The sequence below is a fragment of the Macaca mulatta genome, chromosome 7, assembly GCF_049350105.2.
Source record: "Macaca mulatta isolate MMU2019108-1 chromosome 7, T2T-MMU8v2.0, whole genome shotgun sequence".
NCBI lineage: Eukaryota > Metazoa > Chordata > Mammalia > Primates > Cercopithecidae > Macaca > Macaca mulatta.
In genome coordinates, this window is record NC_133412.1 from 29870683 (window position 1) to 30159040 (window position 288358).

At 40.9% G+C, this 288358-nt stretch overlaps 2 protein-coding genes and 1 long non-coding RNA gene across 16 annotated transcripts; all 3 read right to left on the minus strand.

Annotated features, from left to right (window-relative positions):
• Positions 1–10828: 10828 nt before the first annotated feature.
• On the minus strand, positions 10829–143802 carry ATOSA (atos homolog A). Of its 13 annotated transcripts, none has more exons than XM_077939422.1 (14): positions 143585–143707; positions 124657–124754; positions 110693–110809; positions 45267–45451; positions 43259–43461; positions 42811–42936; positions 40240–42052; positions 36798–36911; positions 32460–32539; positions 31169–31277; positions 24362–24520; positions 17913–17981; positions 15485–15684; positions 10829–11480 (listed from the first exon to the last, which is right to left on the minus strand). In XM_077939422.1, the coding sequence occupies exons 3-14, from the start codon at positions 110706–110708 to the stop codon at positions 11327–11329; spliced, it is 3228 nt and encodes a 1075-aa protein (XP_077795548.1). In that variant the 5' UTR covers positions 110709–110809; positions 124657–124754; positions 143585–143707; the 3' UTR covers positions 10829–11326. The 13 variants fall into 13 exon arrangements, 9 of the variants coding, with proteins under 9 accessions (XP_077795548.1, XP_077795550.1, XP_014997759.3 ...); XM_077939424.1 differs by having other exon boundaries at positions 124657–124773; positions 143585–143675; XR_013395585.1 differs by lacking the exon at positions 124657–124754 and having other exon boundaries at positions 17818–17981; positions 143585–143802.
• Positions 143803–180798: 36996 nt separating this feature from the next.
• Positions 180799–216498, minus strand: ONECUT1 (one cut homeobox 1). 2 transcript variants are annotated; one of them, XM_077939431.1, is made up of 3 exons: positions 214916–216496; positions 214598–214731; positions 182126–182426 (listed from the first exon to the last, which is right to left on the minus strand). In XM_077939431.1, exons 1-2 carry the CDS (start codon positions 216018–216020, stop codon positions 214622–214624), a joined length of 1215 nt encoding a protein of 404 aa, XP_077795557.1. In that variant the 5' UTR covers positions 216021–216496; the 3' UTR covers positions 182126–182426; positions 214598–214621. The 2 variants fall into 2 exon arrangements, with proteins under 2 accessions (XP_014997763.1, XP_077795557.1); XM_015142277.3 differs by lacking the exon at positions 214598–214731 and having other exon boundaries at positions 180799–182426; positions 214916–216498.
• Positions 216499–224859: 8361 nt separating this feature from the next.
• Positions 224860–230881, minus strand: LOC114679406 (uncharacterized). The gene is made up of 3 exons (XR_003731249.2): positions 230403–230881; positions 230129–230217; positions 224860–226855 (listed from the first exon to the last, which is right to left on the minus strand). It is a non-coding gene; the product is annotated as an uncharacterized LOC114679406 (long non-coding RNA).
• Positions 230882–288358: the final 57477 nt, after the last annotated feature.

The following is a 288358-nucleotide window of genomic DNA, read 5'->3' on the forward strand; positions in this document are numbered from 1 at the left end:
CAGTTCTGTACTTGGATCCCATTCTCTTCTAGGTTTATACAGCCTCCAGGAAATAACTTCCACCTTCATAGCTTTTTTTCTTTTTTGAGACAAAGTGTCACTCTGCCACCCAGGCTGGGGTGCAGTGGCACGATCTCAGCTCACTGTAATCTGCCTCCTAGGTTCAAGTGATTCTCCTGCCTCAGCTTCCCAAGTAGCTGGGACCACAGGCACATGCCACCATGCCTGCCTAATTTTTATATTTTTAGTAATTGTAGGCCAGGTGTGGTGGCTCACACCTGTAATCCCAGCACTTTGGGAGGCTGAGGTGGGTGGATCACGTGAGGTCAGGGGTTTGAGACCAGCCTGGCCAACATGGTAAAACCCTGTCTCTACTAAAAATACAAAAATTAGCTGGTCGTGGTGGTGGGCACCTGTAATCCCAGCTACTCGGGAGGCTGAGGCAGGAGAATTGCTCAAACTTAGGAAGTGGAGGTTGCAGTGAGCTGAGATCATATCACTGCACTCCAGCCTGGGCGACAAGAGCGAAACTGTCTCAAATAATACTAACAATAATAATAATTTGTAGGCCGGGCGCGGTGGCTCAAGCCTGTAATCCCAGCACTTTGGGAGGCCGAGACGGGCGGATCACGAGGTCAGGAGATCGAGACCATCCTGGCTAACACGGTGAAACCCCGTCTCCACTAAAAAATACAAAAAACTAGCCGGGCGCGGTGGCGGGCACCTGTAGTCCCAACTACTCGGGAGGCTGAGGCAGGAGAATGGCGTGAACCCGGGAGGCGGAGCTTGCAGTGAGCTGAGATCTGGCCACTGCACTCCAGCCTGGGCGGCAGAGCGAGACTCCGTCTCAAAAAAAAAAAAAAAAAAAAAAAAAAAAAAAAAAATATATATATATATATATATATATAATTTGTAAAGATGGGGTGTTGCTTTCTTGGCCAGGCTGGTCTCAAACTCCTGGCCTCAAGTGCTCCACCTGCCTCAGCCTCCCGAAGTGCTGGGATTACAGACTTGAGCCACTGGGCCCACTGGACATTCATAGTTTCAACTGCCATCTAGGGATACCTTCTTTTTTGGGGCTTCATTTTATTGTACTTCTAGATACTGCGTTTTTCACAAATTGAAGGTTTCTGGCAACCCTGCCTCCAGCCTCTATAGGCGCCATTTCTCCAACACCATGTGCTCACCTTGTGTCTGTGTGTAACATTTGGGTAATTCTTGCAATATTTCAAACTTTTTCATTATTATTACATGTATTATAGTGATCTGTGATCAGTTATCTTTAATATTACTATTGTAATTTTGGGGGAGTACCACAAACCACTCCCAAATAAGACAGTGAACTTAACCGACAAATGTGTATGCTCTGACTGCTCCATCAACCAGCATTCCCCTGTCTGTCTCTCCTTGGGCCTCCCTATCCCCTCCTGAGACACAACGATATTGAAATTAGGCCAAATAGTAACCCTACAATGGCCTCTCAGTGTTCAAGTGAAAGGAAGAGTTGCATATATCTTCCTTTAAATCAAAGGCTAGAAATGGCCAGGTGCGGTGGCTCATGCCTGTAATCCCGGCATTTTGAGAGGCTGGGGCTGGTGGATTGCTTGGGTCCAGGAGTTTGAAACCAGCCTTGGCAATATGGTAAACTTCATCTCTACCAAAAATACAAAAATTAGCCAGTCTCATAACCTGATCTCAAAATAAACAAATAAATAGATTAAATTTTTTTTAAAAGCTGGAAATGATTAAGCTTAGTGAGGAAAGCATGTCAAAAGCTGAGACAGCCAAAAACTAGGCCTTTTGTGCCAAAGAGTTAGCCAAGTTACGAATGCAAAGGAAAAGTTATTGAAGGAAATTGAAAGTGCTACTCCTGTGAACACATGAATGATATGAAAACGAGACAGCCTTATTGCTGATATAGTCCAAGTTTTAGTGATCTGTATAGAGAGCAAACCAGCCACAACATTCCTTTAAGCCAAAGCCTAATCCAGAGCAAGGGCTTAACTGTCTTCAATTCTATGAAGTCTCAGAGAGGTGAGGAAGCTGCAGAAGAAAAGTATGAAGCTAGCAGAGGTGAGTTCGTGAAGTTTAAAGAAAGAAGCCATCTTCATAACATAAAAGTATGAGGTAAAGTAGAAAGTGCTGATGGAGAAGCTGCAGCAAGTTATCCAGAAGATCTAGCTAAGCTAATTGACGAAGGGGGCTACAGTGAGCAACAGATTTTCAGTGTGGACAAAATGACCTTCTGTTGGAAAATGTCATCCAGGACTTTCATACTAGAGAGAAGTCAATGCCTGACTTCGAAGCTTCAAAAGACAGGCTGACTGTCTCCTTAGGGGCTATCGCAGCTGGTGACTTTAAGCTGAAGCCAATGCTCATTTACTATTCTGAAAATCCTAAGGTTCTAAATCTGCTCTACCTGTGCTCTGTAAATGGAACCACAAAGCCTGGATGACAGCACACCTGTTTAGAACATGGTTTAGTTTGGTTTAGTTAATATTTTAAGCTCACTATTGAGACCTACTGCTCAGAAACAAAAAAAATCCTTTCAAAATATTATAGCTCATTAACAATGCACTTTTCTAAGAGCCCCAAAGGAGGTGTACAAGGAGATTAATGTGTTTTCATGCGTTCTAACACAACATCCATCTTGTGGCCCAAAGATCAAGGAATAATTTCAACTTTCAAGTCCATTTTTTTTTCTTTGAGATGCAGTCTTGCTCTGTTGCCCAGGCTGGAGTGCAGTGGGTGCAATCTCAGCTTACTGCAGCCTCTGCCTCTTGGATTCCAGCGATTCTCCTGCCTCAGCCTCCTGGGTAGCTGGGATTTGCAGGCACTTGCCACCACGCCTGGCTAATTTTTAAATTTTTAGTAGAGATGGGGTTTTGCCATCTTGACCAGGCTGGTTTGGAACTCTTGACCTTAGGTGATCCGCCTGCCTTGGCCTCCCAAAATGCTTCAAGTCTTAATGGGAAATCCATTTTGTAAAGCTATAGCTGTCATATACAGTGATTCGTCTTATAGATGTGGGAAAACTAAACTGAAAACCTTCTGGAAAGAATTCACCATTCTAGATGCTATTAAGAACATTTGTGATTCAAGTGAGCAGGTCATTGTATCAACATTAACAGAAAGTTGGAAGAAGTTAATTCCAACCCTCATGGATGACTTTGAGGTATTCAAGACTTCAGTGGAGGAGGTAACTGCAGATGTGACAAAAAGAGCAAGAGAACTACAAGTGGAACTTGACAATGTGACTGAATTACTGCAATATCATGATAAAATTTGAATGGTTGAAGAGTTGCTTCTTATGGATGAGCAAAGTAACTGGTTTCTTGAGATGGAATTTACTCCTGATGAAGATGCTGTGAATGTTGTTGAAATGACAACAAAAACTTCATTCGTACTCATTACCAACCTCTTTTCATCCTCCTCTCCCCACTTCCTTCGCAGCTTCTGGTAATCACCATTCCTCTCTCTACCTCCATGAGATCCACTTTTTTTTTTTTTTTAGCTGCCATATGAATGAGAACATGCTACATTTGACTTCCTCTGTCTGTTTTATTTCACTGAATATAATGACCCCAAATTCCATCCAGTTGCTGCAAATGACAGAATTTCATTCTTTTTTATGGCTGAATAATATTCCATTATGTATGTATACTACATTTTCTATACCTATTCGTCCATTGATGTACACCTAGGTTGACTCCATATCTTGGCTATTGTGAATAGTGCTGCAGTAAACATAGGAGTGCAGATATCTGTTTGACACACTGATTTCCTTTCTTTCCTTCTTCTTCTTCTTTTTTTTTTTTGAGACAGAGTCTCACTCTGCCAACCCAGGCTGGAATGCAGTGGCTTACTGCAACCTGTGCCTCCTGGGTTCAAGCGATTCTCATGCCTCAGCCTCCTGAGTAACTGGGATTACAGGATGCACCACCACACCTGATTAATTTTTAGACAGGGTTTCACCAGGCTGGTCTCGAACTCCTGATGACCTCAAGTGATCCACCTACCTTGTCCTCCCAAAGTGCTGAGATTACAGGTATGAGTCACTGTACTTGGCCAAGGATCTGAATTCTTTCCTTTTTTTTTTTTAACTAAAAAGTTTTTTTTTTTTTTTTTGAGACAGAGTTTTACTTGGTTGTCCAGGCTGGAGTGCAGTGGTGTGATCTTGGCTCACTACAACCTCCGCCTCCCAGGTTCAAACAATCCTCCCGCCTCACCCTCCCAAGTAGCTGGGATTACAAGTGTGTGCCACCACACATAGCTAATTTTGTAGTTTTTTGTAGACAGAGTCTCACTGTGGTGTCCAGGCTGGTTTTGAACTCTGAGCTCAAGTGATCTGCCCACCTTGGCCTCCCAAGGTGCCGGGATTATAGGCGTGAGCCACTGGACACAGCCATATGTCTTCTTTTGAGAAATGTCCGGTCAGGTCTTTTGTGCATTTTAAAATTGAATTATTTGGGTTTTTTTTTTTTTTTTTTTTTTGCTATTGTTTGAGTTCCTTATATATTCAATCTCTTGTTTGATGGAAGTTTGCAAGATTTGTAGCTTCTCTTGTCTTCATTTGTTTTCTCTGCTATGCAGACGATTTTTAGCTTGATGTAATCCCACTTGTCTATTTTTGCTTTTGTTGCCTGTGCTTTTTTTGTTTGTTTCTTTTAGAGATAGGGCCTCGCTCTGTCACCCAGGCTGGAGTGCCATGGTGCGATCTCAGCTCACTGCAACCTCTGCCTCTCGGGTTCAAGCAATTCTCCTGCCTCAGCCTTCCCAGTAGCTGGGATTACAGGCATGAGCCACCGTGCCTGGCTAATTTTTGTATTTTCAGTAGAGATGGGGTTTCACCGTGTTGGTCAGACAGGTCTCGAACTCCTGACCTCAGGTAATCCACCCACCTCGGCCTCCCAATGTGCTGGGATTACAGGCATGAGCCACCGCGCCTGGCCTGTTGCCTGTGCAACACCTGTTGAGGTGTTACCTAAAAAGTCTTTGCCCAGACCAATGTCCTGGAGCATTTACCCAATGTGTTTTTTTAGTAGTTTTAGGTCTTACATTTAAATCTCTAATCCATTTTGACTTGATTCTTGTATATGGTAAATGATAAGGATTTAATTTCATTCTTCTACATATGGATATCATTTTCCCAGCACCATTTACTAGAGAAACTGTCCTTTCCCCAGTGTATGTTCTGGGAATCTTTGTCAAAAATGGGTTGGCTGTGTATTTGTTTCTGGGTTCTCTCTTCTGTTCCTTTGGTCTACGTGTCTGTTTTTATGCCAATACTATTCTGTTTTGGTTACTATAGTTTTGTAGCACAATTTGGGTAGTATAGACATTTTAACAATATTAACTGTTCCAATCCATGAGCAAGGGATAGCTCATGGTGTGTTCTCTTCAATTTCTTTCATCAGTGTTTTATAAATTTCCTCATAGAGGTCTTTCACTTCTTTGCTTAAATTTATTCCTAGGTATTTTACTTTTTTTGTAGCTATTGTAAACATAATTGCTTTTGTTTTCAGATTGATTGCTACAACAAAAGGTTTTAAAATATTATATAAACTTAGCTCATAAAGCAGTGGCCAGGTTTGAGAGGACTGACTCCAATTTTGAAACAAGTTCTACTGTGGGTAGGTAAAATGCTATCAAACAGCATTGCATGCTACAGAGAAATCTTGTGTGAAAGGAAGAGTCAATTGATGAGAAACTTCATTGATGTCTATTTTAAGAAATTCCTACAGCCACTCCAACCTTCAGCAACCACTACCCTGACCAGTTGGCAGCCATCAACAAGGCAAGATCCTCCACCAGCAAAGATTATGACTTCTTGAGGGCTCAGATGATTGTTAGTATTTCTTAGCAATAGATTGATTTTTTTTTTTTTTGAGATAAGGTCTCACATTGTCACCCAGGCTGGAGTTCAGAGGTGCCATCATAGGCCACTGTAACCTTGAACTCCTGGGCTCAAGTGACAATAAACTATTTTTTATTTTTATTTCTTTTAGAGACAGGGTCTCACTTGTCACCAAGGCTGGAGTGATCTTGGCTCACTGTAACCTCAAACTCTTGGAGTCAAGTGATTTACCTGTCTCAGCTTCCCAAAGTGCTTGGATTACAGGTGTGAACCACCATGCCCAGCCCCATCATCTGTTTTTTGTTTAGGGTGTGTTTTTAGACATGATGCTATTGCACACTTTTTAGACATGATGCTATTGCACACTTCTAAGGTACAGTATAGTATAAACAGAACTTTTAAAAATTATTATTTTGAGGGGAGTTTCACTCTTGTTGCCCAGGCTGGAGTGCAATGGCATGATCTCAGCTCACTGCAACCTCCGCCTGTCGGGTTCAACTGATTCTCCTGCCTCAACCTCCCAAGTAGCTGGGATTACAGGCATGCGCCACCATGCCTAATTTTTTGTATTTAGTAGAGGTGGGGTTTCACCATGTCAGTCAGGCTGGTCTTGAACTCCTGACCTCAGGTGATCCACCTGTTTCAGCCTCCCAAAGTGCTGGGATTACAGAGTGCGCCACTGCACTCAGCCAAATGTAACTTTAATATGCACTGGAAATAAAAAAACGTGTATGACTTACTTTATTGTGGTCTGGAACCAAACCTGCAACATCTCCAAGGTATGTGTGTATTCTAGATTAGTGCTGTCTCATAGCACTTTGTGTGATGGAACTGTTCTATATGTGTGCTCTCAAATATAGTAGCCACTAGCTACATATGACTATTGAGCATTTGAAATGTAACTAGGGTAACCAAGGAATTGAATTTTTAATTAATTCTATTAGCCATAGGGAATAGAATCACAGAGTGACCCTTTAGACAGAGATTCTCATTAAGTTTGGGGCAAGGTCCAAGAATTGATGTTTAACCAAAGTTCCCCTGGTGATTCTGATGCATACACGCACAAAATATTTTTTTGATTTGGAACTTGATAGGTGTATAAAAGCTTTAAAAAGAACAGGGTTCCTTTTGAGGTTTAGTTGGCCTAGTTCAAGAGTTTATAGGAGTAAGGAGATGAAGTAATGTCTCCCTCCATTCAATCCTCAAACAATTGAGAGAGGAAGTCCACCTGCATCATCAGAGTGTAGCAAACACCAAAAACAGGACACATTTTGAATGAGAGGAAGAGACTGGAAAATCAACTCAGGGAAACCAAGTGAGATACTGAACACCAGAAATCCTGGGATGAATGGTGATTTCTGTGAGCAAAGCCCAGAGATTATTAACTGAATAAACAGGTCAGATAACTGTAAACAGCAGTTTCAACAACTTGCGTGTTGAAAGTGGAACTTAGAAAGTGGATGATCCCACTTCTCTAGACTTAGTGGTTGGAACAGGAAAATTTTGAATAAATTAAAAATAAAGGGCTGGGTGTGGTGGCTCACGCCTGTAATCCCAGCACTTTGGGAGGCAGAGGTGAGTGGATCACTTGAGGTTAGGAATTTGAGACCAGCCTGGCCAACATGGTGAAACCCTGTCTCTATTAAAAATACAAAAATTAGCTGGGCATGGTGGCAGTGCCCAGCTACTCAGGAGGTGGAGGCAGAAGAATCAACTGAACCGGCGAGGCAGAGGTTGTAGTGAGCCAAGATCATGCCACTGCACTCCAGCCTGGGTGACAGAGCGTGACTCCATCTCAAAAACCAAAACCAAAACAAAACAATACAGTGAACAATAGGGTAAAAGGGGATCTGGAAGAGACCTGAAAAACTGAGTCTTTACCTCATGCCTCCTGACAGTATATTACGTTGAATAGCCTCTGAGTTGCATTAGGATATTCATTCCCAAAGTTGCAGGTTTTAAAAAAATTGGACACTTGAGGTAGGCATTTCCTTACTATACCTCACTTACCACGTGGAAAGTTATTATCTTTACTTCCAAGACTATTGATGGAAAGTATATTTCTGGTGGAAAAATACAATGGAAATGAGGAAAAAAGGCAAAATATCAGTGTAGTAGAGTGAAAAAGACAATCTTTAACTCAGATTTGAATTCTGGTTCTTCTACTTATTGCCAGTATGACCTTGGGCAAGCTTCAAACCCCCTTTTAACTGGAGAATAACTGTAGAATTTTCACTCTTTTTCTGAAGCATGGTTTTTAAGGACTCAGTGACATATAAACTGCCTGTACAATGCCTAGCACATTGCAAGCATTCATATGTTCTCTTCCTTCTCCCCATGTCCACATTTTTGCCGTATCTCCCACAGATAGCCTATGATGGAGTAGAATGGGCTGATTCCAGTGCTATATAGGGATAGTCTAGGGATTTAGAGTTAATGCTCACCAATATGAAAAGCCTACTTCCATTTGATTGATCCTGTTTTCCTAGGTCTAGTAAACCATATGGTGTATCACATACCAAATTTTCAGCAGTCACCAGCCCTGTTAAAGCAGTAGCTGCAAAGATCAACTTGAGGGAGGGGACTTTTTCATTTACTTTATATACTTATATGGTGTGAACATTTTTTATAATAGACATGTATTTTATAAATTAAGTCAGAAAAGAATCACCACTTTATTCACAAAGTTAATTAGGAAAGAGTGAGGATTTCAAAGATGAAGCCTTTGAAGGAGAAATTTTCCCCTTCGTTAGCCCTCAGGGAATGACAGATCTGGTGAGGGAAAATGGCAAGAGGGGAGAACCTTCTGTTGGGTATTTTCCAGCCAGACCTCATTTCATCACTTCGATTTTAATTCTCATGACAGATTTTAGCATTGTAATAGAAGAAAATCTCCACAGGTTATTTGTGATCCATAGTTCCTTTTTTTTTTTTTTGAGACGAAGTCCTGCTCTGTCTCCCAGACTGGAGTTCAGTGGGGCGATCTCGGCTCACTGCAAGCTCCGCCTCCCAGGTTCACGCCATTCTCCTGCCTCAGCCTCCAGAGTAACTGGGACTACAGGCATGCGTCACCACGCCTGGCTCATTTTTTGTTTTTTTTTTTTTTTTAGTAGAAATGGGGTTTCACCATGTTGGCCAGGATGGTCTCGATCTCCTGACATCATGATCCGCCCGCCTCGGCCTCCCAACCGTAGTTCCTTTTTAAAGGGAGTTAGTTATCAGTTATGACTCATTTTATTGATCTGCAACACTGCCAACTGGGCCTGCAGTAAGATCTCTAGTATCTATCACAGGTAACAATGTTGGTTGTCTGCTGGTATCTTTCTGTGCATGCCAACACTCAACTGTTATATAATCTAGTGATATAATTGAATACAGATAATAGAGATGTGGTAATGCCTTGGCCTACCAAGGGTAGAAAAAGAACCAGTGTGATAGAGATAATGCCAGGGCAAGTGAGAACAGACGCTGGGTAATTTTTACCTCACAGAGGAAAAACATAAGTGAAAAAGGCCCTAAGTAGAGGAGCAAAAGGTCAGCACGTGCTTGCTCTGCACAAACTTACCAGGAAGAAAGCACAGGATGTACCCAGGTGTTCCATTCAACTTCAAAGTTTCTAAAAACTGCTCAGAAAGGTTGGAAGACCATGTACTAGAAAGAATTCCGGAAAGACTGCAGTGTGGTATCCATGCAAAAAGACACCTGCACACAAGTATGTGACTATTTTTTGGGTAAACTTTACTGGAGAGGTCAAAAAAGAAATTTAAAAATGTTTTTGATGTTTTCCAAGTTTTATATAAAATTATCAATATTGACTTTTACCACATGCATATCTAGATTTATATATTGAAATACTTAAAGAATTACATAACAGAATTTAAGAAGAGAAGGCACATTAATCATACTCTCGCCACATTTTCTCAATCACATAGACCTGGAAACATTAGGGGATTCCTGGAGTCAGTTCCATTAGATACCATTAGAGCTGGGACTACAATCCAAACCTTTGGGTCCTTGTCCCATCTGTTTTCCACACAGTCTCAAGATTGAAAACAATCTTCATAAATTTGCACCACTGAAATATATTTTTTTAGTTTTATGGAATATAAATAGCCTTTTTAAACTGATATTTTAAAAGAAATATATTAAGAGGTATCTGCTTGCCATTCCACAGTCTGCTGGCCTGCAGCCACATACTCATCACCTGGACAGATAGATTCTCTTAAGCAGTCTGTCTAATGCCTGGGTCCGAAAGTAGACTTTCCCCTTTCCCAATTCCAGACTGCTTACCAGGTTCTAGATTCCCAGGTCTCCTGGGTCTGGCCTACTTGAGTGGTATGTTTTTTTAACTTGCAGTCATAGATTTCTACCAGCATTCCTAGTATTTTTGCCTTGTTATTTAATCTGCTGTTGCCCACTGTCTGAGCACGAACATCTAAAAACCACCCTGTTTGTTCCAAGGGTGTTGGAAGACAGACTTCTGATGTGCTTAGTGATAAACTGGGAACAAGACTCAAGACATCTTCCCCTTCCTCTTTGCAGCTGTAGAGCTAGAATGAAAATGCCTAATGGCTAATTCACTCAATCACATAAATGTCTCATCTACAAATAAAAGCCAAGTACACGTGTCTTAGTTTTTTTTGCATATATTTACAATATAAATACTAATTTGTTTCCAAAGTACATATTCTTTTAACAGTTTGAGAAAATTATCTAGCATAGGACAGTAATTTAATGTAAAGACTCTATAGTAGTGATTAAGGAAAAATAGAACTGTTTGGGGGATAAGGAATCCTGGCTATGAATGGGCATGATGATCTGAACTTGCAAAGGGAATGTGAAGCAGCTTAGTCCACATTGCACTGCTAATACAATACGTTAAAGGGCTACTGTGTGAGATAGCAACCTGGATATGGTGTTATAAAAACTAAACATGAGAGATATAAGAAGTACACATGCTTGCATAGTGTGTTAATTTTAAAGAAGCTCAACATTTTATTCTCATTTTCAATAACTTAAATGAACAGCACTTAACACATCACACAAAATTAAAGACTTGTGCATATATTTCAGATTTCAACATTAATGTCAAAAATACATAGTATGATTTTACATAGGATTTGTGCTACATTAGAACACTAGAGACAAACATCACTTGAGTATTAAGGAAAACATTAAATATTAAATAACTGAGAAATAAAATGTGTAAACACTAATCTAACTGGGGGTTTTGCTATTGCAACACGTCCAATGAAGTGGTTTCAACAGTACAAAAAGTATTAGGACATGAGTTTTTCCAGTCTACATGGAATATATGGATTTCATTTCAGGAATCCTTTCATAAAAACTGGTCCAGGATAACGGGAGAGGATCCACTCTCCTGATTGTTAATTTGGTACACTCCATTCTATGCTAATTTTTACTTGCAAACTTGGGTACTGAGTAAATACTTTAAATCATCACTCCTTATCAACATCTTGGTGAAAACTGAGGGTTTGTTGGCGATTCAGTGTAAGATTTGAGTTCATATGCAGCACCGCTATCAACCTCCATTGACTTTCTAGAGAACAGGAGCCGTACATCTCTATGGAGGTAGATCTTTCCAGATTTAGAACTCTGGAACCTAAACAAATAAACAAAATATAAAACATTTCAGAGAATGAGTCTTTAAAATAAACTAGAATAATTAAAATTTGAAAGCAGGAAGAACTAATCTTGCTACAATATTAGGTCAACACTAACTCTTTAACATGATATTTAAGGTCTTTTCTAAAGACCAAAGCATATGCTTTTATTTAAACGTGCTCTCTTACCATTCCCTAAATACCTCATACTCCTTTTCCTTCCCTCAATGCCTGAGATGCTTCTTCCTGTAAATCTTGAGTGTCAAATAGAATCTTACTTTTCCTCCCTGACTCCACAGTACACGCACCTTTCCTCATCTGCAGGTTCACATGGCAGTTCACTCACATTACTCAATAACATTACATTTGGGCTCTGTAGCCCTGGCATCTTCTAGCTCCATAGACCCATTTCACACAACTTAGCCTCCCATAATTTGGGGCAGATGATAAAAAACTGTAATCAACAGTGGCTAGGCTAAGTAAAACCCAGCCACCATCAAAAGTCAAGAGAAAAGTTAGCAGTAAAATGAAAATGGCTATCAAAGGCCGGGCGTGGTGGCTCAAGCCTGTAATCCCAGCACTTTGGGAGGCCGAGGCGGGCGGATCACGAGGTCAGGAGATCGAGACCATCCTGGCTAACCCAGTGAAACCCCGTCTCTACTAAAAAAATACAAAAAAAAAACTAGCCGGGCGAGGTGGCGGGCGCCTGTAGTCCCAGCTGCTCGGGAGGCTGAGGCAGGAGAATGGCGTGAACCCGGGAGGCAGAGCTTGCAGTGAGCTGAGATCTGGCCACTGCACTCCAGCCTGGGCAACAGAGCAAGACTCCATCTCAAAAAAAAAAAAAAAAAAAAAAAAAAAAAAAAGAAAATGGCTATCAAAACTGTATATGAAACTGTTTCTATCCACTGCCAATATCTGTAATACAGTGCAGGGATTTGGAATCTTCACTCACATTAACTTACCTACCAAACAGACAAACATACCCTGTAGTGTTAACTTCTCTTTGTTTTTCCCTTGGCATAGCATAAATACTCTCTGGGTTTGTGGATTTTACTCCTGAACTAGCTGAAAGATGTAGTGGTTACAGCTCTGTATGTTAAAGCAGACTGGCTCTGACTGGGCTTACTCTTCCCTCCTCTCTGAAGTTTTTCACCTTCCCAAACTGAAGGAGAACATTCTTTGGGAAGTATACCGTTTTCCCTAAAAAGGTTTCTTTAAAATGTCCTGTCATTATGTGGAGATTATAAAAGCTAAGGTGGCTGATTTTTACTCTGGCCAGTATTGGTTACAATTAGCTATGGTTGTTAAACTTCAAGAGGAATGGTGTCAAATGCAAGTTTAACCAGAGAGGGTTGAATCTTTTTCTAGGTTGGGAGGTATTCTCATAGTCTGCAATTTCATACCATGTCATTCATTTATTCACTCATTCATTTATGAGACAGAGTCTTGCTCCTTTGCTCAGGCTGGAGTGCAGTGGCGCGATCTCAGCTCACTACAACTTCTGCCTCCCAGGTTCAAGTAATTCTCCTGCCTCAGCTTCCTGAGGAGCTAGGATTACAGGCGTCCACCACCACGCCTAATTTTTGTATTTTTAGTAGAGATGGGGTTTCACAATGTTGGCCAGGTTGGTCTTAAGCTCCTGACCTCAGGTGATCGCCCGCCTCGGCCTCCCAGAGTGCTGGGATTATAGGTGTGAGCCATCGTGCCTGGCCATACCATGTCTTTTAAAAAAAGTTTTCCAAGTCTGTTTTTCATAGATTTTTCATTCCCACAATCTGTGTAACATTTCTCATGTGGCTTATATCAGGTAGTATCAGGTTTGGTTTAAATATGCTGGCTGAACATGTCTTTTGCATACAGAACAACAGGCAGAAGACTGAGATGAAAGAACTAATTAAATAGTGCTTTGGGAAGAATAATTAACAGACTTTCATATATGGGACTTGAGTGTACAGCTCGCTGCTTTTTCACTCCAGATCACCACTGCAAGGCATATATAAAGAAAGATAGGGCCGGGCACAGTGGCTCAAGCCTGTAATCCTAGCACTTTGGGAGGCCGAGACGGGCGGATCACAAGGTCAGGAGATCGAGACCATCCTGGCTAACATTGTGAAACCCCGTCTCTACTAAAAAGTACAAAAAACTAGCCGGGCGAGGTGGCGGGCACCTGTAGTCCCAGCTACTCGAGAGGCTGAGGCAGGAGAATGGCATAAACCCGGGAGGCGGAGCTTGCAGTGAGCTGAGATCCGGCCGCTGCACTCCAGCCTGGGCGACAGAGCGAGACTCCGTCTCAAAAAAAAAAAAAAAAAAAAAGAAAGATAGCAGGTGGTCACCATCAGCAATAACAGATTGAAGAAGTCTTCTGCCTGGACCTGAGATGAAAGTTGACTCCTCCTGATGAGTAACGCTCCTTACTGTAAGGAGTTAGTCTAAGATAAACATCACTGATGTGACTGAGGACTTTCTATGGAAGGGATCAGACAATTATTAGAAACAGAGTTACAGGCAAAAGTCTACTGAGCCCTCTTTTAACCAATCAATTCGCTCATTGATCCTGAGAGCTAAACTAGGATTTCAGGGCTGGAAACCTTCCCCTGGTATACTGACAACTTTGACCTCAAGAGCAAACAAGTGGCTTCTCACAACCTTGAACCACGAGTTGGGTAGTAAAAGTTAGAGGGAAAGATATTTATAATGGAAGGACTAGAGTATAAGCTCTACGAGAGCAGATTTTTGTCACTGCTGTTTTGCTAGTGTCTAGAAGCACGCCTGGCCCATAAACATCAGTTGAAGAAATGAATGAAGTTTAAGAACTTCTCTTTCCAATACAGTAGCCATTAGCCATATGTGGTTATTGAGCATTTGAAATGTAGCTAGCTCAAATTTAAGTGTAAAATACATACTTGATTTCAAGGAGTTAGTGATATTAAATATCTCATTGATAATTTTTATATCAGTTATATATTCAAATGGTAAAATTTGGATAGGTTGAGCTAAATAAAACATATTAATTTACCTGTTTATTACTTTTTAAACATGGCTATTGAAAAATATAGAATGATTTGGCTGGGCGTGGTGACTCACACCTGTAATCCCAGCACTTTGGGAGGCGGAGGCGGGTGGATCATGATGTCAAGAGATTGAGACCATCCTGGCCAACATAGTGAAACCCCGTGTCTACTAAAAATACAAAAATTTAGCTGAGTGTGGTGGTGGGCACCTGTAGTCCCAGCTACTCGGGAGACTAAGGCAGGAGAATCACTTGAACCGAGGAGGCGGAGGTTGAAGTGAGCCAAGATTGCGCCACTGTACTCCACCCTGGCAATGGAGTAAGACTCCGTCTCGGAAAAAAAAAAAAAAGAAAAATATAGAATGATTTATACGGCTCGCATTACTTTTTTTTTTTTTTTTTTTTTTTGAGACGGAGTCTCACTCTTGTCACCCAGGCTGGAGTCCAATGGTGTGATCTTAGCTCACTGCAACCTCCACCTCCCGGGTTCAAGCAATTCTCTTGCCTCAGCCTCCTGAGTAGCTGGGATTACAGGAGCCCACCACCACGCCCAGGTAATTTCTGTATTTTTAGTACAGACAGGGTTTCACTATGTTGGCCAGGCTGGTCTCAAACTCCTGAAGATGATCCGCCCACCTCGGCCTCCCAAAGTGCTGGAATTACAGGTGTGAGCCACTGCACCCGGCCCTCGTATTATATTTTAAAATAGTATTCGTTTAGAAAATGTGTTTCATTGCCCCAGATGCATTTGTTTTGGCATAAAATATTTTATATTAAACAGCTATACATGAAAACTTCCTTAATTCAACAAGTAATAACAACCGCAGGAAGGTATGTCATGTACTTTCGGCATCTTGGCACATCATCAAGAGTCCCCAAACTAAGCAAAGTCCCAAGGGACACTGGTCTAGTTAGAGTCACAGTTTAAAAAAAAAAACTAAAAATTTCAGAGTTGTTCTAAAGTAACATTTTCATATTAATTTGAAGCATTACCTCAGATGTATGAGGTAGCGTAATAACCGTTCTTCTGTGTGTCGGATGTTCTCTTTATTAACACTTCTCTTCACTTCTTGTTTAACAGGTACAGAAAAAGTTCTTTGTCGTAGGAATGTCTGATGATTGGCTGGCATATCTCGTAAATCATATATCACAACAAACATCTTCACCACAGTCTTATTAGGATTAAATAAGGTCTGAAGAAACAATATAGAAATTATTCCTTAAAAATAGTGATTTGTTGTGACTCAGAATGATTGTGCCAATAATCAAACAAGATTTTAAACAACAAGGTAATACTACTGAATATAATTCAGTTTCAGGGACTAAAATTAACATAATTTCAAAAGTGTATGAAATAATATTCAGTATTTTTTAAAAGGTTCAATTTTTTGTTTTACAATAATATAAGGTCCAGTAAAAATCAAAATCTTTAGTCACAAATTTCATATGTATAAATTTTACTCCTTGTTCAGAGGAGTAACTTTAAGGAATAGTTCTACTAGCTTAAGCAAAATACATCCTTATTGGGTTAAAATATTCCAGTTCAATTATTTCAAACATAATAGCTTTGCTAAAGAGTATCAACTTCAAACTTCTCAAAATTGAGTTTTAATTTTTCTCACATTTTAATACCAAATAGAATATTTCAAATAAAAATACAAGCTCAGTAAAATTAGCATGTTTGATGTCTTAAGGACATATGATTATTATAAAATTTAAAATAGGTGCTCAAAGAAGAGACTTTTTCCTATCTGAACATTTCCCCAAGTTTAGAAAACAAAGCTCACTAGATCTATTAATATTAGATCTAAAGTAGGCTTAATACTTCATTTACTCATACATGGAATCATTTCAAAATCTGTAGCAAAACTAAGCTTTAAAAAAAATCCTCAATATCATTATAGACCAAAATATGTATCCATGGTGACGACTGAATTAAATTCAATTGTTGCTTGGTTATGAATAATTGAAGGAATATTATTTTTAAAGTACTCATTTTTAAACAAAACCCCAAGCTGCTGATCTGACTTTAACCAAATTACCAACACATCAATAGGTAACTTGGTACCCATGCTTTCAGAAGCTCATCCGTGGCACTGGACATCACTCACTGAATCAAAATGAGAAATATATCAATATCATAATCCAATTTTTGAAATCTAGTGAGTCTTAAGATTAAGGCTAATACATTCAACAACCACACCTCATAAGCCAGGAGTTCAAATCATGTTTATACACAGTTAAACTGTACACAGGATAGAAGACATACCCACATTTCATACTTATAATTAACCACTAAAGTTGGCAGTGTCCAAACAAGAGGTGAATGTGTTACCTCCGAGTTTATGCTTCACTATGATCACAACTGACAGCTAGCTTTCTGCTGACCCACACTTTCTCATGAGCTACATAGCCAAAGACAAGAGAACACTGTCACTCCTTTACTTCAAGAAATCGGTTTACTTGTGGTATTCTTGTGGTAATTCCTCCTCAGCAAAACTTATATAAATATGTATTACTATATATGTGTATATATATATACACACACGTACACATATTACATAGTTCTGTTTCATTCCTGTGTGATAGGAAATAAACAAAAGTACAGACTCCTTGCAGTATTGGAACAATGATGATGAGTAAAAGTGATCTGACAAAGTACTGAACACACTGAGGTCAAAGGTCATAAAAAGGCTTGCTGGATTAGATCAAATCCTGGGAATGAGGAGCAAGCCTTAGCTAGACTCTCGTTCAGTCTGCAAACTCTGTAATAGATTTGAGGGCTTGCAGGATTATGCTGGGTCAGATCTAGAGTGAACTCAATTTCAAGCTGGCCTTAATATCAGATTATTCTTCTCAGAACCCTAGACCAGGGATGATGAAAGACTGTTCTGAGATAGGAGGACTCTCCTGAGCCAAAACGAGATCAATGCCTACACCAAAAGGAATGATGCCTTCTCTGCCCTGACATCTGTCAGACTATATTTCTGCTTTGTGTGGTCATCTCATTAAATCAATTTTAGAAATTATTAGAAATAATTTTGTTTCCCAAGTTTTCCTGCCAAAGCAATTCTAATATTTGGGGTCTCCTTTTAAATAGGTTCATTTCAATCTGATTTATTAAAAAGAAGGCACCAGTAATATTAGGTTCTAAATATATTGAAAAGAGCCCTATTGAAGTTATGCAAACTGTCATATGCTATTTTTCTTAAGTATTCACCTTGATTAGCTTATTAATGCTTTCCTTTTATGGAGGTCCCCAAATGGTCATTCCTGGGGCAGAGCAGGGAAACTCCAAACAAAGCTGCAGCCCCACTATTACTTACCAAAGTTGTTGCAGCAGCAGTAGCAGGAGAAAGGGCTAAGTTCTATATGTATGTGAGAGAATGATTATTGCAATTGTAGGCTATAAAACACATACCACTTGTATTGTTCCTGAAGGAGGTACTCGATAACCCCTTTTACCAAGGGACTCTAAAGTAATCACACCCTTTAAATAAAAGAAGACAAATTGAGTACAAACTGATGCATATGTACATAAAAGACTAAAATAACTCATGTAATTTATTAAAATTTCAGAATTCTATTTCTATGGAAAAACATTCATATTGAATTAATAGAGATACATTCTATGTTTCTATCCCTAAGGAAACACTTTACTGTTCTTCCTGGTGATGTCACTATAAAGAATATATAACATCAATGGCCACAGCACTCAAAATTACTATTAAGATATAGGAATAAAAGTAAGGAGTTCCTAACTAAAAAGGAAATGAAGGAAGGTAACAGGACCCTTTCCATGTATCTTGAGGGAGAGGGGAAATGAAGAAGCAAGTAATTTATTGGTCTTTGGGCATGTAAAAAGTCACAAGTGTAGGAAAGTAAGTCTTGGCCCAAAATAAAGTCAATTCTTCCGTCTGGGAGTTAAGTTACATATCTGGATTTCCGAATAAAGACAGAAAAAAAATAAAAAAGGAATTTGGAAGTCTGTAGTTCCTGCCTGGTACTACTTTATGGGATAAGAGATGTTTAAGACAAAATGTGGAAAATGAAAGTTAAATCAATAACTTTCAGGCTGTGGAATGTTCTATAGTAAAGCTATAAAATCTCACTTTCCTAAAATTAAATATTTCTTCAGAAACAACCTTATATCATGTTGTGTTTTAATCTGGATATTATTAAGGTATTTTGCTTTTGTTTGGTCATTTACTTGTTAAGGAATCTAAGAATCCAAATTGATTCTAAATCAGAACACAATGGATTGAGAGCTGATTTGAGTCAAGGTTAAAGCTAAATGAGGGTCATTTCATTAGAGAAGTCTAAAAGAGGACATTAGGAGTCCTCCAGTTGTTCTGGTACTCAAAGAACAATCCTCAGATGAGCATCATCAGCATCACCTGTGAACTCGTTAGGACTGTGAAATGTCTGGCCTCTTCCCAGACCTTATGAAGTCAAATATACATTTTAACAAGATTCTCCAGATGATATCAATTTACATTAAGGTTTGGGAGCCCTGCTCCAGTATATGAAGTAGTTTTTCTCAGGATGTTCTCATTACTGCAAAATCCAGTAATGGGGTAAAAGCGTATTTGTTAAAACAAGGTAAGTTCAAACGGAATGTGTAAAAGTTTCTCAATAACCAGGATAATCAATAACTAGAATAACCAAATGACTATTGGTGGTAATTGTGATACTTTTTTTTTTTTTTGAGACGCTGTCTCACTCTGTCACCGAGGCTGGAGTGCAGTGGTGTGATCTCGGCTCACTGCAACCCTTGCCTCCCAGGTTCAAGCGATTCTTCTGTCTCAGCCGCCCAAGTAGCTGGGACTACAGGCGCTCACCATCACACCCAGCTAATTTTTGTATTTTTAGTAGAGATGGCAGCGGGGGGGTTCCACAATGTTGTCCAGGCTGGTCTTGAACTCCTGACCTCAGGTGATCCACCCGCCTCTGCCACCCAAAGTGCTAGGATTACAGGCGTGACCCACCGTGCCCAGCCTGTGATACTTAAGAGCTTTAAAAAATGAATGCTGATGCATTTATGTTAACTGGGATAATACTTTTCTTTCAAGCAGTTAAGGTAGTTAAGGAGAACTGTATGTTCTACATTTCATGATTCCATTATTATACATTGTACATGCCAAACTTATGTAAAAGCAAATATAAAACAGGACTGTCCTATTAGGTGACATCTCTCTGTTGGGTTCCAGGGTTAGGAAGTAAAAAGGAGTGGATAAAGGTAAAAGGGAAAGCCACATTCTGACATATGGATTCCTCAACGTCAAGTGAACAACACTTGACATCAGATTATTAAATTAACACATTAAGGTTAACACATACGTGGTTCTTGACAAATCATATTTGTCAAGTGGTTATTTAAAGCATGATAAAAGCACATCAACAAACTGCAACCCTAACCAAAACAGCAATGAAACTTAAACAATTTATCTCTTACAATCTGCCCTACATGCCTAATGAGGTACTCTGTATACCACATTTTTTTAATGAGCACAGTGTGGCTATTTACTCTACATGAAAAAGGTATGGAATATTATACGCATCTTCTTCCTAGTTTCAGAAAGAAAAAGTAAAATATACCTAAATAATAGCTATCTTTAAAATCACATAACTACATGTAATATACTACCGTTCTTCCTTGACAGCCATCGGCCTCCCCACCAAATACATACAGTAAAAGTGGTAAGGCAACTACTACCAAGTTTATGCTTGTTTCCTTTAATACATTCAATTCCAATAGTTTTTAGAACACAGTAACAGTAACTAAATCAATTTATTTAAAAAAATAGCTTTTTGAAAAAAACCATAAAGTTTAAGGCAACAATTTAAAACAATTTGTAAGCAATGTTAAGACTAGTAGCATTGGCAAGTTAGGAATTTTAGAAAGGGACTGGGAGATTATTTGGAATTTTATTATTATTCATCATTATTGTAATAATTTCATCATTTTAACTGATCAGCATATTAATACCTACGAAAAGTTACCATATTTAACACAAAAGAGAAAAACACATTTTCTTCTGGCATTTTTGTTTTTCTTTTTTTTGAGATGGAGCCTCATTCGGTCATAAAGACTGGAGTGCAGTGGCACAATCTTGGCTTAGTGCAACCTCTGCCTCCTGGGTTCAAGCGATTCTTGTGCCTCAGCCTCCCGAGTAGCTGGTATTGCAGGCACCCACCACCACACCCAGCTAATTTTTGTGCTTTTAGTAGAGATGGGGTTTTACTATGTTGGCCAGGCTGGTCTTGAACTCCTGACCTCAAGGCATCCGCCTGCCCCAGCCTCCCAAAGTGCTGGGATTACAGGTGTGAGCCACCATGCCTGGCCTTTCTTCTGGGATTTTAAAATGGAATAGTAGGGTTAAAATAAATATGGTCAAAATCTTATACAAAAATTCCTCAAATTATTATGGAATAGTAAATATGCACAAATAAGTGGAAAACTGAAAGAAATATATCTTGATCTGGTTAATTACAAATGAAAGGAAATCATACGTGGCCCTGATAATATTATAATGAAAGTCATATTATAAATTTGCCACTGGCACACCTGCCTTAGATATTTCTGCCTGGTTTCACAATACAACAGTTTCTAGACAGCTAAGTGTTGTCATATAACACTTGGAGAACATTTTTACCACTAACTCCCAACCGGAGAATAATATTATATGGCTTTGAGTTAATCTTTAAGGAATCATTTAATGAGAAATCCTATACCACCTCTATACCACAAAGATAGGATTTTCTGTGCTAAAATTTTACCCGTGTGAGTCATTTCTATAATCTGTGATAAGAGGTCCCAAAATTATTATCAGAGTAACAAGGTTATTATAAGAGTAACAAATAGGAGTTTTATGTCTTCCTTCGCCCTGCTGGTCTGTGATATGCATAGTCTTACCAAAACATAATCAGTTCTTTGAAAACAGACTCAACTACAAAAGTATAGAGAATATTCCCTGAGGAACAAAATTAATCCATAGCAGGAAACACTGGGACTGGGTCATTTGCAAAAAGAATGCATTCCTAATAAGTAAACTTTTAATAGAAAAATACAGCCTATTTTTTGAAAATATTCTAATTTTTTCATAGGAAAAATATAAACGGGATAGTTGACTGAAGAATGTTGTCAGAGAAAAGAAAATCAGAGATTCTCAAAAGGATAGATTAAATTCAGTAACCTGATTCATACCCTTGCCAATATCTATTCAACGATCTGCAATCATCTGTGTGTACATCTCTAGTACTTTCTGGAGTGATAAAATCTTTAATCTCTCAATCCTTCATTTTTTAGACATCAACTAAGGTGAAAGATTAATGCGTTTTGCTTTTTAAAAGCATAGTTCAAATTACCTTTTGCTCATTAATTTCCATCTAAGATATTTATTTGAGCTGATTTTCAGCCAGTTTACCCTTTTATCTTGTTTCCAAGCCATCCTAATGGCCAACAGGGACTCTGTTCACTAATGACAGATCACAGTATTTTATTTTATTTATTTTGAGACAGAGTTTTGCTCTTGTAGCCCAGGCTGGAGTGCAATGATGCGATCTCGGCTCACTGCAACCTCTGCCTCCTGGATTCAAGCTATTCTCCTGCCTTAGCCTCCCAAGTAGCTGGGATTATAGGCGTGTGCCACCATGCCCAGCTAATTTTTTGTATTGTTAGTAGAGACAGGGTTTCACCATGTTGACCAGACTGGTCTTGAACTCTTGGCCTTAGGTGATCTGCCAGCCTCAGGTGATCTGCCCGCCTCAGCCTCCCAAAATGCTGGGATTCAGGCATGAGCCACTGCACACAGCCAGATCACAGTATTTTAGACCTTATCTTTCCATCCTCTATTACTACATGCCAATAAAAGGTGTGAAACTGATGAGATTCTTGATGTCCTGGTAAGGCAAACAGGCTGTAGATACACTCTCATATTGTAAGTATTTGAGTATGATATGCATTTATTCTGGTATTAAACTTATCTCAGTGGTACTTTCCATTTCATTAATTGTCCAAAATTATTTTTTCCAAAATAATTCTGGGAAAGTGGGTACATCTTTCTATGGTAAATGAACAGGTAGCATATGTAATAACTGGGCAGGTTTGTGAAGGGGGGCCTCTTCATTCGATAATAACCTATGCTGGGCATCTTCACGCTTATGACCCACAGATGTGAATGTTGTTGGGAAAAGAAAATTTTGAATAAACAAGCAGACACCACTATGCTTTTTCTATCAAAGTGTGAAACACTAATCAAGCTCTTGACTAAAATCTTCACCCTTAGAATGGAGTAAGCTTTCCTTGAGGAAACTGGGCCAATAATGAGTAGGTCACATATAGGTTCCTAAGAGTAGCTTCCTTTCCTGTCTGTTGTTTCTCAATTATATAGATGTCCCTTTTTACAGCTTTTATTTAATAACAAAAGTCATTGTTACTAATGTCCTTGAAAACCTAGAAGGTTGGAGACAGTCATGTTAGGAGAGGAAGCAGTTGGGCCAGGTAGTAAGTTAGGAAATTCAAGCAGCAAGACTAGGCTATAATATTCAATGCCTACAGTAATCTGCATTTCTCAAAAGTAACACCTAACATGAAAACCCAGATTTGACTCCATATTTGATACCATCACTGTCAACTTTTTACAGACCTGCATGGCTAGCTACTTACCTCTCTTTGTCTTTTGGAAGAGGGCTGATACTAATCATATACTAGTACTCAGTATCGTTTTTGCAAATGAATGCTTATATTATCCACAAGCCATTGGAATAAAAAAAAATCAGAAAGGTGAAATCATAAATTGATCTTAAGGCTCAACACTATAACTCAGAGGTGTCCCATCTTTGGCTTCCCTGGGCCACACTGGCAGAAGAATAATTGTCTTGGGTCACACATAAAATATACTAACACTAACAATAGCTGATGAGCTAAAAAAAAGAAAAAAAATCACACAAAAAATATCATAATGTTTTAAGAATGTTTACAAATTTGTGTTGGGTTACATTCAAAGCCTTCCTGGGTTGCATGTGGGCTGTAGGCCGGACAAGCTTGCTCTAACTCCTCTTAGTTATTTCATTCTCCATTAAGACATTAGCATGAGTCTGAAGTAGCTAGTATCCTAAAGAACTCTAGGATTAGGCTAGTTGTGGTGGCTCATGCCTGTAATTCCAACACTTGGAAGGCCAAAGTGGGAGGTCTGCTTGAGGCCAAGAGTTCAAGACCAGCCTGGGCAACATAGGGAGGCCCTGCCTCTACAAAACATAAAAATGAGCTAGGCATGGTGGCGCATATCTGCAGACCCAGCTACTTAGGAGCTCCAAGGCAGGAGGATGGTTTGAGGCCAGAAGTTTGAGGCTGCAGTGGGCTATGACTGTACCACTGCACTCCAGCCTAGGCAACAGAGTGAGAGCTTATCCAAAAAAAAAAAAAAAAAAAAAAGAACCCTAGGATTAGAAAAGAATAGGCCCAAAGACAAACCAAACCAAACAGGAGAAAAAGGAGTAAAAGGGCCCTACAGAAGCCTTATGTCACCAAAGCCTTGTAGGACTAGAGGGCCGAGTGCACAGTAAGCATTTGAGAATGTGTGTGAACTCAGCACGATGGAATTACAGTGTCACTAATCAATTTTTACCATTTTTTCAAGACAAAGAGAAACAAGTACGTTTTTAGTACCATCCTTAAATGTAAAAGAGGTTATCTGTTGTTTGAACTAGCTTAGAAAGAAGTCGTGAGGTAATATTTTGGCATGTTAGTTTGTATTCAGCTCTTAGGAAGTGATTTATACTTTCAAGTATTGTACCAAAGCACTTAAAGAAATTTGTTATTAAGTCGGTTGATTTGGCAGGAAAACACACAATATAAAAAATACTTGCCATATAAGGAGAGGGAGCATTGTCATCTGAAACACTGTAGAATGACACTTCAACTGGAAGAGTCAAATGTGTGGGGCAGAAAGCACCACTTGCCCCTACCTCGGCAGTAAAACCATCAACAATGCCGAGAGGATCTAAACGATAGTTCAAGACAGATTCCTGGAAGACAAAATAATTTTTATAACTCAATTTAAAAAGCTAACACATTCATTTTTTTTCTATTTAAAGAAATATACACTTAGCCTAAAGGCAGAGAAGTGATAACACAGTGGTTGTTACCATTGCCATGTCCTTATTTCTGCTTTTCATCTGACTTGAAGTCAACTCCATCTCCCATCAGTCTTCTACCATCCTACAACAGTTTGGTCTTCTCTCACTATTCCAACTCACACTGAATTCTCCTGCAACTTCAGCATTAGTTAGGCCTAACTATTTACTACATTGTTTTTATATCTGTAAATTTAAAAATATGCTCTATCAGAGCAGGTATTTATCCCTCGCAGTGCCTATTCATGGTGCTAGGCACAGAGAAACACTTGAAAACCTAACAGGTTATATATGGAAGTTCCATTAAAAGATGAAGTCAAGCACTTATAATTCTAACCAAGAAATAATTGCTTCTCTTATAAATACTGTAGTATGTGACAAGTTTTATTTTGTTTAATTTAAAACATAAAAACATGCATTTATAAAAAGTTAAAAGTACAGAAATAGTACAGAAGCCCTTATCCATCCCTCCCCCGAGGTCACTTAGTGAGATAACTACTTTTAACAATTTAGTGGTTATCTTCCCAGTTATGAGAAACATATAAAACTTTTCACAAGCTTTATTTTATATACATATATCAACACATATATGCATACATCATGAAACGTGAGTAGCATTCCTTCAATTCTTTGAAAAGAAAGGTTACAAAGCCTCATGATTCTAAAAGTTTGTGTAGTCTAAATGCGAAACAGTGACATATCAGCAATTCTAATCTCCTGATCAAAAAGATAAAGCCAAATGACCTGGGTCACAATCAACCTTCTATATCTCCTTTTTGCCCTCTAATCAATCCAATCCATATCCTGTTGATTTTACCTCTCAGTCTCATGGCCTCATCTCCATCCCCACCACCACCACTATCCTAGTGACCTAGGTGATCCTCATAACCTCTCCTCTAAATTAACGCTACATCTTCTAATTAGTCTTTCTATCTGTAGTGTATCCTCTCTAGTACTGCCAGAGTTCTTTTTTTTTTTTAAAGGCTTATGGTATCATCTACCACTTAAAAACTTTGTTTCCTGCTGTCTATAGAATGAGGTCAACATTCATAGCACAGCACTTAAGCTCCACCATGCCTCTTGTTTCATCTCTCCCAACATGTACAGAGTCCCATGCTCCAGCTCCAGTTGATCCTTTCCAACATCGTCATGCTCTTTTACATTTGCACATGTGCCTTTGCACATGCAGTTCCCTTTGTCTAGAATCTCTGATTCCTGCACAAATTTACTCGGCAAATTCCTTCTCATCTTTTGTGACCAAGCTCAAATGACAGTTCCTCAGTAAAGCTTTCCTCAATCCCTTTTTAGCAGAGACAGTAGATATACAAGTACTAGGAAACTCCTATTACAATGCTAATTACTTGAGTTTATAAATTATTTACCCATCTGGGTAAATTATATGCCCACCTTCTCCAGTAGACAATAAACGTCTCTAAGGCAGGAACTTTATCATTTAAACTTTGTATTCCTAGCATATAGTAAGTACTCAACTAATGTGTCCTAAATAAGAAGTCCATTCTGAAGATGCAAAAAATTTTCATAGGAGAGGCACATACAAAAATGTTTATGGATTAAGGCAAATGACCAATATTAGTTGTTGACTCTATCTGAGATAATTTAGATTTTTGTAAATTTAATATACAAGCATATATGCTAGGCCCCACTCAGTGCAGTATGACAAGAAAAAAAAAAAAGGCATGAAAATAAAAAGCCAAAACTATCCCTATTTATAGAGCACAAGACTGTCTGTGTAGAAAAATCCCAAGGATTATTTTTAAAAATCTACTGAAATTAATGAGTTGAACAAGATCACTGATTTTTTATAGATAACACACACACATACATTTAAAAATACTAGCAATGAACAATTGACAATTTTTAAGTTACAATATCCCAGAAAACATGAAATACTTAGGTATACATCTACAAAAATATATCAAAAATCTGGGCTAGGTGTGGTGGCTCACACTTGTAATCCCAGCAGCTGGGGAGACTGAGGTGAGCAGACTGCTTGAGGCCAGGAGTTTATGAAAAGCCTGTGCAAACACAGCAAGGTCCTATTTCTACAAAAATTTTTAAAAAAATTAGCTGGGTGTGTTGGTGCAAGTGTGGAGTCCTAGCTATTCGGGAGGTTGATGTGGGATGAATGCTTCAACCCAGGAGATCGAGGTTGCAATGAGGTATGATCACGCAGCTACACTCCAGCCTGGGTAACAGAGAAAAAGTCCCTACCCCTATTTTTTAAAAAAAAGATGTCTGAGATATGCATGCTAAAATCTATAAAACACTGATGAAAGAAATAAAAGAATATCTAAATAAATAGATTTCATGGACTGAAAGACTTTATATTTTTAAGATGTCAATTTTCCTCCAATTGATCTATATTAAAGTAAGCCAAACAAAATCTCAGCAGGCTATTTTGTGGAAATAGACAAGCTGATTCTAAAATTTATATGAAAAAACAAAGGAGCTAAAATGGTTTAAGCAATTCTGAGAAAAAAACAATAAAGTTAGGACTCACATTACCTGATTTCAAGACTAGAAAACTGAACATCCATATGCATAAAAAAGGGAACCTTGACTGCACAGCTCCTATCATGTAAAAATCAACTCAAAATAGATTACAGATCTAAACATATGAGCTAACACAAACTTTCAGAAGAAAACAGAAAAAAAGCTTTGTGACCTTGGGTTGAGCCAGTGGTTCTCACCCAGGGGATATATGGTAATATATGAAGACATTTTTGGTTACTAGAACTGGAAACGGGGGTACTATTGGAATCAAGTGGGTAGAGGCCAGAGATTCTGCTAAACACCCCACAAAGCACAAACAGCCCTTCAGAAGAATTATCTAACTCAAATGTCAACAGTACTAGTGTAAAGAAGCCTTGGGCTAGGCAATGTTTTTTTAGATTCAACATCACAAAGTAAGATTCATTAAAGAAAATGTTACTAAATTAGACATCAAAAAACTTAAAATCTTTTACTCTTGTAAAGACACTGTCACAAAAATGTACAGCCAAACTTCAGACTTGGAAAACATATATGCTTATTTGGCAAATAAGTGCAGGAAAAGAGGCTCAACATCAAGTCATCAGGGAAATACAAATTAAAACCACAATAATTAAGGTGAAAACGACTGATCATTGCAAACACTGGTAAAGATGTGGAAGAACTAGAACTCTCATACAATGCTGATGCAAATTAAAATGGTATAATCACTTTTGAAAATAGCTTGGCAGTTTCTTAAGAGTTAAACATACATCTATCCTATTACCTACTCTGCTCTACTCTACTCTACTCTACTCTACTCTACTCTACTCTACTCTACTCTACTCTACTCTACTCTACTCTATTCTCTCCTCTCCTCTCCTCTCCTAGTCTGGGTAATTACCCAAGTGAAATGAAAATTTATGTTCACATAAAAATTCATACACAAATGTTTATAGCAGCTTTATTTTTAATAACCCCAAACTGGTGACAACCCAAATGTCTAAAATCAGGTGAATGAATAAACAAACTGTGGTCTATCCATACAACAGCATTAAAAATGAATGAACTCTTGATACACAGGACAACACGGATTATCTTAAAAAAATGACACTGAGTTAAATAAATCCACAAGCCACCCCCCTAAGAGTACATACTGTGTGACTGTATTTATATAAAATTCTAGAATATACAAGCTATTTTATACTGACAGAAAGCACTAAGATTCCCTCATATAGGAAAAATAACTCATTTCCAATGGTTGTATTATGCGTGACTGAACTGACTGAAGAAAATCACAGGACAGATGAATTGAATGGATGATGACAAGGTTTTGCAGTAGAAAACTCTAAATCAGGGGTGTCCAATCTTTTGGCTTCCCTGGGCCACAATGGAAGAAGAATTGACTTGGGGCATATGTAAAATATGAATTGTCTTGGGCCACATGTAAAGTATACTAACACTGGTTGGGCATGGTGGCTTATGCCTGTAATCCCAGCACTTTGGGAGGCTGAGGCAGGTGGATCACCTGAGGTCAAGAGTTCGAGACCAGCCTGACCAGCATGGTGAAACTCGTCTCTACTGAAAATACAAAAATTAGCTGGGCATGGTGGTGTGTTCCTGTAATCCCAGTTACTTGGGAGGCTGAGGCAGGAGAACTGCTTGAACCTGGGAGGCAGAGGTTGCAGTGGGCCAAGGTTGCGCCATTGCACCCAGACCTGGGGAACAGAGTGAGACTGCCTCAAAAAGAAAAAAAAAATCTCTCTCTCTATATATAGATAGGTAGATACATATACCCACACATTAACAATAGCTGATGAGCCTAATAAAAATCACAAAAAAAATCTAACAACATTTTAAGAAAGTTTATGAATTTGTGTCGGGCTGCATTCAAAGCTGTCCTAGCCCCCAAGCTGGACAAGCTTGCTCTAAATGGTGGCAAGAAAAGGTGACTATTAGCTATTAAACTATTTGGGTGTTATTCTGTGTCCATGTATTTCCAGACTCCACCTAATGCCCCACAAATAATGTCTAAGGATGATGATTTCCCCCAACAACATTACAGGGATAAGACTTTCCCTGTTTTCACTAAACAAGTCTAATGTGTCATTTTAGTGACTCAAGTCTAACCCCATCCTTTATTGCACAGAATGTCAAATTCGCTAAGCTGAGGAAATATCTTCTGTAATTTACTTAAGAAAACATCAAATTCGTTATAAATAAGACCTATGGGTTGGACACTCTCAGAGCATCTCTATTTCTTCCTTAAGTCACTTGAAAAATGTATGTATATCTGCACAAATAGAATCCTCTGAAAAAAACTGTGTACTGATTTTTAACTATCTTCCCTGATATGGTTTGCATATTGTCTCCTTCAAATCTCATGTTGAAATGTAATCCCCAATGTTGAAGGTGGAGGCCTGGTAGGAGCTATTTCGGTCACGGAGGTGGATCCTTCACGAACGGCTTGGTTCCGTCCTTGCAATAGTAGGTTCTTACAAGATCTGGTTGTTTAAAAGCATATGGCACCTCCCCCCTCGCTCTCTTGCTCCTGCTCTCACCATATGATTTGCCTGCTCCTGCTGTGCCTACTACCATAAGTAAAAGCTCCCCGAGGCCTCATCAGAAGCAGATGCCAGCACCATGCTTCATGTAAAGCCTGCAGAACTGTGAGCCAATAAACCTCTTTTCTTTTTTTTTTTTTTTTTGAGATGGAGTCTCGCTTTGTGGCCCAGGCTGGAGTGCAGTGGCCGGATCTCAGCTCACTGCAAGCTCCGCCTCCTGGGTTTATGCCATTCTCCTGCCTCAGCCTCTCGAGTAGCTGGGACTACAGTTGCCCGCCACCTCGACCGGCTAGTTTTTTGTATTTTTTAGTAGAGACGGGGTTTCACCGTGTTAGCCAGGATGGTCTCGATCTCCTGACCTCGTGATCCGCCCGTCTCGGCCTCCCAAAGTGCTGGGATTACAGGCTTGAGCCACCGCGCCCGGCCAATAAACCTCTTTTCTTAAAAATTATCCAGCCTCTGGCATTTCTTTATAGCAATGCAAAAACAGCCTAACACACTCCCTTTTCTAAACTTTTCACATATCAGACTGCTTTCTTCTTCCCTTATACATTTTTTGCAGTATATGCATGCCTCAAAAGGAGCAATAAAAAAAATTTCTTGTAGTACAAAGGCTGCAGAGCCACCTGACCCTCACAATGGCCTATGCACTTTTAATTTGATGACAAAGAGGAATAGAAAGCTTGACATCTTTGAACTGATACCTTGGAAGTGACATGGAAAAGACTTACTTACCATGAAATATCTTTTCATTCCCACTAAAACTTTGAAAGATAGCTTCACTAGTAAAATAGTTATAAAGCAAATGGTTAATATATCAAAACACAACCCCTGTAAAACTATCTTAAAAACACAAAATTTTAATTATTTTCCCCTAAAAAAACTCACCAGTTAAAATCACTTCAAAAATGTCATTTACACGTTCATGTTTAAGGTTAAGCTGATTTCTAATTACAAACAATTGAAACCCATGATTTCTACTTGACCCCAAGTAAAATATTGGGAGTAAACACATCAGAAATCTTTATTTGAATTTTTAAAAAATAACCTTGTTACTTTAGAATAGCTGTAGATTTACAAAGAAGTTGCAAATAAAGTACAGAGAACCGTTTGGTTTTGTAAATCAACTTTCCTGATTATGAAGAGGCTGCTAATAGTCCCCCATTATTTTCTCTGGGTCCTAGACCCAATTTTACCACGTAAGAAGATGTAGCCAAATCTATCCTCCTGGCTTAAGTACGAGATTCCTCAATCCAACCTAATTTCACCAGGTCTTCTCTTCTCCACTACCAGCTACCCAAATCTAAGATGTCAGTGCCAACAATTCTGACTTCCCTTCTTGTGAAAATAAAGTAAAAAGATTTCAAGGCTTGAAAAAAGACAACTATTTATTTCTTTTTCACAACCAAAGTTAAAGACATAAAATGACATCCTGGAACCTATGGTATAAAATTTTCATTTAAAAAACAGTTTCAAAGCACATTACCTCAAAATTTCCTAGGAGACTAAGACTTGTTATAGGTGGAGCACTAGAACTCAAAAATGGTTTTTCATGAATATCTGGATCATCTTCAATGTTTAAACATGGTCGAGGGCTATTAGAAAAACAAATCAGCAAAAGAACACATTAGCCACAATACTTTATTTTTTTAATCTTGACACAGGGTCTCACTCTGTTACCCAGGCTGGAGTACAGTGGCACCATCATAGCTCATTACAGCCTCAAACTCCTGGCTTCAGGCAATGCTCCTGCCTCAGCCTCCCAAAGTGCTGGGGATTACAGGTGTGAGCCACCAAGCCAAGGCACAATATTATTACTTTGTACATAATATTATGTACAAAATTAGGAAAATCTGAACAATCCTACTCAAACTACCATATTAATGTTACCAAATTTTACAATGTAAAATTTCAAGTTTAAAATTCCCAATAAGATTTTATCTTTGTTACAATATTTTATAAACACACATACACATATCCTAAAAGATTTCGAGGTGGAATTTAGAACATATCACATAGTGGCATCTACTGGAAATAAATAATAATTCAGACTTCTATATCAATCTTATTTTAAGTATGAGAATACAAGGGCAAAATTTTGTCACTAAAGAATATAATCAGAGTATTATTTGCCAACAGGGAAAAAAATGGCCAGGGTTGTTTTTTTTTCCCCCCTGAAAGAGTGAAAGGTAGTAGAGGTTAGTAACTAGAAATATATAAAACCATTTAAATGTTAAAACCAATGTAAGAGTTCATTATGATGACCACTATATAGTTGCTACTCACTGCCTTAATTTCTTCCACACTCATCCTTTTTTTTTTTTTTTTTTTTTTTTGAGACAGAGTCTGGCTCTGTCGCCCAGGCTGGAGTGCAGTGGCATGATCTCAGCTCACTGCAAGCTCCGCCTCCTGGGTTTGCGCCATTCTCCTGCCTCAGCCTCCCGAGTAGCTGGGACTACAGGCGCCCGCCACCTCGCCCGGCTATTTTTTTGTATTTTTTAGTAGAGACGGGGTTTCACCGTGTTAGCCAGGATGGTCTCGATCTCCTGACCTCGTGATCCGCCCGTCTCGGCCTCCCAAAGTGCTGGGATTACAGGCTTGAGCCACCGCGCCCGGCCTCACACTCATCCTTAATAACTGTGTGTGTACATGGTATCATGCTGTAAATAAGATTCCTGTTACAATTCTGATTTTTAGAATCAACATTATTTATTGTTAAAGACCAGAATTTTGTGAAATTCTGTTTGAAACACACAAATGAATTTTGAGATAAATACCTTTTAGATGAGAAGCTTTTCAGATGCAGTAATGAAGAATCCAGATCAAAGCAACCTGATTGTGTTTTTCTCTGAGGAACCTAAAGTCAAAATGATCATTTGTGATATTAAAAAAAAACCGTAATTTCTTTCTCGAATTGATAAAAGAGTTTTTAAATGAAATTTAAGCATATCTTTGAAATACTACAACTTCTCCTATAATAGCTTATTTAAAATCATGCTGTTCATTACATATTGTTCTTATTTTTACTTTATTAACTAGTGTTGAAAAAACAGATGATTAATAAAAGCACTTTTACTATGTTTTGATTTTTTAAGAAGCAGAAACAGTTTTTTCCAAAACCTGTTTGGAAAAACATGGAAAAAATTGCATGGAATTCCAATATATAGTATAAAGAATATTTTGCTTTTTTATATACTTCTCTATTTTTTGGGGAGGTGGAAAACACTTCCAACTTTAAAATAAAAAGGAAAAAAAACAAAAAAACAAAAATACAGATAGGAGCCTGAGGTCCCGCCAGCACTGCCCACTCTTTGCCCATTCCACCTACTGCAACATTTCCAAGAATCCTATGTTTTACAGAGAATAGATTTGAAAAGTACTACACTCCTAGGTTTTCAACCATCATTGTATACCAGATTACATTTAAAGCAAAACACCACCTAGCTCAAAATATCCTAAAATAAAATACCTAAATGTTAATTAAAGGTAAAATCATATACAACATACAAGTTAGACAGTTTCGTTTCTAGAATATTAAATATGTGTACCTGACTCTCTGGTCTAATTGGTGACTGAAGAGACAGATGACACTGAAAATTTAAACCACCTCAACATTTTGGAGAGCTGTACAAGTGCACCATGTTATTTACTGTAGTCAGAACTTAATTGTGAAATTTTCAATCTAAATCCTCATGTCTTCAATTCTGCAAAGTTCTCTACCTTCATTTCTAATATTGCATTTTCTTATTCTATTTAGTCTTTCCTTTTAAACTTCTACCAGACTTACATTGAACATCTCATTCTCTTTTCTTTATGGCTTTTTCGTGTTTTACTATTTCTCTTCCTCTTTGTGCTTCATTCTAGGTGCTTCCTAAATATTTGTCCGTCCACTCACAAAATCTCTATTGAGTTGATCCTAGTCTGCTGTTTAATTCATCTGTATGCGTATGAAAGTGTGTATACACTTCATGTATTTTTCATATCTAGAATTTCTATTTAGTTCAAATCCATGTTCTTTCATCTAAATTCCCTATCTTTGCCTTCATTTCTCTCCCAGAACACTTAAAAGAGTTTTTAACTCTCAAGTTGCTCTGGTAACAGAGTTCCTATACGTGCATCCTTCCATTTCTTGCTCCTGCTGATTCTTTTAAGGTGCTCTGTAATTTTTTTTCCTCTAAGATCATCTTCAGTAAGAGGTATCTTCCATAAAAATAAATCTTTGCTGCCCTGGGTTATAGATGTGGGATAGTTTCATGTTTCCCCTACTAATACTAAATGGATTTCATGGGTTCTTTAGTTTTTATGGCTATTTCTTAGCTAGACATCTCTGAATCTCACAGGTAGCATAAATTCAGAACCCCTACTATGTGTGGCTTAGATTTAGGTACAATTTCTTTCGGGTGCTTCCTTTCCTCCCATGTACTCCACCCCTGAGTAAATAGATGGATATTTTTTCCCCCTCTCTCATTTAGAGAAGGCCAGTCTTCCCTGTGCCTGGCTTTATGAAGAATCTGGTCTCAGCTAAGATTGTTACAGACTTGCAGCCTTGACTCCTGTCTCAGCAGGGGCATTGAACCCTAGTGCTATTTTAGGTTCAAATATCCTAGCGGAGCAAAATTTGACCCAGGTTACTCCTTGGGAATTTTTCTTTCTTGCTCTTACACAACGTTATGCATTTGGAAGTTATTATACCTCTTCTAGAATCTCTGTGGGGGGAAGGGCCAAGTGTCTTCCTATATTGACTCAGTCCACCATATTGACCAGAAGTCTGTGGTGCTTTTTACACTAGCAAGACGCTGAAAATTTTTTCCCTGATCTCTTGGGCATTTTAAATCACCGCACAGGTAGGTCAAACATTTGGAGTTTTTATTTTAAAATGGACAAAAAAAATCTGAACAGACGTTTCTCAAAAGACAACATGGAAATGCCCAACAGGTATATAAAAAAATGCTCAATGCCACTAACCAGAGAAATGCATATTAAAACCATAACGAGATGTTGTCTCACTCCACTTACAATGACTCTTATCCAAAAGACAGACAATAATGGATGCTGGCAAGAATGGAACAAAAGGGAAACCCTCATACACTATTAGTGGGAATGTAAATTAGTATAGCTGCTGCGGAGAAGACTATGGAAGTTCCTCAAAAAACGAAAAACAGAACTACCATATGACCCAGCAATCCCACTGCTGGGCATATATCTTAAGGAAAAAAAAGGGAAATTAGTATATTAAAGAGAGAGCTGCACTCCAATGTTTACTGCAGCACCATTTGCAACAGCCAAGATATGGAAGCAACCTAAGTGTCCATCAATAGATGAATGAATAAAGAAAATGTAGTATATACACAATGGAATATTATTCAGCCACACAAGGAATGAAATCCTGTCATTTGCAACAATATGAACGAAGCTGAAGGACATTATGCTAAATGAAATAGGCCAGGCAAGAAAGACAGATATTCCATGTTCTCACTCATATGGGGGAGCTTAACAAAAACAATTGAACTAATGAAGATAAAGGGTATAAGGATGGTTGCCAGAGGCTTGGAAGAGTTGTGAGGAAGCAGGGATACAGTGGGAATGGTTAATAGGTTCAAAAACACTGTTGGATACAATGAATAAGATCTAGTATTTGGTAGCATAACAGGGTGACTATAGTTAACAATAATTTATTGTATATTTAAAAATAAGAGTGAAATAGGAAGGTTCCTAACATAAAGAAATGATAAAGGCTTGAAGTGATGGATAATCCATTTACCCCGAATTGATCATTACACATTGTATGCCTGTATCAAAACATCACACGTACTTTATAAATATATACAACTATTTTTTTTTTTTTTTGAGACGGAGTCTCGCTCTGTCGCCCAGGCTGGAGTGCAGTGGCCGGATCTCAGCTCACTGCAAGCTCTGCCTCCTGGGTTCACGCCATTCTCCCGCCTCAGCCTCCCGAGTAGCTGGGACTACAGGTGCCCGCCACCTCGCCCGGCTAGTTTTTTGCATTTTTTAGTAGAGATGGGGTTTCACCGTGTTAGCCAGGATGGTCTTGATCTCCTGACCTCATGATCCACCCGTCTCGGCCTCCCAAAGTGCTGGGATTACAGGCTTGAGCCACCACGCCTGGCCAAATATATACAACTATTATGTACCCATAAGAATTTTTAAAAAAAAACAGCAAAAACCATTTGGAATTTTTTAAAAGTTGTTTGGACTTTAATTTTTCTAAAATAGAAGCCTGAGGTCCACGTTATACATTTAAATTCTGCGTCTATTGTCCAATAATTATTTTTTGAACATACACAAGATACTGTATTTTTCTAGTTACTGTATTTTTCTAGTTATTGTATTTTTCTAGTTACTACTGTATTTTTCTAGTTACTAAAATAGATACTGTATTTTTCTAGTTACACATACAACTAAAAATACATTTGTAGCAAATTAAAAGGATTTTTAGTTCTGCTACACAATTTACTGCTTACCTCAAGTTTAACTGAAATGGTAGCCATACCAACTAACTACTGACTGCTTACATGAAAGAGGGATGATACTAACCATCCTCACAACACTAAGGTAGACATTATCATCCTGATTTATATATGAGGAAACTGAGACTCCAAGAGACTGTGTCGCATAACTAGGGGGAAGTCAATGTGACTCCAAAGTGATGCTTTTAACCACTGCACTCAGATCTGTAAATCTATTTGTAATTGAGGAGTGGACAGATTTATATGTCTCAAGATGATTAAGTGAAGGGATTCCAAATCAAAAACAGCAATAGATTTAACTTGCAGATGACCCAGTTAGTGGTATCAGTAAGATACAAATCCACTTGATGGTTTTTGCTTTTTTCACGTCTAGTAACAGTTAAAATGTTAGGCAAAAGAATTTCAGAGAAATTTTATAACTCTAATACATTTCATTTTTATTCACATTTTTGTCTTTCCCTGTATTATCACATAGCTGTTAAATGTGTGATCAAAAAATAAAATGTTTCATAACTGGAAATTTAAAGATATTTAAATTTTTTCAATTAAAATTCGAATGAAATTATTTGTAAACCTTTCAGATGTGTGCAAGTTCTAAGCATGAGATAAGAAAAAAAAAATGCTTACAGGGCTTGAAAGAAGAGGCAAACCAGTTTGAGGATGAAAGGCTCTGGTTGAAGTTCCATCCAAGGAATGAAAATTATGTTTTCGCCAGACATTTGAATGTTTCAGTGTAGTCCTCTGTTAGGAAAATAATTAGATTTTAATTGTAATATTTAAATACCATTTAAAGAATGTGGACAGCTTTTTCATTTTTAGACTCGTTCCTAACACATTCTGAGGTATTGCTGGTGAAGTTGGTGATATACAAGTGGGATATCCCTTATCCAAAATACTTGGGGACTAGAAGTGTTTAGAAGTTTGGATTTTTTTTCTAATTTTGGAATACTTGCATCCTATATACTTTACCGGTTAAGCACCCCAAATGCAAAAATCCCAAATCTGAAACGTTCCAATGAAAATCTCCTTTGAGCACCTTGTCAGCAATTAAAAAGTTTGGGATTTTGGAACATTTCAAATTTGGGATGCTCAACCTGTATATCTACATCTTATGTTTACACACAATATATATATTTCAATTGGAAAATAATGTCTAAAATGGTTATTGTAATATGTTGAATTAAGTTCTAAAGAAAATATGTCCAAATGTAAATGCCTTATATGTTCATGTTTGTTCAGAATTTATCATCTAGCAAGCTAATATTTGATTATTTCAATTTGTGAAAAAACTACTATGGTAGTCCCCTCTTATGCTCAGGGGATATATCCCATGAACCCCAGTGGATGCCTGAAATCACGTGTAGTACCAAACAATATATATATATTTTCCTATACATACCTATCCTAAAGTTTAATTTATAAATTAGGTACAATAAGAGATTAGTAATAATAAAATACAATTATAATAATATGATGTAATAAAAGTTATGTGTGAATGTAGTCTTTCTCTCTTTCAAAGTATCTTATTGTACTGTATTCACCTATTTTCTGACCTGGTTGACCATGAGTAAACTGAAACCATGGAAAGGAAACCATGGATAAGGGGTGACTACTGTACTCACAGGAAAAATTACTATAATGTTAGTATATTATATAAATACTAGTATAATGAAAAATATAAAACTATGTCAATATTAAAACCATTTTTCAGATGATATAATTTGGTGGAACATCATATAGAAATATAAGAAACACTGTAAATTTAAAATTATATATAATGCAGTCACAGCACTATGTTTTTGATGTGATACAAGAAATAGGTTAATTCTTAAGGACTGGACAAGTTTATACCCAAAGATCAGAAATTCATAAAAATTACATGAATAAAAATTATAAAATACTATTCTGGGTCTTGGCTCTACCATTTATTAGCTTTGTGACCTGGGCAAGTTATGTAATTTCCCTAGCTCAAGGTCCTCATTTGTAAACTGGAGTTAGTAAAATCACTTAATCTCATATCAAAGTGAGAGGGATTAAGTAAGTCAACATGTGTAAAATATTCAGATGGGGCACACAGTAAACTGTTTATTATATTTAAAACAGGTACATGAAAAAAATGAATTTTAGTGGGCTTGAAAAATACCATGGCCAGGGTTAAGCCTCCCTATTAGATAACAGGATCAAAAGAACCGAATATTCTTAAGGCCAGTGTAGGTTTTTGTGACAATTATGCTTTTAGAAAATTGGAAACTACCATTTGATTAAACCCCATGTTAGGGCGAGATCTTCGGAAGAAAAATATAAACTGGAAACATGGCATAATTTTGAAATGTCCAGAAAAACAAATTTGAGTGATAAAAAAGACAAACCAAGGTCATTTAGACTTGGATCAAGGTACTTAAGAAGTTTTCCATATAATTGAGATACTGCTTGGAAAAGTAAAGGAAAGTGGAGCCTAATGATTTTTAGAAATTAAAAGGTAGTTTGGTAGGAAATCAAATAAAATGAAAATAACTTAAAATATCTTTTATGTATATAGTACATTAAGGACTACAAAATATTTATAAATTGTTTATCACTGCTCTAAGGCAAAAGATATTAATCATGAGTCTTGTAAAATTGAGGAAACAGGTTTTTAGAAGTAATATGACTTATTTATAGTCACTCAAGGACTAAACTGTGAAGCCAGGACTAGAACTCAGGTGTTTTGACCAGTAGCTTGGTGATTTCCCTATAGACAATTTGAAAGTCATTAACTGACCAATGGCATAGCACAATCGGTACACCGCTAATATTGGGTCGGACCTGCTAACAAATAATACATTAAGCTAATACAAATTTGATTTCTGACTCTTGTTTACACTCCAAGAATTGTTTGTAAGTGCTGAAATAAACAAAAAAGGGCAGCAGGAGGGATTAATTTGTTTTCTCAACAGGAGGGATGAACCAAGGACTTGTATAGTCCACAAATTTGTCCTTGATTATTGTCAGGTAGTAGAAAGGAGCCTGGATTAGGAGTCAAGAGACTGGGGTGAGGGTGCCAGTTGAATCACTAAGGACTTTGTACAGCTACTGGTATGTCAGTTATTCTCTTTGAGTCCCAGTTTCCTCATACTGTCCTACCTGTCCCATATGGTGAAGTACCACAAAGAACCAAGTATCCTATTAGGTTCATGCAAAAGCAATTGAGGTTTGCCATTTCTTTCAGTGGCAAAAACTTCAATTACTTTTGCAGAAACCTAATATGTAATATAACTGAACGTTATATACAAGCAACATACAAAATCCTAGTAATATTTTATAAATATTATATAGTATTCTGTTGACATTACAGATCAAATATTAAAAAGCTGAGTGCTTCTGTGTTTTTTGGTTGGTTGGTTTTTTTCTGTTTTTGTTTTTTTGAGACAGGGTCTCACTCTGTCACCCAGGCTGGAATGTAATGGGACAATCATAGCTCACTGCAACCTTGAACTCCTGGGCTCAAGTGATTCCCGCACCTCAGCCTCTCAAATAGCTAGGCCTACAGGCATGTACCACCATGCCTAGCTAATTTTTAATTTTTTTTTTTTTTTTTGTAGAGATAGGGTCTCATTATGTTGCCCAGGCTGGTCTCCAACTCCTGAGCTCAAGTGATCTTCTGCCTTGGCCTCCCAAAGTGTTGGGATTATAGGCTGTGAGTCACTGTGCCTGGCCTGGGTGCTTCTGACTAGAAGAAAAAGAGGCCTTTAAGATGGGGGAGCAGGCGGAGAACAGAGCTAAAAGACCTAAATAATAGACATAACACCTCATGAAAACAATTACTGTCCTATTAATAGCTTTAAAAAAAGGTACCACTTCCTAGTTTTTAAACAGCCTGATCTTTATTTCCTCCATTTACTTTTTGTTCTTAAGAGAGTGGGTTATTTGCAAGGATGTTAATACTAGTTCTGTAGGTTTATTGCTGTATCAGATTGTGTGTCCTATAGATAATGGAACCTTGGGACTTTATAACTAGATCTCCTGTGAACAAAATTTAAATCATAACAAATATTTCAGAATTATATTTGACATATTAGATGTTACTTACCAAGAGCTCTGTATTTTTTGGTTGCTCACACGTAGACAAACAGTCTTGTATACTTCTCTGAGAATAGTTTTGGGATTTTTCATTAGTTGGATCTTCTTTCTTATCCTGTTCATTTTTTAATTGGTCTGACTTTTTACATTTGAAACCTTCATTATCTTTATTGAGATAATTCTCTATGCTATTAAGTTGAGTATTTTGCTCACATGTCTTAGGCCTTTTTGAGTCTTTATTTGAGGACATGCTTTCATATTTGTTCAAATATTCAGACATTTCCAACACAGTAACTTTTATTTTTGAGTCATTTTTCTTTGAATCATCAGATTGAAGATTGCCAAAGAATTTTGGATTATAGTTCTCATTTATTATTTTTTCCTTATACTTATTTGTACAAATCTGTTTGTCAATACTGCTGCAATTTGAATACTGCTTATCAGTTCCATTGCTCATTTCTTGCTCCTTAAATCTGCTTGTCAAATCTAAGTTATTTTCTTTGTGCTGAGACAAAATTGAGGAAGTCGACAAACTAGAACTTTTGTTCCGTGTTTCCTGATATGTACTTTGGATGATTTCACTAGGATTGTTCTGACATTGATTTCTTGTTTGACGTTTCAAAGAACACTTTTCTTTACTATTATTTTTAAAAGAAGTAAAACATTTATTAGATACTAAGGTTTTCCCATCACTGGTGTCTCCTAACAAGGAACATTTTGTGTGAGAAATGGAAACTGAGGACTTATCCTTATTTTTCTTCAACAAATTTTTGTCTTCATATGAACTCCTAAACACTTTAGATGCAACTGAACTGGAGTCATGCATGTTGAATGACGGCCGGGGGATATGTGATGCTGTTGGATCAATGTGCTCCAAGTGTTGAGCAATCCTTGCAATAACATCTTGCCGCTCCTGGAGTAAAGAGCCTATCAAAGGATTAGTCTCTCCAACAGGCATATGAGAAGAAAAGTCATTAGAAATACAAGTTTCACTTCGAGGAGTTTCTGGTTTTAGTCGAATTTTCCCCTCATTGCTGTCTTCTGGGGAGGTAAACTCTGGATTACCAAAAGACATGGAGAAAGTTTCTTTACCTTTTCCCACATTCTCATTTTCTTGTGAAACACGGGAAAGTTTTGAATGGAGTGAACTAGACTCTTGAGTATGAAATGGATGTCCAGAAACATGTGAAGTGCTTGGATCACAATGAATCAAATGCTGGGCAATTCTTGCAATGATTTCTTGCCGCTCCTGAATTAAAGAGCCTATTAAAGGGTTAGTCTCACCAGCTGACTGCCAGAAACTCTGGCGGTTAGACACACTGGAATCAACCATTGAAAATGATTTTAAAGCTCTCACTGATGTTTCATGTGATTTTATATCGCCTATACCACTAAAGCCCAGAATATTGGCTTGAGATGTCCCATGGTCAGATTTACTGCCAGTGCCTGGATATAGTTTGATGTTTTTGACAGCTGCATTATATTCTGGACTTGGGCCACTTTTTGCATGTAATACACTTTCAGGTGCCATGGTCCAAGTTTGTTTGCTACACAGACGCTGTGAACTGTTTGTACCACATTGTTCTGCTTCATTTGGATTATGGTGCTGATGGGTTTTAAGTTTATGTTGTTGAATTCTTTTCTCATAAAGGCCAATATTAGTGTGAATACTGCAGGTCAAAACTGGGTAATTAGATTGTCTGGGCAAGGACTGAACACTGACTTTCAAGGCAACATTGTGAGAAACATTAGGAACAGGAAACACATGCTCAATTGGAGTCTGTGAAAAATTCCACTGTAGGTCTACATCAGCAGCACTGATTCTAGAATCACACAGAAAAATACTGTATTAATGGATTACAAAGGTTATATCCTTATTATTGCATATTATTGTAAATGTAAAGCAGTCATACACTTATTTTTGTTTGCATTAATTACCACTGAGGTTTACTTTTAGCCATTTTACCATGCATATAATTCTGATAAAACCAATGTAAGTAATACAATAGCTTATGCTTGGAAGAGATGACCTTTTTAAGAACACAGATCACTTAAGCATTAAAGCTCAAGAATATTATAATTTAAAAATATTTGTTAAAACAGAAAAAAAGGACTTTGTAATTACTAGTACATAAATGGATTCAGCTAATTTTATTGTGCAACGTGATCAAGAGACACCCTATCTCATGGCCATTTGCCTAAAAAGCCAATTAGCTAAACAGCTAATTGTTAACAGCCTGTTAACATTATCCAAGATGCCAAAAATTAAGTAAAACACAGAAATTCAGCAGCCCAGAAAACTTTTCTACTTTATAATAGTAGCATTAAGTCCATTGGTTCTCTAAAGTAAGCTTAAAAGTTCTCTTGATATTATTCTATATCAAATTTAATACAACAAACAAAATTTATACTGATTCAATCTAAATCTCTCTAACTTGTTTTGAAAAACCTCAGTAAATTTTATCCATTTATATTTAGAATTGCAGGAAATAATCCATTTAAAAGGTAAAATACCATTCGGTTGCTAACCAAGGTGTTTGAATATGCACTGTCCTTTTTTTTTTTTTGGCCCTAGACATACCTGTAGAGAATATTTCGTGGAATAGCACCATGAGAAACACTCAGCCACGCACTTAACTGAGAAAAAAACACAAATGAGCGGACAGCCAACAGAAGTGTCTTCTCTTCAATAAATCGGTCACCATTCCTAAGGGAAGTAACAAAGCATAATTTAAATGTAAGCACGTACAAAATGACTGAATTTTAGAATGGCAGAAGCTGATATCCATAAACTTATCACTCAGGATTTGTGCTTTGAAGAGCATAGGAATGCACTTATGATGTCACTTGAAGTCACAACTACTAAATGTAAGTACTACATTTACTCATATTTAGTGCCAAATATAAATACTATCTCAATTTTATTACATAGAGGAATTAAAAGACATGATACATTAAAATAATTTATAGGAAGTAATGGAAAATGTGATTTACCAAGAACAACTCTGAACTAACGTTCAACAACTTACTGTCGAGGAACTGGCTCCAAGATCCATCTTTCTAATAATAATGCATCTTGCTTAATTGCAGGATCATTTAGATCAATTCCCTCTGTGGTGGGCCCATCATCGCTGTAGCAGCAGTCTGGTAGTAGCATCATTTCCACCATGACTGGAAGGTTATTCTTCCACAACAATGTGACCTCAGACCTAGTTCGTCTGGCTTGGCGGCACTTAGAGAAAATGAATATAAGCAAAATGTCTCAAAAACCCACCTAATTTTGTATCATAGAAAATTATAATTGTAAAGTAGACATTTGTATGAGAAATGAGTCATTTATTGTAGAGCTTTTGCTCAGAATGCTATCTAGGTTTCCTCATTTAATAATGGATCTATGCTAGTGAGCTCTAGAGTGCAATGATTAGTACTGAACATTTATTTTATTTTATTTTTTTGTGACTGAGACTCACTCTGTTGCTCAAGCTGGAGTGCAGTGGTACGATCTCAGCTCACTGCAACCTCCGCCTCCCAGGTTCAAGCGATTCTCCTGCCTCAGCCTCTCAATTAGCTGGGATCACAGGCGCCCGCCAGCATGCCGGGCTAATTTTTGTACTTTTAGTAGAGACAGGGCTTCTCCATGATGGCCAGGCTGATCTCAAACTCCTAACCTCAGGTGATCTGTCTACCTTGGCCTCCCAAAGTGCTGGGATTACAGGCATGAGCCACTGTGCCCCGGCTGTATTGAACATTTGTAATGCAAATTTTCTTGAGGAGTGTATCTTTGCTCTACCTTGTGGAAAAAGAACTGCTATATCCAATGTCTGACAGGCCTCTGAGTTGGCCCAGCCTTGACTACTTTATTAATTTCATCATTTCACAGGAAAGATTACTTCTTAAATCTGAACACCAAAATATTAAAAACTCATTTTCATTAAACACTCAAAATAAACAAGATCTTTTTTTTTTGAGATGGAGTCTCACTCTTGTTGACCAGGCTGGAGTGCAATGGCATGATCTTGGCTCACTGCAACCTCTGCCTCCCGGGTTCAAGCAATTCTCCTGCCTCAGCCTCCTGAGTAGCTGAGATTACAGGCACCCGCCACCACGCCCAGCTATGTTTTGTATTTTTAGTAGAGATGAGGTTTCACCGTGTTGGCCAGGCCAACCACTACGCCTGGCCTCAAAATAGACAAGATTTTAAAGTTTAAAATTTTGGATCACATTTGAGAAACTAATAAGTGGGAGAAAAATTCTTAAAGCAAATTGTTTGCTACCTACACCAAAATATTTTGAACAATGTTACACAAAAATCTTACCATTAAAAAAAAAGGAATACAAAAGGGAAATTGGTTAATGTGGGGAAAATAATCATAACAACATCAATTTACCAAATGAATAACAATACAAAGTGGAAGAGCCAGGGTTGAGATTCTAAAAATAAAGCAGGCCGGGCATCATGGTTCATGCCTGTAATCCCAGCACTTTGGGAGGCTGAGGAGGGCGGATCACGAGGTCAGGAATTGGAGACCAGTCTGGCAAATATGGTGAAACCCCATCTCTACGAAAAATACAAAAATTAGCCGGGTGTGGTGGCATGCGCCTGTAGTCCCAGCTACTCAGCAGGCTGAGGCAGAAGAATTGCTTGAACCCAGGAGGTGGAGGTTGCAGTGAGACAACATTGCGCCACTGCACTCCAGCCTGGGCGACAGGGCAAGACTCCATCTCCAATAAATAAATAAATAAACAAAGTAAAATCCAACAGCATAGATAGTCTTAAATCCAGCTTATGAGATGGCCGGTATGAAACTGGGTGCCCACCTCCCCACTGATCAGCAAAACTACCTGCAATGCCTTCAAGAGCCTTATTTGAGAGCTAAGTTTATTAGCTATGGTCCAGGATTTGGATTTTTTTCCCTTTATGATTATGATCAATTTTACATTGAAATGTGATAATTATAATTGTAATAAAATAAAGGTGATGATGAACATAAACTAGTTTATATAAAAGATATAAAGCATTCAACACAAGATTCTCACCTGGGCCAGCTTGTCACTACATTCATGTTTGGTAGTTACTGGGTAACAAGACTGTGCTGGAGGGCAATGAAAGCTTTCTGTTCGACCTTTTACAGAACATTCAGGTGTTCGTCCTTCTGTTATCAGCAAGGCCAAAGAGACCAAGAACTCCTCTGCATCATATTCAAAATATTCATCCAGAGTATCTGATATAAAAAAAGGGGCAAAGGGTCCTCAATTTAATGTACTCTTAGTAAGAACTCATCTGGTCTGCCTAAAATAACTAATGTCACATGACACATTTAAGAATATTCATTTAACAAAGAGTGAAAATAATAAAATCAAGACAATCAAAATATACTAAACTCTTGATTCACAAACTATACAGAAGTGAGGAGATGATGGATAATTCCAAATTCTAGTTGAACTGGTTAAAATTATGGAATTGTATTTATATAAACATTAGTTAAAACATTGAAGGTTTAGAAATACATTTATCATCCTATGATAATAATAATAATTATTATTTTTTTGAGACAGAGTTTCATTCTTTTTGTCCAAGCTGGAGTGCAATGGCACAATCTGGCTCACCGCAACCTCCACCTCCTGGGTTCAAGCGATTCTCCTGCCTCAGCCTCCCAAGTAGCTGGGATTATAGGCATGTACCACCATGAATGGCTAATTTTTGTATTTTTAGTAGAGACGGGGTTTTGCCATGTTGGTCAGGCTGGTCTCGAACTCCCGACCTCCGGTGATCTGCCCGCCTAAGCCTCCCATAGTGTTGGGATTACAGGCATGAGCCACTGCGCCTGGCCTATAATAATTATATTTTTGGGTCAGGTGTGGTGGCTTACTTTTCTAATTAAAAAGTAACACATTTTCTGAGAAATTTATAAAATTCAGAGAGTAAGACAAAAATAACTCATTTTTCAGAGATATCTATTTTAACTTTATAGCCTATAATAATTATATTTTTGGGTCAGGTGTGGTGGCTCATGCCTGTAATCCCAGCACTTTGGGAGGCTGAGGTGGGCAGATCACCCGAGGGTGGGAGTTCGAGACCAGCCTGACCAACATGGCGAAACCCAGTCTCTACTAAAAATACAAAAATCAGCTGGGTGCAGTGGTGCATGCCTGTAATCCCAACTACTTAGGAGGCTGAAGCAGGAGAATCGCTTGAACCCGGGAGGTGGAGGTTGCAGTGAGCCAAGATCGCCCCATTACACTCCAGCCTAGGCGACAGAGCAAGACTCTTGTCTCAGAAAAAAAAAAAAAAAATTATATTTTTGGATGTCAGGTACAATAGTTTTTGCACACAAATAATCACTAATAGCTAAAAGGTTAAAATGTCTTATGTCGTATTTTTAGCTAAGATGTTCTATTGCTATTATTTACATATTAGAAAAAGATATAGATCCACTGCATGTTTCTCTTTCTCTCCCCCTCCCTTCCTTTACTAGTTCCTTAGTTTCACAGCACTAATTCTGTGACATGAAAATTCATAGTCATGGGGTCCTCTGTGCTTTTACTATATAGTAGTAACAATTGCTAAGGAAGAAATGCTATACTTATCCAGCAGCGGCACAAAGCCTGATTTGCAATATGTGGAATGTGGTATTTTGGTTATTACAGTTTCAAACAATCTAATCTATAGATTTTTTTTTCATGTAGTTATGGTAATTTAAATATTTCTCACGCGTGCTCCTAGTTTTTTAACAGTTAATTTTAAAAACTGTTAACCCGCTATACAAGTTGTTCATACACAAAAGCGCACATACTATTCAATTTGTTGTATAATTTGTTGTACAAAAAGTTGCATTATCTCTGCCAATTAAGCAACAAATATTTCAAGTGCCTATTATACCTCAGGTAATAGGGGGACACAGAGTCATATGCACATAGTTCCTAGTTTTGAAACCTTTACAATTCAAAGAATTTTAAAAACAAACAGAACAATGCAGCATGAAATGGGAAGAGAGAAGGTGAATTTGAGCAGAGATTTCTTATAGAGAAAAGTATGCAAAAAGAAGGACTGGAGCCAGATTATGAAGAGCTTTGAAGGGTATGATGAAGAATGCTCTTTTCTAGCTTCAGGAAGGCTTATCAGAAAAGGAAGAAGCCTTAAAGTAAACTTTATTGAACTGGCATTTTAAGACCATTCAGAAAAGTTTCTCTAAAGTGACCATTTGGAACATATAAAATGACAGCCAACATTTGGTAATTTATCACTGTCAGTTCGAAGTACTTTCTACACATCAACTCATTTAATCCTCGGAGCAGCTCTAGAAGGTGAGGACTATTACTTCTATTTTTCAGATAAATGAAGCATGGAAAGGTTAAGTAACTTGCCCAAGATCATCAATTAGGAAGTAGCAAAGTTGAATTTGGAAGCTGGACAGTTTAGCTCCAGAACCTGGGCTCTAGTTCTATTCCCAGTCAATTCATTCAGTTTATCATACATCCCCAGGTTAAAAAATACATGGATCATACACTTTAAAAATTCTCAGAGCAGCAGACACAACAACCAAATACATACCATACTGTGATAACCACTCGTACAGACATTAGCAATCTATAAGAGCACAGACTGGTGGCCAGTAGTTGGGTAGGGGTATGTGGTGGAAGACAGTGGTGAGGAAAGGTTCTAAGGGGTATGTGGTGAAGACAGTGGTGAGGAAGGGTTCTACAGTAGTGACGTGTTGCTTGAGACAAGTCACTTACTGTTTTCTTCCATTAAATGAGGGTAACATCTGCCTAGTTGTCTGAAAGAGCTTTAGGAAGATCACGTAGAGCAAGATTTTAACAGTGGCCATTGTCAAGAGTGAACACCGGCAGCCTTCTTTAAGTTGTGTGACCCCTGGTTGGAAGTGATGGTTCATGCCTATAATCCTAGCATTTTGGGAGGCGGAGGCAAGAGAATCCATTGAGCCCAGGAGTTCGAGACCAGCCTGGGCAACACAGGGAGACCCTGTCTCTACTATATATACAAAAAAGTGTGACCCTGTTTCCCAACCCCACCAAAGCCAATTGATTCAAAGTGGGCACCTGACCCATCCTGGGTCAGTCTATTTCCCAAGACACTGGAGTTAGGATTCAGAGATGTTAGTTTGTCCCTATCTGCTATGACTTAAACTGAGGCAACGTACACCCAGGAGCTATGTAATGACCATAGACTGCCATGGGCATGGAACAGAAAATAAGAGAATGAAATAAGTTACATAGTGAATGAGAGAGAAAGGAGACTTTGTAGCCACAGAAAGCCAGAAAAAGTAGTTGCCTGATTCCTGACAATGTTCCAGTCCCTCATAAACCTACTGAGAGAGAACTCTGTATCCCTAGCAATCAATTCCTTTAAGCTTGTTGAGTGAATTATTTGTAATCAAAAGCACCTTGACTAGTAACTAAAATATAGTTATGAAATTAGAGAAGATAATCATCAAAAATAAAAAAATTGCTAGTCTATAAATGAGAACTGAGTGATGGGCTGAATCGAAATTCATATGTTGAAGCCTTAGCCGGCACTGTGACTCTATTTGGAAATAAGGCTTTTAGGAGGTAATTACAGTTAAATGAGGTCATAAGGGTGGTAATGCAGGTAGCTTTAAAAGAAGAGAAAGTGACCTCCTCTCTCCCTGCTTTCCCCCACCTCCCACAGCCCGCATGTGTCTCCCTCTCGCTTTCTTTCTCTTCAAGGAAAGGCCACATGAGCACACAGGGAGAAGGCAGCTGTCTGTGAGCCAGGAAGAGAGCTCTCACCAGGACCTGAACATGCTGGCACCCTGATCTTGGACTTCCAGCCTTCGGAAATGTGAGAAAATAAATTTCTGTTGTTTAAGCCGCCCAAGTCTATGGTATTTTATGGCAGCCTGAGCACAGTAAAACATTGAGGAAAATAAAACTTTCCAAAAATGTGACTATTTCAAAATTTAAATAATGATTTTCTAACTAAGAAGTAACACATTTACTGAGAAATTTATAAAATTCAGAGAGTAAGACAAAAATAACTCATTTTTCAGAGATATCTATTGTTAACTTAATAGCCTTGTTTTAAGCATATATACAACTTTTTTTTTTTTTTTGAGACGGAGTCTCGCTCTGTCGCCCAGGCTGGAGTGCAGTGGCCAGATCTCAGCTCACTGCAAGCTCTGCCTCCCGGGTTTACGCCATTCTCCTGTCTCAGCCTCCCGAGTAGCTGGGACTACAGGCGCCCGCCACCGCGCCCGGCTAGTTTTTTGTATTTTTTAGTAGAGATGGGGTTTCACTGTTTTAGCCAGGATGGTCTCGATCTCCTGACCTCATGATCCACCTGTCTCGGCCTCCCAAAGTGCTGGAATTACAGGCTTGAGCCACCGCGCCCGGCCGCATATATACAACTTTTAAAACAAACTTAGGTTCATACAATGTAGCTTTTAATCTTATTTTTCACATCACATTACATAGTCTCCACTTCTGAATAAATAAATATTATTTAAAATAAATAAATAAATATGTAAAATTTGTAAGAAAGCCCATAATTCTTTTAAAACCAAATCCACATAATTGTAACACATAATTGACTGACTACCTCTGCATTATCACCTTGGTATCAAGCATGACTCATCTGCAGGCCTCTACCCAGAGCATTAATGTATATGATCTCCCCAAATACTGTATACCAAAGCCTGGCTAAAAACTCATCATTGCCCTCATCTATTTTTCTTCACTCTTTTTTTTTTTTTTTGAGACAGAGTCTTGCTCTGTCACCCAGGTTGGAGCGCAGTGGCACATTACTGGCTCACTGCATACTCTGCCTCCCAGGTTCATGTTCACGCCATTCTCTGGCCTTAGCCTCCCGAGCAGCTGGGGCTACAAGCACCCACCACCATGCCCGGCTAACTTTTTTGTATTTTTAGTAGACATGGGGTTTCACTGTGTTAGCCAGGATGGTCTCAATCTCCTGATTTCGTGATCCGCCCACCTCAGCCTCCCAAAGTGCTAGGATTACAGGTGTGAGCCACCGCACTCAGCCCAATTTTTCTTCACTCTTAACAAGGATGTCTCTTAAAACTACTTTTTAAACACTACCACTACCACTATACATATCCTAAAGAGCACCTGATCATTTCTGCAGAGATAAAATTCTGCAAAACTAACAGGTTAGATTAGGAAAGGACATACAAAGTGGGGAAGAAGGTGGAGAAAGTGCAATGACTGAAAGAAAGATAGGCGACAGAGCAAGACTCTTGTCTCAGAAAAAAAAAAAAATTATATTTTTGGATGTCAGGTTCAATAGTTAGATCCAAAATAGTTATATTTTGGATGTCAGGTACAATAGATGACTCTATGACTTGTTATCCTCATGCCTGCAAAACTGCAATACATTTCCAAAGCTCCTAGAATGGAGTGGCTAACTCTTGCAGTAGGAATTATCAAGTTTAAAGTGATAAACACTGAACTGTTACAAAAGAGTATTTTCTTCTTCTTCTTTTTCGTTTTAGAGACAGGGTCTTGCTTTGTGGCCCAGGGTGGAGTGCAGTGGCGTGACCATGGCTCACTTTAACCTCAAACTCCTGGCCTCAAGCAATTCTCCCACCTTGGCCTCCCAAAGTGCTGGGATTACAGATGTGAGCCACTGCCCCAAGCCACTTTTAAATAATGTAACATTGGACTAAAATTTGGTTGCTTTGGTCATTGTCTCTGTGGGGGACAAACTAAACAAACTTCAAAACCATGACTGGAGTTTGCAATCCCTCAGATGATTTACTGAACTTAGGGTGTTAAATGTTTTTTTTTTTTTGGAGACAGAGTCTTGCTCTGTCACTCAGGCTGGAGTGCAGTGGTGCGATCTCAGCTCACTGCAAACTCCGCCTCCTGGGTTCATGCCATTCTCCTGCCTCAGCCTCCCGAGTAGCTGGGATTACAGGCGCCTGCCACCACACCCGGCTAATTTTTTGTATTTTTAGTAGAGATGGGGTTTCACCGTGTTAGCCAGGATGGTCTTGATCTCCTGACCCCGTGATTCGCCCGCCTTGGCCTCCCAAAGTGCTGGGATTACAGGCGTGAGCCAGGGCGCCCGGCAAGGGTGTTAAATGTTTAAATGAAAAATCTGAAACAAAGATTAGAGATGATACTAGTTATCTGTTAATTACTGGTGTAACTATTACATAAGTATTGAAAGGAATACTATGGATTATACAATGGTATTTTGAAACACATAAAATATTACCTAAGTACAAGTGATGTGTGATGACAACTTTTAGAAATTTGTCAAGAATGTCTAACTTTAATAAACGAGAATACTAAATCATAGTAGTGCTCAGAACAGTTACATTGTTATAGATTGTCCTTGAAAATTGGCAGTAAAAAATTTTTTTAAAGAAAAGTTACATCATTTTTTATAATGTCAACCTCTAAACACAACAGCAGAGTTTACTGAAGAATATGACCAATAATTGCGAAATATGTCGGACTAAAGAGAATTCAATAGATCTAATTTGATATTCTGAGGACACAGCTCACACTAGAAATAAAGTTTGATTTTAGAGCACCTGAAAAAGTCTACTTTTACAAAAAAAAAAAAAATGTTTCAAATCTAGACTAATATAAACTGCTAGGCCTTCTTACCAGTTTCGCATGTTAGAAGAAATAAATTATTTGGCCAGGTGCGGTGGCTTACTCCTGTAGCTCACTCCTGGAGGTGGATCACTTGAGGTCAGGGGTTTGAGACCAGCCTGACCAACATGGTGAAACCCTGTCTCTACTAAAAATACAAAAATTCGCCAGGCATGGTGGTGCATGTTTGTAATCCCAGCTACTTGGGAGGCTGAGATGGGAGGATCACTTGAACCCAGGAGGTGGAGGTTGCAGTGAACTGAGATTGCACCACTGCACTCCAGCCTGAGGGACAGAGAGAGACTGTCTTAAAAAAAAAAAAAGAAAAGAAAAATAAATTATTGGACATAAAATGTAATATTGAAGAGAACAGAAAGTATGTTATAAATTTTCACATGCTATGAAGGACAGATCACTGGACACCAGTGATTAACCAATGAAAACACAGTTCTGGGGGTCCCTCTACCTAAGACCTCAATGAGGATTGTGCTTGCACTAGGCTGTCTGGGAGCTATGATCAGACTGACTGCTTTTGCATGCTCTTCTGGTTCTGGAGTGTAGCAGCTTCTTAAAATTCCCCACCTGTTCTGTCCATCGAGAAAAGTGAACAACTTAGCCATTGGGAAAACTTTGAACAACTGGAGTGATCCGTAGACGAAACAGACTAAGAAGTAAATTCTTCACTGCTAGAGGTGTTCAAGGAAAGTTTCATAAACACTTGCCAGGGTGTGGCTGAAGAGATTTATGTAAGCGAGTGGCTCAATTAGGCTTGTTCTCAGGTTTTGTCCAACTCTGAGAATTTATGGTGCTTTGCTCTTCAGAAAAACCACAGGAGAGAGACCAGAACCACTAACTCCTTCTTGAGAGACTCTAACCAGGAGCCCAGCTGAAGCACTACTCATTATATACACACACTTCTTGATTTAGGAAAACAAACAAACAAACAAACCAGGATGGCTCAAAGCTACTTCAATGGGAGTGAAAGAAGAGTGTCTTTCCCATTGCTAGGCTGTTATATACGCCTGCCAGGGAAGGAGAAGGAGCCTAGGCCTCTTATGCCATGAATTAACATGGAAAAGGAGGCCTGGGAACAGCCTGGGGAATTGCTGCTAAGAAAGTTTATCTAAAAATAATGTCCAGCCAGGGGCAGTGGTTCATGCCTGTAATCCCAGCACATTGGGAGGCTCAGGCAGACTGATTGCTTGAGCTCAGGAATTCAAAATCAGCCTGGCAACCTGGCTAAACCCCATCTCTACAAAAATCAGCCGATGTGGTGGCACGCGCCTGCAGCTGCTCGGAAGGCAGATGAGGGAGGATCACTTGAGCCTGGAGGTTGAGGCTACAGTGAGCTGGGATTGTGCCATTGCACTCTAACCTGTGCAAGAGAGCGAGACTCTGTCTCAAAAAATAAAATAAAAATAAAAAGTGTCCTTTTTACTTCATGATGTACAACTGAGTATTGCGAATAAAAATTCTTCTATGAATTTATCCCCAGAAAATAACGGAAGACGTACACCAAGCCAAATGTCCAAGGATGTTTATGAAAACGTTTATACCAACTTAAAAAAATTGGCATCAACCTAAATATTCAACAATATGAGACTGGTTAAATATACTGTGGTTCAGTTAGATCTAAAATAATGACATATCTACTTTTGACAAGGAAACATATCTACAATGTAAGTAAAAACCTAATGTTTAAGAACAATGTTAGGATTATGTATCTGTGGAATCACAAGCATATATAAGCACAGACAGACATACATACAACAAAATATTATCAGTCCCATAAAGCAAACACATAATCCCATATACTAAATTGTAAATAAATCACTATTCTCTGACTAGCATTAGGTAAGTAACTCCTATTAACTGAAAAATAATATGCAATAAAAGCAGTCCCAGTGTCATATATTTTTAATTAATGAGTTACCACTTTTTGTAACCCCTACTGATATGGTTTGGCTCTGTACAAATCTCACCTTGAATTGTAATAATCCCCACCTGTCATGGGAGGGTCCCAGTGGGAGGTAACTGAATCATGGGGGTGGGTTTTTCCATTCTGTTCTTGTGATAGTGAATAAGTCTCCTAAGTCTCATGAGATCTGATGGTTTTATAAAGGGGAGTTCCCCTGCATATACTCTCTCTTGCCTGCTGCCACTTAAGATGTGCCTTTCACCTTCCGCCATGATTGTGAGGCCTCTCCAGCCACGTGGAACTGTGAGTCCATTAAACCTTTTTTTCTTTATAAATTATTCAGTCTTAGGTATGTCTTTATTAGCAGCATGAGAATACATGAATACACTTACTATTTGTTTTCTTTCTTTCTTTTTTTTTTGAGACAGAGTCTCATTCTATCACCCCGGCTGCAGGGCAATGACATGACCTTGGCTCACTGCAACCTCTGCCTCCGGGGTTCAAGCAATTCTCTTGCTTCAGCCTCCTGAGTAGGGATCACAGGTGCGCTTCACCATGTCCGGCTAATTTCTGTATTTTTAGTAGAGATGAGGTTTCATTATATTGGCCAGGGTGGTCTCAAACTCCTGACCTCAAGTGATCTACCAACCTTGGCCTCCCAAAGTGCTGGATTACAGGCATGAGCCACTGCACCAGGCCTACTATTTCTTAAAGTAGGTCATAGTTTGGTTACTTAATACTGGCATTTGTGAAGACACACACAGGTAACAGTATACTGGTTCTGGTATTGAGAAACCGGAACTTAGTATCTGAAACACTTTTTCTTTTTAAAAACAAATGTTTAAAAAAATTAGGTAAGAACTGGAATGTCAGTGAGATTCCATATGAGAAACATATGGAAATGAGATGAGGCACCTGAGAATGGATATTAAGAATTAGTGGAAGAGGTTATGCTCAAAGAATGGGACTCTCAGTTAACATAACCACTATGTAGGTACTAAGACTTCATTTATTCAACAAATACCATAAAAGTACCAGGTTCCAGGCACTTTTGTAGACAATGGGGCTTGGAGCTTATATTGTTGTGATGGCACAGAAAAACAAAAACAAATTAATAAAATATCAGATGCTAAGTACTATGCAATAATTATAAAAAGGATGATGTGATATGAGAATGATTCTGGCAATGCTTTCTATCAGGTGGTTAGGGAGGGCTTTTTGAAGCAGGTAACATTTCAGCTGAGATCTAAATGACAAGGAGCTAACCATTCAAAAATTAGGGGAAAGAGCATTCTGAGCAATGACAAAGGTGGGAACGAATGGGTCAAATCCCAGGAACTAGAAGGTGAATGAGGCTGAAATTGCAGTGGGGAGAGAGGGAAAGCAGTAAGAGATGGACATTTAGCTAGGCAGGGTGGCTCACACCCATAAACGCAACACTTTGGGAAACCAAGGTGGGTGGATTGCTTAAGCCCAGGAGTTTGAGACCAGCCTGGGCAACACAGTGAGACCCTGTCTTTATTTAAAATAACATAACATAACATAACATAACATAACATAACATAACATAACAAAACAATAAATAAAGCCAGGTGTGGTAACATGTGCCTGTGGTTCCAGCTACTTGCGAGGTTGAAGCAGAAGGACTGCTTGAGCCCAGGAGTTCAAGGCTGCAGTGAACTATGATTGCACCACTGTACTCCTACCTGGGCAACAGAGCGAGACCCTGTGTCAAAAAAAAAAGTTTAGAAAGGTGGTCAGGGACTAGATCATAAAGGATTTTGAAAATAGGGTAAAAAGTTTAGATTTTATTCCAAATGGAATGGGGAGCCATTAGAGGGTTTTAACTAGAGAAATGCATGATCCGATTTACATTTAAAATGATCACCCTGGCTGCTATGTGGATAAAAGAATAGGGGGAAAGAATGAAAGTAGCTATACTAATTAGGAGGTTATTATAGTTGTCTGGGGTTGTAGGTATAGCTTTGGGGATCACTGGCATTCAGATAGTATTTAGAATCAAGAGTTACCTAGAGGAGTATGTAGATAGAGGAGAGCAGGGAACTCATGACAGAGCCCTGGGGGCACTGCAACAATTAGAGAAGACGAGGAACAACAAAACGAGCTGTCAGGTATGGTATAATGGAAGCCTCGAGCGAATAGAAAGTTTCCAGGAGTGCATGATCAATGGTCTCAAACACTGGTGAAGTTTAATAAAATATAAACAAAGAAGTGACCATTGAATTTGACAATAAGGAAGTCACTGGTGACCTTGAAAATAGTGAGCTCAGTAGGCGGTGATGATGGAAGATTAGACAAATGTGACATACACTGTCTATTATTCTGCAGAGTATATATGATAAATGCAAAAGTCTACTTTCTTAGTCCTCTCTTAACACAATGGGCATTCATATAATACAATAGCCCTTTCTAGAAAAGTATTAAATATGCAATATCATCACTCATAGAAAATTATTTCCAAATCTCAAAATGAGACTAAAAGAAGTTTTAACTGCTTCCCTTCTAAGTCTATGGCACAGGTGGTAGGAGATTCTCCTGTATAATCCTGAAATTACTAAATTTTAATTTGTTTTAAATTTTTCTCGGAATTAAACTCTTCCTTTTTATCCTGAAAACAGTTACCTAGTTAGGTTCTTATTAATTTATACCTGAATTACTACAAGTTTCCTAGCTATTGTCTAGGACTCTAGGCACCTCCTTATCCATCTTGAATCCTAATGCAGATTAATCTTCCCAAAAAGCCATTCCATTACAATCCTCTCAAGCTTAAATGTTTTTGTTTTTGTTTTTTTTAACTTATCAAGCATGACTTCCTCCTCTCCTTCCCACGAACTCAAAGTTTTCTGGACTCCCACTCTTTTCTTTTTTTTTTTTTTTTTTTTTTTTTTTGAGACGGAGTCTCGCTCTGTAGCCCAGGCTGGAGTGCAGTGGCCGGATCTCAGCTCACTGCAAGCTCCGCCTCCCGGGTTCACGCCATTCTCCTGCCTCAGCCTCCTGAGTAGCTGGGACTACAGGCGCCCGCCACCTCGCCCGGCTAGTTTTTTGTATTTTTTAGTAGAGACGGGGTTTCACCGTGTTAGCCAGGATAGTCTCGATCTCCTGACCTCGTGATCCACCCGTCTCAGCCTCCCAAAGTGCTGGGATTACAGGCTTGAGCCACCGCGCCCGGCCCCACTCTTTTCCATGAAAAAACCCATTCCTAACTCCTTTCCACACTGATCTTTGACTTACTTTGTACTCTTCCCCAGAATTTACAGAAGCCATCTAGGCTATAAATGGTTACTGTAGGGTGTTGGTGTACCAACCAAAGGTCATGAATTTCACCTTCTCATGGGTAAATTTCACTCTGTTCCACGGACAGACTGTACTGTTAACTTCAGCCAAACTTCTCCAAAACTTAGGGCATTAATCACAAATGTGACCATGAAAAAGGAAAGGACATATCAGTGCAAATGAACCACATTCAGGAAAAATTCAGCACGATTTGACAGCTCTCTAGTTATATCAACCTATTCATTTTTTTAGAATTTTCTTAACATGTTATGGACGTATATCTACTAATGGGTTAAATTTCACAATCACTGAAATATTTTTGGCTTCTCATTTATGTGTTCCAGTCTCAAAGGAATATGTTATGTGTACCTGTTTTTTTTTTTTTTTTTTTTTGAGACGGAGTCTTGTTCTGTCACCCAAGCTGGAGTGCAGTGGTGCGATCTTGGCTCACTGCAACCTCTGCCTCCTGGGTTCAAGTGGAGTTTCCTGTCTCAGCCTCCAGAGTAGCTGGGATTACAGGCACCTGCCACCATACCCAGCTAATTTATTTTTATTTTTAGTAGAGATGGGGTTTTACCATGTTGGTCAGGCTGGTCTCAAACTCCTAACCTCACGTGATCCACTCATCTTGGCCTCCCAAAGTGCTGGGATTACAGGTATGAGCCACTGCACCTGGTCATGTGTACCTGTTTTAAGTGAGAATTGTAAAGGATCTTAGAAATCATCTTAGCCTAACCTACTTTACTTCCAGATGAGGAAAATAAGGTACAAAGACATCAACTTCCTTGCTTCAATAATATACTAAAAACCAGGCAATAGCGAACTACAATTCAAGTTTCTCAATACCTAGTACAAGTCATTTTATATACCATGAAAAGTCTTCAAGCAGAGAATAAGAGGCAAAGCTGACATTAGTGACAAGTGTGAAAAACAGTGGCCACGGCTATAAGTGAAACAGCAATTTTATGTGTACACTATTATTTTATTATTAGTTATACATAAATATTCTCATCTACAGAACAGTATTTTCTAATATGAAAATACTCTCTATTCTTGGTCTTGTTAATCCACAACAAAATTTATTTATTTTAATCCTCAGCACTCTATCATGAAAAAAGACAAGTGATCAACTTATCAAGTATGATAAATAACAAATTTATCACAGACTGACTTTTAAAAGCAGTTTTCTGAACTTGAGCATGGTTTGTTTAGATTCAACCAAGTATCTCTGCTCTACACCTACACAATAACCACCAAAGTTCAAAATTATGACTAAAACACTGTAATATCATAAGGTGCCATCTAAAAAAACAAGTTATATGTTTTTACGGTAATCTAGCTCTTTGAAAATTGGCTATTAAATTCATTGTCATGTAAAACCCAAACATTCAATTAAACAAAGATGATCCCCATCAACCTGAGTTGTGAATTGTTTTATCAAGTTAGTCCTCATGAAGCATCATAGAGCAGTAGTAAAGGGCTCAACTCTGAAGTCTGTCTGAAGTCTGTCAACCAGCTCTGCTACTTGCTAGTTGTTTGGATTTTACACAACATCTCTTTCCTCAGTATTTCACCTAATTAAATGGGGATAATAGTATCAACTTTCAGAGGGCAGTTACAAGGATTATTATTTATGTAACTTTTAGAATGCTGCATGTGTTTGTTAAATTTAAAATAAAACTAAATGCTATGATACACATCTTTCCCCATTTTACAGATGAGAATGCTAAATTTATAAAATCATTTGCCCAAGGCCACACACTTTACCAGTAAGTGGAGGATCATCTTGAAGCCCATTGGTATTACATGAATTCAGACAGTTACTCCTTTTGTTCCGCATGTCTCCCCTTTCTAAAGCTCTCAATTTAAGTACTATGGGAAAAGTCTAGATCATGTGGTTCCAGAAACAAGAGGATATCCAACTTAGAAACATTATCCTTATAATGCATGGCAAAACAGTACAATTACATCTGGTTATATATAAAGTGTTTTAATGTTCTGCTTTGTGCATTAAAAAACACCTAGAGTTAATTAAAACTAAGCTTGGTCCCTTTATCATCAAAGGGAAATAAGCAGCTTCTGTGGGAGAAAAGATAAGGGAAAGCTGGAAAAAAAAAAAAAAAAAAAGAGAGAGAGAGAGAGAAAGGCTAAGAGGTTTTTTTTTGTTTTTTTTTTTTTGTTTTTGTAGAATTCAGGATATATTTTCATTAATTTACAGGTGAGGAAATTGGACTTCAGAGAGGTAAAGTGATTTGCTCAGGCATACACAGCAACATAATGGTAAAGGGGGCCTTAAACCTAGGTCTCTCGTGTAGGGAAAATGTCAGAAATTTGGGGATTTATTTCCAAATCTCATCCAGTGTGCCAAACTCCACCCCCTGTTATTAGTTCAACTCCAGTTCTGGCTCAGGGAAGAATTATGGAAAGAGTTCAGAGAGAACATGAAGCTTTAGGTATTTGTTGGTTTACTGTCAAGGTCATTCTTGTTGCCTATTCTGTACTAGTTATTCAGCCTCTTGAGGTTTGATCGGTGTCCTTACTGTAAAACATGTTGGTATTTAATTCCCAATCCCAGTTTTCCTATGAATTCTAACTAGGTTTTCCAGTTCTCTATTCTGCTTTCCTGCCAGAATGCTTTGTTTCTCTGCCCATGCAACCCTTCTGACTCCTATTTTTGTCAATGAGGCATAACATTAGTTGTGTTTCCTCAATGTCAACCATATTTGATAGACTCCTGTTTGCCAGAGTCACCCAAATTCTAAACCTGATACTTTCAAAGTTGCAAAAGAAGGCCTGTGAATGAGTTAGAAAATATCTAAGAGGGAAGGGAAGGAGAAGGGTAGACAACTTAACTGAAGAGTACCCTGTCACAAACTGCACATTTTTCAATGAAGAAACTGAAAATTTGCCAACTTCTAATCACTGATTTCAGGTAATTTCAATTATCTTATTGTAATAGCCTGTTTGCCTCTAACTCGACTATAAACTCTATGAGCAAAGAGGCCAGGTCTAAATATTCATCATTTTATTACCAGTGCCTAGGACACTGCTTGACACATAGGAAGTACTCAGTAAATATACAAGCAAAATGAAAGCAGGCATAAAAGTGTAGTGATTTAGCTTAGCTTATTGAAAGGCACTAGCACTTGTAAATCAACTTTGATCTATCCTGAAGTATGACCAGCTGAAGAATTCACACATTATAAGACAGGCAAACTCAGATTATTAGCCCTACATTAAGGGAGAAAAAATGTCAGATTGAAGGTGGTCAGAACACATAAGAAGTCCTTTTGCTTTTATTTTACTATGATTTTTAAAAACAGAATTTAACTTATTCACACTGATTTTAATAAAGAGTTGTTAACACACACAGGACTGAAATGATTACATTCATGTATGTTCCTGGGCCTCAGCCATCAGCATCTCAAGAGAATTTATAATGCCACTTAATAGCCAATTCTGCCATCTGATAGTGTCTTCAACAAAATGCTAAAAGTAGGTCCCTTTCAACCTCAAGTAATTTTGAGAGGCAGATTTCATCACACTAAATCTCACAGAAGCCAAAGGAAAAATCTTTGGCTAATTCTCTAATTGCTAATTCTCGATTGTGAATAATTACGACAACTAGAATCACCAATGGAAATGAAGGAAAGAAAAGCAGGCTTGGTGACTGACAAGACATGCGGGAAGTTGGAATTTAATTCTTTCCAGTGCTCTAAAATGTCTCTTAGATATATCTAATGCTGTTCTTCATGTCTGCAGACATTCTATCAGGCCCACACACACTCTTAAGATGATTATGAACAAAATCAATATAAAATATTCACTCAATGATTTTTAGATATTTTAAGATTAATAGTATTTTATAAAGCTCTTTGAGCTTCTTGGAACAACGAATCTAAGTAACGTTAAAATCCAAGTATTTCTAGACAAAAGACTTAAAAAGAACCTAAGAGAATTCTGGAAACACAGAAGATGCTCCTCTGATATGAGCCATGCCAGGGCTGTGTACTCAGAACTCAGGCCACACTGATTTTCTGTGACGTTCTCTAAGTCAATTACAGCTAAGTAATAAAATGGGTACTAATACCTTTCTCACTTTTGTAAATACTGCAAAACGTAAAACAGTAATTACTTGTCAATCTGAATTTGTTACCATAACTATTTACTACAGTAATTTAACAACTACAGTGTGATATCGTTTTTGAAAAACACTATCCTAGATACAGCAAAACTTTTAAAAAGGCATATTTTAATGTTATTTAAACTCCTCAAATGATATTATGAATAGATTAAAAGCTTACATGACAAAGAAATGAATGTCATGTGATTAGTTTTTATGTATCTTCCATTAAAATAATTTTAACTACTTAAATTGCTATGAAAGTATAACGCAAAACAAAAACTCTATTTCAATAATAGTACAATTGATGACTTCATTAAATAAATTTCCATCTATTTCATGCAACTACTTAATTTTTCACTCAATTGTTAACAAATATATTTTCTAGACCACAAAAATCTGAAGCTAAGGAAGGTAAATCTCCCCCTTTATACAATCCTGAAAGGCCATTCTCTTCCCAGAAAACTAAAATTGGCTGCCATAACAAACGTCTTCCCCTCGCCATTTCAAATTCTTAATTATAGAAAGTCTTCAATCTGTAAGTGCTGTCCACATTCCCTTCCTGGCTGTTTAACAATTCAAACGTAAGTCATTGGTAAGGGTTTTTTTGGTTTGCTTTTAACTAAAGGTTTTTAAAAAAATTCACTATCATGTTAGAGGTCATATAAAGACGTTTTAAGAGCAGTTTTAAGTTTACAGCAAAACTGAGTGGCAAGTACAGAGATTACACCCGCTCCCCAACACCTGTATGGCCTCCTCCATTATGAACAACCCCAAAAGAGTGGTACATTTGTTACACTTGATGAACCTACACTGACACATCATAATCACTCAAAGTCCATAGTTTATGTTGGGGTTCACTCAGGATGTCATATATTTTCTGGGTTTGGAAAAATGTTAATGACATGTATCCACCATGATAGTATCATACAGAATCCTTTCATGCCCTAAAAGCCTCAGTGGAGGTAAGGGTAGTTAAAAAAAAAAAAAAAGCCAGGCATGGCGGCTCATGCCTGTAATCCCAGCACTTTGGGAGGCTGAGGCGGGCGATCATGAGATCAGGAGTTCGAGACCAGCCTGGCCAACATGGTGAAACCCCGTCTCTACCAAAAATAAAAAAATTACCTGGGTTTGGTGGCGGGCACCTCTAATCCTGGCTACTCGAGAGGCTGAGGCAGGAGAATCGCTTAAACCCGGAAGGCAGAGGTTGCAGTGAGCTGAGATTGCGCCACTGCATTCCAGCCTGGGCAACAGAGCAAGACTCTGTCTAAAAAAATTAAAAAATAAAAAAACAGAAAAGACTAGAAGGATAAGTAACTAAGAATTGAAATCAAAACGAAGACCTTTGTAGGTATGATATGCTTCATAATTTTAAAAAATTTACATTGTCTCACGTATGACAAAATAAACCTGTTTTTAAAATTTCAGCATGTATATGGAAAACTGAAGTCTGGGAATTCTGCACAACATCTCACTCTTGCCAAGGTCTCACTGTTTGTAAGGCAGTACTAGTTAGTGAAAAATAATCACTGTGCTGGATTTCATGAGGTCCACATTCTCCCTATTAACTCTTTTGTTCTATGTTTCTTTAACCATCGAAGTACACCACTTCTTTTTTTTTTTTTTTTGAGACGGAGTCTCGCTCTGTCGCCCGGGCTGGAGTACAGTGGCCGGATCTCAGCTCACTGCAAGCTCCGCCTCCCGGGTTCACGCCATTCTCCTGCCTCAGCCTCCCGAGTAGCTGGGACTACAGGCGCCCGTCACCTCGCCCGGCTAGTTTTTTGTATTTTTTTTTTTTTTTAGTAGAGACGGGGTTTCACTGTATTAGCCAGGATGGTCTCGATCTCCTGACCTCGTGATCCGCCCGTCTCGGCCTCCCAAAGTGCTGGGATTACAGGCTTGAGCCACCGCGCCCGGCCTGAAGTACGCCACTTCTTAAAAAAAACTTCCAACTTTAAGATTTTATGAGTTGATGAAAATATTAAGGTGAAGAATTATGGTATAAAGGGAAAAAAGATAATATTCAACTTATAATATTGTTTAACTTTCCATAGGATACAAAGCTGATAAATCCAAGTAATAAGACAAACACCTAAGCCTGTGTGTTATGGTAAATTAGTTTGCCATACATATATAATTTCTAGAAAGCATTTTATATTTTTTAATGTAAGAAACAAGTTTTAAAGCAAGCAACATATCTCAAATTGAACACCCAAACTGAAAGCTACAGACAAAAAGTTAGATTTCCTTGTTGGCAGGACAGATAACTAAAATGTTCTAAAACACAATGCTGACCCAATAAATTGCATAGTCCAAAATGTGTTTTGAAATTGAATAGGCAGTCCTTTACTTTTACATGAGCATAATATTTACTTTGGGGATAAATGTCAGTAAATATGCAATAGAGCTATTCCATCATAAAGTTGTACAATTATCACTTGTTTCACTGGGGCATTACCTGCATTGTGTAATGTAGTTCTCTAGAAGTCATGGACTTCCTTGTTTGTGGCAGAATTTAAATCAATTCTATTGGCAAGTGAATCCTTTTTACAAACTGTTATTATTTACTTATTTAATATGGTTATTACCCATCTGCTTTCTGTAAATTCCACAGGGGCAGAGATTTTGGTCAGTTCTGCTGACTAACACAGATCTAACATCCGGAAACTATGACTGGTACATGATAGGCACTCAGAAATATTTGTGGAAGTGATTAATTCTACATTATGAGGAAGCTAGCTATATAAATCAATACTACACCTAGCCAAGAATAATGATGGTATTTTCTTTTTGTTTTTCTTTTTTTTGGAGACAGTCTTGCTCTGTTGCCTAGGCTGCAGTGCAGTAGAACAATCATAGCCCATTGTAACCTCAAACTCCTAGACTCAAGCGATCCTCCTACCTCAGCCTCCCAAGTAGAAAGGACTACAGGAATGTGCCATCATGCCCAGCTATTTTTTTAAACTTTTCTGTAGAGACAGGAGCCTTGCTATGTTGCCCAGGTTGGTCTCAAACTCCTGGCCTCAAGTGATCCTTCAGCTTCAGCCTCCCAAAGTGCTGGGATTACAGGTATAGGCTGACAGTGCTGGGAATACATTGCACCTGACCAGACAGTATTTCTTAAATAATTTTCCCTTCATTATAGGAAGGTAGCTGTATACCCATTGACTAAAAACATCTTAAAGTGGAAAAGACTAATTTCATCTGAATTTTAGTTCATGATACTGTTCAAAAGTTACAGTGCCTCAATTTAGTGAGCATAAAATATTGACTACAACTTAAGCAAGTAGTTCTCTTAATCCTTATTTCTCTAGTAAGAGATGATCTATTGCTTGAGAACCATGTTGCTTATAATAATTTCTTCTGTTTGTTTAATAACACCATAAAGGTTAATTTTACTAAGGGTTAAATAAGATTCCAAAATTATAACTAATCTTATACCTGAAATATTGAAATCTGATACTTTTCTATGGAACTGTGATGGTGAGACACTGTAGCATAACTAGGAGAAAAGAATAGGCTTTTTTGATCAAGTAGGCATAAATCCAAATACCGAGTAACTCTGGGAAAGGTGAAATAATAATTCTTGCCCCTGAGAAATTTATGGGGAAAAAAAACTCTGCCCTTTGATTTTTGGCACACTTTGCTATGATAGGAATTATTAGATTAGTTTTCAGTTAATATTTGACCTTTAAATAGCAAGCCCAGTGTAGCTGACAAGTATTTATTTTAAAACTGACTATAAACCTACTGCTCCATACAGTCAGAAGATATTCTTAGCAAAGCTTTTATATAAAGGACCAGAATATAAATTAAGAAACTACTGATTTCATGAAGTATTTCATTCATAATATATTTTGTTCAAGGAATGTCATGAAGCATAAAATCTTCCCCCCTTAAGAAATGAAATGGGATTATATGTAACATAACTGATGGCCAAGGAGAAGTGATAACTAAAATTCATACAAAAGATTTGAAAATAAAATTGTCCTTTAATAACTATTTTGTAACTGTGGTAAGTAAAACATTTACTGTAGAATTCAATTTTACAAAGAAGGGAGTAAGATCCAGTAAGTTCAATCTGAGCAAGTTCAGGCATGTTAGTTCATTTCTTCATTTATGAAATGGGAATGATATGTGTAGGGGAGAAGGGAACCTTTTCTCTTTATTCAGGTTGGGCCTGTATACATAGAGAGGACAGGACTTTACCATAAGCCTTATCTTCCTACTAGGTGATAGGCTGGAGGGAAAACCTGATTTCTATATTCACTCCTTTTATGAATTTTTCCACAAGGCTGGTGGGGTGGCTAACTGACTGTGAAAATCACTGGGCTGTTTTCAGCCAGGACAGAGTAACAGATCTAATTTATTCTCACACTTTAAACCACTCAAAATACATAAAAGAACTGTTTTCAGACATTGACCAGCAGACAGGACAGGACTGTTATCTCAGATGGGGAAATAAACGGGTGAGCCCAACAACTGCCCCACCTTACTGTCTGGAGCAAGTTTCCAGACTGAAGCACTGGGAAAGCCACACAGAGGCCAGCAGTCTCCCTAAATTGATGGCAAAAGAATGAGAAGGGAAGGTTCTAAGCAGTTAAAGCACTGAAGAGGAGAGAGTAGCACACAGAAAGCAAGCTCCAGAGAAATGGAGAGCAGTGAAAGAAAAAAATCCCATCAATTAGATTTAAAAAAACAAAGCAGAATACCTTTTTAGACATCAAAACACCGAAAAAAAATCACTATCAGCAGACCCGCACTATCAAGGAAGTTCTTCTGACAGAAGGAAAATAACATTATCTACACAAAGAGCACTGGAAATCACAAAATCATGTAGGTAAATATAATTTTTTCTAAGTTTTAAAATCACTTTTAAATATAATTATTTAAAGGAAAAATAATCATAATGCATTGTGGGATTTATAACAGTCTAGATATAAAATGCGTAACGATAGCATAAAGGCCCAAAGAAAGTGAAATGGAAAGTTCTTACACTATACACAAAGTGGCATATTATTGCTTGGAGGTAGCCTATAACAAGTTAAAAATAATGTGCACCCTAAAGTAACTAGTAGTAAAAAACAAAACAAAACCCAAGAGGTATAACTAAGAAGTTAACAAATGAGATAAAATAGAATTTAAAAAAAATCCAAAGAGCTCAGAAAAAGAGTGAAAAAGGGGCCAGGCACAGTGGTTCACGCCTGTAATCCCACCACTTTGGGAGGCCAGGCCGGGCAGATCACTTGAGGTCAGGAGTTCGAGACCAGCCTGGCCAACATGTTGAAACTGTCTCTACTAAAAATACAAAAATTAGTCAGGCATAGTGGCGTAAGCCTGTAATCCCAGCTACTTGGGAGTCTGAGGCAGGAGACTCGCTAGCCAAGATTGCACCACTGCACTCCAGCCTGGGCAACAAAGTGAGTAAAAAAGAAAAAGAGAGAAAAAGGCACAAAGAAAGATGGGACAAATAAAATTGTAAGATAGTGGATTTAAGCCCATCTATATCAACAATCACCTTAAATGTGAATGGTATAAGCATCTTATTAAAAGGCAGAGGTTGTGAGATTAGATTTTTTTTTTTAAAAGCCAGACACAACTATATGCTACTTACAAGATGTCAATTTTTCTTTCTTTTTCTATCTTTCTTTCTTTCTTTTTTTTTTTTTTTTTTATTTTTGAGACAGAGTCTTGCTCTGTTGCCCAGGCTGGAGTGCAGTGGCATGATCTTGGCTCACTGCAACCTCTGCCTCCCGGGTTCAAGCAATTCTCCTGCCTCAGCCTCCTGAGTAGCTGGGATTACAGGCACATGCCACCACACCTAGCTAATTATTTTATTTTTGGTAGAGACAGAGTTTCACCATGTTGGTCAGGCTACTCTCGAACTCCTGACATCAGGTGATTCGCTCGTCTTGGCCTCCCAAAGTGCTGGGATTATAGGTGTGAGCCACGGTGGCTGGCCAGATGTCAATTTTGAATATAAAGAAATAATAGGTTAAAAGTTAAGTGTTAAAAAAATATATACCATGCTAACACTAATCAAAAGAAAGCTGGAGTGGTTATATTAATATCAGATTAAATCGATTTCAGAAAAAAGTGATATTGCTAGTGATAAGGTCTATTTCATAATGATAAAAAAGCCAATCACCAAGAGTGTGTAACAGCCCTAAACATTTATGCACCTAACAACATAGCTTCAAAATATATGAAGCAAACACCAACAGAACTGTAGGGAAAAATAGAAACACCCACAATTTTATTTGGAGATTTCAACATACCCTGTTTCAATAATAATCAATAGAACAATTAACAAAGTATCACTAAAAATATAAAAAACTTGACACTTATAAAACACTCCACCATCAAAAGCAGAATGTAGATTCTTACCAGATGCACACAAAACATTTACCATGATAGATCATATTCTGGGACATGAAACAAGTCTCAATAAATTCAAAAGAATTTAGATGAGGTACAGTGGCTCACACCTGTAATGTCAGCACTTTGGAAGGCTGAAGTGGGAGGATCACTTGAGCTCAGGAGTTCAAGAACCTGGACAACAAAATGCGATACCTGTCTCTACACACACACACACACACACACACACACACACACACACACAAAATTAGCCAGGCTCACACACACACACACACACAAAATTAGCCAGTGATGTGAGCCTGCAGTCCCAGCTACTTGGGAGGCCGAGGTGGGACCACAGCTTGGGCCTGAGAGTATGCAGCTGCAGTGAGCTACGACTGTGCCTCTGCACTTCTGCCTGGGCAACACAGTGAGAATTAAAATCGGCCGGGCACAGTGGCTCATGCCTGTAATCCCAGCACTTTGGAGGCCAAGGCAGGTAGATCACGAGGTCAGGAGCTCAAGATCAGCCTGGTCAAGATGGTGAAACTCCATCTCCACTAAAAATACAAAAATTAGCCGGGTGCGGTGGCAGGCGCCTGTAATCCCAGCTACTCAGGAGGCTGAGGCAGGAGAATCGCTTGAACTCTGGGGGCAGGGGAGGTTGCAGTGAGCCGAAATCGTACCACTGCATTCCAGCCTGGGTGACAGAGTGAGAATCTATCTCAAAAATAAATAAATAAATAAAAAAGAAAAAAATAAATAAAAATAAGGATTTAAATCATAAAGTGTTTTCCAACCACAATGGAATTAAATTAGAAATCAAAAAGAGATATCTGGAAAATCTCAAAATATTTGGAAACTAAATGACTGGTGATTTTGATAGTCATTGCACCACCTTTAACTCTGAAATGAGGTTACCAAGTGCTATGGGCTAAACTGTGTCCCTTCCAAAATTCATATGTTGAAGGCCTAACCCTCAAGGGGATTGTACTTGGAGACAGGGCTTTTAGGAGGTAATTAAGATTAAATGGGGTTATACCAACAGGGTCCTAATCCCGTGCAACTGAGAATACAAAGGAATATTATGTTCTTTATATTCTCTTAAAAGATGAAGGCTCACATAAAGGCCATGCGAGCAAGCCAGTAAGAGTGCTTCACCAGAATAAAATCAGCTGGCATCTTGCTCTTTGGCTTCCCAAACTCCAGAACTATGATAAAATAAAATTCTGTTGTTTAAGTTACCCAGTCTATTGTATTTTGTTACGGCAGCCTGAGCTGATTAATATACCAAGGCTAAATAAAATCCAGGAATTTGACTCCATATTTCCTGTTCCTTCCTGAAACTCAGGGGAAGTAGTCTTGCCCTTAGCTCTAGATTCCTGGATAAGGTATGATGGGGCCTGCACCTAGAGCTAGGTGTTCTCAGTTAATAAAGAGGGAGTTTTCCTGTTCCTTCCTGAAACTCAGGGGAAGTGGTCTTGCCTTTAGCTCTAGATTCCTGGATGAGGCATGGTGGGGCCTGCACCTAGAGCCAGGTGTTCTCAGTTAATAAAGAGGGAGTTAAAGTACCAGGAATAAACTGGGGTTTCCAGAAGTCTTACACTTGGGGAATCTGGGGATGCATGCTCAGATTAATAGTGTGGTACTGTATTCCACTACCAATTATTGTGTGTATGTACTTCTGGTTGGCACTCATTTGGAGAAATGGTACCTTGAATTCCCAGCAGTTACAGTAACTATCCAACCACCTTACTAACGGAAACTTAAGAGGAAGAATAAATTTGGGATTGGGAGAGCAGGGGTAGGAGTAGGAAATGTTGGACTTCATGAATGCTACATGTATTTATCATTTTTGTTTGCTGTTAAACATCAAAGTCCTATGGCTTTAATTGTTATGATGATTAGAAGTGAAGTATATCAAACACTGAATTATCAATCTTACCCCAAAAGAGAAAAAAAATCTTCTGTTCTATGGCATGGTGAAGTCAAGTTGGGGGACAGGAGAAAAAGGGAGAAAATTAAGACAAAAAGAATGAGGAATAAAGGGAAAAGGAAAATGATACATATACGTAGCATTCATGAAGTCCAACATCATTTTGTACTCCTACCCCTGCTCTCCCAACCCCAAATTTGCCCCTCCTTTGAAGCTTCCTATTTACCATTATCCATGCTCAATCACCCGAGCCAAAAACTTAGTAATTGGGTCTTATAAATTGTACCTCCTAATAGCTCTAGCCAAGTTTAGTCCTCACTGCCAATGCTACTAAGGCCATCATCTCTTTCATTGGTCTCTCTGCATCTCATCTCTTACCCATCTTTACCTCTCTTGTTAGAATTCTATAAAATGTAAATATGATTATATTGGATTAAATCTCCATAATGGACCCCACTATATACTAATAAGAGCCCAAACTCTCACACTTTTTAAAGCAGTTTAAAAGCCACTTAGTAGAAACAGAGGTGAAGCCTCCCTTACTCTCTCAGGCAGACATTTATTATTATAGTATTGCTATTACAGCTAATAACCAGTGACTTCCTATAAGAAGGAAGCTCTCCCAGTCACTCCTGTATCCTGAATATTAGGATTTTCTACATAAACAATCATATCACTGTAATGTAATGTTACTTCTTTCCAGTCTTTATGTTTCTACTTCTTTTTCTTGCCTTATTGTAATGGCTAGCTATACAATGTGGTATAAAAGCAGCTTGAGTGTCTTCTTTCTGATCTCAGTAAGAAAATATTCAATATTTCACCACTGAAGTATATTAGGTATAGATTTTCAAAGATGTTCTTTATCAGGTTGAGAAGGTTTATAAGGTTATCTTGGTTTGATGAATAGCATGTGATATAAATTTCTCAAGGAAATTTTATTTTTCACTTAATTTAGAATGAACCATGAGTGCCGAAGAAATGTTAAAGCAACAAACTTGTTTGCTGAAGAATATGCCATTTTTCAAATTATTTCTTATTTAAGAAACAGCCATATAATTAAAAATACCTATCTTCTATAACATGCCAGAAAAAATACATATCCTATTTACCAAGAGTAAACCCTGATGTAAACTATGGACTCTGGGTGATGGTGTTAAAAAAGAGTACCACTGTGGGTCGGGCACGGTGGCTCCCAGCACTTTGGGAGGCTGAGACGGGCAGATCACCTGAGGTCAAGAGTTTGAGACCAGCCTGGCCAACATGGTGAAACCCCAACTCTACAAAAAATACAAAAATTAGCTGAGCGTGGTGGTGAGCACCTGTAATCCCAGCTACTTGGGAGGTGGAGGAAGGGGAATCACTTGAACCCGGGAGGCGGAAGTTGCAGTGAGCCAAGATCGCACCACTGCACTCCAGCCTGGGTGACAGAGTGAGTGAGACTCTGCCTCAAAAAAAAAAAAAAAAAAAAAGTACCACTGGGGTGAGTGGATATCAGTTCAACGGGAAGGTTGTGTGCATGTGGAGACAGAGGATATATGGGAAAGTTCTTCAGAGTTTTGCTGTGAACATAAAACTATTCTAAAAACAAATCTTATTACTAATTTTAAAAAATTACCTTCTATAAAGGCCAGAAAAACATATACTTATTTTGCACAGTTTTAAGAAATAAAAATAATCTATTCACTTATTCTAAAATTGTATTTAAGAAGCCTCCCTTGGGAAGCATAGATTATGAAGGAAGAAAACCAAAAATTACTGGAGAAAGCGACTTGAAAGTGACTTCAAGCAAAAAAAGAAAAGTATCAAAGCTCAGATGAGTCTTTTTTGTCCCCCCCCCCAAAAAAAAAAAAGATGTCCACCCAAATAGGCTTAAATTAAAAGTTTATCTTTTATATTAAGTATTTTACTATCTGATAAGTATGAATATATTTACAAGTCTTCAGGGCCTGAAAATCAGACTAGATTAGTTACTAGAAGGGATAAGTGCTAATTCTGTAATATCATCTGTTCCTGAACTTGTGCTACAAGCAAAAAAACTGTTAAGTGGTTAAGGGAAGCACAGTTCTCACAGTAACTGACATTCTCAAAGTCTACTGACAATAACCTTGTTTCTCATATAACCTCTGGTGCTGGGTTTCTTGGACAAAATTTCCCTGGACTAGACTACTGAATATTTGTATCAGGTTTCTATATTTTAGAGATATGCCAGAATAAGAGTCTCTAATGAGTAGTATAATATATTGTACAATGACAGATTTTAGCATTCTATAAATACAATAGTCTGGGAAATAGCAATTTAGTGCCAGTCAGGTTTCTGTTTATAAAAGGTCTTATCTATAGAAAATAGCTGAAAAGACAGCTGAATTATTTCATTTACATCGAAGACTGCTGGTAACTGCTCTCTGGTTTGTAACTGTGGATCAATCATGCAGTTTTAACACTGTTATAATGTTATCATAATGGCTAACACTTCTTAGGCTCTTACTATATGCCAGATTCTGTGATGAATATTTATTTACTTTTTTGAGACAGAGTCTTGGTCTTGTGGCCCAGGCTGGAGTGCAATGGCATAATCTCGGCTTACTACAACCTCCGCCTTCTGGGTTCAAGGGGTTCTCCTGCCTCAGCCTCCCAAGTAGCTGGGATTACAGGCACCCGCCACCACACCCAGCTAATTTTTTTTGTGTGTGGTATTTTTAGTAGAGATGGGGTTTCGCCATGTTGGCCAGGCTGGTCTTGAACGCCTGATCTTGTGATCCGCCAGCCTCAGCTTTCTAAAGTGTTGGGATTACAGGTGTGAGCCACCATGCCTAGACGATGAATATTTTTTCTTATTTAATCTTCACAAAATACTTAGAATACAGTAAAAGTTAAGATACTTGCCCAAAGCCCACGTATTAACCATCACACTGTACTTCCAGGAATAGGCCCATCATATACGTAACAGTCATTCATGCATAATTACTATTGTTAACTAACTAATTAAATCTAAAGTGTCAATTTTAAGACATTACTCTTTTATCTTTTACTAACAAAAAAGCTTCCAATTAAACTATAGTGTGGGCCAGGTGAGGTGGCTCACACCTGTAATCCCAGCACTTTGGGAGGCTGATGTTAGGAGTTCGAGAAGAGCCTGGCCAACATGGTGAAAACCCATCTCTATTAAAAATACAAAAATTAGCCGGGTGTGGTGGCAGGCACCTGTAACCCCAGCTACTTGGGAGGCTGAGGCATGACAATCACCTGAACCTGGGAGGTGGAGGTTGAAGTGAGCCGAGATCCTGCCACTGAACTCCAGCCTGGGCAACAGAGCAAGACTCAGTCTCAAAAAAAAAAAAAAAGGCCGGGCGAGGTGGCTCAAGCCTGTAATCCCAGCACTTTGGGAGGCCGAGACGGGCGGATCACGAGGTCAGGAGATCGAGACCATCCTGGCTAACACAGTGAAACCCCGTCTCTACTAAAAATACAAAAACTTAGCCGGGCGAGGTGGCAGGCGCCTGTAGTCCCAGCTACTCGGGAGGCTGAGGCAGGAGAATGGCGTGAACCCGGGAGGCGGAGCTTGCAGTGAGCTGAGATCCGGCCACTGCACTCCAGCCTGGGTGACAGAGCGAGACTCCGTCTCAAAAAAAAAAAAAAAAAAAAAAAGCAGCAATCTTACATCAGAGATTTAATATGTAGACTATGTACATTTTAAAATAAACTAAATATGATTATCCTAAAATTATCAGTTTTATCAGATTTTGATTTAAATGCAATATATACTACTAGATCTGAAAACAAAGTGAGTAAACTATTTGAATGATTTTCAGCTTCTTTTAAATTTTTATTTATAACTGACATAATTATACATATTTATGGGGTAACAGTGTGATGTTTCAATGCATTTATACATTGTATAATGATCAAATAGTATAGCCATTATGGAAAACACTATGAAGGCTCATCAAAAAATTAAAAATAGAACTACCATATGATCCAGCATCCCATTATTGAATATATATTCAAAGGAAATGAAATCAGTATGTCAAAGAGATACCTGTACTACCATGTTTATTGCAGTCCTTTTAAGCATCTTTTGAAAAGATATCCAGTCTTGGAGAATGAAACCATTTATCACAAACCTCTTATTTGAAGAAAAAATAAGACAGCTACAGGTACAGCTGTTTATAAGAACTGTATTCGTAACTTATGCTTACATATTTCTAGTCAGTTTGTACATTAATCAAAGTAAAAATATTTCCATCAGAAATAAAGATTGGTTAAAGTAAACCTGTATTGTAAACAGTGGGATGAATCAACACTGGATATTTTATGAGAAAGGTTGCCAAAAGGCACTGAGCTGAAAGTTGTTTGACTTCACTCTCTGTGTGAATAGTAACCAAGAGCCCACCTACAGTGCTATGGGGTCTTTCTCTTCCTTTCCACTGCTCCCATCTTGATCAGCCCAAGAGAAGCTTATCTATCATTTGAAGGAGCAATGATGGGAGGGTAGAGACCACGTTCCGTGAAAGTAGAAAATTGTCAGTTCTAAAAAAGGGGGTGATGGACCAGAAGTGTATGAGAATGATAGCTTGCCAAAAAGAAAATGAGATGATGTAATCACATCAAGAAAGAATACCCACCAGTTCCTTCAGTCATTAAACCAGTTGAAGGAGGCAGGCAATGCCACTCTTGTAACTGTTTGTATGACTGAATTCATTCATTACTCTCTGTGCAAATACAGGAAGATCAATTATTTGAGACGGAAAATTATAATTTAATTGTAAATGGAAGTTGTAAAGATATCACCTTGTTATAAGGTTGGTAAGAACAGAAACAACACATTTTCTGATTTTTTTCCCCACAAAGTAAGTTTCATATTGCTCTGTTTCCTCTTTGAAATAGTAACTCTGCCAAAGGCAGTATCGTTTGATAAAGATAACAATCAAGTAGTGGGATTTAACACTAAAGTAATATTTTAATTAATGTTTTATTGGATGACTCTGTGGTTATTATCATTAATTTCAGGTAGCCAAGTATAGAATATTTCTCAGAGCCAGATTAAACTGGTTTTAGTTCAGCCGCTTCTCACACAATGAGAACTGTAGTCAACTAAGCACAGCTATTATGATCAAGCAATTACTTATTTTGTGTTATTCTGAAATCATCTGTTTAGAAGATAAATTTGCCAATCTGTTTAAATTCCATATTTAACTTGGATCTTTCCCCTAGATTTTGATAGCTAAATAACAGATCTTAAAGATCAGCATTTACAGTTGTAATATATCCTGAAATTCACAGATCTCTCAATAAAACAAAAATCAAATGAAAATAATACGAAGCAACTTGCAAAAAGTATGAAAATTGCTGCACTAGAAGCCAGAAGACCTGGATTTTAATTTTATCTTCGTAATAAACTAGACCTGAGAACCTTGGGAAAAGCCAATTAAACTCTGTGAGCCTCAGCAAACTAGCATGTAAAATGAAGGTATGTGAAACTAGATGGCCCCTTCCACTTCCAATTATCTAATTCTACTTAAGCCAAATTTTGAAATTACAAAATATTACAATCCCATTTATTGTTAGTATCAGTCTGGCCACAAGCACAGACTAACTCTGTTACATTTAGCCTGCCACAAACTAAAAATAATCATGGGGGTGTTCGTCAGAGTACAAAGCTTGTTCCAACTATAGCTGTTTTGCTTTTTGTGACTTGAAATCTTAGAATCACTTATGCCTCCTCTCTTTCACTTATTCCCAATAAGCCATCAATGTTAAAGTCCGACTGCTATTTCAGCAACCTCCCATATCTGACTCCTCACCCATTCCCAGACAGGCCAGACATTAGATGCATAAAGGGGGGTAATGACAGACAGGTGAAAAAAAATCATATTTATTTTTTTGTGACAAGGTCTCACTCTCTCGCCCAGGCTACAGTTTAGTTTGATCATAGCTCACTGTAACCTCAAACTCCTGGGCTCAATCTTCCTGCCTTGGCCTCCCAAACTGCTGGGATTACAGATGTGAGCCTCCACACATAGTCCTATCTAACTTTTTTAACCTCACCTTCCATCACTCCTTTATATGCTCCCATCACACCTGCCAAACTCATTCTCTCCCAGGACCGCCTCAAGATGCCCCACCCTCTGTATTCCACTAAATCACTAGAATTCCTCCTGTTTCCACAATTCCCCTCAGAGCAGGCCTTATAAAGACGTACCATGGAAAAACTTTGTGGTCAGAAAGTGATTCATACTTTGTGCATTAGGAGAATATTCTAACTCTCTTAACATGCTTTCTGCTTTTCCAATCTTCAGATTTAATGGTTGTTCCCAAAAACTACAGCTAGTGACTCAAAAAACACTTGAACTTTTAAAAAAAAAAATTGACCCAGCATCTTGCTCTGTAGCCCAGGCTGGAGTACAGTGGCACAATCATAGCTCACTGAAGCTTTGAACTCCTGTACTCAAGGGATCCTCCCACCTCAGCCTCCTGAGTAGCTGGGACTACAGGCGTGCACCACCACACCTGGCTGTTTTTGTTTTTTTTTTTTTCTTTTTGTAGAGACAGCATCTTACTATGTTGCCCAGACTGGTCTTGAACTCCTGGGCTCAAGTGATCCTCTTGCCTCACAAAGTGCTGGAGTTACCAGGTGTAAGCCACAGTACCTGGCCTTGAACTTTTTTTTTTTTTTTTTGGAACTAACTTTTCAAAAACTGTATTTTAGCCAGGCGCGGTGAGTGGCTCATGCCTGTAATCCCAGCACTTTGGGAGGCTGAGGCAGGTGGATCACAAGGTCAGGAGTTCGAGAACAGCTTGACCAACATGGTAAAACGCTGTCTCCACTGAAAATACAAAAATTAGCCAGGTGTGGTGGTGCGCACCTGTAATCCCAGCTTCTCAGGAGGCTGAGGCAGGAGCATCACTTGAAGCCGGGAGGCAGAAGTTGCAGTGAGCCGAGATCACGCCACTGCACTCCAGCCTGGGTGACAGACGGAGACTCAGTCTCAAAACAAACAAACAAACAAACAAACAAAAAACCCCTGTATTTTAAAGGTTTAAGTCTTGTCATTTATGAAAGTCTTTAAAAATATTTGGTAGAGTTTGAAAATATTTATAAAGTTCCTGAATACATCTGTTAAGTTTATTCAAAATTAGATGTTTGTTACTCTTGTGAAAGGCATTTTTTTTTTTTAAAGTTTTGGAGATATGGTCTTGCTATGTTGCCAGGCCAGTTTTGAACTCCTGGCCTCAAGCAATCCTCCAACCTCGGCCTCCCAAAGTGCTGGGATTTCAGTCATGAGTCACTGCGCCTGGCCTACATTTTCTAACATAATTTCTATTCTTATGGAGGAAAAATTTAACTTTACCTCTTCATCCAATTCTTCAGATTAAAAAATTAGGGTAAGAAACAATCAGATGATCTCTGTTTCAGCTTACATACATAATTCTTCATTATATCCATCTCATCTGATCCCATTACCCTCTTTCATGGCTTTTTATCATTGTTAGAAGAGCCTGTGACACCTTATACTTTTCCTTCTTAGAATTTAGCACAAATAAAATTAAGTCATTATCTGAGCTTTATAAGAATAAGATCAACTCTCTTACTATTGCTTAGCACAGTGCTTGACATGAACAGGTAGGCACTCAAATGGATGTTTAATGTTTCACCATATTCTGTTTTCTTCTCAGTTTCAGCTTATTTCTGGTTAAAGTGATGAAAGCTAATTGTAACCCTTCTCAGATAACTATTACTTTATTCTTCTCTTGGGTTTCATATTTTAATTGCCAATTGTTTTTCTATCTTATCAATGTAATTCTCTTAAATGAGATAAGGAAATATTTGTTTAAAGTGATTAGGCAATCACTAAATCTCTATATCAATGGCAAAAATTGTCAAAAATAAAAAATAAAAGTAGAGAACACTTTGAGTTCTAATTTCTATATTGATTACTAGAATTTATAGGCCTCAACAGTTATTTAAAGGATTACAGATTGATCACAGCAACCTATTGAATGCTTATGTGAGCAGTTGAGGGCAACTCAAGCTATACAAAAAAAACTAAATTATAAGTAATTTGAAAGGCTAGAAGAGTAGAAAAAAGGAGTATTTGATATTTATGTGTTAAAAACTGTCAGTGAGATTGAGCTCTTCTACAGAGGCAATGGGAGAATAAGCTACTGTCGCTACCTTCTAGTAGTGGGCAGTCGTATGGAGAGAGCACAGATAAGCCTAATTCATGGTGATGTGATAAATGAGGTCAGGTGCAGTGGCTCATGCCTGTAATCCCAGCTCTCTGGGAGGCCGAGGCGGGTGCGTCACTTGAGGTCAGGTGTTTGAGGCCAGCCTGGCAAACATGGTGAAATCCCATCTCTACCAAAAATACAAAAATTAGCTGGGCATGGTGGCACATGCTTGTAATCCCAGCAACTTGGGAGGCTGAGGTGGTAGGATTGCTTGAACCTGGGAGGCGGAGGCTGAAGTGAGCCAAGATCATGCTATGCCACTGCACTCCAGCCTGGGCGACAAAGCAAGACGCCATCTCAAATAAATAAATAAATAAATAAATAAATAAATAAATAAGTAAGTAACAAATAAAATAGGAGTAGATCAAGGTGCTATGGGAATATTTAGGAGGGAACTCAATCTTGGACATCAGAGAAAGCTCCCAGGGGGTATGATATTTAAAATGTATGACTTAGAACCAGTCAGTGTTATCGAGAAAACTTACTGGTTTCCTCAATTCATTTCTGTCTTATCTGCACTAATCCTATTCAATTTAATTTCTACGTGCTCTGTGTAAACCATCAGATACAATTCATCATAGTTTCAGGGCCTGAAGACTCTCAAGTAGAAAATACTGTCCTTTTCACTATTCTTTGTGGGAATATTCCTGATTATATGCTGTTATCACTCCACACCCCATACAGAAAGAACTCTGAGACAAAGATCTGAGAAAACATTGTAACAAAAGGAAACAAACTCCTGTCTCTCAAAACTAAATTCTAGATTTACCTATACTCTCATAGGAATATTCTGTGTTTAAAAGGCAACGATCTACTATTCTAATGCTGTTTTTTTTATTTTTTCCCAGCTTCATTAATCCTAGATAAATGGCACATAACTTTCCAAAATTATCCTTAAACTTAACCTAGTCTTACATTTTTACCTCATGGGAAAATGGTTACAACATAGGTGGTCCCCCAAAATACATTCTGTCCTTTCAACCTCCTTCTCCCAACCATATGAACGACCCCTACTTCTAGTACTCTCAACATCCTATTTCCCACTGAATGTGTGTATGTGTGAAATCTAAAACTCCTCGAGAAATAAAAAGTGGACGAAGACAGAGATCTTTTTAATTAAGAGGTGAGAAACTTGGGCACACACAGATCAGTTCTGCTTGATTCTCTTGAACAAAGATAGAACTGGGTGACATTCACAGCAGTGGACCTGTCATTCCTCATGCAGAATGATTTCTGGAAGAGATTCCAGGTGGCAGCCTAAGGCCAAAGGAGATGTCATTAGGTCTTCTCTAATCTCAGTCTACAATTCAGAGATGTGGCATGAAGGTTTTGAAGACCTGAACACCGCATTCCAGGCTGGTCCTTTTGTGCTAGGTTTTCTATCAGAAGCCCATCTAGAATGTAGGAGTCAGCGAAGGAATACTGGGTACTGTCCAGGGCAAACCCATCTACAAGGGTACTAATGTATGGAGCACATATGGGAACATTTTACCATATCCCTTGAAGTGGAAAAAAAAACCAAAACCATGTGACACTTTGCTTGCATATATATTCTGAAAGTCACATCCAGTTCGTTTTAAGCCTCAATTTTTAAGTATTAATGCTTTTATACTCTGACTATAAACAAATTTTGTTTTAAAATATTTCTTAACCTAAGGTAATTTATGATCCTCTTTGGTATTTTCCACAAAATTATGTGCACATAAACACAGATGTGTTTTTCCCCCTAGCAAGAGGGTTAATAGCATTAAGCAGATTCTCAAAAGGATCAGCAGAAGATGCTGACATACAGCAATCATTCTTTTTCTACATGGATATTTTTGAGAGAAGTGATTTAAGGTAAGTATGCATTACCCAAAAACATATACACCAATACAATGTAGTCAGTTAAAATTAGGATACCTATATCCAAAAGGGTTCTCTTCCCCTTTTGTCAATTGCAAGTAGTCTCTGGGCCCAATGCAGAAGCTGATTGGTTAATATTACTGGACGCAATGACAGTGATAAAATGGAGTATACTTGGAAAACACTTTTTGTTTTGTTTTATATTTGTGTGTTCTCTTTCAATAAGCTAACCTGCACCTTCCAGCAAATTGGAGGGCTAAATAAATTTACGTAAAAAAAAAATCACAAAAATTTTACCCTTAATGAAAATATGAAAAGTAGAATGGAACCCAGATTAAACCTCTCTCCCAAAATAACATATGTCAGCTCAAAGCAACGAAAATACTGTGGTCAGTTGAAAAATGTTGAAATTTTGTGTAATTATGAAAGTGAAAAAAGAGCATTTTGGCTTTGAAGTTTGAGTTTTCACACCACCATTAGATTTTTAGTCTTAAATTTTAATATTTCAAGACAATTACACTCATATCTGTGATATTTAATTTCTGCCTTCCAGGCAGCTGGCTTGTCCCTTGTCATTAATATGGAAGGCAATTACAATGTCACCTTTAGCTCAGTTCTAGCTGAGGAATTCAAAAGAAAAGTCAGAAACAAGTTACTTCCCAGTAAATAAATCACCAAGGGATTTAGCAAGTCTAGTCAATCAGCTCAGCATTTGCGGGGGTCAGAGGGGTGGGGGAGATCTGGGGGTGTTAGCACACACATGAGTGTACATACACACACAACAGAAACAAAATAACACTACAATTACAATAATCAAACTGTATTAATATGTTATCAAAACACTACAAACAGAACAAATGTTTCTTTTGCCTTCTATGTCTCTTCTCATTTTACTCATTCTTTCCTTATCACTATTGACTATTACCTTTCTTCAGATATTTAGCCATGCACTTACCCATGAACCCTGTCTTCTTTTTCTGTCCCAATCCCCATATCTTCATGGCTTTCCAGTTAATGAAGTTATCTTAGGAAATTGAGAAACCTAGAAGTATATCTTAGGGAAAGGTCTAAAAAACTATGCTTAAAATTCTCAAAACACTGAGAAAACTCACCATATTCACATTTCTAATGTACAATAATTTTAAAGAAAAGGAAAGTTATAATAAAATCTCACATTTTATTATAATAACTAATTAATAAGTAGTAATGAGTCTAAGTAGTTTCGCACATTCTTTCATTTAAATCCCCAAATCATCCTAACATCTCATGATACTGAGGGGGATACTAAGGCCCGGAAGGTGAAACTATGCCCAATATTACACAGCTAAATAATAAATTATACAGGCAATCCACCCAAAATTGTTTTTCCTTTTTATTTATTGATATACCATAGTTGTATGTGTTTTTGGGGGTACACGTGATATTTTAACACACGTATACAATGCGTAATGATCAAATCAGGGTAACTGGAATATCCATCACTCAAACAGTTATATTTTCTTTGTGCTGGGAACATTACAATTCTTCTGTTCTAGGTATTTTGAAATATACAATAAATATTAACTATAATTTCCTATCATATTGTTGAATGATAGAACTGGTTTCTTCTGACTGTATGTTTGTACCTACCACCCAAAATTTGAACCTCAAAAAGCGAAACACCTTCAAAATATTAAGAAAACAGAAACCAACATAAATTTTAATGGTAAATATTTAGCAATGTTAAGGAATAGGAATACCCATAACTGATTCACATAGTATCCCTATTATATTATAGATGACAGGAAGCTTATAGCAAAATCTGAGGCCCAACTGTGTATGAGCCTTAGGGGCTGATTACTTTTTATACATTATCTTGACTACTTCCTCAAATTTATAATTTTACTCTCCCTGGGCTTATTATAAACCTTCTCTTCAAGTCCTATGATGTCCAGAAGGCTTTCAATGAGTAAAACCAAGGAATCCAGTGAAGAAAAGAATAGAAAGATATTTCCAGTTTCTCAATAGTCCTCATGCTGTCACTTTTATAACTGAGCCTCATCACAAAGGATTATATAATAGATTCAAGTAATACTGCAAACAATTTTATTTTTAAAACTTAGGTCTTTGATTTTTTGATACTATAACATCTGAAGATTAAAAAAAAGATTTACTATATACTTGCAAAAGCAATATAGTTTATGCAAAAACACTGTTGATATGTGAAAATGCCTGACAAAAAGTTGTCAAGACCAAATTTTTGGTCCTGCTGACTATGAAAAGCGAGTATTTCTTGGATTCAAACTATGAACAAGTAATGAAATTTCTGCAAGGAAGACTCAAGGAAAACATGTGTCATATAGCACTTAAGGCATACATATAGAAATCAAACATTTGTGATAATACCTGAAGTAGGAACGATTTAACAAAAGATTTTTTCTTTTTTTTTTTTTGAGACGGAGTCTCGCTTTGTCACCCAGGCTGGAGTGCAGTGGCACCATCACGGCTCACTGCAAGCTCCGCCTCCTGGGTTCATGCTATTCTCCTGCCTCAGCCTCCGAGTAGCTGGGATTACAGGCATGCACCACCACGCCTGGCTAATTTTTTGTATTTTTAGTAGAGACGGGGTTTCACCGTGTTAGCCAGGATGGTCTCGATCTCCTGACCTCGTGATCCGCCCGCCTCGGCCTCCCAAAGTGCTGGGATTACAGGCGTGAGCCACCGTGCCCGGCAACAAAAGATTTTCACAGAACACTTAGAGAAAAAGAAAAACTCAGATTGTTACCCCTTCCCAATCTGAGTTTTTACGTTACAGATGTTTTAAAGAACTGTAAACAAAACAACATTTATATATTATTGCCTGATTTCAAAATAATCAAAAACAATCTGTTTTACTTAAAACCAATTGTAGCAATCACTGCATCTAGTAAATAGTAGCACTTCTATTTGCTATTCCTTATAAAGAGGCAAAAACAAAAAAGAAATCACTGTTTTTGAGAACTGAAGTATTTTTCCATAAGCACAATAGCCAATTTAAAAATATGACATAGACAAAGACAATAAAAATTATATTGTCAAATAATAGACAAATACAAAAAAATTGAAATATGCTAGCAGTATTATAATTGACCAGATTATAAAGCTCAATTACCCTGAAGTTCTGCTACTGAATAGGAACTTTCAGATGCTCCACTATATAAAACATTTTTAGGTGCTAAGCCCAGGAATAATGTCTGGAATTCTGCCAATAATATTCCTCCTGAACACAATGGCAAAGCCTCTGTGTGACACAGCAGCACACTCAACTTTTTTACAATTTCATGTTCCCCCATCTTTTGCAGCATATGAATGAGAAATAGCCTTTCTCTTGGAGGCTCTATTAATTTTTACGAAATAAACCAACACAAAATGGGTAGCAAACCAATTTAAGCAAAATTTTCGTTGCTATGGTTCTATAATTAGAAAATAAAATTAGTAATTGATGAGAGTTACAGCTCAAAAAATGAAAATTACTAGATTGACCTTCATGTGGTTAGTCATATTTAACAAACTTGAGTCCTCTCTGCCTGTGTCTGCCTCTCACTCCAAACTCCCTGTCATACCCCTACCCCTCTACACACAGCTGCTCTTCTTTTTTTTTTTTTTTTTTTTTTTTTTTTGAGACGGAGTCTCACGCTGTTGCCCAGGCTGGAGTGCAGTGGCGCGATCTCGGCTCACTGCAAGCTCCGCCTCCCAGGTTCCCGCCATTCTCCTGCCTCAGCCTCCTGAGTAGCTGGGACTACAGGCGCCCGCCACCGCGCCCGGCTAATTTTTTGTATTTTTAGTAGAGACGGGGTTTCACTGTGGTCTCGATCTCCTGACCTTGTGATCCGCCCGCCTCGGCCTCCCAAAGTGCTGGGATTACAGGCTTGAGCCACCGCGCCCGGCCACAGCTGCTCTTCTTGAAGTGAGTGCTTTATATTGTGGAGGCCACCAAGTCCAAATAACATAACTTTATTTTGCTATAATTTTTATAACTTCTTTCAAATTCAAGTTTTTGGCTGCACCTTACAAACTTGAAAATCTAAGAAATGCCAGTCTTTTAAACTGCAGCCACATATAGGTCTACGTAAAACACTTTTTTAATCTTTAAGGGCTATTTTGTAAATTTTCACCAATTATTAGAAATCTTTTTAATACAAATATTATATACACAGTATTGTTAAAAAGATCAGCAAAAGGCACAAAAGCATGGGATATATTTTGAGTTCTTTTTAAAGAAAACAAATTTCTCTCCTTACCAGAAGTGCTAACACTGATTGTTAAGACTTTCTAATGACAGGTATATTTTGAAAAGAACAACAACAAACCCATCCTATTCCAAACTATATAGTTTGTAAAGATAACAAAGCCCTAATATTAACTCTGAGCTTATACTAACTTTACTCATCAGACATACATCACTGAGTGAATTAAAAGCCACTTAGCCACGTAAAACGAAAAAGCAAAGGAAAAACTGGTTATTAGCTCAATACGGATTGTTCGTAAAATGGGCAATATGCTAATTAGTCTGCTCTGCTTTAATTAAAAGAATCATTAGCTAAATCACATATGTAAACTTCAATTTCACAGTATTTGAGAAAGATACAAAAAGACCTTTTGTTTATTAAAACACTTTAAAACTTTCCTATAATCTGTTGAACAGACCAATTTTTCCAGATCCTGTATAAACAAATGGTAACCTACACTTTGTTCAATTATCACATATATTAGTGTAGTTTAATAAGACTTGACTATATTTGAAGTATTAACTAAGTCAGATATACAATTATCACATTTAGGAGGTCTACTTCAATTTTAAAATACTAGCTTAACCTTGTATGTTGTCTTCAAAATCCTTTATTTTTCAGTTTTCTATATGGATGTTTAATAGAACACTACGCTGACTTTGCGGTTGAATTATGACGCTTTACCTGAACTGCACAGAACTAGTCCATGGATTAAATAATTAAGAGATTGCACAATTTGAGGTAGGATTTTCAGAAACGCTTTACAAAAAGATTTTAGCACACCAATTACTTAAACTATGTCAAAAATCTCACTTAGTTAAATTCTGACAATCTTTGTCAAATTCAGAAACATGAATTCAATTAAAAATAGGCAGCTTATTTAAACTACGTTTGTCTTAACAGCTTTAATTTAAAAAACACCTCCTGCCCCCATATACAGTTAATGCTTCTGGCTAATGCACATTCTCTTCCTTGTATTCTCATTTCTATCACATTTTTTTCCCCATTAAAGTGAGCACATTGTATTTGGTTTCTTTTCTTCCTATTCATTGTTCAGTTCAGCATTTTAATAATCTTTTCAGTACTGCTGTTCAAAGAAAACAGGCTATATGAAGCTAAAGAAAATTCTCTAAGTTCAATGGTTTTCAAAGTGAGATAATTTTCCTAGACCTATTTGTTAAAAATCCATGCAAAACAAGCACCACAACCAACTGGTAAACAGCTACAGAAAATTGGAAGCTTAAAAATAAAGCCGTTAAAAACACTTCACTACACACCTTCTCTGTGAAGCCCTTTGTTTCCACTGAAAACCATACTGGAATCCTTGTATAAAAGAAGTTGCCTTCTGGCTATCAATAGCTATACTATCAGTAACTGAGGGATCCAGATGTCTGCAGCGGTTAAAACAAATGTTCAGCGTTGGGTGCTGATTCCGCTTCCCTCCGTGCAAGGTTTTTCACAAAGGCAGCAGAGTAAGAGCGCACATAGCAACAGCACTCACAGCTGATTGGACAGAGGGTGTGCTCAACCTCCCCTGCTCACTAGGTCCACTACAGCTTCCTGTCTACTTGGCAGCACTGTCATGTTTTCTTTGCTCGTCTTATGAACTCAGCTGTGTTTAGGCAACTTGAAAGGAAAGAACAGAAGACTGACGATGCAAAGTATTCTAGTGTAAACCCCTAAAATGTGTTTCTTTAGTTGCTTTTAAAACAGAGAAATTCATGAGACAAAAATTTATTTCAGTTAGTGAAATAAATGAAACTGAAGACAAAGAAGGGTTGTGGAGGGAATCAATTACTTCACATTTAAATTAAATCAGGTCTACCAAATGAAACCCTGTGAAAATGTGTAAATAAAAAACTTTACAATAATCAGAATAAAGCATTAACCTCCATATATCTAGAACTATAAAGTATTTTACAACAAACTTCACAAATTCCTAGAAAAGCACAACCTGTTACATATTTAAAATGGGATAGGTCCTGAAATGGTCTCTCCTCAAATGCATGCAGTACCTTTTAAGAGGGCTAAAGAAACAGGTTACCAGACTGACTAGAAAAAGATTCAGAAAGGAAAAATTATCAGTTACTTAATAATCTCTGACAATACAAGATTTAACTAGGTCTTTATAGTAAAATGTCTCTGGACACATAGAACAATGACATTTAGCTTAAATTCATTTACTTTTTGTTATCATAAAATTACCCAGAGATATAAAAGCATAGACTTTTTTTCAGGTTTCAAGTAGTGGGCTTCAGTTTACCAGTTCATACTGTCTCCACGAACTTTAACAGCAAAAACCCCTCCCCAGCTTACAAAGTTGTTTGGGAGAATCAATGAAAGTAGTAGGGGATGAACAGACGTGATGAATTATAAAAATTTCTCACTTTAGAAGTATTTCCCCTGAACGTCACGTCAACTAGGATGGTGGTTTTCAAACGTTTAAAGCAATGGAACTCTTTATTTGCATTCTTCCTATAAAATGCATTATCAGTAGTGGCTCTAGGACTTCTATACAGGAAAGGTTTGTGGGAGTAGGCTGAGGCAGCAGCAGAAGCATGCCGTTTACTACTCAGATCTTTGTTTATCTTGAGTGTCTCGGCATTAGGGAGTGGAGGCTGATGGAAATGTTGGAGTTACTAAAGTGCCCCATGAGCACTATGAGGCTATTTTTAAGTGAGAAGCCACAAATAGCACGCAATTTCATCTCAGACCCAGAATCCATAAGATTTCTACCCCTGAAGAAGCTTCTAGGATTCCTGGAGTTCCACAGTACAGAAGAAATACAACCTGGAAGAGGTTTATTGCTTTAAAGAAATCTCATTACTTTAAAGAATCTGATCACTCGCTCCACATTTAGCCAGAGGGAGAGCTGCTAAGCCTCCTAAGAAATAACAAGACGTGCCGGGCGCGGTGGCTCACGCCTGTAATCCCAGCACTTTGGGAGGCCGAGGCGGGCGGATCACAAGGTCAGAAGATCGAGACCATGGTGAAACCCCATCTCTAATAAAAATACAAAAAATTAGCCGGGCGCGGTTGTGGGCGCCTGTAGTCCCAGCTACTCGGGAGGCTGAGGCAGGAGAATGGCGTGAACCCGGGAGGCGGAGCTTGCAGTGAGCCGAGATCGCGCCACTGCACTCCAGCCTGGGCGACACAGGGAGACTCCGTCTCAAAAAAAAAAAAAAAAAAAAAAAAAAGAAATAACAAGACGTGTTTGGAAACACAATAAGCCTGAGGTAGGTGACTCAGAGAAAGAATGGCATGGTAGAGAGAGCAAGGATTTTGGAGGTAGGCCAACCTGTGTTCAAAACAGGAATCTGCCATTACTAACAGTGAGACCACATATAAGATTATTACACCATTATGAGCCTCAGTTTCCTCATCTGTACAACTCCTAATCCAAGACTAGTCACAGGACCACTGTACTTTTTCCTTAACACTTAGTTCATAGAATGTAGAAAGGCTGTTTACAAAATGACTGGTTTAATGAGTCTCCTCCATCACACTGTAAGTGCTTTAAAGGTAGGTACTATGTCTACTTGTTTACCTAGCACCATGCCTCATTTATATTTTATACAATATTTGATTTGATTTCACAATCATGGGAGGTGACTAGTACAAGTAGAACATCTTATTTGACCATCTTCATTGTTTAAATAAGGAAATTAAATATAAAATTTATAAGTCACAACTAGAAGTTAAAGGAAATCAAATTTAAAATTTTTTTGGATTAATAAATTTATATTTCAAAATCAACCTTTTTCTATCTCCTATAATATATAATCCCAGGGTTGTTTTGGAATATTTCCTTTCAGTTATAATCCTTCAACTTTAAAATTAAAGGCTAGTGATATCATATATCTATAATATAAATCTATTGATGTCATATAAAAAAAGAATTTACAGAAAAAACATTAAATGTATTTAGTCACAACATGTAATTATAAATGATAAAAGACACTCCAAATAGATGTGCCACCTTAAAAAACTTAAATCCAACTGAGACAGTATTTTATTTAGTGAAATGCTCCCCTCTCTGTTGCTAGTTTTCCAATAAATTTCAGAACAGCACTTCATACATTTTTGAAAAAAGTTTGCTTTTTCCCAATTTGCTCACCTTGGTACACAAAACTAAATAATGAGTATGCTGTAAAATGATGGCACATTATCTACTTTGTAAATCTCAAGACTACAAACTAAGAATCTGAATAACATGAATTTCTACACAAGTGTTAGTCCCAAATTCTCAATTCTCAATTCTCAACCATGACAAACCTCCTTCCCCGACTCCTCCAGAACCCACCTAGCATGATTGTTAAGTATGTTCTCTAAATGGACAGTTCAGGAAACATATCATGCTTCTGCAGGGAAACAAATAGGATAGTAGATCTTTTACAAAAGTTTTAAAAACAAAACTATATATTCCAAATACAAAATGGAAAAATTTCAAATAACTATTTCAGATCATCTATGCTTTCTGTTAACAGAAATAATTGAGATATACTGATAGTAAGATACTTTAAGAGCTAATCATGCTATCTTTGAGACTTTCTAAACAAAAAAAATTATTGCAGATAGAAAAAAGAGCCCTTCAAAGGTAATGATTAAATAGCTACTACACATATACACATAAAAATAATTACTAAATATATATTATATATATATTAAATAGCCACTACCTACTGGCCCATGGGCCAGGCATGATGCTAATCCCTTTACATACTCTTCTCAGATCCTCAGGTAGTTGTTATCCCCACAGATTAAAACTGGTACAAAATCCAACCTCATGATTGGAAAGACCCCTTAAAGCAGCAAGACATAATGGAGGAGGAAAGCCACAAATTCAAGCTCTTTCTACTTACAGGATGTGTTACCAAATTATTTAACCTGTCTGAATCGATTTCTTTGAAAAGTGGGAATAATAATTTCTCTAAGTGCTATAAACCACCTAGGTGAGTACTTGGGCTCTTAATCTGAAGTCTCCTCTTTCCCTTTGCAGATATCAGGTCTACATGACATAACCATATGTCTGCATACACACACACGCACACAACAACTAACAGCAATACATTAGCATACATTAGTTGTATACAGTATTAATAAAAATGGGAATGAGAAAACTCTTGACCAAAGAAAGATTTCTGTGATGTTGATTTTTTTTTTAAGTTTCTTAAATAATGTCACATCTAACAACACATGTAACAGCTGAATAACTAATTTGTAATGAAGACTAAGCAATAGTTAAAATTTAACATTAACAGTTTTGGAAAATAGAGAAATTTATGACATCATTAAATCAGTTTTTATTAAAAAACAAAATATGATGTTCAGGTCACTTCAGGGATAAATTAAACCATACATTATAGTGACTGCCATTTACATGAGATTCCCAGTAATCATACTTGCTGCAATGATTACCCACTGACTTGTATTCATTATAACAAAGTACAAATAAACCAAATGGCCAAACAGCAACCCAAATATACCATTTTAAGAGTTAAACACATTCTTAAAATTAAAATGCTAAAAAGTACCTAAGAGACTTAATTGAGGATCTCATCTTTCAAAAGATTTTGGGTTATGATGACCTAGATTAGTTCCAGGAGTAGTGCCTTGTTTACAAAATCTAAGATCTTGGAAAGAAGAAAATGTTCTAGCCTGTTTTTTGGCATCATTCATACTACATTGTTTAAAATGAGCTAGAACAGGGGTTATTTATAAGCTAAGCTACTAGACAAACACTTCATCTAATAATATCTTGTACACACATAAGTCAGATTTAATAAGAATCAAGATCACGTATTAAGAATTCACTTTTAATCTCCTATATACGTTGTAAATTAATATCACCATCATTACATAAAATGTGTGCAGAGGTGCATATGGGTTTTTCTTTATGCATACTTCTTTTAAAGATATATTATGGGATGTTAATCTCCTGCTATTACAAAGAATGCTATGTTTGATTCAATCTTAGATTGAAAACCAATCATACATTTGTATTATAATAATATAACATTTTATGACAAGTTTTTCCATGAAGATAATGGATCCCGTATTTACCTGTCCCTTTGACAACTGCAACTTTGTGAAATAATATTTTGTAGATGAAGAAACTGAATCATAGAAATTGAGGTAGGTACCTTGTAAGAATCACCTACTCTAGGTTTAATTCCAAGTGCTGTGGTTTTTTTCCACAATTACTATTACTGATACATGTCATTATGTCTGCTAACAGAGACAAACAGTCATACAAATGACTGATTCTGCAGTTTAAATTCTGGAGAATGTTAACAAAAATCTGGTTGAGTGAAAAAGCTGTATGTGTATTTAGTCAATCTTGTGTAGCTTAAGAAGACTCAATTATTAAGTCCCCAAAGCTTTAATACTGTTTGCTTTGCATTTAACATTTTTAAAAACTTGCTTATTTGAAACTATTTTACGTTGGTTTTCTTCCAAGTGATATGACTAAACTCTTTTGGCTACCTCAAACTCCAGCATGTCTAAAACTGAATTAGTTTTCCTCTGAACAAGAGTCACCATTATTGTCAGTGACATCCTCCCAATTCCCTAAGCTAACAAACTTTGGAGAGAACCTACTGATTGACTGCGTGTTTAGTAAGTGCCTGGCACAACCACTTCGCTCAGGTTATGTCATTCTAACAAAGTTATAAAATAGTGTAAAATACTATTACTATCCCAGTTTTAATCAATAAAATGGCAACTCAGAGTAAGTCAGCAACTTAAGCTTACACAGAGAAGATAACAAAATCAAATCTTGAACACTTTTAGTTCTAAGTGCTAAAACAATCTGTATAATTAATGTGCTATAAAATTAATATAAGGGGTTGAGACTATCATTTTCTTTTTAAATAAAGTAGAGAAAAGAAAAAAAAATCAGTCATCATTGCTCATAGCAAGATTGGTAAATAACTTGTTTTGGGGCAGGGGTTGATAGGGATGTTGTTATGGGGCAGCAATGTGAAATGTCTAATTGTGGATTGCAGTCAAAAAGAAATGCTAACGGCCGGGCGCGGTGGCTCAAGCCTGTAATCCCAGCACTTTGGGAGGCCGAGACGGGCGGATCACGAGGTCAGGAGATCGAGACCATCCTGGCTAACACGGTGAAACCCCGTCTCTACTAAAAATACAAGAAAATTAGCCGGGCGAGGTGGCGGGTGCCTGTAGTCCCAGCTACTCGGAAGGCTGAGGCAGGAGAATGGCGTGAACCCGGGGAGGCGGAGCTTGCAGTGAGCTGAGATCGCGCCACTGCACTCCAGCCTGGGGCACAGAGCAAGACTCCGTCCCAAAAAAAAAAAAAAAAAAAAAAAAAGCTAAGGCCATTGCTCCATCTGACATTGTCTCTCAATTACTACCATCCCTCCCACTGTCTCCAAATAGATACTGGTTTTCATCATATCATATTCAACAAACATAGACTTTGGAAGCACAACAGCTGAAATTAGGTAGAATTGTACTAAATAGAGTTGGAGAAAATAGTCACTAGAGACTTACAGCCAAAATTCACATACATCACAGGCTGTCACCACTCAATTCTACAGGCCCTCTTTTACTAGAGGTGACACTACTAAAGACACAGATGTTCAGAGATCCCTAAGGATTCACAACGTACAAATGCTATAACTACTGAATATAGCTTTCTGTGTAGAGGGAAACAATAGTTGTCTTTTCCCTTATATAAATGCTAGAGTCAACCTTTCTACGAGAGCTCTCCATTTTCAATGCAATTTCAGTTTATAAAGTACTTATTTGAATACCTCAATAGTTTTTACCATTTTAGACCAGGAAGATTTTAACTGCAGCACCTAAGAGAGGAAACAACAGTAAGACCTCATAAACTGAGCGCCTCAACTGAAGCTTGCACTTACTGGGAATAATTTTTCATTCTTCATTCACAAAAACAAAACAAACCATCAAACATACATGCCCCCCTCCCATTCAAACTCAAAATATTGGAGACCACCACAAATAGAAAGGGATAGTGGAGGTCAGGCATGGTGGCTCATGCTCATCATTCCAGACTTTAGGAGGCTGAGACAGGAGGACTGCTTGAGGATAGAGTTTAAGACCAGGCTGGGCAACAGTGAGACCTCGTTTCTAAAAAAAAAAAAAAAAAAAAAAAATTAAAAATCAGCTGGGCATGGTAGTGCACACTGTAGTCCCAGCTTCTCAGGGACTGAGGCAGGAGGATTGCTTGCGCCCAGGAATTGGAGGTTGCAGTGAGCCACAATCAAGCCACTGTACTCCAGCCTGGGCAACAGAGCAAGAACCTGTATCAATAAACAAAAAAAGAAAGGGAGAGTAGAGTGTACAATTTCTGTAAGTTTGTACATGCCATCTGATACTCTCTTATTCCTCTGGGCCAGCTCCTCTACCCCCAAGTCCCACCTCTTCTAAAACATCACAGGGTAACCTCAGCTTCTGATTCACCTGTTGCCCCAGGAAGAAAGGACTTTGTTTTTTGTTTTTGTTTTTGTTTTTTCAAACTACAAGCTTCTGAGGGCAGAGGCCATGTTAGTTCTTGCTCATCACAGTACTTCCAGCACATATGCCAGGCACATTGAAAGTGCTCGGTGAATACTTGTTTCAGTGAACAAGAGAGGGAGAATGGTCCAAATGTCTATGGTTTTACTATTTCTAACAGTTAAATTCTAAAATGTTGTCATATTTAACCAATAAGACTATATAATCACAACTATATTGCAGAAGGAAATATTCATAAGAATTCATATCACTTTCAAAAAGAACATTTTGTCAAAATATGGGTGTTTGGGAGAAATATTTTAGAAATAGATCATTTCTAAAACAAAATTCAAGTGTTTTGTACTAAATCAAAACAAGCATCCCATGTTGTCAATCCCTTGATTTCAAACAAGGGCCCATGTAAATTACAAAATATTAGATGCAATATCCTACAAAACACAGCTGGGGCAAATCAGCTATTTTAATCTATATTTAAGCTATCTAAGTACTGAATGATATACCAGTTAATGAAAGACAAGATTTGAGTGAACTAGCAGAACAGTAAAATGACTATTACGGTTATCATAAAATTCATTGTCCACTGAGGTGGGAGGTTTGCTTGAGGCCAGGAGTTCAAGACCATCCTGGCCAACATAGAAAGACCTTGTCTCTAAAAAGAAAAAAAAATGTATTAAAAAATTAAAGAGTAAAATTCATGATCCAAACAGTGGTAACACATTTAGAGTGAAAGGAGACCATTATGAAATAGGATTGGACACAGGGACAACAGGCATAAACCAGGACCATCCTATGTAGCATTTAACCCAGCCCATCAAAATAGTTTGAACTTAATGGTACAGTTAGAGATATAAAACGGTTAAATATGTTAAATTTTTTAAGCGTGAATTTTATATTTCATGAAACTCACTGATAAAAGCCCAAACATAAAATTATGGTATCTTAGAACTTACAAAGTTGTTAAGTAAGCAATAGGCACTTAATTTTTTATGAAGCATCTAATAAATACTAATTCTGTGTCAACTTGTCACAGGTGTGAGGAAAACAGCTGGGAAGAAGTCAGATGTCATCACTGCCCTTGAAGAACAATTATTCTAGTGAAGGAGACAGTATAAAATGAAGAAATGAGGGAAGCACAAACTATCGTATAGTAGCTGGCCTTCTTGCAGTTCCTAAAGCATGCCAGACTTTCTAAATTCAGGACCTTTGCACATATTCCTTTGGCCTGGGATGTTCTTCCCCCTTACACAACTGGTGCCTTCTCATCCTTTGCTCATTTTCTCAGGGGCCTTACCTAACCATTCTAACCAAAGAGGACTTCTCCTTGCTCTCACTTAGCCACTCTCTTAGCCTTTGTATATTTCTCTCAGCGCACTTGGAATGTGTTTATCTTACATATTGAAGAGATGCTAATTTATTAACAATGATAGGCAAATTTATTGAGTATTTATTCAGAATCAAATACTATTTTGTTTTGTTTTGGTTTTTTGAGACGGAGTTTTGCTTTTGTTGCCCAGGCTGGAGTGCAATGGCTCAATCTTGGTTCATTGCAACCTCCACATCCCAAGTTCAAGCAATTCTCCTGCCTCAGCCTCCCGAGTAGCTGGGATGACAAGCATGGGCCACCATGCCCAGCTAATTTTTTTGTATTTTTAGTAGAAATGGGGTTTCTCCTTGTTGGTAAGGCTGGTCTCGAACTCCTGACCTCAGGTGATCCGCCCGCCTCGGCCTCCCAAAGTGCTGGGATTACAGGTATGAGCCACTGTGCCCGGCCCAAATACTATTTTCTAAGCACCTTATATGGACTACCTCATTTCCTCATTACAATAGCCCTTTAAGTAGGTACTATCACTAGCCTCATTTTTTATACATTGAAACTAAAGAAAAAATATTGTCCTCTATATTTCTAAATAATTAGTTTGTACTATTTCCTGATTTTTAAATTTGACAATTATTTCTAATTTCTTATTTCTTTATATCCATCTCTTTCTTAGCTTCCTAGTTTCAAGGATGAAATGTCTTATTCACTTTGAGTCTACTTATTACCATTCGACTTACTTCTAAGAGTATGCATGTATTACTTTGAGAACAATGTCAAAATATAATCACCTAGTCTGTTCCTTTCCAGTTTCCTGATAAAAGCCAGATGATCATTATTTCATTTCTGGTGCCAGAACCTAGAGGCAACTGTGCTCTGCTAGCGGCTAGAAGTAATACCAAATACAGAAAATACTAAAACAACTAACAGGGAATTTGAGTTTTACTTTTTTAGTTGGATAGATTGCTTTTCTCCGGGTCGTATGTTTTCCCAACTGTAAAAATGAAAGAAACTCACACACTTTAAGGATCTTTCCAACTGTGGTTTCTAGTGACAGAGTGATTTTGTGAGTAATTTCAGAATAACAAAATTATTTTCACATCCTGAACTTTTAAAAGTGGATTTAATATGTACCACTATGTAACCTGAATTTTGTTGTTGTTGTTAGCAACTTAGAGTACCCTGGTAAATACCTAAATTCTGCAGCATAAGCTACTACAAAAGGTACAGGCCAGGGTTAGACTACAACCTCCTGAACCACAGAAGTGTGCCTGCAGAACCTGCATTCAATCAACACAATAACTACTCAGAGGCACAGGGATGTTCTTTACCTCAATTTCTGAAAAGTTAGTATGCCAACTTAATGACACACACGCTCAGAGAAACAATATTTAAGAAAGGAGTTATGCCATCAGAAACCTTACAAGCCAGGCCAAAAAAAAAAAAAGGAGTAATGAATGATCAAACCTTAGACCTAGAAGGAACCTCCAAAATGATCTAATCTAATCTCTTATCAGATGAGGCAACTGGTGGTCAAAGAGGTTGGTGATTATTCACACAGATAGTGGCAAACTAAGACTAGGAAACTGAGATTGCTTCTTAGTGCTCTGTCTACCACAAAATACTGAACAAACCTCACTCTTACGATCACCATTTTTTTTTTTTAAAGCTTTAGTGTGAAAGTGTTTATCTGGTTGGGGAGAGAAGAAGATACATCTCTACTCCTAACACAGCTAGGAAAGCTTATCAGTATCACGGGGACTTCCTTCATTCTCAGACCTTACATGAAGCTGAAGGGTATGAAAGCCTCTAATAGAATTCAAACTTCTGCCAGCAATTATCTGGAATGAGAAATGGAATCTCCAGTTTTACTCTGTATTTTTCTTCCATTTGTTATAACACACAGCTATTTTAAAATAAATAGTGCAGCTTACTACTCTGACAAAAAGAGTATTATAAAACAATAGATACAGTATTGTTAGTATTGTGTACCATGTTAACATTCCCAAGAATTTTTGTAAAATAAAACACAAATCCTTCATACATTATAAACAAAGAATGGTGGCAAAGGGAAAAATAAATGGAGAAGAAAAAGATTTAGCTAACAGTAGATGTGTGTTAGGTATTTTTTATAACAGCAGGCCATAATGTAATTTTGAGAGCTAAAAACTGATTTTAAGACTGTCTGATACTAGCAAATGAATGAGGCTCAAACTCCTTATAGCTTAACATTCAAAACTCTAATCTCTCCCTATTCCAAAGCAACCCTTCCCATTCACATTAGTCTGTCTGTCGTCCGTTAAACATCGGAACTCTATCTTCACACCTTAACTCATTCCCTCTGATCAGAATGTTCTTCCTTCCATTCCCTTCCCTGCCCCAATCTCTAAATTTTTATCTATCCAAATCATACCAGTTTTTTAAGGATCAACTCAGCTGCTGTCTCTGCTAAGACAGTCCCAGCCCTAAATTAACTTCTCCAGCTGGAATTAATCATTCCCTATGACCTTTGATAAACATTACTTTTATCATTCATTCAGTTCTCAAATGTCCTGCATTATACTTATCTTCTTTCTTGGATTACATTTTCTATAGGGCAGAGAACATAATACATATCTCAGAGGTCATACCACAGAATGGTTCATCAATAAATACTACTGAATGAAAAGAAAAAATTTAGCCCAATGATCATGTGCACAAAACCATCACTTTTTTCAGATTACCTAATTGTTGCAAGATAAACTAAAAATAAGAGTTGTACATATTGTTAAGATGACACATATTACATGAATTTAACTATTTAATCAAAACTTTTTTTTTTTTGAGACAAGGTTTCACTCTGTCGCCCAGGCTAGAGTGCAATGGCTTTATCATAGCTCACTACAGCCTTAAATCCTCAGCTCAAGTGATCCTCCCATCTCAGCATCCCAAGAGCTGGGACTATAGGCATGCACCAACAAGCCCAGCTAATTTTTATTTTTAAGTTTTTTTTGTAGAGATGGAGTCTCCCTATGTCATACAGGTTCATCTTGAACTCCCAGGCTCAAGCAATCCTCCCACCTCGGTAACCAAAACTTTCCTTAGTGAGATATCAAAGAAGTTGGGAAATATTATAGTTCAAATAGACACACGTAGCCACATAAAATGAATGCCACAAAAATTCAAATTCATTGCACAGCAAATTTGAATTCTATCCATCCAGAGCAGGCATACGTTTCTCTTTTTATCCAAGATTAGAGTAAGCTGAAACACTGTTGAATCAACAACAAAGGAAATCGATGCCAGAGTTTAACTTCACAGAAGGCCACTCTGCCTTGTGCTCCTTACTAAAGTAGGAAACCATGGATTGACAGCATCTGCAGTTGAGCACAACTGTCATGACAGCAAATTCTTGTATAATTACACAACACTAAAGACTTCAGACATTATCCCCCACAGATTTTCTAGATGTAAGTACTACTGTTAGTAAACTTTATTATAGTTACAGTTCTAGAATCCTAGTTGGAAAAAGTAGATTTAGGGGATACTGGCCCTGTATCCTCAGTGTGACAACTTGTTTTCATAGAAAGCTGGTGCCCACCTTGTGCCCAGGCACTGAGCTGGATGCTAACATGTACTATTTCTTTCAAACCTCGCAGAAACCTTGAGAAAAGAATTGCTATTCCCATTTTTACAGATTTCCGGGCAATTAAGACATAGAGAGTTTAACTTTCCTAAACTCACCCAGCTAGTAAGTAATGATGCTGATGATTGAACAGTGAGTTGTCCAGCTCCAAACCCATGTTCTTTCCACTGCCCTAACTGCCACACAACAATTCCCGAAAGTCAAATCAAGAATACCATCTAGAGTGTGGGCATGGTGGCTCATGCCTGTAATCTCAGCACTTGGGGAAGCTGAGGCAGGAGGACTGCTCAAGGACAGGAGTTCCAGACCTCGGCAACATAACAAGACCTGTCTCTACAAAAAATTTAAAAGTTACCTGGGCAGGGTGGTGTGCGCCTGTAGTTTTAGTTGCCTGGGAGGCTGAGGTGGAAGGATTACTTGAGCCCAGGAGTTCAAGGGTGTAGTGACCTATGATCATGCCACTGCACTGCAGCTCGGGCAACAGAGTGAAACCCTATCTCTGGGTGGGGGAGGGGGGTGCAGGGGAAGGAATACCAGCCAGAAATTGACCAAAAGAAAAATCTATTGGAACAGAAAACCAAATATTGCATGTTCTCACTTGTAAGTGGGAGTAAACACTGAGTATACATGGACATAAAAGTGGGAACAATAGACACTGGGGACTACAAGGGGAACGGAGGGAGGCAGGTGCAGACTGAAAAACTACCTGTGGGTACTATGCTCACCACCTGGGTGATGGGATCATCTGTATCCCAAAACCCAAGCATCACAAAATACACTCATGTAATGAATCTGCACGTGTACCCCCTGAATCTAAAATAAAAGTTGAAATTACGGGGGTGAGGGGAGACTGAAGATTTCAGTTAGAATTTAGGTTGGGCATATAATGTTGGAGAATGAAAAGATGTCTACTATTTGTACGTGGAGGAAAACAAGATACAAATCAGATAGTAATTAGCCATTTTCTTTCAAGAATATCTATAATGTGAAATCAAATTTAGAATCGTTTGTGTGAGTTTTGCTCATACACTAAAGCTAACAAGAGTGTCAGGTAGGGGAAAAACTATTTTTATTCTCATATACTGTTGGTGACCAAAAATTGGCACTTTTTTACCATAATCAAAAAGTGTGATTTTATAATAATCAAAAAATGTTTGTATATACTGTGATCAAGTAATTCTACTTTTAGAACTTTGTCTGGAAAAAATAAGGAAATACACCAGGATTTAAACTATAGGAATGTTTGTTACAGTGCTGTTTGTATTCGCCAAAACTTGGAGCTTAAGTATCCAACAAAAAGATTGTACACATGAAAATGGTTAGGATGATAAATTTTATGTTATCTACATTTTACCACAGTTAAAAATTAAAACATTAAGAAGTATAAATTGGCCAAATAACACAGGCATGCAAAAGTTAGCTATATAACCATTAAAGATACCATAATGGAAGAATAATGACATGAAAATACACAAATTATATTAGGTAAAAAATAGTTTGCTAAATAGTATATATGGTTTAATTAAAAAATATATTATTAATATGTACATACATTTATAGACCAGAAGGATACACACACTCACACCCCCAAAACGTGAACTGTCTAATCACAGAATAGGAGCATTACTATTATTTTGTCCCTTTCTTTTAGCTTATCTATATTTTGTACTTCTTTGACAGACTCATATTACTAGTGTAATTTTTAAGAGGATAGAAGATTGAAGGATGTTAATGTCTTAGTTTAGGGAAGCAATACATCTGAGGTCATGATTCCTCAAACCACAAACACTACATTAGCAAGGGACATTGCCAAAGGAGTCAAGAATTTTTCTAGTTGCCCCCCAGACTCACACACAGTACCCTGATGACTTATTCATCTGTATGTTTCCAGAACCTCGCACAATAGCTGATATGTAAACATAAATGCTTAGAGAATGAACAGCTGCTTATATTTACATAGCACTCTATCTTGTATATAGGGAGTTCATGTATATCATCTCATTTAATCCCCCAATAACCTTGTGAAGTGGGCATAAACATTCCCATTTAGAAGCAAAAAACTGACAGTGGAGAATTAGATCTTAGGGTTACTAAACTAACACATCTCAGAAAAGAGAATGCATAAAGTTGTCAAGTAATAAGTTTTATGCTACACCACAAAGATATTAAAATGCATGCAAGTGTTCATTCAACAGTAAACACTTATTGAAGAGCATCTAAATGCCAGGTACCTGTCTGTGTATGGGGAAATGCAGCAGTGAACAAATGCCACCAAATCCCTTCCCTGCCCTCATGAAGCTTATATTCCTGTTGGGGAGAGGGGAAAAGAAACAGAATATCAGGTTAAACAATGTTAAGAACTATGAGGAAGAGTAATGAAGAGTAAAGGGAGAATAAATTAGTTTTACTCTTCGAAGGATGGTCTGAGAAGGCTTCCTTGATGGCAGAAAGTCAAGTTAAAAAAAAAAAAAGGAGCCATGAGACTTATATTCTGAGAAGACATCAAATATAAAGGCCTCAAGGTGTCAAATGTGCTTGTAGTAACTAAAGAATAACGAGACCAATATGGCTAGACTGCAGGGAACCTTGGAAATCACTAGGAAATGAGGTCAGTCAGCCTGAGACTTTAGGTTTAAAAATATAATTCTTTAATGTGTTATCGATGAATAAAATCTGGAATTTCAATAACATTCACTTTTCTCTTTAATCCATTTTGTCCAAATAATATTTAAAAGCTAGAGGAAAAATCTACTAAAATATTACTTAGCTGTTCTATTTACATGATCTAATTTTTTATCATATTCTTATGGTGTACTCCAAAACTTTTGTAAATGTTGTCTAACATCAGGGTCTAACTCAATTTCTGTAAAAGGAAGCAATGCACAACTTTAAAAGGCAATATGACTAAAGATGTTATTGGAACAACAAGGAAAACATGAGTATAGACTGTACATTAGATATTAATACTATGAGGCCAGGAGCGGTGGCTCAAGCCTGTAATCCCAGTACTTTGGGAGGCCGAGGCGGGTGGATCACGAAGTCAGGAGATCGAGACCATCCTGGCTAACATGGTGAAACCCCGTCTCTACTAAAAATACAAAAAACTAGCCGGGCGTGGTGGCGGGCGCCTGTAGTCCCAGCTACTCGGAGGCTGAGGCAGGAGAATGGCGTAAACCCGGGAGGCGGAGCTTGCAGTGAGCCGAGATCGCGCCACTGCACTCCAGCCTGGGTGACACAGCGAGACTCCGTCTCAAAAAAAAAAAACAAAAAAAAAGATACTAATACTATGAAAAGTATTAGATTTCTTGAATGTAGTAACTGTATTGCAGATATACAGAAGAATACTTTTATTTTTAGAAGACACATGCAGTGGTGTGGTGGTAAATGTTTAACAACCGGCTCAGAAAGGAAAAAAGGCCTTGGTTTGTAGTACTGCCAATTTCCATGGTATAAATACCGTTACCATGGCTGATTTCAAGTAACCAACTAGGTGTAGAGTTGAAATGAAATGTACACAATCAGCTTTTGCAAGCCAGTACCTGCCAGCTCTAGCATACTGCTGGATACATGTAGTATGTGGGGCTGAAGTGTCAAGATGTCTGCAACTTACACAAGTGGCCAACAGGTATATGAAGATATGTTCAACATTACTAATAACCAGAGAAATGCAAATCAAAACCACAATGAGATACAACCTTACTCAGGTTAGAACGGCTGGAGACAAAAGAAAACAAATGTTGGCAAGGATGTGGAGAAAAGGGGAACAGTTACACATGGCTGAGACTGTAAGTTATTACAGCCATTACGGAAAACAGGACAGAGGTTCCTCAACATATCAGAGATAGAACTACCATATCATCCAGCAATTCCACTACTGGGCATGTATATCCAAAGGAAATGAAATCAGCATGTTGAAGAGATATCTGTACTCCCATGTTTATTGCAGTACTATTCACAATAGCCAAGATATGGAATCAATCTCTGTCCATAAAGAAAATGTGGTACACACACACGTGCATACACATAATGGAATACTGTAGAGCCACAAAAGGAATAAAATACTGTCATTTGCAACAACATAAATGAACCTGGAGGACATCGTGTTCAGTGAAATCAGCCAGACACAGAAAGACAAATACTGCAAGATCTCACTTTTGTGGAATCTTAAAAAAAGCTGTTATCATAGAAGCAGCGAGTAGAACAGTGGTTTCCAGAAACCAGGGAAGGCAAAGGAGAGAATAGACAGAGGTTGATCAACAGATACAAAGTTACAATTAGATAGGAGGAATAAATTCTGGTGTTCTACTGCATAGTAGGATGACTGAGGATAACCCTAAACTATTGTATATTACAAAATAGCTAGAAGAGGCTTTTGAATTATCCCACCACAAGGAAATGATAAATGCATGAGGTGAGAGATATGCTGAATACCCTGATTTAATTATTACACAATACATATATGTATTGGAACATCATATTGGACCTCATAAATATATACAATTGCAATGTGTCAACTGAAAAAAGTAGCAGTTTGAAATAATAAACAAAAAGGCTTTGCATTAAAAATAGAAAAAATAGACAACAAAACTCCATGTCTATCCATCCCACCCACCTATCCCACCTACTTATATGGAGATACAACAAAAGTTGTAAAATGTTAACAATTAATCTATGAAAAGGTAAATGGATGTTAATCGTAGTATTTCAACTCCTCAGTGGGTTTGAAATTTTTAATTATAATAATGGTACAGCAAGCAAAGTATGGTAACTTAGAGAAATCCTATGGTCAGTTCTTTTATAAAATGAATAATAATTTTTTGTATATCAGCATCCTTCTGTCAAACATACCAAATATGATACAGACCTTTAAAGTTATTTTAAGACCAAAACAAACAAAAAGAAGTTTGTCAATATCAAGGGCTAAAATTGTGCATTCTCTTACTGTTAAAAATTTAAGTAGAAATGGCCAACTAGATAATGATCTCTCTCACAAACCATGATCTCTCTTCACAAAAGAAAATTGCTAATGTGATGGAAAATGTAAATGCATTTTCTAGATGTTAGGATAAAGTTTTATAAATAGCCTAATTTCAGATACTGATGCTAAATTAATTCCATTCAGGAATATACATTTGGTAGAGTGGGAAACCAAAATATGAAAACTTTAAATATTAATTTGTTTATTCCCAAATACAGATTGGTCATGTTCCCAAAAGGGATATGTTTAAGTTTGACCATTATTTAGGCTTAAATATTACTGACAAGCAACATAAGTTATGATTAGATTCCCAGAAGAGACTACCAAAGGTTTCTTAACCTATAATGGCCATCTTGCAGCATCATGGAACAAATCTAAATTCTGGGTCACAGAAGCAGAAGGCCCATGCTCCAAGCACTGTATCAATCCTAGGTAATACTCTGAAATAAAGAAAAAAGCAATTTTGGGCAACATCTCACCGCTCTGTATTTTCCATCAGCCTCTTTCTAGTTCCCACCTCTGCCTCACTCTCCGCCCTGATGCTGCTCTAAACTGTTCATTATGGTCTACTATCACCCAGAAACAGTGGGTTGTGTTCCGAATTACCTACTTTCCCTCTCCCATTGCATCTGCATTAAAGATTGCGTAGTTCAATGCTGGTTTTGATTTTTTTCTATGTGGTTGTATATTTCAGAAGACAAAGTTGAAAGTGACATAATAAGTGTCCATTGATCTTTTATGCTTGTTACAACTAGTTTTCAAAACGGAGTTCTGAAACACTCATTTCCTCAGTGCAGCTGTTCCAAGTTGTGTATTCTTGTTAGCAGAGGAAACCACTTAGCAATCCCTACCCAGTGCTAGGCATATGTTAAGTGCCAAACCATATGTTCTCAGTTTACCTTTCCCACAAGGCTTAAGGTTGATGGTATTAGAGCAAAAAGACAAAACCGTTGTTCAGAAAGGCTGTGTAATTTTTTTCAAGGTCATTTGGCTGGTAAGTGCCGAAGTTAGAATTTCAATCTAAATCCGATCCTAAAAGCTTAGTGTCTTAACTTTTCTTGCATTATAGTACGCTGCTAAAAGGAAACCATTTAAACTAAAATATGACCATCATTTCAACCATCCTTGAAAAATGTATAACTAAGTATACATTTATTAATCCAAGTGAATCTCTAGTTTGGTATAATTTCTGTCAGGATAGCAAGAGGAAACTAAAAGTTATAAAATCCTCATACTGTGTGAATAGCACCAACTAAGATGCAGCTGGCTGTGTTTGGGAAGACCTGGCCCTTTGCTCATCTATACAAATAATCCTGCCCACAGAGTAAATCAGTCCACATTTATATAGCATTTCACAGCTTACTATGTTCTTTGACACATTATCTTAGTTGAAGCTCTCAAGCAACACCCTTGGCCAGCTACATCTTCCAGATAAGAAAACAGGTTTGGGACTTAGTCCAAGAATGGGTCCCAAATCTAAACTATAAATCCTTTGAGTTTTTTTCCTATTACTCTATCCGACTTGTACTTTCCTATACTCATAAACCTGAGGTTTACCAATTTGAACATACAGACATTCTCCCTCTCTCTCAGAAACAGCAACAGGAGCAAATTCAGCACAGGGGGTGGACGTCAGAGAGCTTCTAGCAAATGTTTGTGCATGAATCATCTGTTAGTCAGATGTATATAAACTGGAAACCATTGTCACCAAACGGCTTTTGCCTACTTTGAAGATATTTTATAGTGTTTTAATTCCATAAGATATGATTAATTAAGAAATATAATCTTTATTTTATTTTATTATTTTTTTTGAGACTGAGTCTTGCTCTGTCGCCCAGGCTGGAGTGCAGGGGGGGGTGATCTCGGCTCACAGCAAGCTCCGCCTCCCAGGTTCACTCCATTCACCTGCCTCAGCCTCCTGAGTAGCTGAGACTATAGGTGCCCGCCACCACGCCTGGCTAATTTTTTTTTTTATTTTTAGTAGAGATGGGGTTTCACCATCTTAGCCAGGATAATCTCGATCTCCTGACCTCATGATCCACCCGCCTCAGCCTCCCAAAGTGCTGGGATTACAGGCGTGAGCCACCGCGCCTAGCGAAATATAACCTTTATTTAAGTAAGTTATGGACAGTATCCTTCAATGTATTTCCAAAAAATTGTGTATAAAATTGTGATAAGAACCTAACAGTCATTAACTCAAACCAATCCCTAAATTGGCAGAATTTCAGCTGGTATCAGTAAAACAGTCAAAGATTGCTACCCAGCTGCTCCTATTCCTACCTGCTCCACAGACACTGAGACATACAAGTCTTCTTTCATTTAACAAATATGTATTAAACACCTATGCACCTACCATGTACAAGACTGCTTACTAAATGATGGGAATACAGGTGTGAATAAGAGACAAGGTTTCTGGACTCACAAAACTTAAAATCTAGCTGTAGAGACAGACAATAAACAAAAGAAATTACAAAATGTTGTCAATGCTATGAAGGAAATACAGGCTGCTCAGACACAGAATAACAAGGGATATCTCATTTAATAAATTACAGCAATTAACATTCACTGAGCACTTTAGATAGGGTAGTGACAGAAAACCTCTCTGAAAAAATGACAGTTAAGTTCTATAACAAAAGAATGACATGGAGCCGCCAATGTGATGACTGGGGAGAAAGGCTTTCTAGGCAGCAGGAATTGCGCATACAAGATCCTGAGTGGTAATTAAAAACCTAAAAGGCAGTTAGTGGGGCTGGATATGGTAAACAAGGGGAAGAGATGAGTATCTTTTACATGGAAAGGGAAATATGAGAAATCTCAACTCAAATCATTACTAGGAATTGTGGTATTACACACGGGCTCTTAGTCTAATATTTTTGATTATCTACTGGCATTTTTTACCTATTCCATCCTGTTTTACTTAAGTAAGAGTCTGGGCCAGGTGCAATGCCTCACACCTGTAATCCCAGCACTTTGAGAGGCCAAGGCACGAGGATTGCTTGAGCCCATGAGAGTGACAACAGCCTGGGCAACATAGTGAGACCCCATCTCTCAAAATAAATAAATAAATAAATAAATAAATAAATAAATAATAAGACAATTAGCCAGGCATAGTGGTGTGCACCTGTAGTCCCAGCTACTCTGGAGGTTTAAGCAGGATGATCTCCTGATCCCAGGAGTTGGAGGCTACAGTGAATTATGATTGCACCACTGTACTCCAGTCTGAGTGACAGAGTAAGACCCTGCCTCATGAAAAAGAAAAAGTCTTACGTGAAGAGCTATTCTGATTTTTCACCTATTTGAGCCAAGACAGAATTAACTATTAACAAATTGACTTTGGTTTACCTACTAAGAAGTACTGTTTCCAAGTACTACAATTTTGCCTTTTCATTATCGAAAAAAAAATCAGTATTATTAGTCTGAGTTTAATATTTCCAGTTTTTAAAATCCCCAGCCTCAAAAAGGGTGAAAACATTTTCATAATTAGATCCAAAGGTGAGAAAGGCAAAAGAATAAATATAAATATTCTTTAACAACTAATTTTTTTCTACATTTGTTCACAACGCAGAATGCTCAGACCCCATGGGTTTCTTCAGTTCTTGAAGAGAAAATTAATTTTTAAGTCACTCTCCTTATATACACATTTGCCTCTCAGTTCTGCCTTCCAATTATCTTTTTTTCTCATTCTTCAAAGAAATGACAGAGTTTAGTCCACTGAATCATTTCCTTCTTACTGGATGACAGGCAAAAACACAGATGGGGTATTTCTATGTCAACCCCTTTAGTATCTGAATCTCAGAAGTTGTATCAAGCCAGTGATTATTTGACAGCTACTGATGTCAAGACTCATCAACATAAATGGATGAAAGACCAACAGTAGCCAGCTTTTAACTTGAGATCACAGTGAATATACAAAACATGCAGCTGAATTAGCCCCCTTCTTTTGTCTTCCTCAGCTTTCACTAACTGACTGGCTTCTTCTTTAGAAAATGTCCAAAAATAATAGTTTATATTTGAATGCTAAGTGTCAGCCACTGTTTTAAGCACATCACATACATTAATTTAATCCTCAAAATAACCATGAGCTGAGGTACTATTACTTTCCCTATTGTAAAGATAAAAGCTGAGGCAGAGAGGATACACAGCTTTCCAAGATCACAATACTTACCAAATGCCTGTTTTGAGTTTTCCTCAAGTATTTTTAAACCACTTTGGTCCCAAAATCTTATGGTATTTTAACATTAGTTACTGCTACCAGTCAGGGAGCTTAAGAGCATATGCTCAAGTTCACTTCACATTTGAGCATGCCCTTTTATTAGCTGTGTAACCTTGGGTAAGTTAACAAACTTCTCTCTGTGACTCAGTTTCATTTATCCATAAAACAGAGATGACAACAGCATCTATTTCCTTGAGTATCTGTGAGGATTAAATGAGTTATATATGTGAAGTACTTAAGACAGTGCCTGGCACATAGTATGAACAAGTATTAGCTATTGTTATTCATACTATCACCACCACCTCTACCTGGGAATTTAGCAAAAGGCTGCTTTATTTAATCTAGTCAATATTTCTTCTCCAACATCTGCCATTTCTTTTGTTTGACTTACATCAACTAACAATGAACTATTCTTAGCAAGCAATGCACCTAATTGCTTTGCTACATTTTTCTAGTCCTTAACACTTCTTTCCTCCTATTTCACCTGCCTAGGAGTGAATTGTTTGAGGTTAACAGGGTTGCATTATGCTATAGTTAAGTTCATAAACCACTGGAATTCTAAGGCTAATGTCTAAATTTGTAATATAGCCAATATGGAGGAAAAAACTAAGCACTTCTCTGTTTTAACCTCAAAAACAAAAACCCCAAAATAGTGTGGTGTTTTGTTTGTGGAACACATTTTGTACTAATAGTTTTAACTTAAAGATCAATAGCCTACAATGTTTTTGAATATGAATCGTAACAGTAGATTTAAATTACTAATTTATTGATGATTTATTTTATAGGTCTTAATCTTTCATAGCAGTTTTGATAAGCTCAGATATCAAAAATACAAAATTAGAAATACATTTACAACATAACCTAATATGTTTTTAATTACTTCTACACTAAGACCACATTTATTTTTAAATAGAGATAGGGTCTTGTTATGTTGCCCAGGGTGGTCTTGAACTCAAGGTGGTCTCGGTCTCAAGCTCAAGCTATCAACCCGCCTCAGCCTCCCAAAGTGCTGGGATTACAGGCATGAGTCACCGCAACAGGCCATGGACCACACTTTAGACTTCTCTTGAAACACCAGGTATTCAATATACACACAGATCTAGAACCAGGTCCAAACTTGTACATCCCTGAGTCAAAGGTGGAATAACATTAAATTTTCCAGCTGCCCAGCTCTAGTCAGCTGTTAACATCACTTAAAAATCTAATTATTTCAGAAAGCTTAGTCCACCCATGTCATCCTTGACATATAGAAGTCATAACTGTAATAGCAAATGACAATATAAAGAAACACATTATACATATACTGCAAGTATCCTTCTGTAGCTTTTATATTTTCTCAGATAACTATATATTGAAAAATTATTAATCTGCTCGAGCCTTAGCAGGTTGAACACTATGAATGCAAAACAAAACAAAATAGCGTTAGGTTATTAAACATTTCATTATTTCTTCTGTTGAGTGTATCTTATAACTGACCAATATATAAGCATCTATAGTGTTTATTTAGCATAATAAATGCTATTATTTATTTAATATCTGCTATGTGCCAAGCACTGTCATATTTCATTCTAACTGTGAGAAGTTGGAATTATTCCCATTTTACAGATAAGGAAACTGAGACCCTTAGAGGTTATGTGATGAAGATTAGAGAGCAAGCAAATAATGGAACAAGTATAAAAACACAAAAGCTTGTGCTAATGACAACATCTAAGACTCATCTTTGGCAGTGTTACCCAAGTAATGTTATATTATTGTTTAAAATTAAATTTTTTACCTTTACAGTGAAATACTATCGACTATTGTGAAATGTAGCTATCATGCTATACCATAACATCTTATTTGAAAATATAGTAGAAACTCCTGATCTTCAGATAATTTTTTCTATTGGCTATCAGTTTGTTTTTATGGAGGGTACAGAGAGCAGAACTGACCAATGCTCCCCATACCTTCCATAAAAACAGACAGTCAATAGAAAAAGAATTAAGCTTTTTTTCCTGACCCCCACCTTAGACTTTTACTGTTAGCCAACCATCACACCCAATCATGTAGGATAAGAGGCTATTATATTTATTTAGAAACTTTAACTCTTTGACGTACAGCTGTGTCCCACGAAACTAGTATCTGAGTCTCTACATTAAAATTCACACTTTACTCACATTCTGAATGAGTAGCTGAGAAGTTCTCCTATTTATGTTCATCTTATAGAAAACTTAGTGTTAAGTATAGTTATCTAATTCTCTAGCTTAGAGACTAAAAGCAGGAAAATTAAAAGGTGGCAAGGATAAATATATTAACAAAAACTATTGACATCCAGGGAACATAAAAATCAGCATAAAAAAGACAGGCTGAGATAGTTTAAACTAGAGACAAAAAAAAAAACTCAAACCAGAAGCATGAACATTTTAAAAATGTCTCCATATATCATGATTACAACTGAAAATATTTTGACGTTTAAAAAGTTTCAATTATCCAGAAAAGTAATTTATATAGGATAGTTCTTTAGATACCAATGTAGTTTAAAAAAAAAAAATGAAGTGTAACTGTTTTCTTGTTAAGAGGTGTCCATAACTGTGCCTTTCAAATTGCAGGTCATCATGACCCATTAATTGGTGAAGAAATCAATTCAATGGGTGGTGACAGCAATTTTTCAAAACGTAAAACAGAATAGAAAATACAACACTACATTGCGCACAGTAAGGGTAAGTACATTTGTGAAAAGCTTATTTCAGTATTTCTGTACTAGTTTGCTAAGTAAAAGATTACTTACACAGGTCTTAGTAAAAGACAAAAAAAGCCATGGGTCTAAAGGTTTATGTTATTATTATGGAATATAATCACAATACTAAACTCACAATCCCATCATCTTTACCTGAGAATGCTAAAGAAAGCTACAATTTTTAAGGTGAAAACTTCTTTGGAAATCTTGATGAATAAATTTGTTTGCCCTAAAAATCTGTATCAGTACACAACTAAACATTTTATTGTGTTTAACACTCATTTTGGCTGCAAATACTATTTTAAAAACTGCTTATGACTGTAAAGCAACTTTTCAAAACAATTCAAAATAAATAGTGACTTTGATTTTATTTGCTTGTTTATTCTGAGATTCAATTACTAACCTTGGTGCCATTTTTCCAAAGTCATTGATGTAATCTAAAAATCTAAACTTGGTATATTCTACACAAGGAACCTGCTCATGAGCAATACACTTCCTAATACTTGATACACACATAGCTGCTGCCTAATTGTATATCATAGCCAACACCTAAAACTAATTTAACTCACTGAATTAAGTACGGTTTTCTCCAATTCCTTCTGGTGCATTTCAATAGACCTATTTTACCCAGAGAATTTGTCTAATTACTTTGAAAAAAATATATGGAAAAATAACCAGTTTAATATATATGAATTTTAAAATAAGCATCTAATTCGTTGGATAAATTAATATTTGCAATCCTAAAGACTTGGATTTGGAAGGAAATCTGTCATCTAGTCCAGCCCCCTACCAAATAAAATAATCCCCACTTCACAGTGTTCCTTGGAATCAAACTCATATCTGACGGAAAAGCTCTCACTACTAACCATTATTATATTAACATTTTCTAAAATTGGTTCTTGCCATTAATCAGAAGACTGATTAAACAATTACCTTGAAATCCTTGAAAAACAGTGTATATAATATTCTTACAAATCCTGAAAATACAGGTTTAAAAAGGAAGTGACATTTACTTATCACTAGGGATTTCAGTGGCCCAAACTGTCCATATGCTGGTATACTGAATACTGGAGTACTCTGCAAACTTTTGGAGTTTGCTTAAAGCACAAAAATCAACTAATCAAAGTAGTAATAAAATAATACTTATCAACTCAAAATCTTAAGTTTTCTCTTCATTTTATCAAGTTCACATTCAAGTTTAAAAAGCTTATGAACTTCTTGAAAGCTGAAGTTCATTGACTGCCTAAAAACGAGCAAGTACAACTCTAAAATACCTGTATTGTGGCAACAGATACAAATACCGTTCTTTACTTTCATTTTGAGATACACTAGAATGTCTCTTGAAGCTACTGTTTCAGAAGCACTTTTGTTAAAAAAGCTTAACCTTCTCTTCCATATGCCTTTCTCTACCTCACCAGCTGGAATCTGTCACAAAAACAGATAATTACATATGATACAGAAATAGTTGATCCTACTGCAGAATTAGGTTAACACTTCTAAATTGAGGCATAGAAAAGAAGGGGGTGGGGGAACAAGCCCTACTTAAATAATTTACCTCGGTCTGGCTTCATTTTCACATCCAATTTTCACCCAGAGTGCTGTGAAATGCACGTGTGGGTTCTTTCAACAGGCTCGCCGCTGATTCTACGGCTTCTGCTTCGTTTTCAAAATGCTGAAAGAGATAAAAATAAAATTAATCTGGCCCTATTCTAATACCCGGACCTTGCAAGTAAACTACTGTTAAGTTAGGCCTCTTCCTGGCACCAACTGCGGTGACAGCACCCTCGGCTGGTCTGAAAAAAGCAAAACTCTCTCTGCACCGCCTCCCCCATCTCCTCCGGATCGAGCACCCTCTTCCCTGCCTCTGTGCTCTCCAGGCCAATGTGTCCTTCTCTGACACACAGTCTCTGAACCAAAGCGGGATCTATTTATAACCTGGAGGTACAGGCAAGAAGAAGAAAAAGATTCGAGCAACACAAACTAACCCCTTCGTACAAAAACGCCTCTGGGAACAGAGGCACCTCCGCAGGGCTGGTATGGAAATTCTTCCACCTGGTGCCTGGGCGCAGCCAACTCTTCCAGTCCCCTGCGCCTCCCGAGCGCTCCGCCCGCCCCGCCGGGCCTCACCTGTGTAATTACCCTCTGGCTAGCCTTCCTGCGGCAACCGCGGCCAAGTTTACACAGAAACCCGAGTCACCTCCTCCTGCCCAGCCCCCAGCCCCAAACGAACTCTTCCGGGCTGTCCCGGGGCGACCCTACCAACTCCCAACCAGTCCTCCGCGGCCGGCTCCGGGGGAGGTGTTTACAGCCGGGGGCTTGCCCCCTGCTCTGCGCAGCCCCTTCCGTCCCGCCGCGGCCCCGGATTTCCTTCAGCCCCGCCGCACCGAGCGCCGCGCCTGCCCCTCTCCCTGCCGGAGAGTTGTTTTCATGGCGCTCTCGGGCTGGCCGGCTCCTCGGCTCCCTCGGCCGACCTCTGCTGACTAACTCGCTCTCCTCTCTCGTCCCAATCCCGCCTCCTCTTGGCACTTCTCTCCACCGCTCGCCCAGCGGCTCACATCACACTCCCACCTCAGACCTCAGGCTCCGAGAGGCGCAGGGCCGGCGGGAGCGGAGTGTGGAGCGCAGCGGCCCCAGGGGCTGCCTCAGGGGACCGTGGGGACCCGAGACTACCAGCCCGAAGCGGCTCCCCGGCGCCCCTGTGGCCATCCACCCGCGCCTCAGCCACCGCCTCGCTCCGCTCCCTACGCTCAGCCCCTCGCCCTGCCTGACTGGCACCGGAGCCCCGCGGCCCCCGGGCTTCCCCCGCCCGTATCTCCAGCCGGCCCTCTTGCCCAGAGCTTCTGCCAGCTCCTTGCCCGCCCGCTGTCTCTAGCTCTGGCGCCCGGGCTCCCCGTCCCCCTCGCTCGGCCAGTTCTTTCTCTGCTGTTTGCCCTGTCAAAACACTGCCTGGGTCACGTGTCCCAACAACAGCCAACCCACCCCGCTCGTCACTTCCTCCCCGGCGGCCTCCGCGGCCCTGGCGCCCGGTTGCTATGGCAATGCCGCCGCTCGCCCCGGGGCGCTAGTTTGGGACCGGGTTTTCGGTGCAGGTGCTCGGCGGGTGCGACGGCGCTGGAGATGGCGGCCGGGAGGCACCGGCGGAATACGGGAAGCCTGAGAGGTCCCAGGCACTTCGGCTGCTCCCCCAGCCGGCCCAGGCGCGCCTGGATTCTGAGACTAGGAATCGGAGCTGCGCTATTAGAGCGCAGGGTAACTGGGGAGATGTCATCCAAGGGCCTGCCCCAGACGTGGAGGATAATTATAGTCTCCTCCTCCTCCTCCTCCACACGGGATGCTGGCGCAGAGTTGTGATCGAGCCCCAAGTGGATTGCAGTGCATAATGGAACCCGGGTGTAATGTGGCCGGGACAGGAGGGTGGGCAGCTATGCGGGTCAGGGAGTGGGATAATTTAAGAACAGGAAGCCCACCCCCACCCTAGATTTTCCCAAATCACTAAGGATTTTAGTAGGATTCAGAACCCAAGCTTCCAAGACACTGGCTGTGCTAAAAATAATCTTCATAACTTCTAAAACACTGACTCATGGGCAGGAGGACACTTTGACAGCATGTTATTGTTGGGGAGCTGTAATTTTGTTGTTGTGCTATAGCAATGTGACATGATGACATTTCGTGTTGTGATGTTGTCGTCATTTAAACACAAACAGATGACAAGAATCTGCTGTACTTAAAAAAACCCAATCTTAACAAGCGCTGCAGCTATTAGCTACTCAATCTGTAGACAAAGTACATCTGGGGCATGAGCCCAAATGGAGACAGGTAAAAATTTGCAAGGCTCTTTGGTTTCATTAGAAAAAGTTTTTTTTAGATATAATTTTGCATAAAAGGATCACAACAGGAAAGTACTAGGACAAGTCTAAGGCAATTTTATTTGTGCCTTTCTGTTTTAAATTTTTTTTTTTTACAATGAGCCTATTATTTTCACATCAGAAGAGTTTTATAAAGTGCAAGATTGACAGTTCTATTTTTTGGGGGGCCTCAGATAAAGTTCTTATGAAAAAAGCATGAAATATTTAAAAAGCAACATTTTCTACTGCTTAGATATGTACAGTAAAATAACATGTACAACTGAAATTGTTAACCTTAACTCCACGATTGTATCTAATCAGAGCAGAGAGAACATTCAGGAGGGTAACATTTCATTTTCTCTGAAATGTTCTGGCATCATGAAGATGAAACTGACAAATGGCAACAGTTCTTTAATCTATAAAATGCTACAAATATTAAATCCCAGTGGATTTGACTTTGATATTATTGAATACTGTATTATGTAGTTTTTAAAAAATGAACTGAAGTTTTACTTGTTCTACAATCACTTTGCAATTAACCTTGGATAGGGGAGACAGAACAGTTACAGATAAGCCAAAAACCTAAATTTAGCACAACAGCTGGGACCAAATAACAGCTATTGTAAAAGGCTTACTGGGTGAACAGGCAGCAAAATCTGGTTTAGCTTCTTTCTTCCTCTATCTAATGCAAAAGAGGTAAAAAGATCAGGAAATGTTGAGAGCAGAAGCCAAGACTATTAGTGTGTAGCACAAACTATTCTCTCTTAAATAATTTTTAACAGCACATGTGTAAATGATGATGTCAACATTTGTTAGACTAACCTGAAGTTTTTTTTTAAATTTAGAATCTTAAACCTGTTCAAAAATTTGAAATCATCATGGCAGTAGAAAAAGTATTTAAAAGGTGTATTTCTGACTCATTATTCAAATTGTTTCATTCCATAATATGCATTTACTGAATACTACCTGCTAGGCACATACAAGTCTCTGAGAATATAAACTTCACCAAAACCAGATAGGGTCACTACTCTCAAGGAGCTTACAGTACTATTACAGTTACATGGCCCTAATCGAGTCATATTCTAAAATCTTTGTTTCACCTATAAAATTGAGGTGTTTAGACTCTGACAATAGTTATTGCTTTCTTTTATCTTATGATTATGTAGCACATGTTCAGAATGTTTGGAAATAATGACTTGAAATGGCAATTCACTCTAAGGTGCTCTGTTCACACCTCAGAGCACGTAAGCAGAACAAATGTTGGTGAAGGGTAAGGGTAAGCAAGGGAATCAAGATAGCTGGCAAGAACCTTACCCTCTTTTCATCTGATTTGCTTTCCATTTTGCTTTCCCCTAGGGTTCCGAAGCCATATATGAGTAACTTCAAAAAACGTTAATTCATCTTCAGCAACTCATCTTCATCCCCTCAACTTTTACAGATTTTGTTGAAATGGGTGGTGTCTGATCAATCTGTAATGACTGTCTCTAAGTTCTTTTACTTATTAAGGTGATGAGGATAACTGATTTGCTCACTTTATGAATACAAGGCTGTTACTATGACCAAAGTCATGGAACCAGTCCAGACTACCAGGATGAGCTCCCCCAGAGCAGGGATTGGTACCTTTTTCTTTCTTGTATCCCTAGCACTTACCAAAGAACTGGATATAAAGTAGGAGCTCAGTGTTAACCTTTGTATTCTCTAATATGCTTTTCTTGTGCATGCCTATCTTCTGCACGTCTAATACTGGCTGGCATTTTCTCCCTAGTGGGATAAAGCTAGAGGTGAGAAATTGGTGGGTAGCACAAATTTCATTTGTAAATGATACATTTTCATTATACTTTTGAGGCAATGTGGCAATGTATACATTATATGTTGTCTCATAATAGTAGCAACCCATTGTGGGTTGAAATGTGTTCTCCCCTCAAAAAAAAAAAAAAAAAAAAAGAGAGAGATATGTTGCAGTCCTACTCTCATCTCCCATCTGTGAATGTGAACTTAGATATATGTACAGTAATGAAGTTAAGATGAGGTGGATCATTAGGGTAGATTCCAAATCCATTGACTAGTGTCCTGATAAGGAGAGGTTTGAAGGCAGAAGACACACAGGGAAGATGACCATGTGACTAAGAAAGAGAATGGAGGTTCTGAATGGTTACGCAAACATGAAGATCTTTAATTCTGTAAAAGTTACAGTAAATGAGTGAAAAGTGTTAAGATCTCTCTAGTATCTTAAAAGAACAACTCTATGACCCACAGCTAGAGGATAATCATGAATAAGTGGTTGAGAATCAAATGAAGATACATTATTTTAAAGATGGTAATCAGTACATCTTATTCACCATGAAATATTGTAGAAATAAAGATGAGTAGAATTAAAATGTATAAATAAATCTGTTCTTGCAAAGATAAAAAAACAAACTGTGTACTTTTAGTACTTGTTGAAACAAGATGAAATGCAAGCTATCTTTTCCATATCTAAATTGTTTCTCATTATCTGCTTAAATTCAGTACAATTAATTTCTAAGAGAAAAATCATGGAGTCATTGCTAAGGCATTGGCTTCTGTAAACAACCCTCTACCTTCACATAAGTTGGTTGTCTGGCTTATTCTTTTTTGAGGTTCCTGTTTGTCTACCCTCTAAAACCACAGGTATAAGGAAGTAAAAATGTATTCTTTCTGGTCCCAGCCTGCATAAGTGTCTCAGGGCTTAGAAACACAAGGGCCTCTAAACTTCAAGGTGGATAAACCTTTAATTAATCTGACCATTTTGCTAAGCTTCTGGAGGTCTCTAAGCCACCAAGACTTAATGTCTTTTTAAAGAATAATAATGGCCGTTTTTCATGACAGTAACTGTGCTCAGCATTTTACATATATTATGTATTTGATCCAAAGAGGGTGATAACTATTTCTCAGATTAGGAAATTGAGGCTCAGAGAAACAAGTAACTTTCCCAAAGCTATACATAATAAGTAGAAGGCAACTGCTTCCTGAATAGGCTCATTTAATTTCTACTATAATATTCTGAAATAAGTTAAATAATTTCAGAATTTTCAAGTGGGTAAATTATGGCTCAGAAATGTTGAGAAATGGTTCTGCATTTAGAATTTAAATTGGTTGCTATACACTTAGGCTTAGTGCTTTAAGATATAAGTTCTAAATCAAATAGCTCTGGTTAGTTTGTTATATGTACACCCCAAAGAGCAATTGGTCATCCTCAGATAATAGCAGCTGTACTTAAGTCATAAGCACTATTCTGAATGATTTATATATTTATTAGTACATTTAATACAACATCCCTATGAAATATTATCCCTATTTTATAACCAAATAAACAGGAAAGGGCAAGTTAAATAATTTGCCCAAGTTTAAGCAGTTAGGCAGTAGCAGAGTCAGGATTCATACCTAGTGAGCATGACTTGAGAGCATATGTTCTTACCCACTATTTGTTACAGGTCTCTTAGTTTCATTTTCCACCCAAACCCTGCACCTTCCTGACACTGGGCTTCTGCCCTACATGAGATCCCCACCCCCAACTACTATGGAAACCCTTCTGGACTTTCAGGGCCCAAAGTCTCACCTCACAATGTCTTTTAGAACCCATACACTCACACACACCATCTGTCTTTTTTCTGAACACATATTTATGATCTTAAAACTGCATATTCCTTTTATATTTTAAGGGCAGATGGACTGACTTCCAAATCCTTTGTCTTGTTGAATAGCACCAGCCTAGGCACAAAGATTCAAGGCTGTCACTATTCTCTAGAACTGCCTTGGCCTATACAGTAACTATAGTCATCTGTGGTTATTGAGTGCTTGAAATGTGACTAGTGAAACTGAGAAACTGAATTGTTAATTTTAATTAATTTAAATATAACTTTTCAGCTGGGCATGGTAGCTCATGGCTGTAATTCTGGCACTTTAGGAGGCCCAGGTGGGAGGCTTTCTTGAGGTCAGGAATTTGAGACCATCCTGGGCAACATAGGGAGACCATTGTCTCTATAAAAATGTTAGAAAGCTAGCCACTATCCTGGGTAACATGGTGAAACCCCGTCTCTACTAAAAAATACAAAAAACTAGCCGGGCGATGTGGCGGACGCCTGTAGTCCCAGCTACTCGGGAGGCTGAGGCAGGAGAATGGCGTGAACCCAGGAGGCGGAGCTTGCAGTGAGCTGAGATCCGGCCACTGCACTCCAGCCTGGGCGACAGAGCGAGACTCCGTCTCAAAAAAAAAAAAAAAAAAAAAAAAGAAAGCTAGCCAGGCATGATGGCATGAGCCTGTAGTCCTAGCTACTCAGGAAGCTGAGGCAGGAGGATCACTTGAGCCCAGGAGTTCAAGACTGCAGTGAGCTATGATTGTGCCCCTGCACTCCAACCTAGGCAACACTGCAAGATCCTGTCTCTAAAAACAAACAAACAAACAAATTTTCAATAATTGAACTCATTTTTAAAGCTAAGTATGCTTGGAACAACTGAGTATATGAATCTAATTTTTTTTACACTTGATCTCAGCCAAAAGGCCAAGAAGTGAATCTAATTTTTTAACTGCAGATTTTAGGAAATCTAAATACAGATCAGGTTTTCTTTTTTTTTTTTCCAAATTTTTAAAGTTCTTCCAAGAGACAGGGTCTTGCTCTGTTACTCGGGCTAGAGTGCAGTGGTGTGATCCTAGCTCAAGCAGAGCTCCTGCCTCCGCCTCCCAAAGTGTTGTTATTATAGGCAGGAGCCACCGTGCCTAGCTCCACATCAGGTATTTCTAATGAGAACTGAACCTACAAATTGAAATGTGCTGTGAGTATAAAATATATAGCAGATTTCAAAGACAGTGTGAAAAAAATGTATAATATCCCTATTGATACTTTCAAAATATTGATCACATGTTGAAACGGTAGTACTTGAAATATTTTTAATTAATTATTTATTTATTTATTTTTTAATTTTTCATTCAAATTCATTATTCAAATTCATAATTCAAAAAATTAAAAATATGTTATTTTTAATTTTTCAAAATGTGGCTAATGGAAAATTTAAAGTTACATATGTAGCTTACATAATATTTCTATTTGCTGTGGGACTCAGTGGCTTACCCAGCATCTCAGAAGTCATGTGAAAATCAGCCATGTTCCTCAACCAAGTGATGCCTTTTAGTGGTACAAATTCTGGGCTAAGGAAACTTGCTGCTTGCCCTAATCTTTTCTTTTTCTTTTTTTTTTTTTTTTAATGTGTCATGTGGCATTTAATTGCCCTATCTTATCAAGTGTTCAGCGCACCCTAATGAGACTTGAATGCATCACAAAATGGTAAGGGCACAACCTAGATATAGTAGGAACAATGGTGAACAGCCCTTCTGAAAACAGGCTAGATTCAGTAGAGTTTTTTTTTTTTTGGTTTTTCTAAGACAGGGTCTTGTTCTGTTGCCCAAGCTGGAGTGCAGTGGTATGATCCTGGCTTGCTGCAACCTCTGCCTTCCAGGCTTAAATGATCCTCCTGCCTCAGCCTCCTGAGTAGCTGGGACTAAAGGTACATGCCACCACACCCAGCTAATTTTTATGTATTTTGTTGAAAAGGAGTTTTGCCAGGCCGGGCGCAGTGGCTCAAGCCTGTAATCCCAGCACTTTGGGAGGCCAAGGCGGGTGGATCACGAGGTCAGGAGATCGAGACCATCCTGGCTAACATGGTGAAACCCCGTCTCTACTAAAAATACAAAAAAAAAAACTAGCCGGGCGTGGTGGCGGGCGCCTGTAGTCCCAGCTACTCGGAGGCTGAGGCGGGAGAATGGCGTGAACCCGGGAGGCGGAGCTTGCAGTGAGCCAAGATCGCGCCACTGCACTCCAGCCTGGGCGATACAGCGAGACTCCGTCTCAAAAAAAAAAAAAAAGAAAAGGAGTTTTGCCATGTTGCCCAGGCTGGTCTTGAACTGCTGGGCTCAAGTGATCTGCCTGGCCTTGGCCTCACAAAGTGCTGGGATTACAGGTGTTTGTTTTTTAGAGACAGGGTCTCACTCTCTCACCCAGGCTGGAGTGCAGTGGAATATCTTAGCTCATTGTAACCTTGGACTCCTGTGGGCAAATTATCCTTCTGCCTCAGCCTCTGGAGGAGGTAGGCCTATAGCCACCCACCACCATCACCACTGTGCCTGCTCATTTTTTAACTTATTTGCCAGGGTAGGGCAGAGGAGTTCTCGCTATGTTGCCCAGGCTGGTCTCAAACTCCTGGACTCACTCAAGTGATCTTCCCACCTCAGCCTCCCACGGGATTACACAAATGAGCCACAGCACCCACTTTAGGTTCAGTAGAGTTTTCATAGAAACTAATTTTCTCTTCATACTTGTTAGAGGGTCCCACACAGAACTACCTACCCAAACAGTGTGAGCTATTTTCAGAAGCAGTGATGGGCAGGCTTCACTCTAAGCAGCTTCACTCTTCATGAGCTGGTAGAGATATTGTTTATTATAAATGACGTTACTGATCCTTTACATCTTTTCATCAGAATATATCAGTTCATTGCATCCTAATGAGAATTCCACAATAGTACTTTTCATGGTTAAAAAGATTTCATACATTGGACTTGAAAAGTAGATATAAACAGCAACAGTGATCTCCATTTCAAAATGTGCAATATAAACAGATCAGGTATTTCAGAAAAGGATTTTTGAACAGAGTTCTACCCTTCAAAAAGATTTGTAAGAGAAATATTTTCTAAGGTTACTGTCTCAATTTAAAAAAGAAAAAGGTTTGTAAGAATGCATAAAAACTACAGAAATTCCCTAACCCCTTTTCACAAATGGGAAAACTCATAATTGAGACTAAAGTCTTCACATGTAGTAGAGCATGATAAAACAACCTGTAGTACCTTTTTGATAAATCCAGTTTCTGCTGCTTCTAGCAGAACCTCAAAGCTCAATTAGGCATAGAGAATTCTAGGAGCTATTCCTTTATTTGCTGATTGTATATATCTCAGTTTTCCTTTTGCATTTTCAGATGGGGTCTTGCAGTGTTTCCCAGACTGGTCTCTAACTCCTGGGAGCTCAATCAGTCCTCCTACCTCAGCCTCCCTAGTAGCCGTGGTTAAAGGCAAGCTCTGCTATGCCTGGCTCTCAATAATTTCATGCTGCCATGCTTCAGAGAAAAGAGAACATTAGCCTTCTTATTTCAAATTGCACAGGCAAATTCTTTACCTGCAATTCAAAATAATTGGTCTTTATTTCCAAAATGTCATTTCTGTATAATGTAAGTTTAATTCAATTCCGTATTCATTGAACTTTGTATGGCAAATACTTTGCTGGGCCCTAGAAATACAGAGACTAGAAAAGGAAGTGTTTACCCCAAAAAGCTCTATCAATCTAGAAGGGAGACAGTCATGTTAATAAATAATTGCAGTTTCGTTTGATAACAGCAAAAATATTCATGCATAAGGAAAACACGTGGCACAAAAAAGGAAAAGTTAATTCTCTCTAGGAGAGGAGGCTGCTAAGGAAAGAAAAGAACATATTAGCTATATTTTGGAGAATAAAGAGTGAGGTTGACAGGCAAAGTGGGGTAGGATGGTGGAAGCTATTCTTCACAGATGAAACAGCATGTCACTGAGGCATGTTAGAACATATCAAGATGCCGTTTTGGAAGGTCAGTTTCAAGAAGGTTAAACATAAGCAATAGGTACAGCATTAGAGAGAGGTTTTGCTTCTGTGTGTGTGTGTGTGTGTGTGTGTGTGTGTGTGTGTGTTTTGGCATTAGCCCCAGTCTTCATTCCTCCCCACATCCATGCCTTTGGCAGGTAACTGCAGTCCCTCCCACTAATAGGTCAGAGTATATGTCCCAGCTCTTGGTTCAGCCACATAAATTGCTCTAATGAAGAGAATGAGGCTGAAGGGACAGTATACTAGCTCTGAGCTAAATCTTAAGAAATCTTGCCTATTTCCTCTGTTGTTGTCTCTGCCATTACCATGAAAAGCAGATGCCTGGGCTAACCTGCTGTTCCCAGGAGAATAAGACACATGGAAGGGACTGGAACTGACTCACACATCAACCCAACTTTGATTAGCAGAACCATCATGGCTGACCCATAGATTCATAAGAATAAGTTATTGTTTAAAGCTGCTAATTTCTGGAAGGGTTTGTTATGCATCATTGTTGCAGCAACAGCAAACCAAAGTAACTATAGTAGTGAATTTGGAATTTCTTGTAGATGACAGAAAGCTATAAAAGGTTAACAAATAGATTGTTTCAGAAAGATTGCTTCAACAACAGAAGATGGAGATGGGAAGAGAATGGTGGGGGAGGTGGTAGCAAAGAAGTTATTCCAGTGATCCAACCTCAAGCTCATGTAAATGTGAACTAAAGCAATGGCAGCAGGATGGAGCAGAGAAGATGGACTGGAGAGAGTTTTAGGAGGTAGAATTGATAGAACTCTGGTGGTGACTGGCTGTAGGGAAAGAGAGGTCAGTCATCAATCCTCCTCAGAATAGTTGGTAGGTCACCATGTACTTTAAGATAGGAAATACAAGAGAATGATCAGATTGGCCACTGAGAGATGGGGGTGGGGGAGAAAAGGACCAAAAGAACTTAGTTTCAGAGGCATTTTGTTTGGAAAACCCATAGCATCTAGACAGACATTCTGAAGACAGAAAAAGATTCTGCTCTGGGATTTCAGGATGAGGTCTCATTTGAAGGTATAGTACTCAGAAGCCATCAGCCTGTAAACGGTGGCTGCTGCATGGGAGTAGATGAACATATTGGTGCCATGGTCTATCAGGAAGGAAAGGGTGTTTAGCTATGTTGGCTGTTGTGGAAAAGTCGAATAAGACAAGGACTGAGAAATATCTTTTTGATCTGGCAATCATGTCACCCAAAAGAGAAGGAACAATTTTGAAACACTTTACAGATGGAGAAAGGTAGCCTGGGCCCAGTTGAACTCACTGTGTATTCAGAAAATAACCCACAGTTGGGAAATTCACAGTGCCATTGCTTTGAATCAAATCCTTACTTCATACCAGGTTATTACGATACATATAATTCTGAGAATAGTTAGTTTTATCCCAGGCACATATTTTGGGAATTCAACATCGTTTGTACTATATCCCCCCAAAAAACATTGTCCATGATCTCGATGTGTGCCAGCAAAATCCAACATGCAGAGGTTTTGCAGAAATTGTTTTTCTGAGAGTAATATACTTCAGAAATGTTTGATTTGTAGGCAGTCACATGTGAAAAACTAAAAAATGTCCCTAGCTCTTATTCAAAAATATACGTGTATTGAATTTCTTTGCAGTGTGCTATATACATGACATTTTCCTCTCAGTAAATCATGGCTCATTTCTGTCTCTTCATCAGAATGTACTATGATTCTTGGAAACGTGACCGGGTATTGATGCCTTGTCTAGCCAATGAAATTCACATAGCAAAGATGTTATGAAGACATGGAAACATGAATATGAAATAAAATCAGTATAGCTATTTGGATGATTAGCTATTGACACAAGACAGCCACTGGTTATTACCTTTAATAGTAAGGTAGCACTAGGCCATGAAAGGTGCCTCAGTGTACCTGCCTCATTTGTGGCTCCCTTTTGGCCATGTGACCCTAACTCCCCTGGCCAGAAGTGGCTGAACCAGCAATCAATACCTGACCTGAAGGCAACACTCTATAGGCTGGCAAGCAGCCTACAAAGTTGCTCAGTGCTAGAGAACTGAGCCCAATGGAAGAAGTACATTCTCATGGTTAGTGATTGGCCAATCATATTCTTTATGATGGTGCTGATGGGAGGGTAGTGATGTGCATCAGACATGCAGAGTTAGTGGCAGCTGGAGCAGACACAGAAGCCTCCCTAACAATGAGCAATGGAGAAAGGAACAACAGAGGGTTCTGAATGGATACCAAGTACTCCTAAGCCAAAAGCTATAGTTAGGCTGCTGGAGGTACTGCCAGTCCTGAATGATGGCAATGATGGTCCATTTTTCTGTGAAACTTGACTGTATACCTGTTGAGATTTTTTTGTGTTCCTTTTAAGGCTCCGTGAATCTTTCCAATAAACAAGTTTGTAACAAAGGCAACCTAAACATCTCTGATACTTGAAACTTGAAAATATCTAATACAATTTTACATCACTTTCAAATCATGAGTGAAGAAGTTAATGCGTTATTGAATTAGATTCCCTATATCTATGTCAGTTACTTATTCAATCAATAATAAGTACTGATAACCTACTATGTGCCAGACATGTACTAGCATTAGGAATTTAGTAGTGAATAAGATTGACATGACTCCTGCCTGGATTGTGCTATGGTCTAGTCTGGAATATTTAGACTCCTTGGGTCTTAATACATACGGAGAAACCTAAACTTAATGTATGTCAGAAGCATGTGATTTACATTTGTTTGCTTTCATTTTAAATATTCATGGTTTCCGAATATATTACATGAATAAGGATGTAACATTAAAACCCATGTGTTAACATTTTAATCTAAGGATATTTATATCAAAGTACAGCTTAGTTCAGAGCTTTCTAAAATTTAGCACATCTGAAACAAAGTGAACAACAGAAAGAAGGTTGACAAAACCATAAACTGTTAAGTAGAACATGGCCCCTAAGTAGAGCCAGAAGTATAGTACTGTAACAAGATGAGACTTGCAGAATCCAACAGAAGAAGAGGAGAAAATGACATTGATATGCTAGCATTTTGCAACAGGGGTAATGTGCCACCTGTAAATGGAGTGAATCCTGGAATAAAAAGTCTGGCCATTTTTCCTCATCCTAAGTAAAAGATAAACTGAAAATTAATGGCATGGATTGCCCAAGATAACAGACTGAAAATAAAGATACAGGTGATTCATTAAACTAGATGAAGAAAAATGGAGAAGATAGAATCTGAGGCTTGGTGAAATTGAAATGTCAAGGAATTGACACTGATGCATTCTGTGATGATCCTGCTGGTAACTCAATAGTCAAGCAAAGGATTTTAATGTTATATTTCTTAGACCAACTAAAATTAAGAATGAATGTCTTTCCCAGTAGAGATAAGATGGCCCAGGGGGAGTGGAGAGTTGAGGGAGCCCTGTTAAACGCTTCTGAGTTTCTAGGGCTTTTTTTTTTTTACCTAGTCAATCTCTGCTTATCCATCTAGGACTCTTTAGTTATTATTTTAGTGGAGCATCAAGAGAGTAAAAATGCTCTTATATTTTATCATTCAAACATTTTAGGCTTTCTTTCCAAGATACCCAAATCCCTAAACACCTGAACTTCTAATTGCTTTATAAGACTTAGTCTTATTGGTTGCTATAGTACTGCTGTGGAAATTCTCTTCTTGTCTTCAATTAAATAGGCTGCAGTTTAAATGTCTGCAACTCTCTGGGAACACAAACAACATTGGAAATTAGAAAGATAACTGTGGCTACAGCAGGTAACTTTTAATTATCAGGTTTATATGTAATTTTATACATTCAAATTTGAAAACTAAAATGAATAGATGGCCTTAAGGAAACTATAAACTATTAAATGGAATCAAGAATAGGTAGAGAACCCAAATAGATTGATCATCATCTAAGAAACTGAAAAGATTTGGGAGGCTGAGACAGGAGAGTAGCTTGAGCCCAGGGTTTCAAGACCAGCCTAGGCAATATAGTGAGACTCCGTCTCTACAACAAGTTAAAAAATTAGCCAGGCATGGTGGTGCATACCTGTAGTCCTAGCTACTCAGGAGGCTGAGGTGGGAGGATCACTTGAGCCCGGGTGGTCAAGGCTGCAGTGAGACTTAATCACGCCACTGTACTCCAACCTGAGAGACAGAGCAAGACCTGTGTCAAAAATAAATAAATAAGAAAAGAAAAAGAAATTGGAAAATGAGTCAAAGATCCACTCCAAGAAGAGATACCAGGCCCAGAAGAGTTTGAGAAAGTTCTACTAAACCATCAAAGAGCAGATCTTGCCTTTTTTTTTTTTTAAATAAGCTGACCAGAGCAAAGGAAAAGGATAAAGAGTCTCCCATTTCATTTTAGATCAACATAATCCTAATAAACCAAAATGAAAAGTAGTCCTCCATCCCCCCAAAAACATAAGAAATAAATCTCAACTATAAACATAGAAAGAAAAATACGAAATATCAGCACAGAATCCAGCAGTGTATTAAAGGAATATTACATCATGACCAAGAGTTTATCCTAGGAATGTAGGACTGCTTCAAAATTATAAAATGTATTAATACAAATTGCCATACTATCTGAGTGAAGAAAATAGAAAGCAAATGATTGTTTTATGCCAAAATCTACACTTGACAAAATTTAATATTCATTCCTATTAAGATGTTTTTGAGAGCTAAAAAGAAAGGAAAACTTTTGATACAGGGTTTTGCTCCATCACCCAGGCTGGAGTGCAGTGGCGTGATCCTTGCTCACTGCAACCTCTGCTTCCCAGGCTCAGGCAACCCTCCCGCCTCAGCCTCCTGAGTAACTGTGATCTTAAGTATGCACAACCACGCCCAGCTAATTTTTGTATTTTTTGTAGAGACATGGTTTCACCATATTGCCCAGGCTGGTCTCAAACTCCTGAGCTCAAGCCATTGTCCTGCTTTGGCCCCAAAGGGCTGGGATTACAGGCACAAGCCACTGCACCCAGCCTGAAAACTTTCTCTTTTTCTTCTTAGAGATGGGGTCTCACTCTGTTGATCAGGCTGGAGTGCAGTGGCTTAATCAGGCTCACTGCAGTTTGGAACCCCTGGACTCAAGCAATCCTCCTGTCTCAGCCTCCTGAGGTGTGAGTTACAGCCATTCTCCTGCTTCAGCCTCCCGAGTAGCTGGGACTACAGGCCCCCGCCACCACGCCCGGCTAGCTTTTTGTATTTTTTTAGTAGAGACGGGCTTTCACCGTGTTAGCCTGGATGGTCTACGATCTCCTGACCTCATGATCCGCCCACCTTGGCCTCTCAAAGTGCTGGGATTACAGGCTTGAGCCACCGTGCCCGGCTTTTTTTTTTTTTTTTTTTTTTTTTTTTAAGAGATGGAGTCTTACTCTGTTGACCAGGCTGGCCTTGCACTCCTGGCCTCAAGTGATCCTTATGCTTTGGCCTCCCATACCTTGGGATTGCAAACATGAGCCACCATGCCTGGCACAAAACTCTCTTATAGAGCATTTACCAAACCTTATAGTAAGTATCACGCCTAATAGTGAAACATTCAAAGCAAGCATTCCTTGAAAGTCGAGAACAAGAATATCTTTTGCCACTTTAAGTTTTAGTCAATATGCTAAAACAGCAAAAGAGACATACAAATGGAAAGATTGAAACAAAACTATTTTGGGCATGGTGCAGTGGCTCACCCCTGTAATCTCAGCACTTTGGGAGGCCGAGGTGGGTGGATCACTTGAGGTCAGGAGTTTGAGACCAGCCTGGCCAACATGGAGAAACCCCGTCTCTACCAAAACTACAAAAATTAGCCGGGCATGGTGGTGCATGCCTGTAATCTCAGCTACTCAGGAGGCTGAGGCAGGAGAATTGCTTGAACCCAGGAGGCAGAGGTTGCAGTGAGCCGAGATCATGCTCCTTCACTCCGGCCTGGGTGACAGAGCAAGACTCTATCTCAAAACAAACAAACAAACAAACAAACAAAAAAACAAAAAAAAACTATTTTGGAGAATATAGTTAAATTAGCAGAACTAATAGAATTTAGTACTGCGGTTGGATATATGACCAACATTTTACAAATTAATAGCTTCTAGTATATCATCACCAGGTAGAAAATGTTAAGGGATGGGGTCTATTCACAAAAACAAAACCATACTATCACTTAGAAATAAATCTAATTTAAAAACATTAAAGACCTGTGAAAAATGGCATAAAAGATCTAAATAAATTGGAAGACAGATCTTGTCTGTCCTTTCTCAATCCATAAAGTCAACGTAATCTCAGTCAAGATTTCCAAAATATTTTCTAATGGAGTTTAACAAATTAATTCCAAAAATTTATGTGGAATACTAGAATTGCACTTGGCACAGTGAAATGCTTACTCTAAGAGAGACAGATAAAAACTAATACCAACTTAATAGAAAAACCACTTCTAGCCTTGCCTCTCATACTTATGTAGAAGACAATAGGTGAGTGGAATGGCAGATATGTGTGTCTGAACTACTTAAATTGTTCTCTCTGATACCTCGCTCTCTCTACTCTTTTGCTCAAGTTCTCTAAATTAATGGGTTAAGCGCACCATAAGGTGTGACTGCTTTGCATTTTTATACATTTCCTCCAAATATACAACATAGAATTTTGTAATGTTTCATGTGAATCTCTTTATATGGTCCACTTAATCCCTCAGCTGAGTGTGTGTGTGTGTGTGTGTGTGTGTGTGTGTATAGAGAGAGAGAGAGAGAGTTTTTGTTTGTTTGTTTTTCGAGATGAAGTTTCGCTCTTGTTGCCCAGGCTGGGGTGCAATGGCACGATCTCCGCTCACTGCAACCTCCACTTCCTGGGTTCAAATGATTCTCCTGCCTCAGCCTCCCGAGTAGCTGGGATTACAGGCATGTACCACCACATCTGGCTAATTCTGTATTTTTAGTAGAGACAGGGTTTCTCCATGTTGGTCAGGCTGGTCTCAAACTCCTGTAGTGATCTGCCCTCCTCGGCCTCCCAAAGTGCTGGGACTACAGGCGTGAGCCACTGCTCCTGGCCTGCTGAGTATGTTTTAATATATGATTGCTCAGAATTAAAACAAATAATTACCATTTCTACTTTGAGACTCAAGAATTTCTGAAAATTTGCTGGGTGTGGTGGCTCATGACCATAATCCCACCACTTTGGGAGGCCGAGGTGAGAGAATTGCTTGAGCCCAGGAGTTGGACTATAGACAGACCCCATCTCTAGTTTTTTAATTAAAAAAAAAAAAAAGAACTCATGAAAATTCGACCTCACGCCCTATTATCAGATAAGCTAGAAAATACAAAATACACACAATGCCAAAATAGAACATTTATGATATACATAGAACTCCACTGTTTTACAACAGCACTGCTGCCAGAGTACTAAGAAAAAAATCTATTACACATTTTAAAATTTAAATTTAAAATATGTTTTGTCTCACTGATTTCCCAGGGACAATCACCATACTGTCTCCATTATTCTTTGTTTTTTTTTTTTTCTTTTTTTTTTTTTCCTGTTTTTTGTTTTGTTTTTTTTGAGACAGGGTCTCACCCTATGGCCCAGGCTGGAGTGTAGTGGTGTGATCCCGGCTCACTGCAACCTCTACCTCCTGAGTTCAGGCAATTCTCATGCCTCGGCCTCCCAAGAAGCTGGGATTACAGATGTGCATCACCATGCCTGGCTAATTTTTGTGTTTTTAGTAGAGATGGGGTTTCACAGCATTGGCCAGGCTGGTCTTGAACTCCTGGTCTCAAGCAATCCACCCACCTTGATCTCCTAAAGTGCTGGGATTACAAATGTGAGCCACCATGCCTGGCCCTGACTACTTTTTAAATATTAATTTTACCACCAAATTGCTCAGGCTAAAATACTCTCTGAACAAGTCCACGCTTTATCTGTCTCCCTTGTGCCAATCAGCTTCCAAATCTACATTTCTAGCATAAACCATCCTTTCCTGCCCTCCAGGCTACCCAGCTATCTACATCTACAGGATGACTGACAGATCCTTCCAAATCAATATTAAATCAACAACATTCTCTTTCTTCCCTGAGAGCTTCTACTTCTCTCCTGCCTTTTCTTCCTTTGTGATTAAAATCCTCCCTATTCATTCTTACTATATCTATTGAGCTCCTACTTTGCACCAGTCACTGTTGTTGATATTTGGAACAGTGAACAAAAATAATCTTGTCCTCATGCACCTATGAGTGTGCAGGGACTCATATTTGCTATGTAGACTGAGAGGGACAATAAATGAATAAATGGTATGAGATATGAGAGGCAGGAAAAAATTGAGCAGAGTAAGTGGGATTTGGGGAAAGGCATTTCCAGATAGGGTTGTCAGGGTAGGCATCATCGGAAGGAGGTTAAGGGAGAAAAGACTTGAAGAGGTTTGAGCAAAGACATGAAGGAGTTAAGGGAGTTAGCATGTGGCTATCTAGAGGAAGACTGTTCCAGGCCAAGGGACAGTCGGCACAAAGGCTCAAGGCAGGAGCATTCCCTTATATGCTTGTGAAGAGCAATTGCAGCTGGAACTCAATGAATGTGGGTGGGGAGACAGTAGAAAATGAGGTTGGAGAGGGGATGGAGGCCTAGATTACATAGGGTTTTAGGGACTATCATAAGGACTGGTCATTGCAGGGCTTTAAGCAGAGACATTATGTGGTCTTACTTATGTTTAAAATGTTCACTCTGACTGCTCTGTTGAAATTAGATGATAGTGGGGCAAGAGCAGACACATGGAAACTAACTAACAGTAGGCTATTCCTGCAACCCAGGTAAGAGCTAGTGTGGCTTAGTCTGCCATCCTCTGTCTTACCCAAGCTAGAAACCTCAGTGAACTCCTCTAGCCATTCCTCCCTCCCGCTTCCCCACCCATTCCCCTACACACCCTGCAATATACACACCTGGATTCTATTTCCAAATACTAGCCACTGTCCTCTACCCAACCACAACAGCCTCCATTCAGGCTTATCTGGATCATTGAAACAGCTTCCTAATTGGCCTCCCTGCCTTTCACTTACCCCCTCTTCCAGTCTATCCTATCAGCTGGGGTGTCCTTCTCATTACAGAGGGTCCTAGCTTGGCATATATGCATAGGATTCACTGGGTCTGTGACCTTGTGAATTCTAGAAAAGTTTGCTTTTATTTTCATTTACATCCAACTGAAATTTAGCATTTCCTTTATGCTTATAAACATAAGCAACAAACCACAGTACCAGTGACTGTTACCAACAGAAATTAGATATTTTCATAACATGATTAAAGTTGACACATATCTCAAGGTATCATTTATATGCATTACTTTGAAATTATGATTAGACCTACCACTAGATTCTTTTAAATGTGCTAATAATTGAGCAAGTATCACAATTAAGAACTATTTTATATTTCAAAATTATTGAATTCCTTTTAATTCCTATGTATTTTAATTTATACAAAGATTAAATATATGATATTTAACCTAATATAAATTATATTCTGAGGGATTCATGGGCTTTATCAGATAGCCAAAGGGGTTCAAGGCCAGAAAAGATGAAAAACCCATGTTCTAATCATATTTAATCTATTCAGACCTGATCTTATTACTTCCATAATTTGAAAATCCTGAGGTGTCTGGCTAGCATACAGGATAAAAGTCTGAAGTTCTAACAATGCTAATAAGGTTCTCCCATCTTCACTTGGCTTTTTCTGCTTTATTACAAATCATTCCTTCTTTCTCCTATCCTATGTTCTGACCACCACACCCGCTGCTCCTTGGCATATGGCCCTTTCATTCCTCTGGGCATTTGTTTCTTATGTTCCCTTTTCCTGCAAAGCCTGAACAACCATGGAAACTCTTGCTCCATCTTCAAAGACTTCCCTTCTTCCAATACTGCTGTCTCAGGCCAAATGAGTTTCTCCCTCATCCTTGCTCCTGTAGCATGTTATACGCCGCTTTTCACATCTTACAGCAGTCTTGGTTGCCCACTTGCCTCTCTTTCTCCACAGTAACACCTCATGGGAGGACCTATCTTACATATCTTGGAACCCTTAGAAGATGTGAACAGATGCTTCATAAATGGCTAGTTGAAATGAACTAAATACTTTTTAAAAAAATTTATCTGAAACATGACTCACTTCTTTAATGCATAAGAATATGCCAAAATATACCTTAGAATTTTTTCCCCAGTCTTCTTATAACCTTTAGGTTAAGAACATAATGTTACATTTGCTTATAAATAAATGTTTGCAAACCAGACTAGAGGATACTTGCAATACATATATCTAACAAACAATTCGGAACTACTATTACCAAAAAAAAAAAAAAAAAAAAAAGATTTCTACAAATTATTAAAAGACAACCAGCCCAATAAAAAATTAGACAAAGACTTGAACAGAAACTTGGAAAAGATAGATATCCAAATGGTCAAAATAATGAAATAAAGCTCACCAGGGCTTCATATGACTCGTCAGGATGACGCAAGTTAAAAATCACAACAAGAAACCACTACCACCACTCCCAGAAAGGCTCAAATTTAAAAGATTGACAATCCTAAGTGTTTTTAAGGATGTAGAATTCTTTTCTTTCTTTCTTTCTTTTTTTTTTTTTTGAGATGGAGTCTCACTCTGTTGCCCAGGCTGGAGTGCAGTGGCGTGATCTTGGCTCACTGCAACCTCTGCCTCCTGGATTCAAGTGATTCTCTTGCCTCAGCTTCCCAAGTAGCTGGGACTACAGGCATGTGCCACCCAACCTGGTTAATTTTCTTTTCTATTTTTATTAGAGATGGGGTTTCACTGTGTTAGCTAGGGTGGTCTCGATCTCCTGAGCTCGTGATCTGCCTGCCTCGGCCTCCCACAGTGCTGGGATTACAGGCATGAGCCACCATGCCTGGCCCAAGGATGTAGAACTCTTATTCGTAGCTGGGGGAACATGCACAATAATACAATTGTTCTGAAAAACCACTGAGTTTCTACTAGAGATAACATGCATCTGCTTTATGATCCAGCAATTCCATTCTTTATACTCAAAAGAAATTAGTGCTATGTTCTCTCATTTGTACATTATATTCACAGCAGCTTTGTTCATAATATCCAAAAGATGAAACAATCCAAATGCTCAATTGTAATAGATTTACATAATGGAATATTGCACATTAAAAAAAATCAGCTCCAACAAGTTGAAGAAATCACATAGAGATACCATGTTGAGTGAAAGAAATCAGACACAAACAAGTTCTAGTGTGTGACTCATTTATACAAAGTTTAAGAATAAGCACAACGAAAAGATGTTTATAGAAGTCAGAATAGTGATTAACCTTTCAAGGAACAGACTGAAAAGTACACAAGAGAATCTCATGCAGTACAGAAAATGTTGTATACTTTTATCTAGAGGGTGGTTATACAGATGTATACATAAGTAAAAATTCAAGCTACACACTTAAGATTACTGTACTGTCTTCATTTACCATTTGTATGTTGTTACTCACTAAACAATATAAATAAACTTGGCCAAATTTGCTGAAGTGGTGGTGATTTTGGAAACTCGAGCCATGGCAAAACTTTGGAAAACGGTTTTAATATAGTCCAGAACATACTGCCAGTTGACTCAGTGAAAATAAGAAAGTTATTATTGGATGAATAAAATGGAGAATGAAAATAGAAGTACAGATACTGGAAATAAAAGCACTGCATAAATGCACAGTGCTAGCATAAGCTTGCCCCAGCCTCGGACCAATAAAAACCTAGGTTAAGCCACTAATGGCTCAGAAATCAGTGAGTACCGTGACAAGGTTAGCCTCCTAACCATCAGTACCTGTTTTGTTTACTATCTACTTTCTACTTCCTCTCCTCTTTCTTGTCTGTGCCTTCACAGTGGTGGCAGTTGGGACTGAAGAACATTTTATTCCTGTTGTAGTCAGGCAGGAGATGGAAAAATGTCTTTGAAGATTATTTGGCTAGAAGGAAAGGGACCTCCAAGTTCCAACATTCCCACATCCTTGTTAAGTAAATATGGTCATCCTTGATGGGTCCTGCTCCTGGTCCAATCTCCAAATCCTTTTAATCCTATCTTGTGCCTGCACAGCCTTTTAAGGCCTTTATTGTTCTTGTACAGCTTCCTGAGTAAGTCTTCTTGCCTCAGAAGGCCTCTTCACCCTCCCATTTCACTCTCCAACAGAGTAACTCATTCAAAAAAACCAGATCTTATCATGCCATTCCATTTTGAGGGTTCCTTTTGTCTCGGAGAATCTAAACTCTGTGGTAGTAAACAGGGCCTTTTATAATCTGTCCACACATATTGCCCCCTCCAGCCTTATCTCCCCAGCAGGCATCCTGTGCAAGTCCTTAGAATGTGATATCAAGTGGGAATGTGCCCAGGTTAGCCTGCAGAGGAGCACCATGCCCGTGTCTTACTGTTGGCCCTTACTGTAGCATTCGGATTTAGTGCTTGAGGAAATCTGAAGGATACTAGTGGCATCAGCAGCAATTCAGTCTTCTGCCTTCTTGCCTTTGTCTCTTAGATTTTTCAGCTCTAGAGTGAGATTTCCAAACCTGAAGATTAATCACAACACAGCTTCTTTTTCCTTAATGCTCAGAATATGCATGGGTATGCCATCAACTACTGTATTTTCAATGTATATATTTTTCAAATCTAAAGTTTACATTGTTAACATGAAATTAACTGAAAAGATTGACCATCACTGGAGGAAGAAGGTAGATGCTAATTCTCTTTTCTACTACTTTTTTTTTTCTTTACAGGAACAACTCTATGATCTTCTTGGTGAAACTTTACATACCAAATTAAAATTTGCTTGCCAACAAATTTAGGTTATGAACCCCTCAAAAGAAATAGGGAGGCATGAATAATATGTATTATTGTCCATGTGTAAAGTTATTGCCTACCCTTCTCTAGGTTTGTAAGACTGTAATATATAACCCACAGTGTAGGAGTTCAAAACTAGTATCTAAGTATTGGTTTCAAGGGGGGTCTCTGCCCCCTCTGCTCCCCTGCAAAAAATATTGTAAGCTTATGCAGTTTGAGGGAAATCGTCCATAGCTTTCAGGTTCTCAACAGGATCCAAGACCACTTCAAAAAAAGCCTTGTTGTGACTAGACTTTTTATACCTAGAAGCAACTACCCTTCATATTTATCTAGAGCACACTTAAGGAAGTGCTGTCTAGTAAACTTGAATGCTGCAGACCAAGATGTCTGTAATTCCTCAGCACAATTAAAGATAATTAAGCAGTATGTTATTATTGTTTTTAAGTTGTTGCTTTCCTTTATTGGAAAGCAAACAAAATAAACTACTTGTTTTTTACCTCTGTCATGGAAGTAATTTCTGGTTCAGTTTTTTAATATATTTACCTCAACATATATTTAACCAAAGAATACTTTAACAAATGGAAGGATATCCCTTGTTCTTGGTTAGAATACCAAATCATCAAAATGTCAGTTCTCCCTAAGTTAACTTATAAATTTAATATTATCTCAAAAATACTAACAAGATGTTTTTTTTGGAGCTAGACAGGTTGATAAAGTTAATATAGAGAAAAAAAACATACAAGAATACCTTAAAAATGCGAAAAGGAAGATTAACTGAGGGGAAGGGGAGAGAGACTAGTCCTACCACATAATTAAAATATACAACAAAGCCTCTATACTTAAAACAAGGTTGTACTAAAACATGAAGTAGACCAACAAATGAAATATAATAGAAAAAGAACATATAGTAATATGGCATATGGCCAGACCTGGTGGCCCACGCCTGTAATCCCAGCACTTCAGGAGGCCAAGGTGGGAGGATAGCTTGAGCCCTGTCTCTACAAAGTATAACATTAACCAGGCATGGTGCCACAAGCCTGTAATGCCAGCTACTTGAGAAGCTGAGGCAAGAGAATGACTTGAGCCCAGGAGTTCAAGGTTGCAATAAGCTGTAATGGTGCCACTGCACTCCAGCATGGGCAACAGAACGAGACCCTGTCTCCAGTATATATATATGTAAATCATAGAGGTGATTTCTTCAATCACTAGGACAAAAATAAATGTTTGAGATCTCAGTACAACCAGCTACCCATTTAGAAAGGATAAATTAGATCCTTTCTTCACCATACAGAGTAAACTTCAAATGATCAGAAATCTAAACATAAAAGGTAAAACTATACTAATAGAAGAAAACAGGCAAATTTCTCCATAATGTGGGCCGAAGGAAAGGATTCCTAATTAATACGAAATAAACAGCCTTGTCGCTCAAAAAAAAAAAGGGAAAGATTCCTAACTATGATTGAAAATTCAGATACCATTAAGAACAATACATTTGCCATCAAATGAATTTAAAATTGTGCATAAAAACACTTCAAGTAAAATTAACATACAAATGAAAAATAGGGGGAAAATATCTGTACCATTTCGAGATAAAGATCTAATGTTCCTAATACAGAAAGAGCTTTAAAAATAGAGAAGACCGGGGCCAATGTGGGAGGATCGCTTGAGGCCAGGAGTTTAAGAGCAGCCTGGGCCACATAGCAAGACCTCATCTCAACTAAAAAAATAAATTTTAAAAAAGAGAAGATGAAAAATCTTACAGAAAAATAACAAACACATGAAAAAATGCTCCACATCACTAATCAGAGAAATGCAAGTCAAAATCACAAGATTTTATAGGAGATATCATTTCATACCAGTCTGAATGTCTATTAAAAAGTCAAAGAACAACAGATGCTGGCAAGGCTGCAGAGAAAAGGAAACCCTTATACACTGTTGGTGGGAATGTAAATTAGTTCAGCCACTGTGGAAAGCACTTATGGAGATTTATCAAAGAACTTAGAACCACTATTCAACCCAGAAATCCTCTTATAAGGTATACATCCAAATGAAAAATCTTCCTACCAAAAAGACACATGCACTCACATGTTCATCATGGCACTGTTCACAATAGCAAAGATACAGAGTCAACCTAGGTGCCTAACAACAAATGAGTTGGATAAAGAAAATGTGGTACTTATACACCATGTAATACCACACAGCCATAAAAAGAGAACAAAATCATGTCCTTTGCAGCAACATGGATGCAGCTGGAAGCCATTATCCTAAGTAAATTAATGCAGGAACAGAAAACCAAATGCCACATGTTCTCATTTATAAGTGGGAGCCAAAGATTGGGGTACTCATGGACTTAGAGATGACAGCAGTAGAAACTGGGAACTACTAGGGGCAGGGAAGGATGAGGACAAGAGCTGAAAAAGTAACTGTTAGATACTATGCTCAGTACCTAAATGACAGGATCAACTGTACCCCACACCTCAGTATCATGTAGTATACCCAGGTAACAAACCTATGCATGTATCTCCTGAATCTAAAATTTGAAAAAAAAGTGTTTCCAAAAAAAAAAAAAGGAAAATGGGCAAAACACATGAATGGATAATCACAAAAGATAGAAAAATGACATTTAAAATGACATTAAAAAATGACATTTAATGAGCATTTAAAATGCTCAGTTTCACCCATAATAAACCATTCTGTCAGATACTTACCCAAGGGAAACAAAAACATATGTCTACACAATGACTTGTACACAAATTTTCATAGTAACTTTATTTGCAATAGTCCCAAACTAGAAACAACCTAAATGTCCATTATCAGGTAAAGAGATAAACAGAGGCCGGGCGCGGTGGCTCACGCCTGTAATCCCAGCACTTTGGGAGGCCGAGACGGGCGGATCATGAGGTCAGGAGATCGAGACCATCCTGGCTAACACGGTGAAACCCCGTCTCTACTAAAAATGCAAAAAAATTGCCGGGCGTGGCGGCGGGCGCCTGCAGTCCCAGCTACTCAGGAGGCTGAGGCAGGAGAATGGCCTGAACCCAGGAGGCGGAGCTTGCAGTGAGCTGAGATCGCGCCACTGCACTCCAGCCTGGGCGACTGAGCGAGACTCCATCTCAAAAAAAAAAAAAAAAAAAAAAAAAAAGAAACAAAATGTAGCATATTCACACAATAGAATAGTATTCAGCGATAAAAAAGAACAGGGTCTGATACACATAACAATGCGGGTGAATCTCAGAATCACTACGCTGAAAGAAACCAGATAAGAGAATACACATGGTTTGATGTTTATATACAAATTTAGATAGTGCAAACTAATCTAAAATAACAAAAAGCAAATCAGTGGTTCCTTGGGCACAGGGGTGGAGGGAGGAATTTATTTAAAAGAGCCACAGGAAAAATTTTAGGGGTGATAGAAATGTTTTATACTGATTGTATACTGATTAAATTTTATACAGTTCATAGGATTTCAACTATACTTCAATAAAGTTCACAAAAATGGCCTTTAAAAGATCAATTTCATTAATAATAAGCCAAATACAAATTAAACTACCCTAAGATACTATTTCTTGTCCATCAGTTTGACAAAATGGTGCATTCTGTTAGCAAGGCTGTGGAGAAACCCATCTCATATGAAGGGAATTTGCTATACCTAACAAACCTACCTGATGGTTGCTTAACCATCAACCAGCAATTTTACTCCTAGAAATCTAGAAAAGATATACCTCCAAACATCTGAAAATACATATGCACAAGGTTACTCATTGCAGTATAGGAGACTAGTATAATAAAATGTGGTACACACACCGGGGCCTGGCGGGGGCTGGGGGCTGGGGGAGGGATAGCATTAGGAGATACACCTAATGTAAATGACGAGTTGATGGGTGCAGCAAACCAACATGGCACATGTATACCTATGTAACAAACCTGCACATTATGTACATGTACCCTAGAACTTAAAGTATAATTTTTTAAAAAAAGAAAGAAAAATAATTAAATGTGGTACATACACACAATAGAGTATTATATAGTTGTGTAAAATTGGGGGGCGGGAATGTCTTCTGAACTAATTTGGTGTGACTTCCAGGATATATTATTAAGAGAAAAAAGACAAAAAGCAAAAGAATATCCATAGTATACTACCTTTTTATAGCAAATGAGGAAGAAAGAAAACATACATAGGTTCATTATTTTGCACAAAAAGAAAAAGAGGAAGGACATATCAGAAAATAAATAAATTGGTTACCTTTAACCAAAACAGCATGGTAATGGTACCAAAACAGAGATATAGACCAATGGAACAGAATAGAAGCCTCAGAAATAACACCACACATCTACAACCATCTGATCTTTGACAAACCTGACAAAAACAAGCAATGGGGAAAGGATTCCCTATTTAATAAGTGGTCCTGGGAAAACTGGCTAGCCATATGTAGAAAGCTGAAACTGGATCCCTTCCTTACACCTTATACAAAAGTTAACTCAAGATGGATGAAGACTTAAATGTAAGACCTGAAACCATAAAAACCCTAGAAGAGGCCGGGCACGGTGGCTCAAGCCTGTGATCCCAGCACTTTGGGAGGCTGAGACGGGTGGATCACGAGGTCAGGAGATCGAGACCATCCTGGCTAACACGGTGAAACCCTGTCTCTACTAAAAAATACAAAAAACTAGCCGGGCGAGGTGGCGGGCGCCTGTAGTCCCAGCTACTCGGGAGGCTGAGGCAGGAGAATGGTGTGAACCCAGGAGGCGGAGCTTGCAGTGAGCCGAGATCTGGCCACTGCACTCCAGCCTGGGTGACAGAGCAAGACTCTGTCTCAAAAACAAAAAAAACAAAAAAAAAAAACCCTAGAAGAAAGTCTAGGCACTACCATTCAGGACATAGGCACGGGCAAAGACTTCCTGACTAAAACACCAAAAGCAATGGCAACAAAAGCCAAAATAGACAAATGGGATCTAATTAAACTAAAGAGCTTCTGCACAGCAAAAGAAACTATCAGAGTGAACAGGCAACCTACAGAATGGGAGAAAATTTTTGCAATCTATCCATCTGACAAAGGGCTAATATCCAGAATCTACAAAGAACTTAAATTTATGAGAAAAAAATAAACGACCCCATCAAAAAGTGGGCAAAGGATATGAACAGACACTTCTCAAAAGAAGATATTTATGCAACCAACAGACATATGAAAAAATACTCATCATCCCTGATCATCAGAGAAATGCAAATCAAAACCACAATGAAATACCATCTCATGCCAGTTAGAATGGCAATCATTAAAAAGTCAGGAAACAACAGATGCTGGAGAGGATGTGGAGAAATAGGAACACTTTTACACTATTGGTGGGAGTGTAAATTAGTTCAACCATTGTGGAAGACAGTGTGGCAACTCCTCAAGGATCTAGAACTAGAAATACCATTTGACCCAGCCATCCCATTACTGGGTATATACCCAAAGGATTATAAATCATGCTATTATAAAGACACATGCACATGTATGTTTACTGCAGCACTATTCACAATAGCAAAGTCTTGGAACCAACACAAATGTCCACCAATAATAGACTGGATAAAGAAAATGTGGCACACATATACCATGGAATACTATGCAGCCGTAAAAAAGGATGAGTTCATGTCCTTTGCAGGGACATGGATGAAGCTGGAAACCATCATTCTAAGCAAAATATCACAAGGACAGAAAACCAAACACTGCATGTTCTCACTCATAAGTGGGAGCTGAACAATGAGAACACATGGACACAGGCAGGGGAATATCACACACACACTGGGGTCTGTTGTGGTGGGGGGTGCTGGGGAAGGGATAGCGTTAGGAGAAATACCTAATGTAAATGATGAGTTGATAGGTACAGCAAACCAACATGGCACATGTATACCTAGGTAACAAACCTGCACATTGTGCACATGTACCCTAGAACTTAAAGTATAATAAAATAAAAAGAAATTACCCAGAAAGAAGAGAAAAAAGAAAAACTGTGTGGATGAAAGTACATATTGCAGCATTATATCAATTTAATTTGTAAATGAGGTATAACAGGTACACTGCAAAAGATACATAAGCATATAGTTCAGTGAATTCTTACTTAAGTATATACACATGTGATCACCACTCAGCTCAATAAATAGATTCCCAGTACCAGAACAGGGCTCTCTTATCTTTAATGTCAATAGCACCAACACCCCCAGCCCAAGCATCTCACCCCCAGCTAACCACTATTCTGACTTCTATCACCATAGTTTTGTCTGTTTCTGAATTTTGTGTACGTTGAGTAAAATATAGTTTTTATATGATTTTTACTCTATATTATATACGATTTACAGGATCAGTTATGTATAGAAGTTTTTGGTTTTGTGTGGCATTCTGTTGTATTAATATGCCATAATTTATTTATCTACTCTCTGATGTACATTTGGGTCGCTTCCAGTTTTTCAATATTACATATTAAACTGCTGTGAAACAAACAAAAAAAAGAAATTAGTTACCTTCGAAGCGTGCAAAAGGAATGGGTTAGGGGAGATAGGTCAGGGAATTATACTTCTATAAGTATACATGCTTTATTAGTTTTCACTTTTGGAAGGATATTAATGTTCTACATATTAAAAAATAAAACCAAGGCAAGATGGAGTGAAAACTGTAACAATACAAACAAATGAACCAGTGAAAACAATGTTCTCTCAAATGAGTAATAAAGCCACAACGAAGGGGGAAAAAGAATTAATCCAACCAATTTGTGAACACAGGAACTTGACTAGCCTCAGTCTATGGAGAAAAGAACTACAAATAAATCTTTTACTCTGGTTAGTAGATGAGCTTTCCATGACGACATGGCTTTAGCAATTCAGAAATTATTTAATACGTATTGCAGGACTGGGCAAATGAATGCAATGATGTTGTTGGGAACGAAGGTTTTCACTAGGAAGGAAGGAGGCAAAAATGTTCATCAGGTAGGCTGTCTTATAAGAACAAACAAAATGTTCCAAAAAAGTGATAGGGACATGTCAAAAGGAAACAAAAACTAGCTTGAAAGACCCAAATCTGGGGAAGTTGAGCATCAAAAAAAAATAAATAAATAAATAAGTACAATAATGATTATAACTCACTGCCTAAAAATAGGAATTCATAAGTCTATACAGAGAATAATTCAGCAATAAAAGGGAGCGATGTATTGACACATGCCACAAAATGGGTGAAATCAAAAACATCATGCCAAGTACAAGAAGCCAGATTACACATTATATTATTCCATTGATACAAGATATTCAGAATAGGCAAATCTGTAGAGAGAGAAAGTAGATTAGTGTTTCCCTAGGGCTGGGGGAAATGGGGGGATGACTGCTAGCAGGTATGGGGTTTCTTTCTGGGGTGCTGAAATGTTCTTAAATTGATTGTGGTGATGTCCATACAATTCTGACTACACTAAAAACCACTGAGTTGCACATTTTGAAAGGGGGAATTGTATGGTATGTGAAATATATTAATAAAACTGTAAACAAATGGTGGTAAAGATTTCCTTACAACAGAATGTCATTTGATCAATGTAGAGGCAGTGGTGATATAATCGGAAAGTTAACCATTTCACAGCCATCATGGTAAACATTGGTTTGAACCAAGAATGGATGCTAAATCTAGGGGCAAATGTTTGATGTGGAGCAGGGTATTTACATGGTCTCATTGTCTTTCCACAAATTGTTTACTGATTGCAAAGGAACAAGTAGTAAATATACAGTGGAAAAAATAGGCAGCAACTAGGTAATTAAAATTAACACCACTCAATAGAGGCAGATATCACGTCTCCAGAAATGATATCCTGAGAAGGGAACAAAATCGCCTATGAAAAAATACAACTAGGGATGCATACCAGATAAACCCGTCAAGAACATAAAACGATCGGCCTACATTCTTCAAAAATGTCATTGTCATAAAAGACAAAGACAGGCTGAGGAATTACTCCAGATTAAAGGAAGTGAAAGAGCCATGATTTAATCCTATGTTGGTGGGAGAAAAGTATTACTGTTTGGACAAGTGAAATTGAAATATAGACTGTAGGTTAGATAAAAATAATAGATCAATATTAAATTTCTGAAATTTACTATTTTGTGGTTACATGAAAGAATATCCTCGGTCTTAGAAAATTTACACTGAAGGAACATGATATTTGCCACATACTCTTGAGTAATTCAGAAAAAGAGTAAAATCATGGAAAAGGGGAGAGAAGGAGGAAGAGAGAGGGAGAGAGTACGTTAAAGCCAAAGTTTAATAAAAGTATGTTTGTGAGAATGAGAAATACTCAAAGATACAAAATGGTATTGTTAAATTCACTTGCCTTTCCTATGTGAGCCCCTGAATGCCGTTTTGCTTTGGATAGCCAGGAAAATCCCAGTCTCAAATCCACACCATTCCTGTCATAGAAACCTTATTACTAGGGGCTGAAACCTCAGGAGGCTTGGGGATGGTTTTCCGGGACTTCAGGAAAGGAGAGTGAAGTTACCCGGGGAAAACTGCACTGAATATTAAATTAGAACTGTAGTAAATAGGACAAAATGAAAAATGAACAAAATGAAGGGAAGGAGGTTGGGCAAGGCTGGGGTCAACCACACTTTCAGCATCTTGGGAGACGGGTTCCACAACCAGACAGCTTAGTCCTTTCAGAGCCTCCTTCCTCTCTCATCCGCACGACCCTACCCTCCTCTCTCACAGCAGAAAATGGCGGGAGAAGAGGAGAGGGACTTTCCTTCAGGTTCCAAAAGCACTTTTGGATCTAGCCCCAGTGTCAAGGCTGCTTCTGGATTCCCACTCCCAACTCTAGGATTTCTAAGGCACCTAAATGCTTGATGGGATCATCGTTATTAAACTGTAGGACACAAACTCTCCTACTTGTGTGATTTATGAAGATGTGTTTGCTTATCAGATTGACTTTATAACGGAGGTCAAGGTTTGGGGGGTGGTTTTTGAATCAAGGTATGATTACTGAATTAAGGCACTCTCTATTGCCTTGTTTTTCAACCTGTTAAGTGAGAATAGCTGCATTTGTAAAATCTACCTTGCAAAATTGTTGGGACTGAAGAAACAGTTTCTGCTAAACCACATTGGGAAAGAAGTAACCCAGCATCCCTTTAAAATTGGGTACTTTTTTTCTGTTTCAGTTGGTCAAAAACAAATCCTCCTCAGAGGCTCTCACCAAAATGCTTAAGTCACTCACAATATTATCCAGTTGTTTACAGATAGCTAATTGTTTTACTAACATATCGTGGAGGCTACCTCCCTTCCTCTGTGGTAGAATAAGGTTTATTGCTAGTTGCTTTACTAGCACACTGTGGGAATCATCTCTCTTCCTCGCTGGTAGGATGAAGTTTCTGACTTAACCAGTGATCACAAACCCAAATGCCTCCAGAGCCTAATCAGGTAACACAATTTAGAGAAGCTGGCTGATGTGGAGGTGAATAATGATGAAGGGGTGGTAAGGACTGGACCCATGGAGAGTACTCCCTGTCTGCAAGTCTTCATGTTAAAAAAAAAAAAAGAAAAAGAAAGAAAAGACAAAAGAAAGGTGAACCTAGGCAGACCAAACAAAGCACATCCAGGCAAATGGGTCAGTTCTGCCCTCTCTTTATTAGAAGATATCTACATTCCCTTTCACCTCCCAAAACCCACGACTGATCATTTTGAAGTTTTACATTTGTCGTGGAAACTGGCCCAGAGTCTGTTTCCTAATATTTATTAACCTGCCTGTCGCCTATCATTGCAAAATCATTGGCTTTTGCTGTCACTTATCATTGCAAAATCATTGGCTTTAATGTAGTAGAGTGGTTACTGCTGAATGAGAAGTTTACATAAATGTTTCTCATATTTGCTGAACTTTACCCCAAAGCTCTAATTCTACCATCTCTCTTAAAGGACCACAATACTGGTTAAAAAACTACAAGGTGCAGAGTATTTTTCACACTGACCTTTTAACATAAAATGCATACAAGTCCCTTTCACTCATAGGTTCCCAAGACTGCACGCAGCTTCCACTTCATGCCTCCTGAATACTCCAGATCGCTCTCCCACCCCCTCCACTTGCTAGCCCCTTCGCCCTCCTCCCTCCTCACCACACACCACTTCCTATCTCTTATCTCCTTACTCCCATCACCCCTTCCCACTCCCCTCTTTCTCCAGACACATACCTATTGGGTTGTGTCCACACCAGCCAGGAGCTTTCCCTCACAGAAGAGGGAGATGATCTGAAAGTCTATAGGCGGAGCAGCAGCAGCAGTAGACTGTTCGCTGTGCCTTCTGTAAATAGAGCAAGGTAGAGGGTGGAGTCTGGGGGAAGGGAGGAGACCTGAGGGAAGCTAATTAGAGAGACTCGCCCATTAGGGAGGCCAGGCTTGTTGAAGGAGGCGGGCCTTGGACTGTTGCAGCCTAGCTAACTCAAAGTCAGCTTACTGTTAAGGTCTGGTTCCCAATACTGCAGCCTGATTCCTCTCAGGATGCTTTTTTATTGTTATAATTATGTTGAACCTAATACCATGACATTTGTGTTGATGAGTTGATCTCTGCCCTGCAAGAACACAGAACCACAAATGTCTAGAGCAAGTGTTATGCTGACCAGTCCCTGCTGGGCTGTATTGCTGGCAGCTGATCCCAAAGCAAGGCAGAGGAAGGTCAGGTGTCCCAAAGTTTCGAGGCCCGGTGGATGGGTGTGAGTTAGCACCTGGAAGATGGCAGCTGTAAGCAGTCAAGTTTCTGTTCCTGTTGTTTGTGTATTTATGTGATTTTAGGTCCCTGAAACATAGGCTGGGGCCTATCAGCTCCTTGGGCTCTTATTACAGTCTGCTGCTGCGTACCTCCTGGAATCCAGTCTCTCTCCTGGCTACAAGGCCCTCCCTAGTCTGCCTCTGCCAACCTGTCAGCTTCCTCCACTACCATGTGACCCTCTTTCATTATGCTCCCACCACACTGTCTTCTTGATGTGTCATACAGCTTAAATAAGCCAAATGAGATCTGCCTCAGGGCCTTTGCACTGACTATTTCTGCTACTGGAACATTCATCTCACTTCCCTCCCTGCTTCTTTACTTAAATATCCGGCTCCTTCTCATTCAGCTCACAGGGTTACAGTCTTTCTAAGGTTTTCCCTGACTCTCCTGTCTATCAGAGTACACAGTTTTGTTTTCTTCGTAGCTGTTAACACTACCTGAAATCATTGAGTGTTTTTATTTACTTGGTCTCCATTACCCTCTCCCCACTAGATTGTAAGTGCCACGAGTTGGCTCTGTATTGCTCATGACATTATCCACACCTCTAGAATCAGTACCTGAAACATAGTAGGTGTTTACTGTGTGTGTAGTGACTAAATGAATGGACACCATTCATTCACTGACTCAATGTTATTGCATACTTGGTGTGTGCCAGGCACTGAGTACTGGAGACACAACAAGACAGTGAAGGGCTCCCTCAAGGAGGCTTCTCATCTAAAGGGAAGAGGACCATTACATTAATAGTCAATTGAAATTATATTTTAAGGCCAGGCGCGGTGGCTCAAGCCTGTAATCCCAGCACTTTGGGAGGCCGAGATGGGCGGATCACGAGGTCAGGAGATCAAGACCATCCTGGCTAACACGGTGAAACCCCGTCTCTACTAAAAAATACAAAAAACTAGCCAGGCAACGTGGCGGGCGCCTGTAGTCCCAGCTACTCGGGAGGCTGAGGCAGGAGAATGGCGTGGACCCGGGAGGCGGAGCTTGCAGTGAACTGAGATCCCGGCACTGCACTCCAGCCTGGGCGGCAGAGCGAGACTCTGTCTCAAAAAAAAAAAAAAAAAAAAAGAAATTATATTTTAAAAGAGATAAACAAAGAAGAAACCACATGTTTGTTCACAGATTGAAATGAATGCATATACCAGAAGTGCTAGTAGGGGGTGAGCACCCAGTCATAGAGCCTAGAATTCTTAGGAATCCGAGCCATGCTTATAAATTGATGAAGGGATTTTATTCCTGTAAACATGATGGGATCCCATGAAGCAAAGTCCCCATTTGTAGCGCTCAGACTCACTTTCTGCAGAGGAGTGTAATCAAGACTGCCCTGTAGCACCAGCATATTTATGAGGCCTAGTGTGTTTTACTGGAGAATAACCTTTGAATCGACATTTCAACGTTCAAGGAATACAAATTCTAGGGATGTCCTAGGGCTCTCAGTGTTTTTGGAGCTTGTAAAAGAGATCTGCCATGAGGCTAGGCATGTAATAGGCCAATGGGGCTTCTTTTAATGTTTCAGAGGAGGATTGAGACCAGGTCATTTCTCTCGGGGAGAATTCACTTCAATAATCTTGTTGGAATCCTCCCGTTTCCTCCAGGACCCCAAATCTCTACTTGACTTTTTTATTACCTGCCTGGCCCCTGAAGGTGTTTGATTTTGTGGGCCCTGCTTCTAGACATTATTTTTGGCATCCTGAGAGTTTTAGGATTCTGAAATACCTGGAAATTTTTTTGCTAAAATATTATCATTCAGGTCCTGTATCTCCTGGAAAAATTCAGATATTAAAATGCTGGTAACTAGGGTACCAACCCAGAAAACTTTAATACACAGAGGTCTAAGATTCTAGTATTATAACTCTCAAATCCTAAAGATTCATAAAATAAAACTTTTGGGGAACATTCTTCTGAATTTCCTCAACAGGAGCAATTTATTCATTTATTTATTTTAAGACAGGGTCTCACTCTGTCACCTAGGCTGGAGTACAGTGGTGCGATCTCAGCTCATCGCAACCAACAGGGCAAATTTTACCCTTTGCTGGTTGTTTAGTTATTGTTGCTGCCTAACAAACCACTCCAAAACTTACGGGCATAAAATAATCATTTTATTGTGCTCAAAGGTTCTGTGGGTTAGGAATTCTGATAGGGTAGAGAGGGTATAGCTTGAGTCTGCACTGTGACGTCTGGGTCCTCAACTGGGAAGAAGGCAGGGGTGACTCAGTGGCTGAAGGTGAGAATCAGATGGAGACATCTTCACTCAGATGTCTGGTAATTTATGTGGACTACTGGCTAGGCACACCTTCACATGGTGTCTCAGTGGGGGAGATGCACAGGCTAGTTTAGGCTTCCTTGTAGCATGGCATCTGGGTTCCAAGAACAAGAATTTCAAGACAGCAAGGCAGAGGTGCATGGCATTTTTACCATCTGGCTCAAGGTCTCATGGTAAGAAGAGAATGTGGGATGGAATTATTTAATGCATTTTTGGAAAATACAATTTGCCAGAGTAATAGATTTGACTTTCAAAAATAGCTAAAAGTCATTAGGAGTTAAGCCTTGATGAATAACGTGAGTGAAGCTGTTTCGATTAAAAATTGAGGAGTATGGCCATTAAATAATAAGAACACTTTCTTCTGTGGATCACATTCAGTCCAGAATGTATTTTTGAAAGAGCACTTTTAGAACTTTTCAAACAACCTGCATCATTTTACCAATCACCATGGTTGATTTGATTGGGCAATGTATAATGTATATCATCTTCCAGGGAAGTACTTGAAGTATTTGAAGTATTTGAAGTATGAATTGCCATGTAGACAGGTACCTTCTTGAATTTTTATTGAAGATGAACAAATATCTTTTACAGTCTATACCCCAGATTGCTTTTCACATTTGTGAAACAGCCTTGAAACCCAGGCAACACAGTCCTGTTACATTAATGAGCTTTTATCAAATGGCCCCAGATGTCCTCCATCCCAAGTTAATCAGATTAACTTGTATCTTATCATCTTATGACATGTTTAGTACACACAGCCATCTTCACAAGCTACACTTTTCTTTTGGGATAAACTCTGAGATACTAGCAACAATCAGTGGATCTAAAATGCTTTATAATGGTGTTTCCTAAAACTGTGTTCTGAGAAGCACTAGTTCCTGGAGATGGGACATTTTCCTCCCAGAAATTAATAATTATCAATTCATATGAGTATTAAAGGATCTCCACAAAAGAAACTTGTTTGACATTGTCAACCTAGTGACAGAAAACTCCTTTTACAAGGAGATCCTATTAATATCTCTTGGAACTAGTATACTGTGGAAAATACTGCCCTGTGGTCTTGTCCTTAAAACATATTTGGAAATAGCAATGACAACAACAACAAAATACCATTGGTTTGCCATTTTGTCCCCAGCATTCATTTTTAGCTTCTGATTAAACTGGTGCCAGTTAATCTGATTAACTTGGGATGGTGGACACCTGGGGCCATTTGATAAAAGCTCATTAATATAACACGACTGTGTTGCCTGGGTTTCAAGGCCGCTTTCACAAATGTGAAAAGCAATCTGGGCTATACACTGTAAAAGAACCGGAGAGTTGAAGGAAACCTTAGAGATTATCTACTTTAACTCCTTTATCTTAAAGATGGAAACTGAGGCTTAATCTCTGTTGGACGACTTCCCCAAGAAACACTGGTCAATGCCAAATCAGAACTGGAAGCCACATGTACTTTCCTAAGGTAGCTTTTCCAAATATTAAAAAGCGCATTTGTATGTCTTAGAATAAGTCTGGATCCTGTGTCCCTCAGAAACAAGAATTTGGAATCAGGCCTTATGAGACACTTTTCCATTTATTAGCTGTGTATTTTTAGGTAACTTACTAACCCACACACCTCCTCCAAGCCTCTGTTTTCTCATATATAAAATGAGAATGATATTGTACCCTAGCTGCCTTATGGCATAGTTGTGAGGGTCAAATGAGGTAATGTTTTTGAAAGCACTTTGGAGGAACTTTGTGTGGAGCATTATGCAAACATAGGCAATTGATTGCTCTCTGCTAATATGCAGCCCTCTTAGCCCATAGAATCGTGACTCTGGGCTCCTTAGTTTTTTTTTTTTTGTTTGTTTGTTTTTTTTGAGACGGAGTCTCGGTCTGTAGCCCAGGCTGGAGTGCAGTGGCCGGATCTCAGCTCACTGCAAGCTCCGCCTCCCGGGTTTACGCCATTCTCCTGCCTCAGCCTCCCGAGTAGCTGGGACTACAGGCGCCCGCCACCTCGCCCGGCTAGTTTTTTTGTATTTTTTAGTAGAGATGGGGTTTCACCGTGTTAGCCAGGATGGTCTCGATCTCCTGACCTCGTGATCCACCCGCCTGGGCCTCCCAAAGTGCTGGGATTACAGGCTTGAGCCACTGCGCCCGGCCTGGGCTCCTTAGTAATTTGATTGGCTTGAGATGTTGATGGACTCCCCAGTGTAATTAGTCATTTAAACCAGCCACAGCCACTGTCTTTCTTTACCTCTCCTTTTCACCTGTTTTTTTTTTTTTCAAGACGGAGTCTCACTCTGTCTCCCAGGCTGGAGTGCAGTGGCCCGATCTCGGCTTACTACAACCTCCACCTCCCAGGTTCAAGCGATTCTCCTGCCTCAGCCTCCTGAGTAGCTGGGACTACAGGCGTCCACCACCACCCCCAGCTAATTTTTGTATTTTTAGTAGAGACAGGGTTTCACCATATTGGCCAGGCTGGTCTCGAACTCCTGACCTTGCGATCCGCCTGCCTCGGCCTCCCAAAGTGCTGGGATTACAAGTGTGAGCCACCGCGCCCAGCCCACCTGTTTTATCAAAATGAATCATTGAGGACAAAACCTCAAAGCACATTTCCAAAGATTTTTAGAGATAAAACCTAAGATATGGCCAGGCGTGGTGGCTCACGCACTCACGCCTGTAATCCCAGCACTTTGGGAGGCCGAGGTGGGTGGATCACAAGGTCAGGAGATTGAGACCATCCTGGCTAACACAGTGAAACCGTGTCTCTACTGGAAAAAAAAAAAATTAGCTGGGACGTGTAGTCCCAGCTACTCGGGAGGCTGAGGCAGGAGAATAGTGTGAGGCAGGAGAATAGCCTGAACCAGGAGGCAGAGCTTGCAGTGAGCCGACATCGCGCCACTGCACTCCAGCCTGGCCAACAGAGTGAGACTCCATCTCAAAACAAAACAAAACCTAACATACGACAGATGCCCTCTCATTGCACTTAGGAGTTGGAAAATCTAATGTTTGTCTCAAAAAATTCCGGGTATTGGGAAACCTGTTAGGCAGGCTGACCACTATGATTTTTAAGGCTCAGGGCAAGAATACTGAGGCCCACACACCCTATGTCTACATATTTAAAAGTTGTAAATAAGGTTTACCAAGTGTTAAAAAAAAATATATTCTATTCTTTGTGTGTGTCTGATAGAGACTTGCTCTGTCGCCTAGGCTGGAGTGTAGTGGTGTGATCTCTGCTCACTGCAACCTCAGCCTTCCAGGTTAAAGTGATTCTCCTGCCTCAGCCTCCTGAGTACCTGGGATTACAGGTGTGCACAACCACACCTAGCTAATTTTTGTGTGTGTGTATATATATATATATATATATATATATTTTTTTTTTTTTTTGGTAGAGATGAGGTTTCACTATTTGGCCAGGCTGGTCTCGAACTCCTGACCTCAAGTGATCCACCTGCCTTGGCTTCCCAAATTACTGGGATTACAGGCGTGAGCCACCGCACCTGGGCTGAATAAGCATTTCTAGGCAAAAGTGTTCTTATATTTCATACATTGGGAGTGGTTGCCAACTATCTGGGACTACAGGTGCATGCGGAGCCCAGCTTCTGTGTTTGAATGAAAAATTCTTAGAATCCTACACAAAATGTAGCATCATAGAGAGAGCTGAACCTGGCTCCAAGACCCTGGCGCTGTGCCCATAGCCCACTCCCTTCTTTTTGCTGGATACCATGTAGCACCATGAAGGCCTCTCTCATATATGGGAGGTGAACTCCTACATCCAAACTGCATAACCACATCCCCTTCAAATAGCCACCCCAGACTACCCTTTAGACCTAAGGATTTGCAGCATTCATTGCCAGAAGGCTGGACCCCAGGAAAAGGCCGGCATAGCCTCTGGAAGCAGGCTCAGGACTGTTTGGACAAGGAATTTCAGAATCCAAACAATGATGTTCCAGTCATGGTCTAGAAATGGGTGCTTAGACTGGAAGTGGCATGTCCCTTATCTCTGCAGTATCCTCGCTTTGCCAATAGAGGCAATGCCAGACGATGGCCAGGACAGGGGCTCCTTTTGCCTGGGTCTAAGAAGGGGACTGCAGTTAGAAGCCTCTTGCAAAAGTCCCAGTCAATGGTGACAGGACTGTGACCAAAGAAGTAAAAGGGGTCAGCGATCGGGAAGGTCACATAGGGACTTCATGGTACTTAGAAACTAACAAGCCATGGGAGAACAAAAAAGGAAGGAGGGAACAGAAGATACCAAACTTTCAATCCTGGGTTGTCGGCGGGGCTGGGGAAAATCCTCTAACAGGAAAATCTTCTAAGGTTTGTGTTAGCATTACAATATTTTTCCTGGCTGAGCAACACTCTTTTCCGAATAGTTTTAAACAGAATTGTTACCCATTCATGTATTTTCACAATAGTGCATATTTTTAAGCATTTTCTTCATGCATGAAATGTAAGTACATTTTTGCTTAGAAATGCTTATTCAGGCCAGGTGTAATGGCTCACACCTGTAATCCCAGCTTTTTAGGAGGCTGAGGTCAGAGGATATCTTGGGGCCAGGAGTTTGAGACCAGCCTGAGCAACATAATGAGACTCCATTTCTAAAATAAATAAATAAAAATAAAAAAGAAGGAAATGTTCATTTACAGCAATATCATAGAGCAACATACTTTAGGAAAGTGTGTGATTTCTATTTAAATATTTTGTCACCTTAAGTCATACGAATGAACTTGATTCTGTAAACTTTATGGCTAAGAATTCAATCAGCTGCAAAATAGGGCTATTGAAACTGCTTCATCACTAATTTTTATTTTTCATTTTATATTATTTTTTGAAACAGAGTCTCACTCTGTCACCCAGGCTGGAGTGCAGTGGCATGATCTCAGCTGACTGCAAACTCCACCTCCTGGGTTCAAGCGATTCTCATGCCTCAGCCTCCTGAGCTGCTGGGATTACAGGGGCACACCACCACGTCCAGCTAACTTTTGTATTTTTAGTAGAGACGGGGTTTTGCCACGTTGGCCAGGCTGGTCTCAAACTCCTGACCCCAAGTGATCCGCCTGCCTCAGCCTACCAAAGTGCTGGGATTATAGGCGTGAGCCACTGTGCATGGTCTGTCACTAGTTTTTACAGTCCACTTCTAGAGTGTAATAGGGTGAGATTTGACTAAGCCTGAGCCCTCAAAAGTATAAAATATGACTTTTTCTATTACAGGTTAATCCAACTGGATCATAGGAAAGAAATATGTAGATGGACTATAATTATTGTGGTTGGAACATAGCCATGATAGATAGCCAACAATCCAGTCAGAAAAGGCATGTTTTTTTTTTGTTTGTTTCATTGCTTTTGTGAGACATCAGTTTGTGCCAGATAACTCTGAGAATGTAATTGAAATCTAGAGTTATTGTTCTAAACTCACTTATAATATGAGAAATAAAAACATGTCTTTCTTTGAAAGTAATCCATTAAATGCTTACTTGAAAGATAAAAATGTTTATTTAGTCTTATGAAAGTTTCCATTAATAAATAATAAATCGTAGAATTCCCAAGATGGTTTTTTCCGTAGTAGAGATCTTTAAACTGTTTCACTCTTTCTCGTAATATTGATAACTATGCCAGGTAAACCACATAGAATTAAGTGCATCTTAGGTTAAAGGCCCTTAGAGCATTCCAGATGCCCCAGGTATCCACAGTGTACCCCAAATCAGAGTTCAAGAGACACTGAAAGGGACTGGAGCAGGATATAACCATGGGTGACAAGATCTTCATCGCCAACTTTATGTGCTTTGCAGTTCACAGAATGCATTTGGTAAACCCAAGGTCTCAAATAGGGGTGGTAAAAGCTAGGGGTAGAGGTGGGGGCAATATGGCTACTAAGAAAATGTATGGCCGGGCACGGTGGCTCACGCCTGTAATTCCAGCACTTTGGGAGGCCAAGAGGGGTGGATCTCTAGAGATCAGGAGTTCAAGACCAGCCTGGCCAACATGGTGAAACCCCATCTCTACTAAAGTACAAAACTTAGATGGGCGTGGTGGCGGGTGCCTATAATCCCAGGTAGCTGGGAGGCTGAGGCAGAAGGCAGAGGTTGCAGTGAGCTGGGATCGTGCCACTGCACTCCAGCCCGGGCATGTAGTGAGACTCGGTCTCAAAAAAAAAAAAAAAAAGAAAATGTATCAGAGTAAATTCTCACTCTTTCTTCAGAGGACATGGAGAAGCAAGGGAGTAGAATTCCTTGCTAAGTCATTCCCCTCAGTCTTTGTTGACATCTTAGGAACACCAGGCAATCACATGCTTCCTTTTTTCTGGTTCTCAATCAGTTGAAAAATAGGCACACAAGTGTAATGGAAATCAAAATGCATGCTTACTCACAGTAAAGCTGGACCAGAGAATACAGCCTGCACTGTGGCCTGGATAGGGCTACTACCAACCGAGTTTGGTCCATCATTTCTACCTATGCATAGAGAGAGTTTTCTTCAGAGCACACTTGACCTGCCTATGCTGGAAAGGGAGTCTCTACTCTCATTCCCTGTTAAACACAGAGAAGTGAGCCGTGGGACATCAGCCTCCAGAAGGTAGGCCCTGAGCCCTCATCCTGCTCTGCAACAAAATTAGAGAGAACTGCATGCGGGCAGGTCTCAACTAGGGAGAGAGAGCAGGCAGCTTGACCTTTGCTCCCATCTGCCTGACTGTATCGCCACTCCTCCCCACAGGGCAGAGCTGGAAGCAGTTTTCTTGCTTCTCTGAGAGGACAAAGTGTGGACAAAAGGCACTATTTTAGGGCCCGATGATGTAACACAAGAAGAAAGGGAGAAGTGTTCCCTCGGCTGTCATGTGGCTCAGTGTTATCCTCTCAGAACATTCCAGAATAGGTGGGTTCTGGAAGTTAGATTTCGAAATGAGCTCAAGTTGTAATCAGGGTAGCTCTGGCTAATATCCACTCCCTACCACTCACCGGTGGATGAGCTGGGGGAGGCAGATGTAATTTGTGGTTTGAGCACTTGCCACTGGAACTCTTGAGATCAGTCCCGGAAAGGAGCCAGGGATTCCCTGGATAAAGGAAAGTAATTTATATTTATTTTTATTTGAAACTGTCCTTAAGAATAAAAGGTGTCTCCCCCCTGAGGCTGTCAGTCAGGAGGAGAAAAGCCTTGGTGAGGAGTGGGCGTATGTGGCTATGTGTTTGAGGGCAAGGTTGAGTTTTAATAATGTCCTCCTTCTGCTCTTCATTTAAGTAAAACCCTCCCTTATCTTCAAGATGACCTTTGCTTCCACCTAAACTTGCCAAAACAGGCATTCCTTCATTCCTTCAAGTGTGGCTCATAGGTAGATGGTAGAAGAAAAATAAATTAATTAAAATAATTAACAATGAATTGTGAGTCTTAGATCTCTAGCTACCTCAGATGCATTTGTTTTTTTTTTTTTTGAGACGGAGTCTTGCTCTCTTGCCCAGGCTGAAGTGCAGAGGCACGATCTCAGCTCACTGCAATCTCCACCTCTCGGTTCACACCATTCTCCTGCCTCAGCCTCCCGAGTAGCTGGGACTACAGGCGCCCGCCGCCACACCTGGCTAATTTTTTGTATTTTTAGTAGAGGCGTGGTTTCACCGTGTTAGACAGGATGGTCTCCACCTCCTGACCTCGTGATCCACCCGCCTCGGCCTCCCAAAGTGCTGGGATTACAGGCGTGAGCCACTGCGCCTGGCCAAATGCATTTGTATTTTAAAAGAACACTAAGTCTACAGGAATAAATACCTCATTGGTTTAAATTTCAGGCAGAATTCTGAAGCTATTTGTCTGGGAATCAGAGATAGATAGAATCGTTCCCAGTACCATGGAGACAATACAGCCTTCTATGAAAAGTACAATGAGTAAGGACCAGGCACAGATTCAGCAGAGGTCAAGGAGGATGAAGACACAGAAGTGACCATTGATTGGCATAGAATGAGGTCATTGGTCACTTAAAGGAATTGGGGAGCAGTAGTGCTTATGGAAGATAATGCCGGTAATATGGTTCAATCCAACTAGTAGTAAGAATGGGGTACTATCTGCCAAGCTCTGGGCTGTACACAACCAAAGCTTAAGTAAAAGAATACACTCACCTGGAAGAATGGGACAGTGCTCGGGAGAAGGAGTAGAATGAAACATTTTAGTAGTCTGAACGTTTGAACTGGGGAGTAGACTTCCCTTTTTCTAAGCAAACCCCTAGCCTTGAACGAAGAAAATGCCAGCCCCTTCCTTTCTGGCTATAGAACTCATGCCAAGCTCCACCTAGATGATATGCTCTGGCCAGTCTTTTGATCCATCCACATAGGCATTTGGTTCCTCCCCTCGGCAATCCTGCTCAGCCAAGCTGGTACCCACGTGGCACCTCATACCTTTCACACATCTCTCCTTGCCTCTGCTCCTGCTATTCTCTCCAGCTTCCAAGACAGGGCTCTTCACACCCCTTCTGAATTCTGCACCTCCTTTGAAGCTGGCCCAAGTACTCAGGTTTTCTGGGCAGGCTTCTCTGAGTACCAGGATCCTTCCCTTCTCTGAACTCCAGGTATTATATTAATAATCATAATGGCAATGATCACAGCAGTAATGATAATGCCTTACATTTGAATAGGTACTAAGAATTTTTCAAAGTGCTGCCACATACTTCATTACACTTACGTGTCACAGGATGATGCAAAGGATGGTAAGAGATTAAGCTTGTTTCTGCCTAAAAACAAAATAAACAATTCAACAATGAGGCTGGGCACTGTGACTCATGCCTGTAATCCCAGTACTTTAGGAGGCTGAGGCAGGAGGATTGCTTAAGCCTAGGAATTCAAGATTACAGTAAGCTATGATTATGCCACTACATTACAGCTTGGGCAACAGAGTGAGACCCTGTCTCCAAAAAAAAAAAAAAAATTCAGCAATGAGGTCCATAAAGAGTAAATACTTTCCTACGTTTTCCAGGGCCATGTACTCCAGGATGCATTGCATCTGCCATTTGGGTCTGATTTAAGGTACAGTTTCTGATTAAATGTTATTTTACACTGATTTCAAAGTACTTCATATTGCTAGTCTTGGCCTTCTAATCAGATATATACTTTTCTTCAGGGCAGGAAAATCTCTTGTCTTTTTTGGTATTTCCCTAGCACTGGGGATTACATTGAGTCCACAAAGGGGGCTTATAAAATGCTTTAATGATGATGTTGATGGTCACAGGGTTATGTTCCTGCACATTGTATGAGCGTGAATATTTGAGTTTGCTGGGAGGCACCAAGGCACCATCATTCCATTTGACCCTATTTCAAGTGTTGGAGATCATGGGGCATCTGGAGATCATGGGACACATGTAGACTGAGGAGTAGCTCTCTACAATGAAGTTCTTTTAGATTAGGAATGCTAGCATTGTCTGCAACATCAGTAGTACATCGTCAGCAGACAATGACATACTACTGATGTAGTCGACAATGCTACCATTCCTAATCTAAAAGAACTTCATCATGGGTATACAGATGGAGAGGAATAAAATGTCTTAAAGTGTCATCTCCATAGCCCCTACAATATTAATTTTAATTTGGAAGTATGTGCCCTGACCTTTTGAGCCATCTGATGTGAAATTCCCTGCCTTCCTCTCTCCTATCAGTCGTGGCATTTTAGCCTGTACCTGGTTCAGTGGGAAAGAGGGAAAGCACTTGATTCTATGGCATGGCAATAATACTCATAAAGAGAATGTGCTGGAAGGTTGGCCATCCTGCTGGTGCCTTTGGCCATCTGAAAGGGAAACTGGGGAGGCATGAGATGGTCCTCTCTCTTCTGGGGCTTTGGGAAGGAAGGCTGGTCTAAGGATCACTCCCCTGGCTCCATGGTTGACCCCTAAAGGAGAGGAGTGGAGCTCTGTACAGGCTCCAAACCCAAATCCTTGAGGGTAAAGCTACTAAAGATAATTGAGGTGACAGGGTAAGGACAATCTGTGGTTCAGCTCAGGGATAGGCTGACTACATGTCAAAGGAGTGATGGAGCCACTGCTTGATGTATCTACTGGCTTGTGGCTGTGTAGATTTATGTCCCATAATTAGGGTACGCAGTCTCAAAATATGATGACATCATGACAGTTTGCTTATACATTAACATTATAGTTTCAATACTTACAGAAAACCCTACTAACTATTGATTACTGTGTAAAAGATTAATTGGAACCAGTATTCAAACTCAAGTATGTAGGCATGCCAGCAAGATTATTGAGTCAAAAAATATCAATGTATGCCTCTCAGTTTCTGAATCACTCTTGTGGATTACTTTTAATAAACATGTAACACCTACTTCATTTCTGAATAATGACATCAAATGTTCCAGAGAACTTGACCTTTTCCAGAGGGAAATCAATCAAACTCTGACAATGTAACAAACATCCTGAGACAAATGTAAGAACAAGGGGAGTAAATAGAATATTTATTATGATAAGAATTATTTCCTTTTCCAGAATTCCTATCTTTGAGTTGATCACACTGGGAAGTCCTAGAATTGGCTGTGAGATGAAAACAAAGGAAGTAGTTTAAAAATTCTGAGTAAGAAAATATTTATTTCATACATATTAAAGTATAAAATTTTATTACAGAGCCAACACTAGCAGCAAGAAAGAATTTTAAAACAGTGTGAGATAACATTCAATGATAAAGCATAAATCAGAGAGACCAAGATGGCAGATATAATGCATGGGCTGGTATCTAGTTGTTTAACTCATGACTCAAAGTAAAACAAGCAAGTACTTATGTAGTGCTGATTATATGCAGGCACTATCCTAAGTGAGTTAAATATGCTAACTGACTTAACTCTTATAATAACCTGATGAGATAGCTCTTATGATACTCATTTTATAGATGAGGAAACTGTGGCACAGATCAGTTAAGTAATTTTCCCAAGGTCACACACCCAGTAAGTGACAATGCTGGGGATGTGACCCCAGGGAGTCTAATTCCAAAGCCTGAGATCTTAACCACATAGCATCTCGTATGTCTAGTACTAGTGGTAGTAATAATAACTCTTTTGTTATTATCTCCTATTTCAATACCTGAAGTAAACCTTCAGGTATTAAATGAAATGCATACATACATGTAACTGACCATTGTTGTATAACAAGCCATATCCAGAATACCCCATCTTCACATATGCAGACTCTAATGGGCACTGTGCAAGTGTCCTGATCATTATCTAGCTCACTTACGTGGAGCCGGAAATTGTTTGCAGGCCCACAGCCCATTCTCTATATACAGGTTGCCATAACTTGTGCCATGGAGGTACAAACCACCAGGCCAGGCTTGGACACCTGCTCCAAAGGCAGCCATCTGAAGACTGGGCAGTGACCTGTGGCCGGTCTGACCTAAGCCCTTTGACCAACATGGTGGTGATGGGACCCGTCACACTCTCTCATGGAGACTTTTCACATGAGGCCATAGAGCAGATGCTGAGTGAGCGAACTGGTGTTGAATTGGAGAGAGACCCAGAGAAAGCACTGGAGAGAAGTCATGAGGCATTAGAAGCCATGAACAAGTGGGGGCAGTTTTTTGTATTTTTTAGTAGAGACGGGGTTTCACCATGTTAGCCAGCATGGTCTCGATCTCCTGACCTTGTGATCTGCCCATCTTGGCCTCCCAAAGTGCTGGGATTACAGGCTTGAGCCACCGCGCCTGGCCAATATAAGGTTTTTAAAGAAGTGATTAACTTAAAATGAGGTCCTTGGGGTGGGACTGTAATTCAATGTGACTGGTGTCTTTATAGAGGAATAGTCACCAATGAGGTGTGCCCATGGGGATGACCCTGGGAAGAGGCAGCAAGAGGGCCACCATCTGTAGACCCAGGAGAGCAGCCTCAGAAGAACCCAACACTATCAGCTCCTTCATTTTGCACTGCTAGCCTCCAGAACTGTGAGAAAATACATTTCTATTGTGTAAGCCGCCCAGTCTGTGGTACTTTGTTATGGCAACCCAAGCAGACTAATACAGCCTCCATAGGGCAGTTCGTTAGGGTTTGCCCTTAGGGTAACTGCAGCTTTCCTGTATACCTACTATTCCTCATTTGGATTCAGCTCATATTTTCATCCCTGCCCCTGGGAAATTCCCCTTACTTCCTACAAGCTCACGGATGCAAATAAAAGTATGTTTCCATGCAGGTTGTTCTGTTGGGGTATGTATTCAGAGTATCTGGTCTGCCACACTGCCTGAAGTGCCTTAGAGTCCACTGCTTCCTTAAGTGCTGATTTCACTCTTCTTTCTTCTGTGATACCTTCCTGAGAAATCTTCTCCCACGGGAGTACTTCCCTCCTTAAACTCTTAGCACTTCCTTAATGCATTATTTATTGTCACTTAGGCTACCTTAGAATTAGTCACCGGCTGGGTGCTGTGGCTCACACCTGTAATCCCAGCACTTTGGGAGGTCGAGGTGGGCAGATCACCTGAGGTCAGAAGTTCTAGACCAGCCTGGCCAACATGGTGAAACACCGTCTCTACAAAAATTAAAAATTAGCCCTGATGACGGGTGCCTGTAATCCCAGCTACTGGGGAAGCTGAGGCGGGAGAAGTGCTTGAACCCTGGAGAGGGAGGTTGCAGTGAATTGAGATCACGCCATTGCACTGAGGCCTGGGAGACAGAGCAAGACTCTGTCTCAAAAAAAAAAAAAAAAAATTAGTTACCAACTATTTCCTTGAAAACAGAGGTCAGTTCTTACACCTGTTCCCTCATGCAGCTCATAGGACAATCCTAGACACAGTGTGTGCTGATTTCATGTTTCTGGAATGAGGGAATATAAAATAAAAAACCAGGAGTCAGAAACCTGTTCCTTGTTAGTATGACATTAAAAAGACTGCATGAACCATAGAGGTGATTGTGGATGTTAAGTGGTCCAAACTTTTTTTTTTTTTTTTTTTTTTTTTGAGACGGAGTCTCGCTGGTCGCCCAGGCTAGAGTGCAGTGGCCTGATCTCGGCTCACTGCGAGCTCCGCCTCCCGGGGTCGCGCCATTCTCCTGCCTCGGCCTCCCGAGTAGCTGGGACTACAGGCGCCCGCCGCCACGCCCGGCTAGTTTTTTGTATTTTTGGTAGAGACAGGGTTTCACCAAGTTAGTCAGGATGGTCTGGATCTCCTGACCTCGTGATCCACCCGCCTCGGCCTCCCAAAGTGCTAGGATTACAGGCGTGAGCCACCGCGCCCGGTCCCAAACATGTTTTAACAACAAAGAGATCACATCTCAGGCCGGATTCACAGGGAGCCTTTGGGTAGTTAATGAGAGACCTTTCATTATTGGTCAGAAACACCCCTGAAGGGAAATGAAAATTAAAGGCATCAGGTCAGTAATCCTCATTTGTTTAGCAAGTTCTGATCTGCCTGAGAAACAGCAAAAATAATGGAAACTAAATTTATCTTGCACTGCCTCAAACCGGAAAGGAAAACACAGTCACCTGTTGGGACTCATTTGCATTCTATTTGGTAATGGTTTCCAGATTCCTCTTCCAATTAAAAAGCAGGGCAGAAGAACCAAGATTGTTTAGTTAAGTCTGTTTGGTAATAGTTATTAGACCATAACTACATAAAGTCACTTACAATAAGGGATCAGAGTCTGTAAATGAATTCTGATTTAAAAAATTAGTGAGATTTCAGGGTTCTGCAATTAATTGGGTCGTTTCATTTTGCTGAAGAAATAAAAAGGAATGAAGTGCAAAACAAATATTTAATGGTCATATAGCCACATGGTCATAATAATTTTATTATATTACAGTTTCTTTCTTTTTTCTTTTTGAGATGGAGTCTCACTCTGTTGCCAAGTTGGAGTGCAGTGGTGCGATCTCGGACCACTGCAACCTCCGCCTCCCGCGTTCAAGCAATTCTTGGGGTTTCATTTTTAAAAAACTAACACATGAATCCCAGTCAGGAAGAAGAGGGACGATGAGTAGTTAGGAAGCTGAAGGGGTAGAAAGAGGAGAATAGAGATTTAAAATGCAGAGACCACAGCAGAGAGGTGTCGGCTTCCAAGGCTACTTTTTTGAGGTGACTCAGAAATCTGGAAGTGGCCCTCCTCCCTCCCAGCCCCAAAGGGCTTCTTGAGGGGTTCCAACAAGCATTTGGAGTCTGGACAGCTATAAACTGTATCCCCTGTCCCTGCCTTGCAACTAGGTGTATTCTATATCCATGATATAAGAGAAGCCTATTCTTTATTGACTGAGAGACTGCTAGGAGGTCAGGATTATTCTTAGACCAGTTTGAACCCCAAAAACTTAGACTGAATTTGATTTAGATTCTTGAACAGGCTCCAGTTTCTGAAAGGATCGCATAGTCTTGTAATCAGAATGCTGGTGGTTTCTGTAGACGTATCATCCTGTTGCCTTTCTTTTTTAACCAAACTCACTACCTGCTTAAGTTTAGCCTTCTTTTCTCTTTATGGAAGGGACAGTTATCTCCAAATGGGTCTAAACTCAAGTTACTTTCTAGCCCGGCACTTGCTCAGCTGGTAGCTTGTGGGGATATATTTACTTAAGTGTCTGCATCTTCTTCTGTTAATCAGTTCTGCATATCAACATCCCTCCACTCCTTCTTTTGGTGAGAGAAAAATCCACCCTCCCCAAATCTACAAAGGCTCTGCATAGCACACATGCTTCCACTTTTGTCCTCTCCTCACAGACGGCATGATCCATTTCCTGTTGACTTGGTTTGTCTCATGCACGCGCCATTAGATCTTATGACTAACGCATGCCACCTTCTGAAGAGAACCTAAATAACCTACCTGTAATTCTAGTTCTTTTGTAATAGACCCAAATCTGGTTTCTCTTCCTGGTCTAGTTAAGGCAAATGCTATGGAGGTAATTTTTCTATCCCCTTCCCTAAGGATGTGAGGGTAAGGTTAGCGACCCACCGCTGCGCTGCACTTCTGCTTCAGAAGCAAAAGAAAGACAATAGCCAAAGGGTTACTGGAGAAGCAAAATATATATATATATTTTTTAATTTATTTTTTTTTGAGACGGAGTCTCGCTCTGTCGCCCGGCCTGGAGTGTAGTGGCCGGATCTCAGCTCACTGCAAGCTCCGCCTCCCGGGTTTAGCCATTCTCCTGCCTCAGCCTCCCGAGTAGCTGGGACTACGGGCGCCTGCCACCTCGCCCGGCTAGTTTTTTGTATTTTTTAGTAGAGACGGGGTTTCACCGTGTTAGCCAGCATGGTCTCGATCTCCTGACCTCGTGATCCGCCCGTCTCGGCCTCCCAAAGTGCTGGGATTACAGGCTTGAGCCACTGCGCCCGGCCTGGAGAAGCAAAATAAATAGTTTTCACTTATTACAGCTTTTGTGGTCCAATTCTCCAAGGTGCATAAAACCAGCACACTGAGATAGGGCCAATGAGTCTAAGTGTTATATCGTGGCTTTCTTGTCTCATAGTACACCCCGGAGAATACCTGAAACCCTGTGTAAGCCAACACCAAGGTTAAAAATACCTCTCTCTCCTCTGGCTGGGGGAGAGAGTAGGCTTCACCTTGTAGAGGGACAGTAAAGGCCATAGCCACACTTGCTTGACTAGGACATTCTCTTGCTGGAGACCTGCCCAAATACAAGTATAGCCCACCAAACAATTTCTCCCAGAAGCATGGTTGGTTCCTTCTTGAACTGTCATCATGACTTCAGAAATGTTGGGAAGGGCTTTCTTCTAGCAAAAACTACCTCCTCTGCCTTAATAGCCAGAGAGTCAGCCACCTGAAATTCTTTTCCCTAAAAAAAAAAAACAAAAAAAAAGAGGCAGAGTCTTGCTATATTGCCCAGGGTGGTCTTGAACTCCTGCTTTCAAGTGATCTTCCCGCCTAGTCCTCCCAAAGTCCTGGGATTACAGATGTGAGCCACCCCACTTGGCCAGCCACCTGAAATTCTATCAGGGACAGATTCCTTTAGCTGAAGTCATGTTCGAATGTAATCCTCCCAAGAATGGTAACATTATCTATCAATGTATGAAACAAAACAACTTGTGGTTATTGAAAAAGTCATATGTGCATATAGTAAAACAAAATTCAAATAGTACAAAAGGGTGTATAGCTGGGCACAGTGACTCATGCCTGTAATCCCAGCGCTTTGGGAGGCTGAGGCAGGAGGGTCACTTGAAGCTACGAGTTCAAGACCAGGGCAAAAAGCAAGACCCCTGACTCTACAAAAAGCAAAAATGAGCTCAGCATGGTGGCGCGTGCCTATGGTCCCAGCTACTCAGGAGGCTGAAGTGACCTATGACTCCACCACTGTACTCCAGCCTGTACCGTGGAGTTAGACCCTGTCTCTAAAGAAAAAAAAAAAAAAAGAGTATACATTAAAATTAGTCTTCTTTCTCCCCAGTACCCTCAGTACCCCAGTTATTCCCCGTCTCTCCAACCCCCATCTCCCAGCAATCATACTCAGCAGCCTTATCTGGGCTTCCTGAAATATTCTGTACATTTTCAGGCATATGTATAATATATGCCCCTTTATAGCCCTCCCTCTTTTTGCCTCCTTGCTTTTGCTCCAAGGGTAACTTAGCACTTGGAGAGGGATTTCATCCTTCTCAGCAGCTGCCCTGTGTTCCGTGGTCACCACAACAGAGGGCAGAAGCTGACCTGGCTCAAGGATGATCGAGAGGCTCAATATTTCCTTCAACAAACAAACAAAAAAATGCCAAGGTCACCTTAAGGTGGCTTGCTTTAGTAAGACGTAAGCTCATAAAACAGTCTTTAGTCAATGAAACCTGGTAAAATATTTTGGGAGTAAGTTAAGTTTCACCATGAGAAGTGCTTATAAACTTTGAGAGCGAGGTAGAGCTTCACACAGCCAGCCTTCTTCTACCTGAATATGTTGCTGCTACTCCTGCTTTTGTCCCTTATGGGTTTAGGGTGCAGGTAGAGACCAGGCAGAGCAGTTGTGAAAGTAGAAGGGGTTGGACCTTGCCCAGAACGAGGGGTGAGATCAGGGTAGGGGTGTAAGTTAAAAATAAAGACAGACAAATCCATTTCCCAGGAGAACACAGGGGAGTTTCCTGTAGAAGCCTGAAGCATTCTGATTTCTATATAAAACATTTCATGTTTGTGACTTACTTGATTCTAAGGTTGGAGTTAAGTAGACTCCATCCATATAATGAATAAGTAAGTAGGTTTTGTGTTTCATGAGATTAAGATAAATGTGGTCTAATTGAGCAGTACCAGTTTCATACATGTTTGATACTTTATATAACTTGTATAATTATCATTTATGTCACTCAGCTTTTCCGTGTGACACTTTCTCCATTTATAAGATACACTTAGAATTCTGTCAGTTTAGAAATTTTTACCTGAATCTCAAACTTTTAGATTTAACTTCCAGGTTACAAAAACATGAAAGAATAGAGAAAAAGCTAAATAACATCACTAAGAAACCATTAGACACATCCAGGAGGCCTGCCATTTGGCAGGTCAACTGATGCCATGTCAACAGTCAGTAGCATGACAGAAAGAGACTGTTAGAGATTGAGAGACTATAGGGACATTAAAAAACAGATGCAATGTATCATCTTGTATTGGATCTTACTTTAGACAAACCAAGTATAAAGGACATTTTCAGGACAATTTGGGAAATTTGAGTTTTAATTAGGAATTATACATTAAAGAATATAATTATTTTATTTAATTCTTCCCCAGAAAATCCTTATGCAGAAAGGATTATAATCATACCATTTGGCTAAATGTAAAAATGTTATTTTGACTCTAAAAAAAGTTTTATTTGCAAAAGATGTACCCTGAAGTTAAAAAAATGGTGTTTTTCCTCCCCTTGAACTTTGAGTTCTTAAAATAAAGGTTACCAGACCAGGATAAACATGGCTGTGCTACGTTTTCATTTTTGTGTTGGTTGCTCAGAAGCAAGTGTCATTATTAACAACTGGGATGGGGTGTGTGGAGGGGAAATTACAGCTAATCAAAATGTTTGCAGCCATACACGGCTGTCTTTCTTGAGTTACCTCTTTGTGGGTATTGAGTTCTTGTATTAAGTTTTGCACCATCAGCAGGGCAGGACATGTGTTATGTAAAGCCAGGGTTCTTGCATCACAGTATTCAAGCCCTCTTACCCAGATCCTATCACATTCAGCTGCAGATGTAGCAAGAAGTTCCAAAGAAAGAAAGAAAGAAAGAAAAGAAAAAAAAAGCGTGTCCCAGGACTACAACCTGCACTCTGGGTCTCAGTATATTATGAATTAAAGAGAACAATAAAGACTCCCTGTTGGGTGGGAAGGCAGAGGTAAGTCACTTGGGGCTTCAGGGCCCTCCAAGCATAGAAACCTCAGAATCCTGTCTGAGTCTCCCCTTTCTAAGAATCCTTCCTCAGGAGGAACCAGTGAGAAGAACCAACTATTATCTGGGCACTCCAGCTTCCTGGGCTGGAAGATTTGGACTAGACCTTGAGGTTCCTATAGAGGCAGCTGCCCTCAGTGGCCCCCAACCTGAGCCTGGACCTGAGAGTCAGGAACAGCTCCCATTAGAACTGCCTCTTTAAGCTCATTCCTGTCTGTCCTAATATCCCTCAAGCCGAGGCCCCAGGGATCCCTGCTGGATTCTGGCTGATTCAGAAGGCCGTGTCCTACACATCCTTCCAAGCGGCTGCTCTGCTGAGTGGGCTGGGAGGAGGTGCAGCCTGCTGGGCAGTGAGCATTGACTGAGTATTCTGATAGCGCTGGGGAGCTCTCTGAGCAGGCACCACATGCCCATCTCTCCATTAGCCGTAGGCTATGGATTAGGAGTGGTAGAAAGGATATCTTTAAATAGATTTCTTTGTTTGTTTGTTTGCTTTGAGGCCTAGTGATTGAGGTCACTCTGGGAAAAGCTTCAGGAAGCTCTGGTCAGAAACTTTGGGTTTTACATTTCACAACCATTATCCTTCCACTGGGGGAAAGAAAAGGTTAGTTGGGGGGTGGGGGGTAGAGAAACGAGGACCAGAAGTTCCCAGCCTAGGAAAATCAGAATATGAAACATTATTGAAATACATATTAATATTTCATATGTCTTAGTCATGGCTGGGAGGGTTCGGCCTAGTTGGCAAACTCAGCTTTATCAGGGAATCCTTGGTATCTGCTGCTGAAATGCAACTCAGATCCTTGTCACCTTTGAGCCTGTCCTTCATAGACAAAAGACATGAGTTTGGAATGTGTTTCTGCACTGTGGAAGGGGCAATAGACTTATTCAACATCTTGGCTTTAAGTCCTAGCTCTGGTACTTGTTAATCTTGGTGTTTTAAATAAGTCTCTTCGCACGCATTGTGGCTTATGCTTGTAATCCCCGCACTTCAGGAGGCCAAGGTGGGAGATCCCCTGAGCCCAGGAGTTGGAACCTGCCTGGGCAATTTAGTGAGACCATTTCTACAAAAAAATTTAAAACTAGTTTTGTGTGGTGGTGCATACCTGTAGTCCTAGCTACTCGAGAGGATAGCTTGAGTCCAGAAGGTCAAGGTTGCAGTGAGCTATGATCACACCACTGCACTCCAGCCTGGGTGACAAAATAAACAAACAGACAAACGGAAAAAAACAACAAAAACAAGTTTCTTGGCCTCCCTGGGGCTCAGCAACTAACAGATAACTGAGATAACTGTGGTCAGGTACAGGCTCGGGAAACTGTACATGGTGAGCAGATCTGGGGCTTGTGAGAGAAGACAGAAGAGAATTGAGTGAAGCTCCTTCCAGGCCCACAACAAAAAATTATAAATTTGGAGGCTGGGCATGGTGGCACACACCTGTAGTCCTAGCTACCTGGGAGGCTGAGGCAGGAGGATCATTTGTGCTCAGTAGTTTGAGGTTGCAGAGAGCTGTGATCACACCACTGCATTCCAGCCTGGGTGACAGAGCAAGATTGTCTCCAGTATACGTACATAGATATATACACAAATATATAATTTGCTTGTAGTTTTATTTTTAAAATATATTTTAAATGATGGAACTTCCTATACTAGCATATAATTTATAATTTCTTTGTAATTCATTTTTTGAAAGTGTTAAACATTTGCAAGTCGCCCTTTATTGTTCTTTCACCAGTGTGGTATTAATCACCCAGTGATTACCCAGAGATAATGCTTAGGGCTCCTTCCTGATGCCCCAGGCTAGGGGATAGACAGGGTAGGGGATAGGGTGGGGATGGCGTGTGGGCTGGTAGTTTTACCTCCAAACCTTACATCACTGTTTACAAGTTCATTCCAATCTGCCTCATCATGTAAATCCCCATAAAAATGGCATCTCCCTATAGTGACTGTCCATCAAATCATGACTTTGTCACCTTCTGCTCCTGTGTTCCGGGTATCTCATTGTTTTACCTCCCTCTCTCTGCTCCCTTTTTCCCTGGGTTTTGCTGATGGTAAACTGGTCAAGTGCTGCCACCTACTGGTCAACCTGTATATTACTAAAGAGCTGTGGTTTGGAAAAGGTTAAGGCCCAAGGTGCCTGTGTTACAAATGACTGGATTGCTGCTTTTCACATAATTTTGTTAGCAACCTATCAGGCAAAGAAAGAGTTCACAACTGACCTTTCAGGGAAAAACGAATTTTGACACAGTTGTTTAATGAATGTTAAAACTTTTTATGTTGAAATAGTTTTAGATTTACAGAAAAGTTGCACAAATGGTACAAGAAGTTCTGCTTGGCCTTTGCTCAGTGTTCCCTAATATTAACATTCCTAAGAGTAACTGCAGGACAATAATTGAAAGCAGGAATTGGACATTTGTACAATACTGTTAACTACTCCACAGACATAATTTTAAGTTTGCCAGCTTTCTCACTAATGCTCTTTTTCTTATCCAGGATCCAATGATTCATTATCTTCTATTATATTTAGTTGTCTTGTCTCCTGGACTCCTCTAATCTATGACGGCTCCTCCATCTTTCTTGACTTTCACACTTTTTTTTTTTTTTTTTGAGACAGGGTCACCTAGGCTGGAGTGCAGTGGCACGATCATCAGGGCTCACTGCAGCCTCGACCTCCTGGGCTCAGGAGCTCCTCCCACCTCAGCCTCGCGAGTAGCTGGGACCACAGGTGCATGCCACCACACCTGGTGATATGGTCTGGCTCTGTGTCCCCACACAAATCTAGTCTCAAATTGTAATCCCCATAATCCCCATGTCTTGAGAGAGGGACTGGGTGGGAGGTGATTGGATCACAGGGGTGGTCTCCCCAATGCTGTTCTCGGGATGGTGAGTGAGTTCTTACAAGATCTGATGGTTTTCTAAGGCAGTTTTCCCTTGCTGGCTCTCCCTTGCCTGCCGCCATGTAAGATGTGTTTGCTTCCCGTTCTGCCATGATTGTAAGTTTCCCGAGGCCTCCCTAGCATTGGGGGAACTGTGAGTCAATTAAACCTCCTTTGTTTATAAATTACTCAGTCTCAGGTACTATCTTTATAGCAGTGTGTGAATGGACTAATACACCCGGCTAATACATATGTATAATATATATAATATAATATATAATTATAATATATGATACAATACATAATATATAAAGTATATATTATATATAATATATAAAACCCTGTCCCCACTATATATAATATATAATATTATTATGTATAATATAATATATATAGTGGAGACAGAGTATTTTTTTACGTTGCCCAGGCTGGTCTTGAACTCCTGGACTCAAGCCATCTGCCTGCCTCGGCCTCTCAAAGTGCTGGGATTACAGGATTACAGACGTGAGCCACTGCACCTGACGACCTTCACACTTTGAAGAGTAATGGTCAGTTGTCTTGTGAAATGTCCCTCAGTTTTTCCGCTATTTCCTCATGATTAGGTTGAGGTAATCTGTCCTTGGGGAGAATACTACCATGTTCTTAGTGCATCATATAAGGGGATGCATGATGTTGATACATCTGATTTATTAGTAGTGTTGCTAACTTTCATCTCTTGGTTAAGCGGGGGACTGTCAAGTTCCTCCTGTTTAACGTTGCTATTTTTCCTTTGTAATTAATAAGTATTGCAGGAAAATGCTTTGAGATAATGCAAATATCCTATTTCTTACCATGCTTTACCTATTGACTTTAGAATTCCTGGATGGTTCTTGCCTGCAGCAATAATTAATGTGGTATTCATTTGCGTAGTTGTGATTACCTATTTTCATCTCTCCTACATTTTAAAACAGGAATTCTACTCTAAGGAAGAGCTGTCCCTTTCCCCCATTTATTTATCTATTCAATTATATATTTAACTCAGTATGGACTCATGCATATTTTATTCCGTGGACTATAATGCAATATTATCATTATTTATTTTGTTGTTCAAATTATCCAAGCTTAGGCTTTGGAAGCTCTTTCAAGCTAGCTTCTGTGCCCTTTGACATGCCCCATAATTTTTAAAAAACAGCTTTCTGGAGGTATAATTGACAAGTACAAATTGTGCTAATTTACACTGTATAACAATATATATATGTGTGTGTGTATATGTGTGTGTGTGTGTGTGTATATATATATCAGCTTTCTCAGGAACCTCACAGACCACACCATGTTATTCTCAATGTGTGAACTCAGAAAAGGGCATGTGAAATCGCCTTTCCTGAGCACAATTACTCAATTACTACCCAATTATCAGAAGTATCCAACCCAGGACCTCAGGACCTTGGCATTTTACCCTGTGGAGAAATAGACTTGGCATGACAAAAGTAGCAATTATGAAGAAGTTACAAAAGTTTAAAAAAAAGAGTGGGTGCGGTGGCTCATGCCTGTAATCCCCGCACTTCGGGAGGCCAAGGTAGGTGAATCACTTGCGGTTAGGAGTTAGAGGCCAGCCTGGCCAATATAGCGAACCCCCGTCTCTACTAAAAATACAAAAATTAGCTGAGCGTGGTGGTGCACGCCTGTAGTCCCAGCTACTCAGGAGGCTGAGGCAGGAGAATTGCTTGAGCCCAGGAGGTGGAGCTTGCAGTGAGCTGAGATGGTGCCACTGCACTCCACCCTGGGGTGACAGAATGAGGCTCTGTTTCAAAAAAAGAATCTTTGAGTTCTGAAGCTTTCTGAACCACTAACATGTATGGCTGCTGGCTTCCTTCCTGAGAGGGCATGTGAACATCAGCTTGGTGCTTTCATCCTTGGGCAGAGAGGAATGACAGAGAAGGAAGTCTGAAAAGCATCTCCTCTACAAAGGCGACGAGAACACTGGCAAAAATGGTCAAAATCAACTTTTTCAGAACTCTGGAAATTATCCAAAGGCTTGCAACAGTTGGAGGAATGTTTAAGAAAAACAGCCTGAATCTCAGTAAGAATAGCCAGGTTCGTGACATTTTAACTTGGGCTATTCCTACAACCCCTGATATGGTAATACAGGAGTTACCAAGAAATTATTTTAGTCAGTTAGAGCAGGTAAAAGAGTTCTCAGTGGAATTTTCCTTGAATAAAAAGCATCCCCCTAACCACTTCTTCACTAGCAGAAAGTATCCTGAAAAATCAAGCTGCAAGCATAGATATGCAAGCTAGACGCTTGCATATGTAAATGACAGCGGGTGTAACTGGAAGCCAGGTACATTCAATATGGTGATTCCCGCTCCCTTTCCTTGTCACCATATGTGCCAGTTTCATGGCAGCAGCCAGGTAAAGCCACGTGTGCAGGTGTCATGGCAACAGCCAGGTAGAAGTCACATTTGCATAATAAACGATTAGGCTGGGAGGGCCAGTTTCTTCACAGGTTATGTAAATGACACACCTGGTCAACCCAATCCCCCGGGCCCTATGTAAAACGATCACTGCCTCCTGGAGCCTCTCTGCAAAATCAATCAGACCTGCTCTCTCAACATGAGAAAGCTTTCTCTCCCTTTCCTCTTCTGTGTCTATTAGACTTTGCAGTCCTAAACCCACTCCTTGTGTGTGACTGCGTCCTTAATTTTCTTGGCGTGAGACAATGAACTCCAGGTATTTACTCCAGACAATGGAGCTGTTTCAACAGTTTGGCTGTGTCCCCACCCAAATATTATCTTGAATTGTAATCGCCATATTCCCCACGTGTCTAGGGAGAGAGCTGGTGGGAGGTGACTGGATCATGGGGGATGTTCTCCCATGCGGTTCTCATGATAGTGAGTGAGTCCTCACAAAATCTGATGGTTTCATAAGGGGCTCTTCCCCCTTCACTCCTCTGTCTCTTGCCTGCCACCATGTGAAGAAGGTGCCTGCTTTCTTGCTTCCCCTTCTGCCATGATTGTGTTTCCTGAGGCTTCCTTAGCCATGTGGAACTGTGAGTTAATTAAACCTGCTTCCTTTATCAATTACTCAGTCTCGGGTATTATCTTTATAACAGTGTGAGGATGGACTCATACACCCTCTTCCCCAGCTTTGCAGTCTCCTTAAGAACTAACAGCCCTGCCACCTCTGGAGGGGGAATAGGAGGGCAGAAGGGGTTTGATGCTCTCTCAAAACACCATTCTCAGATCATTGCCATTCTTTGACTTATCAGGAAGTTCTCTGGGAACCTCCATTCACAGGGCTTTTAAACATTTTACCTGGTTCTGATGCCAGTAGGCTGAGGGAGGCCCCCAAAAGCAGGTGGCACGTTGACCCCAGCCAGTGTCCAGGATGTTGACATCATCGTGAGAAGGAATTCAAGGATGAGTCAGAAAACAGGGAAAGCGTGGAGATTTATTGTAAAGGGAAAACTAAAAAAAAAAAAAAGGGGGAGAGTGTGCATACTCAAGAGAGAGTCTTACAGTGGGGTTTGCGGTTTCTATCTTCATGGGTTTCTTTCACCAAAGGGGTGGAATACTCATGAAGATTCCTGGAAAAAGGTAGAGATTTCTTGGAACTCTGGTGCCAGTCATTTTTACACCAAATACAGGTGTTCCCAGAACTGTCATGGTACTGGTGGGCATGTGATTGAGTATGTTAATGAGCATATAATGAATTCCTAGGAGAAACCGAGGTCAAATCCGGTGCCATGTTGGGTCCAGTCAGTCTTAGCCAGCTTGGTTCACACCCTGGCTCAGTCCCTAACTTTTGCAGCTATTCTGATAGTTTCCTTTTGCTTAGTCATGTGAAACTACTGCCTGTAATATTCTGTTCTCTTGTGACCACCCTGTATTATTCCTGTCTCAACTCAGTTTCCATCAATTCCTGAGGCATTTGTCAAAAACAATCAGGGGGCTTGGTGTGGTGGCTCATGCCTGTAATCCCAACCCTTTGGGAAGCCAAGGTAGGAGGATTGCTTGAATCCAGGAATTTGAGACCAGCCTGGGCAATATGGCAAGACTGTCCCCACCAAAAAACCAAACAACAAAAACAATCAAGGATGATTGTTTAATATTGCAGTTGCCGGAGCCAGGGACAACAGTTGAGACCAACTCAAAAGCTGACCAAAAATCTTAAAGGAAAATTTGGGGAATGAGATATGAAATGTGAAAGGGAAGTAAAAACTTGGGACCCCACTTCACTCGGCCAAAAGGAAAAAATTAATCTGAAAGCTGAGTCATGCAAGAAGCTGCCTTTTCTTTTGTTCCTAACCAGATAGCTACAGATAAAAGGTTAAATATCTTTACAGGTAGCTACTCTATGTTCACGTTTTCTTATATGATGTGCTGATTTACTGAGAGTGAGAGGAATATATAATTGACTCTTCCCCTACCGTTCCTTTTCTCTTGCAGCGTGTGGATGACCATGCCTTCCCTCTTTCCCCTCCAGTCCACTTTGCCCCTTCGAACATTGAAGTGCTCAAATTCGTCTTTGGAGAAAGGCACAGACCACAGACTGCTTCTGTGATTCTGTGTTTTTTTCTTCCAGGAATGTCCTTAAACTTGGCCAAATAAACGTCTAAATTGATCGAGACCTGTCTCAGATATACTTTTTGCTTTACCCCATTGAGGGCTTTGGAAAGTTGCAATGTGTTCCTGAGAATCTGGACTGCTCTTCACACCTGTGTGACGTCTTCTCCTTTATTTAAAGTCAACTGATTATGAACAGCAATCACATCCACCAAATACCTTCATGGCAACACCTAGTGTTTGATTGAGTAACTAGGGACCAGAGACTAGTCAAGTTGACACATAAAACTGATCATCACAAGACAGAACAGAGCCATATAGGAACAGAGCTATATAGGAACATTATAAACAAAATGTTTATATAGCATTGAAATCGGTATTAATCATCCTTGGGGCAGAGCTCAGCATACCTCCCACCATCCCACTGGTATGCCCCAAAGCCCATTCATGACTCTACATGTGAAAGTACCGAGAGATAAATGGGCATGATATATGCAACCTATTCTCCAAAGGTTCCAGGAAAATAATTATGTAAACATATACACAGAGAATGATAAAGCAAATGTGACAAAATATAAAGCATTGTTAAATCTGGCTAGTACGTACACAGGAATTCTTTATGCATCCTTGCGACTTTTCTGTAAGTTTGAAATTATTTCAAAATAAAACTTTTTAGAAAATGTCCACAAAAAGCTTTGTAGAAGAACATTAATATCACCTTCATTAAAAGTAGCCAAGGCTGGGTACCGTGGCTCATGCTTATAACCCCAGCTCTTTGGGAGGCCAGGAGTTCAAGAACAGCCTGGGCAACATGGCAAGAACCTGTCTCTACAAAAACAAAAACAAAAACAAAAAACAAAAAACAAAAAACAAAACACACACACACACACACACGTGGGGTATGGTGGCATGTGCCTGTAGTTGCAGCTACTTGGAAGACTGAGGCAGGAGGATCACGTTAGCCCAGGAGGTCCAGGTTGCAGTGAGTGGTAATCACGCTGATGCACTCCAGCCTGGGTGACAAAAGGAGACCCTATCTCAAAATAAATAAATAATTTAAAAAGGGAAAACAGTTCTACTCCTGTATTTAAAAAATGAAACACCTTAGAAAATGTTTTTTTTGTTCGTCTGCTTGTTTGTTTTGAGACGGAGTCTCCCTCTGTTGTCAGGCTGGAGTACAGTGACAGGATCTCGGCTCACTGCAACCTTCGCCTCCTGGGTTCAAGCGATTCTGCTGCCTCAGTCTCCCAAGTAGCTGGGACTACAGGCATGCGCCACCACACCTGGCTAATTTTTTTGTATTTTTAGTAGAGACGGGGTTTCACCATGTTGACCAGGATGGTCTTGATCTCTTGACCTCGTGATCTGCCTGCCTCGGCCTCCCAAAGTGCTGGGATTACAGGCATGAGCCACTGCGCCCGGCCGTAAATAGTTTTTTTAACTGGAAAAAATCTGCATTTTAAGATATTTGCTGAGCCTGTAATCCCAGCTATTAGGGAGGCTGAAGCCCAGGAGGATCACTTGAACCTAGGAGTTTGATGCTAGCTTGGGTAACAGGGCAAGACCCTGTCTCTAAATCTATCATCTATCTATCTATCATCTATCTATCTATCTATCTTCTTTCCATCCATCCATCTATCAATCATCTATCTAATTTGCTGATAATTAATATAGCTAAGATTTATTGAGGATTTATATACCAGACACTGGGCTAAGCTTTACCTACTTCTAGTGTCTAATCCTCACAACCACCCTGTAATGTAGATATTTATGCCCATTTTACAGATGAAGAAACAGACTGAGGGAGGTTAAGTAATTTGCCCAAGGTCTTGCAATTAGTAATCAGCACAGCAGGAAAGCCAAACCTGGTTTCCCTGTTGCCTGAGCCAGGCCTCTTGATCGGTTACTACATTCTACTAAAAAGGACCTTAATTTCCCTGCCCCGCCCCCCAGCTTCTGAGACACACCAATACCCACACAAGTTATTTTACTGGAGAGGCCTTTTAAGGACGATCCTCTCTAATTATAATTTTTACTTCTTCTGAGAGTCAATCAGGTTAATATAAATGGCTAATCTCTAGAAATAGAATGTTCCACTTTCATTTAAAAGCATTATTTTGCTCCACTAGACAACATCTCTTTATTTTCCCTGAATTAATCTTTCTTTGACCATGGCACTGGCTTTTGTTTTCAAGTGTGTTGTCCTCTCCGTTTCACCCTTCCTCCAAAGAAAATCGATGAGCTACTTGCTTAGGATTTCAGGTAGAATAAAAACAAAAGAAGGCAAGAATTGTCTAAATTTAAAGTGCTGGAAAATCCAACATTTTATTTACTACATTTTGGTGACTACATAAATGCTGAAACATTTTAACACTGAAAAGCATGATGGCATCATCACTTGCTTTTTTTTCTTTTTTTCTTTTTTGCTTAGCAAACACAGCAGATGATATTGCACGGCATAAAGTGAGAACAGTAGCGAAGCTTAAAATAAATGAAAGAAACCTTAATGCAGTACAGGAGATACTCAGAAACAAACCAGAATAATGCCTAATGCATTACACGTTTTTGTTGCTACACACAAAAATACAGAAGAAGCATTGGACAGAGAGAAAGAGAGAGAGACAAAATATTAGCAAACAACCATAACTGGTACAATAATCATTTAGTCTGAAATGTAGATGCAACGTAGAAACTACCACTGTTTTCTAATTGACAAAGAAAATGACAGCAACATTTGTCTTTTATCAAAAAATCTTCGAAGCCCCTCATGGTTAGGGTTTTAATTAATTATTTAATTATGTATTTACCCTTTTTTTTTTTTTTTGTCTTTTTTTTCATTGTTAAGGAAGAACTCCCTCTGCTCTTGGAAGATTTTCTACTCTACTGATCTTTTTTATTTTATTTTATTTTTACCTGATGATTGTCTTAGGCACCCTCCTTACGTAATAAACCATCAAGCTAACTTGAACAGGGAAACTGAGTCACACTCAAACAATAGCTAAGGTCAAAAGTGTAGTGAAAATAGAAAAAGGGGGAAGGGATAGGTCTAAGTGAGTGACAGATAGGCTGATTCAGACAGGACAATAAGCACAGGGAGATATGAAGACAACTACCAAAGCAAGTGGAAGACAAGATTTTCAACTTTATTGTATTGAAAAATACTTGTCACTTGGTTCAGATAGCAAATCTAAAATGAGCCCACAATGATTATGTAATAAATGCAGAACATACCACAACAAATCGAGACTAACATGGAAACGGATGTGACCTTGTGAATACAACGCCGCTCAGCGCTTCACTGCTCAACAATTGTCCTAGGTTTCCATAACTCATCGCACAGCATTGGTATTAAAAACAAATAATTGGTCAATGCTTTCCAACAGCACACTGAGTGATCCTGCAACCCAAAGCAGATTTATTGCCCTATTAAAACACATAATGAGTATAAAAATGTTCCTAAGAAAATGTAACATTTGACCTGAAGTCTAAGCCCTCTCTTTCCTTCCCTATCACAAACACCCCTATGGAGGGGAAAAATAAAAATAAAAAATAAGGCAAAATTTGTATGTTGAGAGGGAAAGTATTTACATCTATGGGTTTATGACGTGTAGTCAGAGCAACTTCTTTCAGCATAATAAAACAAAATAGTGGGCACCGACTCTTCTGAGGATGCCACTGTCAGTTGAGAATTCCGTGTGTGTGCTCATCACAAGTAGGGCCAAGTATCTGAACTGCCTCCATGAAGGGAGCTGAGGGCAGGGATCATCTCTAGTGCAGAAAAGAAACCAGTCGGAAGATGAAGAGTGAGTGGAGACAAACTCAGAGAGGCATGGAGTACATTCACCCCAGGACCCTGACATTTGAGGATGACTCCTGTGACTTTGGTAGGGATGTGTAGGGAGAGGAGGGGCAGTCGTGAGTAGCAGATTCCAAGAAACTGATGTGGAGAGGGATGTGTAACTTTGATTTTTCCCTTAAATTCTATTGATAATTGAGGCCAAGCAATGGTGTTTTGCATCTACTGTGGACTGGCCAGAGGGGAAGGGGCTGGGTCAAGCTGCTCCCCAGCCTTGACTTTCTGTCTAAGGGCATGAGGCCATTACACTCTCCTCTCAGCTTTGCAAAAGGAACTGTGTCTCCATGCCCTGCCCCCTGCCTTGAAGCAATTCAGAAACTTGGGAAAACCTAGAGGATTTCCAAATTCAAGTTAGCTTGTCTCTGAGTTTTTACACTCTACTTCTCATACCCGTGCGAATGGTTAAAAAAAAAAAAAAAGTAGCAAAGTATCTCACAAATGCCGGTGCTTTGAAATATTTAAAAAGTCTTAAATTCTTTGGAATTTCAGGTCTTACCTGCAAAGTAATCTTTTCTAAAAAAATTAATAAATTAAAGGAAGAACACGAATAATGCCTTTCTTTCTAAATGACAAAAAGGACTATCTTGAAACACTCACTTTGGCATGTACAAGTTTCTGAGGGGGGACCTGGCAGTGTTTACAGCACACATTGAAATACCTACTAAGAAAAAGCTAAAGATACACCCTGCAGTTAAGAGAAGCTCTTGCCTTCAGCTTATCTTAGCATCGAGAACAAAAAGATTGTAACATAAAGCTTTGGCCATTTCGATTCTACTATATACATTTTAAAAACTACACAGTCATAAATTAAAGCAATGATTAAATAAGCTCATATAAAATGTAATTAAATTAAAAAAAATCACAGCACGTTATAGAGAAAAATAGGAACCAGCTTCACAAAAAAGAGATTTTATATATATATATATATATATATATGTATTTTTTTTTTTACCCTGTGGAAACAAATTTTCTACGGAACACAAAAACTTCATAAGTAACCATCAAAACAAAAATCATTTCTTATTCCATTCTTGCTTTTTTACACAACCCTTAACTCACCGGGGGGAACATTTCCAGAAATTAAGTCTTCCTTGAGCAACAGAGCAGTTCTGCCAAGAAAATAAACCCCAAACCAAAGGGGAGGGGGGACATCCCAAACATACAAACTACAAAATAAATAAGAATTATAAAGTTTTTTTTTAAAGTAACCTTAACAATTATCAAACTAGTAAGTTCTGCCTTATCACATAGACTCTCTATACAACATAACCCTAAAACGTTATTACTATGAGGTATTTGGAGGAATTGGTAAAAGTTACGCACGGCCTGCCTGGTGGAGGGACAGGTGAAGTCAGGTGGGGGCAACTTGAGAGGGAACGAGGAGGAGGAGCTTTGGTTTATCAGCAAGAAATTGGGAAAAAAAAGTCATCCTTTGGTATCAAAGAAAGTTTCATTGCATGGTTGCACGGAAAAAGCACCACGGTGAATAATTATTCCTTTTTTTTTTTTTTCATTAGTGGCCTTTCTAAGAGGCTGAGGTATTCAAAGAGTATAAGGTGAAAGAGGTCAACAGCGGTTTAACACTTTGGTTCAAGCAAGGCACTCGTCCTAGGAGTTTACAAAGTTTGCAACATGTTTGCCTAGAGATTTACAAGTAGAACTAGCAGTAATAAGAGTAGTATTTCCTAATGTTGTTGTTGTCATTATCGTATCATTATTAAGAATGAAGACAAGTTTACACACTGAGTGAAGAGTGAGGAAGGGTGGTGGGGGAAGGGAAGGGGTGGAGTTCCCTCTGCAGACTGAGACCGTGCATGAAAATATCTTTGGTATTCTTTGGTATCATCAATGTGATTAAAATCACCAATGGAAATTGAGTGAGGTAGCGTCTTTGGTTCACACTATAAATAGTAGATCTTTACACTTTTTTTTCTTTTTTTCTTTCTTTTTTTTGTTTTTTTTTTTTTTGTTTGTTTTTTGTTTTTTTTTTTTTTTACACGTGGAAGTAGCTATTTTTTTACCTTCTGCTTCTTTGTCCTTACTATTTAGGAAGTAGTTACCAAATGTACTGTAAAGCTAACCACACCACAGTAATAACCCAGAAGGCCAAACACGTCTCAAAACAGCCTCTGGTGTTTGAATGCACCCTAAACAACTAGATAGAAAAAGGAGAAGTGCTTTCTCTTTGTTTGCTAAATGCATAGTTTTCATCCTTTATGTACAAAGAAGGGAGGACCTTTCTTAGGGAAAATGCCTTTACAGCTCATGTGAAAATGTCCTAGGACTCTTTGGTATAGCAAAGTTTGCATTTAACCTGCAACTACGGTCATTCACCTGGGGTAGCAATGGGAGTGGAATGAATCCAAAAGTAGTGTAGTGCTTTTATATTTTCCTGGAAAAATAATTTCGCTTTTTTTTTGCGGGGGCACAGTGAGTGACATGTTCATTTAGAACTTCTGGATTTCCCACACATTTTCTTTGGTCTTTGGAGTCTATTCCAGGTGCATCCGGGGACTGGAATACTCAATTCCTGACATCCAGAGCTCTTTTACCTGAACATTTATTGACGTCTGGGGTTTTGGGGTGTCCAGATGTCACACCTCCCTGCCCTCTACAGGAAAGCTTCCAGTGATGACAGGACCTGAATGACTTATGGCCAGAAACAGACTAACTTCCATTCTACCAAAAAAAAAAAAAAAAAAAAAAGGATTACTTTAAGTGCAGTTTTGGAATAAACACACATACAAATAAAACAGTAAGATAGATACCTTTTTCTGGTGAATTTTGCAAAAGAATTGAGAAATGATGGGTGAACAAATGGCACATGATTGGCTCTGTGGAATGTAGATTAAAAAACTCAAGCCAGAAATTAATGTTACACTCAATAGGAATGGAAGCATTGTGTTTTTTTTCTATATTCCAGTTCAGGAGCAAGTAAAGAATCGGTCATACATGATGTAATAAGTGTATTGCTTGTGAGAAGCTGAGTTTTGTCCATCACGATTTCTAAAAAGCAAACGATGTGAGTATGCTTAAACAGTCGAGTAAAAAAATTGCTTTTCAGGCTCTGATTTGTGCATCTGTTTATGAGAAAATATATCTCTAAGCCCTGAAATTGCATAATGGGTGCAAATTCAATGCTGGTATGAAAGTTATCTTTGGTGTTAGCAAACAGGATAACTGGTGAGTTTCTTAAAAAACCATTATGGTGGGATACTGAAAATGAAGCAATATTCTATGAGACTGTGCCTACACAGTACCAAAATAATTGGTCAAAAATGCAACATGGGCCAGGTGCAGTGGCTCATGCCTGTAATCCCAGCACTTTGGGAGGCCGAGGCGGATGGATTACCAGAGGTCAGGAGTTCAAGAGCAGCCTGGCCAACATGGTGAAACCCTGTCTCTACTAAAAATACAAAAACTAGCAGGGCGTGGTGGCGCCTGTAATTGCAACTGCTTGGGAGGCTGAGGCAGGAGAATCACTTGAACCCGGGAGGTAGAGTTTGCAGTGAGCTGAGATCACGCCACTGCACTCCAGCCTGGGTGACGGAGTGAAACTCTGTCTCAAAAAAAAAAAAAAAAAGGTAACATGCGTGTTGGATTGATTTTGGGGTTAACATATAGTAACAACAAATAAAAAACATGGTTGTCTGAATTCTGCTTTTCTTTTCTTGGAGTATTGAATTTGGTAAGATTGTGTGTAGACACAGCTTGAATTTCCCTGCATTTAGAATTATCACGTTTTAGATAAACAAGGCTTTCCTCCCTCCTAAATTATAAATACATTATGTAGCTGTATCCCCGGCTCCCTCCATTCCTGGAGAGAGAGAAAATGTTAATCAGTTTTTTCCTTTTTGTTTACGTCATTGACAAGATTCTATTTTTTAGTAAATCTTGAAGGGTGGCCATTTAAACGGTCTCTTTCAATAGCTGAACTATAATTGTGCCATATTTAGAAGGGAAATTTTTAAGCTGGAATTATGGGTGAAAATTTTTAAAAAAGACAAAACATGTCAAGGCAAATGCAGTATTTCATCAAAAGAGAAGTATATGTTGGTTTCCTCTTCTCATTCGGCAGCAGACATGAAGGAGACACAGATAGATGGCTTGTTCGTTTTGCTTCACCTCTCTAGTTGCCTGCCTGTTACAGACCTAGACAAGGTGCTGAGATTTGATGCTAAGGAGTTATGTTTTGTGTCAAGATGGTTCAGTTTTATTCTTTGGCATTTTTAATGAATCTCAATAAAACAACTTATCATTAGGATAACATTTAATTTTATAGTTCTAAGTAGGGGTGGTAATTAACTAAGAGTATCCAATTCTTTACCTAATGGCATAATAGGCATCCACTTACATAAGTTACAGTCCAACTGAATTCAGAGAGAATTTTTCTGGGAATCTAGTGATTCGCTGGGGTACCACTAATACAACTTCTTTTTTTTTTTTTTTTTTTTTTGGCTTTGATTTCTACAGTTCTGGTTAAGTGATTTGGAAAAATAGAGATTTAAAATTTTGTATTTGTAAGCTCAGGTCTAGTTTTTAATCTGTCCCTGTTAGAGAGCAAAATCTATATTATAAAATTTCCAGCTTAATGCAGTAGCAAGAAAGAATGCAGAATGCTTTGGAGGCTATTCTTAGTTCAATAAATTGATTAATACCAATAGATCAAAAGTCTTGTCATCCACCAGAACACTGGCTTTTTCTATGCAGTTCCACCAATTTTACCATTTCTGCTGTTTTACTGATGTCCAAGTGATAAAATTTCTGGAATTGGCAATAAGTTAGTTTGATTACTTTTTAGGATACTTATAAGTACTGAATAGTTCATTTGAATAATAATGGTTTTTTTTTTTTTTTTTTTACTTTATTTGTATTTGTAAAGTATTTAAAAGAGGTTTTTGGTGCCAAATGCATAAAGCAAATATAAGTCAATTAATCTAAGGATAGTTCTTCATTTAGTGACCTTTTATAAAAAGCATTACTTTGAACGAATTTTCTAATTTAGTTACTTTCCCTGTTAAACTTAGTTTTCTAGTGTAAAAATGGGGTCCTACTTTGGAAAGATCCTCAGGTTTTCTCAGCTAGGAACAGATTATTGAATCATGTCTATCTCTCTACTTTAGTGACATTTATGGATCCTGAAAAGGAGTGTGCCATCTGGATGTACACGTGTACTGCATCGACCTCTCTGCCATGATATTAATTGCTTCCCTGAAGCTACATTCTTTCTTGCCAGTTCTGAAAACTCATATTTCAAATGCTTCAAGAGTCATAAATAATAGTCATGATTCTATGTGGCATGTGTATTACAGCTAGATCAGTTCATACGTATAACTTTACATAGTATCTTGTGTAAAAATAGCTTTGGTTATTAAAATCATTGCAATAAAATACCTGCACTATAATATTAAGTGTGTTCTTTGGTACCTAGGTGATTTTTTAAATGGATGGACTCTTGTTTCATTTCTTAAAAAATATCTGAACATTCCTTAACAAACAAAGAGAATGCACTGGTTTAGGTGTCATTCAAATTTTCTTTGCTGGGTTTGAATCTGCATTTAGGTTGCGGGCCTGGCAGGTTCAAACGCTAGGCTAGACGAGCAAAATCACTAATCCAATGAACTCAGACAACCCCATACCATGTTGGTTGCACTCCTATAGCACAACCATTTCTGAAGACCAGCTCTGCCTAAGTCTCTAACCACTGGTGGTGGTGGTTGTGTGTGTGTGTGCGTGTGTATGTACGTGCACGCACACACACATGCACACACACCCACACACAGTACTGAGACATCATACACCTTCGTGGCATGGTAGAACAGATGAGAAAGTTCGATCTTAAAAGATGTCCGCTCAATGGCTCAAAATCACTATGCTCCAAACCACTAAACAGCCAAGCACAGCGAGGATGGTCATGGATTGAAGGTGTGAGATCCAGTGGTGTTTTCCTGCTCATCATTTGTCTTGCCAAGTCGCCGCCCCGCTGAAGTGTGTGTCTCCAAACAAAGTCAGAATGCAGGTGAGCTAAGTCTTTGGTTTCTTTGGACTATAAATAACACTTTTTTTTTCTTCAAATATTTCTAAGTATAAACCTGCTATCTTGAGGTCCTGGTCTTTTAAAAATTTTTTTTTAAATTTAAAGCTTTTCCACCGAGGTTTTAGTTTGTGGTTCTTCCTTCATGCTTTGGTACAAGTGCTTGATGAAGAAGATGAGTTGCCTGAATTGGAGCTGCCCTCGTCCTGCCACTTGTCCAGACTCCTCCTCCTTGCGTTCATGAAGAAGTTGCTGACAGTGCTCAACTCCAACCCCAGCTGCTGGGAAATGGTGATTTGCAATTCTTTGGATGGACGCTTATTTTCCTTGAATATTGCATGTAGAGTTCGACGCTGGACATCTGTGAAGACCAACCTGGGTTTTTTGGGTGTGTTGCCTCTATCCTTCCCATGTTCTTGTTCTTTCCTTTTACATGCTGTGAAGAAACACAGAAGATGTTAGAACAAATGATCTAGGGGAGAATCAATAGTAAGAAAGACAGAGCTCATAAAAATTTGTTAGCCATTCCTCATGGCCTGCTTTCTGTTTGCTGACCTCTGCTTTAAGCACCATGGGGGGCTGGGAGGAAAGTGTAATAAGAGAATGGAGAATTGGGATATAGGTGAAGTTCTGTGAGGCCTGGGCGTGGGTTGTGGCTTTGATGAGTATTTGCTCTTTGTCCTGGGTGAGTCAGTTAACTCCATCTGGGCCTCAGATTCCTCACCTGTAGAATGTAAGTTTCTGGCTAAATGAACTTATCACTTTGAACTTTTGTTTCTTTATCTGCAAAATGCATATAAGAATACCCACCTTGCCGTGTTGTGGTATGAAATAGTGTACGTAAAAGTTTATGCTAACTTTACAAATGCAATGCCTTGTCAGCAAGAAGCAGTTGTAGCCCTCAAAGGGTTTATAGTCTGCTGCCCGTAGAATATTAAGAGCCTAATCAGAGTCTGAAAACATAGTAGAAAGGAATTGCATTTGTTTCCCTTCTGATCTTTTTTATTTTCCAGGAAAATCTGTATATAAGAAAGTTCAGTATATAGTTTTTTATCGTGGCCATCAGTCTTCTACCGATTTTCTAGTGGAACCGGGAACTGTGGAGGTGTGAACCACTCTTCCTCGACATTGAGACTAAACCTGCCAAGTTAGCCATGTTCATCTCTGGGTTCTCTCTGTGCCTCCTTTTTGCAAGCCATGCTCTTGGAGTCCCCCTCATCCCTTACCTGGTCTCCCACTGAGGGGCCCATTCCCTACCCATGCATGTTTGGTCCTGTATTACCAAGATGCTTTTTGGCTGCTAGAGCTATTCTAACATATCATCCCAATGCAGCCCTCAGGCCCCAGGGTTTGGCGCCAGATCAGGGTCTCTCCTGATTTTAGATGCCATAATTCTCTTTCCATCCTAATGCGGCTCACTAGTTTCCACCTGCTAAAGGACTCTCAGGGCTGCACTGGTAACAATGCACACCGCCCCTCCACCCAATCTCCACCATCAATCAATCCCCACAACCATCCACAAATAACCACATAACCCAGGTGCTCTGATATGCGTATGCAGCCTTAAGACAAGGCGCCTATGCCCTCACTGCAATCAGATTGCTGCCTCCTAGCCCCGTATGTAGGTGTTCTAGAGCTGCCACTGCCACCTTTATATCTGGCTGATTGTATCTCTCATCCCCACCATAGTGGAAGATGGATGGGGCATGCTTCGTGGTGGAGGGAGGGATTGCCACTCTTCCATATGGCATCCCTCCCATTGCTGTCCTGCCTGTTGCTGCCCTCTGTTTCACCACATGCATCTGTGTATTCCAGGTTCTCAATTCCTTACCTGATGGTTCACCAGCTCTGGCTAGATTCAGCCTCTGTGGTCTCCTCAGCCTCCCCCTCCCTTTCATTCCCAGCTGGGTAGATCCTGGACTTCAGAGTTCCTGTAAAACTTTAGGTGCCCATTGGTAGAAATTAGCTCAGCAACAGATCAGCTGCAGAGCTCATAGGTGAAGGCTGAAGAGGGCTCAAGGCTTTACAGTCCAATCCAGAGGGCTCCAATTTTTTAAAACAATGTGCTACTTAGTAAAAAAAAAGTTCTGAGTATATATTCCCTTATATTATTTATTTATAAATCATATACATGTGTTAGTAGACTACTGTATTGTGCACATTATAAAACACACACAATACAAAAACATTTTTTTTTTTTGAGACAGGATCTCACCCTGTTGCCCGGGCTGGAGTGTAGTGGTGCAATCTCAGTGCACTGCAACCTCTGCCTCCCTGGGCTCAAGCGATCCTCTCACCTCAGCCTCTGGAGTAGATGGCACTACAGGTGCATGCTGCCACACCCGGCTATTTTTTTTTGTATTTTTTATAGAGATGGGGTTTCACCATGTTGCCCAGGCTGGTCTTGAGCTCCTGGGCTCAAGCAATCTGCCCACCTGGGCCTCCCATTAGAGGTGTGAGCCACTGCCCACAGCCCACAATATTAAAATTTTTAAAGGGATAAAATAAAAATAGACATGAAATTCTCTTCTAGAGATGCATCTGCTTGCCCAGGCGCTGCAGTGTATTCACCCCACTTACGGGGCCACTGATCCAACTATTAGTAAATATAGGAGTGAGAATTTCAGAATGAACATGAAGGGAGGGCTCAGTCATGAAAGAGAGATTTGTAGGCAAGGCAGGCCTTATGGCCTTTTGTAACATGTCCTGTAGGTCACTTGCTATGCTTCTTGCCCACCATGGGGGGCGGCATCAACCTAATGGGCAGGGTTATTAAACGCCCAACTCCCTCAGAGCCTCGCGTTATATACATCCTGAGCCAGGTGAGTCTCCAAATAGAGTTCCTCCTCACAGGGGCCTACAGCCCTCACTGGGCACCCAGATTAAGTCCCAGAAAAAAATGACTAAAGTCAACTCCAGTTAGTTTGAGTCAGCCCCTGTAGACACAGCCTCATACAATACTGATGCCGATGGCTGATTCATTGACTTAAAAATGAATACAAGGCCAGGCGCGGTGGCTCACGCCTGTAATCCCAGCACTTTGGGAGGCCGAGGCGGGCGGATCACTAGGTCAGGAGATCAAGACTATCCTGGCTAACATGGTGAAACTCCGTCTCTACTAAAAATACAGAAAATTAGCCGGGCACGGTGGCGGGCGCCTGTAGTGCCAGTTACTCGGGAGGCTGAGGCAGGAGAATGGTGTGAATCCGGGAGGTGGAGCTTGCAGTGAGCTGAGATCATGCCACTGCACTCCAGCCTGGGCGACAGAGCGAGACTCCATCTGAAAAAAAAAAAAAAAAATAAATAAAAATAAAATAAATAAATAAATAAATAAAAAGACTACAATGCAGGTTTTGCTCTTAAGGATGCCAGATTTAAGCAAATAACTGCATATAAGCAATTAACTACAAGAGTGTAAAAAGAGTGTACAGAGTCTACTGCTTGAAGATATTCAGGAAGGCATTATAGAGAAGGTGCTTCAGATGGGCCCTAAAGGATAAATGGAGGCTTGCTAGTGAGAGGAGTGGGAAGAGTGGGAAAGCTCGTTCCCTGCAGAGGGAGCAGCACTGTGAAGGATTGAAAAGTATTAGTAGATTGGTATTTGTGAGGCAAGAGGGCACACAAGAAGGAAAGGCTGTGGGAGATGGCTTCGTGCTTAGACAGAGATCAGATGTGAATCATCTCGTAAGTAAGGAGGAGGTATGGAGAGGTATGAGTAAGGGTGTAGTGTGATTACATTTGGGCTTAGAAAAACCCCTCTGGTGGCGTTGTGGAGGGAGAACTGGAAAGCAGCAAGATTAGGAACAAGAATGCTACAGTCGGTGCTGTGGTCTACCACCCAGATCCCCCTTCAGGACTGAGGCACTCGTTCCTCCAGCTGCTGGAAGGGTTGGTGACAGGTGGCTCTCAGGTGAGGTCCATTCTTGGAATCGCCCTTGGCCAAAGGTTACGCCACCCTGGGGTGGGGTGGGGGTTTGCCCATATCTAGTGGAGGTGGGTGGGGGGGTGTAGGAGATGGGGTTATGGAAGGTGGTGGTCTAGGAGAGTGGAAATGAGTTGGTTTAAGGACCTTCAACCCAACCCCTTGCATCAAGTGAGACAACTCTAAAGAGTCATCTGGTTCAAGAGCACTCCATATAATTGGTTGAGGGTATTTTTGCACCTACATTGCTGTTCAACTCCTCCTTCTGCCCCATCTTACTTCCTTCACCACCCCCAGGGGAGTTATTCTCCTTAACTTGCTCCAAAAACCTTTCTGCTTGCGCATCTCAGAAACTCAGAGTCTGTTTTGCAGAGAAACAGACCTAAAATAGAAGTCAGAAGACCACCGTAGGGCCAGGCACAGTTGCTCATGCCTGTAATCCCAGCACTTTGGGAGGCCGAGGCAGGCAGATTACTTGAGGTCAGGAGTTCGAGACCAACCTGGCCAACACGGTGAAACCCTGTCTCTACTAAAAATACAAAAATTAGCAGGGCGTGGTCGTGGGCGCCTGTAATCCCAGCTACTCGGGAGGCTGAGGCAGGACAATTGCTTGAACCTGGGAGGCGGAGGTTGCAGTCAGCTGATATCGCACCACTGCACCCCAGCCTGGGTGATAGAGCGAGACTCCATCTCCAAAAAAGAAAAGAAAACCACTGTAATGAGGACCCATAATTAGACAATGGCAGTTGAGAATGGAGAAGAACTTCTTGGGAGGTCAAATCAAGAAGACTTACTGAGTACTTGGCTAAGAAGGTGTAGTCTGGAACACCTGCCGGGTTTCTGGTTGGATGATAGCAATGGGGCCATTAGGAAATACAGAGGGAGAGTGAGTTTTATGAGGGTAGTAACCACTTCTGTATGGAACAAATTGCATTGGATGTGTTTGCTGGACATTCTGTTAAAGATCTCCAATAGGTGGTTGTCCAGCAGACAGCAGGATGTATGGGATCTGGAGTTCAGGGAAGAGGTCTGGGCTAGAAATATAGACTTGGAAGTCATTAGGTCTCTAGATGGTAAATTACACAGAACACACACCCACGGGAAAGTAAATAACAGAGCACTGGGTGCAGACTTGACTTATTTATCATTCAAAAGGCAGAGCTAAGGGAAATCAGAAAGAGATATTCATCTTCCATCTAGCCAGATTGTATGTTTGAATGACTTCAGTCTGGTCCTTGGCATTTGGCAGGACTGTCTGCTGAAGCTACCCCTGAGCCAGCATTTCCCAAATGGCATCAGAAGAATGATACTCTCTCAAACACGGGTTCCTTGAAAAGATGGTTTGCAGATCAAGGACATTTTAAAAAAATCTATTATATATTGCCTCTTCTTCAAGATTCATAATATATGTAAGCACACCTAATTCTGTTTCTCAAATTTGTTTGACCCCAGAACCCTTTTTGGTGGAGACTGTCGATTAATGTCTTATACAATATTAATGTTGGGGAAATGCAGTTTGGAAGTTCCTGCCCCGGGACCTCAAGTACCGTAGACGTTACAATACCAGAACCTGGGGAGTGAGGTTCTCTTGGAGCAGGGACCCTGGCTGACTCACTCTGTATCTCCAGGACACCCTGGCCTAGGGCCTGGTTGTAAGGGCAGATCAGTATCCATGTGGGTATGGGACAGAGGTATGTCTGCGAATAAGTGGATGTGATTAGATCTGGAGGAAATGCTGCCAAAGTTGGAGGTGCCGAAAAAGAAAGCAGAGATATCAGTAAAATGGAGAGTAGACTAAAGCTTATTGAGAGTCACTGAATGACCAGAGGAGGTTAGGAGGAGCAACCTATAGAAACAAGTCATACTTCTAGAAGCTTTCACCAGACCATAGCTGTGAGAGCTGAAATTTCCACAGAGTTGATTTCAGAGTAGAGATTACCCATCGTAATTCCTACCTTACCATCGTAAGGTAGGAAACTCCCAATTGGAGGTTATGAGAGTCCATGTGAGTGTATATATATATATGTGTGTGTATATATATATATATATATATATATATATATATATATATATACACACACTCTCTCTCTCTATATATATATATAGAGAGAGAGAGAGAAGGAGTATGACAAGAAGTAGTGCTGCTTGGGGAACAGCAACACACATGTTTTATGTGAATATAATATTTTTTATGTAGGGGTACGGTTTCCATTAAAAATAGAGAAATACTTGTCAGTGAACTGGATTAAGTGGAAGGAGATGGCCATTGTTGGTGAAAGATAGTACTGATGATGAAGACCCGTTATGAGTCACCTCCATGGGGGTGGGCAAGCAGACAGATCTATAGGATGCACTGGCAAAGGGCAGCAGGGGCTCGTATCAGACTTTGATGTTTATGGGTGAGGTCACCGGAAGTGAGTACTATGGAGGAGGTAGAAGTAGGCCTGAAAGATGGTAAAAGTCAGAGCATGACTTTGTGTGCCACAGGATTGGCAAACCTGTGCTGGTCTGTGAACCATTACTGACCTGCAACAAGGTCAGTATAAAAAATTGAGAATAAGCAATTAGAAATGTTTATGGCAGTTTGACATTGCTGCAACATTCAAATGTGTGATTATTTTTCTAGTAATATATTTTTTATTGTATTATCAAAATTATTCATTCAGGACAGATGGAAGTTAGAAACAAACCAACAAACTAGTCCTTCACTACCTAGAGTTTAAGAAGCCCTGTCTTAGAACACACTTTATAAAACATAGTATATAGTAACATCTTAGGATCAGTTGTCACTCAAGCATTTGTATACCAACTTATATCCATTTTCCTGACTTAACGATACAAAGGACTTTACAACATATGAAGTGCTGATTGAATTATGCAAAAGTCTGTGAAGAATTTGTCTGGGAATATGTGGGCACAGACATTTTGGCCTGGGAGGCATTAATAAAGCCAGATGAACTTATGATACAACTTCTTAAATGAGCCTGGACTCAGAAGATGCAAGCTCTGGCCCAGCTCCGTGGATATGCACCTGCAAATACTACCAACTTTATGAATTTGGGGATTATGTTTCCAACACAGGAAATTTGGGGGACACATTCAAACCATAAAAGATATTATCTTACTAATTCCTAGTACCATTTTGTGAGGTGAGAGAAGCCATCATATTCCATTTTGCAGCTGGGGACACTAAGCTCAAAGAAGGTGAGGGACTTGGTCAAGATCACACAACTATCAATGGCCACAGAGCTGGGCTTGAGCTGTGTGCCGGCAGCTTATCCACTCATATGTGGCTTGCTCTCTGTGAGTCCTTGGACTCTAGCCAAGTATTTTCTCCCTCGAAATAGCTGCCCTAGAGTGTGTTGTCCTAACATCATCGCAGGGAAAGTGGGCTAGAAAGCAGTAAAGGGGAAGGGCTGAGATGTCCAGAACACCATGAAACTGCCTTGACATCTAAAGACAACTTGGCATTTTCATAAGGGCCTGCTGGAGATGCAGCATCTTCACCCTAAAGGCTGATGTAGATGCTGAAAACTGCAACCCCTCAGCAGCCTGCAGGGCCAACTGTTCTTGCACAGGTAAGCCTGTGATGTCTGAGTCACGCAAGGGGGGTCTGGCCTGGATTTAGAAGAGAAACGTCCAGGCGGCCCTCAGCCCCTTTGCTGCTCCAGTGCCTCTGGGTCAGATGGTGGTGTGCTGGTAAGGCAAGACACGTCTTGAAGTTCTCAAGAGCCAGCCCAGGGCTGCTACCCAGATTCCTGATAGGCTTGGCCATGACATCCCTGCCAACCCTGCTCAGGAGAGCTTGGGGCTTCAGGGGTAGGGAACAAAAATATCAAAAAGCATGTGGGCCAGAATGTGAAAATTCATAGGGATAGAAAGCAGTCTGGTGGTTGCTTATGGCTGAAGGGGTGGTGGTGGGAAATGGGAGTGACTAACAGGTAAGGTGCTTCTTTTTTGGGGGCTGATGAAAATGTTCTAAAATTGACTGTGGTTGAAAAGTTCTGTGACTGACTGGATAATTTTAAATGGGTGAATTCTATGGTATGTGAATTACATCTCTATTAAGTTGTAAGAGCAGCGACAGCCAGGCATGCACACGGGGTGAGCCCTCTGCTCTCACCCCTACCTGCCACTGAGAGAGACCGTTTTCTGGGCTGTGGCAAAGGACAAGAGGTAGTTCATGTGCATTCAGCCCCGAAGACCCTCTCTTGTCAGCTGAAGCTGTTTTTCAAAGTAAACTCTTAGAGACAATATATGTGGACAAGTGAGAACACAAACAGATTTCAGTAAAATGCAATGGGGGTGGGGAGAGACACATGAAGGGGGAGCTATGCAAGTAAACGTGGCAGGACTGTTCCTGAGCCTGTATTCCAGGCCAGTACCTACACTGTGGAGATTAAAGAGCCATTGGATTGACTGAGACAGTCAGGATTAGAGCTCAGACTCCAGGAGTCCTAGGTCAGAATGTTATCTGCCTTGCCTTGAGTGATCTTACTGTGCTGTGTATGTTTTTATAAGCTGCATCCCCAGTTGTTTGGGGGATAAAGGAGCTCTTAAGTGGCAAATTCAGAGGGCACAGCCCAATGTGCCATTCGCAAAGCAACACCAGTGAGCTCTAACTGATATGGCCAAGGACAGTCTTTGCATGGGAAGCAAAGTCCCGCCCAGACTGTCTGGAAACTGACGGCCAGCAGAGGGAAGCGGAGCCCAAACAACCTGCTGGACATGAGCTGTGTTTGCTGTCTCTGTGGGTAGCCAGAGCAACTATGGAAACTCTTCCGGCCACACACATGGAAGGTCTAACAAGAACATGCAAAGAGTAGACATTCCCAGTGGGGAATAATCACCGTAACTCACCCTTGTGTCTTGCTTTACAGGGGTTAAAACACCTCCATAAAACCTTACCATGTGATCCCCACGAAACTCAGGTTAGGTAGAAATGGGTTTTTTTTTTTTTTTTTTTTTTTTTTTTGAGACAGAGTCTCGCTCTGCCGCCCAGGCTGGAGTGCAGTGGCGTGATCTTGGCTCACTGCAAGCTCCGCCTCCCGGGTTCACGCCATTCTCCTGCCTCAGCCTCCTGAGTAGCTGGGATTACAGGCGCCCGCCACCTCGCCCGGCTAGTTTTTTTGTATTTTTTAGTAGAGACGGGGTTTCACTGTGTCAGCCAGCAAGGTCTCGATCTCCTGACCTCGTGATCCACCCGTCTCGGCCTCCCAAAGTGCTGGGATTACAGGCTTGAGCCACCGCGCCCGGCCGAAATGGTTATTCTTTCTTGTTTTTGTAGGTGAAACCCTGTCAGAGAGGTTAGGCAAGTTGCCTGTGGGCTGGTTAGCAGGGGACTTGGGCCTCCAGCTTCACTGGACCCTGGAAGCAGAGGGCAGCAACAGTGAACACATCATGGAAACTTTCCCCAGGATGGTGAAACGGGGGCGGAAGCTGAAGCAGCGGGTGAAGTGGAGCTCAGAGGACTCACACCCAAAGAGCAGCAGCAGTTGGTCAGCCAAGCAGTTGTCAGTTGTCAGCCAGACCTGTCTTGCTGTGGCTGAAAGGACTGCAGTTTGGCCTTCCAGGAAAGTGGGCTGGATGGAAGTTGAGACAAAGGGAGTTCTGGTAGCATAGCAGACAGCACACCCATGCTGGCCTGGGAGAGGGGCTGGCGTAGCCTCATGTCAGGAAGGGTGCAGGGGAGCATGGGACGGCTGTTTCCTTGTGTGTATCAGCTTTGAGAAGAAGCTGAAGGAAGCAGCTCAGCCAGTGGAAAAGGAAAGAGCGGGAGCAGAGGGCCTTGGCAAAAGCCAGGCCAGGGAAGTCACTGCAGCCTCTCCCTGCCCCTGGTCTGCTTCCCTAGCGGAGGTGTCCAGGACAGAATCCTGTCATCCCATAGTCTGCTGCCTGGAGTCCTTCCTGAGCCAGTGAATCAAATGTGGTGATGGACCTGTCTTCTCCAGGTGAAGCTCCACAGCTGCATCCCAGGAGAGATGGGAACCCTGGACAAGGTTGCCTGGGCCTAGGAGGGGTGGACAGCATCTCCTGAGCTAAGCCCCATTCATGAATCACCTTACCAGACCTCACAATAAGGGCACGAGGGAGATACTGTTATTCTCGCTAGTCGATGAATGAGCAGCCTGAAGCTCGGCGAGGTTAAGGGACTGGCCCACATCACCCCAACAGCAAAATGGTACAGCTGGGATTTCAGCCAGCGCAGGCCCCCCATGACAGCACTGGAGGACATCGGGAAGTGTGGCCCCGCCCCTCCTCAGGCACAGACTGCGGGGAAACAGAACCATACCAGCTTTCGCTTTCTCTGACCCTGCCAACAGCTATTTTGGTGTGACTCTAGACTATCTCAGTTCTTCTCTCCACAAACACTGTCTTCCATCCCTTGTTCTGTTTTCCCTGTGATAGAGGCTAAACCTGAATTAGAATAGTAGCTGAGAATTCTCGTCGAAAGAATGCATTTAGTACCCAATGACACTGGCATCGTCCTCTTGCTGGCCATTCACGCTCACGTGCACACATTTTCCTGAGCACAGGCTCATCAGTTTTCATACTCACAGGAAGAGACACCCATCAACCTGACCCTTCCCTCCATGAAGCTCTCCCCCTGCACTGCAGCTTCAAAGGAACTGGAGGGGAATGAGAAGCTGCAGCCTTGCACCTGCTAGTTTGGTCTGTAGCAAAGGGCAATATGGCTCTTTTCTGCAAGTTTGGCTCAAGAATTTTGATTTCTATCCGTATATTGAAGGGATATCTGCACTGCCATGTTTATTGCAGCACTATTCACAATAGGCAAGATGTGGCATCAATCTAAGTGTCCATCAACAGGTGAATGGATAAAGAAAATGTGGTACATATACATATATACATATTATTCAGCCATAAAAAGGATGAAATCTTGTCATTTGCAGCAACACGGATGGAACTGGAGGGTATTACGTTCAGTGAAATAAGCCAGGCACAGAAAGGTAAATATTGCATGTTCTCACTCACAGGTAGGAGCTACAAAAAAAAACTGAACTCATGGAGATGGAGAGTAGAATGATGGTTACCAGAGGCTGGGAAGGGTAGTGGGGAGTGGGGGATAAAGAGGGGATGCTTAATGGGTACAAAAATACAGTTATATAGAATGCATAAGATCTAGTGTTAGGTGGCGCTATAGGGCAACTACAGTTAATTATAATTTATTGTATATTTCAAAACCGCTAAAAGAGTTGAATTGGAATGTTCCGAACATGAAAAAATGATAAATGCTTGAAGTGATGGATACCCTAGTTACCCTGATTTTATCATTACAGATTGTATGCTTGTATCAAAATATCACATGTACCCCATAAATATATACAACTATTATGCATCCATAACTAAAAATTAAAACTAAAGAAGGATTTTTCTAAATTCTTTAAGAATTCTAAATTCCTAAACTTCTGGTAATGGCTGATCAGTTGGAGTTTTATTACATCAGTACCCCTCACTTAAAAAAGACTCTCAATAGTTTGCCTCCAATAATAGGAAATCTGTGATATGGATGCTCTAGTTATAATGGTGATTCCACAAAACAGTCAAAATGAAAAGCATACCTGATGAATTACCTGCTTATTTTTACCTCATCTATGCCTATTGTGAATTGTAAGTCTTAGCTTATCGACCTCGTTTTCCTAATTAATAGATGTATATGTTACTTTATAGTATTTACAGTAATTGAGAGTTATAAAACAGAATTTCTTTTAAAAACCTACAATCTTGAGTTTTCACTAAGTCATCAGACATTTTCTCTAATTAATTTCCAATGAGTGAAGTTTTCCTAGTTTGCTTTTCTGGAAAGTTGTCCGTAGAATCAAACTGTAAATGCTATTCTTCCCATGACACGCATTTTGTACAATTAGTTTCACAGGGGTCTCCCAAAAGCCCAAGATGAAAGCCCTTGGCGGCTGATCTCCCATGATATTCAAGGACCTTGACACTCTGGCCTCAACCACGTTTCCCATGTCACCTCCTACTACTGCCCACTCAATATCAATCACTCCTGCCACACTGCTCAGAAGTCATTCCTAGGTATGAACCTCCACACACCCACTGCTTTGCCCAAGATGTTTCCTGCATCCAGAATGTCCTTCCTTTTCTCTTTTCCATACAAAAACTCCCTATGCAATGAAGGCCAACCTCGAGCATCTTCTTTTCTGCTAAGCCTTCTCCATCCCCTCTCCCTTCTACGGAGAGTTGTTGTCTTTTGTGCCCACAGAGCACCTTCCCCACAATATAATCAGTTACCTACCCATCTCTCTCACACAGTCCGTAACACTAGACCATGGATTATTTCCTCGGCATACTCAGCACTCTTGTTGGAAAAAAAAGTTGGATATGGCTCCATAGAAAATAGACATGCAAAAGACACAAGTCTTTTAAGTTTTGAAAATGTGTACATAGAATGAAGTTCCATGAGACAGCCTTAATACCTTTACTGGATAGTGATTTTTGCAGTAGTTTAATGGCACCATGGGGATATTTCTGAAATGTTATATCAGAAATATATGGGGATATATATGGGGAATATGTGGTGATATATCTGAAATGTCACTGACTGGGAAGTCAGTGAAGGTTGGCTGAGTCCTTGGTATTGCCACCACTCCTATGACTGGGTCTGAAGGGAGCTCAGGGACAGGTAAGGAGCAGGCTGGAGCAACAGAGCTGGAGGAGCAGAAGGCGCAGAGGAAATTCATTTGGAGTGGGACATTGAAATTAGTTGGGAGTAAGTAATCAGCCCCCCTTTCCCAAGTTTAGGTGCTCAGGTGGGGCCACTGAGTACCAGAGGGCAGAGGTGTATTGTCTGTGTCCGTTTTTGCTAAGTCTGGGTGGTGACTGGTCCATATCTGCCTTAAATAGAGAGGAGATAAGGATCAGATTTATGGATAATGTCAGCAAATATCCAGAGAGTCTGTGTGGTAGAAACCTTAACAATAAATTCATGAGATGACCCCAGCAGAATAGTCTTGAAGAAGTTCAAATTCAAGGGATGAAAGACTCAAAGAATGTTTTGTAAATAAGGTGAAATGCTATCCCATTTTGTTTCTTTTTCTTCTGGCAACTGCCAAGCCATTGGGCTTTTTGAGTAGGACCTCTGGCTATTATAGAGCCCTGGATCCATGGGTTAGGACATCATTTCTTTCTCCTGGGCTTCAGGGCTGGCCTGCATTCTGCAATGGGAGAGACTGGAAGGACCCTCAGAAGTTTTTAGTCTTCTCTGTAAATGGGAACCACTGAGAAACTTTAAAAGCACTTGTGCCTGGGATCCTTCTCCAGAGATACTGATTTATTCAGTCTCGCAGAGGCCTAAGCCTGGGATTTTTGAAAGCTCCCTAGGTGATTCTAATACTTAGCCAAGGCTGAGAACCACTCCTCTAAATCAGTCTTCTCCAACTTAAATCACCTGGACATCTTGTTAAGAGGAAGATTGTGATTCGGCAGGCCAGGGTAGGCCCTGAGATTCTGACCATCTAACAAGCTCCCAGATGATGTCTAGCTGCTGGTCCAGGACCGCGCTCTGAGTAACAAGGGCTGAGAGTCCCGACCGTGAACTCCATTAAAGGTGTGGCCCAAATATATCACCATCGCCTGGGAGCACAAAGGGGTGGCTTGTTCACAATGCACATTTTGGAACCTCATCCTATACCTACTGTCTCTGAGAGTGAGGTTCGCAAGCAGATATTTTGTTTTCTAATTAATTTTTTTAACGTGGAAAAAAATGAACTTTAATATGGCTTAAAAATACCACAAACCAAATCCAAAGACAAAAATTGAGAAGCAGTTGTAAAATACACAATAATTTCTTTATACAAATCACTCAGAAATAAACGAACATCCACAGCAAAGGATATGAACTCTCTCAGTTTATGAGAGAGAGAGAACATTTATTTTGATTTTTTGTCTATCAGATTGGCAAAGATTTAAAACCTTAGTAATCCTCAATGCTGACAAGAATAAGGAGCAATAGGCACTTTTGATGGGAACATTAGTTGGAACAACTGTTCTGAAAGACAATCTACATTTACATCAATATTAAAATATATTTACTTTTGATCAAGTAATTAACAATTCTAGGAATTTATTCTAAGGCTATCTTCAGGCAAGTGCTCAAAAATATACGTACACATTCATCATAGATCCTTTTATAGTGGTGAAAACTATAGGGAGTTAATTCATGAATTATGGTAAATTTGTGTTTGCAAAGACTTGCTTACCTATGACTACATCCCCAGAATCTAGCTCAGTGCTTGGTCTATATATGAACGTTTATTGAATAAATGAACAAATAAATATAGTAGAAAATTCTATAGCCATTAAGAATAATGATGTAGATATATATTTATTGCAGTGGAAAACTATTCATCCTATCTTACAAAAAGGACAAGCAGACGACAAAACTGCATAGATAGAATCATCTCATTTTTGCATAAAAAGCAAGTGTGTGTGTGTGTGTGTGTGTGTGTGTGTGTGTATCTATGGAAAAAAGTTTAGAAGAATATATACCAAAATATAAATTGTGATTCTTCCTAAATGGTGAGATTATAGATGTTGTTTGCATTCTTATTTATGCTGTTAAGTAACGTCTGGATTTTTTTTTTACACTGAGCAGGTATTAATAGATGTAATTTTGATAATCACAATTTTTAAAAAAATTTTTGTTCCATAGGTTATTGAGGTACAGGTGGTGTTTGGTTACATGAGTAAGTTCTTTAGTGGTGATTTGTGAGAGTTTGGTGCATCCATCACAAGCAGATATTTTAAACAAGCTTCCCAGTAATTTGAATGCCCAATAAATTGGAGAGCCACTTGCTCCTAGGACTGTATTTTAGACCTTTCCAAGATCAAAGGAATTACTCCATACTTTGGCAAAAACACAGGCTGACTAAATCAGAATTTTAGGAGTGGCCTGGGAATCTGTGCTTTGAGAAGTATACCAGGTAATTCCTGTGATTTCAGGTCCAGGAAAGCCTGCTTTGTGGGGTCTTTCTGTGGGACTGGGCAAGGCCCAGGTAACCATCCTCTCTCCCCACAGTGAAATTGTGCTTGTCAAACCCAGCTGCATTGATTGTCATAGACAGTCTGGCAGAGGAAAAAAAAAGCGAGATGTGTGTGAAGTGTCCACGGAGTTCATTGCTGGAGGCAGAGGGTTTTGTTCTGTGATTATGATGAAAGAGGAAGTTGGGTGAGAATGGAGGAAAAGATCACAGTAATAACTGTGAGTTTTTAGCACTAATTGACAGGGCCTCCTTCATCTTGACTTGTCCGAATTTACTGCCAAGTGCCTAACATGGGAGGGAGGGAGCTGTGGGACTGAAGGGCATCCCTGTGGGCAAGTAAGGGTATCTCATGCCCAGAAAGAGGAAGAACAAGGTTTCTGTGCCACCCCTTATTATCCACCGGGCTGGCACCAAGAGATGAACTAAAGAACTGGAGGGTTTTTGTTGTTTTTGTTTTAATTTCTGCACCTCCACACCCACGCTGTGACAGGACCCCTATTAGTTTGTACTGGGCTTGTTTTAGGGTTGTTACATTTAGAGCATGTTTAAAGTGTTATTTTACATAATAACACGTGGCAGGAGTGCACACACACATACACATAAAACAAACCCAAACTGCATATTTTGGGGTGTGCTTATCAAACTGTAACATGCATTAGAATCACTTCCAGGGCTTGTTAAAACGTAACGAGCCAGAGTTTCCAGCCAGTTTCTGATTCCATAGGATTTCTAACAAGCTCCCAAGTGATGCTGGGGTGTGGATATGGCGGATGGGGTGGGGAGAGAGAACTGCAAAAGAATCTTAACTAAAGCAGTTTTAAACAGGTTTGTTTAGTTTATGGGTATGGGCAAAGCAACTTTGAAATGATTTTAGATGTATTACAGGATTGCGCAAATGAGTAAATGTGTGTGAGAGAGACAGAGAGAGAGAAAGAGAGAGGGAGAGAGGTAGGTTACTGGGTACCAGAGTCCTCACTGTGCAGGAAAAGATATGTAAATAGGGAATGGGGGAAGGCAGGAAAAAATCCTCTGAGGGTATATTGCAATTGGAGGTGGAGGTACTAGTATGAACTAATGAGTTTAGAAGTACGTACATGAGCATGTATATAAGCATGTTTATGTGTACATGGATATTATGTATGTATGAATGTGTATACGTATATTTGTATGTGTGTGTAAATAAATGTATATGTATCCGTTTCCGGGCTTTGTCTGAAAGGGTAGAAAACCAAAGTCACCCTAATAGCCATGAGCACACTTAGCGCCCAGGCCATCTTGGACTCTAACATTGTTCCCTACCAGGATAAACCAGGGCTCATCAAAGAAGTGGTACATTCTAGGATTGGGGCAGAATATGTACCAAATGAGCTTGGAACATCTTATGATGCCAGAAAGTTAAAAAGAAAATGTGAGCATGTCGCAGGCACACAGGAGTCAGAATGAAAGGGCTCTCATCAGTCAAATCTGGGACAATTTAGCACCAAAAGAGTTAAATACAGTAATGAATTGTAAGCCACTGGAAAAAAAAAGGAACGCCTGAGTCCACTCCAATAATAAATGGATAGTGAGAGAGAAGGAAGGCTCTTGTTTACTGTAGAAAGCTAAAGGCTGACCGTTAAACATGGCAGGAGTCCTAGAGAGGGAAAATCATTTTAAAACCATGATGACAAAGATTAGATCAGGCAAGAATCAATAGCAGCTAAATCTATGGGGAATTTTGATGAAGGGTAGGACATTTGCATGATCTTTAAGCATTTCTCCATAGCCTGCTTATAAGTTGTAAGGAAGGAAATAAAACGGTGATTATACAGTAGAGAAATCAGACAATACCTTGATCACCTTGATTGAGTGATCAAAATTAACTCACCAATTAAGTGAGGGACAGACAGACACTGTGGGCTTTCAGATGTGATCCCCCGAAAAAACGACACTGTCATCTATGCAGCTTTCTGGGTAAGAAAGCACAACCTCGAACTAATCATGAGGAAACATCAGGTAAACATGAAAGGAGAACAATCTTATTTTAAAAGAGCATGTCAATATTGTAAAAGGCAAAGATAGTGGAAATGTTTCATATTAAAAGCAGCAAAAGAGATGTGACTACTAACCTCAAGACTGAATCCTATATTGGAGGAAAACAATGCTAGAAAGGACACGACTGGGTCAATTCACAAAACTGAACTGTGGCTATCTAAGAGAATATCCCTATTCTTAGGAAATATATTCAAGTATTTAGGGGTAAGGGGCCATGACATATGCAACTTACCCTCAAATGGCTCAGTGAAGAAAGGCTGTGCATGAGAGAATGAAGGCAAGAGCACACATGCCAATAATAAAGCAAATGGGATAAAATGTTAACAATTGGTCAATTGCTCAATGTTAATGGGGTAAAGAGTATACCAATGTTTTCTGTAGGATTTTAATTTTGCAACTATTTATAAATTTGAAATAATTTCCAAATAAAAATGTTAAACATCATGTTTTTGAATGTTTAATGACATTGAGTTAAATTGTAAATTCAGTTTTTTCAATTTTGTGAAAAATAAAAATTTTAGATGTATTTTGTACGTGTACTTTTAAAAAGCTAGAAGGAAACAAACCAATATATAAGTAGCTATTATCTCTCAGTTGTGGGATTATGGGTGTTTTGATTCTGTTTTATTGTTTGTAATGTTTCATATTTTCCAAAGCTTCTACATGGAGAATGTATTCCTTTAATAATGTGAGAAATAATTTCTCAAATAATAGCTTAAGAAAAATTAGTTTTGAAAGAGGAAAAAAACTATTCGATAGAGTTTCATGTATGCTTTTGCTGACTGCTGTGCCATTAGTTAATAATGGCAAAAACAAAACAAAATGAAAAACCCTGGAAAACACCTGAAACATCCAATGATAGGAAAGGTTGTTGGAAAGACTATGTAAATAAAGATATTTCTAAAATATTATAAAATCAAAAAAATTTGATTCCCAACCAATTTATGGACCAAGTGCCTAAAGATAGGGGAATGGTTAAATAAATTATAGCATAGCATAGCTCTGAAATAGAAGACTTGTAGAATATTTTCTAATATAGACTGCTCCAGGAACAAAGGGATAGCTTTTGCCTCTTCCTCTGCTACCTTGCAAATATCCTCTCTCTCTATATGTTGAATAAATGAATGCTATTCATGATGTATTTGGGAAAGGACAGGGATGATGGAATTACCAAAGTTTTTTTTTTATTGTCTCCATTATTCTTTTGTGTATTTTCAAATACTCTACCATAAATTTAATAACAGGATTTTTTAATTTAAAAAGTTGCAAAATAGTAGTATGTACCATCCCATAGGGAAAAGATTAGAAGGATACACACACACACACACACACACACACACACACACACACACACACAGGGTTATCTGTATGGGGTGCTGTGGGTGATTCTTGTTTTTTTTTTTTTTTCTTTATTAGTATTTTACCCTGCAGCTCCAGCTCAAAGGATGTATATAATACTAATACTTTTACAACAAGAAATGAAGTTACTTATTTATTTTATTTTTTTGAGACAGAGTTTCTCTCTTGTTGCCCAGGCTGGAGTGCAATGGCACGATCTTGGCTCATTGCAACCTCCCCCTCCAGGGTTCAAATGAGTCTCCTGCCTCAGCCTCCCAAATAGCTTGGACTATAGGCAAGCGCCACCATGCTCAGCTAATTTTGTATTTTTAGTAGGGACGGGGTTTCACCATGTTGCTCAGGCTGGTCTTGAAATCCTGACCTCAGGTGATCCACCCACCTGGGCCTCCCAAAGTGCTGGGATTACAGGCATGAGCCACCCTCACCTGGCCAGAAGTTACTTTTTAAAAAAGCATTGGAATTAAAAAATAAATTAAGAAATAAGATACAAGGTTCTTGAACATGGTAAGTATCAAACGAATGTTAAAAAAATTTACTAAGGCTATGTCATGACAAAAGCAGACTTCAAAGAAATACATATAAATGGTACAATAATTAACTTTTTGGAAAAAATCTCCACCCTTGTATTGAAGGTAGTGCTCTAAAATGATATTGTAGTTGCGTCTGAGTGTAGTTATTACTTTAAAAGAGGAAACTGTATGGTAGATTGAATGTTTTATAAGCTTGCATTTTGAACATCTTTCACACATTGAATTGTCTTTCATAAAAGAGCTAGAATAAGAGGTTGAGGTGGGCAGATCACCTGAGGTCAGGAGTTCCAGACCAGGCTGGCCAACATGGCGAAACCCTGTCTCTACTAAAAATACAAAACATAGCTGGGTGCAGTGGTATTCACCTGTAATCCCAGTTACTCTGGAGACTGAGGCAAGAGAATCATTTGAACCCAGGAGGCGGAGGTTGTAGTGAGCCGAGATTGCGCCACTGCACTCCAGCCTGGGTGACAGAGCAAGACTGTCTCAAAAAGAAAAATAGAGCTAGAATAAGGGGACCACCATTGAAGCACTTGGGAGCATTTTCAACCTACCTAGAGGGGTAGTCACCCTGTGCTACTTCTCTTTTAATTTCATTACTCAGATAATTGCACTGGGCAGCATATTCTAGGGAGGCAATTTTCTGGCAAAATAATTAAAAAAAGTAAGAGCCATTTAGTACTTTCCCTAGAAAGTTATCTTTTGGGAGATGGGAGAGGCCCTTGATTATTTTTAAAGAGGAACACACACACACACAAACACACACACACACACACACTTAAAAAGCCATAGACTATCTTAAGAATATACAAGAAACTGGTAACAGGGGTTTCTTCTAAGGGAGGGGGACTTGGGGACTTAGGGAACACGGTTGGGAGGAAAACTTGTTTTTTTTCCGTATACATTTTCATGCTGTCCAACTTAAAAAAAGTGATATGCATATAGTATATGTTCAAAATATTTATTAATTAAAAACAATTCTTTTAAAAAATCTGTTGTTCGTGGAACAGCTGTGAAAATAACTAGATTGGAGGAAAGCAAAATGTGTTTTCATATGAAAATATGCTTGCCTTTAAACTGATTAGTTTCCATCACAGTCAGATTTGTAAGTGACTCAAACCAGGACTTTCCAACATTTGTCTGCCCCACCCACATGTCTATGCTTCTGTCTACTCTGCTGTGTTCTTTGTTTATAGATAGACAGCTCTTGAGCTACCATTACTGGGGAGTTACTTTTGTTTCTCTAACAGCAGGGATGGATTTGGGCTAACTCCTTCCACTGGTTCTTCAGGGCTCCTTGTACCCAGGGAGGTGGCTGGCTGGAATGTGAATAACTACCATTGCCCACCTACACCAGGAAGTGAAAACTGGACCCAAAGGACCCACAGTCTTCACCTCATTAGCATCGTGCTCACATCGTGTCTCTCCCAGTAAGTAACAGGTTCCGGTGAGACAGAAACAATCTAACTGATTGGATACCTCAAATCTGTACAGAAGCCAGACAGCCCGCCTATCGTAGCAATGTGTTTGAGAGGGTGGGCTATTCTGAAACATTCCATCTTTATATTGACATCCACATAGCCACTCTGCAGTGAAAGGTATATCCAAGCACCCAGCTTCCCATGCCAGAAGCAAGGAGACTGTTCCATTTCCATTTTCACTCTCCACCATGTCTACTTGACTTTAGAAATAGCTTTCAAATTTTGCCACCCAGTTTCTCCACCTTTGCTGACAATGACATATAATCAGACCCTCAGAATCTATTGCTACTTCTAGTTAGTCCCCTGCGACTTTTCTTCCCATTATCTCCATCTCCAGCATGCTTTCAAAAACACAAATCTGATCATTTCACTCCACGACAGGTCACAACTTCCTTTGGGCTGTACAAACACACCAGGTCCTTTGTCATCTCCTTTCAGTCTTCTTTCCAGTTTTCCTGCCTGCTCCCATAGAACTTTATTCCTACCCAGATCAGAGACATTGTCAGTATTTATTTTCCTGCATGCTTCCTCCCTGTGAGCTCCTCCAGGATACAATAGATACCTCATTCCTCTTTTGTGCCCCCGTACTCAGCCTAGTGCCTGGCACATAGGAGGCACCCGATCAGTGTTTGGGTGAATGAAGGAAAATAGACCTTTTGAGTGACATAACATGGCCATGAGTGGTGCTTCTCAGACTTTAATGGACACAAGAATTTCCTGGGGGTCTTGTTGAAATGCAGATTCAGGTTCAGTAGGTCTAGGGTGGAACCTGAGGGTCTACAGTTCTTACAAGTTCCCACGTGAGGTCGATGCTGCTGTTCAGGGAGCCACACTTTGAGTAGTGAGGACCTATAGAACGTTAATAACTTTTTTAGATGGAGGAGCAGGTTGAATCAATTATTTCTCTAAGGATCTTGAGGTTTGAGTGAACTTTTGATTTCAAAAAGATCAAAAGAAGTAAAAGATTTTATAAACACACACAAACACACAGTTATACACAGAGTAAGCTACGGAGCTATAGGTTATTCCAGAAATAAATAAGAAAAGGGAGTAAAAGTAAGAGTCGTCTGCCCTTAAATTCTCAATGCCATTATTCTAATTCACCACTTGAATTTATATTAGAATCACCTGGGAAACTTTTTAAGCGGCACATATTCTCCCCCTTTCTCCCCCTCCAATCTGATTTGCTCTTCTAGAGGAATGTGAAATCCTCAGTCCATGGCTTCCCACCACTGAAAACCACAGCTTTGGAGAATGCTTTTGTAATTGATGGCAATGTTTTGTGTCACTCAGCTGTGCTGGGGAAGAAACAAGCTTTTAGCTTCATAGTAATTCCAACCTAAGAACTCTTCTGCAAAAGGAGTTTAGCCAGGGCCCCCACGCATGCTGTTGTTCCCTCTGCCTGGAAACCTCTTCCTCCATTTCTGTCCCAAGTCCTACTCATCCTCCAGATCTTCAAAACTGTCCCTTCATCACACCTTAAACTTGTCTTTCCTGGAAAACACACACACACACACACACACACACACACGAAACATGTAAACAGCTATTTGTTCTCTTCCCTGCTAGACTGTGAGTTCCAAAGAAAAAGCGTGTTATACATTCCATTCCCAGTCCTGAGCACGGAACTTGCTACAGCAGGAGCTCAAATGCGTGAAAGAATTAACTCTTCTTTCCATATTTAACGAAATTCTCTCTTTTACTTATTTTATCCTCCTGTCCAACATTGGCTGAATATAATTCCTATGAGAGCTGACATTTAGTATGGAGCTAAAACCTGCTTAAATGACAATAGAGTATGTCTTGAGGTTTGCTTGGTCTGAATTGCTTGGGTTGGGGAATCAGACAAAAACAATGTTTTTACCTCCCTAATGTTAAAAATAAATAATCACTGCCCACCAAACAATATGTATCATATATGTAAGATATGAAGCACAGTAACAAAATGAGCAGCTATGAGCCCACCACTCAACAAAAGAACTAGAACATTAGTAGCCTTGTGAAGCTACTTGGTGTTCTTGTCTCTTATCTTCCTGCCTTCCCCTATCAGAGGTAACTACTCCTTTAAATTTATGTTTATTACTCATTTTTTAAAAAAAATAGTTTTTCTATATCATGATTTATTTATGCATTCCTTGTCAGTGAACGTTTAGACTTTTTCTGTTTTTCTGCTCTTAGGAATAATGCTGACATGAACAGTCTTTGCGTGTCTCTAAGAGCATTTATGAATTTACCTATAAGATATGCCAAAGGGTAGAATTGCTAGATACATGTAGGTGCAGGTTGAGAAGATGATGCCAAGTTATTGACACTATTTTTTTTTGTAGTCAAGGTGCCAATTTACTTTCCTTTCCACCAGCAGTGGTTAAGAGTTCCTAATGACCCATATCCTTGCCAACACGTTTGTCTTGAACACAAGCAATGGAATCTCAAGCTGCAGCACTTTGGAGCCAGAAGGCAGAGCTCCTGCCTGGATAGGTTAATTTACTCCTGACCACCTGACAAGGGACTGGTCCCCTGAGCCTTACACGTTGTTGAGTCCTGAAACTGCAGACACGGCACTAAACTTAGAAGAGACTAGGGTCTCAACTAAGCTTCCCCCATGGATAGATACACAGTCATCATAGAAGGCAATCAACCATAGAATGTGATACCTGGAAGGGACCCTAAAGCCAAATCCTTCATTCCACATTTATTGAGACTGAGGCCCAGAAAGGTTAAATTACTTGACAATATCTAAGAGCTAATTACTACAGGAACCTTTCTCCGGGGCACTTGATTCTTAATCCAGAGAGGGTTTTTTTTTTTTTTTGTAATTGAAGATGGTATAATATGATCCATTACATTAACAATGACTCTGTAAATATTCAAATAACTGACCAGTTTATTTTATTTATTTATTTATTTATTTTGCGATGGAGTCTCACTCTGTCGCCTAGGCTGGAGCGCAGTGGTGCGATCTTGGCTCACTACAACCTCTGCCTCCCACGTTCAAGTGATTCCCCTACTTCAGCCTCCTGAGTAGCTGGGACTACAGGCGCAGGCCACCACACCTGGGTTACTTTTTTTTTTCTTGTATTTTAGTACAGACAGGGCTTCACCCTGTTGACCAGGATGGTCTCCATCTCATGACCTCGTGATCTGCCTGCCTCAGCCTCCCAAAGTGCTGGGATTACAGGCATGAGCCACTGTGCCCAGCCGACCAGTTTATTTAAAAAGAAAATACTTGTTTAACTTAAGTGATGTAAATTTGATAACTTTCATTTCTTTGGTTATAAACAGGGGTGATATTATTCGATGGGATAAATAAATCACAATTACAGCTTCAATATACAAATTTAACTATACTAAGAGATACTGGTCTCCTGGGGGAAAAACAGTCCCCAATTATCTGATTGATCATTCTTGTCCTTGGATCATTCCCCATAACCACCAGGCAAAGACTAGGCACTTCCTTAAAAAGCCATTTTTTGTGAGTGAGGAAAACTTTAAATTCATTTAGTTTAAAATCATCTTCCCCTTAGGAGCACTCATAATTAGGCTATACTAAGATTCTGGGAATGACCTATGGAGATTATTGCAAAATAGCTTCAGTGACTTGATGGTTTCTAATCCACATGTGAATGTGGGAAAAAGCTGAAAAGAGAGCAATCTACAGCAGAGGTACTTAGCGTTCTTTGGAGTGTGCATAATAACCGTGTGTGGTATAAGTCCAGGGCAGAGGCATCTGTCTCCATCCATCTGACAGTGAATGTGGAGCTGGGGAGGCGAAGGAGTCCCTCCTAACAGGGTGGGTGTTGGTGTGAACAAAGGGGGCTTTCGAAGCCTGTAGTGGAAATTTTCCTTCTGGAGCTGTGTCCTTCAGGAATTCTCTTCCTCCCTATCCCTTCCCATCTGCCTGGTCCTCTCTACACCAAGTCGCCTTTTACCATTTAAACATATCTTTTGGTTTAACAACGTCTGCAGGCAGATGCTAAAAGCTTTCTGTGGGGCAGCCCTTTTTTAATGTCAGGATGAAACTCAGGAGCTGTTTATTACTCTGGGGTAGAGGGCTTGGAGGGAAAGAACACCAAGCAATTTTGTGCAGGAATGCTGACCAAACAGTACTGAGGTACTTCTGGTTCCAGTTTTCCTCCGAGCAGTCATTTTAATCAGCACTTCCCCTTTTAATGAGCTGGTAGTGCCATTACATAATCACCCAGCTCACTGGATTAATGATGAAAAGAGGAACTGATTTTTCCAGTTGCATCATTTGAAGTAAATGTTAACTTTCTTTCTGAGTCCTTAGTTAACCGCATTAGTGTGACAAATATGTCTTTGTCTAGCATAAGTAATTAGAATTTAATCACTTTAACTGCATCTTAATTACCCCAAATGAATTGAAAAGACATTTAATAGCAAAGATTAAATTGCCTTAATGAACGATTTTTGTGACTCCATCAATACTCGAATCGCGTTAGCCACTCCTCTCACGCACTTCAGTCGTAGAAGCTGCAGCGAACACAGAGGTCACTAGGTGGCGCGCTTCGCTCGTTTGTTTATTTAATTTTCCCCATTGATCCGTTTTAGAAGACAACAGGAAAGAAAGCAAAAAGCATATAGTTTATTGCGTTCCTTCGATAACCTCTCTTTGGGACTATGAGATCATCACCAGATGTGAAAACGAAAGCAGTGATTTCAGAAACCGTCGATTCTGAGTATCCCACGGCGGCATATGCAAAGGAAGATGAGAAACACATGGAGACTGGAAACACGCAGTGTTTGACGGAAATTGCAAGATACCCTCTAGACAACTGCCAGCCTATATACTGAGTTTTGGTCAATTTATTACTTTTTAGTGCAGAGCCCTAAAATACGAGTTACGGACAAGCTTTGAAATAGCAAGGCAGGCACTGACGTGGAGCCAAGAAGTGTAATTGCTGTCCAAGTGCAGATCAGAATGCCAATGCCTGAAGGTATGGGAAGATCTGGGCCCTTGGGCCCCCTTCCAAGGCAAGGGACAAAATGGACCAGTTCCACCTACAGGCACATCTAATGAGATGGGTCTTGTCCATCAATAATTGTTTAAGTGAACAAATGGATGGGGAGACTGGGATTCCACATCTACCTCTGGCACTTCGTTGCATTTTCTGGCTGCTTCTTCAAAAAAAGAATAATAAAAAATCTCTTTTACAAGTCTTGAGTATAAAAGAAACAAGTTTTCTTAAGTGACTCTCTTTGAGAGTCTGAAATGAAAGACACACTTTCTCTATTTTCAAGAGCTTTATTATGTAGAGACTTTCGAATCAGTTATTTCCACATTCTTGCTCCACTAACCTGGTGCGTCTGTCCTGGCAACAGAAGCATGGGATGGAGGATAAAAGGTTCTGGGCTTTGAACTGGGAAAGCTGAGCTCAGGGCATCACTGTTTTTCAGAGGTGTTATCACAAGTAAATTATTTAGCTTCACTGAAGAGACCAACAGGGAAAAAAGTGGTAACTACCACATAGACTAATGGTTCCCAAACTTGGCTGCACATCAAAATCGCCTGGGAGTTTATAAAAATCCCAATGCCCATGTCACGCCCTGTACCAATTACATACAAATATCTGAAGCTGCAGCCAGGCATCAGTTTTTTAAAGGTCTGTAAGTGATTCCAATGTATAGTAAGATTTGGGAACCACTGGTATAAATGGTGAGTCTTCAATGAGAACATCTATGTTCCTATCACAGTACCCAACAAATAGAATGTGCACAAAAAACTTAAGCTTCTTCCTTATCAGTTACTATGACAAATGAGATGGGTTGTACTTTAGGGTCTAGTTCTGTCCAGCTGTTGTCTTATTAAATTGCCTCATCTAAAAGAGAAGAATATTTCTTTTTTTTCTTCAACTTTTATTTTGAGTTCCAAGGTACATGCGCAGGATGTGCAGGTTTGTTACATAGATAAACATGTGCCATGGTGGTTTACTGCACAGATCAACCCATCATCTTGGTACTAAGCCCAGCACCCATTAGCTATTAAGAGAAGAAAATTTCTAGAAGTTAATTTGTTCCAATTTTATGATACTGTAATATCTCTTGGAAGAGACAAATGTGGATGCTTCTATAGCAAGACCCTGTGATAAATAATTTTTATGTTTGTATCAAAATAATCAGACTGTCTTGTGATTGGTCTAGTTGCCTAGCCCAATCTTATTATCTCAGGAGGAAATTAAGCTTCATTAGTATTAACATACTTATGCTAAAATAAGAACCTATACAAACCTATTGATAGAAGGTAGGAATTTATGATTGTGCACTAAATCCATTCACATAGGAAATACTTTTTTTTCTTTTTACTGGACTCTATGAGACTGACATTTTTCATGTAGAAATAATGTGGCTTGCTTCTCCCAAAGATGCTTATCCATCTTATTTAAATAGAGACACAATGAGAATATTATTTAATAAATATTTGTTAAATGTTTTCTCCAGCATTATAAGAAATGCACCCTCTAACAACCACAACTTCAGTAACACCTTCCTTCTGTTGCTACCTTAGGTTGGGGGCCGTTCAATTTTACCAAGAGTGTGGAAATTCTGCTGTTTTAATGGGGACTGAAATGAAACTAGTCATTTTTCATTCAACCCATCAAGACTCCTAGATTGATTTAAAATATTAAGTCAGTGTTTAAATATTCCAATATATGGACTTTACAAAGAGCACGAGCAATGTCACTTGAGGAACAAGGCCTCAAGCTGAGGAGCAGGATACTGGAGAACCTCCTTCTTAATTACCCACTTTTATTAGACTTGAGGATTTTCTGTCTTACAAGAAAATCAGAAATAAATTTTATTGGTATGCTCTGTAAGAACGATTTCTTCTGATAACTTGGGGTAGCAGCATTTGTTTGATTAGCTGAATTTGCCATGAATGTGGAAATAATGACATCAAAACAGCTCGAGTAACAACCTCCTTAAAGACCTCGTAGATTAGAGATGACTATAGATTTTCCCCAGCGCGGATCAAAGGGACTGAATTGAACGTTTTAGCTTAATGATCCAACCCCTGTCACACCCACAGGGACGCGAATTCCGATTTTATAAGCAGGTGTGCACGTGCCCTCAGATACTCACACAAAGCCGCGTGGAGGGACAAAAAGATCAACCACCCGATCGACGAGGATAGGTTTGATCTTTTCGATTACCTCACTGTGCCAGTGTATATTCCTGACTGGGCCCTACGCCATTATAAACTTCGGAACTTTAGCTGTTAATTTTTGTTTTCTTACTATGACTTCCGAAAGACATTCTATCCGCCTACCAGGGGCAAAGAGAAATGGGACCAGGCGACAGGGCGGTGGGACCCTGTCCAGGGTCCTGACGCCGCGCCAGGGCTCCAGGCCAGTCGGCCTCCGAAGGCCCTTTCACCCACCCCACACGAGAGGAAACAAAGACTTCCCAGCTCAAGGCCTCAAGGCTGCCTCCTGACTCGGGCCAGTTTGCAGGAAGAGGAAACAACAAAACAAAGGAACCGCCAATCTGCCGGGTATTATATCCCTCAGCTCCAACCTCCGACTTCGGACCGCCAGGGTCACCTTCTCTACTCTGACCCCGCTTTTCTTAAATGAAAACATGCCAACAAAAGCATACTTTGGATACAAAATCCAAGTACTCATCTTGTTTGGTGAGGTTAGAGCTGGGGTGTACTTCGGGGGATGAAAATTTTGTTTTCATGAATTGGGTAACACCCAGGCATTGTTGGGGACCTCGACATACCCTCTAGATAGCCTTCTCTTCCTCCTTCACACTTTCTTTCTATCAAAATAGTTATTGTTTTGAAATTCACTAGGACAACGACGTTCTAAAAACAAAGACGCAGCAAGCATCCCTTTTCTCTCCGCCGCGGGCTGAACCACTGACGCTCGCGGGGCGCCCGGCCCCGACTGCCCGCAGGGGGCGCGCGCCGCTCCCCCAGCACAGCCCGGCTACCCCAAGAAAGGGAGCCGAATGGAGGGAAGCAGGGAGCGCGGAGGGCTCGAGGCTTGCAGATAAGGAGAGGCGCATCCTGGGATTTGAGTCCTCTGCTGCTACAACACAACCGTGCTATTGTTGGCACTGTCCGACCCAAGTGTCGGTTGTAAGCGGAGATGTCGGGGCTGGGTCTCTAGCAACCCCTGTGCCCTGGGTCAGGCGGGTCGCCCAACTACCGGGATCCCTCTCCGGATGCTTCCAAGGCTATAGGGGCTGCACCCCCAGACGGGATAGCCACATACCTCCGAACAGGTAGTGGAGTTTGTCTCTGGCAGGCATCCTAGCTGCGCTGACACCAAGGTCGCCACACAACAGCCATCAGCCCCTCTCAAGCCCCAGAAGTAGGTTTCCCCTGCTTCAGTCGTTGCCACAAGCCCACTTCTTATCTCCAAGGGCACCCCCCTCTCCTCAGCCCGGTTTATGCCTGTTACACTGAGAGAATTACATAGAGGGAACTATGGTCCCACACCCTCGGGGGGACAGACACCGGCCGTGAGACAGGCACCACGCAGAGCCTTCTGGTGACTGTCCGCAAGAGCAAGACCTTTTGGTTTTACAATCTGCTGGTGTGTGTGTGTGTGTGTGTGAGGGTCCCCAGCCGACTACCGGGACGCACTGCCACTTTTCGGCCTGGCAGGCTCTGGGACTCCTTGGTCTCCGCAGCAGGCCATCCCAGGCCTTCGGAGGAGGCGCTCCCCGCTGGCGGCGCCCCTCGCCCCGGGCTCCTAGGCGGACACGGTCGGTCGCGCCCTGCCGGCCCTTTGTTCGCGCCGCAGCGGGCCGGGAGCAGCTGCGCGGCACCAGACCCGCAGGGCCAAGACGCGAAGCGTGAGGAAATCGCTGCGCTTGACGCCTTCTCCCCCACCTCTTGGGCCCAGAAACCCTTCCAGCTCCTGCGTCCCACACGCCCAGTCCTGGCTTCTCTCCCGGCCCAGTAGTCTTCAAGGATTGAAGGGCGCTGCCTAGGGCCCCGCACTCCTGCCTGGCTCCCAAGGCCCAGAAAAGCGGGGGGACATTTGAAATGTCACCCCTGGGATAAATATTAACAAAAAAGCAAATGGACTTGTGAGGGGGCCAGTTATCAATCAACCAGGCCGCAAGGCCACTCAGGGCAAACACAGCCCAGGTTGGGCTGGGCGAGACTTTCTCATGGCCGCCTCGGGACCGAACCCCTCCCCCCTGGCTCAGGTCCTCCTTCAGGTCTTTCTGGGGCAAACACCGGACGGGAAGGGGGCGCAGTCCGGGTGCTGGAGGCCCCGCCAACGCCCCCGCGGGGTTTGGAGGTTTCCTCCCCTCCAAGTCGGACAGGATCGGAGTGCCCAACACCCACCCCCGCCCGAACCTCGGGCCTGCGCCCGGCCTTCTTCTGGGTCCGCGGTGCTGCGCTTGCTGGTGGTTGTGTGTCGCAGTCTCTTTCTGAGCCGGCAGCCCCCGCCGTGTGGCCGAAGCTCTCTGGAATCTTTAATTGGAAACTAATCTTGCGTCTTGATAGGTGCCCACGTCAGAGGCGCGCCACCCACCCACCCGCCCGCCTCATCCAGGAGGAGACGCGGCGAGAACCCTGTCGCTCTGCTCTTTAATGGGGCAGCAGCAAGTAGTACATGGAGGGAACATATATTGATTTTTAAAAGGTAGTTAATTTGGTGGGAATTTTCTCCTGTCGCCCTTCTTCCACCAGCCGCTGTTATTTCGTGACCGGAAGGCGCCTTCTCAAACACAGCGCCACGAGCAGAGGGTTTTGACCCTCTGCAACAGGCGGCCGGCACCTGGAGGCCAGAGGGGCGTGGAGAAGCCACCGCTCTCCCGCTGCGGAGCGAAGGAACCTGGCTCAGTGAGCCCTGACCTCGCAAGGTGGTTGGAAAGAGACTGGGGGAGGGTCTCTGAGCGCAACAGCAAGGAAAGCTGCCAGGGGCTCCTCCCCACATGGGAGCTGGTAGTAGGGGGCACGCACTAATGTCTTGTAGGAACGGCCAAGGCGCTCTGCAATTCGTTTTAAGGTTCTTGCACTCGGCCAGCTAGAGATCATTTGGAAAGTTCAGAAAATAACCCCACTCTTTTTACAATATGGAAATGTTAATGAGAAGGCTCGTTCTTCAGTAACTTAAAAATAGATTGTGAAGAGACTGTTCCTGGTTCCTTGCAGGAGGCCCTCCTGGACCAACACAGCGCCCTCAATCCTAGCCCTTTCCACCATCAATTTTAAGTTAAGGAAACAAAAATGTAATAGACATGCTTCCTCAGGGTCTCAGGACACAGTGGGCTGGGTGTTTGGTGCCAAATGTCTGCCCTGCTGGAGTCTCCAATGTTTCACTTTTTCGAGGAAAAGGTCATGGGTCTGGGGCCGAGGGCTGCATGGTTCTCCACAGGTTGCTGGGTGCCCAGGCAGGCGCTCCTTCGATAGCCTCCTGGGTGCCACGAACACCTGCCAGGCACTAGGTTTGCGCCTCCAGCGTGCGGGTCCCAGCCCTCAGGCTCCCTCCCACTCCACAGTGCCGTTCCCTGAGCTCGGCTCTGTAGCTCTCCACGCTTGGAGGTCAGAGGGCGCTCCTGCGGCCAGGTTTCCATGGCTCAGAGGTCGTCTCTGAACAGAACGTGTCCGTCTGTCCTTCCAGGGGGCGACAGCAGGCAGTGGGGGGAGGAGGGACATTGAAGTCCAGAGCAAGAGCCTCCAGGGGGCGGGGGTGGGGGATGGGGACCGAGTTTTCCTGGAGGGGTAGCCTTCTCCATTTCTATCTTCTTCTCACATTCCCTTGCCCCACTCGTTGGCTTCAGCGGGCACTGCCTAGGTAAGAGGCCCTGAAGCCCGGCTCTGGGGTGGTGTGGGTGTGTGAAAAGGCACTACCTTGGGCTCTGGAGAGACGAAGCTGTCAAGGCGAGGAGCAGCCCCTTCGCCCACTCCCTCCGGAACCTCAGCTGCTTGCGGACAGCCCACTGGTGGATATATGGAGATATTTCACTCTCTAGCACAAGGGCTAGAGAGTGGAAACCCAGGAGCCTGCGATTCGCTGGGGCGCCCAGCAGGAACCTGCATGAGGACTTTGCCTGGGGCGAACGAAGGCAGGGCTGGGCTGGAAAACCTGGCAGGGCAGAGTCTCAGCCAGCGCGGCGCTTTGGGACCGGAGGCCTGGAGGGCCCAAACCCAAAGAACGCTTTGGGTCGCTTCGGGGCACGAATCACAGGCTGGTCGGCACCTGCCACCCCCTAGCTTCTCATTGGCAGGCACGAGTTGGGGGAGGGGGCTTTGGCCTCACGCTTTGATTTTAGACTGTGAAACGGCTCAGTGCCCCCGGCTCAGAGCGGATTGACTGTCTCTCGTTCTCCAGGGACGAATTAATGGAGAACGATCAGTTAATTAACAAACCCTCATTCCGGCTTTTACCTTTTCTCTTCGCCAAGGCTCAGGCCCGGGCGCCGGGCTGAGAAGGAGGTGGGGGTTAGGGAGTTGGGGCGGGGGGAAGGGGGCATGAACCAGGAGTCAATCAACTTGGCAACCGCCGCCCGGATCTCATCAAACCCTAGCCACCCTCCGCTGTCCTTAGCTCTACCTCCCCTCATGTTCTCCACCCTCAAGGGTCGCCGAATCCTCCTGAAATCCCCGGTGGGGTTCGGGCTGGGCTCAGCCGTCTTCTCCGCCTATCCGCGGTCTAGGGGAGCCAGGCGCGGTGTCTGCGCGGCGCCAAGGAGACCTTCCCGCTGAACTCAGAAACACCCGGGGTTTGGGGTTTTGGGCAGGAGACCTCTGCTCGCAGACTTGGGGGTCATTTACACACTCCCACCCCCAAATCCCCCTCCCGCACGGGGATTCAGACTAAAATCGCGAAGAGGAATCAAAAAACAAAATGCAAAGTCCTCAGGGAGTCGGCAGCGAAGGCGGTCCCCGGACTTGGCTATTGCTTTGCAACTCTCACTGGGACCTTGGGACGGTCAGCCTCCCTCTCCTTTCCACAGCCAATTTCATGCGCAGAGAGCGTCCTAACCCTTACACCTCGTCTGTGCTACATACCCATCGCCCAGTGGCTTGGAAACTTTTTGCCCATACTCTTAGATTGAGATCACTCCAGCCAGCGCCAAAAGAATGAGCGCGGGAGGGGATCACAGCAGCCAGTTCAGCTAAACCTCAACGCAGCTCCGGCACGCTCCAGCCCAGCGCCTGGGATGTGTCAGAGGTACCTGCGAGGAACATTTGCGTGCGATTCCACGCACGCGTTGCCTCCCTCTTCCCAAACCCGGATCGCTGAACTGAGAGGTGGCGCAGATTGTCTCACCACGTGCGGGGATTTCTCTCCGCCTCAGGCCGTACGAGCTTCCCTCGCTGTACCTGAGCGCAAATGCGCCTCTTCAGTCGCCGAGGGCCCGCCGCTTAGCTCTCGGAGCCTTCCACAGCCCAACACACTGAGCCCTAGAGTAGGAAATTTGCTCCCACAGCCCTGTGCTGGCCCTTCCAGGCACAGGGAGTACCCCTTCTGGGGGTAGGGGTGGGCAGAATGAAGCGCACCCAGCCCTCTCTCCTACCCTCCCTCCTTTGGTCCCTTCGACTTTCGTGTACCTTATCTCCCGCGCGCCCAGCTCCTCGGCCGGCTCACCTGCTAAGCGGAGCGCGGACATGCGCTGGAACTCCGGCTCCTGCAGCCACTTCCACATCCTCCGGAAGGTCTCCCGGCCGGATTTGAGTTTGCTCCAGGGTTTGGGGTTGCGCAGCAGGTCCGAGAGGGTCCCCTGGGAGCGGCAGAGCACCCTCTGCGCGAAGATGGCCTGTGGGATGCTGTAGCGCTTGAGCTCGGTGGTGATACGCTGCGCCACCTCTTTGGTATTGATCTCTTCCATCTGCCCTGAATTACTTCCATTGCTGACCTGCGCGCCGGTCACCGAAGGGTTGGGCTCCCGGGCTGTGCCCAGGAGCTGCCCGTGGCCCTGGGTGTTCAGGTGGGCGTGGGGATGGTGCGGAGGAAGGCCGTTGATGGGCACCATGCCGGCCGAGGTGGGCGTGAGGTGCTGCTCCCCGTGGCGGCCGAGCATGGCCGGGTGGTGGGCTTCGAAGCCGTTGGGGGTGAGCATCTTGTCGGTGGGCATGGCGGCCCCCGGGTGGGCATAGTGGGGGAGCCCTTGCTGGGAGTTGTGGATGCTGCCCAGACCGGAGCTGGAGAGGGGCGAGAGGCTCTGGCCCATGCCGGCCACGTCCTTGTGGTAGGGGGTATAGAGGTTATTCATGGAGGCCAGCCCGCGCTCATCCCGCATGAGCGTGAAGCTACCGCTCACGTTGCCCGCCAGGCGCTGGTGGTGGTGCGGGTGGTGGTGGTGATGGTGGTGGTGGTGATGGTGGGGGAACTTGTCCGATACTGTGGAGATGGGCGGCAGCGGCTGCAGAGGGGTCAAGGTGGTGTAGGTGGTGGGCATGCTCATACCTGGGGGAGTCTCGCAGGCCATGGTCATGGTGGGGTGCAGGGGACCGGCCAGGCTGTGCTCGGGGGCCCGGTGGTGGTGGTGGTAATCGCTGCCGCCGCTGCCGCCGTCCAGCAGGGACGCCATGCCCATGGAGCGCGGGTGCGCCGGGGGCAGGTGGCTGCCGCGGTGCGCCACGGAGCTGCGCGCGTGGGGGCTGCCGCCCAGCAGGTCGGCAGGGGCGGGCACCGGCTCATGGCTCACCCCGTGCAGCTCGCCGATCGCTTCCATGGTCAGCTGCGCGTTCATCGTGATCCGGGCGAGCAGGCGGCGGACACAACATCGATGTGGCCAGGCAGAGGCGGCGAGGGGCGCACGGAGTCCGGTCTTCACATCGGCTGCTGGCGACTGTTGCCTTCCTTCCTCTCACTGTGGGGCTCTGTCTCTGTCTCTCTCTCTCCGTGTGTGTGTGTCTGTGTGTGCGCGCGCGTGTGTGTGTGTGTCTCCTTCCCTCTTACCCCCCACCTTCCCCTCTGCGTCCTCGGCTTTTTTTTTTTTTAATATTAATTTCCAAAAAGGATCCGCGCCGTTGGGAGAGCGCAGTGCTCCAGCCCGCCCGCCCCGGCCACCTCTCGCCCCTCTCTTTCTTAAAATTCCGAGGCCCCCGGCTCCCCTGCCGCGGCCCGCGCGCCTGCCGCGGCTGCTGCCTGCCAGCGCCGCTGGCCAGCTTGAGCCATGGCTCTGTTACTGTTGCAGACTCTGTGGCCGCGGTTCGGTAGCCGCCGCTGCCGCCGCCGCCGCGGCCCGCCCTCACGCCCGCCAGGCGCAGCGCGCATGCGCAAGGCCAGGCCCCGCCCCCTCAGTCCCCGCAAGCCCGGCCCTTGACGTCCCGTACAAATGAAGGAGGGGGGCGCAGCGCCTTCCCAGCGGCGCGGGATGGCCAGGGAGCTGCGCGCACGTTCGAAAGATTGGCGCAGAGCGCGACCTGGGGCCGCCGCTGCAATCCCAGGAGACTCGCGCCTGGCTGGCTCGCCTCCCTTGCTTGGGTGGGCTCTCTCCTCCCAGCCCCGGGACGCTCCTGTCCGGCTCCTAGCGGCTGGTGTGCTATGCTTGGGGAGACATCGCCCCTCTCTCTCCAGTTGCTGCTTCCCCGTGCAGGTCGCCCTGGGAGCTGGGGACTGTGTTATCACCCCGTCGGCTCTGGCCCACTAAGCTTTATTTCCCGGGGGGCTGCTGGGAGTGCGTTTTCCCACCCCTGAATACACGGCCTATTGGGAGGGGTGGGGGTTGGGGTGGGGTGGGGTGCAAATTGCTTAAAGAGCTGGGTCCGTTTGGCGGCCGTTGACCCGGCACCCTTCGTTCTCCCAGATACATATTTGCCCACCCTTTCTCATCCATGCCCTGGGGAGAGGAGCACTCAGTGCCTAGAGTCCCAGTTAGGACCATACCTCACTGTCCCCCGCCGCCTGGCTCCTTCTCCCGCTCAGCTCATAATTAAGGCTGTGCGTCCGCTTCGCCAATGACTCGGCCTGTGGAGGGGGGCGAGGGAGAGCGGAGGGAGTGCCCTGGTGGGTACCCGTGTTAACTTCCGGGTGCTGGTGGGGCAGTGGAGGCTCAGGCGGTTCCTCCGGTTACTCCCAAGGCCCTCCTGCTAAAGCACCCAGAGGCGGTTGCTTTCCAGAAGTACTGACGCAGGCAGGGTGGACGCCGGCGCGCGGGTCTCCGCTTGGCTCGTAGGGACGCCCTTTTCCCGGCGTCCCCGAGAGAAGCCTCCAGATTTGAAAATCAATTCAGCTTCGGGAGTAATTTCGCCCTTCCCACAGTCACACTCCAATCCGGAATCGAACCTGGTCTTTGGGCCTGGTGGGGACGCTTGCGCAGGCCCCCAGTTTGAGACGTACACCCGGCCGCCACATGCCGCGGCTTTCTTTCATTTACAAAAGAAAGAAAAAAAAATCTGCAACAAAAGGCAGAGCCGTGTCCGCTTAGGTGCTTTCATCCCTCGGAGAAAGGACAGATGTGCCCATTGTCCAGCCCGTGGCAGTTATGGCCGGGTCAGCGCCGAGCCTCAGCCCCAGGCAAGCGGTGGTTACAATGAGAATAGCCTCTCAGAGCCGGGGTATCTGGATTCAGATATGGAATAAAGTGTGTGTAGCCTGTGCTGGGCCAGACTCAGACTGTAGGTTTGCTTGCTGGGGCTCCAAATTGCAGCCCACCCGTGGTGTTTCCACTGCAAATGCTCCTAAGCCCTCAGAGAGGCCAAGGCTGTGGCAGTGGTGGTAGTTGGGTTCCCAAGGCAAAAGTTTGGACTGGCCAACCCTTTGGGAAAAGTCCCCACCGGTTCAGGAATGAGTAGGCCTATCTCTTTGCCCAGATCCTTGCTACCACTAGGCAACATCCTAATCCAGGTAGGTCAAGTTCAGTGGATACAGTCAACATGACTTCCTTGAAAGCGCCATGTCTTGGGACTGGTTAATCTGGCTAGTTTTATCACCAGAGACACTCCCATCCTGTCCAAACAATGCATATGGAGGCCCTGCAAATAATTCATCTCAATGGATTTCATGTCTACTTGCATAAAGAACATTTTGGAATTTAGGAACTCCCACAGAAGGTGTATTTTGGGTAAAATACACCGATGTAAAGAAACTCAGAAAACACAATTAACTCTTTAAACTTGTATCTATATCTACCTATTCATACATGCGTACACACAAGCACAAAACATATATTTCCTGCCTAGTAGATTACATTATGCTGGTGGAAAGCTGCATCTTTGGTTTTTAATTGTTTCTATTCTCATTTCCCACAGCATAAGAGACCAAACAATGGGTTAAAGTAGCAGGCAGTCTTTCACCTAAACAGTTGTCCCCCGCCCCCCAATATTTTAATCCCACTGAAATGATTGATTTGCCCTTATGACAACTCTCTTCCCAAAAGGCAGTTTGTTAAAAGAAAGAAAGAAGTAAATACCACCAAGTGCACAAATTGTTCATGGTTTTCTCTTTGTGTAGCTAATTAGGAACTTGATCTTGGAAACCCTCCTTTACATGAGGCACTCAGCTGAGCCTCTGGAGTCCACCTGAAGAAGGCTGGCATCAGGTGGGCTCAACTTTCCCCCTCCCCCAAGGGCATTTATGAAAGGGGGGCTGGCTCTGTGTTGGTCCCTAAAGAAGGAGCCAAGGAAAAGACCTGAAGAAGCACCATATGTGTTGGGCTTGCTCAGTAATTTTTGATTTTTTTCTAAAACATTAAAAAAATTGTATGTGCAGGGTTTGCTTTGGTTTGCACATCTCCCTAATCTTTCTTGGCTATTCACACCGTTTATCTAACCATTGTTCTTCCCTAATTGACTGAGTTACAGTGGTTTCTCAGTCAGAAACAACACATTACTGTATTCTTATTTGACCTCTCAAAAGTTTTCTTCTTACCAAGAATGTGATGGGTAGGAAGAATGCTCTTCTTAGGCCTAGTTAAGGTGAGTTTGTATGTATGGAGGGAGGAGGGGCACCAGAGAGATTGTTAACTGCTGGAAGGCTGGGACTTCTTTTTGTCATTTTGTCCCTTCCTTCTTTCCCCCTTCCAGTGACCAGAACAAAGCCTGGCACCCATTAGGTACACCACGGGGATTGAAGGAATTAGAGCCCACAGAGGAGTCCCTGGAAACTTGGTAGGTGTAGGTCAATGTGTGTGATTGAGGGGGAGAACTTGTTTTTAGCTGCTTAGATTTTGAGTAGCTGCAGGAAATTTAAAGAAAAAATAGTGTCAACCACTAGCAGAAAATTACATACATGTATATATGTAAGAAAAAAGGAAATAAGACTATGACTGGATGCTTGTTGCTGACAATATTTTCAGCGTGAAAACAAGGAATTGAGGATGTTTATTTTGTAAACGTCAGGAGGAGAACCTGGGATATGGGATGGACAGGGGCAATCCTTCTTATGCTGGGTAGGCTAGAGCTACCAGGTTCAGCAAAGAAAAAGTGCGAAGAGAATAAAACCATTCCTCCAAATGCTGGCCACATGAGCTTCTCTGAAAACCTTCCATCGGTTTCAGAATTAATGCTTTAATTATTTTTGTGAGTAGTAGAGATGTAACATATGGCCCAGTCCCAGTTCTCAGGACCATTCCAAAGAAATGTTTCTAGCTCCTCCAAACCATGAAATGTCTACTTCCCATTTTTTGGACCCACAAAGAGCGAGATCCTGGGTGTCAGGGCAAATTCTTCTACCCAGGGATCCAGGGGGAGGCTGACTCCTTGGCTAGAACCCCAGGACATGCTCACTAGCATTTCTGATGCCTGTAGCTAGTCTAACTTTAAACTCTTGGGAAGGAACCATTTCTTTGGTGTCTGGCTACAGTAGAGCACTAGATAACTGGAAAGTGAAGGATTTGGTCCTGGGTGCTTCCTGGCAAGCTCTCCTGTTCCACTTCTACAGAAATTTTATTCAGAAAATTGCTGTAGGCTTAGAGTAGAACACCAAGAAATTCAGAATGGGGTGGCCTGGTGATTCACTATTGAAAACCATTTTTAAAAATCACTCAATGTCTTCACTCTCTGGGGACCACGGAAGTGGTAGCTAATTATGCTGGCCCCTTGCTTCAATGTTTGATACTCTGTTTAGCTTATTTTATTCATACGTTCGGTACCATTTTTCTTTCTCAAGTTATAGTTTTTGTCCAAGAAAATATTTTAAATTGGGTTTTTTTTTTTTGCACTTTACTCTGTTTTATCTACTTCTTGCCCTTCCATATCCCAAAGAGAACATGTTCTGGCAAAGGGCTGTCAGCTCATGCTATCCGCAACCGACTTGCCAGGTTCTGGAAGCTGCCGAGGGCTGCCTGGGCGGCCGTCCAAGGACACCAGACCACTCCGCTCGTATCTCTGCTTACTTCCTGCGCTGAGGGAAAAAAACGCTTGCTCTCCTGGGTCCTCCGGTAAACTAGAGGCGGCTTCTTCTGGGTTGGAATCCGTTTTGGCGGTCGCCTACTTCAGCGAGGGCTTTTTCACGGCTTCAAGCCAAGAGCGCTGAAGGGAGAAAGGGTATACTGACGCCGTAGGGCTGAGGGAGGGGTTCCAGGCTCCTGGGGTGTTCTCCCGCAGCAGGACCCCGCGCTGGCCAGGGCCAGCCCAGTTCCGGAGGAGCTGGCCTCGTCCAGCCAACAGTTCAGTAGGTTTTCTTTCTTGGTCATAACTTCATATAATTGAAATAGTCTACCAAGGACACCAGCTCAGGCCACGAGGGCGTTGAATTGTCCGGATTTGGGGTGGCGGTTAATGCTCCTCTTCTGGTGCCTTCCCCGCTGGGGCTCTGAGTTCCATTAGCCACGCGCTAGGGTAGAGAGTGCCAAGTTTAGGGGCTGCAGAGGACAAGGGGAAGGACGAGAGAACTCTTGCACTGACTGATGTCGTTCCAAGCGACCCGAAAACGGGGGGACGGAGGGCAAAGTCGGCCCAGGACGATCTTCAGGCGCAGCATTCTCTAGTCCTGGAGCTGGCTCCAGGGAAGGGCGGAAGCCGAGGGTCGCTGGCCATCCGGGAGCCTCAGATCCACGGGACTTGGATCAGCCACCCCACCCTACGGCGACTGAGGACTGGGCGGCCGAACTTGCCGTCCACTTAGCTAATGCCGGGTAATGCCGGCCCCGGCCCAAGAGCAGCAGCTGCACTTGGGAAGGAAAACTCTTTAAACAAATCATTTTGGTGTCTAATCAATTAGTGTTTGCTCAGTCAAGTACCGCAGATTTAACAGAATAATCGTTACTGCCCTTGTCTTTATTTGACCCGCAGACACCTGGAAGATTTAAAAATGAAACGCCGGTGTTCCGGGCTCCCAACCCCTTGCCTTAGACTCCCTCCGGGGCCTGCTAGGCCGGGTCGGGGCTCTTGCTTTCTCCAGGCCTAACCTCCTCTTTGCCTCCCTCTTCAGTCCTCCTTCCCCTTCATACTTTTCCACACTTTACCTTGTTTTCTTGCCCTTCCGGCCCTGTCGGCCTTCCGAGTCTCGGTCTCCTCATCCCCCAGTTCTTTACCCCCGTGGCTGGCACGAGAACCGGCTTCTGATTGTCGGACACCCAGGACTCTGGGCGAGCGCCCCTGCCTTTTGGACTAAGAGCCATCTGGGCGTAGAATTAGGGAGTCGCCAAGCGCCCAGTTGTCTTTTCCCTGGACCCTCACTCTCCTACCCCTTCCTGAACCAGCCCAAGACCCGAGGGGATCCTATGCGAGCTCTTCAGCTTCTGTGGAGCTTGGAAAATACCTTTACCTGCGGGCGGGGTCTGCCTGAGTCTCTCCCGGTAAATGCAGTGACCCAGGGTGCAGGACGGGGGTTGAGAGGAAAAGCTGAGAGTATAGCCTTGGTCCCTAAAACCCGTTTGTGGGGCTCGGGGGAATTGGGTCTAAGGGCGGGAGGGAGGACGTTGTGGGGGAGAATTCGTGGGGGGCTTCCCAGCTGACTGTTTTGTGGTGACTGCACTCGCTGATGCATGCTTCTCTGGGCCAGGTTAGCTTCTAAGGTCCAGGGGTTGCAGCTAGGAGGTTCTCCAGGTGCTTCTGAACAGCTGCTCCTGCGCCTCCCTCCTCACCCGGTGTCTTTTTCAGGCCTAACAGGTGTGGACGCCTGTGTATGTATAGACAGTCTGGTTGTGCGCCATGCCTGGTCCTCAGGCCACCACGACTGGGCTGCAGGAGCCCCCCAGCCCTGAATCGAGGCTCCACAGGGTTGGAAGGATGCTTACCAGGGCCAAGAGACCTGGAGGTGGGACTGTGGAAGTTTGGGCCACCCGAGTGGCCAAGAACATCTCCACTCCTTAATTCTGGTAATCATTTAGCTCAGCAGGGAGGACAAGGTTGGAGGCTGATGCACTCGGGTAGTGCCTTGGTTAAATAAGAGGCTGTAATTCTAAAAGGGGGCGAGGGGGAGTGTGCTGGAGGTAAAACTGCGTCTTCCTTTCCACATTTGGGGCTCTGGTTGCCCCAAATTGAGCCTGGGATGTTTATGCGCCCCCAGAACTGCCTCACAGTCCCTGGTCTCCATCACCCACCTGAGAAACTTTGCTCTCAACAATAGATGATTATAATGTATTTGACTAATGCCTGTATTTTCCTGTTTAACATACATTAATCTGAGTAACAAAAAAAATCAATATTGCTAACAACATTGCAAACAAATCCTCACACAAAAACCTCCTCCGATTTTCAGTCACTCCTACCCCCTCGAATTTTGTTATTCACCTTTAGTCTACTGGCAGCCCCTGGCTAGTCTGGAATCCAATCCTGGCTGGCTGTCAACAGCCCTTCTCTAAAACTCCCGATTTTTTTTTTCTTTTTCTTTCTTTCATTTTATTTTTTTTCAGCCATGAGTGGAATCTGGGACATTCAAAATGCCATCCTCCTTTCTCTTGGGCCATTTGAAGACCTCGAGTTTACCTCAAACTTCGTCCCTTCCAGCACCAGCGAATGCCCAAAGTCACTGGCCAATGACTTATGCTTTTGTTTTCCTTCCCTAACAATCTCCGCTGTGTGACAGCCACCAGCACCTCCCTAGGGCAGGAGACCCCACACTCTGCTCTCACGTAGCTGCCACCTGCAGCTAATCTCAGCTGGCAGTTATTGTTGAAAGTTTATGATTCTGATTTTGATTATTTTTAAAAATTGGTGTTTTCCACCTGGAAGGAACAGACCGGAAGGGCTGGCTAATGAAGGAACTTAGGTTTGCAAAACACTGTGAATAATTTAGTATTGTATTTCAAGGAAAAAAATATAGCTTTCTTAAATCATCCCCACAATATAAATTGCAGACTTATAGTATGGTCCTGGTAAGTCTAAATTTTTAAAGGAGCAATATTCAAAGAGACATAGATGTCTGTATTAATTATTTATTCGCTGGTGCCTTCCTTCGTTTCTAACTTATTATTAATTAGGCGCCTCTAGTCTTTCGCAGAGCGCTCCACTGAGCCGGTTGCAGCTTTAAATATGAATTAAAAGCAAATCCAAGCTACTGTAATGCGAAAATTATTCCGTGTCTTGCATGGCAGAGATGAATAGCTGCGTGGATCAATACCGTGAAACTCGGCTCCCAACGACAGGGTTATTGATAGCTTATATTAATGATGTTAATGATGGAAAAAGGAAAACAACGGCCTACCCGACTTAGAAACTTTTTAGCCGCTGAAACCCCGCAATAAAAACGGGAAGGGGGCAGGAATCGGGCTTAAGTGTAATACGAAAATTATTTATGAAACCGGATAAATGACTTCAGAGCCTTGATGCATTTGAACCTAACGCTCTCGGCTCCTGGCGGCCCCGGCTCCAGCTGGGGAGACCGCGAAAACCCCAAGCCACGGGGAGCTGGGGGGCGGGGGGCGCTCCGCTTGCCTATGCAGCCTCCGGCTTGCCGCCCCTCTTCCTCCGTCCCCGCCGGAAGAGCCCTCTGGGGCGCTGGTCGCAGAAGCTTTGGGAAGTTGGTGGAATGGGGTAGGGACAGGGTTGGTCCCTGCTGTCCAGGCGGGGACAGAAAGCCTGGTTAGTGGTGACCAGCGGTCTAGGATTTGGGTTCGTTTTCTTCACGGGTTCTCTTGGCACCTGCTCAAATGCTGTGGCCTCGTTGGGGTCCCAGGTCGGACTCTGCACTGTGGCCTCCTGCCCATCTGGCCAAGGCTTTCGGGATCCCCCAAATGCAAACGGTGCCTGGTGCCTGAGCAGGAGAGGGAAGGCTTTATATGAAGAGAAACCGTTCTAAACACTGTAGGAAAACCGGAAAAGGCGCTCACCCTCCTCCCCCGTCCCCCGTGCCTCCGTGGGTTCTTTACCAGGCCCAGGATTTAATTGGGCCTTGGCATAAGGCTCCCAGCAAGCGCAGGACATTCCAGGCTAGCTGTTCCCGGGCTAGAGGAGAGTGAGCGCTCAGGTCTGGGCCCAGTTCTCCTGTAATTCCGCACAGGCGCCGCCCCCACTTACCCGCTGGCCCCAAATATCGACCCACTCTCCGTTTTCCCCTAGTTGAGGGCCACTGAAAGGGAGGAGGAGAAACGGAGGGGGTGGGGGAGAGAAAGGCTAAATCCGGAGGACCGCGGGAAAGGTCGACCCCGAGGGTCAATCTCAGGCCCGAGGTCCCATCCCCCACTGCTGGGGGTAGAGCCGCCAGGTCCCCTCCCCCGAGCTAGGGTCCTGGGTCCTTGGAGGCGAAGCTGGGTGAGGGAGTGGGGCGAACCCTGGCCGCGGTGGGATGGGGGCGGTGCGGCAATGCTAGGGTAGCCGGTGGTGTCCCGGCCTGGCGGTATGGTCCGGGGTGCCCTGAGTTCAGTCTTTCGGATTGGTGTGGGAAGTTGAGGGGCTTTTAATTTACGCCCGGGCTGTCATTTGTTCTGTGCCTCAGAAGGGAGGAGAGGCCGTCTGGTACTGCACGCAAAGGCCCAGGTGGTCCACCAGGGCAATTACAATTTCCTAGAAAAGACCTGGTAATTTTGTGTTTTTTTATTAGGTTTTTTAAGATCTGTTTTTCTTCCTTCTCTCCCTCCAGTCTTCCTTTCTCTCTCTTCCTTTTCCTACCTGCTTTCCTTTCTCTCTCCTTGGTTCCCTCCCTCCATTCCTTTCTTCCTTCTCTACCACTCCTTTCTTATTTTCTTCTCTCTTTCCCCTCTCCCTCCTTTTTTCTTTCTTTTTCTCCACCCCTATCTTATTCTTTCCTTCTCCCTAGCTTTCTTCTCTCATCCCCTCCCTCCTTCTCCACAGGGGAGCCTCGTGCAGGTCTCTGCACCTCCAGACTTTCATATGAAAGGTGCCAGTCCATTTGACACAACAAACTAATCCTGTTCCTGAAAAAAAGGAGAAAGAAAGGAGAGCGCCAGGTAAGCCTCAGGATGCAGAGGCGGTACCTAAGCTCCTGGGACCTTTTCCCAGTAACTGGCCTTTCCTAATGTTTCTCAGCTAGGCTTCAGTCCTTACCCCGTGCAGGGTCCTGCCCCTTTCCTGAGCCTGGTACGTTTCTGACATCCGTGGAGGATGCATTCCTCTTGCTAAGTAATATTCCCATGGTGCCATCTGGGCCCCTGACATCAGCAAGATTTGGGGGTTGTTTTTATTTTTATTTATTTGATTTTATTTTGAGAAAAACTTAAACCTGTCAATCTCAAATGCTGTAACCCCTAAAAGCACTGTCAAAGCCTTACATCTAGTCTAGGGCACCGGGGCGGCCCATTCAAATCACTGTCTCAGACAAAATCCAAACTTCCTGCCACTCAGGAAGAATCCCTTGTCAGCTATCTGGCTTCAAAGTCCACAACGTGTTTCAGATAAGCACCAGCCTGCATAGAGGCAGCCCCATTGCCACACTGTCTACAAGAAAACAGCCGTTCTTCAGAAAGGAAACACAACAGCCACTACAAAAAATCACCGGATTCTGGAAAATAATCAATATCAAAATTAGATTTATTGTCTGCTTATGTGATTAAAAATGACAAAGTGTTGCCTTTTATTTTCATAAAAAGAGAGAAAGCTGAACAAAATAATTTACTATCGAGTTCCGCTCGTTTCATTTGCCTGGCAAAACCTGGAGGAGGCCTGTAGGGTGGTTGTGGAGAGCAGTGGCAGAGCCAGAAGCCCACTGCCCAGGAGTGAGCTCGCTGTCAGAGGATGTGTGTGCTACTGTGTCTGAGAATAATTTCCTAATCCAAACCAAGCTGGTTCAGCTGGGCAGGTCTCAGTTCTGTCTGGCTCCAAAGAAATACTGGGTAATCTGTCCCTTGCTCATAATTTTTTGATTCAAACCCAGACTCCAGGTCCTGTTCTTCCAAATAACTTTCAAGATGACACTGCTGTATTGGTTTCCCTCACAGTCTTCCTGGTTCGCTTAGCCACAGCCTCCCAGATCCGCATCCAGCCTTCCATCCTGTGAAGAGCTACACCGTCGGGGTGTGTGTGTGTGTGTGTGTGTGTGTGTGTGTGTGTCCGACTGCTTGGCCCGGGCCGGGCTCTCTTTCCTGGGAGGTTCGCAGGGTTTCAGTCTAGGCTGGAATCACTCAAACTGGGTTTCCGAAACCTCTGTGGGCTGGATTCCTCCAGTGTGGCAAGCAGAGAGTGCATTCGAGGAAAATGACTTCATTGGGAACGGGCTAATTACACGGACGATGGGGTTATTTATCTACGTTAAAAACAAAAAAGGAAAAACTAAAAAAATCCAGTGTGTATCTCATTTTACACTCCCCTTCCCCTCCCCAGGCCGGATCAGACTACCCGCGTCTTTCAGATGCTGCTGCTGCTGCTCTCAGATTACGGTACAGCGTGCGCAGCCAGGGCTCCCATTCATCCGCTGCCTTCCTCCGGAACAAAGTGGCTCCCCATTGCGCCAGGGGTCTCGGAGCGAGGCCCGCGAGAGTGCAAATACCTTCACTCACACTTAACAGCACCACTGGAAAAATAACTACCAAGCCGGGTCCCTGAGAGCCCCTAAATGAGCCTTCGGATTTGGAACTGGTGTTGTTCGGCGGGTTGCACACGCCAGGGACTAATTTGTACAGGCGTTAATTGGTCCTCCATTTGTTCTGAAACCAAACCGAGAGGGTTCATCTCCTGGTATTGGTGCAAATGAAACCCAACCAAACCATCTCCTCCATAGAATCCCCAGGGGGCATGGCTCCTGCAAGGTCGTCCTGGCCTCCTCTTGGGGTCCAGGGCTTAAGGAGAAGCGGACGTGGTCCCTTGTTACTTGTAAATGTGACAGGCCCCGCTGCACGCCAACGCTGGACTAGCAGTGGCCCAAGACCCGCCAGCTCAGCCGCCGCCTGCTGTTGGGTTCGACTTTTGTCTCTCTTCGCCCTTGTCGTGCAGGGCCAGAACGCACTTGAGTCAGGGAGCCTTTTCCCCAGATGCTGGAAGGGAGGCGGCAAGGGAGCGTGGGTTCCAACAGACAGGCCTGCCCTGGCTGCCTCTGGGATGATGAAGGCAGCCCGAGGGTCGGGCGTCGGGTGGCTCCTGCTGTGGGGCAGCTCCAGCTCCTTTCTGTGTCAAGGTAGATTCCTCCACTAGCTTCCCGGGGAAGAAACCCAGCCTTTCCTATTGCCCTGCGGGGCCCTCTCTAGCCTTGTCTCCCAATCCGCCTCCCTCTGCAGACTCTAGCGCCCCGGAGCTGTCGGGCCAAGGGTCAAAGGTCAGGCCTTCTCTAGGCCCAGACTTCCTTTTCGCTTGGGCTAGTGTGAGTGCACGAGTCGCCCAGGCCTGTCATTCCCGCTGGACGCCCATTTCCAGAGAGAACAGGCGCATATCTCAGAGCTTAACCTTCACTTCCCAACTTAGCTCTCTGATTATGTGGGGTCTTGATGGGGGTGGAGCAGTTTAATTTAGGAAATTATATCCAGAACGTAAAGTCACTTATCTGGACATTTTAGGAGGTGTTTTTTTTTTTTTTTTTTTTTAGATTTTAATGATTTCTGTAAGCTTAAGCAAGTCGAGGTGGCTTTGACCACAGGACTGAGGAGGAGTCTCCCATTGCTTAATTTCATTGCCCCAACCTGGCCAGAGCTGGAAAGAAGTTGCCAGAAGGGATACAGGAAAAGCAAACGAATGCCCAGTCCTTCAAATAGACAGTTCTGTTCCAAAGGGGCTGACCTATTGCCTGAGTAGGGGCAAGGCTGGGAGAGTAAAAAGCAGATTTCTATGCATGTTCATGTGGCCCAATGTAATGAACACATCTCTATCAATTTCTGGAGGCAGAAGGCTCAATTTATTTTGGTTTTAGTCGTGGAAAGTCCTCAGCCTTAGCTCTGACTGATGACAGAGCAGCCGAGTAGTTAGAATTCTTTCTCCAACGAAAGCGATGGTCAATAGAATTCTCAGTATCAAATGAGCAATAATTTGCTGTGGCTACATGCTGGATAATGAAAGATGTTAGCGGGATCAATAAAAAATGAAAACACTTTTACTTACATCTTGAGTTACTGTTTTAAGAGAGCGAGAGATGTAACAAACCCAAAGCCAGGTTCAGAGCCACCCAATACCCCTCAAAACCCCAAGGTAGAGAGTTTTGTCACCACTTGACTGACCCTTCCAGAATGCCAGGCCTCCACCTTCTGCCTCAGGAGAGTAGATGATTTACATCAAATTAACCCTGTAGAGACCAGTAATAATTTAACTGCCAGGGTTTAAAATTTTTCTTTTGTTTCCTAAAGCCGGGAATACATTTTAAATTGTTTTCCACCAGGATTAAAGGTCACGTAACTGGTTGCAGTTTACCAAAAAAGTATGCAAGTGTCCCAAAGCTGATTTGTCCTTTGAAATGCCTCAAAATGTGCATCTGACCCAGATGCCTAAGAGGGCAAAAGAATAGAGTTAATTCCTTTGAATTTGTTCTGTGTTGTCATTAAATCTGTAAAGATCAGACCCTAAACTCGATTTTTCCAGACAAGTTAATTCCCCCATCTTCTTTCATAATCATTTCATGTTTAATTTGTTTTCAATTTGGATTGGGTTTATTTGCACTTTCCAGTTTGCTTTTCTCACCACTCAATCCCAAACGTTTTCTTACATATCTGGTTGTTAAGGAACATACTGTGAAACAGAGACACATTCTACATTTTTAAAAGATACCAAGACGTAAAAGATGAGAAAAACATTCCGGGTGCTCTGCATAAACCACACGCAACGGAAAAGCTCACCGCCAGACAGCTTCCAGCAATCGAACCGATACAAATAAAGCACATTTGAAAATGTGTTTGGCTGTTTTTGTAGGTTTAAGAAGACTACATTTTTCTGACCACTTCAAAAAAACAAACACGAATTCAGCCGCTGCTTTAATGCCCTCTGACCAGAGGAGCTGATTTTGCCACCGAGTTATCGGTCAGTGCTGCAAAGTCAGTGGCCTGTGTTTATAGCAGGTTTAGCTTGGATTTGGCGAGACAGCCAGCAAACCTGGGAGATTATGAAACCATGAACCAGCCCAGGAAAGTGTAGTTAAGTTTCAGTTTGGGGATTTCTCCGGGTGAGGGAATCCGGCGAGCTCCATTTCTACAAGGCTAACAAACGCAGGTGCAGTTTGGCGGCCGCACGCTGCCTGGCAGGAGAAACGCACAAACCGCAGACGCGTGCTCGCGTAGTGGCCACTAGCTCGGGCACGCCCGTGTTATTTACACCCTGCTCGGGGGGCCCCCCTCTCATTTGTTACTTTAAACTCGCGGGGAGGAACTGTTAGCTGCCGTGGCGAGACTGGCAGGCTGGGAGGAGGCGCCCCCGTTCGGCTCCCGGGGCCGTGACGCGGCCACTGCCCTCCGCCCCTGGCTTCCACCCTGTCTGCATGGCCACAAGCGCGGCGGTGGACCAGCGTGGCCAGGCCCCCGGAGCCCTTGCTCCGGTCTACCGCCCCCTACTTCTCCCCCCCACCCCAACGCCCCCGCTCCTTCATACGCCTGTGAGACTGGCTTACCCTGGTGGGCGAGTCGCGGCGCATTAGCGGATTTCATGGCAAGTTGCTTCTGTGACATGAGATCAGGTTCGCGTTCGAGGATTTGCCCCCTAGGAGGGAAGGAAAGGAGAGTCAATCTGCATAATTTCAAATGAGAAATAAATAGAGAAACAGGGAACTGAATTTCAAGCCCCCTAATTCCTCCCTCCCCCCGAACCTATAAGTCACCCCGCACCCCCACAACACGCCCCGTGCACAGGAAAAAAAAGTAATCCGCACACTTCGCAGGTGATACCTTTTATTGTGCTCATTTTAAAGACAGAGACAGGATGGCCTCCTGCCCGAAGACTTTCTCTGCAGCCGGGGCCTGGGGCAGGAGGGTCAGACGGGCAGCATCCGGGCCCGCGGATTCCCGCAAGGTCGCGGGGTGAGAGGTGCGGGGAGGATAGACGTCAGGCTCGGCGCCCAATGGCCCCTCTAGGCGCGCAGGGTCTGGGCCAGACGCACAAGCCCAAATTCCCTCCAGCTCCTTCGGCTCCATCTTTAAGTCCAGGCAAAGATCAATTCCCTCTCTCTCTTGCACACACACATTTGCAGCCATAAATAAACAGCTCCCAGCTAAATCAGGAACCGGAGAGGAGAAAGGGAAAAAGAAAGGAGAAAAGAGAAGGATTGAGAACCCGAGCGCGAGTCTCGCCTCTCCCGGGCGCCGAGTGGCTCTTTTTGGTCAGGCCAGCCTCGCATTTGGGGATGCAACTTGCATTTGAATAGCTGCCTGGGCTTGTTATGGACCCGGGAAAGCTCTGAAAGGGAATCACTATGCAAATTGTCCCAGTTACAATCGAAAGGTTCGATCTCCAGGAGCTGCCTGACGGAAGTTGATGTCAGCTATCTATGCATTAGGGTTGCATTACCGCCTTCGTCTGCCTCCTCGCCACCCCCGCTCGCGCCTGCAGGGGCGGCTTATTTTTTTTTTTTTTTTTGCTTATGTGTACATTTTCCCTCAGTAATTAAAAAAAAAAAAAAGAAAAAAGAAAAAAAAAAAGAAAATAAAAGACTGAAGGTGGTGGCGTAGTTCGCTAGGGCCTGGGAGGCCCACGGGCGGAGAGGGGAGGAGGTGTGGACGGGAGGGTGTGTGTGTGTGTGTTGGGGGTGGGGGGGGGTCGTTCTTTTGCAGCAGGTGTTGATGGTGCGTTTGAAATCAAACATTTAGATTTTTTTTTTTTTTTTCACTTTGCCGGACGAGGCGAAGGCGTCGGCGGCTGGGGGTTGGGGCGGCGATGTCTGCCTCCGCCCGCCTGCTTGATCCTACAATGCCGGCTGCGGATCAATACCCGCTCACTGTAATCCCAGTAATTGTAGGGCTCGCAGCTTTTATTTTAAAGAAATAGGACACTAGGGCGCCGGCAGGCGGCTGAGGCAGAACGGTTGGGCTGCGGTGCCTCCGGGGGCCTTTTGGGGCGCCCATCTTTTACCCCAGAGCTCAGAAAGCTCCGGGCAGCCGGGTGGTGGCGGGGTGGCCAGTAGCCAGGGCCCACCTGGCGGCCCGCCGGGACGTGGAGGCCCACGTGGGTTCCGGCCGGGCATGGCACTGGCGAGAAGGCGCTGCTGGGCACGTAGGGTAGGCAGCACGCGGAATCTGGCCTTTTCCCGACCTGCGCGCGGGTCCTGGCTGGAGGCCCAGGTCCAGGATGGGTGTCTTGGGCTTGGGCGCCGACTGTGAGCGGTCTTGGCCCCAGACCACGACGCGTGGGGACCCGGGATGCTGGAACTCATGCTTTCGGCCTAGAAAGACAGAGGTTTTGTCCCTTTTCTGCCGCCTTCCAGGGCCGGAGGCCGGGCCTGGCTCCTGGGTGGCCTAGCTCTGGCCTAGTCTGCGTCTGGCCCTCGGTCTGGGAATTGGCAGGGACGCTAGGACCCAGTGATCGCCCGCGCGGCCTCTTAGGCCGGGGTTTCCTCCAGGTGCTCTTGCCGGGCGTTAGCCCGACGTCCGCAGACCCCGTCGCGCCCGCGGGCCGGGCCAGCTCCGCATGGCGCCTGCTACCTCTGCCGCCCGCCCCTTGCTGGTAGAGCCCGGGCAGGACTGCCGGGGCCTGGGGCCGCAGCCCCCGTGCCGCTGGCCGCCCGCAGCTTCTGGCGCCCCCGAAAATGACCATCTGTCATTCAATTAAGGTTTCAGGGCAGCTGATGGGGGAGCCAGGGTCAGCGACCCCAGGACAAAACGGCCTGCTGCCTCGGATAGGAGAAGTTCAAATGTTAAATGCAGAACATTGTGCCCTCTCCCAGTCCGGGGCCCCACCCGGCCGCAGGTCCGGCCGGTGGACAGCAGCGGGGTGAAGGGCAGCGGTCATTAGCACTTAGATTTCAGCTCTGGGCCCAGCTCCTTCTGTTGGGCTATTTTGACCAAAGAACCTTTAACCCTTTCACGCCAGCCCTCCCTCTAGAGAAGGCCAGATTGTCCAAAGGGGGAAAGTAAGAGAGGGAACTTAGATGCGCCTCTATAAAGAGGGTTCAAAAATTTTTTTTGTTCTCCTTTCTTCATAGGAATAGCAGACAAAATACCTACAAGATAGAAAAACGTTCATGATAGCCAAAACAAACGAAAAGTCCTCAGAAAGTTTTACTTTTAAATTTTTAGTTTTGGGGAAAGGAGTGCATTTATTAAATATGACCGTGAAACTGCTGGGCCAGTGTGGAGAGAGTCTGTAAAATATTCCCGACGTTTTCCCGTAACTGTGTTTACCCAAATGTGTGTGAATGGTGATGAGACTCTGCTAGCTACAGACAACTCCATTTATGTGTTCGTGATGAAGTCTCCATTGCAGCCAGTCTCATTTACAGTTGAAAATAAGTTAGACAGTTGGCTTTTCCCTTTTGAGACATTCCTATAATAAAATGAGGTAAAAGTAATTGTAACTAATGGAATTCATAAAGTACATTCATTAAGCATGTATGTAATACCCACATGCTGTGGGCATTTAGGTATTAATATGCTTGGCTTTTCCGCACTAATCTGAGGAGAAGCAGCCACACACCTAGCAGTTTTCAGTGGAAGATCCAACTAGTCCTCTTAATTATTAACCAGGAAGCCTGAAAACAGCTATATTAGGAAGATATCATTTCGAGGCTTGGAAATCTAAGTCCTTCAGCAGGCTAGTTAGCAATAGAGGAAGAACTCAGAGCTTCTAGCTTCCAGCGCCTGGTTCTAAACATTAAATCTAGTCCTTACTTTTTGGAAGTAACTATCAAGCAATCAATTAATCAATCAGGCATTCAGCATTGAAGCACCTTAGAAAAATTTTCATTGGATAACAATGAATAATGCATGGCCCTCCAGTATATTGACTGTGGTAAATGGTCTTTAAGGTGAGGTGCTGCAACAAGTACCTTTAAATAAAATCAAATAAAAAGTTTACCACAATCATAATAAATTGTTCAGTCATCTTCTTATTGACCCACGTAGTGTCTTTCTTCAGGGGCATTTGGAGTTATTTTTTTCCCCTCACAAACAGACCAGAACAAATTGATGAATTGAGCTTTCACTATGCTAATTTAGACATTATAAATATTTAATTAACATCCCTAATAGCCAGCCATAAAGCCCCCCTCCCTACTGCTTTACACTCTTCTTAATCTAAAGTAAATGCTTTTCCCATTAATAGACTGATGCCATATTAGCGCTTCCTCGGTAAAAGAGCCCCATTTAGTCCAAAAGGAGGGAGCATTGAGTAGTCTGCATTAGGCAGGGGTTTATTCCTGTTTGTAAAGGATCCTGGGAGCCGTTACACATCTCTACAAATTCTACCTTTCTTGGTTCGTGCTTAAGTGAGACCATTCTAAGAAGGGGGGAGCCTCTCAATTTCATTTTTTGAGACACTTTCAAGGTTGTAGTAGAATGGAACTATTTATTTTAGTAAACCCTAGAAGTGGGTCATAGATAATGGATAGCAAATTTCTAACTAGGGACTGTGCTAGTCTTTTCAGCAAAAGTTATGCAGTGAAAAGAATTTTGAACCGGGAGTCAAAGAACCTAAGTTCAAATCCTATAGCACCCGCTAGCAGTGGGACTCTTGGGCAAGGGATTTAGCCCTTCAGAACTGCAGTTTTCTCTTTTAAAATGGAGATAATGTCTATGCCATAGAGTAAAAGATTGAATGCGAGAATGTATGTGAAATTGCTTGGCATATAGTAGACAATAAACATTAGGTTAATTCCTAAATGACTGCCCCAAATTCATGGATCCTTCTCTCCCCTTATATTTATTCTTGTCATCCTTAAAATACCCTGTTATCATAATCTAACATTGCAATAACACTTTATATTTGCAAGCATTGTTTGTCTTATTAATCCTTTGATTTAGTTTCTATAATGTAAAATAGGGAGAAACTTGAAGACCTAAACTCTGAGCAAGAGACAGTTTAAAAACAGATACTGGAACTTAGATGATCAAAAGCTCTGAGTCATAAACTCTGATGACTGAAATGTCCTTCCACAACAGTCCTTGTGTGGTTTAGAAAGATTCCAGAAGCTACATTATATTTCCCTGGGGGCAGGAATCAGGTCAGAACTGAGAGTTCAAGAAATTAGAAGCTCTCCAGGCTGATCTAACTCTGGAACTAGAATCTGCAGATGCTGAACATTCAATAGCTGAAAAAAGGAAAAGAAGCTTCAGACAATTTAAATGTAAAACACTGGAATGATAAGCCATTTTATTCTGAGAATATTTCTCCATCCGAGAAAAACAGACTTAACTTGCGGGATGTTGCTGGTTACAGAGAGAGTAGAAACTCTGAGTTATACTTTGTGTTTGCCAGCACAAAATAAATACCACTTAATGTAATATACTCATTACTACTGAGAAGAGATATATTTATCTGGATAGACTAAATATCCTAGTAAAATCACATAGTTTTGATTTTTGGTGGAAATCAAATTTTCCTTTTCCTTTTTGGTTAGCAGTGGAAAGGCCCAGATAGAAAAAATAACGGGAAAAGGGCAAGAAATTGGCTGGAACTACTTCCTAAGTAACAGGGAGTGGCAGGAGGTGGGAGCCACAGACAGCAGAGACTGTCCTTGGATAGCTCCCCCTCTCTTTCATGCTCTGCTCTTCCACTCTTCTGCTCTTTCTTACTCTCTCATTTTTTCTTTCTTTTTTTTTTTTTTGAGACGGAGTCTCGGTCTGTCGCCCAGGCTGGAGTGCAGTGGCCGGATCTCAGCTCACTGCAAGCTCCGCCTCCCGGGTTTACGCCATTCTCCTGCCTCAGCCTCCCGAGTAACTGGGACTACAGGCGCCCGCCACCTCGCCTGGCTAGTTTTTTTGTATTTTTTAGTAGAGACGGGGTTTCACCGTGTTAGCCAGGATGGTCTCGATCTCCTGACCTTGTGATCCGCCCGTCTTGGCCTCCCAAAGTGCTGGGATTACAGGCTTGAGCCACCGTGCCCAGCCAGAATCTGTAATTTCTAAGTAATGAGCAAATGAACTGCCAAGTCAACATCCATATTCCTGTTCTTCCATATTAACAAAACTCCTGTATTGTTGGATGTAGCCATGTGCCCAGATATGCAACTGTTATCTCCTAGTCTGTCTTGCAGAAAGATGTTGTGGCCCATGAGAGGTAAGCAGGTGTATTGTGAGAATTCCAGAAAAGTACTTTAAAGGAGTACGAATCAGCTAGAATGTGTGAGTTGGTCCTTGCCCCTTTCTTCATCCTGATATCTGGATCATGGGTTTGATGACTGGAGCCTCAGTGACCATCTTACAAGTAAGAGATGATTTTCAGGGTAAAAGCTATGTGCTAAAGATGGCCCTGCAGAAACATAGAAAGAGCCTCATTCCTGATGACTATGGAGCCATCATTTCAGCCCTTGGTGTATATCTCTGGATTTTTTTCATGAGAGAGACGCAGGCTTCTATTTATCTAGGTCTTTTTTCAATGTGTTACTTGAAGTTGAATATGTTTCTAAGTGATACAACCCCTACAAACTTTGAAAGTAGATTCTAAATTCTGAAAATCCTGGAAGGAGTGTGTTTATATTATTAATAACTCAATCAAAAGAATATATTTCCTCTTTGCTTCATTAGGTATTTTAATATAGTTTTGTGCTTTAAAAAAACTTAGGTCAGGCCTGGTGGCTCGCACCTGTAATCTCAGCACTTTGGGAGGCCGAGGCAGGTGGATCACCTGAGGTCAGGGGTTCAAGACTAGCCAGGCCAACGTGGTGAAACCCTATCTCTACTAAAAATGCAAAAATTAGCTTGGTGTGGTGGCATATGCCTGTAATCCCAGTTACTCGGGAGGCAGAGGTAGGAGAATCACTTGAACCCGGAAGGCAGAGATTGCCGTGATCTGAGATCACGCCACTGCACTCCAGCCTGAGAGACAGAGTGAGACTCCATTAAAAAAAAAAAAAAATTGTAGGGCTAGGGTTTCACTCTGTCACCCAGGCTGTACTGCAGTGGCATGATCACAGCTTACTGTAGCCTCAAAGACTGGGCTCAAGTCATCCTCCCACCACAACCTCCCACATAGCTGAGACTACAGGCATACACCACCATGCCCAGCTAATTTTTAAATTTTTGTCTGTAGAGACAAAGTCTCCCTATGTTGCCCAGCTGGTTTTGAACTCCTAGCCTCAAGTGATCCTCCCACCTTGGCTTCACAAAGCGCTGGGTTTATAGGCGTGAGCCACTGTGGTTTGAATATGTTCCCTAAAGTTCATGTGTTGGAAACTTAATTCCCAATGCAACAGCGTTGTAGGGAAGGTCTAATGGAAAGTGTTAGGTAACAAGGGCTCTGCCCTCATAAATGGATTAATGTTGTTATCATGAGAATAAGTTTGTTATAAAATTACGTTTGTCCCCCCCACCCCTTGCTCCTGCTCTTGCCCTTCTGCCTTTTGCCAGGAGATGATGCAGTAAGAAGGCTCTTACTAGATGCCAGTGCCATGCTCTTGGAATTCCCAGTCTCCAGGACTATGAGCAAAATAAATTTCTGTTCTTTAAAAATTACCCAGTCTCTGTTTTCCAATATAGCAGTACAAAAGGACTAAGACATCACGTCTGACTGAGCATTTACATTTTCAAGTATATATTCTTAAAATATAAATTGCTTTTTATTTCTTCCTTACATCTCTGTTAGAGCCTTATAAAGTATGTGCATCAGAGGGTTATATTATCAATGAATTTTACTTTAGGATAGCAAAGGAGACATAAGAAAATTTCTCTTAATAGAGAAGGTATTGGGTGTAATTGGGCTGAGCAATGCTCTTTAGATCTATGCTACACAAAACGTCTGCTGACCCAGACTGACCCAGGCTGCTCACTAAGGCAGGTCTGCATCCAGGTGGGGGTAAAGGTGATGAAGACTGTTATGTATCCACTGAAAAGAATGGAAGTGCTTAGTGGAGAGGGTGCTCTAAATGATCTTGTCCACAAGGCATGCAATTAAGGTTTTCTTTCTTTTCCTTTTTTTTGAGATGGAGTCTCGCTCTGTTGCCCAGGCTGGAGTGTAATGGCATGATCTTGGCTCACTGCAACCTCCGCCTCCCAGGTTCTAGTGATTCTCCTGCCTCAGCCTCCTAAATGGCTGGGATTACAGGCATGCACCACCATGCCCAGCTAAGTTTATTTTTGTACTTTTGGTAGAGAAGGGGTTTCACCATGTTGGCCAGCCTGTTCTCAAACTCCTGACCTTGTGATCTGCCTGCCTTGGCCTCCTAAAGTGCTGAGATTACAGGCGTGAGCCACCGCGCCTGGCAAGGTTTTCTCTTGTGCTTGAATTTGATTTATCTATTTCTATGTTCCTTTGAAACTTATAACATTATTTTTTCTGTTGTGATATACCCTCTTCCATTTTAGATTTATTGATATAAAATAGTGAAATCCCCAAATCTGTAGAAAGCTGTAGGAAGCTGTGTTCACATGCCTTTTTCTGTTATTGTTGTTCTTATTTCAGTACCAGGGAGTTTGGCCTCAAACCATTGACTTTTATTGTCTTTACCAAGTGCAGTGTCTAGTCGTATATTACAGTGGGTAGTGTCATATGGCTCATTTGATTAAAAACAAAGTCATCCTCCTAAAAACAATATTGAATATGTAAAAATACTGAATCTATCCTTTCAAATATGCATTCTTTCTCCTTTGTGTTTTAGGAATCCGAAACTCATTGTCACTGCAGTTGTAGTGCCTGGAAGCAGATTAAAAGCAGAGTAAATAGTATAAGGAGATAGAGAGAAAGATAGTCACATTGAAATAGTAATAGAAATAGAACTAATACTGTAAGTCAAAAACAAAATTAAACATCTGATGCTTCTTAAACTTGTGTTATAAAATCTGTCATTTTAAACAGGATCCAAAGTAAAATTCCAGCAACTTTTAGGGATTATAAAGAGTGAATCTTATAAGCCTTAGATTTTTCTTAGAAAACCTGGTGTGAGGAGATGGCTCAGCAGGTGGAGCTCTGGATTTTTACCCCCATTCAAACCAGAGTACTTCTATTTTATAAAATATTTTGGGCATGAATTTATTTGGGTATATACTTTTCCCCCAAAGCAATAGGAAATCAGTTTAGTACTATTTTGGTTGAACTGAAATGGTTGTAAGTCATCAGTATTTTCTGCATGTCTGGGTAATTTAGTTCTCCCAAGTTTTAGGAAAGTCTGTGGTTACTAGCAAATGAGAAAGTACAATGAAAATTCTCTTTTACAAAGTAATTTTAGCATCCATGCAAAAATAAATCTTGACCCATATTGGTAAACATATTCCACTTGATTTTCTGAATTTCTATTTTTGTTTTGAATTGTTAAAGATTCCTAATTAGACATTTGACACTAGGAAAAACTAGTGATAGTTTATTATTGACCCAGGTGGTTTATGTGTTTCAAGACCTTCTTTGCCATAATGACAATGCAAATAAAATTTTTCTCAGTGGAGATAACCCTGAATGGGAATAATATCACAATTTTCAGGGATATTAGAGGATGACACAGACATTTAAAGCATGGTTTAAAAATGAATTTAAGAGATGTAACATTCTAGGTTCTTAAGAGTTTTTGCAAAATGGGGCATATATTTGATGCTGACTTAATATAACTCTGTAGGATGAATTGTACCTGATATTCCATTAATGCTTAATTCACACTTAAGTTGAGGTAGACATGGCCATTTTATGCATTATGATCTCTCTGCATATTTCAGTTTTCCAATTGTCAGAAAAGAAAAATGGTATCTGCCAGTTTCCTATTTTATCTATGAGGCAAAAATAAAGGAATATAAATGTTAGATTTAAATAAAAGGACAGAGATGGAAGGTATTAGGATAATCATTTCTTTTGGATGTAGACAGTATACCACCCTCCTTCTGCTGATTCCAGCAAAGTTGAAATATATTTGCTCAAAATCAATAAACATGTCTGTTAATTCGATGGTTAAAGCATAGTAGTTGAGGGCTACAGTGGCACAAGACAGGAATGGAGAGTTGGCAGAGGCTGGACAAGATGGCATCATGTGGGCCATGATAAAAACATTGGTGTTGTAGTCCAAATACAATAGAAGCCCTTGAAGCCTTTTTTTTTTTTTTTAAACTCTTGGTTTATTCACTGAATTATATTTTTCATTGAAAATATTAGGTAAAATTGTAACACCTTAAAAAATCTGAAATTTGCTGTATGTTACAATCATCAAAGGTTTTAAGATTTTCTTTCTTTCTTTTTTTAAATTATATTTTAAGTTCTGGGATACATGTGCAGAATGTGTAGGTTTGTTACATAGGTATACACGTGCCATGGTGGTTTGCTGCACCCATCAACGCATCATCTACATTAGGTATTTCTCCTAATGGTATCCCTCCCCTAGTCTCCTACCCCCTGACAGGCCCTGCTGTGTGATGTTCCCCTCCCTGTGTCCATGTGTTCTCATTGTTCAACTCCCACTTATGAGTGAGAACATGCAGTATTTGGTTTTCTGTTCCAGTGTTAGTTTACTGAGAATGATGGTTTCCAGCTTCATCCATGTTCCTGCCAAGGACATGAATTCATCCTTTTTTATGGCCACATAGTATTCCATGGTGTATATGTGCCACATTTTCTTTATTCAGTCTATCATTGATGGGCATTTGGGTTGGTTCCAAGTCTTTGCTATTGTGAATACTGCTGCAATAAACATATGTGTGCATGTGTCTTTATAATAGAATGATTTATAATCCTTTGGGTATGTATCCAGTAATGGAATTGCTGGGTCAAATGGTATTTCTGGTTCTAGATCCTTGAGGTACCACCACACTGTCTTCCACAATGGTTGAACTAATTTACACTCCCACCAACAGTGTAAAAGCATTCCTCCCGGGACACGGTGGCTCATGCCTGTAATCCTGGCACTTTGGGAGGCCGAGGCAGGCTGAGGTTGGGAGTTCGAGACCAGCCTGACCAACAAGGAGAAAGCCCGTCTCTACTAAAAATTCAAAATTAGCCAGGCATGTTGGTGCATGCCTGTAATCCCAGCTACTCAGGAAAGCTGAGGCAGGAGAATCACTTGAACCCAGGAGGTGGAGGTTGCAGTGAGCGGAGATTGCACCATTATACTCCAGCCTGGGCAACAAGAGTGAAACTCCATCTCAAAAACAACAACAACAACAACCACCATGAAAAAGTGTTCCTATTTCTCCACATCCTCTCCAGTATCTGTTGTTTCCTGACTTTTTAATTATCACCATTCTAACTGGCATGAGATGGTCTCATTGTGGTTTTGATTTGCATTTCTCTAATGACCAGTGATGATGAGCTTTCTTTGATATGTTTGTTGACTGCACAAATGTCTTCTTTTGAGAAGTGTCTGTTCATATCCTTTGCCCATTTTTTGATGGGGTTATTTGTTTTTTTCTTGCAAATTTGTTTAAGTTTCTTGTAGATTCTAGATATTAGCCCTTTGTCAGATGGATAGATTGCAAACATTTTCTCCCATTCTGTAGGTTGCCTGTCCACTCTGCTGATAGTTTCTTTTGCTGTGCAGAAGCTCTTTAGTTTAATTAGATCCCATTTGTCAGTTTTGACTTTTGTTGCCATTGGTTTTGGTGTTTTAGTAATGAAGTCTTTGCCCATGCCTATGTCCTGAATGGTATTGCCTAGGTTTTCTTCTAGGGTTTTTATGGTTTTAGGTCTTACATTTAAGTCTTTAATCCAACTTGAGTTAGTTTTTGTATAAGGTGTAAGGAAGGGGTCCAGTTTCAGTTTTCTGTATATGGCTAGACAGTTTTCCCAGCATCATTTATTAAATAGGGAATCTTTTCCCCATTGCTTGTGTGTGTCAAGTTTGTCAGCGATCAGATGGTTGTAGACATGTGGCGTTATTTCTGAGGATCTCTGTTCTGTTCCATTGGTCTATATATCTGTTTTGATACCAGTACCATGCTGTTTTGGTTACTGTAGCCTTGTAGTATAGTTAGAAGTCAGGTAGCAGGATGCCTCCAGCTTTTTTCTTTTTTCTTAGGATTGTTTTGGCTATATGGGCTCTTTTTTGGTTCCATATGAAATTTATTTTTTTTCTAATTCTGTGAAGAAAGTCAATGGTAGCTTGATGGGGATAGCATTGAATCTATACATTACTTTGGGCAGTATGGCCATTTTCACGACATTGATTCTTCCTATCTATGAGCATGGAATGTTTTTCCATTTGTTTGTGTCCTCTCTTATTTCCTTGAGCAGTGGTTTATAGTTCTCCTTGAAGAGGTCCTTCACATTCCTTGTAAGTTGTATTCCTAAGTATTTTATTCTCTTTGTAGCAATTGTGAATGGGAGTTCACTCATTATTTGGCTCTCTGTCTATTATTGGTGTATAGAAATGCCTGTGATTTTTGCACATTGATTTTGTATTCTTAGACTTTGCTGAAGTTCCTTATCAGCTGAAGGAGATTTTAGGCTGAGATGTTGGGGTTTTCTAAATATACAATCATGTCATCTGCAAACAGAGACAATTTGACTTCTTCTCTTCCTAATTGAATACACTTTATTTCTTTCTCTTGCCTGATTGCCCTGGCCAGAACTTCCAATACTATGTTGAATAGGAGTGGTGAGAGAGGGCATCCTTGTCTTGTGCTGGTTTTCAGAGGGAATGCTTCCAGTTTTTGCCCATTCAGTATAATATTGGCTGTGGGTTTGTCATAAATAGCTCTTATTATTTTGAGACACATTCCATCAATACCTAGTTTTTTGAGAGTTTTTAGCATAAAGCGGTATTGAATTTTATTGAAGGCCTTTTCTGCATCTATTGAGATAATCGTGTGGTTTTTGTCATTGGTTCTGTTTATGTGATGCATTATGTTTATTGATTTGGGTATGTTGAACCAACCTTGCATCCTAGGGATGAAGCCAACTTGATCGTGGTGGATAAGCTTTTTGATGTGCTGCTGGATTCGGTTTGCCAGTATTTTATTGAGGATTTTCCCATTGATATTTATCAGGGATATTGGCCTGAAATGTTCTTTTTTTGTTGTGTCTCTGCCAGGTTTTGGTATCAGGATGATGCTGGCCTCTTAAAATGAGCTAGAGAGGATTCCCTCTTTTTCTATTGATTGGAATAGTTTCAGAAGGAGTGGTACCAGCTCCTCTTTGTACCTCTGGTAGAACTAGGCTTTGTACCTCTGAATCCGTCTGGTCCTGGGCTTTTTTTTTTTTTTTTTTTTTTTGCTTGGTAGGCTATTAATTACTGCTTCAATTTCAGAACTTGTTTTTGGTCTATTCAGGGATTCAACTTCTTCTTGGTTTAGTCTTGGAAGGGTGTATGTGTCCAGGAATTTATCCATTCCTTCTAGATTTTCTAGTTTATTTGTGTTTACAGTATTCTCTGATGGCAGTTTGTAATTGTGTTTCAAAAGACTTTTGGGCTGTTCCCTGCGGAATGAATGTGGAGGTTCAAGGGTGGGAAGCTTTCAGGGGGTGACTGCAGCTTTAGGTGAGGAAGGATGGTTCGGACTAAGGTAATGGCAGTGGAGAGGCAGAAAAATGGAGATTTTTGGAATATGATTCAGAAGTGGAGCTGATAGCAATTGTTGATGAATTGGAAATGTGGCAGTGAGGGAAAACAATTTAAAAGATAACTATTAGATGGTTGACTGAAACCACCCGACGGATAGTGGTGCCATTTTACAGAGATGAGGAGACTGGGGGAGGAGCAGGGTATTCTTTTGAGAAAGTGAGAGAGGAGGAAATAGTCCCCATTTCACATTTTACATTTGAGGAGCATTTTATATGTCCTCATTTCTTCCTGTGAGAGATGACAAAAGACAGTGAAGCCATCATGGGTCAGTTTACTGCTGTGAAACCAGTGAAATGGATATAGCGAATTATGAAATCACTGTGTGGTATACTGTATCTAATTTGTTTTTCTGAGGATCCTACATTGAAAAGTATTTGTTTATTGTTTTTAGGAATTTCGTTAAAATGCTGTAATGTGTCAGTTTGATCAGACTCTGACAGGGAAGAGAGTGGCCTGTACTCAGAAAACCCTAAGAGCACACTCATGTGAGAGGAAATTGCTGCTGGAACATAACTATAGATTTACTCTTCCCGCGGTGACTGTGAAGGAGGCAATACCAATGCACAGTGGCAAAGAAATGGTTTCCCAAAGTCATTTGCTTTCTAATAAAGATCTTTTATCAGTCAGGTAGATTATCTGTTGTAACAAACTAACCTCAAAAATTACAATAGCTTTCCCCAATAGAAGTTTACTTTTTTTGTTCAAGCAAAGCCTAACATGGTTAGTTTTTGGTTGCTGGGTAGCCTTCACTGTGGTCACTCAGGGACACAGGCACTTTCCAGCCTGGTGTCCTCTGATGGAGCTTCTGCACTGACTTGGAAGATAGGGAAGAGAATGAATGGGAGGTTTTATGGGCCAGGTCCAGGAATGCCACATATCACTTCCATTAGACAGCCACATCGAACTGCAAGGGAGGAGAGGGAAAGGAGTTTAGCTTTGTTTCTAGGAGGAAAAGGGAAAAACGGTGAGCATTAGATACAGGTCTTTTGTTTTTTTTTCTTGAGACAGGTTATTGCTTTGTTGCCCAGGTTGGAGTGCAGTGGCCTGATTATGGCTCAGTGCAACCTCGACCTCCTAGGTTCAAATGATCCTCTCACCTCAGCCTCCTGAGTAGCTGGGACTACAGGTGCACACCATCACGCCAAGCTAATTTTACAATTTTTTGTAGAAGCAGGGTCTCACTATTTGCCCAGGCTGGTATGGAAACTCCTGGACTCAAATGATCCTTCCACCTTGGCCTCCCAAAGCTTTGGGATTACAGACATGAGCCACTGCCCCTAGGCAGATACACATCCTTTGCTTCTGAAAGACCCTTCTCTTGAGTTCTTAGTTCATCCTGTAACCTTTTCTGAAGCCATCTTGGATTTAGAAGAAAGGCAGTAGAGAATACTCACACTTGCCAAAGTTTCTCTCCAAGCTTGCCTTTTGAAAGTTGGAAATTAACCTTCAATTCTTTTGTCTAATAAAAATCATGTCTTAACTCCCAAACAAGCTGTTCCACTTGTTTACTGTATCTTGCTCAATAGAATTACTATTTGCTGAATCTCCTATTTGAAACATTTTTAAGATGACAAAGTTCAATAATTTTTGACTTGCAAAAAGGGCAAGTTTATATTGCTTGCCCTAATTGAAGTTTCAGATGTAGCCTAAATACCTTCCCTTTCTTCTGACCATTAATTAGTCTCCAAGTGTGGGTCATTCTTCTGAAACAAACGGGCAAAGGACTTGAATAGACATTTTTCCAAAGAAGATATTAAAGTGGCCAATAAACACATGAAAACGTGCTCAACATAATTTGTCATTAGGAAAATGTAAACCCAAATTGCAATGAGATGCTACTTCACCCACTAGGAAGGCTATAAGGAAAAAGATGGACAATAACAAGTGTTGGAGAGGATGTGGAGAAACTGGAACCTCATGCATTGCTGGTGGGAATGCAAAATGGTGCAGCTGCTTTGGAAAACAGTTGGGCATTTCCTTAAAAAGTCAGTTACCATATGACCCACCAAATCTACTTCTCGGTGTATATCCAAGAGAACTGAAAACACATGTTTATACAAAAATCTGTACGTGAGTGTTGTCAGCAGTAATATTCATAAAAGCCTAGTATGCACCTATAGCCCAGCTACTCGGGAGGCTGAGGCAGGAGAATCGCTTGAACCCAGGAGGCGGAGGTTGCAGAGAGCTGAGATCCCGCCACTGCACTCCAGCCTGGCGACAGAGCAAGACTCTGTCTCAAAAAAAAAAAAAAAACAAGCCCAAAAGTAGAAACAACCCACATGTTTGTCAACTGATCAAAGGATAAACAAAACATATATATCTATATACAGTAAAATATAATTCAGCAATAAAAAGGAATGAAATGCTGATACATGTTTTAACATGGCTGAACCTTGAAAACATTAAATGAAAGAAGCCAGAAACAAAAAGTCACGAATTGTAATGATTTCACTTACATGAGATATCCAGAATAGACAAATCCATAGAGGCAGACTATAGACAGTGGTTGCCAGGGGCTAGGAATAGGGGGGAAAGGGGAGTGTCTGCTGATGGGTATGGAGTTTCTTTTTACAGTGACAAAAATATTCTGGAATTAGATAGTGATGATGGTTGCATAACTTCTGAACATAGTAAAAACCACTGATGTATCATTTGTAAGAATAAATTTTATGATATATAAATTATATTTCAATGCAAATAATTTAAGAAGTAATGCATGATATGTGCTTTGCAGATGGTTAAATATGCCAAAGATAGAAATATAAAAAATTAGTTTGGGCATATTCATTTGGGTCTGTTTCTGGGTTCTTTATTCTGTTCCATTGATGTGTGTGTCTATTCTTCAGCTAATACCACACTGTTCTGATTAGTGTAGCTGCGCAGTGAGCCTTAAAATTGAATTGGGTAGAATAGTTCCTCCTACTTTATACTTTTGATCAAGATTGTTTTAGGGTCTATGTCTATTTTGGGGCCTCTATCTTTCCCTATAAATTTCAGAATAAGCTTCTTTTTATCTACAAAATCTTGCTGGGATTTTGATAGAAATTGCATTAAGCCTCTATACCTGCCTAAGGAGACTTGGCATCTTTACTTTGTTGATTCTTCCAATTCATAACCATGGTATTTCTTTTCCTTTATTTAAATCTCCTTTGATTTCTTTTAATTAGCATTTTGTAATTTTCAGCATAAAGATCCTGTGCAAGTTTAAGTTTCGGTCTAAAAATTTCATTTTCTTTGTGATGATTATAAATGGCCTTGTTTTTCCATTTTTCTGTTTTCACATGTTCACTGTGAGTATATACATATGTGATTCATTTTTATGTGTCGGTTTTGTATCCTGTGACCTTGCTGAATTCACATTCTGCTTCTCTCACTCTTTTTTCTATGTTCCCTGGGATTTTCTACCTGGACAAGCATGTCATCTGTAAATATGGACATATTTATTTCTCCCTTTCTAATCTGTATGTTTAATTTTTTTTTCTTACATCATTGTACTGCTAGTACTATGTTAAATAAGAATAGTGAGAGTGGATTTCTTTGCCTTGATCCTGGTCTTAGGGGAAAAACATTCAGTTTTTTCACCATTAAGTATGATATTAACTATAGCTTCAATGTGAATGCTCTTTATCAAGTTGAGGTTAAAAGAAGTTTTGTTGAGTTAAATGTTATACATATAATTTAATTTCAGATATTGTCCGTTTTCACTGAGAAGAAGTTGCTTCAGTTTATATTCCTACCAACAACATCTAGTAACACTGTCTCACATTTTATTTCTTTAAACCTAATGATCTTTATCAGTCTGATATAGAAAACGGTATGTCGGCTGGGCGCGGTGGCTCACGCCTGTAATCTCAGCACTTTGGGAGGCCAGGAGGGTGGATCACGAGGTCAGGAGATCAAGACCATCCTGGCTAACACGCTGAAACCCTGTCTGTACTGAAAACTACAAAAAATTAGCCGGGCGTGGTGGCGGGCACCTGTAGTCCCAGCTACTCAGGAGGCTGAGGCAGGAGAATGGTGCGAACCCGGGAGGCGGAGCTTGCAGTGAGCCGAGACCGCGCCACTTCACTCCAGCCTGGGCGACAGAGCGAGACTCCTTCTCAAAATAAATAAATAAATAAATAAAATAAAAAATAAAAAAGTATGTCATTATCAGTCTTTTTGCATTTGTATGTAAGCGAATTTATCTTTTTCTTTACAGCTTTTGAAATTTGTATCATTTCAAAGGGCTTTCCTCATTCCAACTTTGTAATTTTTTTACGTTATTTAATCCTCAAGATTTAATTTCTTTTTAGATCTCTGTCAGTAGTTCATCAAGTGCTCTTGTTAAATACAGAGTCTGGCAAAAGACACTTCCAGTTAATATGTTTTTATCTTTTTCTGTAAGAAAAACTCAATTGCAGTCTGTTTTAATTTCTATTATGATGAAATTATTCTTAAAATAAAAATATCTAAGTTGAATGTAAATAATCCCTTAGAAAAATATATTGAAAGTGTTGTGAGAGATGTGACCTGTTATGGTGAGACACAGATTCTGGGTCAGCAGACTGGGGTTCAAGTACTACAATCGCCTCTGGAATTGTGTGGCTGTAGAAGACTTGTTTAATTCCCAGGATCTCAATTTTTTCTTTGTAGCATGAGTGAGAGAGTTGTGCCAAATAGTTTCTAGCTTCCTTTTCTTTTGCATGTCTCTGAATCTATGCAGATGTGTATTGTTGAATCCTTAGTCTTGCGATTATAAATCGTGTAGCATATTTGCCTTCTTCAACACAATTTAATTTGCTGATGTGAAAAAGTTGTAGACAATTAAAAAAAATACTGTGGCACGCATTTCCTGATCTGAAACCCACAGTTTACATTTTAAATAAGTTGTACCATTTTATTTTTGTTCTTTTCACCCCTTGGACCTGAGTGAAAATCATTTATTTGAGATGCCAGTATGCCTGTGCTCTGGTACTTAGATTGATGAGCTAATTCCTCAAAACACACGTGTATTCACTGTGGTATGAAGAACATCGGGCTGCAATCATCTTATAGAATGTCTTTTCTGTAAACCAGAAATAAAATGCAAATAAGTAATACTTGCTTCTTTGATCATATGTTTACAACATGGAATAATTTTGGCAGAGGTTGCTATGAAACAAAAGGAGGTGGGGAGCTTAAGAGGACACAAGGTCGCTAAGTGGGGGAAATTTTCACCTCTGGAATAACTTGGCCCACAGCTCAGTTTCCCTACCTCCCATGAGAATCACAGTGTTTTGTTTCTGATGTAACCCTTATAAACAAAGCACCCATGTAGCTCATTCTTGGAATGGCCAATAAACAGTCAAGTAATCACCAACTCAGAATAGCTCAGATCCTTTACTTGCATTTCCAAAAAATGTGGAAGGGATTCACACATGTAGTTCACTAAAACACTTCTTAGAATCCCCTTTCCTTTCCCACCCAATTCTCTTGCAATCTCCAGCTCCACAAGTCACCTCAAACCTCCTCCTCAGTCCAGCTGGCTGCTGTTCTTTTCTTCCACCTCACTTTCCAAACCTTTGCTGTGTAGATCAGTCTTTCTTTCGGAATGAAGAGGAGGGGAAATTGGGTTAAAAATTACAGTTTTTTTTTTTTGGCAGGGTGGAGTTAGAAAAAAGGCTGTGCAACACTCCTATATTAACAGTTTTGATTATATTATATTAACAGTAAATGTTATACAAACTAGATGTTCAGTAAATATTTCTTGAATAAGTGAATGAACTCTGATAATTCTCATATCCCAGAAATTGCCCTACTTAGTTTTAAAGAAAACATAAAAATACTATGAAACATCAGCTCTATCTAGATGTTACAAACTAGATGTTACTGAACATCTAGTTTGTATAACATTTACTGTTAATATAATATAATCAAAACGGTTAATATAGGAGTGTTGCACAGCCTTTTTTTCTAACTCCACTATCGATTTGGATAAAATTAGATCTTAAGTAGACTCCACTGGAATCATCTTGACTGGCATGTTACAGGAGTTTTCTTCTAGCCGCAGAGTACACAAAGTCTCACTAACCCATGCCATTTCGCTTCGAGGGACACAATATGGAAATGGTGTAATTAATGGCTATGTTGAATTTCTATTGTTTCTATTAAAAGTAATAGATACTACAGCAAGAATCTTAATTTTATTTTATAATGCTCCACAATACATTTCAGAGACATGTCTCTAAGGTTATCTGTATTCATTACTTATCTTTTCTATCTATCCATCCATCTATCTTTCTATCTATCCTTTCTGTGTTAGGGTGTCCAACTTATTCCTGGTTTGCCTGGGACTATCTTAGTTTTAGAGCTGAAAGTCCTGAATTCCAGGTACCTCCTCAGTCCCAGGTAAGTTGGGATGATTGGTCACCCTGATTTGTGTAAGTGTGTGTGTGCATGTGTGTGTGTAAATGTATGATCCTATTCAAAGAGGTTTTTAAAAAAGGCAGTGGAGAGATCCAGTTTTGTCCACTTTTAACTGAGACTGCTTTTACTGATCTACCCAGGGCGTAGATTTATAATCCCATGATGTTTAATAGATAATTTCACCTAACATCTTTTCAGTGTCTTATATCATCAAATAATTGCTATTCTTTTAAAGACCGTGGGAAGTCTCTTGGAGTTTTTTCCAGCTTTATGATTCTACCTTTCCAAATCTAGTCTATTCAAACCCTGTCATATCTTAATGTCCTTCCTGTCAAGTTTCAGTTACAGAGAAGCACTGCTTCCCTTGTAATTACATTTACTTCTCACAAATCTTCACTGCAGACACAGAATTGTTTTCTTGTCTAGTTTTTTCTTTTCAATTTTTCACCTCTTGCCTAAATATTCTGTCTTCCTCCTATAACTGCCCCTCTACTTAGTCATCAATTGTTGTTTTGAATACTCCTATTCTTCAAAAACCCTCCATAATAATGGATACCTTGTGGCATGATTAATTTGAATTATTTATTTGAAATTTGTGACAGTTGGATTGTGCTTTATATTATCCACTAAAAACATTTTGTCCTGACCGGGCGCAGTGGCTCACGCCTGTAATCCCAACACTTTGGGAGGCTGAGGTGGGTGGATCAGGAGGTCAGAAGATCGAGACCATCCTGGCTAACATGCAGAAACTCCATCTCTACTAAAAATACAAAAAATTAGCCAGGTGTGGTGGCAAGTGCCTGTAGTCCCAGCTACTTGGGAGGCTGAGGCAAGAGAATCACTTGAACCTGGGAGGCAGAAGTTGGAGTGAGCTGAGATGGTGCCACTACACTCCAGCCTGGGTGCCACTGCACTCCAGCCTGGGTGCCACTGCACTCCAGCCTGGGTGACAGAGCAAGACTCCGTCTCAAAAAACAAAGCAAAAAAAAAAAAAAAACAACAAAAAAACCCCATTTTGTCCTTCTAATGAAAAGTGCAAACAAAATGGATAGAGGTGGTAGGAAGATAAGTAGAAAGAATGTTTAAGAAATTGAATTGTATATTCAAGTTTTAAAAATCAGTATCATTAATGTTGACAATAATACTGTGTAATATTTATATGTCTCTATTAGTGCAGAACCAATGACACATCTTTTTTCTGTTTACTATCTTAGTCTAAATATGTATATGTACATACATACATAGTACACACATATATATGTGTACATAATATATATCTATATATATTTGAAAAATACAATTAAAGCTACTTATTTGTAAACAAGTCAGATAAATTTATTTAAAATTAAAACAATAGCTAAAGCTAATATATACACATGTTAAAAACTCAAGGCTGAGTGCAGTGGCTCATGCCTGAAATCCCAGCACTTTGGGAGGCTGAGGCGGATGGATCACTTGAGGTCAGGAATTCAATACCAGCCTGGCCAACATGGTGAAACCCCGTCTCTACTAAAAGTACAGAAATTAGTCGGGCTTGGTAACAGGCACCTGTAATCCCAGCTACTCAGGAGGCAGGAGAATCCCTTGAATCCAGGAGGCAGAGGTTCCAGTGAGCCGAGATCATGCCATTGCACTCTGGCCTGGGTGACAGAACAAGACTCCATCTCAAACAGCAACAACAACCACGACAATGACAATGACAACAACAACGACAACCTCCTCTCCCCGAAAACTCAAAACATAGTAAGGTATGAAATGAAAAATAAAACTCTTTCTCTCTATATGACTCAACCATAGGAATTACTGTCAGCTTCTCATTTAGTCTTTTAAACATTAAAAAATTAAAAAAATTTCCCCATGTGTATGCAGGCATATGCTTTGAAACATTTATACAAATGGAACATGCTACAACAACTCTTGTGAGTCTTTTTTGTTTGTTTTTTTGATAACGTATCTTAAAGATATTTCCAGTCCATATCAACTAGATCTACCTAAGGTTCGTCAGAACTGTGAAGTATTCAATTGTTTAGATATGCTATGATTTATTTAACTGGACCCCTAATTATGGATTTTAAATTTTTTCCTGATTATTTTCTCTATTGCAAACAACACTGTGACTTACAGTTCTATGTGAGTGTGTTTATATTCTGAGCTGTGGAATTGCAGGGTTAGAGTATACACATTGAAAAAAATTTTAACAGATTTTTCCCAAACATTCCCACCTGAAATGTACTGATTTATCCTTTCCAACAGTGTATGAGAATGCCCATTGCCCACTTATCATAAAAAAGTATGTATTTTCAGTAATAAAACATTTGATATTCTGGCAAAAATTCCAAGTCAGGTATTAGGCTCTTATTTTGATTTTGAATCTTGAAAACTTTATTAAGCACTTGCAGCTCCCAGCAAGAGTCGCTTCCTCCTCCTCTGATGTTGACTGGAGATTCTTGTACCGAGAACTAGTTTCCTCACTCAACCTTTCCCCAGAATAAGCCACTTGAACAAAAGGTGGTGACTGGTGAGGTGTGGGGGCTGGGTCCTGAGAGGGTAAGTAAGTGGTTTTAGAACAGGTAAGCCTCATGATCTTTGGTGAGTCCTTAGGGAGAGGAGATGGGTCTTACTACTGGGTTCAGGTTGGAAAACTCTGGATTCGTGAAAAAGCAGTGATTTCCTGGAAAAAATAATGGAATATAGAGGTTTATTTCTGTCTGGCCATTGACAAAGCAACTCCCACTCCTTACAAGCTCGTTTGCATGGGGGCAGCAGCCCAGCATTGTGGTGAGTAGCTGGGATTCTAAAGGCTGGCTGCGTGGGCCTGGGTCCTGGTACCACTACCTGGCAGCTATGTGAACTTGTGCCTCAGTTTCCTCATTGATAACATGACAAGGATACTAATCATGGATACCTCACAGGGTTGTTATGATGACTGAACATGTTAATATCTGAGAAGCACTAAGGGCTGTACATGGCACATGGTAAGCCCTATACAAACGTTTGTTCAGTGAGATAAACGGGCTAGTTGGTGAGTGGCTTTTCCCTTAGAGCAAGTTTGGAAGTGCACACTTTTAATTTTTTCCTTCTGTTCTTCAATGACCTTTTGGCTGTTTTCAGAACACTCTCTTTCTAAACTCATTAGCAACAATAAACAGTTGAGTAAAATTGATGAAGTCTAAACATGAATGCCAATGGAGGCGAGCAGCTGGTATTTGGAGTATTTTATTTGGTTTGCAAAAGAGCCCATAGTAGTGTGATATCAGGTGGAGCTCCCTGTGCCCCTTTACATGGGAATAAGGCCTGTGGGTCAGCTCCCATTGCACTGCATTGCTAGGTAGAAGCAGGTATGTCTTGAATCACTAGGTCCTATCTCAGGACAGGGATGGCCTGATTGTGGAAGTTATGGAAGGAACTGGGGGCAGATTGGTAGAGAAAAAACTGAGCCTTTAGTCTGCGATGAGTAGGTGCTTGGAGGAAGACAAGGCAAGACTTCTCTATTGTGTCAGGCACACAGTAGGCCTTCATCGTATTTTTGACTAACTGAATTGAGCTCAGAGGAGCTGCAGAAAATTCCTGTGGCATTCTGGGCCTGGTCAGTTCAAACTAATTGAGACAGTGGTTACTCAGAGTAAGGGACTTATTGGTTGGGAGTGAAAAAGGGTGCACTTTTGTCCTTCCTTTGGACACATTATCCTATATATCTGTTGTCTCTGTAGTTCCTGGCTCTGACTGGTGCCTCCTTATTTGTAAATAAATTATATATGTTCCAGATAGTACTTGCTTATCAAATGGTGAAGAGTAGAGAGAAGAAAAATCTCATTTTCATTCTTACCATCAAGAGGTAAACATTATATTTCTGGCTATAGCTAATTCCATTCCATTTCATTCCTTAAAATGATTTCATGTAATCATTTATTCTATATTTTTAAATTGTTATAAAATACATAAGATGTACCATAAGGTATAAGAAATAGTATAGCCAACACTCAGGTACCCATCATCCTGCCAAAGAAATGAAACATACAGAAGGGAAGCTGTGACACACTGTAGCTGGAAAATCGGGACACTGCCACCCAAATACTGTGCTTTTCCAATGGTATTAGCAAATGGCACTCCAGGAGATTATATCCTGCACCTGGCTCAGCAGGTCCCAAGCCCACTGCTAGTGCAGCAGTCTGAGATCAAGCTGCGAGGCAGCAGCCTGGCTTGGGGAGGGGCCTCCGCCATTGCTGAGGCTTGAGTAGGTAAGCAAAGTGGCCAGGAAGCTTGAACTGGGTGGAGCTCACCTCAGCCAATGAGCCCTGCCTGCCTCTGTAGACACCACCTTTTGGGGCAGGGCATAGCTGAACAAAAGACAGCAGAAACTTCTGCAGACTTAAATGTCCCTGTCAGACAGCTCTGAAGAGAGCAGTGGCTCCCCCAGCATGGTGTTTGAGCTCTGAGAACAGACAGAGTGCCTCCTCAAGTGGGTCCCTGACCCCTGTTTATCCTAACTGGGAGACACCTCCCAGTAGGGGCCGACTGACACCTCATACAGCCAGGTGCCCCTCTGAGACGAAGCTTCCAGGGGAAGGATCAGGCATCAATATTTGCTATTGCACAATATTTGCTGTTCTACAGCCTCCACTGGTGATACCCAGGCAAACAGGGTCTGGAGGGGACCTCCAGCAAACTCCAACAGACCTGCAACTGAGGGACCTGACTGTTAGAAGGGAAAACTAACAAGCAGAAAGGAATAGCATCTGGAGGTCACCATCATCAAAGACCAAAGCTGAAAAACCACAAAATGGGGAGAAACCAGAGCAGAAAAGCTGAAAATTCTAAAAACCAGAGCACCTCCTCTACTCCAGAGGATTGCAGCTCCTCACCAGCAACGGAACAAAGCTGGATGGAGAATGACTTTGACGAGTTGACAGAAGTAGGCTTCAGAAGATTGGTAATAACAAACTTCTCTGAGCCAAAGGAGGATGTTTGAACCCATGGCAAGGAAGCTAAAAACCTTGAAAAAAGGTTAGACAAATAGCTAACTAGAATAAACAGTGTAAAGAAGACCTTAAATGACCTGATGGAGCTGAAAACCTTGGCACGAGAACTATGTGATTCATGCACAAGCATCAGTAGCTGATTCGATCAAGTGGAAGAAAGGGTATCAGTGATTGAAGATCAAATTAATGAAATGAAGCGAGAACAGAAGTTTAGAGAAAAAAGAGTGAAAAGAAACGAATAAATGCTCCAAGAAATATGGGACTATGTGAAAAGACCAAATCTACATTTGATTGGTATACCTGAAAGTGACAGGGAGAATGGACCCAAGCTGGAAAACACGCCTCAGGATATTATCCAGGAGAACTTCCCCAACCTAGCAAGGCAGGCCAACATTCAAATTCAGGAAATACAGAGAACACCACAAAGATACTCTTCGAAAAGAGCAACCCCAAGACACATAATCGTCAGATTCACCAAGGTTGAAATCAAAGAAAAAATGTTAAGGGCAGCCAGAGAGAAAGGTTAGGTTACCCACAAAGGGAAGCCCATCAGACTAACAGCAGATCTCTTGGCAGAAACCCTACAAGCCAGAAGAGAGTTGGGGCCAATATTCAACATTCTTAAAGAAAAGAATTTTCAACCCAGAATTTCATATCCAGTCAAACTAAGTTTCATAAATGAAGGAGAAATAAAATCCTTTACAGACAAGCAAATGCTGAGGGATTTTGTCACCACCAAGCCTGCCTTCCAAGAGCTCCTGAAGGAAGCACTAAACATGGAAAGGAACAACTGGTACCAGTCACTGCAAAAACATGCCAAATTGTAAAGATCATCGATGCTAGGAAGAAACTGCATCAACGAATGGGCAAAATAACTAGCTAACATCATAATGACAGGATCGAATTCATACATAACAATATTAACCTTAAATGTAAATGGGTTAAATGCCCCAATTAAAAGACACAGGCTGGCAAACTGGATAAAGAGACAAGACCCATCAGTGTGCTGTATTCAGGAGACACATTTCACTTGCAGAGACACATGTAGGCTCAAAATAAAGGGATGGAGGATGATCTGCCAAGCAAATGGAAACCAAAAAAAAAAAAGCAGGGGCTGCAATCCTAGTTTCTGATAAAAAAAAAAAAAGAGGCCTTAAACCAACAAAGATCAAAAGAGACAAAGAAGGCCATTACATAATGGTGAAGGGCTCAATTCAACAAGAAGAGCCAACAATCCTAAATATATGTGCACCCAATACAGGAGCACCCAGATTCATAAAGCAAGTTCTTAGAGACCTACAAAGAGACTTAGACTCCTACACAATAATAATGGGAGACTTTAACACCCCACTGTCAATATTAGACAGATCAATGAGACAGAATGTTAACAAGGATATCCAGGACTTCAACTCAGCTCTGCACCAAGCGGACCTAACAGACATCTACAGAACTCTCCACCCCAAATCAACAGAATATACATTCTTGTCAGCACCACATTGCACTTATTCCAAAATTGACCACATAGTTGGAAGTAAAACACTCCTCAGCAAAAGTAAATAAATCGTAACAAACTGTCACTCAGACCACAGTGCAATCAAATTAGAACTCAGGATTAAGAAACTCACTCAAAACGGCACAACTACATGGAAACTGAATAACAGCCTGCTCCTGAATGACTACTGGGTAAAAAATGAAATGAAGGCAGAAATAAAGATGTTCTTTGAAACCAGTGAGAACAAAGACACAACATACCAGAATCTCTAGGACATATTTAAAGCAGTGTGTAGAGGGAAATTTATAGCACTAAATGCCCACAAGAGAAAGCAGGAAAGATCTAAAATTGACAGCCTAACATCACAATTAAAAGAACTAGAGAAGCAAGAGCAAACACATTCAAAAGCTAGCAAAAGGCAAGAAATAACTAAGATCAGAGCAGAACCGAAGGAGATAGAGACATAGAAAACCCTTCAAAAATCAATGAATCCAGGAGCTGGTTTTTTGAAAAGATCAACAAAATTGGTAGACTGCTAGCAAGACTAATAAAGAAGAAAAGAGAGAAGAATCAAATAGATGCAATAAAAAATGGTAAAGGGGATATCACCACCGATCCCACAGAAATACAAATTACCGTCAGATAATACTATAAACACCTCTATGCAAATAAACAGAATCTAGAAAAAATGGATAAATTCCTGAACACATACACCCTCCTCAGACTAAACCAGGAAGAAGTTGAATCCCTGAGTAGACCAATAACAGACTCTGAAATTGAGGCAATAATTAATAGCGTACCAACCAAAAAAAGTCCAGGGCCAGACGGATTCACAACCGAATTCTACCAGAGGTACAAAGAGGAGCTGGTCCCATTCCTTCTGAAACTATTCCAATCAATGGAAAAAAAGGGAATCCTCCCTAACTCATTTTATGAGGCCAGCATCATCCTGATACCAAAACCTGGCAGAGACACGACAAAAAAAGAGAATTTTAGACTAAGATCCCTGATGAACATCGATGCAAAAATCCTCAATAAAATACTGGCAAACTGAATCCAGCAGCACATCAAAAAGCTTATCTACCAAGACCAAGTTGGCTTCATCCCTGGGATGCAAGGCTGGTTCAACATATGCAAATCAATAAATGTAATCCATCACATAAACAGAACCAAAGGCAAAAACCACATGATTATCTTAATAGATGCAATAAAGGCCTTTGACAAAATTCACCATTCCTTCATGCTAAGAACTCTCAATAAACTAGGTATTGATGGGACGTATCTCAAAATAATAAGAGCTATTTATGACAAACCCACAGTCAATATCATACTGAATGGGCAAAAACTGGAAGCATTCCCTTTGAAAACTGGCACAAGACAGGGATGCCCTCTCTCACCACTCCTATTCAACATAGTGTTGGAAGTTCTGGCCAGGGCAATCAGGCAAGAGAAAGAAATAAAGGGTATTCAATTAGGAAAAGAGGAAGTCAAATTTTCCCTGTTTGCAGATGACATGATTGTATATTTAGAAAACCCCATTGTCTCAGCCCAAAATCTTCTTAAGCTGATAAGCAACCTCAGCAAAGTCTTAGGATACAAAATCAATGTGCAATAATCATGAGCATTCCTATACACCAATAACAGAAAAACAGAGAGCCAAATCATGAGTGAACTCCCATTCACAATTGCTACAAATAGAATAAGATGCCTAGGAATCCAGCTTACAAGGGATGTGAAAGACCTCTTCAAGAACTACAAACCACTACTCAATGAAATAAAAGAGGACACAAACAAATGGAAGAACATTCCACGCTCATGGATAGGAAGAATCAGTATTGTGAAAATGGCCCTACTGCTCAAGGTAATTTATAGATTCAATGGCATCCCCATGAAGCTACCAATGATTTTCTTCACAGAATTGGAAAAAACTACTTTAAAGTTCACATGGAACCAAAAAAGAGCCCGCATTGCCAAGACAATCCTAAGCCAAAAGAACAAAGATGGAGGCATCATGCTACCTGACTTCAAACTATACTACAAGGATATGGTAACCAAAACAGCATGGTACTGTACCAAAACAGAGATATAGACCAATGGAACAGAACAGAGGCCTCAGAAACGACAGCACAAATCTACAACCATCTGATCTTTGGCAAACCTGACAAAAACAAGAAATGGGGAAAGGACTCCCTATTTAATAAATGGTGCTGGGAAAACTGGCTAGCCATATGTAGAGAGGTGAAATTGCATCCCTTCCTTACACCTTATACAAGGATTAATTCAAGATGGGTTAAAGACTTAAATGTTAGATGTAAAAGCATAAAAGCCCTGGAAGAAAACCTAGGCAATACCATTCAGGACATAGGCATGAGCAAGGACTTCATGATTAAAACACAGAAAACAATGGTAACAAAAGCCAAAATTGACAAATGGGATCTAATTAAACTAGGGAGCTTCTGCACAGCAAAAGAAACTACCATCACAGCAAACAGGCAACCTACAGAATGGGAGAAAATATTTGCAATCTACCCATCTGACAAAGGGCTAATATCCGGAATCTACAAAGAATTGAAACAAATTTACAAGAAAAAAATCAAACAACTCCATCAAAAAGTGGGTGAAAGATATGAACAGACACTTCTTAAAAGAAGACATTGATGCAGCCACCAGATGCATGAAAAAATGCTCATCATCACTGGTCATCAGAGAAATGCAAATCAAAACCACAATAAGATACCATCTCACACCAGTTAGAATGGCAGTCATTAAAAAGTCAGGAAACAACAGGTGCTGGAGAGGATGTAGAGAAATAGGAACACTTTTACACTGTTGGTGGGACTGTAAACTAGTTCAATCATTGTGGAAGACAGTGTGGTGATTCCTCAAGGATCTAGAACTAGAAATACCATTTGACCCAGCCATCCCATTACTGGGTATATACCCAAAGGATTCTAAATCATGCTGCTTTAAAGACACATGCACACGTATGTTTATTGTGGCATTATTCACAATAACAAAGATGTGGAAGCAACCCAAATGTCCATCAATGATACACTGGATTAAGAAAATGTGGTACATGTACACCATGGAATACTATGCAGCCATAAAAAAGGATGAGTTCATATCCTTTGTAGCAACATGGTTGGAGCTGGAAACCATCATTCTGAGCAAACTATCACAAGGACAGAAAACCAAACACCGTATGTTCTCACTCACAGGTGGTAATTTAACAATGAGAACACTTGGACTCAGGGTGGGGAACATCACACTCTGGGGCCTGTCATAGGGTAGGGGAATGGGGGAGGGATAGCAATAGGAGAGACACCTAATGCAAATGATGAGTTAATGGGTGCAGCAAACCAACATGTCACATTTATAAATATGTAACAAGCCTTCATGTTGAGCATATATACCCTAAAACTTAAAGTATAATAATAATAAAAAAACATGAAACATTCAGCTGTACTATTGAGACTCCCTGTGTCCTCTTTTCCTGTCATGTCTCTCTCTCTCCCTATAAGAGATAAGCATTATGCTACATTTCTTTATATTCTTACTCTACATGTGTCTATTACTAATTGGTATAAAGTATTGATTTGTATGTTTTAAAGGTTTACAAAGCTATTTTTTTTCTGAATTTACATTTGATACTCAATATTCTGTTTGTAAGATTTAGCCATGTTGATGTCACTATAGTTCCTCCATTTTCATTGCTGTATAGTATTCCTTTGTATGACTACCATTTATTGATCTATTCTCTTATTAACATAAATTAATAATTAACTGATGAGTTGCTTTTATGGTTCACCATTACAAACAGTAAACTTTTCTGTGGCTGTCTCTTTCAGTACATGTAGAAGATTTCCAGTGGGTATATACCCAGAAAAGGAAATTCTTCAAGTTTACTAGATGTTGTCAAATTATGGTTCCAGTTCCCATTATTCCATAGCATCACCAACACTTGGAGCTTTCAGACTTTAAATTCTGATGGTGTGAAATTCTATCTCATCACAATTTCTATGTAAATTTTCCCTAGTGAGTTGAACCCCTTGTTTTTATGCCTACATTTTACATAGTGAAAACTATCTTGTACATACACTTTGTGTATATTTTACACTTACAATTAAAACACAAATATATTCCCTTGTTATGTTATGTGTTTTCACAAACAATTTCCTTTTCTCTTCTTTTCTTTCTTTCCTTCTTTTTTTTTTTTTTTTTTGGAGATGGAGTCTTGCTCTGTCATCCAAGAGGCTGGAGTGCAGTGGCACAATCTTGGCTCACTGCAACCTCTGCCTCCTGGGGTTAAGTGATTTTCGTGCCTCAGCCTCCCAAGTAGCTGGGACTACAGGCACATGCCACCACGACTGGCTCATTTTTGTGTTTTTAATAGAGATGGGATTTCACCATGTTAGCCAGGCTGGTCTTGGACTCCTGACCTCAAGTAATCCGTCCACCTTGGCTTCCCAAAGTGTTGGGATTGCAGGCATGAGGCTCCAAGCCTGGCCTTCATAAACAATTTTCTTCTTTCTTTTTTTTTTTGAGACGGAGTCTCACTCTGTCGCCCAGGCTGGGGTGCAGTGGCGCAATCTCGGCTCACTGCAAGCTCCGCCTCCCGGGTTCACCCCATTCTCCTGCCTCAGCCTCCCGTGTAGTTGGGACTACAGGTGCCCGTCACCGCACCTGGCTAATTTTTTGTATTTTTAGTAGAGACGGGGTTTCACCGTGTTAGCCAGGATGGTCTCGATCTCCTGACCTCGTGATCCGCCCGTCTCGGCCTCCCAAAGTGGTGGGATTACAGGCGTGAGCCACCGCGCCTGGCCTCATAAACAATTTTCAATGGCTGTATGACGTTCCAACATATGAGTGGAATAAAACATTCTTCTGTTACGGGAAATTTAGATCCATCCAGGTTTCCACTGTTATAACTGAGATGATGAGAGAATTTAACTACAAAGTCTTTTATGTATTTTGGATTATTTCCTTAGGTTGACTTTTCAGAAGGTGAATTATTGGACCAAATAGCATGCACAATTCTAGAGCTCTTGCTATCAATATTGCCAAATTGCTCTTCAAAACGTTTGTACTGATATTCTTGCCGTCTAGCAGTAGACAATTAGAACTTGGAATTTGAGGGGCATTGCTGATGTCTTTTCCCAGTTCTGGAAAAAGTGGTTCCAAATACTTTCTGTAAGCAATTCAGAGTATATCCTGGACTGCAAGGCACGGAGAAGGGATAGGTTCTACAGAGAAGAGGTAGAGGATGAAATACTACATGGCATCTTGCCCAGAGGAGAGGTTTGTTCCTCATCTCTTTTCAGGGAGGACTGACTGCAGGAACCAGGGGCAAGCATGGCTGCTCAGAAGACCCCCTTTTTTCCTCTGTTTTTTCTTTCTTCTGGTGTAGCCCATCTCTGATTTCTTTTCTGTCTTCTTTTAAATGTTGAAGTAAATGATAATTTCTGCAGACCAAAACATATGGGAATCAGAATTCACTTTTTAAGAAACTGAGTCAATTCCATTTTTCCTTGGAAATAAGACAGCTCTATCTGTCATATTATATATAATAATCAAATCTAACAAATATCAGGCACCTGTCATATCCCAGTTTAGTCTCTGAGAATACAATGGTGGACAAAATATATTACAATCGTTTGTTATGAGCAAGAATCCTATAGTAGCATATTTGTTATACCTATACTATATGATATTCATACTGGTTATAGAAAGTAATAACATCCATATCTATTATTAGCAATAATACTTTAGATTGCTATTATGACTAGCAATGGCTGAGAATATGCTGTTATGAAAAAGTGTTTTTCCGGGCACAGCTGGAAATGAGGTGTTACAGTATAGGAGGGTAATTTTTCCTGAGTTTTCAGATCTTTCATAGCTGAGCTGGTGTGCCAGATTGGTTGCTTATTAAAACTGGCACAGTGCCCTACGGGGCTAATGTGTTAATAATAAGTAGTGCTCCTCTCAGGCACTGGCCCTGCCCCTCATTAATGTCCCCCAGGATCTGCTACTGCTGTGTGGGTCTCCATTCTGCCCCCAATGTTCTGCTGAAAGCCTCCAGGACTGGGGTTTCAGAGCCACTCATACATCATAGGTGACTCTTTAAAAAGAGATCTTAGAGATGGGAGGATAATTTAATGTCCATGCGTAACATTTGTAGCTCCAGAGGCTATGATAATGAGGAAAGCAATGAAGCCTTGGGGCCCAGAGCAGGGTCTTTTCACCTGAGAGGGTGAAGAAGACACCCGTTTGTCCATGTATGCTGTGGACGGGGTTCTTTTAATTTTTTTGATCTTCCTTTGAATGTTCACATACTTGCCAACAGGTCATGAAGGAAAGAAGGATATAGAAGTAGCTAGAGAGCACTGTGATTCTTTGAGTTGGGATGATAGCGTGAGTCCTTTCACCTGTAGGGTGGAAATCAGAAGAGGAATGAAAAGACCTAGGCAAGCTTGGCCACACAGCCCAGCCTGGGAATCTCTTAGCTACAAATGCCATGCTCCAATTCTTCACGGAGATGGCTTTCTCAAGCTCTGTCACACCCTGTGCTCTAAGAATAATTTTTATTCCCTTTATGCACACATTCTCGGCAAGGATTTACCTATATAATTTATGGAATTGTAAGATTTAATAACATACATTTTGCGATGTTTCAACTTTTGCTATTTGGCCACACTTTCCAATGATACAGGGCAAAAAAAAGTATGCGCTCTGAGAGCCCACATTGTTAGTGAACTGATTTTGTTAGGCAACAGAATTTAAAATATTCTTGGATAAAATTTCTCAGTAAGGAAAAATCATGTGAGTTATTCATTTTATAAGTATATTCATTATTATTACTATTACTGAAACTAATGAATTCCACTTGGCCTTGGATTGCCATATAATTAGAGAAATAAAATTCTCTCTTTGCATGCTGAACTCATTGGCAATGGGTAATTTGACAACTCCAGCCAGTTCTATTATTAATTTCAGGCTTGTTCAATTCAGCTTCAATTAAAATCAAACATTTATTTTATTACTTTCAATTGAATTGAATTGAATTGTTATCTTTGAATAGGTAATGTGGGTAATATATGCACAAGGTAATATATGCAATGGTAATAAAATTCAAACAGTTTAAATGGTACACAGAGAAAGGAAGTTTCTGTTCCACCGCTGACCCTGCACGTCTGCCCCCTCCTCAGTGGTAACTGCTGTCATCAGGGTTTTTTTTTTTCTTTTTTCTTTTTTTTGTGTCTATGTCCTTTGCACGATTTATCAGAGATATATCTACTTATATCTATATATAGCTCGATTCATATGTTTTTTTTTTGCATAAATGGGAACATAGTATTACCCTTTTCTGCTTTTGCTTTTCACTTAATGTAATATTTGGTCCATAGTTTCATGTAATTTTTGGGAATGGTAACTCAAAAATGTGTAAAGCACCTACCATGTGTTGGGTGCTGCCTTGGAAGTAAAGATAAATATGACAGGCGTCTGTCTCCCTGGGGCCCACATTGTGGTGGAGGAGAAAGCGTGTGCCTGGGTAATTGTAAAAAAGATTAGGCTGTAGATGTGCCATAAGGGAGGTGTAAGCAGAGTTCAAAGAATTAACCTAGGAGGAAGAGATTAATTCTCTTTAGAAGACATGAGAAGTCCTCTTAGAACTGGAAGATTTGAACAAAGTACCAAGTAATTGGTAGATCTCTGACAGGTGCTGATGTGGGCTAAGGATACCCAGGATGGGAAGGGTTGCATGTTAAATCTGTTCAGGGCATGTCAGCTGTGGGATGTGGGTGGGACATGAAGTGGGTGGTGATAGTGGGGATAGTGGTGGGAGGATGGGAGTGGGAACAAAACTGGAAAGATGGTTTAATGCTTCCAGTGTCAGAGTGAAAGACAAAATAGTGTGTGTGTGAGTGTGTGTGAGAGTGTGTGTGTGAGAGTGTGTGTGTGAGTGTGAGTGTATGAGTGTGTGTGAGTGTGTGTGTTGAATGTGTGTGTGTGTGTGTGTGTGTAGTGTAGTGTTTTAGAGGCCTGGAGAAGTGGGTGGAGGAGGAGGAGGGAAGGCTTTTGTGTAGGTCAGATGTAGGGAGGGCCTGAATTAGAGCAAGTTTTGTGGGAGGGGAACAAAAGAGATGAATTCCTGAGACATCACAGAGCTAATTTTTCTTATGAATAAGGGTTGGCAGCTTTGTAACATCATTAGCCATTCTAAATCTATTCCCTGATGGACTTGGAGTTTTGAATTCCTAATGAGGACAATCTGACTGACAACCCATTTAGGATAATACACTTTAATAGAAAAGTCAAACACACTTATTTCAAAAGAGACACACAACACCATTAATTTGCAGAGGAAAAATAACTGTGGGGTGGCATTCTCTGCCATGCACCTATCATGGACATGGCTGATTGGAAAAGTCACTGAATAATTGTGTATGTGGGATTCTGAATTGGAACAGAGAGCACACTTCTATGTTCAATTGTGCCACTGCTTGCAAAGGTGATTTTACAAGCTAAAGTGCTCGAAAACCTCTAAAGGGCAAAAAATGAAGGAAAATAAAACGCTCCAGTTCACCTCAAGAAAGTATAAATGACATTTTGCAAGCCAACTTCATGAGCCTATCTCTAGCATGAGCACCATAGTGATAAATGCACAATACTTGTTTTTCTTCATTATTTTGTAATCTCTGAAAATTCCAAATGGTTCTCTGTTAGGAAATTGTAGGTAATGGGGAGCTAGACAATCGGTACATGAATTTATTTGCCAAATTCAAATTGAGTAGATTCTTAAAACAGTATACTATATTCTTCTTAGCCCACAATAGCTTTTTTTTTTTTTTTTTTTAAGCTAGACCTCTCCTTGCCCTCCAGGGAGAAATACATGTAGCACAGTAAGTGAAATTAATATCCTTTTCTATGTGCCCCTAATAAATAGTTTCTTGCCCTGAGCAAGTGGCTGTTTGCGAGGCCTGTCAAATATTTCAAATTGCCGGTTGGAGAGATGCTCAGGTGAGTGATCCACTGCCTTTGTTTGGCAGAAGCCACATTAAAAGTTCGAAGGGGGTGGTGGGTGAGTCGCAGCAAACATTCCATGAGTCCTCACTATACTCCAGTTTGGGGATTTTCTTTAACCTGTGAGACATGACTATGTTGAGTAATGACAAGTGGCTGGAACTTGGCAACCTTCATATTCCTTGGAGACCAGGGTGGCCAGAAGTGGTGAAGGGAATGTGTTGAAGTGCACAAGCTGCTGGCTAGATGAGTCGTCGTCCGGCCTCCAAAACAATGCAGAAAACCCTTCTGCAGTTTGCTTTATCCCTGACCTTCACTGAACACTCCCAGAGTCCGCCATATCTAATTGTCAGAAACAATGAGTTGATTTCTGCTTCTTTATAACTCACTTGTCCTAGCTCTACCCAAAGAGCAGAACCTTAGGGTGCAGGAGAATCAACTGGGGCTGCTTTTTCCTTTCCTCTTCTCTTAAATATTTTTAGTATGGAAAATTTTAAACATAATACAAAAGCAGAGAAAATTATATCGTAAAACTATGTACTCATCATCCACTCTCAACAGTTATCAGTATTTTGAAAACATTACTTCATTGATCTCTTCTGCTTTTTAAAGGAGTTACTTAAAGCAAACCTCAGTCATCATATAATTTCAGATGCATATACCTCAGTACACTTCTCTACCAGATGACAATTTTTTCTACATATTCACAATGTCATTATCACACATAACAAAATTAACAATAATTCCCTACTATTATCTCATACCCAATACATACTCACATTGTCCTGATTGCCTTTAAAATGACTTTTAAAGGTGAATTTGAATCTTGATTCAAACAACATCTATACATTACACATTGAGCTGCATTTCATATTTCTTAAGTGTCTGTTAATATATGAAAGTCTGCTGATCCATTAAAAAAATACCATCTATATGTTGAGGAAACCAAATCATTTATCCTGTACAATGTATTGCATTCTGGCTTTGACTGGCTATTTCCTCAGGGTGAATTTTAATTCATTTGCCTCTATTTCTTACAAACTGATAATCAGATATGAGAGTTATTTAGATTTAGTTCCGTGATTATTTTTTTGGGGAGGAATACATGACAGGTGGTGCTGTGTGTTTCCTAGTGTGTGACAGTGAGAGGTATCCCACTTTTAGTGGTGCTGAGATTGATCTGTGAATTCAAGTGCTGGAGGCCTAAAAGTGCTGATTCCTGGGTCCAGCCTAGAGCTCCGAATCACCGTCTCTTAAGAGAGCAGTGCAGGTGAATCTGAGACAGGTGACCCGTGGACCACCAGTGTCTGAGGGACATTGTTCTTGAGAACCATTCTTAGGTGGAAGAAGTTTTGGAAAATTCTGTGTGTGATGATTAGTTTTGTGGGTCAACCTGACTGGGCCATGGGTACCCAGCTATTTGGTCAAGTCTTATTCTGGGTGTGTTTGTGAGGGTGTTTTCGGCTGAGATTAACATCAGAATTGTTAGGCTGAATAAAGCAGATTGTTCTCCCTAATGGGGCTGGGCCTCATCCAATCAATTGAAGACGTGAATAGAACAAAAAGTCCAAGTAAGAGGAAGCTCCTCCTGTCTGACTGCTTGAGTAGGACATTAGTCTTTCCTGGCCTTCAAACTCAATTGAAAAATCAGCTCTTCTTAGGTCTCGAGCCTGATGGTTTTTAGACTGGAATCCACACCACTGGCTTCCCTGGTTCTCAGGCCTTCGGACTCAGATTGGAGCTATAACATGGTCTCTCCTGTGCCTCTAGCTTGCTGACTACAGATCCTGGTGCTTCTCAGCTTCTGTAATCACTTGAGTCAATTCCTTATAATAAATCTCTCTCTCTGTCTATATCTATATATCTATATTTATATCTATATCCATGCCTATATCTATACCTATATTTCTATATCCTATTTTTCTTTCTCTGAAGAACCCTGACTAGTCACTGTGCTAATCAGTACAAAACTTTTTTTTTTTTTTACCGCAGGACTTCTCAGATCCTTTAAAATATGCTAATGTGTATTATGATATTCCAAGCAGTAGGATGTTTCATAGTATTTCCCAAACTACTTTGACCAAAGTAACATGATTTGGATGTTTGTCTCCTCCAAATCTCCTGCTGAAATGTGGTCCTCAGTGTTGGAGGTGGTGCCTGCTGGGAAATGTTTGGATCATGGGCGAGGATCCCTCATGAATAGTTTAGCACCATCCCCTTGGTGATGAGTGAGTGCTCACTCAGTTACTTCATGCAAGATCTGGTTGTTTAAAAATGTGGCACTTCCCCATCAGCCCCCTTGCTCTCATTCTGGCCATGTGACATGCTGGCTGTCTGTCACCTTCTGCCATGACTGTAAGCTTCCTGAGATCTCACCGGAAGCAGATGCCAACACTATGCTTCCTGTAAAGCCTGCAGCACCGTGAGCCAATTAAACTTCTTTTTGACATTTATTATTTATTTTTAAAAAATTTAATTTAATTTTAAGGTCCAGGATACATGTGCAGGTTTGTTACATAGGTAAATGTGTGTCATGGTGGTTTGCTGTATCTATCAACCTGTGACCTAGGTATTAAGCCCCGCATGCATTAGCTATTTATCCTGATGCTCCCCCTTTCCCTGTCCCCCTGACAGGCCCTAGTGTGTGTTGTTCCCCTTCCTGTGTCCGTCTGTTCTCATTGTTCAGCTCCCACTTGTAAGTGAGAACATGCAGTGTTTGGTTTTCTGTTCTTGTGTTACTTTGCTGAGGATAGTAGCTTCCAGTTCCATCCATGTCCCTGTAAAGGACATGATCTCATTCATTTTTATGGCTGCACAGTATTCCACATAAACCTCTTTTCATTATAAATCATCCAGCCTCAGGTATTTCTTTATGACATTGCAGATGAGCTAGCACACCAAGGAACTCACTGTATTCATGCATTTTGCAGGTCTGACGTTCCATAGGATCTTTTGATAATACAGCTTTGGTATAATATAGAATAAATCTCCTTCCTTTTCCACCCACCAGCCCTTCACATTATTTGAAGGCAGCAGTTTCTGTGCTTGGACTTCTCTTGTTTAGGGTGAATGTCCCCAGTACCTTCAGCTTTTCCTCTTGGGGCTTGCTCTAGCACCTTGTTTCCTTTTCTTTCTTGGCATGTTCTCTGGTTAGTCAGGGGGCCTCTTCCAAGGTTATGACTTAACCTCTCACATGGTGTGGGGACTCTGAGGAAGGCCTTTTGAAATAGCTGGTGTCCACTTGGCCTAGAAAGAGAAGGGCCTCCAGCTGGCCAAGAGGAACTTTCAATGATTCGAATTTTAAACTGTGCCCTTTTCAGAGTTGTCTTCATAAGTTTCTGGTGCCACCATTTCTTCTTGACTTTTTTGACAGTGAAGGGAATTTGTTCATGAAATGCAACTTTCAGGCACAGTTTGATCTAGAGCTCACATGATGTGAGCAGGCCCAATGTCTCTCCATTTTTCAGCTCCCCTTCCTTATTCCTTCATTTTCAGGCAGATTCTGTCTGGTGGTTACAAGATGGCTGCAGCTGCCTCCATGGCCATATCCTTCGTCATTCATGTCCAGTAGGAAAGGGCCTCATGTGATACTTCTAATCTTCAGAGACTTCTGACTGCTGAGAGTGTATCTGTATTAAAACAGATAGGCCTTTCCTTTGGTTTATTTCCTGACTGAGTGTATTTCGGAACACACTGACTCTTTCCCATGTGTCAGCAACTAGAGGTGGCTGAGTTTGGTGGGAAAAAGAGAAATGCAACATCAATAAATGGAGAGGACCTCAATTGTTATCTTGGTCAGCCTTTGGTAGCTCTATAGTTTCTCTTCCTTTTTTCAGCCGAGTCTCAGAGAGGTTAGGTAATTTTCTAGAAGTCACACAGACAGTTGTGGGCACGGCTGTGTCAGAAGCTCTATTCTGAGAAGGCTGAGACTCCATATCATAAGGGAAATCCCACTTATGGACTCTATTCCTTGGGCAAATGACCCATATACTCTAAGGGCATGAGCTAGTATAATACTATTTTAATTATGTTTTTATATAGTTATGATTATAATATAGATACATCTTTTGCTGTGTTCATGTAATATGTAACATGAAACAATTCATCTGAAATAATTACAAATTTTTGCAGAAAGAACTCCCTGGGAAATTCAGAATGTATACTCCTTTGCTGTCCAGCTTAAATTTCCTGCTCTGGTATCACATTTTGAATCCTCTGCAGCCCTTGATTATCTTAGGCCCACTCATGGCAGCTAGTCAGCAGCTCTGCCTCCCCTTTCCTTGGCAGCTGGGCTAGAACTTGGAGGGGTCGGGATGCACAAACGCTGTCTTGCTGCCAGTAAGGAGTCTCCTAGGGCACTTGGCTAGACCAGAGCCGTGGCTGTGCTAAGTCAGGCCAACTGAGTCTGTTCAAACTTTGCTTTCTAGGAAGTCCCAGCTGTTTCCTCCCCACTGTTTATGGTATGTGTACGAGAACAATGGGATCTTGTATTTAGAGTTGCTTTCTCTTTCTCTGTTATTCTAAGGTGCTCCTTCAAAAGGGCAAACTTTTTATAGAGAGGAAGAGAGAGAATGAACTCCCAGGTAATTCCGCATGGCTGGGCCGGGGGATGGCTGCAGGAGTTGAGGATCAGAGGAAAGCTGACTGTCAAAGGTTCCTGCACCTAGGATCCTCCAGCATCTGCTCATCTAGAGGATGCTACCTGAGCATTTAGAGATGTAAGGACCTCACATCTTTATCTGACTTAGCTCCAGAGGCCTGGGCAAAACGAACAAAGCAGTAAAACTTGTCTTTTGCATGCTTCTAGGTCCTGTGAGTGTCTCCCCACCTCTCCTCCACTCATCTTCCCACCAGCCCAGCCATGGACTGTTCTGCTGTTCATGAAATCACGGATAAAACTCAATCACAGGTGACAGTGATGTGTCATGCTACCATCCCTGGGAAGTTCGTGTTTGTAAAGGAGCATCTGGAGAGAGGGAAATGCTTACTACTTGGAATCTGGATATTTGGAGAAAAATTTTGTTAATTGGTGAGTTGTTTTTGGGCCAAATCTCAAATACTTTGGCCTCATTTTCTCATCTGTCTAACAAAAAAAGCTAATGAGATGATCTGGATATCCAGAACTTAGTTTTCCATGAATATCTGTATGTATGAAGCAGGCCAGGGAACGGACACTTGAGTAGAGGGTCTTTCTGGTACTTTCTAAATCAGTCACAATCTATGCATGCTGCTTCATGTTCCTGCCTAGAGAGCTGCCAGGAATCTGAGCGGCTCAGGGTGAGGGCAGGAAGTACCATGATTGTGATCTGCACCCTCTATGGCTATGAGCTGAGGACCACTAGACGGACTACTCTTTAGCAGGTATAAGGAACAACTAGAGGAATTCACCAGATGCTGCCAGCTGCATGTGGTATTGTTCTCAGGTCAGGGACAGGCATGCAAACTGCCATTTCATATATATTTAACCTGCATGGGGCTAGGTCCTCTGGAAGTAAGGTGACACACTGTCTCTGCCTTCCACCAGGTTAAAGGACACAACTTCACCAATGGAAGCATGAGTGTTCTTGAAAAAGATTTGCCTCTTTAGTGACATCTCCTTTTCTGTCTGATGGTTTTGGTCTTTTGCATGGCATTGCATCAATGGGGCCCTGGCGAGTCTTTTGGCTTGACTCCTGGTTTCCTTTGCCTCCTCTTCTGTTTTTAAACTTTTCATAGGTTTGACTTGTTGGATTTTCTCCCTTTTCCTTCCTCTTCCCCTGTTTTCCTTTTCTCTCTCTCTCTTTTCCCTCTGACTCTCTCTTCTTTTATCTCCCTTTCTTTCTCACTGCCTTCCTTCCAACACATTTTTATTTGATTCCAACACATTTTACCTACTTTGTGAAAAAGGGCAAATAAACCACAGATAAATAGTTAAAATTCAAAGCAATCTGTGCTATTGTAAATTTAAATGCAAAGTGCTTTAAGTTGTATAACTGAGAGTAACTGACTTTGAGTCAGGGTTAGGGGAAGTTTCACAGAGGATGTGAAATTTCATGTGGGTCTTGAAGGATATCTGGGAGTTCTCCAAGTGTGTAATGGTGGGAAGAGGTACCCGTTTGTGTGATGGAGCCAGTGAATTTGGAAAGCAACAGGAAGTCTGGAGTGACAGACAGGTGAAGGGGTGAGTAAGATAGGAGGGAGAGGTCAAACTCATGTTCTGGAGTTTTGTAAGTGATGCTGAGGAGTTTAGAATGTTATTCTGGTCAAAAGCTTCCAATGATGTTGCAAACTTTCCAAGCAGTTTGCAACGTCAGAGCTGAATATACATGATCAGTTCCAAATTTTAGTTAAAATCTCAACATCACAGTGTGAAAATAGACAACAAAAATAATAGTAATAGCTAACATTTGTTGTACATTTGCTATGTGTTAGAGATCCTGTGTTAGCCATTTTACATTCATCAATGCATTTGATTCTTTCCATCACATCACAGTGTGGGAGTGTTATGGGCTGAATTATGTCCACTTCAAATTCATTTGCTGAAGTCTGAACACCTAGAACCTCACAATGTAATCGTTTTTGGAGATAAGCTCTTCAAAGAGGTAATTGAGTTAAAATGAGGTTGTTAGGGTGGGCCCTAATCCAATCTGACGGGTGTCAGAAATTTGGACACACAAGACACCAGAAGTGTGTGCGCGCAGAGGAAAGGCCATGTGAGGATGCAAGCCCAGGAGTGAGGCCTCTGAAAGAAATCGACCTTGCCAACACTTTGAGCTTGAACCCCTTCCAGCCTCCAGAACTGTGAGAAGAAACAACTGTTTTTTAAGGCACCCGGTCTGTGGTATTTTGTTTTCGCAGCCATAGCAAAGTAACACAGGGGAGGCTGTTATCCCTACTTTGTAGCTGCAGTGATCAAAGTATGGAAAGTCATTTTCCCATGATTTCATAGCAAACACAAGGCAGAGTTGGGATCCGGTCCTAAGTCACTACTATCCAGGGCCTTCTCAGAGTCCCCAGGGGTCCCAGAGACTATGAGGGCCCAAGGCATTAGTCCACTTGGGGTTGTAAAGATGATATGAAGAGGTGGTAGAAGGATGGGCTTGAGGGGCCCATGTAGCAGGCCAGTAATATTTCCCAGGCCCTGCTTTCATTCAGAAATATGCCATGAACTCATCTCCTTTTCCTATCTTATATTAGTAACATGAAGAAAAAAAATCCTACAGTCTCTCTAGATCAAGGGTGAAAATCTGTAAGTGTATTTTAAAACTCAGGAAATAGTTCATATTAAGATGATCAAAAAAGATTTATGAGGCTGCTTCCCTTGCTATAAATCATATACTTTATGTTAAAAATGATTATTACCACCATCCACATGGCAGCTGCGCTGAGTGTCACCGTGTCCGCAGCCCATCGGATCATCCAGCCATGAGCCCAGCTTCTCAGAGTGCACAGTTTTGGTTTTCCAGGGTATAACTCAGTGTCAGAAGAGTTTATGTGCTGCTTAAGCCCCTGCAGCCTAGAGATAGGAAACATACTCTAAATGCTGTAATTATATTTTTAGAGTGCTGGGTTTGTGCTAATAAATCAGATCAGAAAGCCTAGCAGAATTGGGACAAATGCTAAAGACAATAATGTCAGGAATCTGGCTTCCTTCCTCCCTGCTCAGCCCAGCAGATCCTAGCAAGGAGGGGATGGGAACCCACACATAGCAGGGGAGCCTAGGATGCAGCATCTGGATGCGTAGTCACTGGAGAATTCCATGGGTCTGGCCCTTTTCATGAAGATGAGGGAATTGACAAACACCTTCTGCTGACTGTGCTGGGGAAACTGGAAAAATGAAGATTTATGAATGAAGCCTTCTTTTTAGTTCCCCTTTCTCGACTTCCTCATCCTTTCACTTTATTCCCATTTTTCATAATGAAAATGAATGCTAAAAAGATGGGAAGAAAAGGCTTTAATATCTGTAAAATATATGCTATATGTGTTGTCAGGAGATCTGGATTTCAGTTCTGACTTTACCACTAACTGGTCATGTGACCTTGGAGAAGTCATTTTTACCTCTCTGGGCCCCTTGGAGAAGTCATTTTTACCTCTCTGGGCCTCTGTTTCTGACTCTATAAAAGGAAGGGTAATTTCTAACACTTGATGATCTTAACTTCTCTAAGTTCTGTGAAAGAATGTTGAAAGAGATGGAAAGATATCAACTAGCATGCATTGTTGGTGTTAGGGTCAGGCCCAAGAGAGTCCTTTGTTTTGACCGGACCTTTCTCCTGTCTGTTTTCTCCGGCTGTGTCCTCCTGGTTCCCACTGGTGGTAAGGACCTTACGACCGGGCATTCTATGGACCATGCTTCAAGGCATTTCCCAATCCTAACTTTGACTGTCAAACCTTACCAGTTCTGTATCTTATTCTCATGTAGCATACACAGGTGAAAGAAACAAAATAGACAAATGATTTTATAATAAAAAGTTAATAATTTATTTTCCCCAAATGGCATCATTTTTCATATGCCATAGCTTCTTCGGCCCAGTAACCACTTATTGAGCACTCATCATGTGTAAAGCACTGTGCTATTGACTGTAGGGATTTAGATAGGTAAGATGTGGCTGGGTGCAGTGGCTCACACCCATAATCTCAGCACTTTGAGAGGCCGAGGCAGATGGATTGCTTGAGCTCAGGAGTTCAAGACCAGCCTAGGCACCACGGTAAAACTGTATCTCTACAAAAAATTCAAAAGTTAGCTGAGTGTGGTGGTGCATGCCTGTAATCCCTCATACTCGGGAGGCTGTGGTAGGAGGATGGTTTGAGCCTGGGAGGTGGAGGTTGCAGTGAGCCATATTGTGCCACTGCACTCCAGCCTGGGTGACAGAGCAAGACCGTGTTTTTTAAAAAAGGATGTGGTCCCTGCTCTCTGGAGGGCACACTCTAAGGAAGGAGGCACAACCCTGATGGTGTTGCAAACAATTCTATGAAGAGAGGAGGAAAACTGTGTTGAGTTGGGTCTTGCTGGTTGAAAGGCAGCAGTGTATAGAGGGGAGGGCAGGCTGGTTGTTGGAAACCTGTTGGATGAAGGCCAGGGAGAATTCAAAGTGTGTTTAAAAGAAAGGCAAGTAGTCTGGGTGGTGAGAAGATGACTTGGGTGTGAGGATGGGATTGGGAGAAGAGGAGCTGCAGTGGAAACAGAGTGACTGGGGCTTTGAATGCCATGTTGAAGAAGCTGGACTGCCTTCTCTAGGCAGTTGAGAGCCATTGAAGGTGGGCTGAGTTCTGGCAAGCTGAAGCTGAGTTCTCCCCAGAATCCAGTGTGTTTGGAGGACTGGAGTGGGGGGTGCACACCCAGCCATAGTCTATTTTTATGAGGAATCCAGATTTCTAGACTTCAGAGGGCAGTGTGAGCACTGAGAGGACACCCACTATGATACTATAACAAGTGGGATTGGGAGAGGGGACATTAGTGGCCTCATCAGGATAGCCCAGAAGTTTGGTTTTTGGTCACCTTGGAAACTCCTTTGGAGATTCTTGGGATGATTTGGGAGGAACAAGAGGGGGCTGTAGATTCTGTACAATGGGTGGGAGTAGAACCAGGTAAATACTTTTGTGTGAATGTCACTGTCTCACTGGGAAGCAGTTGTAAAAGAAGAGAAGGGGGTGTATTAGTCTGTTTTCACACTGCTATAAAGAACTGCCTGAGACTGGGTAATTTACAAAGGAAGGAGGTTTAATGGACTCACAGTTCAGCACTGCTGAGGAAGCCTCAGAAACTTATAATCAGGGCAGAAGGTGAGGGGGAGGCAAGACACTTTCTTCACAAGGCAGCAGGAAGGAGAGATGAACGCAGGAGGAACTACCAAACACTTATAAAACCATCAGATCTTGTGAGAACTCACTCACTGTCACGAGAAGAGCTTGGGGGAAATCACCCCCATGATTCAATTACCTTCACCTCTCTCCCACACCTGGGGATGATGGGGATTGTAGGGATTAAAATTCAAGATGAGATTTTGCATGGGGGACACAGCCAAACTGTATCAGGGATGTTCTAAGGTCAGTGAAACAGGGCAGTGGCCCTGGGAGAAAAGGGCACTGATGACTAAGACTCTGTGGAGCCACAGGGATGGGGATGTGGCCCTTTTAGTCACATCTGTGGTGGTGGTGGGGTGGGGTACTTGTTTGGCCTCTGCACAAGGCTGACACTATGTAGGCTTCTTTCTATGCCTTCAAAGTCTCCAGAGGTTGGGGTAGGGGTGTGGGGACAACTCTGGTGAGCTCTTTGTCACTTTTGGCTTGCTCAGTAACATCCTAGGAGACACCACTGATCTTGTATCCTTTAAATTTTTTCAACTCTTTTAAAGCCCAGGGATTAGCCAATGGGCTTCTTCATGTCACGGAAAGAACTAAGGAAGATCTGGAGGAAGAAAAGCTGTCTTCTCCTCTCTCCCATCTGTTAGACAAACAGATTCTGGCAGCTCGCTTACCTGCCTTGCCCTGGAGAGTTAGCACAAGGAAAGTGGGAAGACCCTTTAGTTCCAGACAATAACTAGAGGGAGAGGCAGAGAATGAGCATCAGAAGGTGGAGGGCTTATTCCGGTTGAGGTAGAGTTGCCTTTCACATTTCAGCGCCCCTGATCTTGCATTCTCATGGCAGCCCCCACTCAGATACGCTCAACACATCCACTTAAGTAACTAGATGACTCTCGCAGGCGCTTTTAAATAATGCACCTCCCTTCAGGTGGGGCGCTCAATCATTCAGCACAGGACCCAGTGTCTCTCCTCTAATATCACTTTACACACAGCTAATGAACACAGGTTCCCAAGAAGTGACTGCATCAGTCAATAAAGGACAGTGCAATCCTACCTGCCCACGCCACCGCCTGTCCCCTCTAGAGCCAATTAGCTCGCTCCTTCACGGATGCAGCGGGAATACCTTCCTCAAAGTGGTTCTCCTGCTCACACCAGGGCTATCTTTCCTTTTCTGCTTCTTTGCAGAGGGCACAGAAAACACAGGAGGCTGTGACAGTTCTACTGACAACTGGATAGGTTAACGCTGGGAGCTGAGGGCATGATTTGAATTCACTATCCAACTCCAGGGCCTTGATCCAAGCAAAGAGGTACAGAGTGATTAGGGGTGTTGGGCAGATATCAGGACCCTCCACCATTCCTGATGCTCTGAAAAGTGAGGAAGTCACTGAGAGAACAGACTGGTCTGCATCTCAGCCCCTCTCTTTCTAGTCTCATGGCTTTAACTGTTACCTCACAGATATGAAGCCAGGAAGAAATGCAAGTGCCAGTGCAGCTTCTGCTCCTGTCCTTTCTCCTGCCTACGGTGCTGTGAGATCCCAGCTGGTGTGAAGAGACCATGATTGTGCTGGGAGTCAAGATGCACTGACAATCTCTGGTTTTTCTGACTTCAGGCAGGAAAGCTCACCAAGATCCTCTGCTGTGCCTTTCACTGGGCTGCTAAGAGGACCAAACGATAAAATTTCTATGAAGATACTTCGCAAAAGTAAAGCTCTGCACAGATGTATCTTGCTGAATGGTAACGAGAGGAAGTGGAAACAACCGTGGCTGGAAGACAGCAGGTTAGAGCCCTGAAGTATAAGCTCTGCCACTTACTAGCTTAGGGGTCTTGGGCATGTCACCTCAACTATATGGGACTCAGTGTTCTCATCAAGAAATTGGGGAGGATAAAACCTACTTCATAAAGTTGTTTGAGAATTAAAAGAAGCAATGGGTGTGAATATGTAGAAAACTGTGGAATGTTATGCAGATGGAAGGAGTTACTTATCATTGCCTATGTTGATTTAATTGTGGCCTTAATCCAACTCTTCCTGGCCCTTAGGGTTTTCATTTTTACCATATTATTTTCCACTGGCTTTGATATGGCTTTTTCTTCAGTTTGGAATGTGTCTCTCCTCTGTTTTGTATCTTCTCAAGGAGACAATAAGCTTCCAAGGCACAGCCTGTATGGGCCAGGTGTGCATAGGTTCTTCAATGGCAGCTCTTTCATTGAAGGATTTGCATGCATTCAGTGCTTAATGAATGCTGCAGATCTACTGAGGTCACTTGAGAACCCAGGCCTGCCTTCTGAGTGTTACCTTCTTTCTAAGAAAGATGCTAGTGGTTGTCTCAAGGAAAGGAAAAAAATTGTGGGCCCAGGGAGTTATTCTTTGATGATTTAACTTTCCTTGATATTCTTTTTCTTTGATTTAATGAATGAGTTTGGTTCCCTAAGCCAATTGTGTAAGTCAGTCAGTCATCATGAGTTCTCTCTCCCCAGCTAGGGAGTGAACTCTTTAATGACAGGGCCTTGTCATAACTAATGGAATGAGACTAGAAGAGGTATCCCTTGAGTAAAAGTTATAATCTCCACTTCAGTCTAATACAATATCTTAAACTGAAAGGTGCAATGGGATTAAAATACTGTTATTTTCTCAGATTAGAAGTATCAATGCTTTTGAAACTTTAAGGCTACAAATCCATTGCATTTATATAGTTCTGAGCAGGATCAATTTCTATAGCGACTAGCAGTGGTGAATCTTGTGATTTTATGCCTGGTTTAAGATTGCTAACAGCAATTCAGCAATTCTCCACTTCAATTTATTAATTGCTTATGGAGTTCCTATGAGGTGTAAACACTGTGTGAGCTTTGTGGGAGACACAAAGAAGGGGGAGAGATAGTCCCTGCACTCAAATTAACTTCCACCTATACAGGGTCTGCGTTATAGGGAAGGTATGTTCATTTGCAATTATTAATGAGTGCTTTCTTTTAGTACCTGAGGGCCTAGAATCAAACTTCATGACTTCACATATCCATGCCTTATTTCTGGGTACCTTGGTACAGAGAGTTATAACTCTCTTCCTGTTTCTTTCACAATAACATTGGTCACAGTAATATTTGGCAAGTTTGTGATTTGGCAAAGGGATCTCTACAATGGCTGACAGCATCATGGATGTTGAAAAATCATGGACTACAGAGATGACAAGAGTAAAAGGAGGGAGGAATGGTTAGGACCAGGAAGGGAGCAAGTGTGGTAGGATCAAGGTAAATTTTTTTTGGGTTAAAAATAATTGATGTAATCTTGATCATCTTAAGAAACTTCCCAAGGCTCTGTTGATGGTTTTCTTCCCTGTGCTCTTCCCCACCTCAAATCCATTTCATCAGGTCCCTGGTTGGAGGCTTGTGAATGCTTTCAGATTACTATTAAAAGCTATTAGATCAAGATTTCAATGGTGAATATATTCAAGTCCAAAGTTATTTCAAATGTTCCCGCAAAGACACAACTTCTTTAATTATGAAAGCCAAATTACTCAAGTCCCTTGAGAGAATTAATAGAAGAAGCGGTGTAGCCAAACCACATTCTGAATCCATATCGCAGGCAAGTTTCCATTTGGATTCAGTACAGGTCGAGCATCCCAAATCCTATTATCTAAAATCCCCCTAATGCTCCAAAATCCAAAACTTTCTGATTGCCAATACGATGCTCAAAGGGGATACTCATTGGAGCATTTTGGCTTTTTGATTTTTGAATTTGGGATGCTCAACTGATAAGTATGATACAAATATTCCAAAATCTGAATAAATCTGAAATCCAAAACACTTCTGGTCCTAAGCATTTCAGATAAGGGATACTCAACTTGTAGTAGATCTTCCCCCTTGAAATTAATGGGCAAACAAACTGAATTCCTGCATAGTCAGTGGTTAATGCTGTGTGTGTGTGTGTGTGTGTGTGTGTGTGTGTGTAGAGGAACACACACAAAAGGAGTGTAGAATTGGTGATATGAGTGCACTATTGATGAGTCCTAACACTGCATCTGATTTAACAATGTGATGGTTGGGTATTGTGCATGGGATGAGTGTGAGGTTTTTTAAATTTTATTTTTAAAAATTTAACAAAGCATTAGGATCTGGAAAATAGCACAGGACAATTTCACTAGAAAGTTTTCAGTTTGCTATTAATAGGAAACAGATCGAGTAACATGTGGATAAATATGTACAAAGCCTAGTATGATTTCCTGTCCCCCACCTGATATCTTCAGTGAGAAGACTGGGGGTGAGTGAAGACTCTGGGAGAGCAACAGTGGTCCAGGCCCAAGTTGTCTCCCCTAACCCCTTCCCAGAACTACTTGGCTGGAGACAGGGGAGAGGTTGTGCTTTCAATCTGCTCAGCCTTAAGTCTGAATTAGTATTTTAAAAAAAATCTTTAAAATGAATGTTTTCAAGTATACACAAATGTAGAGAGAGAGTAGCTTAATAACCCCCAATGTAGCTATTATCCAGCTTCAACAATTACCAAATCTTGCCAATTTTATTTCACCCATTACCATGGTCCCCTATTTTCCTATAGTATTTTTGTTTTTGTTGTTGTTAGAGATGGGGTCTGGCTCTATCGCCCAGGCTGAAGGGCAGTGGTCCATCATAGCTCACTGCAAGGCTCAAGCAATCCTCCCAGCTCAGCCTCCCATGTAGCTGGGACTACAGGCACACACCACCACGCTCGGCAGGGAGTTAAGTATTTTAAAGAGAATCCAAGACATCATGTTTTGTCACTTGTCAACGCTTCAATATTCTAACTGTTAAGAGCTTGAAAAATGTCACATACACTTGATGCTGTTATCACATCTAATAAAATTTCCATAATGAATAACATGATCTAATATCCAGTTCATATTCAGTTTTGCTAATTGTCTCAAGAATGTCTTTTTCCAGTTGTTTTTTTTTCAAATGAGAATTCAAATAAGGTATACTTTGTGCATTTAGTTGATGCTCTTACTTTAATCTACAGTTGGCCCTTGGTATTCACAGGTTCCAAATCAGCAGCTTCCACCAACTATTGATGAAAATATTCAAAACAAAAAACCAATATAAATAACAACAATAAAAAATAATACAAATAAAAACAATTCAATAGAACAATGATTTACATAGCTTTTACATTGTATTAGGTGTTATAAGTAATTTGGAGATGATTTAGTTCATGGGAGGGTGTATGTTGGTTATATGCAAATACTATGCCATTTTATATAAGGCACTTGAGCATCCAGGGATTTTTGGTATCCACAGAGTGGGTCCTGGAACCAATCTCTGTATTTGTTTTTCATTCCATTGATTTGTTGGAGAAACTGGTAATTGTATCCCCAGTGGCTTGGAAGCCAGGAGACCCACAGTCAAGGCCCAGCTCTACTAATAATTATCAGTGTGATCTTGGGATGTGCAGTTGACCTTTCTGAGTGTCACTTTCTTTATATAAAATATAAAAGAGTTTGACCAGGGGGTCTATCAGACCCATTCCTGAACAGAAAGGGAAACAGGACAGAAACGGCTGAGACACTTTGTATGTGCCAGATACCCAACTCTCAACTTCCCACAAGGTAGGTATTGTTTTTGTATTTGAGTCTGTAAAAAACAACCGACGAACCAAATCCAGTCAGGTTTAGAAGAAGGCAGATACTCCTCACCAGCAGTCTTCTGACTTGAAGCCTACCTCAAAGTAAAGGGAGAAAACCTGGGAGCCTGGAGACGGTTTGTAAGCATCCCACTGAGTCGTTTTGTCCTCGCCCAGGGACAGCACATGTAATGTCTGAAATTTCTTCATCCTTCTATAATTCATCAAGGTTTCAGTGGAGAAGATCCCAGGACCATAGAACACTAGCATGGAAGGGGACCTCAGCAGTAATTTACTTTAACTCCTTATATGATGAACAAACCCTTTCTATAATATTCACCAAAGCACTTCTTGACAACAGGCATAGCCTCCTTGTGGAGGCAACTCATGACCTCCTGAGGCAGCCCATTCCAGGTCAGGCTACCCACTAACATGCTCTTCCTTACCTGAGATTTTTCTCCCTGAAACTCCCACTGGGCCTTGCTCTGCTCTATGTCTCTTACTTTACACGATAACTCTTCAAATAATTGAAGACTTAGATTATCCTTGTCTTCTCTGGCCAATGACCTTTAAATATACACACATTGTGCTGTGGTCGATTCCTGACTACCCCAGCTGCTTTCCTGTGGGTGCACCGTACTTGTCAATGCCCCTTGTAAAGTGCAGCTCCCACAACAGGACACAACACTCCAGGTGGATGATCAGCATGGAGCAGGGACTGTCACTAAGGTATATGGCCTAAAATCCCTTACAGGATCTTTCTGAAACTTTTCTAAATATGTCTGTGGAAGGAAGAGGGTTTCAGAAAGCAGAAGACAGAGACATACGGCCTCTAGAATATTAAAGCTAGTGTACTTTAACTGGAGAAGTTTTTTCATAGGAAAAAAACCCTATAAGACACTATAATTATGAATTTGGTTTTCCAAAGACATTTATATTGGAAAGTCATCTTGAAGATATTCTTTCAAAATGTGTGGTTATCCCAGACCTTCCTTGTCTATATGGAATGCCTTGAACTGACCTACATATTCCCCTCGCTTGGAAATTTACCCCTGTCTTCCACCACAGAAAGTGTGGATTTTGTGGTTGTGATGATTTTGGATTGGTCAACTTTATGGTTTTGGGTGAAATTCTTCTGGAGTACACAATATTCTTCTATATTGGAGAGGAATGTGGGTGGAAGTTGGAGTACTGGAGGAGCTCAGAACTGAAGGGTGTTTCTGGGAATGGCTTCAATAAACCATGGAGTGACTGAGGCTCCAATGAAATAATGAAAGTATCCACAGACAAGCACGACGTTCTCTGAAAGTATAAGAAGCAAAGTATTGTGAGTTTGGTCTTCTTAGCATGGTGGGGCAGGTACAACAAGCATCGCCATCTGCTCTAATTCTTACATAGCTCCTACAGTGTGTCCTTTTTGCTGTACTCTAATTGTCTACTCCTAATTGCTAGCTTGGACAAGCTGCCTCAACTTTGAGCCATGTTTTTCTTGTTGCTACAGAGATGATTTTACCTCTAATGACGAACTCTCCATGTTTCTTCCTACCCTCTCCCACTCTCGTAGATAGTTCTGGAAGGGTGTCTCCCAGGACCTGATATTCTTTATCACTTTTCTGTGGCCTCTATGTGTGGACCAAGACACCCCTTTAGGGCATTGTTGCCCTAGAGAGTGGGGAAGGGTCAAGGTATTATTGCCCTTGATCTAAAACCCTGGAGTCAACGTCAGTCTTTTCTTAGGCAGTGTGGAGCTGCCAGGGTCTCCCTGGTTTGCACCCCATGCCTTCTCATCCTGCCGGCAGTGCCATGGGGCAGAAGGGATGTAGAGTAAGGGGACCCAAAGGAAGGTTGACATGTACTTGGGTGCACTGCCAAAGCCTGCGTCTCCCAGGAATTGGACTCACTGGGTGATATCCAGAGGTCAGAGCAGCCTACAAAGTCCTCCTTTTTGAGTGAATGTGGTGGTTTCACTGGGACCAATGTAGGGAGAACTTATGCTATGCTAGGACACTCAGTAGCTTCCAATTCACCCAAGCCAAACGTTCATCATAAATCATCTCTTCCCTGGACATTTGTTTTTTACTCAACAAAGCCATCAGATGCTTACCTGAAATGATGCAAAGAAAGTTTTAGAGGAGCCCTGTGGACTGAGTTCTTTTTTCTCCCTGTTCCTTCTCTCTTCCGCTCTGAGATTCCTGTTGTTCAGGAAGGGGTTACTGTGTAAACCAGGCAACCTCTCTTTCACTCAACAAAGAAATTTAGCAATCTCTGAGGCTGTGTCACCTTGCCAGCAGAAACATTGAATGGCAATAGTACTGAGAGTCAACACTAATAGCCGACACCAAATTAAACTGCCAGACTTGGTGTGATGTAGCTCTGTCACCTCTTGACACCTCTGATGTGAGTACCGGGACTTCTGCAGGAAATTCATCAGCTGTAGTTCATGACGTATCATCTTTACATATCTGTCCATCTACATTTGTCAGCAACAGGCAAGCCTCAAATGACTTCAGTGATTGGAATATAGATTACACCTCCTCCAGACATAGTAAACAGGGTTTTAACTCTTGGGGCTCCTTCAGCTCTGCTTTCCTTCCTGACAAGGCCTGCTTACTGGTGTTCCCATTCTCCTTGTGTTTCAAGTAGTGACTGACAAAGGCTGAATAAGAAGGTCTCCTTTCTTTTCCCTACTAGCCAGTACCTCAAATGTTTCCCTTCATTCCAAGTCAACTATTCTGTGAACACTCATTCTCTCTGATGTGTATTTCATTGAATGCCATTTAAAAATGCATATTTGCTCATTAATGGCTAGATTTACCATTGCTCTGATGGGGAAGATTAGAAGTTTAGTACAGGCTCATCTTGCTAATCAAACTTGTTTGATTCCCAGTGGAGAATGTCTTTGATTTTTCCGTGCTTTCCAGGCAGATCATTTTAGTATAATACTAGCTGCTAATGGGACAAGATCAAGGGCTGGCTGGTTTTCAGAATATTTTCAGACCCTTAAAATTCTCACTGGTCATTACCACCTTAGTTGTTTATTTTGCACATTTATCAATACCTTCAAGCTCATGCACGCTGTTAGGTGTAAGTTAAGTAGGTGCAAATGTGTTTTTTTCCTTGCATGCTTTCCTAGTGTGATTCTAAAAAGAACAGTCCCAAATATATAAAAAGTGGAGAAGGACATGGGAGTCTTCAGCTTTTGGAACCACATTACAAGCTTTAGTTTGTGGTGGGTGGGGGCGGGCAGGATTCATTGCAAAGATACTATATTCCTCATGCATTTTTGTAGAATGAAGGCTATACTTGTTCACAAGCTATGTGTGTGCTTATTTCTGTTTTTAAGGAGACTGAACTTCTTTATGGTAAGAATGATGCTTTCTTATCTTTCTTTCCTTGGTAATAGAGCACTTGATGCTGCTGCCTTAGTGACTGGGAAATGCTGCCCCATGCAATGACTCATGCAGGCCATTGGCAGGCCACAAGCTGTGGGTAGCACTGCCCTGCAGGGTGTTAGTATCATCTGGCAATTGCTTTTATTTGGGGCAGCCAGTCAGTTCTTCACATTCTGGGCCTCTGGCTCATAGTGTGTTTGATGACAACCCTGAGAGGACATCTCTGGTGGTTGTAGTCACCAAAGATGCCACTTCCAGTTAGTGTATTAGACCTACCCCTGCTATACCCTCACCCCTCCTAAGCCCTTCTTGAGGGTGGGAGGGGTGAGGGTATAGCAGCGGGAGGCCTAATACACTAACTGGAAGTGGCAATCCATCTCAGTTAAGTATGGAGAATGCCTGTTTAAATGCCATGAGACAGGCAATTTAGATTTTGGATAATCAGGGGGTGTGGTTAGAGGAGGTTGTGGGTATAGATGCAATAAGATTTTCAGAAGTTGGCCTGGCATGGTGGGTCATGCCTGTAATCCAAGCACTATGGGAGGCCGAGGCATGTGGATCACTTGAGGCCAGGAGTTCGAGGCCAACATGGCGAAACCCCATCTCTACTAAAAATACAAAAATTAGCTGGGTGTGGTGGTGCATGCCTGTGATCCCAGCCATACAGTAGACCAAGGCACAAGAATCGCTTCAACTCAGGAGGTGGAAGTTGCAGTGAGCTGAGATTGTGCCACTGAACTTTAGCCTGAGTGACAGAGCGAGATCCTGTCTAAAAAAAAAAAAAGGTTTCCAAGAGTTGATATTTGATAGAGGTGAACCTGGGAGATGGATACATGAAGTTCATCAGACATTCTCTCTACTTTTGTATATGTGTGAAAATTCCCCAAATACAAAATTGAAAAAATGATCTTAGATTTTTGGTTATGGCTCTGTGAATTGAAGTGACTGGATTTGATTATTGTTAATGATCTTACATTTTTTAATAGACAAACTCACATCAAGTATCTTTAGCATTAATTTTACATGGATCTCAAAAAGGATTCAATGTAGGCTCTTTTTAAAAAATTTTTTTTTTAATCTTTAGACTTTTCTATCCACAAAACCACTGGTTTTGGTGTCAGATGTAAGCTTAGGTCAGCTCCACACTGCCTAAGGGAAGCCTTACATTTGATGTACTTACCTAGGGTATTGTCTGGTATTTCGAGAAAGCCAGATTCCCTCACACCCTCCCCCTCGTCACTCTGGAATTCTGACAATTGTGGCTGTGGAGAAATGGAGGCAGTGCTCACATGACTGCATGGACATGTATGGTGTTTTTACACATGCCTCATCCTGCTTGAGTTTGATTCCTGTTCTTCAAGGCTCTCTCAAGTTCAAAAGGCTCTCTCGATTCAGAATGCAAGACACCCATTACTTTTACTAAGGCTCTTCTACACATCAAGGCAGACCATGGCATGCAAAAAAGGTTTATGGCATAGCAGGAAGATTAAATATCTAACACGGTTCAAATTCCAAAAGGGTTTCATGAATTTACGAACATTAAGGAGAGCATGCTTAGGATGAATTCACAGAATGCAGTGTTTGGCTGATTCAATATGCAAGACTACAATCCACAATGGAAAAAACGTGGGAACAAATTCTTGCTCTGATTGTGGTGAGGTCAAGACCCAGCATGTGGAACCAGCGGGAGAGAAAACAGAGAACAAAACGGTGGAAGAAAATGCTTAGAATCTAACTTATGACTCATATCTTAGAAATGTTTGGAAAGAGAACATTTTTGTAAAATGATAGACATCTAGCAATGGCAAAGCCATGGGAATCCCCTTTAATATGAGATGGCTCTGTTTAAACACACATGGAGATGAATATGAAACATGGAGATGGTTAGACTAAGTCATGGGGTAAGAACAAATTGAGACCAGCCACTCAGGGCCACGTTTCAGGGGCTGTGACTTGAAGTGGCTGAGATAAACACTTAGATCACTCAACTGGGGATTATAATGGGAGTGCTGACAACCCTCACTAATTAGGATGCTCTCAGGCAGCTCTGTAATAGCTTCGGGGAGTTGCTGTCAGTAAACAGTGTTATATTCGGGGGTTGCTGCGTCGGGCGCCTCTCCACACCGCAGAGACTTCACTTGCTTTGCTCCTAGCAGTCATCTTGCTTCCAGCTCTTCAACACTCCAAGGAACTCAGTGCCCTTCTCCCAGAGACAAAGAATTCTGAGTTTACCTGCAGTCTTCTCTGCAGGCAGAGGGTGAAAGATGACACCTGCAAACACACAAACTAATTATAACCCTATTTAGTTCCTGTGGGCGAACCTCTCCGTCCATCCCTTTTGCCCTTTCCCACATTTAATTCCTATCTGGTGAGGAGGAAAGGATTATTTCTGGAAACCAGCCTTTCCCCTCCAGCTCCCCTCAGCTGCCAAACACAGACGAATCATCCTGTGGTAATTAACAATCTCATTTTTTGGAGTACATTTTATGGTACTCTTGGTCAAGTAAATTCTAAATTAGCTCAGTTAAAATGGGTCATAAGACACAGTGCTGCCGTCCCTATTAGCTACTGGACCTCTGCCAATGTACCGCACTATTTCGGGAGCTGGGCTTCTGGCTAAAGGAATCATTACCCAGAGATTATGAAGGGGGGATGTGTGTGGAGGACACGCAGTAATGGCACCCTTCCCGCCTGGCTTCAATCACAAATTCTGGGGTAATATATGAAGAATTGCAAAGAATTAATTTTGGGAAGGAGGGCATATGGGGGTGCTGAGGGAGAGCTCAGTGAGGTGAGGTCACTATCCCTGTGGTCACCCAGGCATGGGGCAAATCTGTTGCTAGGTTTCCTTTTGAGATTCCCAATGGCCCTGAAGAGGATAGAGGGGCTTTGCGAACACCCCCAAGAGGGGTTTACTGCCCCAGGACATGCATAGGAGAGAGGGATTTAGTGGAAAGAGGCTGGGGGCCCCAGGCTCTTCTTGGAAAGAAATATCTGCATGCCTTGGGCAAGTCACTTTCCCTTCTCTGGTCCTGTTTTTTCACTTGTCAATTGAAGGGATTGGGCAAAATGACCTCTGAGAGTCCTTTCCATCTCAAACATCTTGTGACCCTTTCTGCAAACCAGTGGAGTTGTCCTAGGATGTTTGCCTGACTCTCTGGAGACAACCATGGGTTTTGTTTAGGGCACAGTTGCCTCTGGTTCTGAGAGCACATCTTTTTAGGATTTCTGTTTTAATGGTGACTTTTGATGTTTTGAGCTCCAGGGAAACAAGGAATTCAGACATAATCCATTGTGTTCCGAGTGCAAAGAGAAGATTACTTACCTTTAGAAGTATATGCAGGCAATTTTTTTTTAGGATCTATATATGCCAAAGCAGTTTTCTAGGAGCGCATGTGTGTGTACTGTGAGGATAAGGGAGGGAATAGGTTACTGTGATGAACTAGATACCCTCTCTGTCCTTAAGAAGCTTGCAAGCTAAGGAATACTGATGTGGACTCAAAGAATTCAAGAAATATATAGAGAGGGTTGAGTTTGAGTTGACTGTGAAGTATCCAGGAGAAAAAAATGAAATTGGAATGAGAGAGATGAGGAGCAACTTTTAAAAGCATCGTGGCGGTAGGGTCCTACCTAGATCTAAGATGGAGAATATTTGGTGGCCCTTGAATTTGGGGCACTGGTATCACTAGGGATTCCACAGATTTATGTCCTTTGGGTATAATTTATTAAGCAAGGGAGCCTGAGAATTGTAATTTTAAGCCTCTCAGACTCTGTGATATATGGCTGGGGAATGGGAGGATGAATGTAGGAAGGGAATCGAAACAGTGCTTCAGCAATAAGGAGTTTAAATTGGATCCACAAGGCGATGAGAAACCACTTTGGGGCACTGAAGTATGGGTTGGCATACTCATCATATCATCACAGCAAACAACTTTGGCAGCAGTCAGAAGGTGTGGAGACATCATCAACGTTACAGTTTAATAAAATGATGATAATAGCTCAGATCACAAAAGATGAGATATGCAAAACTTTGTGAAATTTTAAAGGGAGAAAAGATAAAAATCTCATCCACATTGGAATATTTACAATATTTATTTTAAAATACTCATATACAGATCCAAAGACGCACAGTTAAATTAAAAAGAAAAAAATCCCAGCTACCATTAAAAAAAATTGTATCCCAGGCATGTTTTACCTACTTTACATGTTATCTCACTGAATCCTCACAACAACACTATGTGGTATTATGACTCCATTTCACAGATGAAGAAACTAAGTCTAAGAGACTTTAAGCAACTTGTCCAAGGTACATAATTAACAACTATGGATGATCAGTTTATAGTGAACAGAGGGCCTTTCCTGAAGTCTAGGTTAGTCTGATTCCAAGTCTTATTCCTTATGAAGTGTAACTGGATTCATTTGTAAAGCATCATGTTTGTAACACTGTATTTATAATAATTGTGAATTTTGAAGTTTTTTAAGGCCTATGAGTAAAATATTTAGGGTAAGATTTTTATTATTGTTATTATTTTGAGATGGAACCTCTGTCGCCCAGGCTAGAGTGCAGTGGTGTGATCTCGGCTCACTGCAGC

Bases quoted from the DNA above. Each gene is read 5' to 3' on its own strand.
- ATOSA (XM_001087724.4), bottom strand. From the start codon at position 85,099: ATGGTTTTCAGTGGAAACAAAGGGCTTCACAGAGAAG. The intron at 42,937-43,258 runs GTAAGTTGTTGA...TACTTCCCTTAG, and splicing joins TTGGAGCCAGTTCCTCGACA to GAATGGTGACCGATTTATTG. The intron at 11,481-15,484 runs GTAATGCTTCAA...TTATTTGTTTAG, and splicing joins CGCTACCTCATACATCTGAG to GTTCCAGAGTTCTAAATCTG.
- ONECUT1 (XM_015142277.3), bottom strand. From the start codon at position 216,020: ATGAACGCGCAGCTGACCATGGAAGCGATCGGCGAGCTGCACGGGGTG. The intron at 182,427-214,915 runs GTGAGCCGGCCG...GTTTCTTCACAG, and splicing joins GTCCGCGCTCCGCTTAGCAG to CATGTAAAAGGAAAGAACAA.